This window comes from Artibeus jamaicensis, unplaced genomic scaffold, assembly GCF_021234435.1.
Source record: "Artibeus jamaicensis isolate MK-2021 breed Jamaican fruit bat unplaced genomic scaffold, CSHL_Jam_final scaffold_916, whole genome shotgun sequence".
Classification (NCBI taxonomy): Eukaryota; Metazoa; Chordata; class Mammalia; order Chiroptera; family Phyllostomidae; genus Artibeus; species Artibeus jamaicensis.
The window spans coordinates 38,293,009-38,577,555 of NW_026522059.1; the positions used below are offsets into that span (position 1 = coordinate 38,293,009).

At 36.8% G+C, this 284,547-nt stretch overlaps 6 protein-coding genes, 2 long non-coding RNA genes, 1 other non-coding gene and 1 pseudogene across 11 annotated transcripts; 6 read left to right on the top strand and 4 right to left on the bottom strand.

Annotated features, from left to right (window-relative positions):
- The first annotated feature begins 827 nt into the window (after positions 1–827).
- COPS5 (COP9 signalosome subunit 5) lies at positions 828–16,772 on the top strand. 2 transcript variants are annotated; one of them, XM_037148925.2, is made up of 8 exons: positions 828–1,124; positions 3,298–3,532; positions 4,642–4,770; positions 5,433–5,498; positions 6,039–6,124; positions 10,676–10,787; positions 14,295–14,443; positions 16,531–16,772. In XM_037148925.2, the coding sequence occupies exons 1-8, from the start codon at positions 982–984 to the stop codon at positions 16,613–16,615; spliced, it is 1,005 nt and encodes a 334-aa protein (XP_037004820.1). In that variant the 5' UTR covers positions 828–981; the 3' UTR covers positions 16,616–16,772. The 2 variants fall into 2 exon arrangements, with proteins under 2 accessions (XP_037004820.1, XP_037004821.1); XM_037148926.2 differs by having other exon boundaries at positions 1,042–1,132.
- Positions 6,121–92,522, bottom strand: LOC119051951 (uncharacterized). Of its 2 annotated transcripts, none has more exons than XR_008390782.1 (4): positions 92,403–92,522; positions 53,327–53,432; positions 8,439–8,564; positions 6,121–6,325 (listed from the first exon to the last, which is right to left on the bottom strand). It is a non-coding gene; the product is annotated as an uncharacterized LOC119051951 (long non-coding RNA). The 2 variants fall into 2 exon arrangements; XR_005083036.2 differs by lacking the exon at positions 92,403–92,522 and adding an exon at positions 68,369–68,548.
- LOC119051984 (uncharacterized) lies at positions 12,824–12,958 on the bottom strand (annotated as a pseudogene).
- On the top strand, positions 28,044–67,488 carry PPP1R42 (protein phosphatase 1 regulatory subunit 42). Its single transcript, XM_037148927.2, has 9 exons — positions 28,044–28,205; positions 32,211–32,428; positions 34,403–34,569; positions 35,457–35,595; positions 37,602–37,718; positions 52,919–53,036; positions 56,902–57,033; positions 61,188–61,347; positions 67,254–67,488. The coding sequence occupies exons 2-9, from the start codon at positions 32,300–32,302 to the stop codon at positions 67,285–67,287; spliced, it is 996 nt and encodes a 331-aa protein (XP_037004822.1). The 5' UTR covers positions 28,044–28,205; positions 32,211–32,299; the 3' UTR covers positions 67,288–67,488.
- TCF24 (transcription factor 24) lies at positions 68,907–76,695 on the top strand. Its single transcript, XM_037148928.2, has 3 exons — positions 68,907–68,986; positions 69,529–69,941; positions 73,050–76,695. The coding sequence occupies exons 2-3, from the start codon at positions 69,555–69,557 to the stop codon at positions 73,161–73,163; spliced, it is 501 nt and encodes a 166-aa protein (XP_037004823.2). The 5' UTR covers positions 68,907–68,986; positions 69,529–69,554; the 3' UTR covers positions 73,164–76,695.
- A 559-nt stretch (positions 92,523–93,081) lies between the features above and the next one.
- On the top strand, positions 93,082–99,721 carry LOC119051960 (uncharacterized). Its single transcript, XR_005083037.2, has 4 exons — positions 93,082–93,189; positions 95,044–95,166; positions 95,410–95,482; positions 99,470–99,721. It is a non-coding gene; the product is annotated as an uncharacterized LOC119051960 (long non-coding RNA).
- Positions 95,243–95,332, top strand: LOC119051985 (small nucleolar RNA SNORD87). Its single transcript, XR_005083041.1, has one exon. It is a non-coding gene; the product is annotated as a small nucleolar RNA SNORD87 (small nucleolar RNA).
- On the bottom strand, positions 97,190–130,715 carry MCMDC2 (minichromosome maintenance domain containing 2). The gene is made up of 14 exons (XM_053661181.1): positions 130,535–130,715; positions 130,312–130,442; positions 130,179–130,238; positions 128,211–128,406; positions 126,600–126,722; positions 126,376–126,480; positions 123,283–123,408; positions 121,442–121,679; positions 117,041–117,246; positions 111,803–111,969; positions 111,141–111,320; positions 107,638–107,780; positions 103,229–103,338; positions 97,190–97,670 (listed from the first exon to the last, which is right to left on the bottom strand). The coding sequence occupies exons 1-14, from the start codon at positions 130,626–130,628 to the stop codon at positions 97,504–97,506; spliced, it is 2,046 nt and encodes a 681-aa protein (XP_053517156.1). The 5' UTR covers positions 130,629–130,715; the 3' UTR covers positions 97,190–97,503.
- A 4,235-nt stretch (positions 130,716–134,950) lies between these two features.
- Positions 134,951–180,089, bottom strand: SGK3 (serum/glucocorticoid regulated kinase family member 3). Its single transcript, XM_037148932.2, has 16 exons — positions 180,000–180,089; positions 176,802–176,885; positions 173,230–173,302; positions 170,182–170,257; positions 163,297–163,384; positions 161,073–161,122; positions 158,561–158,618; positions 154,806–154,889; positions 154,568–154,699; positions 149,629–149,741; positions 149,491–149,527; positions 148,824–148,910; positions 145,318–145,413; positions 143,315–143,470; positions 139,807–139,896; positions 134,951–136,779 (listed from the first exon to the last, which is right to left on the bottom strand). Exons 1-16 carry the CDS (start codon positions 180,075–180,077, stop codon positions 136,609–136,611), a joined length of 1,473 nt encoding a protein of 490 aa, XP_037004827.1. The 5' UTR covers positions 180,078–180,089; the 3' UTR covers positions 134,951–136,608.
- Positions 180,090–259,483: 79,394 nt separating this feature from the next.
- LOC128626745 (zinc finger BED domain-containing protein 3-like) lies at positions 259,484–260,122 on the top strand. The gene has a single exon (XM_053661120.1). It carries the CDS (start codon positions 259,484–259,486, stop codon positions 260,120–260,122), a length of 639 nt encoding a protein of 212 aa, XP_053517095.1.
- The last annotated feature ends 24,425 nt before the right edge of the window (positions 260,123–284,547 follow it).

Sequence of the window (284,547 nt, forward strand, 5' to 3'; positions counted from 1 at the left end):
GGGGAATTTTCCTGTGGCTCCTAGCTTCTTGCTGTTTCTTCTGCTAGACTATGATAAAGTCAGCAGTTAAGCCGCAAACTGAAGCTTCGACCACCCTGACCGCCCCACCTCTCCCTCTCGGCCGTTCATTTCCTGATGCCTAACATTTAACTGTTGGAAGAAAACAGGCTGTTGAGATTAATTCGGTCTCGAGGACAGGTGGTTTCCCGAAACAATGCTGAATATTAAACTTTAAAATACCATAGGAACTGGACACTGAACTTTTTCGGAACACTAGTAAGTCATACACATGTTCTCTGGCCTCGCCGAATAGCTGGAGAATGCGTGGTGCCAAACCAGCACAAACCCGTGGGATTCTAAGCATGAGCAGCGGTTCGTCAGTAAGTCAATGAAGATGCCACGTTATCTTTCAACCAGCATCCAGAGCTACTCACATGCCAGCTTTTCCGCATGCATTCCAATTTCTTAATCTTTCAGAAAACTTAATTCCTATAAGGTGCCTAAAAACCTCATGAAAAGAGTTTTTCCCCCTACTCCAGTTTAAGGATCTACCCATTTTAATATGGCGGAGACTGAGCCTGCGCAGTACGAACAAAAGAGGACAATTCCAAATTCTGGCAAAACAGTTAATATTCCCTTCTTCCGGTGCGGAAGGCTATACCATTCTCATATTTAATCATTTTTTGGTCACAATTCACACATGTTATTTTCCAAGCTAATAAGTCCTCCCCTACGCTACAAGAAGACTCCTCTGTCTCTATCTATTGTGTAAGTGCTGCTTATATGGTCGAGCCTCTGAACGGCCCCGCCATCCACGATGGTCTGCACCAACTTCACCTCCGGTTCCAGGTGTCATGGCTGCCTCGAGAGGCTAGTACGAATTTGCACCCGTGGTGCTGGGTCTGAAGCCCACACCCGGAAATTCAGCGAGGTAAAGTTGCATCTTGGTTGTGGAGGCGACAGCTTCTCGGTTTCCTGGAGATGGCGGCGTCCGGGAGTTGTATGGCCCAGAAAACCTGGGAATTGGCCAACAACATGCAGGAAGCCCAGAGCATCGATGAAATCTACAAATACGACAAGAAACAGCAGCAAGAAATCTTGGCGGCGAAGCCCTGGACTAAGGAGTGAGGAGGTCCCTGGCGAGATGCAGGGGAGGGAAGGGGTGGCGGGAGTTTAGGAGACCCAGAGGGAGTGGGAATTGAGTGGGGTGGAGACCTTGATTTTTCATGAACAGGGAGGAGAAAGAATATGCACTTGAAAAATTCTGATCTTTTATTCCCACGAGTAGAGCCTTAGCCCCACCACTGGGGCTTTCTTCGTCTCCCCTTTCTGTTTAACACCTTAGTCTCCGAAGGATGGAAGAGGAAAACGCCAAGCGGTGATTTGGGGTGATTTGTCCCTTCTCAACATCCGTATTTGTAATATATGCGACACACTGCCGTGAACTTTATGTCAATATACACCTTGTTGGGACCTTCACCTCATCCCAGACTGTGGAGACAGCAGCTGTCTTCAGAAATTGAGGCAGCCTAAGGGTCTCTATGAGCCATCTTCTAAAGATCTATAATCTTTTGATTGCTGGTCGTTATTTCAGAATACACGATGGTCTCCCCAGTTTCCCAAAATGTTACTCCACCAGTTCACATAAGCTAAAAGTCGTATCAGTAGAGCTTAATTAAGGCTTTTTGCCCCTTAGCAGAATCCCTGTAGGAGTGATGACAAGTTGAGAGCAGATTTTGTTAGGAAGAGAGTAAAAAGCAGTCTGTCTAATGGAGAGATAGAAAAGAGAACCATGGTCACCATACAAACACCATACTCCATCTGTCTCACAGTTTTTCGCAAGGAAAACTTAACAGTCAGTATTCAGATCCAGTAATGTTTACTGAATACCTAATATGGGCTGAGCACTGAGCTGGAAATTTCGATGTCATTTAATCTTTGTGACAACCCAGTACTGTATTTTCATTCTGTTGCAAATAAGAAAACAAGCAAATACAATAAGGAGCTTATTTCATAATCACAGAGGCAAAAAACTCCCAAGTGACCAATCATCAGGCCTGAGATCAAATCTTACTGTTGTCACTAAGTAGTTGATTGCCCCTATGTAATTTACTTATCCATCTTTATCTTTTTATTTGTGATGTGGAAATAAGACCAATGGGTGATGTCATGAAGATTAGATACAGTAACCTATAAAAAGGATGTACTAGATAAAGTAATATAAAAAAGGATGTCTAGAATGTATGTAATAAGAGCATAATAACTGTTTTTTCCTTTTCCCCAATAAATGGAGTAGCCAAGATTTTAATTTCAAAATTAAATCTTGCATCCCAAAAGCAACTCTCTATGTCTTCAATTTATAATTGAAACCTGTGGACAGACATCTTAAAAAGTCTTCTCAGAGACATTGACTGACCACTCTATACAGACTGGTTAGTTTGGCTGGTTGTCTGCTTTCTTCTACATCAGGCTATGCATTTTAGGTTGAATCAGCCAATTAGATATTTGGAAGCTGTCATCTTGCCTCACTGTGTGATTGTAGCTCTACTTATACTCATCTTAGCTGTCTTAGGCTATATCAGTGAGATGGAAAATGTAATTTTATTCAAGAGTAGTTTACTCACATCCACAGATTACAAACTAAAAGAATGATTATAGTAGAACTAAAGATATTAGGGCTAAATTTTTAATTTTGGCCGATATCACAGAAGTTGAGTATGTGTCAGGCACTAAGCTAAGTACTTTATATATTCATTTAGTTTATTTCCTCCTAACAACTCTGTGAAATATCCTCTTTTCAGACTGGGGCACAGATATTAAGTGGTTATTTCAAGGCCACAGCTAGGACCTGGCAGTACAATGATTCAAACCTTGGCAGATAGGTGTCAGAACACACATTCTTAACCATGAGGCCAGAGGTTAGGACTGAGAATAGTTGGGCACAACCGTACAACCAGAATCACAATCAGAGTTGGCAATTCCAAAATTAAGGAGAAAAAGTCTTTGAACTGGTCATGTACTTACCTCTTTTCTACTTAAGTAATATATTCTAAAAAACTATTTCATACTCTTCTCTTCCCCCAAGGGGAAATATTTGGCAGGACTCTGACATGTTTATCATTTCCATAGCCCTGCAGAAACTCTGTCCTTCTCTACTTCTTTTTTCTTTCCCACATTCTACACTTTTTCTTCCTTCCACCATTATAAATGCCTTCAATATTCAGTATCTTCACACACACTCTTTTGAAATTGTACTTTATATAAGAAAGTTAGTTACATTATGCTTTTGTTTTGTAGTCACCATTACTTTAAGTACTGCAAAATCTCAGCATTGGCTCTGCTGAAAATGGTGATGCACGCCAGATCAGGAGGCAACTTGGAAGTGATGGGCTTGATGCTGGGAAAGGTGGATGGTGAAACCATGATCATTATGGACAGTTTTGCTTTGCCTGTAGAGGGCACTGAAACCCGAGTAAATGCTCAGGCTGCTGCATATGAGTACATGGCTGCATACATAGAAAACGCCAAACAGGTAAAAATGTTGTTTCTTAAAGTTTAGTTACTGCAAGTAAAAGTCTCATGGTGACTTTTGACTTTCTAAACTTAAAGCTATCCTCTTTACATTAAGTTTATGTTTTAAGTTATTTTCAATAATTCTATATAAAATGTATATGATATTAGCGTAAATTTTAAAAAATAAATCCTCACACTTGCCCTACCTGGTATAGCTCAGTGGATTGAGGGTGGGCCTGCGAACCAAACAACCGCAGTTTGATTCCCAGTCAGGGCACATGCCTGGGTTACAGGACAGTTCCCTGCAGGGGGCACACGAGAGGCAACCATACATTGATGTTTCTCTCCCTCTCTCTTTCCCTTCCCCTCTAAAGATAATAAATAAAATCTTAAAAAATAATAATAAAAAAATTAAATCCTCACACTTGAGAGAGTAGATCTTAAAAGTTCTTATCACAAGAAATAAATTATAACTGTGGTGATAGATGTTAATTGACATTTATTGTGATCAATTCCCAATTTATACATATCAAATCATTACATTGTATACCTGAACTAATATAGTGTTATATGTCAATTATATCTCAAAAATTTTTTTAAATTCTCACACTCATTATCAGATGTGTGTTTAAAACCCAAAACTTTAGAAGTAACCTAAAGTTACTGAGTATAAAATTGATTCACTAAATTATGGTATAGCCATATAATCAGCTGCCAACCAGTAGTTATACATAATATGAAACAAACCCCAGAATATTTTCAGTGGAGAAGCAAAGTGTAGAATACTATATGTGGTATGCCATCATGTTTGTTTTTATTAATCTACATATGTGCAAAGAATATCTCGACAATAGCTATATAATAGCTGGGTATAATGGTAACATCTGGGCTGAGAAACTGGATAATTGGGGGGAAGAGGTAGGAAGGAGACTAAATAACCTTTATATCTTATTAATTTTGTGCTTTGGGCATGTGTTACTATTCGAAACATCTTTTTTTACTTGAAAGCACCATGTTCTATGAACTGTTCTCATACTATTATTTTACTATAAAGCTGTATAAACAGATCATAAGTGTTTCTAAGATTAAACAAGAACCTCAAGCTCCCTTGCCCTCTTCATTTGTTAGGTTGGCCGCCTTGAAAATGCAATTGGCTGGTATCATAGCCACCCTGGCTATGGCTGCTGGCTTTCTGGGATTGATGTTAGTACTCAGATGCTCAATCAGCAGTTTCAGGAACCATTTGTAGCAGTGGTGGTAAGTATTTTTACAACCAGTTGTAATTAAATTCTTTATAAAGATTACTAAAACAGGTGTTCATTGAAAAATAAAACAAGTGTGGTAAGAACAAGGCTCTGTTGTCAGTCTGCCTAGATTTGATCTGAATTCCACCTCTTAGAAATTGAGACTTTGGAACAAATTACTGAACCTCTTGGTGTCTCTTCCTCCACCCTGTAAGGTGAAGGTGACCCTGGCACCTGTGTCTCAGTTCCCTGCACACAGTAGGCATTGAGTCACTGTTGAATGGATTGAGTAAATCAGGAATTGCTAGAGCAGCTCTTGCTATGTTCAGTGTTCTAAATGCAATCCAGGCTACTATGAGGAAGGTAGAAAGTGTTCAGCTATTAAAAGAAAAAAAAAATTTGGAAAAGAGGAGTGAATGTTCTAATAGTATTCTAAAATAGTGTAATAACTAGATCTAATCTCTAAAGTAACTGTGAGACATTTCTATACTTAGCACTTCATTGAACTTTTACAGGTTTTTAGTTTGGTTCTTTATTCCTATTTGGTTATTTTAATTATTGTGTGATCTCTATCATCTTATATGTACACATATATTTCTAGATTTATAATGTTCAAACAAATGGAAGTATATAAAGATTTTATCATCAGCAGATACTAAATATATTTTATTGTAGATTGACCCAACAAGAACAATATCTGCAGGGAAAGTGAATCTTGGAGCCTTTAGGACATACCCAAAGGTAATTTTTGAAATTATAAGTCCCTATAACTTTTTAAGTTCCAAATATTTGACTTATTTTTTAAAGATGTGTTATGGTTAGTTCTTGTTTTCTCCTAAAACAATTTAATAATATTTTTAAAATAGCAGGCAGATTGTCTTTAGCACTAGTTGTTCTTAGCAGAAAACAGTACATTTGTGTTTCTATAGTTAATTTTATTGGAAAAGCAGTCTCCATTTGTTAAAAGGATGTGTGTGTCCATGGTATTCTAACAGGTACTAGAGAAACAAGCTACGTATATCTATTTCCTTCCCCACTTAAAGTGGTTATTAGCACAAGTGTGCCTCACCAAAGGACAAGAAAAGTCATTATAGGGCAAATCCAGTTTTCCTTCCCACCTGGAGTTGACAGACGATATAAACAATATACATTGTAGAATGTTTAGGTTCAATATTTGGCTCCCCAAAATTAATGTTTCTATAAATATAAAGCTACGTGTAAAACATTGTTTTTCCTTTGATTTACTTTGCTTAATTTTCTATTTTCTTCATTTTTGTTTAGGGCTACAAACCTCCTGATGAAGGACCTTCTGAGTACCAGACTATCCCACTTAATAAAATAGAAGACTTTGGTGTACACTGCAAACAGTAAGTAATTTAAAAACATATCTGCCCTGGCTGGTGTAGCTCAGTGGATTGAGCATGGGCCTGTGAACCAAGGGGTTGCTGGTTGATTCCCAGTCAGGGCACATGCCTGGGTTGCAGGGCAGGTCGCCAGTGGGGGGCTCTTGAGAAGCAAGCACACATTGATGTTTCTCTCCATCTCTTTCTCCTTTCCTTCCCCTCTCTCTAAAAATAAATAAATAAAATCTTATTGAAAAAATGTATCTGATGCCAGAGTCATAAGAAACCCAAGATATACAGACCAAGCCCCTTACAGATGAGAATAAAAGGTTCGGCCAAATTCCTTTCATAATGCTTTTTGAAATAGTAGTAACAATGTACAAATTTAGAATAATGTTTGTATTTTTATTAATAATTGTTTTAATCTAATGTAATTTTCTTTCCCACAATCATAAATATTTTATCAATATACAAGATATATGGTCCAATATACAAGAAATTAACAGTTGAAAAAAATTGTATTCAGGACCAGCCTAACACTAGTCTATCTGCAACCTAAAAGTACCCAGGTTTCACTAAGCAAAAATTCTTAACATTTTCACTCCAAAAGTTAAAGAAACCATACTGAAAACCTCTGAATTACATACTTCTTTAACATAGTGAATCTTACGAATCTTACAGTATGTGAGTTACATCTCAGTTTTTAAAGTGTTAAAGAAACCAATGAGGACAGTTTTCTCCACCTTCTAAATGTATCTTGCCACCTTTCATTATCGTCTTGTCCCAAGCCATCTGAAGCCTGAACCACAGTGCCGGCCTTCTAACTAGTGTTCCTGCTTCTGCCCTTCATCCCTTTAGGTCTTTTGTCCACCAAGTTGATTCTTTTAAAGCTCACCCTATCTAAAATAGCATCTTCCTGTCATTCTGTGTTCCTTTTCCGTCTTTATTTTTCTTAGCACTTGACACCAACTGATAGGTTTTTTACTTCCTTGTTGTCAACTCCATTAGAAAGTGAACTTCATGAAAGTAGAATTGATTTTCTGCTGTATCCTAACATTTAAAGTAGATCATGGCACATAGAAGGATTAGCACCCCCCAAAAATGTTGCTTGAATGTTTATCTAGTGTCTCCTTTCCTCCATACCTCCTATCCCAACTTCAGGGAATACCTGGACTACTTATGTGCTACTACCACTCTTATTTTTCTGTTTAGAAATTCTTATTCAGGAACTACTGTAAAGGATCATGGACAAAACCAAGGGGGAGGGTGGAAGCAAGGGAGGGAGGTGGGTTTGGCTGGGGTGGGAGGAGTGGTGGGGGAAAATGCAGACAACTGTAATTGAACAATAAAGTAATTCTTTAAAAATCCTTAGAAAATTTCAGAATTTCTAAATTTGAGTTTTTAAATGTATGTGGTTTTCAGTCATCCTTAAGATATGTCTGAAGAAAAAAATCTGTTTTATTTTTCAGTTAAAGATTTAGGATTAAATCACTTAATTTACCCTATTGAGAAGAATTTAAGACATTCCCATGTGAGAGAATGGCTCCTGGGCACCTTTGCTGTGATAATTACATTTTCAGAATAACCAAGTCAGTTTTTTCTTTTATTTATACTGAGTTGCAGTCGTCAAAAGCTTATACTTTTAACACCTACTCTACTTTTCTTGGCACCACCAGCCGCTTTTGAAACAAAAAAGACAGCAGCAGGCTATGCTTTCTGTGTCCAAACAAGACAACAAACATTTCCTGTTTTACTGAAATAGGAGCCGACCAGAGAGGAGTGGCCACTTTCCAGCTACCTACATTGCTAATAGCATAGCAGTTTGAATCCAGAATTGCTTGCATATTCAAAGATGTACTCTTACTTACCCTTTTTCACAAGACAAATAAGTGTCTTAATTTATTTTTATTTCAAATCTGTAATGATTTGAAATACCGCCAAGTTGAAAGAGCAGGGTTCTGTGCAGGTTGAATATAGGGCCATTTCATAAAGTATCTGCTGATGAGCTACTATTTGTATTTATATTGACCATTCTTTTCTCTTTTCAACCTTAAGTGCCAGAACATAATGCACTCAAAGTCTGTTTTAAACATAGAATCTAATATACATATTAATATTTTAACTTTGAAGAATCTTAGTGAAAATAAGAGTTTCTTTTATCTTGCATGTTACCAGTGTTTTACAAGCATATAGTTTAAAAAGTAAAATGGTTCCAGGAAACTTACTATAAAGAACAAGTCTTATACTCTTTCCTTTCCCATCCCCCAGACACAGTCACTTAAACTGTTACAGTTACTGTTACAGTTACTGTTACTACTTCAAGCATTTACTCGAATACCTTCAAACAGCATGCTGATAGTGCTGCTTTTTGATTTTCAGTTCTAGGCAGGATCTGTTACTGACTTATACAGAAGGTGAAGGTTAGCTCCATAAGTTGTTTCGAATGTTCTTGTTTTCAACTCTGCTACTCAAAAAAAAAAAAAATCGTATCAACCTGTGGGATTTAAACAGAAATTACATTAAGGTGATCCACATATTTTAAAACATAAAAGTATATTTAGAGCCTCAAGTTTGAGTGCCCTTATTTCCCACCCTTTATAAATCTAAATATCTGTTGTACTCACCCTCTAATCCAGCAATTTTCAACAGGTGTGCCGCAAGAATTTTTAAAACATGCAGTACCTGCCTATTTTAGTCAAAGGCACTGACCTTTTGTCCCTTAGATTGTCAAGTAAAAAATGACAACAGCCAACACAACAATAGCTATTGAATGAATCAAAATTATATCTATTTTTCTGTCAGATTGGCAAAAAATACATTTTTTGATGTACCGTAGAATTTTAATAACTACTTTATGTGTGCCATGAGATGAAGAGGTTGGGAATTGCTGCTCTGGTCTCTTTTTCATCTGGGATCAGAAGTGCCACTCCCCTTTCCACACCTGACCCTCACTCCTAGGGCCTCGCTGCCTAAATACTCTCATAAATGTCTACACGCTGGATATAAAATTAAAAACCAGGAGGTTTTTAGTAATAAATACAACTTTTCATATCCTTTCTCTGCCACTTACTTGCTATGTAGCTTTAAGCAAGGTCTTTACTCTCAATCTGTTTCCTTGTCTGTAGAATGGGAAAAAACTGATTGGAAGGAAGATAAATGAGAATGCATGGAAAGCACCCAGTACATAGTAGGTGCTGAAGAAAAATGCTGTTCCCCTTCTGCATTTCACTAGCTGTGTCTTTTCCATCTTCAGATATGCACAGGAATCTTAATTGTGAAAATGCCTTCACTTTATTCTGATGTCTTTAAATTCTCAGTCTTTTTTATTCATCCTAAACTTAACCAACAAGCATTTTTGTTCTGTTCGTGTGTTACGGTCTTTTGTACCACTCGCTTGAGCCTGATCCTTTACCCCTTCACTCCTGCCCTACTGCGTGGCATCCTTTGTGGTATCCATGCCCCCAGTTTCTCTCCTCTACACATCCTGCTACAGCCAGCTTTCTAAAGCCCTCTTTGGCCATGTCACTGCTTTGCTCAAACACCTTCCATGAGTCCCAAATACCTAAAAAATAAAGGTTAAACTTCTTAGCCTTTTATGTAATATCCTGTACCAGCTAGACCCCAACAGTTTTCTGGGTTTTCCTCACATAATTCTGCTCTCGCTGAATTGTCCATGGCTATCCTTTTTGTGAGCTGATGTTCTCTGCCTGATCCCCTCCTTGCTCTCAAGATCCCAGCACCATGGACTCTTGTAGGGGTCACTCTAATCCTGCTTTCTCCCTGAGGATTCTCAGGCAGTCTGTCAACTGTAAAAGTACTCATTATCTCTAACAGTTAGTTCGAAGGTGATTGATTTTATATATTCACTGTACTAGCATCATTTACTGTCATTCAGTATATGTTATCTAACTTTTTGTGGATTCATATCACATCTTCTGTATAAGTGGTAAGCTTGTTAAGATAAAGAAGTCCCTTGTGTTTCCATGTATCCATTGATGTACAGAACCTAGACATTTTAAAATATTTATTACTTGAAAAAATTATGTCTTTCAGACATTTAAGCAAAATTTCCTTGCTATAACTGATTATAAGTTAGGTACCTTTGGAAGTAATAATAATTCTTTTAGGTGCTTTAAGGACCTACTTTATACTTTACTTTTCCAAAAAGCAGTAGCTCCTAATTGGGGGATTAGAGTGGGGAGAACAGGACATCCATCCAACATGTCATGTTCAGTATTTTTAAAAGCCTAACAAAAACACTTGACCCTAGGCAGGCAGTTCATGGAGCTTATGTGCTATTGTCTAAAACTAATAAATAATATCATGTGTCATTCAGTGTCATTCAGAAATTCAGATTGTTGTTGATGACTTCTTGGGAATTTCTAGGTGCTACAGAGGGAAAAAATACAACACAAGAAAGTGTAGCAAGCAGAAGATTTTTGAGACCATGACCCTGAAGAGTAAAGAAACAATGGTTACCTGTTGTTTTCTTGGACTAAAAACTTAAATTTGGGTATAACTTTTATATGATGTGGTTGAATATTTTCTATTTACTTAATTTGTGCTTTTTCATAGATACTATGCCTTAGAAGTCTCATATTTCAAATCCTCTTTGGATCGCAAATTGCTTGAGCTTTTATGGAATAAATACTGGGTGAATACGCTGAGCTCCTCTAGCTTGCTTACTGTAAGTATTCTGCTTCCAAGGAATGTGCTACATAAAATGTTATTAACTTAAACTCTTTTTCGTGGAATGACTATACCTGACTTGACCAACACATCAGGGCTGGAGTCGGATTCTGCATGACCAGAGCTTGATTAGGATAACAGTCCAAGCAGAGGTCTGCATCATGTGCTGTTGAGACCAAGTCTAAATGGCAAACAGTGCCCCAATGAGGGTGATATCTGCTCCTGCCTCAGAGAAACAGAGAGAAAATACAAGTACTGTTTTTTGTTGTGCTAGGTATTTCAGGTAGGACTGTAGTTACAAGTAACAGGAGACCCAACCAGACTGACTTAAAGAGAATCATTTAAGCTGCAGAGTTCAGGAGTAAGGCTTATTAGTTTAGCCTCAACTAAGTTTGCATTCAAACAATATTATGAGGTCTTGATCCTTCTCTCACAGCTTAGATTTTATGTCATTTAGCTTTAGTTCCAGGTTTCATGTGAAGGGAAGATGGCAATTAGCTTCAGACCTCATAGCCTCTCAGTGTCACATTCAAAGGGGAAGATCAAGATACAGCCTTCCATTTCTGTCTTTCTGCCTCTGTCCCTCTCTTCCCAAGGTGAAGCCTTATTATGTCTGAGCTTTGCTTAAGTCACATGCCCATGCTTACACCTGAAAGGTAGAAGAAACCGTTTCAGGAGTACATGGACAAGGGATGGGGAATCAGAATAGCATTACCTTAAAGTAGCAGATGCCAGGCCAAAAAGAAAAAAAGTTACTAAAACCTGATATAATGAGAAGGATATTTATGTAACAAACTTCTATGTATTCTGTCTAGAGTTTAGGCAGGAATATAGTATTTATGATGGTTGGTTGGTATTTTGTTTTAACTTTTTTAAAAAGTAGGCCACTTCATAACAGTACAGTGTAGGATAGTGGTTAGAACCACAAAATTTGGAATAAAATTAACTCAGTTCAAACAACTGTGCCACTTTACTGGCTGTGTGTGACCTTCAGAAAATTATTTAATGTGACTGAGCCTTTCTTGGGCTCTATGATAGTACTACCTCCATTATTAAGTACATTGAGAATCAATGAAATACTTTATATAAAGCAGTTAGCAAAGTGCCTGGCATATAATAAAGCCTCAATAAATTTTGTTGTTGTTGTTGTTGTTTGGTTCATTGTATTAAGGGGGAAAGACCTCACTTGGACATATTTACTGTTACTTTAAACACAATTCTGAGAAGTTTTCTGTTCTTATTTTGAATCCTCAACAGTCAGAAGTAGCAAATGAGAAGGAAGGAGAATGATCATAACAGCAAACATTTATTAAGAGTTTCCTATTCTCCAGACACTGCTAAATGCTTTATATGTGTTGTTTCCTTAGAGCAAGTGCACTCATAGCAGCCAGAAGTGACACATGATGGCAAGGGGAGAAAACACTAAGACCAGAGCAGCCTGAACCTTTTTGTAAAGGCAAACCTACCTACTCAGCCTATGGCTGTCCCTGTATTCCAGCACTGCATATATTGAGGACATTAATAACCAAGAAAAGGTTAAATTATATTTCTTCCTTTCTTACAGTTTTATATATAGTTCATTACAGCATTTTAAGTAAAAAATACATAAATATATATTCAACTCATCTCCTTTCCCAGCTAAAGCATTTAACCTAAAAGCTACCAGGGAAAAAAGTAATTTTCTGATTTAAAAAATTAGTTCCCTATATGTATTCTCTGTCTGAAATATAATTGATGTCATTTTATTGCATTTTAACAGTATAACTTTTTCTGCCATCCTACATTTTCATGGCATGAACTAAATCTTCCAAATGTGAAGTGGTCTAGAAACCCTTATAAACCTTAGGGTTTTCTCATAACCATGTGTGTATTGAGGGGGGGAGGCGGAGGGGCAGTTGGTGGTGGTGTTGGTGCCCTAAGCCATTTAGATCCAAAGTGAATATAATTGCATGTTTAAAAAATACAAGTTTGTAAAATCATTGAGGAGCTAGTAGCATTTTCTTTTCTTTCTCTTTTTCTTTTCTTTTTTTTTGCCTTGTTTTGAAACCAGCCCACATGCTATAGAGCAGACTACAAGTACTGTGAGGCCAGCTTCAGTATTACTTTTCCTCCTTTTAAGCAACCAGCAAGCATGGTGTTCAGATCCAATGGGAGAGAGAACCGGAGGTTGAGCTGGTAGTATTTTAAAGGGCTCTCTGTAGTAACTGTGATGACAGCAAATAACTTCTCATGTTTAGTGATTGAACTGTATTTCTTGTACACTGTCCTATACACTGAGCAAATAGAATAACACATTGTTGCCAAGTTGTTTGTTAAATCTTCATGCTTCTCTCTTAAAGATATAGGAAAGAAGTGGAATATATACTTCACAACTGATCTTTATGAAAATTTGCTTTGTATTTCAAACACATTCTCAAAAAGATGTCCCACAGAAATCTTTTTAAAAACATTACAATTACATGTATATTATAAAAGTTTTTATTTTTGAAAAGTAAGAAATGTTGAAGAACAAAATGATATACATAGGGGTAGGCAAAAATAGGTTTACAGTTTTGAGAATACAAAACACAAGGTTTATTTGCTGTTGTAATAATCATAACCTGCTGTCTTCCATACATACAACTGTAAACCTACTTTTGCTCCTGCTTTTCCCTGCTCTGTGTGTATTCCAACTTACCAAATGTAGGTATGCATGTGAGCATATAGTGTTACTCTAAAATAGAACTGGTTTTAGCTAGGTGGAGGGATTGTATGAGTTTCTTTTCTCCTTTATATTACTCTGTTTTTCAGATATTCTGCAGTAGCATTTTATAATCAGAACACCTAAAACAGTTATTTTTTAAATATGTCATAAGTGCTGATTCTGGAAGTTCAACAAGAGCAGATAACAAAATTTCATTTTCCATCTATAGGATATATTGCATAAGAGATATTAAATGAATATTCTTGTTTATATAAATGAGTTATTCCAAATAAAAGTAAAATGTAATTAAATTTTTTAAAAAAGAACAAATAACAAAACTAGCTAATGTTAAGGTTTTGCCAGGTGCCATGAACAGTCCTAAGAGCTTTATATTTGTTACTTAATTTGATCTTCACAATAGCCTTAGGGTAGAAATTATCACCTTTATCCTCCATTTTCAAAAGAGGACTTAAAAAGATACTCTCTCAAGGCCTCCCAACTAATCTGTAGCAGAACCAGAACCTGGGCTCAGATCTGTGAAAGTTTCTCATTATAATAAATATTGGATTCAGCAAAGGAAAAATTTCAAATCTAATCTTAAAATTATAAAAGAATGAAAAACTATTTAGTTACACTGCTTGAACTTTGGAGTCAGTTTTTGCAAATTTCATTTGACTTTTTAATTCACTCACTGTTCACTTAGACTTCATGGTGGAATTCTTTATAAATGACATATTCTATATTGAAGAAAACTAATTTACATTAAAAATGTCTAATGGTAGGCTAGTATTGTATACTGACACAATAACATTTTCTCTACAGAATGCAGACTATACCACTGGCCAGGTCTTTGATTTGTCTGAAAAATTAGAACAGTCAGAAGCCCAGTTGGGACGAGGGAGTTTCATGTTGGGTTTAGAAACACACGACAGAAAGTCAGAAGACAAACTTGCCAAAGCTACGCGAGACAGGTAAGAGCAAATCTATTCCTGCCCCTCTTTTTTGTTTCAATATTTGCAAATAATAGCCCTGACTGATGTGGCAGTGAGTTGGACATCATCCACAAACTGAAAGGTCTCAGATTTGATTCCAGTCAGGGCATATGCCTGGGTTGCAGGACAGGTCCCCAGTTGGGGGGCATGTGGGAGGAAACCAATGGATGTTTTTCTCATTCATCGATGTTTCTCTCCTTCCCTTCCCCTCTCTCTAAAATTAAATAAATAAAATCTTTTTTTTAATTTGCAAATAATAATAGGATTCGAAAGTTTAACTTTCTTATAACTTAGAATGATACCTGAGTATTAACTTCTTGGGACCTTTAAGAGTTGTCAAGGGCTGATTTTACCTTTGACAATTTAGTAGACATTAGATAACTAGGCTTAAAGTCTAGTTAATGTTATGAAAAACTCTCAGTCATCTTTTCTAGGTTCAGCTAGAAAGTGTAACAAATGAAACCAGTCAGTCACTGAATTTTTTTATTTTTTAAAGCTTCTGCAAAGGGATGTCCTAATCCATTCTACTGTAATCATTTTTGGAGGGATTAAAGTGGGATTTCTAAAATTTATAAAATTTTCGATTTTTTTAAAGTTTAAATCCCTAAATAGTACAGGAATGATTGTATCTCCCTTGTTATTCTTCTGATATGACTTTTTATTTATTATCTCAAATTTCACTAACAAGATTTGTTAGGAACAAACTTTGGATATGTTCTCTGATAACTTAGGATATAATTATGTGGCCCTTCAGATACATTCAGGGTTGGGAAGACTAACTAAATAACATTTACTTTCACAAAAATTTGAATTTTAATGTGATAATTAGGGACAGAGAGGAAGGGGAAAGTATGTTATAAACCTGAAACCTTGGTATGTATTTTAAGAAAAACTGAACTGGTGGGTGGGATGGATAAAGGAGAAGGGAAGACAAAGTGTGTTAGAAGCAGAAGCCCTCTTGAGTTAGAATTACCTCATTACTTTGTTCTCCAGGGGTTTTTGGAAAGTATAGATAGAGCTAGAAACCTGGATGCAAATTACATTTTCCTTTGACATTAGGTCTCAATTTTGGTGCTTGCTCTAATGTGTATTTTTCCTCATTCATCTCTATAAGTCTGGGATTTGTAATTTTATCTACATTTATACTTCAATTTCTTTTGAAGCAAAAATTTCACTGTGGGAAAGCCTCCAATTACATAAGTAGAAAAGTAGGAAGAACAAAAGTAGTAGTTTAAAAGTAAAGAATTTTCCTTTTGGGGGTAACTTTATAAGAATCGTATCTTTTTCTGAATATTGGTGGATTCTTAGCATTTTGGGGAGTTGCTTTTTATTTTTTATCAATTCTAAAATGTAAGTCCAGTCCTGGCTGGTGTGGCTTAGTGGATTGAGTGCTGGCCTGCAAACCAAAGGGTTGCTGGTTCAATTCCCAGTCAGGGCACATGCCTGGGTTGCAGGCCAGGTCCCCAGTGGGGGCCACATGAGAGGCAACCACACATTGATGTTTCTCTAACTCTCTTTCTCCTTCCCTTCCCCTCTCTCTAAAAATAAATAAAACCTTCTTTAAAAATAAAATAAAATGTAAGTCCACCCATTAACCTAACTTTGACTTCTAATTATTTGAAGGACGTTTGTGATTATTTTAGGGAAAAAAACAGGATTTTTTTAAATCGTTTTAAAAATTATTCAAAGTAATAAACAATAAAGACAGGAATAACAGATTTTAATGTAATACTGGAATCAATATCATTATGAATTATGTGTAATTTAGTGACCTTGTAGAACAGAACTTTTCCCAAAGCAGCTGATAAGTAACAAAATTAACTTAGGCATTATATCAAATTTTACTTTATTCCTTGTAAAGATGCTCTTAAGTAGTGAAATGGTGAAAAGATATTCAGGAGACTAAAAATAATGAGGGTAAACTGTAAATTGATATGGTTTGGGGAGTATGGATAGAACTGAAAATCATCATTGGGAGTGCAAGAATGGAAATAGAGGAGACTTGTGTATTTGAAATAGTTTTCAGGTCTTATGACATTATGTGATATGTGGTTTTTTTTTTCCAGCTGTAAAACTACCATAGAAGCTATCCATGGATTGATGTCTCAGGTTATTAAGGATAAACTGTTTAATCAAATTAACATCTCTTAAACAATCCCTAAGTAGTACTTTTGCCTGGAAGCCAGTATGAAAGAAATACTCAAGTAACACTTTAAAACCAGTTACCAAAAATCTGATTAGAAGTATAAGGTGCTCTGAAGTGTGCTGAACATATTAACATCCTGTAATAAAAGTCTTTGAAATCAAATTGTTCTTTCTTTTTTTTTGAGGGAGGGGTTACATTATTTTTCCTAATGTCCTTTAGTGTTCTCGAATTAAGGAAAAGAAACTAGAACCTTTTTATTTTTTAAAGAATCCTGCCTTTCTAAATTAGTCAAGGAATTTCAGCATCTCACTTGCCCTACTGATTATCAGAGCCCCTTTTCAATTTGCCTGTACATTAAATCCTCACTGAAGGTCTTTTGGAACTGCAGCAAAACCAGTTTTACCTAGGATAAATGATATAAGCAAGAGTTCAGTTCTTAGGACATCTCAACAACATTAATGAAATGATGTTGAATTAAAGTGTTATTTGAGGACCTCCTTTTGATAGACCGTTAGTAAAAATATGTAATTTAACATGGTATTTTTGTCTTCTTAGGAAACATTAACCAAGTAACACCATAAATTATTTTCCTGAAAATCGAATAACTCATTTCAGACAGAGCCCACCCAGCACAGGATATCTAGTCATTCAAATATATTCACGAAATGCCATTATTGAACTAGGCCCAGTTGTACTTTCTGGAGATGTTTGGAACAAGATAGACAGGACCACTGTACTCACAGAACTAAGTAAACAAAAACAAAAGTGTATTGCTATGAAAGAGAAATAAACTGTGCAGGGGAACTCTTGGGAAAAACAATTACCCAGTTATGTCTCCTGAAGGAAGTGCCAGACATTAGGCTGAACGTTGAAACGTAGGAAGACTAGCTAGAAAAAGCATAATGGGGAGACGATTACTTCTACAGGCCAAGAGTACAGCAATGTGTGGAAGGCCAGAGGTAGAGAACAAGAACTTCAGAACCTTCAGGAGCTAGATTCAGTTAGACTTGAGTGTTGAGTAGAATGTGGAGAATGGCAAGAGGTGACTGATAAGATGAGGGTAGATCCTGCTTGTACTTTTCAGACTATCTTAACAGCAGTGGGGAGTTAACAAGTCTTAAACAGCAGAAATGTGCTAGATTAATGTTTCTAAGTGCACTCTTAAGAGATGTGGGGGTGAGGGCTGGGTGAAAGCAGATGAAAGCTGACTTTGTCAGCCTATGGCAAACAAAGAGTAAGAAGAGGACCCAAGATGAATCAAGAAAACAATAAATTTTAAAATGGCAGAGGAAGAGATCACAGAAGCAGAAGAGTAAAGTTTTCAGAAGTATTTAACCAGTGACTTCAAATGCTGCCAAGAAGTCAAGAAAAGCAAAAAAAAAGCCTAAAAGTTTTCCATTAGATACAGCAATGAGGTGGTCTTTGGCAAGATGAGGAAGTCAATTAATTACCTTTAGTATCCAAAACCTTTCTTGGACAGATGATATAATAGCACCTTAGTCTCATTTTATATCCCTTTAAATAAAAGCAAGCACCCCAGTTTCAAATGGCTCAACCTGGCCTCCATTTCTGTGCCCTGCCCTCGAAAAATGACTCCTCCCAACAAACAACCAAAATGTGTATTTACTGCCATAGCCTTCAGCAACACCAACACCATGCTGAGTCATTGAGTTAGGAACACTCACAGGCTTGTTTAGCTTTCCCTGACACAGACATGATTGAAGGTTTGACATGAAAGAGTAAGGACTAATTAAAGCCACCATGAAAACATATTGGCAGTTTTCATCCCAAGAATACAATTATCCACAATTTAACATAAGTGACCTAATCGATGAAGACATCTTAGTGTGGCCCTGGCCGGGCAGTTCAGTTGATTAGAGCTTCATCCCCATGTGACAAGGTTGTGGGTTCAATCCCTGCTGAGGGCACATACAAGTAAGTGTCAAACAATGAATGCATAAATAAGTGGAACAACAAATCCATGTTTCTCTTCCCCCCACTTCAAATCTCTCTAAAAATCTATTTTTAAAAAAAGACATGTTGGTGTGATGAAAAATGCCCATTATAACAAAAGTAACAACCAGTTGCTTACACAATAAGAATTTGCTGGCTCACCTAACTGGAGTCCAGAATCAAATCTGGCTTAGTCGAAGTTGGGTTAGGCTTGCTAGTATGGTTCCCAGCTTTGCCCTCCACTTGTTGACCTAAACCTAAAGCTGATCCTGCTGAACCAGCTGCATGCCACACCAGGCAGTTAGGGGGAAATAGCAGCTCAAGATTATCAAACTAAGTTTCCCACTTAACTCTGGTCTAACGTGAGTTGAGAGCCCATCCCTAGGGTTATACATATTGATTGCTTTAGACCAATGAAGGGTTATCCCGGAGTTGAGAGTGGGGTCATTAATACCCAAAATGCATAACTACTACACACTGAGAGGTTAAATGGATATTGGAGAAATCAACGTCCCATCTACTCATTGGCCCACCAAGGCAGAAAGGAGCATTTGTATTTTATTGTTAATGTAGATACTTTACTAAAGAGCAAGATCGTTTACAAATATTTTTAAAGCATATCTTTAAATTTTAAGGAACTGTCATGATCACTTCAGGTATAAGTGCTCCAATTTATATTACTGAGCTTTCAGGAAATCGGTCTTCAATTTGCAGCCATCATTCAGAAAGGAATGAATTGGAGTTACCTTTTCCTACAGGTATTATCTTACAGCCTTGAGCTATTCAGGAGCTGAATGGACCATTTTCTCAGTGAAGTCTGTTTTTTGTTCATTTTCAACTTTTTTCGGAGATAATTTCTCAAGTTCTTTGGTGATAACATACAGGAAATGTCAGTGGTTGTCAAAAACTTAATCCCAATGCCCAATCCCAATAAAACTGGGGCAAGAATCGCAGGCTGGGAAAAAGATGGAGTGAAAAGTCAGCTCCAAACAACTGAACAACATTAACGTGGATATTGTTGAGAATGTATGCATTTAGTACCATTTTTAGATTACATTGTCCACTTATATGAGCACTTCATTCTACATGTTGTATTTATTGGTTAACAACAAACCACCACACAAGTTGTTATTTAGAAATCAGTAGCACTGCCAAAAACAAAGAGCCAACGGGAAGAGAAACTGTATGTATGCTCCATTGTTGCTGAATTTGGAACATAAGCTCAAAGACCAAACATCAAGTGCTCCATTTGAAGGATCTAGTCTGAAGATTGTTGTCACAAATTAGTATGACTACCTAGTATTCAGGATTTTGAAAAATCACTGCTTTGCACAATAGAATAATAAACTGCCCAATAGTGCAGCCACTTGAAAATAAACACAGAAGGGCAGAAGCATGGTAACTTTACAATGAATCAGAGAAACTGCTTGGGAGTTGGAGTGCTACATACTGCAGAGGCTCAGAGTTTCCAAAAACTGTTCTGTGAGTGATGAGGTACAGATGCATAAGTCATGCATGCAGAGAAGAGTTCATTTATATTGCTAAGTCTGCACTGTATCCATGTGTAGCTGAATAAACTGAACTGAACACAGACTGCTGAGTTCCAAGGTTTCTTTCTATATTTCTGGATTGTTTTAACTATGAATTCCAAAGACACATGCATTGTTGAGCAATGTGGGGGGCTTTTTTGTTCTGAAGGAGGGTGGTTTTTGAAGGTAGGAAAATATACTACACAAAATGACTATTCTTATTTTTGCTTATCCTTGTAAGTAAAAGATGATGATGTTCAAATTATGGTGAGGTAATTATTTTACTCGCTGTTTAGTAATTGAAATGTCTATGTCATTGTATTTGCAAAATATTAGTTGGAAAATTGAAAATCTAATTGTGTGTTCTCTCATTTTGGCCTATTTTCAACACAACTACCAACAGCAAATTAAATTTACCTTCTTTGGGCCAAAATGCTAATTTAAGGACTTCAAGTAACTTCTCCTGAGGTAATCAGTCTGTAAGTTTCTAAAGGTTACTAGACCTTTTATCCAAATAATAGTGGAAGTAATACCATTCATCTTTGTAAATATCAACTTATGCTCTGCTTATTTTAGAAAACTAATAACACAAAACTTAGGTCAACTGTAACCAGACTGGCATACTTAAACTTTTGATCTCAGGAATAAGAATATTACAAAAATAAAATAAGGAACTCTGTCATTTCAGGTCAGTTTGGGGAGGAAATAGCTAAAATCATAGCTTGATAACTAACACCAATGATTAATTGCTTTTTCAACATGTGGATTATCTTGGTGCCAAAAATTATGGAACAATTGCCTAACAAATTGGAGAGTCCCTGATGTCAGTACTCATATTTTCTTTGGATTATGCTAAGCAATTATGCTAAACTTTCTAATGACTGAGTAAAATGGTGTTGCGCCTTGGGGCACATTTTGATGAACTACAGTTGTACTTTTCATAACCTAAGAGGCATATGCAAAAAGAAGTAAATTGTCTAGAATAAAGCTCTATGACCATTATGTTAGGTTTTAGAGGATTATAAATATCATATAACTGAATATGTTTACTGTTAATAGTCATTATTTTAAACTACTTAACTTCCTGAAAAATTAGTTGGTACAAGCTTATCTTCAAATAAAAGTTTAATTTAAATGATTCATTTTTGTTCCTAGAATTTGCTACTTCATACTCCATTCTCATATTCAACACAATTCATTATTTGTATTATTGATTATATTAAATGAGTCCTTTGAAACATGTATGTGTTTAGCTTTAATCTTTTACTTCAACTTGCATATGTTTCCAGTATACTTGAGGCTATTATCTGAAGATTCTGGGCTTAAATAAAGAACAAAAATTAGACTAAATAAAAAATTAATTTATGTTCTTATATATGAGGACACACCATGTTGAATAATTACAACCATCTGAAATGTTCTATAGCTTCATAAAAGTTAATTTGATATGCCACTGATGTGAAAATTATATATGAACACCACTTTTGGACTTCATGGGCTTGGCACACCTCCCCACAGGCTCTCACAAGCATGGTTCATTCTTCAACTCTCAGCTCCAATTCTGCTCCTCACAGGGGTTTTGCCTGTCTCCCTCATCTCAAGGAAACACCTTTCCCTCCTTCCTCCCCACTTCTATTTCCTTCACAGAATGTACCACAATCAGAAGTTATCTTGGCTATTGATATATTTACTTTTGTACTGTCTCCTCCTACTAGAATGTAAGCTTCACAGGGTGAGGGGTGGGGTGGGGGTTTGGGACTTGATCTAACTAACTTCTGCATCCCCAGCACCTTGGACATGGCACATACTAGACACTTGGTAAATATTTGTTCAATGAAGAGTAAGTGCAATGGACATTCGATTTGTTTTTAAGAAACATTAACAGTATGTGTTTCTAGAATGACTAGATTAAATGTGTTCATGCCTTTTTATGGAAAATTGACTTGTTGCACTGTAAGATCATTATGAAATGAATTTCTTCCCCCAAACTTCTTAATAAATTCAAAAAAGAGTGAAAAAGGCTTTTATAAATTTTTTCAATCACTGTTCACCATTGCACAAATATGCAGTAAAAAAGCACCAGCTATTTTCAAAAACAGCCATACAGGAGTGAAACTCTTTTCAAACAAGCTGACCCAAAAAAGCTGAAAAGAGAAAAAAAAAAGGCAATTAATTACAGGTATACAGATATAAAAGATATTTTCAATGATTTTAACAAGTTATTTTGAAAGACATGAGAATAGAGTATTTTCCATTGCTGAGTTTCACTCTTAGCCTCAATCCATCACCAACTAATTAAACTTTTGCTGAACTTATTATTGGCCTGATCAACTTAAGCAAAGTCTTGGATCTCTTTTGGAAGACGGAGGTTCCCCACCCCTGATTCCTAAGACAATTAAAAAATATCCTAAAATATAAGCAATGAACTGTTCCTGAAACCTAATCTAAACTTGTTCTAAAATTATAAGTTCCATTCTTGCAAATGCTCCATGAAAAACTCAAACTAAAGTGTTAGGCGGTATTCACAATAGGTGTTTCAGAAATAAAGATAACATTATTTAAATTAGAAAATCAGTGATAATGTTTGCAAAAATACTTTTCTGAAAACATTTTTACTCTAAGATATATTAACTGTATGATATAAATGTGACTTTAAGGTAATGTAACTGAATTTTGCCTTAGATACTTTAATTTACAGTCACATCTCATACATATTATATTTATTATGATTTGACTTTAGTGGAGGGTAGAAGCAACTCATTTTAGAAAAAAGTTTTTGTATATTAAACAAAGTAGAATTTTTAAAATAGAACTTGAGAAAGTTTGCATATTAAAGTCAATAGAACATGAAAAAATAGAACTTGACAAAGTCCTTCACATCCATTCTTTGGTAGTGAAGGGGGCTGTGGAGGGACAGCTGGATTTGAAAGTCTCTGAGGTTAAGTGGACTTGATGTGGTGAATGAATGGGGTTACTAGTACCTGAGAGAGTACTGGAGATGGATTTGGGATTGTACTTCGGGTAACGGGGTGGACTGGGAAAGACAGAAACTAGAGGAGGCAGATTAGATTTGTGCAGGATAGAAATGAATTCAGTTTTTGACAGATTCACTTTCCATTGCCTTTAGGAATTCACATCCAGATGGAATGTGTGTCTAGCAGCCAGCTGGATGGACATGTCTGGAACTCAGAAAAAATAATTTGTTTTGTTTTACGTGTAACCTATGTAATAACATTACTGTATTTAATAAATGACATGAACTGCCCTGGTTGTTGTGGTTCAGTGGATTGAGTGCCAGCCTGCAAACTAAAGGGTCACCTGTTTGATTCCCAGTCAGAGCTCAAGCCTGGGTTGCCAGCCAGGTCCCCAGTAAGAGGCACATGAGAGGCACACATTGATGTTTCTCTTTCTCCCTCCCTTCCCCTCTCTCTAAAAATAAATAAATAAAATCTTAAAAAATAAATGACATAAACTAGTTTCTAAGTTAAGTTTTTTTAAATTATTTATTATTGGTGTACACCATGGCATTAGAAGACCATGAAGCTCTCAATTGAATGATCATACCCAGGTTACAGAAATCAAGATTAATACCTTGAATGGAAACTTCCTCCTTCTAAACCAAAGAACTCCCTTTTTATTGATTCTAAAACTTGAGCTTCTACAAATGGATACTTGTTAAGAATCTTTCATTTCAGCTAAACTTCAGCTAGCATTTCAGCTAAGCTACAACTTCCTATAGCTTCTGCTTAGAATGTTGTACAAAAATAAAAATCATATCCCAAATTTCTAAATAAAATTTCCCTCCTTAAAGGCATTTTCATTGCTCCCTGTATTAGTTATTTATTGCTACATAACCAATTAAACCAAAACTTAATGTCTTAAAACAAGACATTTATTATTTCAAAGATTTTGTTGGCCAAGAAATTGGGTCCCACTTCAGGGTCTCTCTCATAAGGCTGCAATCTGTTGGCCAGAGATGAGGTTTCATCTGAAAGTTCAACTGGGGATGGATCAACTCCCAAGCTTAAACAGTAGTTTTGGCCTTTAGTTTCTTGTGGGACTGAGGCTTTCAGTTCCCCAGTACTTGTTGGCTAAAGACCATCCTCATTTCCTTGCCAAGTGAGCCTTTTCTGATTGACAGCTACCAACAGGTGCAAGGTAATGCAATAGAGAGAGTTTGCTAACCAGACAGAACTCACAATCTTTTGACCTAATTGCAGAAATGGTAGCTCATCAACCTTTTCTTATTCTATTGCTTGGGACAAGTCATTAGGTCCAGGCCACCCTTGGGGAGACAATTACAGCAGCGCTTGAATACCAGCAGGTGAGATTATTTAGATCATTTTAGAAGTCTGCCTACCAAACTCACTAATATTTTACCAGTCTGTAAGGTCAACACAAAAGAGGCGTTAACTCCCATAAAAGCTAATTTTTCTATGTACAGTTATGTGATTTTATACAGGCCCATAATATAAATGCTGGTTTCCCAAAGAAAGGAACTAACCATTAAAGTGCTTGTTTAGTCCTCTAGAAGTTCAAAAACTACCAAAAAAAAAGATACATAGAACAATTTTTGTAATAAAAACTGTGTTTCCGTCTAAAGTTACTTAAAATATATAGTGGAGAGTTTTTAAAATGTGCTTTTTAGTGGGATTCTTCCAAGACTGCCTTTAAAAATGATACTCAAGACTCCATTTTTTTTACAAATACAAATTCCCCAACATCTGTCAAAGTGTAACTCTTAGAATACTTTACACTGAACTTACAAATGTGGCACTGAAAACAAGTATTTCTTGTAGTCTGCCAAATTTCTGCCACATTGGAAAATACACAGATGATTGCTTAACACTGTGTGCCACTAGAAAGGAATTATATTTTACATCTTTTAAAATTTTTTATTTATTGATTTTAGAAAGAGGGGGGCAGGGAGAGAGAGAAAGTGACAGAAACATCAATGTATTTTTCCACTTATTCATGAATTCATTGGTGGCTCCTTGTACGTACTCTGACTGGGGATGGAACCCTCGACTTTGGTGTATGGAGATGATGCTCCAACCAACGGAGCAACATAGCCAGGGCTATGTTTCACATCTTAGTGAGAAAATACTTTCTCTTAAACTTAACTTGGTACATTAAAAATATTTAGTAATTCGACCATTTTTAACTATTTTATTTTATTCTCACTCGAGGACATCTATACTGATTTTAGAAAGAGGGGAAGTGAGGGAAAAAGGGAGAGAAACATCAGTGTAAGAGAGAAACATTGATTAGCTGCCTTTTACACATGTCCCAACAAAGGGCCAAACCTACAGCCTAAGCATGTGCCCCGATCAGGAATCACAACCATGACCTTTTGTTTTGTGAGACATTGCCAAACAAGTGAACCATACCAGTCTGGGCCATTTTAAACTATTTTGAATATAGTAGTCCAAAAGAGATTCTCAATTACTCAAAGAGCAGAATCCAAAAATGGAATTTCAGAATATAATTTTATCATTTTTAAAAACTCTGATTACTAAAACAAGAGAAATAATAAGTTATAATCCCACCATCAAGAAAAAAACACTATTAAATATTTGGGTATTGAAATATATAGCTATAGGTATGGGTATAGATCTAAATAGATCTACATCTAAGTCTATACTATTGGACATAGATATGTATTTTAGACATTTAAATGTGTGTATAATTTTACCACAAATGAGATCATACTCCTTTTTATAATGATATACAAAACTGTTATAAAACAAAACTTAACAGAGTAACTGACTTTCAATAAAACATTGTTAAACATGTTTCTCCCGAAGTAATGTAAGAAGCAGGTTCAGTGAGTGCTAAGCACAGCAATGAGACAGTCCTGCGTGCATTGCTGAAGCTGTTGTTCCCAAATGAATGGCCTATAAACCAGGAAAGAAGAGCCTCTGATTTGTGCCATAAGTGTTTTAACCATATTGTTTTGATCTTTCTTTTACTTCTTCATATCTTTCTGTAGCTTTTTATTCTCTTAGGTAACCCTCCTTAAATCTTTTCCCCAGTTTCTGAATCCAAATGATTGGTTTCTGAATCACAGAATCATTATTTATTCTCAGAACCAGTCTCACTTCTGATAAATCTTTGACATCTTAACCAGCTTTGCTTCTCTCTTCCATCCAAACTAGTTGGCACAGTAACTGACTTGCTATATTTTTCTTTTGCCTTTTTTCTCCCTCACTACTATTTATGGCCTATTGGGTTCAATGATTAGCTCCATTCTTGAAACTATCTCACCTCACAATAACATGTGTAAACCAAAGTTGTCGACTTCCCCTCAAGTTATTGATACTTGCCACCTCTCCTCTTTCTCCATTATAGTTTCTTTATCCTAACTAACACCTGGGAATTATCTTTAACCTCTCCCTCCCTTTGTCCTGTGCAAACACTCTCTATCAATCTTGCTTCAAGATGCCTCCTAAAAATGTTCATTCCTTGCCACTTTCTTTGCCTTCACCCTGACCCAGGCCAAAATTGACTACAACTGGACTTCAGCAACAATGTTGTGAATGGGGTTACGGTCCATAGGTTCCCATCCCTCTATCCCTCTTTCCAGGCAAGTCTTACTGTAACAATCAGTGAGATATAAAGAAAAAGGACTGGAGCTTGAAATCAAGAGCCCAAGGATAAATTCCCTCTCTGCCACCTCAAACATGACCTTCAGCATATTTCTTTCCTATCTCTAGGCCTGCAAGTTTCCTTATCTGTAAAATGGCAAGTTGGACTGTCCACATGGGCTCTAAGTAGCTTCGTAACTTTAACAATCTTCTGCCCTCACCCTTCTATTCTCAAGAAACAGCAATGACAACTTTTCCAGAGTGCCTTCACTCCCTAAGATCACCCCACTGTCACCCCGTTTTCCAGCCTTCACTGTCCCTTACATTGAGCTTGTTCAGTTTACCATACTCCTAATGAGTCCCAGTCTTTCCATGGTAAATGGCGGTTCCTTGTTCTATTGCTCTTGTCCTTCTTTTGTAAATTAGTATTTTAACAAACCCTTATGAAGTGACTGCTAATCTACAAAGAGTACTTTTTGGGGTCCTGGGAATATCAACGTAAAAGACATAATTTTTGCCCTTAAAGAATTTACCATTTTATTAAGGATATGGGTAAGTATCAAACACATAATAGTGTGGTTAAGTGTTGAGCTACAAAATTTAATATATCCTATTATTTCAGCGGGGGGGGGGGGGGAGAAAGCAGCACTACTTATCAAGACCCAGTACCTAGAAAGGCTCCAGAAAGGATGTGCTCATTCCAAGCTGAGTCCTTCAATTTTTTTTTAATTTTTTAATTTGAGAGAGAGAGTGGGAAGGAGAGCAAGAGAGACACATCAAGTTGTTGTTCCACTTACTGATGTTTTCATTCCCAGGGCATCTGACTGCAGCCTTAGCATATGGGGACAATGCTCTAACCAACTCAACTACCTGTCCAGGTCCCAGCCCTTTGATCTTAAAGGGTGAAACAAGAATTAAGGAGAAAACAAAGAGTGTCCTACCCCTACCTTGGGGAGTGGAGAGAAGAGGATGAAGATTATTAGGACAGGAGATATTATGCCAAGTGCCAGATTGGAAAACTAAGGTATAGGGGGCAAGAGGCAAGAAATGATGAATGCACTGGAATGTCACCTAAGGAATTTGGACTTTATCTGAGGAAAGGGTAAGGGCTGAATTTGGATTTAGACAGTTGGTTTCCTGGTCTGTTACTGGGAGAAGGTGGTCAGTTTGGGGGCACTGAAACGTTCGAACTGATGGCAAGGAAAATCCAGTAGGGGGTAATGATAGCCTGCCAAAAATTTTCCTGCCACTAAACACACCACCGTGACCGGATGCCTGCCGGTCTCAAGCTAACTGCCTTCACCCAGACAGCCCTAGGGGCCACCCTCCAACCTCCACGTCATAGAGAGCAGGACCCCCTCGAGGCCACAGGGAGGGCGCTTCCAGAGACCTCGCGAGATTTCTCCGTGAGCCGCCGACCATCCTGGAGCGTTTGGTTGCCTGGCAACCACAGGTGGCTGCTGAGAAACTTGAAACTGGCGAAATTTACCAAACCTGAATTACTAACCCGGCTCATTCCGCGACCGGTGAGCTACATTCAGCGAAGAGGCGTGGGGACCAAGGAAACCCTACAGCCACGTTTCTCAAACTTGCGTCCTGCCAGTAAGACTTTCCTGGGGCACTTGTTGAAATGCAGATCCCTGAGCCTTATCTCTAGACATCTAGAATTTCTCGAAAAAGGGAAGGAAATTTCCCTTTTCAGGAAGGGAATTTCTGAAAGGGAATTTCTCGAAAAATACAGTCTAGAAGCCTGTATTTTAAACAAATGGCTATAATCAGGCAAGATTGGGAAACAGCTCTAGAGGCGGGAGACACGAGTGGAGGGGTTGGCCGCGGAGCTGAGGGATCTGTGGGTGCAGGTCTAGTCTGAAAAAGGGGAAGTCTGCCCTGACCCGTATTTCAGTTGGTTAGAGCATTGTCCCCAAACCCCAAGGTCGGACGGCTGGACTGTGGTCAGGGCACATGCGACAAGCAACCAATGGATGCATAAATAAGTAGACTAACAATTCTCTCTCCCCCTCCCCCCAACCCTTCCTCCTGTCTTTCTAAAATCAAGACAGGAAGGGAGGGAGGACGGAAAGGGGAGGGACGGAGGAAGGGAGGGAGGAAGGCAGGAAGGGAGGGGAGAGAAAGAAAAGGGGAAAGCCTGAGAGCATTAGCGATCACAGCATCTGGAGCCACTGAGTATGAGCCTAGTTAAAAGAAATACACAAACTGAATATGAAATGTCCACTGCAGCTAGATAGTCAGAGCCCCAGGATGATGAAAGCCAAGAGTTCCCCCAACATGGATTCCCGAGCTCCTGTAAAGCAGCTCCAAGCTGTCCCCCACTAGTGATCTGGAGAGAGATCCTAGCAATTGGAGCCCAGAGATAACAGATATCTAGTAGGAAAAATATGAAAAAAACAGTTTCTCACACTTCAGAATATAAAACTAGGCACACCCCACAAGTGTTGACATAAGCATTTTTATTATAGTGTTCTGAAATGTATCCAAATCCAAACTAGGTTCAGTTTAAATTCCTGAAGCTTATAATTTCTCTAAAACAAGCTACCATGTCAGTGAACTTTAAAGTATTATATTTACAAGATAAATGATGGTGTTTTTGTGAAACTAAATTCTCTTTTGTGGATCTGACCGCTACAATGTGAGGTTTTTTTATTTAACAGTCTCTATTACTGCATATTACAGGATGATTCAATTCTTTCCCTTTCCACATTTCAGGCCCCTGGAAAGTTTTCTTATAGTTTGCTGAGGAGGTCCATTTCCTTCCCGTGGTATAATAAATAAATAATTTGCCATTTTCCATTTCTAATAATCTGAGAGAATTAAGTTTATTTCTGTACAAACACTAATTAATGCAATGGAACCTACAGACAAAAGCCATTTATAGCATGGTCATTCATGAAGATTCAGATAATCCAAAATGTCTGTTTTATCCTAGGTTAGGAAGCAGAGCCTGAAGCACAGACTCTGAGTAACACCTTTTGGGGGTTATTATCTCAGGGAAGCAGGAGAGAGGAAGAAAAAAGAATGAAGGAGATGGGGAGAGGACAAATATAAGAGAGTACGTAACCCAGAAGACCACAACATGTCTTCTGAGGGACCTTTTGAAATCACTGCATCTCCTAAAAGTCCATGGGGGAAGGAAGGGAGAATAAGTCATTTATGGCTCTGGTCTCATATTTGTCAAAGTCGTCCCCATAGGGCATCACATATTTCATAGTATGGGGTAGATCCTGCATAGCCACTTGTACAGCAGTCTTTTGCCCCAGCTATAAGGGACAAACTGGAGTGCATATCCTCTTGAAGATGTGCATTTCACTACAGTTATCAGTGTAAAAAAGATATTTGAAATTTCCAGGAAAAGTTCTAACATTTTTAGATAGTGGTCAGAGAAACCATATTTTTAATATGTGCAACACTGAAGTGGCCATCACTAGTTCAAAACCCTACAAAAGCTCTTCCCAATGTGCTAAGACAACTATACAAGTGCTAAGATACATATATCAATGTGCTAAGATACATATACAAGAACCATAAGAGCAACACTGTAAAAGCAAAAAAATCAAAATGCCCAAAGATTTATCATCAGAATAAATTTCTTAGAGTAGAATATTATACAGCAGTGCAATTATTCTAGAGCTGCACACATCAACTCTGAGTGTCACAAAAAAATAAGCAAAGAAGAAAACTGGAATCAGAATAGTCATTTATGACGTGAAAAACAATACTATATGTTGTTTAGGTATTCACATATATGTAGTAAAAGTATGAAGACGTGAAGAAGGATATCTAAATTTATGATGAACTCTAAATTAAAAAGCATGGAGAGGGAGAAAGGTATAGATGGGTTCCAAATGTATTTGTAGTATTTTATATTTTAGAGATTTTTTATTTTTATTTTTATTTTTATTTTTTTTAGAGAGAAGAGAAGGGAGAAAGAAAGAGAGGGAGAGAAACACCTATGTGCGAGAGATAATTGGTTAGTTGCATGCTTTACTCCCTCCAGGAACTGAACCAGTGACCTTTTGGCTTGCTCAGTGCTCAGTCTACTGAGCCACACCCACCAGGGCCTAATGTTTTGTATTTTAAACTGACCTGTGGGTCCATGGGTGTGGTATTATTCATTATACTTTTATAATGATATATTTTTAAGCAAAATTAAAAAGAGTTGTCTTAATTAGAAACTCTGTTCAGAATATTATTGTTATATTTGAAATTTAATCTGTAAACAATAATCTTTCATGCCCAGAATACCACACAAATTGAGGTGTTTGGTTGGTGAAATCCTAGACATTGGAATAATAATGTTCAATTTTAAAGTGTATTTTTGCTTACATTTTTGACACTATAAAGCACAATTAGGGAAACTGGGATATGCATCACTTAAATAGCTATACTTCCTAGATGATTGCAAAAAATGGGTTATTTCAAACTATAGACCACATATGCATATCTTATATATAGCAATATTTGATTAATAGCATGTTTCCCTTATTTAACAGCCCTAATATATTCCAGACAAAATGGTGAAGTAAAAAGTGTTTACCTTATCTGTGAAAAAAAACAGCAGAGTAATAATGAAGATAGCACATGTTTATTGATCTATGTACCAGGCACTCGGCAGAACACACTATTCATGATTATCTCATGTAATTGTCACACTATCCCTCAGATATTGTCCTAATTTTATAAGAAATTGAGGTAACGTGCCCAAGATTACCTATCTAGTGAGCAGTGAAGCAAAACTTGAAACTAGGCAGTTTAGTTTCAAGACTAGTTTCCTATTTCTCAATATGAGAAATGCATTATGAGAAGTATTGCTTTATGTTACCTCTTTATGAGTTATGGTTGCAGTAACATACCATAATTGAAGGCCAGCCCAGTTTTCAAGTATATTGTGCCATGAGCCTATGGATATATTTAAGGGCTTCACACCATTTTTCTGAAGTGGGCGGTTAGTGAATATGATCACCATAGATACTATGGAAAAAGGAGCCAGGAGACCTGATCTCATTCTTGCATGCCACTAGATTGGGGCTTAGTTTCTTCACATGAGAACACTAGATAATATTCCTTTTTAATTTTTTTGATTTTAGAGAAACAGAAACATGGTTTTGTTGTCCCACTTACTTATATCTTCATTGGTTGACTCTTGTATGTGCCCTGACCAGGGATCAAACCCACAACCTTGGCATATTATAATGACACTCTAACCAACTGAGCTACCCAGCCTGGGCAAGATGATATTCCTTGAGATCCTTTTCTACTCCAAGGGATGCCTACAATAAAAATTCAATAGAGCAAGGAAAAGATTTAAAAGTAAATATGCCTTGTGTTTTAATTAATTTTGGTATTTTTAATTTTTTAATAAAAAGAATTAGGCCTATAACCTTAGAGAAATACAGAAGTGCCCCTAAAATACCCATGAACTACTTAATCAAATAGTTTTATATAAAAAACCTAAAAAGTCAAAATAATTTATCCTAAATTTCTATGTACATACTATTCTTTTTTTTTCTTTTTAGAAAGTTGGGCATAAAACAATACCTAAACCTGCTTCTCGACATGGCATCAGAACATAGCTATTGCTGAGAGTTTGATTTATAGCTAAATCATGGTTCGACTGACCTTGGATCTAGTTGCCAAAAACAGCAACCTTAAACCCAGAAAAGAAGAAACCACTTTACAGTACCTGAAGAAAATAACACACATAAATTTTTCAGACAGAAATATAGATGGAATTGTAAGAACTCTGAAATTATTTTGTTTTTATATCATTAGCAATGTAAAGTTTAGAAATTGGTGTCAGGGCATACCTTCTTAACTATATTTTGATTATACTTACTATATTTTCATTAGTCAGCTGATGTTGTGTTATCATTTAATTTCCTGCTTGTAATGTTAAACTTATTAAAATTAATTCTATAAGATATACCATTGTGATTGTTAAATATATATATTAAATATATATATTCCCCTAAAATACTCTACAGTATAGCAAACTCTTGGGTTGGTCAAAAAGTCAGTTTAGTTTTTCCATAATATAAAAGATACATTTTTCATTTTCACCAATAACTACCGATTTGGATATTTTGAGTATGTCATCTATCTCCCGCATGGTAGAACATTGATTGTTCTCAATTAATCTCTCAATTTGATCATTATCAACTTCAACTAGTCTACTTGACCATGGAGCACCATAAATGAAAATTTAGTGTTTGTATAAGTATAGGTTATACTCTCTCAGTTATCAGATAAGATTCTTTACTTGGATATATTCTGAAACTACATTTTCTCTATATTAAGCCAATTTTTGGCTTTGATTTGGGAAACTTTAATGGCAGCAATAGCCCATTTTAGGCCACTTGTATTGGTATCCATTGTCTATAATAAAATGCTGAAGACTATAGATGAGAGGGAATTTCTTGGAAATATATAAGCTACATAAGGAAAGGGATTGTGTCTATTTTGTTCACATCTCTCTAAATTCCCCACTCAGTACTGTGCCTGACTCTTATTAAGTGCTTAATAAATATTTATTGAATGAATGAATGAATGAAAAACACCAAAGCCCCAAACAAAACTGTCAATTAAGACAACTGAAGTATTTTTTTCAGAAATCCTACCCAGTTCCCAGTCTACATCCCTTTCCAGTTTCCTGGTGATCCTTCTCCCACGAATCCAGTTTCCCAAACCTCGTGTTTCTCTTTTGTTGCCTGAAGCTCTCTGCCATACCACACAGGCTGCTTTCTCCAGAGCTTCCCTCCCTCTAAATTTCTTTGGCTCCTCACTATCAACACTCCTTCAGTGTGGATGACCTTTGTTAGGAAGAAATCAAACTGGTATAAAGTAATTTACAGGAATAAGTTGGGAACTTAAGTTCCCAAGATGTGGTTGTATTTTAAAAGATCTTACTTAGTGAAAGCTGAGATATTTTTGAGCAAAACTTCACTCTTATCTCTTGCCTAGTTCATTTAGGTGGACTCTACTAACATACAAGAAATGACAGCCTTTTAAAATACCTTTAATTATTTTTCATATCTCAAAAGTAATTGGTGTTCATTTGTATAAAATTCATATAAAAAAGGAACTGACTTGTAATTCTACCATGCAGAGAAAACCACTATCAACATTTAGATAATGTCCTTCCAGTCTTTTTTCTAGGCATATATTCACATAATTTTACCATAGTGGGTCATTGTACTGTTCTAATTTTATTATAAAATCTATAAGATATTACTAAAGAAACTAAAGGATATTTAATGGTTATATGGTATTCTCTTTAATATCGCTATCATAGTTTCTTTATTAATTCATTATTCTTAAATAGCTAGATGACTTACAATTTTCAGTATTATAAATCACAAGAGTTTACTTCCAGTCCTACAGAAAGACTAAGAAGACCTGATTTGTAATGTTGGAGCAATAATTTGTTAAATGTTTCTTCTTCCAAAGAAGCCTAATTGCTTTCAAGAAAAACTGCTTGCATGAGGGGAATCTCTCTTAATGAATACAAATTTATTGATATAGTTACAGAATGCTAAAACCTAGAACTAATTTTGTAATTTTTCTAGTCTTGTTTAGACTGTGTTAAAATAAAGCAATACTGTTCTTTTATATTAATTTTAATGGAAATTACAGAATAAGTGATAAACTTTCTTAAAAGCAGAAGTTCTCAGAAGAAATTAAGTATGACCTGTTTTTGTTTTCCTTTCAGGAAGACCTCTCTCTTTGCAAAAATCTTAGTGTTTTATATTTGTATGATAATCGTATTAGTCAAATAACTAACTTGAATTTTGCCACAAATTTGACTCACCTGTACCTACAAAACAATTGTATTTCATGTATAGAAAACCTCGGGTCATTAAAGAAACTAGAAAAACTGTAAGTGCTTTTTTTAAGTAATGTAATTGTCATCATTACAGTAATATCTTTGCATGCAAGTATTTCCATTATCTGTAGTTTTGTGGAATGGGCCACAATTTTTATTCTATTTTAGTATTATTAGTACAAGATAGGTTGTTTCCTATGTAATACCATATAATTTGTGTTTTGTTAAGCTTGGTATACTTTCCTTTTGCTGGAAGTTGAGTTGCCTTAAGGGCTTATTAGGAATACCCAAAAAACATCGGTATGGAGGCTCAAATGGTGAAAAAAGTTTCCATGGAACTCAGATGAGTTCTGTGCTTTTCAGAATCACATACCTCAAAAGGGCAGGGTTATAGAATTGGTGATGTTCATGTAGATTTTATTATAAAAAGGCATTTACCATGCCTCTAATGATTGTAGTTAAATAATGAAGACTGGTGGATCCAATTTCCCCAGATTGAAAAAACTGTCAGAGCTTCTCAAAATGTGGGCCAGGGGCCTTAAAACGAGGAGATAGGAGCAGAGTGGGAAATGCTGGGTTGCTTAGACAGCCAAATCTGAATTTCTGGGGAATAGGCCCAGAAATCTTCATTTCTGAACCTATAACCTGGGTGAGTCTTCTGCACCCTACCTATGAGAAGCATTGGCAGATAATTTAATAAAAACTATTCCAAGTCTCTCGCTTAAGAAAAAATAAACTTACTTCCTAGACTAAATTGTAAGAATCATATAGATAAATCTTTCATTGATTAGATATACAGAGAACATTATGTATGATTTTCACACAGCTGAGACATCTGTATGTATGATTTTCACACACACATAATGATTATGTTTTATCAGATTTACAGAACATGATGTTTACAGAATGTCTATTTAAAATTATGTCTAATACTTTGCAGGTATCTGGGAGGCAATTCCATTGCTGTCATAGAAGGTTTAGAAGGATTAGAAGGACTAAGAGAGCTTCATGTTGAGAGTCAGAAGCTTCCCCTTGGAGAAAAGCTTCTGTTTGATCCAAGAACACTTCATTCCCTGGCAGTAAGACCATATTTGAGTATTCTAACAAAGCATGTAGAGATTAACAGTTATCATGGAACAGGAAGGTGGTGAAGGGTTACTTGGACATTGTACATAATCTGAATAATTATAGGCCAACTGAGAGTTTATTTGATGGCTAATAACTTTGTTCCCACGTAATTCCTCAGAGACTCAACAGCTATAAAAAGGAGATAACACCTGCTTCTAGGGCTATTGGAAGGATCAAAGGAAAGATGTTAAAAAGGTTATGTAAAGTATGAAACTCTAACATGTTAGTTCACTCATAATTTGGATGTTGGTGATCATCATGACACAACAAGCCTAAGGAAACAGGAGTGCACTTCAGGCAAATTCTGAACAACCTGGGGAATCATTACAATAAGTTGTTTTTTCGCTGAATTCTGATTTGATTGTAGGTTGTGCCACATATGGCTCTTACTCATCAGAAGCAGATAGGTATGGCAGCCCTGGGTTTCATGCTCCAGCTGTCTGTCACCTGACATCACAGAGAGGTGTCACAGCTACTTGAGAAGCCAGAGGGTGCCACAGAGGCCTTTGCAAATCCAGCATAGCAGGATTTGTTAGAGATAAGCTACCTTCATTCTGGGCAAGGGCCACAAATAGAGAGTGGTTGTTGTATTTATAGATTTCATTGGTTTTATATTAGAGGGCCCAGAAATGGAGGACAGAATAAGGTTTCTGAACCAAACATATAACAATTAAGAGATAGTGCTCTCTTTAAATTGGAAAAGAGGGAAGTGACTTACCATATTTTTACACACTACACACCCATGTTTTTGGCACAAACTTTCAGGAAAAAATATTTTGTTTTAATTTTTAATTCAATTTTGTATTGATTTATATTAGATACTTGGTTTTTGTATTATAAAGGAATTTTTAGCATTTATTTTTGAACATATTATGGTACAAGAAATTTTATGTAACAAGTAATTATAAAACACAAGAACAGATACAAGGTGTATCAGGTACTACCCATGTAAAATGCACATCCTTATTTTTCCCTTAAAAATTTGGGCAAAAAAGTATGCATTATGCATGGCAAAATATGGTAGCTTCTTTTGTTTCGTTTATTTTTGTTGTTTCATTAGAGTTGTCCCACCTTTTTGCCCCATTGCTCTCCCCTGCCCCTCTGCCCCACGGTCAATCCCCAATTCATTGTCCATGCTCCTGAGTCCTCTACTCCTGTTCCTTAACTTGCCCCTCCCCCTTCTTCCCCCATTATCCCTCTCTCCCCCTCCTCTGTTCACTGTCAGTTAGTTTTCTATTTCCATGTCTCTGGTTCTATTTTACTCATTCGTTTGTTCTACTGATTAGGTTCCACTTATAGGTGAGATTATATGCTATTTGTCTTTCACGACCTGGTTTATTTCATTTAGCATAATGTTCTCCAGTTTCATCCATGCTGTGGCAAAAAAAGGGTAGTTTCTATCCTACCCCTTATCCTCCCTACAGAATGAATGGTGTTTCAGCTCAGCCTCAACTGATCCTAGTAGACTGACCCCACTGTAGGCATGGCTAGTTTTATCCATAAAACACCACTGGAAATATTTTTTGCTTACTCAAGCTTTGCATACTTTCAAGCAGATTCTGAAATTCTAAATATAAGGCATAATTTTTAAAGCTGTTTTCAAGTCTTAAAAAGTACCAGGAAGTATCATCTCTATGTTGGCTATGTGTGGATGCCTGGGTGGGTAGACTCTTTCTTGGTAGGGATTCCTGGGCCTTAGATTTTAAGATGGCTTTGATCTAGTGCGCTCTATTGTATATTTATGTCCTTCTTAATCGTTGAAATTCTTATTAGCTAATTATTATTCTAAATTCTTCTGAACATATGGAATGTCAAGAGAAAACTATATACAGAGATATAAAGATGAGCAAAATAGCCTGAACTGATAAATGTTAAAATTTTCATGGATTAAGATTTCTAGTTCCTATATATAGTACTTAAATAGGCTATTTACTAATGCTAATTAATTTTCTTACAGAAATCCCTCTCTATATTGAATATCAGCAATAATAATATTGATGACATAAGAGACTTAGAAACACTGGAGAATCTTAATCAGCTCATTGCAGTTGACAACCAGCTTCTGCATGTGAAGGTAGTGTAAAGAAAAATTAATTTAAAAATATTTATGTGAAATTATGATTGAAATAACTATAAAATATATTACCTTAAAAACATCTAGATTTGTTCTAAAACTAGCTTAAGAATCCCTACTTCTTAATGTATGTATTTGCATAATTCTGCCCCCTTACCTAGTTTTACCTCTATATCCAATGCCTGCATCCTTCACCAATAGAAAAAAAAATGTTTCACTGAGAAGGAAATCATGATTTTTATTTTCCATCAAATGTTTTCCTCTAAAAACCAGATTTCTTGCCCCTTACTCTGATCTTCCCATAAATGAGTTTCTGGTAACTGAGACTAGACCTGAACTCTCTCCTGGCTACTTACTCCTTCTTGGGGAGCACCTGGATATTGAACTTATTTTAACTTGCACTAGCTATATTCATGTCATGTTGTATGATGCCATATTCATTCAATTACTCATTCATTCAAATACATGTTGGTCACCTACAGATTTGTTAGACCCTGTACTACTCTGAGTAGAACACAGGAAGGAAGGATACAATCCCAGGGCTCAAAAAACTCATTGGCAACAAGTAATGAGACTATAATGTAATTCTACTTTCATAAGTACTCTGGTAGCACTAACTCAGCCTGGAACTAAGGAAGGCCACCTGGAAACAGTCATCTGTGAACTGAGCCACTGCCATGACTTCACAGCTTCTGGCTTGGTAACGAGGTGGGCTGTGGTATAATTCACATGGAACCATAGGAGAAAGAATGGGCTCATATTCCTTCCATACACAGCACTTTTGTTTTCCAAATTAATTCCAGGCAGTTTTCCACTGACCCTAAAATTCAAATGTATTACCTGGTGCATCCTGTAACTACTGTAAGGAGTAGATAACTATCAGAATAAGCATTGATGCCTTATAGTATAAAGGAATTCCTCAAAATATCCAAAGGCCATTGAACAATCACAGTAGATATTTAAAATAAAAAGGCCAGTAAGAAAGCATGAGTCAATTATTTCAACTTATACTGTGAAGGATTCCAAGAGTTTATGGAATAAATTCTACAATGAAAAATATTTTAAATTTTAGAGAGCTCTTCTAAAATTTTTAAATTGGGCATTTTGTATCCCCCAGAATTATTTAGTTTTCCTATGATTTTACAGTATTTTCCTCAGTAATGTGATTTTGTGATAGATATCTTATACATGTCATCCTACTCAAGGTGCCAGAGCCTAGAGTTTAGGTCATTGATTAAGCAGAGAAGACCTAAGCTGTGCACAGTGTTCCACATCCACCCCATTGGAAATGAGAACAGAATGGCCAAGCACAGAAGCTCATCTTTCCTGGCGAGAGAATGGTGGAGAGTTCCAATATTCCAAATTGTCATCAGTTTTAAGTGTAGGATAAGTATTTTCCCTAAATGTTTTTGTAAGCCCAGGTTCTAAGCACAATGCTTGGCAAGTAAATGTTCAGTAAAAAGTGGTAAATGACTATATCTTGAAAAATCCGGTTAGTTGTTAACTATCATAATTACCAAGATTCATTTCAGTTGTCGTCATTACTTTTAAAGTGTTATTCTATTATGCTTTTAACTCTGAACAGAAAAGGAGAGCCTGATAACAGGATAAAAATACTAGTCTCCAAATAATCCCAAAGGAAGATGTCCTGAGAGGCATTAAAAACCAAGCTATTTTGCCTACAATTATTCTTAGCACGTGTTAATAATGCATAATCAGGATTAATGTATAACCAAAATAAATACCTTCATTATTGCTGATTATTCGGTCTAATGATAGATGTCTAAGTGAGCAAATCTTTATTATTAAAACAACTCTATTTGAGCTCCCTTGTGTACTTTATCCTAAACCTCCCATCAAATTGGTCTATTCAAAAATATTTCTTATATTTTTGTTATAATATAGTATTGTATTATGTGTGCCAGGCACTGTTCTAGACCCTTGGAGAAACATGTCCTAGGCACTGGGGATACAATGACAAATATGACAAATTCTCTATTCTCAAGGAGCTTACATTACAGTGAGACAGGTGAGGGAAAGGTCAGGAAAAAATAAGCTGTGAAGATTGTGAGACTTACTATGAAGGAATTAAGTAGAATGACATATGGAACAATCAGGTTATCAAGAAAGGCCTCTGAGCAAATGATATTTATGCTGAGATCTAAGGGATGAAAAAGAAGAAATCTGTGCAGAAAGCTAGGGAAAGAACATGTCAGGCATAGGGAACAAAAGATGAGTCCAGAGAAAGCTTAAAGTGTCCAAGGAACCAAAAAGAGGCCAGTTTACTGTGATAGCAACCCCAGTGCCTTGCTCAGTTTCTGAAATGTTGTAGGTGCTCAATAAGTAATAGTTGAATAAATAAAGTCAATAGTACAACATGAGATTAGAAAGGAAGGCATAGGAGCCAGATCATAAGGATCATTTTAGGAGCAGTATAAGGAGATGGCTGCTTGGAGATGAAAAGGAGTGAATGGATTGCAGGAAGATTTTTAGGTTAAACCCACAAAACTTGCTTATGAGTAGGATGTGTTGGAATAATGAAAAGAGAAGAATCAAGGATGACTCCTAGTTTTTTGTGTAAGGAACTGGGGATAGGGCAGTAGTAGCCTTTTACAAGTTGGAGAACAGAGGGAAGGAATAAAATAATTCCTTCTGTTGAGATATCTACAGGACATTGACATGGATATGCCAACTAGGCATATGGACTTCAAAGAAGAAGCAGATTGGACACTTTGGGAGTCAACAGCATTTATATGATATTTAGAACCATGCACCTGAGTAAAAGAAAGTAGAGATAATAAATGAGGCCAAGATCAAGCACAGAAATATTCCAGTATTCAGAGACCATTTAGATGAGGAGGCATCAGTAGTCAGTGATGTAAAAGAGAAAAAGGAAGTTCAAGAAAAAGGGAAAGGCCACTTGCACTGAATGCTGTTGAGCGGTAGACATAAGGGCAAATAAGAGGTTAACAAATACATTGGACTTAACAGACTATGTCTGGTCAAGTATCACATACTATGCATGTTTCAGAACAAAGCGTGGCTTGGCAAGGATTTGCATTGTTTTTTTTTCTACCTAAAGCCACATGAACATATGAGAAACTTTCTTGTTATGGTTTGACAAACCATAACAGTATTTCATGGAGTATTTCCCCATACCTGAAATTTCAGTATATAAACTAAAAACAAAGAGAAGGGAAAATTAAAAGACTATGTGGATATAATACCTTAAAAACAAAGTTACAGGGGACAAGTTTAATTTGTGAAGTTGAACCAGGAGCTCAAAAATCACAGCAGAGGGCAATGCTGAAATGGGCATTTAGTGAAAGACAATACTAAAATGTTACAGGGCTTATGTTTTCCTCCTCTTATGCACACAAACCAGACTTTACTCTCAAAACCCTTCCTGTGTGGCTTAAAAACCTTGGGCAAGAGATTAAACAAATCCTCTCTAGGTAAATTGACCAGCTGAACAGAAAACATCTCCCAGTTCAGACACTTAAATATTCCACAAGGAAAATACCAGCAACATACCCATTGCCCTGTACTGAGACGAACCAGTTAGTAAGCCCGTCCTTCACACAGAGGTCTCATTTACTTTCATGAAAGAACAGTTATCTCAGATCACTAAACATCTGAAAGCTTCTAAAATCAAAGAAAGAAACAAACAAAAACAAAGAACTCTGAAGAAACAGATAATATGGAAACAGAGAAAAACAAAAAGTTAAAGTTTAACAAATTTCACTACAATTAATTTATTAAGAGCAATAAAAAAATTCTATAACCTTTAAGTAAAAACAGAATTCTCTTTTTTTAAAAAAAAGCATATTATATGAATGAGAGGACTTAAAAATTTAAAATAGAACAAAGTTAAATATTCAATATAAAGCTTAAATGATAAAATTGGGTAAACATTCCAGAAAGAACAAAAAGAGAAAGAATGCAAAATAAGCAAGTAAAAAAGAAACAGACCATTAATTCAGGATATCCAATATATAAATAATAAGAGTACAAGAATGAGGAACTAGGGAAGCAAAATTATGTTTAAAATAATATAAAGGGCCATGATGTATTAACCAAGACAAGAATCATCATCCCCCTCAAAAAATAGTAAGTTAGACAAAATATGTGAAACAACTTTTTCAGACATTATACAGGACTATGATCCCTAGGAGAAAGAAAACAAACAAGGTGAGCTCTCTAATGATCCCAGCTTCCTGCCTGAAGGCACTTTCCAGACCACAGTCCAGGGAGGGAAATAGCAAACAAGAGCCATGAAAATGTAAATCATAACTGGAGAAAAGTCAGTCAAGAAAAAACATCTAGAAATAACATGACACAGAGGATAGAATTAGAAGACAAGACTTTAAAAAAAACTATTATAAATATGCTCTAGAATTTAAAGAAAGCATGAACATAAACAGAAGAGAAATGGAAGATAGAGAAAAGGTAACTTCTGGAGCTGAAAAGTATATCCAAAATTAAAATTAGTTGGATGGGATTAAAAGATTAGACATTGCAGAAGAAAAGATCAGAGAACTCAAAGACATAGCACTAAATTATCAAAACTGAGGTGCAGAAAGAAAAAAAAACACTAAAAAATGAGCAGAGCCTCAATGGCTTGTGGACTATTACAACCATTAACACATGTATGTAATGAAGCCCTAAGGGTAATAGGGACAAAGCTGGGGACTGAATGTCTGTGTACCTCCAAAATTCATAGGTTGAAGCCTAATCCCCAATATAATGATATTTGGAGGTGGGACATTTGGGAGATAATTACATCATAAGGATCCTTGTAAGAAGAGAAAGAGACGAGAGCTGTCTCTCTCTGTTGGCCATGTGAGGGTACAGTGAGAAGACAAAGTATCTGTAAATCAGGGAGACTGCTCCCACCAGGCCACAATATCTGCCAGCACTTTGATCTTGGACTTCTCAGCCTTCAGAACTGTAAGAAATAAATGTTCCTTTTTAAAGCCACACAGTCTATGGTAATTCTCTTATGGCAGCCCAAACTGACTAAGACAGGGGCAGAAAATATCTTTGAAGGAGTAGTGGCCTAGAGGTACTGCAGTTAGAGCACTCACACTTTCCTATTTCAAAACTTATTACAAATCTATAGTAACCAAGACACTGGCACTATCATAAGTATAGACAAATAGATCAATGGAATGAGACTGGGAATCCAGAAATAAACCTTCACTTTAATCAACTGATTTTTGACAAGAATGCCAAAGACAAGCCAATGAGGAAAAATAATTTTTCCAATAAATGGTGCTGAGATATTTGGACAGCTACATGAAAAAGAATCAAGTTGGATACTTTTTTAATAGCATAAACAAAAATCAACTTATAGTTGTTTTATGGGACATTTACACAACAGAATACTACTCTAACAAGCAAAATAAAGACAGACTCACAGAGAGCAAGACAACAGCTGTGGTGGGGGGTTTGGAGGTAGAGGGATAGAGGAAAAAGGACTCATGGACATGGACAACATGATTGTGGGGTGGGAGGGTATAAGGGGGATAAATGGTAATGAAAAATACAATAAGAAAGTCTTAAAAATAATTAAAATAAAATAAATAGTAAGTTAAAAATATATTTGACATGAAAAATCAATTCAAAATGGATCAGAGACTTAAATGTAAAAAGTCCAAGCTATAAAACTCTTAGGGGAAAACATAGGGATAAATTCTTATGACCTTGAATTAGATAAAGCCTTCTTAGATATAACATCAAAAGCATAAGGGAAAAAAGATGAATTAAATTCCAACAAAATTAAAAACTTTTGTGCTTCAAATACCATTAAGAAAATGAAAATGACAAGCCAGAGACTGGGAAAAGTACAAGGTGAAATTACCGTACGATTCAGCAATCACATATACTGTATGCAAATCTTTATAGTTAACTTTATTTGTAATTTTTGAAACAACCAAATTTCCCTCAAATGGGAAATGGATAAACTGTATTTATACAATGGACTATTGCTCAGCAATAAGAATCAATGAACTACTGATGCACACAGCAGCATAAACAAATTTAACAAATCATTATACTGAGCAAAATAAGCCAGACAAAAAGGAGTATATACTACATGATTCCATTTATATGAAATTCTTGAAAAAGAAACATATAGTAACAGCAGATTGATGATGGCTAGATGGGAGGCTGACTGGAAAGGGCCATGAATGAATCTTTTGGGATGATGAAAACCTTCTGTCTTGGTTATGGTGGCTGTTCTATGGATGTATATGGTTAGGTCATTTAATGCATACATTTTGTTGTATATAAATTATAACTCAATAAAATTAACTTTAAAATGATATTGGAAAAAAATTTCAGAGCCAAAGGAACTGAGTTTTCTGATTCAAACTGTCTCCCAAATGCCAGCACAATGGATAAAAACTGACCTCATGTAGGTCCATCCTTAAAAGTTTTAGGACACTAGGAATAAAGAGCTCCTAAAGGCTTCTACAGAGGAAAAGAGGGTAGAAAGAGTCAGGAATCAAAAATGCAATCAGGATTATCAGGCTTTTCAATCTGGAAGACAGTAGAATAATGCTTTCAAACTTTCAAGGTAAAACTATTCTCGATCTGGAATTATATACTTAGTCAATTTTTAAATTTTTAAACATGCAAGCTCTCAAAAAAATTTACTCCCCGCATGCACTTCCTCAGGCAGCTCTTAGAAAATGTGCTCCTCCTAAACAGGAGAGAAAACTATGACAAGGGAAGGATGGCATCTAGGAAATAGGAAAAAGACTAAGGAAATTCCTGGAATGAATTTGAAGGGAATTTGAAGTGAAGAATTGTCCTGGGACAGCATCTATGAGCCCAGGTTGCAGGAGGCTGAGTTGGTGCTAAATACATAGAAAACTAAGCAAATAAATAACCAATCAATTTTCAACTCCAGAGAAAATAAGAAGCAATCATGATGCATTATGTGGTTTAGTGATGAATATTTAAGTGAGCTTAATAATAGTGAATTTAATCCTACTTGTTAATAATCATTAATATTAACAATTTTAGTAAGACTCTTATTAACAAAATGGGGGAACAGAAGTATAGGGTTTGTAGTAGTACTTATGAGAATTAAATCATCATCAACCTAGTAGGAATTCAGTAGATAAACATTTAAGATTTAAAAATCAATAGATAGTCATTGTTATTTAACATTGTGGGGATGAGCATGTATAGAAATAACTGAAAAGTTGAAAGTTGTTTTGTTATAAGCCTTACTTTTTAAGCTTTATTATAAACTATGTGGTCTTACTAGATTTTTTAACTGTGTTGTTGTTTTGCTTTTTAAAAATCTAATTTAAAAAAGAGTAATTGGTTGGTAGGGAACAACTGGTTAATATAATTCTGTTAACATATATCACTCTATCCCCCATTAGTCTGAGAACCTTTAAGAACAAAGGATTTTGTTCTTAAATCCTTCAATCTTCAGGATTCCCTAGAACTCACCTCTGTGCCTGATACATAGTAGGCACCTACTGCACGTTTATAGAAAGAATGAATGCAGGAAAAATTAAAAGTATTCAACTATGTATATCTGGGGAAGGAATGCAAACCATCAGCAAGTTCCAGAGGTCAGCATATGCCCAAAAGTTGCTTTTCCCTCCCATTGGAGGAGATATCCAGGGAATGAGGATGAAATCTCAAGTTCTTCTACTTCCAGCAAGAAGACACAGCAGTTAAACAGGCCTCAACACAGTTTCTTAGAAGCCTGAATGTAGACCTTCCTGGGGTTCACTTGAAATGTGGTATTGAGATCCATTTTACATTATCCTCTGAAGGCTTAATCAAAGGACATGTTGAAGTTTAGCATCACATTAACTTGTTTCTCTGTATGTATTCCTGGGGTCAGATCTCCATTTTTTGGCTTTAATTTTTCCACTATTTATGCTCATTGATCAAAGTTGCCCAGAAGCTGCTGACATCAAACACCAAGCCATGGAGAGAAAGCTCAGCATGCCATACATAATAAGGTCACTGACATCCATCCTAAGAGACTTCAGCAACAGACAGCTTTGTGCCATTAGGGAAAAAAGTGGATATCATTAGAGAATCCTCAGAAAACCACTATAATTACCCAAGGTTTTAGCATTGGAGCAGCTGCTTTGATATGAACAACCATAGGTTCCTGAAATTCACCTACAGAAATACATGAAATAAGATAATAATGAAACAATAATGGTCCCTCAGATGGCTAAAAAACCTTGAATCTTCCAATCAAAATTCTGGTTTGAGCAGTGAGAAAGATATTTAAGAAAAATTAAAAGGAACACAAATAACAAGGAAAAGTACTGCCATGGCAACTGAAATCCTAGAGCTCTGTGGGAGGAACAAGAAAAGGAAAAGAAAAAAGAGAAAGGGGTCACTGGGAAATATTGACCTTCCCAAACAATACCCATGCCCCAGCCTAGAGCTACAGCACAGTGGCTACATTAGAGGCAGAGGCACAGGATAAGGACCTGCAAAAAGCTGGGTGACCAAGTGGTTTCTGTCTTTCCTGCTGTTTTGGATTACATTCCCTTTCCTCTCACTTCTAGAGACCCACATCTGCCAAGAACAACTGCCCCCACGATCCTCTCTAACCCTACCCTTATTTCTCCTACTCCCTAGTCCAAAACTGGTCCCAGGCAGAGACTTGGGGCAGTGGAGGGAAAAGTGAATAGAAGAGAAAATGAAAGAAAAGAAGAAATCCTGTCTTTTTCTATGTATGCAGTCCCTCTAAACAACTTTTTCAAAAGCAGTTCCATATAATTCTTCCTTTACAATTCCTGTCCTGCTTCTAACCTAAGATCATTCAAGCATTCATTCATTTCTCCTTATCTTTCCACTCATGGAGAGAAATAAACTCTCCTAATCTCTCCATGAGTCCATTTCTCCTTATCTCTCCTTATCTAACCTACCTTGTGGCAACACTTGCTAGACAAGTTGGGAGACAGTAGTGAGCAAAAATAGTCTTTGGCCTTGAAGAGCTCTCAGCATTAAGGGGAAGAAAAACATTAAGCACATAATTAGGCAAAAACAAATGTAAACATGCACCTGTCACATGTAGTACAAAGTTGAAGTATGGGGTTCTGAGAGGTTATAATAGGAGGATTTGCCTTAATTAGGGAGCTCATGACAGCTTCCCTTGGGAAGGGATTGCTGAGCTGCTCTCTAAGAGAGGAGAAGGGCTTACCAGGTAAACAGAATAGCATGTGCTAAGACCCTGAGGCAGGTGAGAGCATAGTGAAACTGAGGAACAGGAAGCAGAGAGAGTAAAGGTGAACAGAGGTAGAAGTTGCATAGGTCATGATAGAGAAGTCTGTCTTTATTCTAAGAACAATGGGGAGCCCCTAAGGATGTTTAAGCCAGGGGTGAAGTAATCATAAATAAGCATTTTGAAAAGATCAGCATGGCTACAGCGTAGAGAATAGATTGGAAGAGGTGAGGCTAGTTAGGAAGTGAGAGATGGTGAAAACTTGAATAGAGTTGGGGTGAAAAAAAGTGAGCGAACAGACTGGAGAGCTGTTCAGGAAGTAAAGTGGACAGGACTTGTTGATGATACCAGGAATATAGAAAAAGGAGAAGTCAAGAGTCAGGTTTTTTCCTTACACAATGGAAAACAGGAAGCTATAGAGTCGGGTTTGGGGAAGAGGGAGAAGATCGTGAGTTTTGGTCCAATTTGAGGTGCCTTTAAAATATTCCATAGCATGTATCAGGTAGACAATTGAATATATAAGGTCAGTGCTCAATGGACAGTAGAATGTCGAATTCTTTGAAAAATTGGTTAAGTGATCACTGAAACTGCCATTATGGATGAGACTGCCTAGAAATAGGAGAAGTTATGATGAAATAAATGCTCGCTGTGGCATTCCACAAAATCTGGTTCTTCTTCTCATGTATAGATGACCCTTCCTTCCTTGGTATAATAGATGTTTTACTGTTGTCATCGATGTGGACATTCTTCTTTGTAAATGTTTGCATATGAATGAAGAATATAGTGGGTTAAAATAGAGCCACATTATTTTGAATTCAAATAAATTCCTACGCTGATAAAAAAAAAGAAAAGAAAAATAGAGTGGGTTATTGGAGAAAAACACTTTTCTAGCTATGATTTTATATACATTCTGCTGTGAAAAATAATGCTGAAAAGAATAAATGTAGATTACATACAAGAAAGAAAGTAAATTGATCCCTGATGTCTGCTGCAAGGACACCTGCTCCTGCTCCTGCTCCTGCTCCCCAGAGGGAGCACTAGTGCTTAGGAAACATGGTGAAGCATTATGGGAGGTTTTATAGCACCACACCACACAGTATTTGGGCATTTTCCTCTATTAAATAGGTTGTTTTACACCCTATTCAGGCAACAGCCCACCAGGTATAACACTGTTTTTTAAGAGATGCATAAAATCTTTAAAAAAGAGAGAGAATACATCTTTTAAAAAATACAACTTTTGGGAAACAGCCTGTTTATATATTAGGAATTCCTATGGTCAGAGATTTGTTACTTGTGGGGTCAGAGATTCATGAAGATCCAAGGAGCCTGCAGAATGTGGAATCACAAAGCCATAAAGGGAGCAAGTCAGTAAGGTAAGTGCTCCAAAGACGTAAGACTGAGAAAGTCTGAGACTGGCGATGTGATAAGGTTAGAAGTGCCTGTTCAGAAGCCCCAGGCTGCAGGAGTACCAAATGACTAAGAAAGCAGAGGCAGTGACCTGGACTGTTATAACTCCAAATGTGCTCCTAGGATCAGAGCATCAGCCTCAGAAATGCAGAATCTCAGCTTCTCCCCCTGACATAAAAAATTAGAAACTGTATTTAAAGAAGATCCCTAGGTGATTTCTTAAGCACATAAAGTTTGAGAAGCACTGATATGGACTACTCTTTCAAGAAGTATAGTGATAGTAGGTAAGAAACCCAGAGGAAAGGGTGAAATTAGAAATGGAAATGCGAGAGAAAGAAGATCCAAGAGCAGGAGGCCTGTGGAAGAGGACAAAGGATGGAGAGAACCAATTACTTTGGGAAAAGAGGTAGGGCTCCTTCTTGATTGAGAAAAATGGGAAAGAGGAAAGAAAGAGAAGTGTGAGATCAAAGGTAGATAAATGAGAAAACTCTGGGTGAATGAACCAGTTCTCCCCAATAAAATTGATGGCAAAGTCAAATTCTGAGGAGAAGGAGAAAGAGAGGTTAGGCCCAACAATACACCATAATTTAGAAACTCCTTTCTTTAACGCACAGTGCTCTCATTTAAATGACATTTAATTTGGTTAAAATGTCTTTGCACTTTCTCTGTAGTTTCTTTTAAAAGATATGCTTCGATGTACTAAAATATTAAATACTTTAATGACCATTTAAAATAAAACTTTGCCTATCTCCAAGTAGTTGGATGAGCCATGAACTTTAATAGGGCCAACATTACATAGCTTGCTGACATTAAGTCAAATAAATATGGGTATAAAAATATGTAAAAACATGAAAGAAAAACTTTAAATTTATACCTATAGTTTTTATGTCTGCAAATTTTGCTAAATATATAAAATGATCTGAGAAAGTTGATCTCACAGTCAGATATATCAGTGATTTACTTCATTGGTTTTCTGATGACCATTTATCATGAGGTAAAGCATCTTCAGAATGAATGGTGGAAATAAAAAACTTGACATGTTTGCCTCTTATATAAACTAAATGTTTGATTTATAAGACACAGATGAACAAACCACTATGGCCTGTCATGTTTTTCCAGTTTCTAATTTATTCAACCTCTGCTCAATATTGATCCTGACAAGCAGAGTAACCCGAAGATAAATTTATTCACTCCACAGTTTAGTCAGAAACAAGCCAAAAATTATAGATTTTCTCAGGCAGATGATGACAGGCAGTCAGAGGGATGACAAATGGCTGTCTTTAGATTTAGTTAGGACAGTTGGACCAGACATTTCCGATAAAGATTGGAGCATACTGGTCAAATACAGGTTCATCAGTGGTCATCATTAATTGTAGAGGGAGCATTTGGCAGTGCTGCAGGCACCCATACAGGAGCGCCGCACCAGCCCTGCATGGGAAACACAATTGGCTCCCCAGGACTTTGCAGCACTCCTCTAAGTGATAGCATGACATGATCATTTATCAAACAGAGACTGTCCAGAAAAGTGTCTGCTCCCTTTAGTAACTTATTGGAGAGCAGGAAAGTGAAAGCATTTTATTAAAGACAGGAAGGCAATGAACAACCAGAGCGTATCCAAAGCGTAATCATATTTCAGCACAGGATTATTTTAGTCTTAAATAAACATGCACTGGAGGGAGTATGTCGAGGGTCATTTATCAAGTGAGGAACAATTAACAAAACTGCACAGGACTCTTATCTATATAAATGTAAAGTTCTCTTATTGTTACTATTACTTAACTTTTGGATGAAGGAACATCGTATTCAACACTAAAAGAAAAATGTAATGCACAATTCCTTCCTTACATTTTTTTTTACAGACTAAGAAAAATACAGATAAAAATCTCACATAAAATAATTAGGGCTGTATCAAACACTGTTAAATAAATGCTGTAGAGAGAGCATTATCCAGGCTTTAGGACTGAAGGATAAAGTTATAACTTTTTTATAAGTCAACTACATGTCAGTGGGTAAGAAGTTTATTCTTTATTAAATAATTTTTGCTCTCTGCTGACCAAAATGAAGAAAAACAAATTAGCTGAGGGGTGGAAGGATAGGCAAAGAGGCAAAGAATTAACACATTTATTATTACCTGTTTCATTCCAGGCATTTATATGCCATGGCAACCAATCTTAATTATCCTGACTTTATAAAGGAGGACCCAGACTTCCTAAGGTCAAACAGTAAGCAGTGGTGCCAGAAGTCTGGGATTGCCTGCTCTTTTTTTTTCTTTAACAATTTCTATTTTTCACATAAATTATTTATTTGGATACCATAGACTAGAGTCTAGCACAGAATTTAGTCCATGATTCAACAAGTTGTTTTTTGTTTTTTGTTTTTTTTGAATAATGAAGTAGGCAGAACTGGAAATACTTTTACCACTTTACGTAGGAAAACATCGGTCTCTGGAAGATTAAGGGATGTACCAGGAATTCTGCAGTGGGTACCAGACATCCAGCTGTCCTCATAATTATTCCCCAAAGATAGCATTTCTTCCTGTAGATGCAGGCATATATCTGCATGTCCCAGATTTGTTACCTTCACAATATGAGAGAGAGTTTTGTGGAGACATTTTTTAAATTCTCACCTGAGGATATACTTACTGATTTTAGAAAGAGGGGAAGGGAGAAAGAGAGAGAGGGAGGAAAACATTGATGTGAGAGAGAAACGTCTATTGGCTGCCTCCGATATGCAACCCTGGGACAAACCCACAACCTAGGCAGGTGCCCTGACTGGGAATCGAACCCATTAGCTTCCTGTTTACAAAATGATGCTTCAACCAATTGAGCCACACCAGCTAGGGCATGGAAATTTTTAATATGTAGAAGGGAACAGATGTCAACTCTTCATAGAACAAAAAAAAAGTTTTCTAAAATCTAAAGAATAAATGAAGTCTTATAAGAAGCTTTTCCAAAAATGAAACAATAAAGTATCTAAGCAACAATAAACATGGTTCAAACAAAAAATAAGATAGAAGGTACAAATAGGTTAAATAGGTCTACTAGGATAAGAGGTATCAAGTTTGGAGGTGAGAAAATAATATAGGGAGTAGAATTATCGGGCAATGTATTCTCAATTACTTTAAGCTTTGCAATTAAAAACATGTTTGAATTAATCTGTAATTTGTGTTTCCTAATTTTCCCTTAACCCCGATGGTAATTTCGGTCTTGGCTTGAAGAAAACAAATAGAAAATTCATAGGTGCTTGAGTGCTGCTACCCTCTTCACTTTTTATTAACTTTGCAATGCTTACCACCACATTCTAAGGAGCAGCCCCCAGATACGTACAAGATCACATATCTGCAGTGCTCTGAAAACCAGAAAGCTCTTCACAGAATTAATCATCAACATTTATTTTTATTAGCAGCAAAATATTTGTTTTAAAGTAATGTTTTTGCCCTAGTGAAGGTAATTTTCCTTTCCTTTATTTTTTGCTTATGGCCATTGAATTTTATAAAATCAATTGAAGGCTACAGAGTAGAAAAACAGTTTTTGCATTGCTTGATTTGAGTAATTCATTACAGATTAAACTTACCTGATTTTAAAAATTAAAAACATAAATTTGGGATACATATGAGAAATATCCTAGTATATTTCATTTCCATTAAATAGCTAAAATAAAACATACATATTTAAAAATGAAGAAGGGGAGAAAGCAAGGAAAGGAATGACAAAAATTAAAAAGCCAAGGCATTGAAGAAAAGAATAGTGACAATGGAAAAAGAAGCCTAAATAGAGAGAAAGAAGAAGTAAGGGGAAACTAAGTGAGCTGGTTCCTAAATGCCATTAATTTGTTTTTCTCACATTCATTTGTATTGTAGACCATGGAATAACATTCCTTGAAATATAAATTAGCTAGTTTTCTTGCAAGCTATAAAAATGCCCAAATGTTTATAATATATGTAAAACAAAATTACAACTTGTCATTTAATTGTCATGTGGGTTTTTAAAACCCACATGACAAGTTTAAAAAGCCCTTATGTTCAAAAAAAGTAGACTAGAAGGATATATGACTACAAATTGAAAGTGACATTTGGGTGATAAGCATGCAAGTGATTTTTTTCCTATTTTCCTTTTAATATTTTTACAGATTTTCAAAATGAATATGCATTCTTTATAAAATAAAACATGTGCATGTGTGTGTATGTGTATTCCTTTGCAACACCAATATACAACTTACCACTCCTTAATTGCCTTAATCTAGAAACTTCCATAAACTCCACTAAGAATAGGGCATCTTCGGTAAGACGAATGGCCAGACGGACAAAAGTATTTTTCAGGTTGGGTCCATTTAAGGGACTGTGACAAAGAACAGTTCCATGGCCCCTGACTCAAGCCCACTTTTTGCCTTCTCTTTAGCCCCCTCTATGATTATATAGATTATTTTATCCAAAAAGGATTTATAACACACCTTCTAAGTATCTGGCGCTGAGCCAGAATGCCACAAAAAGCAGTAATTACCTTCATAAACAGTTAACTGAATGAAAAAAATACTGAAAATCATGATATATTTGTGTCTTTTTCTTCTATAATTATAGGATTTGGAATTTTTACTGACCAAGTTGATGAAGCTGTGGAAAATGGATTTAAATGGAAATCCTGTTTGTCTCCAACCAAAATACAGAGACAGATTGATACTGGTCTCCAAATCACTCGGTACATATTTATATTATATTAATATCATTTTCTTAGAAACAGAGACCTGGTTCACTTTTTAGTTAATTTATCAGCATGCCTTCAGAAATATGACATACAGATCTACAAAATTAGTGAACTTTAAATTTGACATTTTTTAATAACAGCAAAAGTTAAAATTGAGAAATAAAGCACAAAAATATCTGCTGTCCACAAATAATTAATCGAAGCACCAGACATTCTTTCTTTAAAAAAGAAAATGTGGCTGTTAGCAAAAAATGATTAGTCATAAATGTATAGAACTTGCTCACCTTTTGTCAAACTTCCAGGGACACAAATCCTCTACAGATCTTGAGACTCTTTATCTCTTGGTTCTGTAGATAAAGTTGATCAAGGTTTTCACTGCTCACAATTGGCCTAAAAACATACAAGAGTCTCTTTCATTTGAAAGTAGGGCTGGGCAGGCAGTCCCTCATGAGACTCTTACAAATAATAACATTCCTGAATATGCACTATGCGGGGGGAATGGCCCAGTATATGGAGCAAGTCATACAGCATCAGAGAAACAAACACTGCCCTCTCACAAAGGATATTCATGAGCTGGTTTCCTCTATCAGAACTTCTGTGACATGGTTATAAAAACTAATGTATGGCAAAACTATTTCAAAGCTCATAGCTTTGAACAAGTAGAAAACCTTGATTAATCATAATGCTAGTGTGGTGGTTCTCTTGGAGGAGAAAGACATCGACAGAGGGCATGTCAGAAAAATCCATGACGATTTTTCACAATACATATGTAAGGGTCATATCCTGCCCACCCTTCACCCCATCAGCCAAGGGTAGGAAACAGAACAGTCATGCGTGCTTTTTAAAACTCTACAGATTTTTTATTCTGCTATGCACCACCCCCAAACTGTCCATCTCCTCTCCTCTCTGCCCACCACACACAGGTGTATTAGTCAACTTTCCTTATGAAGCAGAGTAAGGTAAATGCAATTAATGTTTGATAATTAAGAATCTTCTGATATTCATGAACTATGCCTGGAACATTTCTCATGACACAGTACCAAAGGTGATGCTGTAAAACACATGGAGATAAGTGTACTGATTTCCAAGTAAAGATGACTTGTTCAAAGTTAAAAAAAATGATTATAAAATTAATATATATTTCTCCTAGAAAATGCAGAAAATATAGAAAAGAAAACAAATGTCATTCCTAGTCCTGCAATAAATCTGCTGTTAACACTTTAGTATATGACCTTACAGTCTTTTTTCTATACATATATACATATTTAACAAATTCTCTTTGACTTTAGCTTGCCTTATTTTAATTTCATTTTTTTCCTTAATGCAAAATCAAAAAACACGCCACACACACACACAATTAATTGAAGGCTTGGTTTGATATGTCCCAGTAAAAAGAACTATAGGGAGCCATTTTCTGTTTTGTAACCCAGTCCTTACCAAATAGAATGACAATCCACACAATTGGTTTACTTAGTGCAAGTGGAAGGAACTTATAAAACAGAGCTCATGGTTCCCTGATCTTGTGTCCATTACCTGGCTTCCATTCCTGAACCACCTCTATACCTAATAACCTCAAATAAGGCCATTTGTTAAAACTGAGATTTACTCAGATTTACTGAGTTTTACTAGGGCACAGTCTCCTAATCATTCCTCAGTTTTGTCTGAAACATTAACATAAAGAAATGGGATTATGTTCGAAGACTTGGATTTTTCATTCCTTATCTTTAAGTATTTTAAAAATTTGTATTGATTTATACATATTACATCCAAAAATATACTACTAAATTATATGATTATTAATTTAAAAACCTGGAAAGACATCAACAAGTGCAAATAGTTGGGGAAACTGAGCAGAAAAGAATGACCTTTAATGTAAAGTTATAAATACTAAGATGTATGATGATAAAACATTTAGCCAATTTCTTACATTATAATTTAGAAAGTACTGTTACTCAGTTCAAATAAACACATGACAGAAGTTATGGAAAAAGTTATGGTTCTAGAGGTTATGGTTCTAGTTTATATTTCCAGTTTCATCACTTGATTTTGGATACAACAATATTATGAATCATATTTAAGTGGCAATGTTAATACTTTTAGTTGTATAATTTATCAGGATATTGTCTTTTTCCCCTGTGAGAATAACCCCCCCAAAATTTTACTACATCCTTTCTATATTCTAAAATATAGGAGAAGACATTATATGAATGATTAGAGAAAATATGTTTAATTTTAAAAACTGCTAGATAAGCACATTTTGCTAGTAAAGATAGTCTTCACACTGATGAAGGCCACCTGTATTCATGTGATTAAAAAAGTCATATAAAATATTCTATAGTTTATAGAATACTATAAACTTTAAAAAGTCATATAAAATATTCTGTAGTTTTATAGTATACCCATATATAATAGAATACTATAAAATTATTAAAATTTGTCTTTAGCCCTGTCTGGTGTGGTTCAGTTGGTTGGGCATCAAAACACAAACCAACAGATTGCCAGTTTGATTCTCGGTCAGGGCACATGCCTGGGTTACAAGTTCAGTCCCTGGTCAGGACCCATGTGAAAGGCAGCCAAGTGATGTTTCTCTCTCATAACAATGTTTCTCTTCCTCTCTTTCTCCATCACTTCCCCTCTCTCTAAAATCATATCAAAACAAAACAAAAAAACATTGTGTTTAAACAAAAACATAGTAAAATGCTCACAATACAATATTAAAATGCAGCCTCTAATGCTATATAGAGAATTAAAATTTTGTATAATATACATACATACATACATAGAAAACAAAAAAATTGCTTAGAAATATACTAAAGTGTTATCAGTGATTTTTTAGCGATTATTTTTGGTTGTGGAATATGGGCAATGTTAATTTTTGTTTTTCCATTTCTTTGTATTCTCCAAGTATCTTACAACATATAAAAGTTATTTGTGTAATTTAAGATGCTCAATTTTCAAAACTTTTTAAAAAGAAACAAAATGTAAAGATAGTTGAAATCTCACTTCATAGAGTCGAGACCAATTATGTAGGTTGTTCCTGTTATAGCCTATGTCCTAGGATATAATAAGTATTATTAGTGTATGTGCTTTTAAAACACTATGTTACATATATAAAACTTCTTATTTACTTTAAGATATATTTTGCTTTTTCCTAAGAATAACCATATTATTTAATGTTATTTAAGTAAATATTAATTATTATTTGAATAAATAACATTAGTTTTTGTTATATATGATATTTTTGTTTTTTAAATAACAATATAATTGGCACATGACTGTGGAAAAGTGACCATACACCAAATTTTGTTTACAATGATTATCTTTGTCAGTGGTGGGAAGGAGAGGGTATGGACAGTAATTACAGTAATGTTTATGTTTTTTCCATCATGTTTCAGTTTATAATAAGCACATATTCTGCCCTGACTGGTGTGGCTCAGTTGTTTGGAGCTTCATGCCATAAACAAAGGTTACAGGTTCAATTCCCCGCCAGGGCACATGCCTATGTTGCAGTTTGGGTCCCCAGTAAGGGCACCAACGAGAGGCAACTGGTTGATTTTCCTTTGACACCAATGTTTCTCTCCATCTCTCCCTCCCAGACTTTTGCTCCCTCTAAAATCAATGAGCATGTTGGTGGGTGAGAATAAAAAAATAATAATAATAATAATAATCGGCACATATTCTTTTTGAACTCAGAAAAAATAATTAAAAATAAAATTTAAACAAAAATACAGAAGTTGTATAAATAAGTATTTTAAAAAGAAATTTATTTCATCATATTTTGTAACAAGTTTGTGTGCCCTAAACCAGAAGTATACATTGACAGTATATATTATATTTTAACACACATATTTTTATCTAGAATTTCTTGATGGAAAAGAAATTAAAAACATGGAAAGACAATTTCTAATAAATTGGAAAGCATCCAGAGATGCCAAGAAAATCAGCAAGAAAAAGAATAATAAAAAAGAGGATGCAAGTAACTCATTCACATGTAAGTAGATTGTTACTCATTAGTTACCACTTCTACTAGCAAAGGGAATATAACACCACCACTAACAAAATGCTAAGAAATAAAAAAGTTTTGTTTAGATTTTCTGTAAAGTTTTTGATTTTTAAACTTATTTACAATGCCTATGAAATTTAACTTATTTATATCTGACAATGGGAGCCTCTACCAGGTAAACCTGTGTTTGCTACTAAATATGACTGTGTAAGCTATGTAAACAGCCATAAGTGTGGGGGAAAATAGAAAATGGTGTATTTTTATATCTGGCAAAAGTACACGATGTTATTATTAAGTGGTGAAATAACAATCAACTGTGTGAAGTAGGAAACCCAAGCCAATAGTGTACTTGTTCAACAACAGTACAAAAATTACATTTTTCATTAGGATAGAAAATTAAAACGTATCATGACCCTATCTGTGGCCTTTACTCTGTGTCCTGTCCCCATTCTTATCTACACACCCAACACTTGCATATTTTAATCTAAGGTTGTTTTACAAAGGACGTGCCAACCTCCCTTGCCTAAGTAATGCAACTAAATGTAATGGGTAACAATTATCTTTATCATATTGGGGAACATCCTAGAATTCACTCTTCACAGATTCTACAGTCCACTCATTGGAACAAGACCCTTCCTCCATTCCATGATAATATTTGAATGCTAATAATAGTCTTCTTGTTCCACAGCTGACAGGGGATGAAAGCATAGAAAGCAGTTAGGCCAGGGGAATAAGGAAAGGAATACCAGAACAATGTAGGCTTTCCGTATAAATAGCATAGCCTAGGAGCATATCCTAGAATAGCATATCGGTCTAGGACAAGGAAGTTGAGGTGAAGAGAAACAGAGGTGGAGAGGCATGGAGCTCTGATGATTTTGCTATATCATGTCCAGTGAATATGAACTATGGGAAATCATTTCAAAAATGGGACTTTCTGGGCTGATGTACTGTGTTGGTTATATGAATTTCTCTAGATCTGAGACCTATAAAATAGACAGGAGTTACTTCTCCTCCTATGTTTATCTCCAGTTCATTGTGAAAGGTAGAACTAGAGGTAAAGAGTCCAGGGTAAAGAGTCCAATATTTTACATAGTTTCAGGATTGCATCCAAGATGCCAAAGTACTTTATTAATATTGAAGTACTCATATAATTCAACACCAGCTCTTACCCCAAGACTGAGCCTATCCTAAAAGTAATGTAATTCCCTTCATCTTAATAGATTTTACAAATTCTTCCTAATTCAGACACAATTAGATTAATTTTTAAGTTCTCCAATGACTTTCAACAAAATAATATAATGTGCTTTAAAGTTTACCATTTTAAAAATTATACTATTTATTTTTTTAATATTTTATTATTTTTAGAGAGAGGGGAAGGAAGAGAGAAAAAGAGAGAGAAAAACATGAATGTGTGGTTGCCTCTCATGTGCCCCCTACTAGGGACCTGCTCCACAACCCAGGCATGTGCCCTGACTGGGAATCCAACCAGCGACCCTTTGGTTCGCAAGTTAGCACTCAATCCACTGAGCCACACCAACCAAAACTAAAAATTATACTGTCGTTTAATTTTCTCAATAAAATCCTATTAATCTCTTCATAATCTCATATGAGCCCCAACTAATTAACAAAAGCAATCCTTAAAGCAATATAGATATATTAACAACTATTTGAAAAGTAAATTAGGAAAACAATTCCACTTACAATAGCACCAAAAAATAAAATACCTAGGAATAAGCTTAACTAAAGAGATGAAAGAATTGTATACTGAAAACTACAAAACACTGATGAAAAACATTAAGATAAAAACTAATGGAAAGATATCCTGTGTTGATGATAGGAAGATTTAATGTTGTTAAAATGTCCATAACACTCAAAGTGGTCTACAGATTCAATGCAATTCCTATCAAAATCCCAATGGTATTTTTTACAGAAACAGAAAAAAAAATTTAAATTCATATGGAATAACAAAACACAACAAAATAGCCAAGCCAACCTTGAAACAGAGGAACAAAGCTGGAGGCATTATGCTTCCTGATTTCAAAATATGTTACGAAGCTACAAAAATCAAAACATATGGGACTGGCATAAGACATACATATAGAGATATGGCACATAATAGCTCAATACACACATATATTGTCAACTGGTCTTCAACAAGGGTGTCAAGAATGTACAATGGGGAAAGGATAGTCTCTTTAACAAATATTGTTGCAAAAACTGGATAATCACATGCAGAAGAATGAAACTGGACTTTATTTTATACCACACAAAAATATTAACTCAAAATAGATTAAAGACTTAAATATAAGACCTGAGACTGCAAAACTCCTACAAGAACACATAGGAGAAAAGTTTCATGACATTAGTCTTGGCAAAAATTTCATTGATATGATACCAAAAGTACAGACGACAAAAACAAAAATAAACAAGTGGGACAAACTAAAAAGCTCTGTACAGCAAAAGAAACAACAGAGTGAAAAGGCAAAGTACAGAATGGGAGAAAAGATTTGCAAACTATTTATCTGATATGGGATTAAATTCCAAAATTAAAAAGAAACTGCTACAATTTAATACCAAAAAGCTAATAACTTGAATGGACATAACTCCTAAGAAGAACTACATATAGCCAATGGGTATATAAAATATGTTCAATGTTAGTAATCAACAAGGAAATGCAAGCTGAAACCACAATGAATATCACCTCACACCTGTTATGATGGCTATTATTAAAAGAAAACAAAAGATAAATGTTGGCAAGGATGTGGATAATTGGAACCCTTGGACATGATTGGTGGGAATGTAAAATGGTGCAGTTACTATGGAAAACAGTATAGTAGTGCCTTAAAATTTAAAAATAGAACTACCATATAATCCAGCAATCCAACTTCTGGATATTTATCCAAAAGAGCTGAATATCTCAAAGAGATCTTAGCACTCCTATGTTCAATGTAGCACTATTCACAGTAACTAAGATGTGGAAACAAACTAAATGTCCATTGAAAGATGAATGGATAAAGAAAATGTGGTACACATACACAACAGAATACTATTCAACCTTAAAAGGAAGAATATGCTATGATCCCTGCTCATTCAGACATCCTCATACAAATGAGAGTCCTGAGCCTGTCTAGCTTGAAAACAGTGGCATCCCTGAATACATGTATATAACACACAGTAACTCTATCCTTAGGTATGTGTCCAATAGCTTACACTATGGTCTTCATGCAAAGTCTCTCTTATTACTGCTTAAGAGAAATGGAAAGCATGAACTCAAGTCTAGAAGATACATGTTTTTAAAATCTACAATATACTTTCAGATCTTTAGATGAACCTTTGAAAGACACCTCAGTATAAACAAATATACTGTAAGTGAACAGAAATTCTTAGGAAGAGTAATTTTTGCACTTCCTGACCTTTTACATATTTTTGATAGTCTTGCAAATTTGGAGCTCTATATTAGGGATATATGCTAAGATTATAAGGACTATGACCTCAAACTTCAAGAACCTTACAATAAAATCTTATTTTAAATATAACCATATAACTATATAACTGAAAATTGAAAAAAAATCACTAACAAAATCCAAAATATATGCATATCTTATAGTATTTACTTTCGTTGTGATTCAATAGAAACATTAATTTTTTCATTTAATAAACATTTATTGAACACCTTGGATATGTCCCAGACTATGCTTACCCCTGGGAATTAAAAGTGATTAAGGCAGACCCTACTAAACGGAGATCTCTGCTAAAAAGGGAGGAGGACCTGTAATGATGTGGAATGTTAAGTGCCAAAATAAAGGCATGAACATATTCCAAAAACTACATGTGACCGATCTACACAAAAACTATATGTGACTAAAGGTTAAACCCTCTGAAGAAATAAACTTAGAACAGCAAAAAGCAAGGACAGTTAATTTTATATTGATGTTGTACCCATTTTACTTTCCTATGTAGGTTTTTATGTATGAAAGTCTATATTTTATCTTGGATATTAATTTTTATTGGTTTCACCGTGAACCTATTTAACTTTATTTAACTCCATTTCAGAAAATACAATTTTAGATAGTCTAATGCTATGTTTACAATTTGATTATCAATTTCAAAGCAGAATGCTCTTAATTCTTTGTGTGCTACAGGTAACTTTGAAACAATGCATCACATAGTTCCTGTTTATTACCCACAGATGGGTAAACCAAAATTAGTCTTTTTCTCCGATGCACAGAGATATCTTTCTAATGAAAATACATCTCCAGAAAGCTCACAAGATGATTACCCTAAAATTATTGAAGAGGCCAGGTAGGTTCTTTCAAGTATTTGTACAGTTTATTTTTGGGGGGAGGATGGGACACCCCGACTGTCAACAATGCAGAGGAAGGAGGGCCATTCCTCTCTCTCTCCTAGTTCTCTGTTCTCAATTCTTCATAGCCAAGCACACTCCACGAAAAAGTTCATTGTTGGTCTGCTCGAACAATCGCTAAGTTGAGGTGGAAGAGTTGCTTCAAAAAGAGCTGGGAGTCTTTAGACTAGACATTGGGACAGGGCAGGTGACTCAAGGAAGCAGCAGGAAAAGATGTGTGAATGAGCAGGGGTCATAGCGAAGGAGCCTGAGGCCCAGCTGATGATGGGTCGTCCACTAGGTGAGGAGAGGACTACGGCAAGGGCTGGTGGCACACAGGAGGGGAAGCCTGGAGCACTACAGAGGCAGGCTACTTTCTCTGCTTCTCCAAACCAAGGGTTTTTACCTGGTGCCCCTGAGGGAGACATTAGAAGTTCATTAGATCCTCAAAGGGGCTTATAATCCAAAAAAATAGTTTAATAATCACTGTTCTAAACCTTGAGTATATACATAATTCAGTTCTGTATGAATCAGCTATAAGTCTCCTGACAAGAAGAAAATGACTTTGATCATTTTAAAAGATGCTATTGTTTTGATATAAAAAGAAACCATAACATAAAATAATTTCATTTATTCATAAAACTAATAAGCACCTGCTATATGTCAGCAATGCTGAATATTAAAACTGAAATGAGGTGTCCTAATCTCAAAGATCTTGCAACAAGCTAATTGGACAGTCATATGTGATATAATTACTGCAGAGTGTGATAAATGCTAAGGGCATTAGAAAATGATCCTAATACATCCTATAAATAATCCATTCAACATTTTTTCATTTATAATAAAAAACGATTGCTCTATTGATCTTTCCAATAGAAGTCATTACGATATAATTAAAGGCAATAGCATATTTCATTGAGAAAGTAATCAGAGGCAGTGGACATACTTTGGAATAGATTTCCTTTTTCAAGAACTGTGTGCTGAAGGTCAGGTGGGTTTGTCATGAGAACCTCTTTGCAGGGTCCATGGGATGGATGACTCAGCATTCCTTAATGGAGCCTCCTGAAGAAGACCCATAAACAAGAGCACTGCACTGTCTGACCTCCATTCTGTAAAGACTGGCTTGAAGTAGCCTAGATGGAAGCTTGAGGGAGAGAGGGTCCTGTGAGTCTAGAAAATGCTTTATTTGGGGAGAGGAGAAAGGAGTCCGAGTTTTTGTCTTGCCTCCTCTCTACCCACACAGACATGCACAAAGGTTGTAAGCTTGTGTAAAATTTTTCTCACTGCTTATGTCCATTGTGATTACCACCAAAACCTTGGCCAGTTTGTCCACAGCACCCCAACAGTTTCTTATTTACACAACTGGTGTCAGTTCCACAACAGTGTTCTATTTCTTGCCAAACATTTTGAAAGGTCTTGCTAATATATCATCAAGACAGAAAAAAAAAGAAACCAACAATACAAGTAGACACAGCCTCAGAAAACAATGTTGGTAAATCCTATACATTATGGCATACACTAAGATCAGTTGTGATCTTAGTAGACCACATATTCTATAGCCCCAGTGCACTAGACTGCACTGATGAAAACAGCAAATAAACCACTCTATCCTCACTTTCCTGACTAGAAACACAATACAGAGCTGAATGCATTTTTAACTACTACGTACTGTTAAGAGAAGCTACCCCAACAGAAGCCAGCAGAATAGAGCGGTTCCTGTGAGAAAAATATAAAGAAATGTCCTTCTGCTACTTTCAGTGAGCTTGATTATGTTCAGTCCTGAGTCTTCCAGTTTATTTCCTCAGGTGATATTTTTACTGAGGACATGCCAAAATATTGTTAGTGCAAAAGATTTGTCTTATTGAGTGGGAATATCAGTTCTACCTCTCTTTAATATAAAAGGTGACCAAATATATGATGGAATTTAATTAAGCTCTTAAGATTAATTAAAGATTAAGATTTTTGGATTAAGTTGAATGGATATAGTTTTTAGGGTGTGCCTATTGCTAACATTTTACTAATTTAGTAAAGCTAAGAGATAATGAGAATAAAGCTAGCATGTCAGCAAAATGTTAAAAACAAAATACCCAGACCAAACACAAACAACAGACTTTCAGTTTCTAAAAAGTTAATTAAAACAACTCCTTCCCTTAATTACCTTATGGGGGAGAATCAGTGGAGGAGTGGCCTAAGGTCTACATTTACCTTAAATGTAGAGCTGGGGGACCAGCTCAGAGGTAGAAAGGAGCTTAGAGGGCTTCCTCCAAAATGCTAAAAGTATGTGCTTCCCACTCCTTCAAGATACACATGGGAAGCTGGGCCTGTATCCTTGTGGAACCCAGTGAAGAAACATCTGTCCAATGACGGGGGAATGTTTTCCACCTCCTTTATAAATGCATGCAGTCTGTGCTCATGTATATTTACACAAGCCTGCTTTCCCTACAGGGAGGAAAAAGTCAGACTCACTGACGTTGTTTTTGACCCTCAAACTGAACTTGATACTATCAATGTACACTTTAATTAAAGATTAGTTCAAAACTATTTTTTATTGAAAGGCTGATTCTGAACAAATGCCTTCACGGTTCAATTAAAACTAATATATGGTACTAAACAAAAAATGTACACATTGCTTCTTTCTGTGTTTGTCACAGATGTTTCCTTTCTTTTCAAACATGTTAGGAGTTGCTAGAAATTTAGTAATTTAAAAATAGACATTAAATGCATTTATACATTGTAAATAAAATCCACTGAGAATGCTGTGGAGCACTGTGCAATGAAAAAAGCAAATTGATACTTCATTATTTAATTATCTTTCAAGCTAATCAGTATCAATAAAGTCAAATCATCTCTTTTGTTAATGCAAAAATAACTTTCCAGCAGGGTTAGAATGCCCTTACTTTCAGAAACCTTTAAGAAATGTGAATCTCTGCGACCCATAATTCACAGGAAATATTCATTGAATGTTGTTCAATCATTTATAAAATACTATCTTTAGTTAGGATATGGAAGCATTAGATTTCTTTGAGTTAAAAAGTGACTTTTTTATGTCTAAGTTTTATTCTGGAATGTGAAACTCTTTTTAATTAAAGTACAATTGACACAATATTATATTACTTTCAGGTGTATAAAAAGTTATCACAAAAAGTCCACTATACATCTGTCACCATCCAAAGTTATTCTAATATTTCTGATATTCCCTGTGGTGTACTTTACATCCTTGTGACTTATAAGTTTGTGCCTCTTAATCCCCATCATCTTTTTGCCCATACCCCCACTGCTCAACCCTGTGGCAACCATCCATTTTTCTGTATGTATGTTTTGTTTATTCATTTTTCTACTTTTAAAAACTGAACTTTAAAAACAGTAAAAATAACTTGCTTTCACCACTATTAAGATTATGTTTGAATAGTTGTAACAACTATTCAAAGGTCTCCTATGTGCTTTAAGAATTTTTAAAACTTAAAAAATATTTTTAGTCACAAAACTCTGGGATGATCTTATGCAAATGATTTTAATTTTGCTGTGTTAAACCCAACCTCAGTCTAATTAATTTTATAGGCAAAATAAATAAATAAATAAATAAATAAAAAAATAAAAAAAAAATATATATATATATATCAGTGATTTAGGTATAATGTTAAGATTTTGATTTGCAGTTCCCAAAGAACCCTTTTGATATTAGGACACAGCACGCTTCATAAAAAGAAAAAGCAATTGTGGTAAGCAACAAAGTTTTTAAAAACAATCTTAGGTAGCTTTTGTGACTTCTAGTCTCAACTCTGTCCATGGCTTACTCTATCAACAAGAGTTATGTTAAGATCTAATTTATGAAAATTATATTTTCCATTCCAAAATGTTTACTTTGAAAGCTGAATCTTCATTACCCAAACAAATTTTAAAAAACAGTAGAACCATTTAAGATGAGAATACTAGCAGCCCATTACATGGAAGGGGAAGTGAATTTGCCATGAAGAGGCCCAGTCAGAAGAGCCCAAAGTGACATTATGGCCGTGAGGCAGAGCTGGGACTTGAATCCAAAAGCCAAGATCTCAACTACTCTACCAGGGGGAGTCTCAAAAACACCCTCAGGTACAGGGAGGTTAAAGTAAGGGAAGGAAGCCAGTGAAGATGAGATTGTTGTGAATTGGAGAGCACATGTGCAACTAAAGGCAGCTGTGAGCACTTGGCTCTAAAACAATGTAGCCAAGCAGATATGCTGAGTTTGAGAAATGAGACCAGCTGGCAAGCAAAATATCTAGGTTGTGAAATCATCTGATTTTAAAATATTGGATCAGTTTTTTTCTTTAAAATTCTATTAAAATAGATACAACATAAAAATCTGGTAATGCTAGTAAGGATATGGAACAACTAGAGGTCTCAGGCACTACTGGTGGGAATACCAAAATAGTACAGCCACTCTGGAAAATAGTTTGATATATTCCTATAAAGTTAAACATATACTTTCCACATCTAGCAGTCCGACTCCTAGGTATTTTCTGAGGTGAAATGGACCTATACTCACACAAGAAGCCAGACCTAAAGGCTACAAACTGTATGACTCTAGAACATTGTGGCAAAGGCAGAAGAGAGTACTTCCCAAGGACTAGGGGTTGACTACAAAGGGTCAGCACAAGGGAATTTAAGGTGTGGGGTGGGGAAGAATATTACAGAACTTTATTGTAGTAGTGGTTACATGACTGTCCGTGTTTATCTAAATTTACTGAACTATATACTCCAAAGGGTGAATTTAACTACTTAAATTATATATTAAATAATGAGGGAAATAATTTATTGTATGAAAAAAGCACTAATTATATAAAACCTTTTGTGTTATAATATGTATACATATATACAACTAAGCAATATATTTTCTTCACTGCTGTTTGATTATTTTACAGTATAAAGACAATGAGTTAAAATGGCAAATGATTTGACATATTTAGAAAAAGAGACAAATATAATTTTAAGACCTATGAAATTTACAGCACGCTAAAGCCATGTACTTTCTGGGAACCTAGACGAGAATTTCAAGGAATGATATACTATGAAAATATCTGGATTGTTAATAAGGAGTCAAGTTAAACGTATGCCCTTTATTGAGATAATAGATTTGAAAAGTGTTTTGCAGATTGCAAAGAACTCTACAAATATTAAATAGAATAGTATGGTAAAAAAAAAACAACAAGCAATAGGATCTGATTGGCTTAAATCTTGTCTCTGCCACTTACTAGCCGCGTGATCTTGGACAAATTACATAGTCAAGCTTTATTTCCTCAAGTGTAAAATGTCAAATCCTCAAAGGCTTTGCACTTAGCACATAAAGAGAGTTAAATACGTTATTTGTTACTAATTAACATAAAATGAAAATGTGAAGATTTTCGCCTATTTTTAATTTAACTGCAAATACTGGTTTCTTGCAGGAGTTAGCACAAATTTAGAATCATCACAGTATTCAGAGAGCCTACGTGAATTGGCAGCAGATAGGACAAGGGGGTGGTGGGCAGTGATTGTACTTGTTCCATCAGTCCTTTCTCTGAAACCTGACTTGGGCAACACAGCTGGCCATGGGCCAGCCACTGTTAGCCTCCCTCTGTTGTGCCCCCCCCCAGCACTCCACCTCATAGAATTGGATCAGGGTGAGGATGTGAGATGCCAAGGGTGCAAAATTGAAGGAGTTCTAAGCACATAGTCGGGCTGAGTGAAAAATCTTTGTTTCTGCTTCCTTTAAATTCTGAAAAGATTTACAGTTTGGTGGCTGATCATTAGCTTTACTACTGCTATTGTGTCCTAGACTCTATGTTTGCTACCTGTTTCAGATACTTGTTTTTGTAATAATTTAACCCTGGTTCCCCCCTTCTATTAACAGGAATCTCTCTTTGAAGGAATCTGAAAGGTTGTGATAAAAAATAATTTACATGAACCTAACAGTCTCCATAATCTAAAAGTAAAAGAAAATTTGTTTGGAACAAATGAGTCAACTCAGCCTTAAGAAGTCTGAAACGTTTGATTTTTTTTCACCCTTATGGAACTAGGCAACATCATCTTTCATGGTCTGTATCTTTATGGTATCTGTCTTCATTATATGAGAAAAACCTTTAAGTTCTTCGCTTCTTCACTGAGTCTGAAACATTGCTTTCCAATTGCTTTATTCATTACATATTACTTACTGGGAAAAATAAAGATGTGCTTTTTTATTCATTAGAAAGTAAATCTTTTTTGAACCAATGGTGGTGTGGTGTGCTTCTAAGTGTAAACCTAATTGCAATTATTGAGTGGGAACTGACCTAAAAGCCTGAGGACTATTTTGATTCTCGAATATACTGAGGTGTGGGGTGAAGATATACTCAAATGCCACCATTACTATGTAGTATTTGGTATTTCCAACTTGAAAATCTGTTGTAAAGTATGAAAGTGTCACATATACAAAAGCAGTTTTATGAATATCATAAATTTGTTATTCCGTCTTGACCCCAAGTAAGATTTTTAAATGTCCTGCCCTTCGTACTGTAGGCACTGTTTCAAGGATATACTAATTAGTTGCTAGAAAATCTTGTACGTCCCCTCAGACTTCGCCTCGGAGGCGAGGGGTCCCAGGCGCGCGGTCCGCGAAGGGCTAGGGCGCTGCGGGCCTGGGGCGCCTGGAGGGATTGGGCCCTGGGCCCAGCCACGCTTCCCGTGGGCCCCCCACTGGAAGACGCCTCAGCTAGTTCCCCGCAGGGGGACGCGGCCAGGACGAATCTTCCGGCCGAATAACGACACAAACGGAGCCGGGCAGGGTCAAGGGTCCGCACGCACACCGGGAAGAAGCCACCGCAGACCCGGGGCCGCTTACTCAGGTTTGGGGAATTTCCTCGTTTCACTGACAGCCGGAGTGTTCGAGGGGAGAGCGTTTCATTTCTGCGCGGTTCACACATCGCCACGGAGTACCGAGGTCGACGGACTGACTAGTGCTTTAAGTATAGGACAACGTGAAACATTTACCTCAGGCAGAAATAAAAGCCTAACGCAGCGCAGCGGCAAACTCCACACTGCCGCACGGAAAATTGAAGGTCACGCTCCACAAAACGGCAGTTCCCGCCTCAGTCGGTGCTCGTCTTACAGGCGCCGGGGCTCACCACCCTGGTGACTCTCAAGCCGCACAGAAGTCCGGCAGCTCAGACTCCCGCCCTGTCCCCCTCCGACCACCCACCCCGCAGGCGGAGCTCCGGAGAGTCCAGCCTAAGGAGGATCTAATCGCGCGGGGGTGGGGCCAGCAGGACTCCCCGCCCCCTCTGGCCCCGCCCCGCCCCGCTGGACGGTTTGCTTAATGCTTTTCGGCGGCTGAGGAGGTTGCTTTGCCTGAGCAAGGGCCCCGGGACAGCACCCCAGGTGGGCGCAGACCTCTACCGGGCTTGGCCGAAAACCAGTTCGGCCCGCACGCACGTCTGGCCTTGGGGACGCCCGCAAAAAAGGTGCGCCCACGTGGGGCTGGAAGCAGCCGTCGACTTCGGTTGGACGAGAATGGAGTGACCGGCGCGGCCCTGGCCAAGCACACCCTGCTCGACGCTCCTTGCCTGCTTGCGCAACGGAGCAAAGCCCCACACGGTCACCCGGGGAAAGGTGAGGGCCCGGGTCCGACCCCTGCCGCGTGGCGCAGTCCGGGACCTGGAGGGTAGCGGGTTCCTTAGTCCGAGGTGAGGCCAGGGGTTCTCTACTCCTGCCGCAGAAATTACCGTGGGCTCCCGCCGTTGTCCCCCGTGTTACGTGCCTCGGTAGCAAGTGGTACAAGGGGCCACGGGCGTGGGTACCAAGCTCCGCAAAAATGGTTAGCATCATCTTTACTGCGGGGCTGGCAGGAAACGCGAACAAATTCTGAAACGGAGATTCCTTTCCCGGCAGGGAAGCACTTTCAAAACTTAATTTGTCGGTGAAACGTAAAGCCAGCACGGCCCCTTCCTCGGCTTTCTAAAGAGCCCAGGAACTCTCAGTCCCCAAAGTCTCCCTAGACGCGGGGAGGCAAACGCGTTCCAATCAAAGCAGATTCTCAGAACTTGCGGAGCACTTCGGGCGGCCGAGCGGGCGAGCTGGAGTGGCGAGGGGGCGGCGCCTCCTCGAGTCGAGCTCTACCCGGCCCCCTGCCTCACTGCACCTTCGGTCCTTAGCAGGGCGCACGGCGCGAGACGTCGCCATGGACCACTGCGGTCCCGCAGGCAGCCCCCTGATCGCCAGCACCGAGCCCACCACCACTGCCGCCACTCGAGAATCGAGCCCCGGGCGGACAGGGTCAGGGCCGACGGGCACGGGAGGCGGTGGGCGCTCGGGGGGCGGCCGGCCCGCGGCAGCAAACGCAGCGCGGGAGCGCAGCCGGGTTCAGACTCTGCGGCAAGCCTTCCTGGAGCTGCAGCGCACGCTGCCGTCCGTTCCTCCAGACACCAAGCTGTCCAAGCTGGACGTGCTGCTGCTGGCTACCACCTACATCGCGCACCTTACCCGCAGCCTGCAGGACGACGCCGAGGCGCCGGCAGACCCTGGGCTGGGCGCCCTACGCGGCGACGGCTACCTGCACCCAGTCAAGGTAGGCCGGCAGGGCGCACTGCGGGATTGAGGCAGTGAACAGGGCACCTTGAATTGCCCTGTCTGCCAGCACCTGAGCAGATGCCACCGAGCTTTCACTCCTCCCTCTGGGTGAGGTGGGAAACAGATCAGTAGAGGGAACTTGGCCCGCGAGATCCCCACTGTAAAAGGGCTCTCCTTAACCGTTCGCAGCTAGTAGTGGGTTTCAGCCCACTACTGAAAAGCCTGGGGTGGCTGGGTAGGGGTGTCTCATGCTCCTTAGAGGATGCAACCTACAAGAGGCGCCTGCCAGATAAGAGGTATCTCGGGGGTGCCTGGTAAGAAGGTGCTTGGTTTCACATCCTGGTAATTTTTAGTATCAGAGGGTTTTTTTCTTTCTTTTTTCTTACTGATTTTAGAGAGAGGGGAAGGAAGGGAAAGAGGGAGGTAGGAAAAACGTTGATGTGAGAAAGAAACATGGATTGGGTGCTTTTTGTGTGGCCTCCAAACAGGGATGAAACGTAGGTGCGTGCCCTGACCGGGAACTGAACCCTCACCCTTCCAATTTCCAGCTGTCTGGAGGACTCTCCAACCAATTTAGCCACACCTGCTATGGCAAGCCTTTGGGTTTTTAAGTGTTTTTAATTTACACAATTACATTTCCATTGTCGTTTTTACCAGCTGTTTGAAAAGTTTCACAAATTAAATATTCATGAAATATGGAGCAATGGAACTATCTGACTTTAAGTAGTCCTAGGCAACCAATGTTGAATTTTTTTTTTGTAAAACTGGTAAGAACAAAATGAGATCATTTTGCATTCCCATGGAGTACATTTCAGTGCGTTTTAATAAAGTTTAATTATCATGGACTAGACAGCCACCAAGAGTGGTAGAAAAACTATAATGTGTTTATGTAATTTTTACAATAAATTGGTATATATGTTGAGGGAGCTGATTAAATACTATATTCAAATTTTGTAATGTACGGAGTTAGCCAAGAGAATCCGTTTTTGTATAATTTTTTTTACATTACATACAGATAGATTGGTTAGTATTTAGACTCTGCATTGTCCTTTTCTCCTAGACTTGTTTTGAAATTCTACATTGACCTGGTTTTCTGTTCAGGAATATGCTATCTTCCCTATATTTCCTAAACCTAAATTTTCAAGTTTTTGGTTCCACCATTCTGAAGCATTTGGCCACACACACACACAATTGTGAGTTAGCCTTAAGTATATCAGTATTCAATAAATTATTGAATAATCATTATTGAAATGTGGTAAAAAGTACACTGTCCAATATTAACTAAACTTAAAATTCTGTGGTGAAGTTTAACAAAATTTATTTCGCAAATATAATCGACATTATAGTCTTACCCTATTTTAAAGATTAAGGCTAAAATATGATTTATGTATAATTAGTAAAGTTCCCATTCCATTCATGTGTTATATACAGGTCAGAGCAAATGAGGGTTAAAGTTGTTCTTATGGAAAATAGTACAATAATTAATAAATAATACAAGAATAAATTGTGTTTTGCAAATTCACAACTGTCAACTGACTTTTTCTCCCTCTGTTTAACAATCTCAGCTGAAAAGTCATTCATTATTAAATAAGGGGTTTGTATTACAGTGTGCATTAGTTTGATATTCAAATATAATTAATATTAGATTTCTTTAACTTGACATTTTTAACAATAAGTAGACTTTACTACAAAAAGCATCTGTTAAATGCCTCTTTGTGAGAGATATAATTCAGATGAGAAATCAAATTGTTTTTCACCTTAGCTTCTCACACTGCTTTTTGAATAATCACAGAACTGTAATTTTCAGGTAACAATAAATTTAACAAGGTTTTTTTTTTTTGCCCTTGATTCAAGTACCAAGTACTTTTGTAGTCCTATAACTTTTGAAGAAAAACTAAATCTCATTTGTCCTCTGGATTGATTATTTTGATTTTAAAAGGCAACCCCAGGGATAATGAAACAAAATCAAGGATTACCTCTTAATGAAATAGATGATGGTTGAATAAGTGACTAGTCTGTTTTAAAATCATTTACTGAGCAACTATTATGTGCAAAGCACCGTGTTAGCAGAGTAAATACAGTTAAGGGTAAGGCTCAATCCCTGCCCTAAATGAACACAGGATGGAGACAAAAATAAAAATATGCAAGGAAGAATGTTGTGTGTGCCATAAGGGAGCTATAACCATGTGCTGTGCGGTTTTACAGGAAAAAGATTTTATATATAAATTGAAACCATCTATAACATTATTTTATAGTCGCTACCAAAAATGCTTAAATATTAATCTCTTTGATTAATGGAATACAAATAAAAATACTCTGATAATTTGTACTTTTTGATTAACTAAAGGTATTGTAACCCTTAATATTCCAAGGACCTTAGAACTAAACTGTTTACATGGCACCCAAAAAGGAAAGGTCTATTCTGAAAAACCTATTTTTCAGAATAGAAATGGAAATATGCTTTTCTATTACCATGCCTATTTGACAATAAATTTTATTTGAGAGGTTGTTCATTTTAAAGTGAATTTAAAAAGGTCACAATTAGAATACAAATATTGTAATACTGAAAGATTAGAACTGTGTCATGGCAATATATATAGACATTTAACCTGGATGTTCTAATATTTGTAACTTCCCAGATGTTACTTTTAGCTAGATAAAATGTTTAAATAGTTGAATTAACCACTTTGCACTGTAGTTCTTTGAGAAGTATAGACACAACACTTACCATGTATAACTTTAGAAGAATCTTTAAAGCCAAAGATCTTGTTTTAGGCTTTTGTTTTAAGTTTAGTTTAAAATTAAAACATTGTAGGTAGATATATTTTACTCCACTTAACTACATTCATTCTCTATGCTTTCTTGCTCACATGCACACATATTGTTTTACACAGTTATAATCAAAGTCAAGTTATATTTTTATTTTTATAGTTATCATTAATAAGTATTTTTTCATATTGTTCCTTAGACTTCAAAATTATAATCGTTACTAGCTACATAAGATTGCATTTGCATTGAGGTTATTTGGAATTATTATTATTACAGATTATCTTATATCTGTCATAGATACTAACTTTTATATTCTTATTTAAATATTCTTTTTCAGAAATGGCCCATGCGATCAAGATTATACATTGGTGCTACTGGTCAGTTTCTGAAACATTCTGTCTCTGGAGATAAAGCAAATCCTGGCAATATTCCAGCAGACTCACAACCTTAGGCTGTCCCCTGATGGGTGCTGAAAGAAAGTGGTGTCTATTGTTTTTAAATAGTATGAAATAAGTCTGTATTTATTACATCAGACATAACAAACATCATTTCTGAAAGTTTACATATGAATCCATAGTTAGGTTTTCAGATTTATCTGTCCAATCTACATAAATGTGGAATGAAATAATCTTGTATAGAACACACAACTTATCTGTACAGTGTGAGAGATAGTCTCTACTATATATAGCAGGAGAAACTATTGGAACAAAGAAAAGACACACAAAAGCAAAAAACTATATCCACATACTTTCTGGTTCTTTGGTTTGCAGGTCAGTGCTCAATCCACTGAGCCACAGCAGCCAGAGCAGAAACCTCACAGTATGCACACACTTTCTATAGTGTGTTTATTACAAACCAGTCTATGCTTATAGTTGGTGTAAGGAGCCATTTCAGTTGGAAGGTATGAGATAATTTATTCAGTTTCAGCCGAATATATGTGAAAAGACTGCTCTGGGCCTCTCCCTCCACGCTGTATGTCAGGTGCCCAAGGATTGTACTAACAGCTTCAGTTTTCAACAGGCTCTTGGGGCTCAGAGCTGTGAACCAGAGATGTTCGAGGAACATACTGAATCTCAAAACAGGGTACAATAGAAATACCTAAAAAAACAACAAAACTCATTCTCTTTTGTCATATCTTTGTTGACTTACATTTCTTTTTATTTCCCTTGTTTTTTCCCTCCGTCTCTTATTGTTTCACTTACCAACTGTAAAGTTCATTTATTTGTCAGCAATCCTGTTTTAAAGTTGCTGAATTTGATTAAAGATTTGCAAATAGAAAGGCATATTAATGGGCTTGGTTGAATTAATACTGTAGTGGAACCACCACTTTATTTTCTTCTCACCTCAGTTTTCCAGCTTTTGGCAGTGAAATGAAATAAAAGACCACCTGAAGGCAAAAACTATCATTCAGTTGATTCAGCTGAACATGGGCATGTTTTGGTTCATATCTGATAGTTTGGTATTTTTATTGTTTTAATGTGAATATCTGCTTGTAATGTGATGGAAGCATGTTTTTAAAAGAAAATATATGTAATGAAAGCTTTGTACATACTAATATGTAGCAAAAATATTTGTATATTTAAACATTTGTGAATATATTTACTCATATAACATTGAAAGGGATAAAAAATGAGAAATAGATTGAGCCACTTACTATTGTAAATTACTGGCATAAGAAGTGCTAAGAATAATCTTCAATTGTAAGGAGTAAAGTCACAACTTCTTTAAAGTTACCTGAAAATGAACTGTAAACACTAAATTTGATAGCAGGAATTTCAGAAAAATGGCCTTCTTGCTGATGATCTCTTTGACTGCAGTTTTTAAAGCACTTCATTGGGAAAAAACTGACTTTCATTCAATTGTAAGACTTTCCTAAGTCATCCTGTGAAATAGTTACTTTGTCTTTACTTCTTATTTCTTCTTGTCCAGTTATATATGTTTTAATGCCAAAGAAGTATATTTCTGTCATAGGTTTTCATAACTTTTTAGTGAATTGCTAAATAAATATGTTAACAGATTTTGGTAGGATAGAAAATCTCAGAGGAGAAATTGCATGTTTTCACCCAAAAGTTCAAGAGGGCATGCTGTTTTAATTAATGGTGCATGGTCAGGATAAGGAATATTACTAAAATAAAATACAGTGCTAATCTGAAAATTAATTTAGCATGTTTAATTTGCATCTGTCTCTGTAGCTATTTAACAAATACCTAAGGTACATTTAAAAATCTTTCTAGTAAATACCTACTTAGCATGAGCTTCTTCACTATGCTGTCCTTAATGGAGTATATATTCAGACTGGGAAGGGGGTATATTTGGATCAAAATATTATTCCATAATCTGCAAGGGAAACTCTCTTGACCCTCTGACAGTTAAATTTCTGTCAGTTCACTCAGCTCTTTCAGTGATAAGACATACACTTAAATCCCTCTATAGTGATAATTTGGGGAGAGAAGGAAATGACTTTTTAGAGACATAAGGTCCAACAGACTTTTAAAATATTGTTTCTTTTTCTGATTACAAAAATACAGTGAAGTTTATTGTATGGCAATTATACATCAGTAAGTTATCTTAAAAGTATACACATACCTCCTTCTCCTTTTTAAAAAGTCCTCACCTGAGGGGCCCTGGCTGGTGTAGCTCAGCGGATTGAGCACAGGCCTGCGAACCAGACAATCGTGGTTCAATTCCCAGTCAGGGCACATGCCTGGGTTGCAGACCAGTTCCCTGCAGGCCAGTTCCCAGCAGGGGACGCACGAAAGGCAACCATACATTGATGCTTCTCTCCCTCTCTCCTTCCCCTCCCCTCTAAAGATAAATAAATAAAATATTTTAAAAAATCCTCACCTGAGGAAATGTTCACTGATTTTTAGAGAGGAAGGGAAAAGAGAAACATCAGTGTGAGAAAGAAACATCAATTGGTTGCCTCCCATACGTGCCAGATTGAACCCACAACCTAGGTATGTGCTCTGACCAGGGATGGAACCTGCAACCTTTTGGTGCATGGGATAATGCTCTTACCAACTGGCAGCCCAGCCCGGGTATATACATGCCCCATTTAAAAAATAAAATTAGTAAAAGGAATGAAGTGGAAAATAAAAATCCTACAGTAGAGGTGGGTATCTGGAATCAAGTTGGGGATATCTGTTCACACACTACTTGGTAATAAAAAGAGTGGTTCTGCATTTTTATAAGGCTTTTTGGACCCCAAAACTTCAATCTGTATACAGATAGCACATATCCTTAACATTGATCTTATCTATTCATGGAGACTGTTTAAACTTAAGAGAAACTGGAAATAAAAATGCTGATTGACCTTACTGAAATGCACAGTAATTAGTTGAAATTGCTTTTTAGGTTAAATTACTCGATAATTTCTCTTTCTCTCAGAAGGTCTCATTTTATATTCACAAAATCAACTGACCAGTTATTGTCAATTAAAAAGAAAGTGCTCAGGCTCCAGTAAGGTTGGTAGTGTTCTCTCTCTCTCTAGAATAGGCAAAGGTAATTCTATATTTTCCAGCACCTTATTTAATCTTTTCTTTCATCCTCAGTGTATCATAATGTTATTCTGAGGAAATAAGCCAATAAAAACATCTCCATAGTGGCCAACATAATGCCCTTAGAAAGCAACACGTGAATTGTATTTAGCATTATTACAAGGCAAGTTGCTTGTTGGCATTATATAAACTCATATTCTTATCTGACAGAAGAAATTATATTGGGTTGGCCAAAAAGTCTATTTAGTTTTTTCCATAAAATAAAAGACACACTTCATTTTCACCAATAACTTTATTGATTTCAGTATTTTGAGTATGTCATCTATCTCCTGCATGGTATAACACTGCTTGTTCTCATTTAATGTCTCCATTTGATCCCTATCAACTTCAACAGGTCCACAAGACCATGGAGCAACTGCCCAGCGAGAAATTTCCAGCACAAAACTTTGCAAACCATGTTTGACCATTCCATCAGTCACAGTACCTTCTCCATACACTGCAAATTTTTGTGTGTGTTTTAGTTGTGTTTTTATGTTTCTTGAAATAATAAAGCATAATGTGTTAAAAATGTTGCTTATTTTCTTCCATCTTCAATATTAAAATGGCTACACAAAATTTCACCAATTTTGATGTTTTTAAATGAATGCTAATATGATAGCCATCACAATACAGTCTAACAAAATTGTTTCAAATTAAGTTAAAGACAATTAAGTGCTACTACAGCCATCTTACGGGGAAAAAACCCACAAACTTTTTGGCTGACCCAATAAATCAGATTGCTTTGATCCAAATTTACATATTAGATATCTTATTTTGAGAGGATGGCTTAATCTAAATATTTTTCCTGATACATATAAATTACTTGCAGATGATATCAATCATGTATTTTATTTGAAAATCTATGAACTTGGACTCTTCCAGAACTGACAGATTCTGTCTTAATTTGGTAACAAATTCTTTTTTTTCTTAATAATTACTAAGATATATTTACAGTTTCCCAGCCTCAAAGTTTCAAATGACTTAAAATTAGTAGTATACTACAGCCGTCTTTCTTCATGGTATACACTCTTTAGTTTTTGTTATAACTATAACTTAAAAAATATCCTAAAGCTAAGATTCCAAATTTTTTAAAGAAGCACTGGGGAAATATAAAATTGAATATCTCAAAGAAATTAATGTATACTTTTATTACATACTGGTAGATGGTGGTCTTATATGTAACTGTTTTACTGAAAAAAAAAATTAATGCCCCTTAAATCCCATAGATTTGTTTCCTGTAAACTTTGAGTGTGGCCTGGATGGTAACTGCACCACAATTGGGAATGAGGGACATGAAGTATTCATGCCTAACTGCAAAAACCTGGGGAAAGCTTCCCTTCCCGTGTTTACACAAGTCTTCATTTCAACTCATGAGAGGCCAGCTCAGTGAAATATACCTCAATCACTCAAATTCTTTCATTATAAATTATACTATAGCATTTAGCTGTCAGAAACTTTTAAACTATAAACTGAAGAGTAATCTTAACTATTAGGCTTATAGATTATGTCAATAGTTATTTCCTGTGCATATGAGTGTTACTGAAGAAACTCATGTATTCCTGTCCTCTCAGGACCAAGAAGTAAGTCCATGGGGCCCTCTGGGGCCAAACTTAAATCACTCGAGTCCATTGTTATGGCCATTGGAAAGCGGGGGCCATTTAAAACAGTGTGAGTCTAAATAAGAGTTGATTTTAAACATTCTTAGATAAGTTCTGAAATCACTCAATTTAAAGTTTTAAATGTGTGATTATAAGACATGTTAATACTTTACATAGATGGCTATATCTCGTGGGTCAAGTTTTTTAAAAAATCAAGTTGTATATAAAGAAAAAGGCCTGTGGAAGATTGTTTTTACTCTGTGTGCAGCCTGTCTGTGCCTTTTGCTGTTGTCTCTTTTGCCACTTAGAGTAAATTTATAGCGGTGACCGTATCTATATCAGAGTCCTTCCGAAAGGTAGGGTATAGCCAAGTGAAAAAGTGCTGTGCAATGTCAGAAACAGATCAGTCAAGAGAAGGAAGAAGATGGGAAGTGGAAAGCTATTCCCAGAGAGATCTGCCTTTCAGAAAGAGGAGGCCAGTTCCACCAGTGTCCAGTCAGGCTAGAAGTGTAAGGTGCTGGGACAGAGAGAAGAGGCCGCCTTGAAAAGGGGACCTGACTTCAGGACAAGAGCAGAATAAGAGAAAATGGTGTTCATTCTGGGCCACACCTGGCCAGAGAGGTCCAGAGAGCAGCCACAATGGGCCTCAGGAAGGACTAGGCCCAGGTGGTTCTGATTCCTCTAGGGATACACTCATTTCATTAGTGCCCTCCCTTCCCTTGTTGAAAGAAAGCAGAACTTCCTGTGAAAATGAATGGGAGGTGATAGCTGTTACTCAAGATCCACCTTTAGTCAAACTGAGGATACAAGGAATAAAGGGGGTAGGAAAAAAGGAATAGATTCTAGAGAGACTTAAATCCCACTTCCTTATAGGGGATTAGTTTGAGAACACCCACGTTAGTAAATTTCCTTAGGGCACCTAGTTATTCACTAAGGAGAGAAAGGGATCCTATCTTCTTAATTATTAAACTGATATGGTAGACTGCAGCCCTCCCTACTCACTGAATTTAGGGCCTCTGGTTAAGGGCAGATTCCTTCTAGAATGAAGGCATTATACACCTTTGAGGTTATAAAACTGACTCAGAATCTCTAGCAAGATAATGGACCTAAAGTTCAAACTTTATTAAGAGAGAAAATGGAATTCAAAATTCCAACAGTTTCTGTCTGTAAGAGCCTACATTGGAAGACTATAAACCAAGGTTTACTCTAAGCGATAAAAGAGAAGGGTTGGGCCAAGGTGCAGGCTGAGAGAAGGGCCACAGTGCAGACTTCATTGTCATCTGCCTTGAATAAGGTGGGGAAGCATAGACAGGAAATGGAGACAAGGGCTGGCCTTGCCACAGTCCTCTAGGCAAAGCCTGTGAGAATACAGGCCCTTGGAGAAGCCCTGGATTCCCCCCAGAGCCATGCCCATGTAGGGGACAGGGATGGTGGGACAAAGGGGCAAGGGGTGAGAGGTGATGGCTTAGGGAAGAGCTTGAGAGCAGCTGGCATGGGCTGCCAGGGGAAGAAGCTGCTAACAGTACCCAGGCCAGGAAACCAGGAATTGGGAGATGGCAGAATAGGGGGCCCCTCCAAAACAGGAGGTTAGAAACAAGACGCAGGGCCACAGCAGTGACACCCACACCACCTGGAAGTAACAGTCAGGTCTACAGCCAGAGGAAAGGAGGCAATCCCACCTCCCACCTCTTCAGACACATCACTTCTCCCTAAAACTAACCAGGGATGGAAGGGGAAAGGCAGATAAGAAGCCCACTGAGGGGAAAAACAGCCCTGATAGAGTTTCAGCTTCAACTAGACTGTATATTTAATAGTCTGCCTGTTTGACAGATGTTTTTCTCTTTAAGGGTATGGATTCTAGAACAAGAAAATATAAGAGATTGGATACAGGACATGAAGGAAGCTACTTTATTTTCCTCACATTCAACTCATGGTACAGACATTTCAACCCACTTCTACATATCTTATATATCTTACGACTATCTGCATTGACAATTTACAACTTAATTGTTCAGTATTCCATTTGTTTGACCTTACAATTTCCAACACACCTAAATGAGTGATTGTAATGATATTAAGGATATGCATGGACCTTGCAAATGGATTAGGAAGACTCAGAGAGCACGAGAAACTTGCCCAGGGTTGCTCACCTAGCCATGGCAGAGCCAGGCTTCAGACTCAAGCAGCCTGGCTCTAAAGCTCTGGCTCTTAATGGCTCTGCAAGGCAGCCTGCCCTGCTAGCTGCCTGGGAGCTTCAGGCACAGCGGTTTGCTACCCCTCAGTCTGGTTGGAAAACATCCTTCTTTGCTGTGGGTCTCTCATGGTAGTAAGGGTTTGGCCTCAACAAATTTCCCTTGCATTTTTGCCCTCCCATCCTTGGCTCACAAAGTTAATATAAAGTTATAGCTGAGACAATGCATGTAGGCAGCTCAGTGCAAGTCAGGCATGTTTGTCTTCTCTGGCTGGTTAGTGCTATTAGATGAAGGGTTAAAGATGAAAAAGTGAAGCCAGAAGAAAAATCTGAGAAGCTATAAAGGAAAAGATGGGTAATTCTGAATGCATAAAAATAGGTTCCTAAAACAAAAGGAAGCCCTGGCCAGTGTGGCACAGTTGGTAGGAGCGTCCTCCCATAACCAAAGGGTTACAGGTCTGATCCCTGCTGTCCTGGATGGGAGGCAGCCGACCTATGTTCTTCTCTCACTGTCTCCCTTCCTCCCTCTCTCTAATAAAAAAAACCCTCAGGTGAGGATTAAGAAAAAGAAAAGAAAAAACCATAAACTAACTGAAAACAAAACAGAGAAAAAGGTGGCAGCATATAGGATAGTCACATAGTAATTTCCTTTATACGAAATCAGCATTTACAATTTAAAAAGAAAAAGAAAAGCAACTCAGTAGAAAATTCTACAGATGGTATAAACAATTTATAGAAAGAAATCAAACAACCAATATCATAAGGGGACTAAATGGTGATGGGGAAGAAAAAGACAAAAGAAGAAATATAATAAAGATGAAAAATAGCCAATATCTTTATTAAAAGATACCCAAACTCATTCATTGTGAAGAAATATAAATTTAAACAGCACAAAGTAAGATATTTCACCCATCAGAATGATATAAACTAGTTATAATATAAATATGTTTAAGGATATAATATACAACATGGCGACTATACATAATAATACTGAAAGTTGGTATGATGGTAGATCTTAAAAGTTCTCATCACAAGAAAAAAAATATGTGAGATGATGTATGTTAACTGAACTTATTGTGGGGACCATTTCCCACCACATAGATATATCAAAATCATTATGTTGTAGTCCTTAAACAATGTAATATGTCAATTATATCTCAGTACAGTAGGGGTAGGATGGTTAACTGGATTCAGACAGTAAGTGATAATGGCTGATTTTCTAGCATACTGGAGTTAATTTGTTTCAACTAGTCTCATAATGTTTGAGTATGTATGTTTTTGATGAAAATAAATATCTGTTTTTTATCCTTGTACCCTCCCCCCTCACATAATATTAAACAGGAATGTGGGGGGAAATAATACAAATTAAAAATACCCAGTATTGGTGAGGATGGGGAAATGAGGACCATTGCACTTTGCAGTAGAAGCTCTTTTAAATGCAATTTGACAGTATCTCTCAATATTTTCAGTGTATACAGTGACTTAGCAATTCCACATTTAAAAATTTCCCTAAAGATATATTTACATTCACAAATGTGTATCTGAATAATTATTACAGGTATTCATCACTTCGTTTACCTCACAATTTGTAGATTTAACCATTTTCCCTGCCTTCGGTATTGGCTGTACCCAAGTAACCTCTCCAAAATGCAAATCTGAAGGTGTAACACACCTTCTCAAATTCCTTCAAGGGTTCACTAGCATCTAATGGTGATGCCTAACCTCTTAACTTGGCCTACCTATATCACTGCCTTTACTCTCTTCCACTTCCTACTTTATACTTTAAGTTGTAGCACACACACACATACACACTCCTTTTTTCATGCTTCAGTGTCTTTGATCATGAACCACCAGTTGGTCGACAAATTTTTTTTTATTCTACAGCACACACTGTTCACTGCTTATTGTATCAGTTAGGAATGCATTTGGCTGCAAATAAAATAGACCCAACCACAGTGGCTTAAATAAATTAGGAATTTATTTTCTCATGTAAAAGAAATCCACAAATGGCAAGATAGCTTCATAAAATTATGAGCCAAGGCATCTATTTTTTTCTCATTGGTCAGAACAAGGTCACAGGGTCACTCCCTGGGTGTAAGGAAGGTATATCAGTCTGGGTTTAGCTAAGGTAGCTGTTAGTTTAAAAAGAAAGAGGCTTGTTATAGGTTATTAATAACTTACAGAATCATTGGGATGAAACAAACTGGGGCTGAATTTATGGAGGGGGGAAAATCCAAAGTCATTCCAGAGAACTGGGCTGCCAAGGCAGCTGATACTTCTTCCCTGGTCTGGTTTTGCCTGCCAAATGGGAAGCTCCCTAGACAGTGGCTGACTCCAGAAGCACACTGTCTTTGCTATATATGTGTCAATGAAATGTATGCCTCCTTGCTTGATTTTCTCCTGACATAACTCAATTTAGAATTCAGAATTTTGTACCAATGTATTTGATTGGCAGGACCCAATTCCAGAATCCTATCTGTAAGAGAGTCCTGAAATATGTAAAACTTAGCTCTTCCACTTTTGAAGTATAGAATACAGACTGGAATAGCTACTGAGCAAGCCACTCCCAGCATCTACCACAGGAGGGAGGGGAAGCAAGCATACATATTAGCTCAGCACTAAGACTAGGCCCATAACACAAACAAATGCGGGGCTTCATTCAGGGAAAGGGGATGGGGATGGTTATGGGGACAGCAACAAGAGTATCTGCCACAATTTTAAAAAATCAAGAAAGACTTTCCCTGAGAAGGCAAAGAGGGACAAGAAGAACATTCTAGGCACAGGGAAAAGCAAGTGAGAAAAATACAGGGCTTTGAAAGAAAGTTCACGGGAACAGGGGTTAGATACTTCACAAAAATTATTTCATTTAATCCTCACAAAAATCCTAGGAATAAATACTATATCATTTCCAATTTTTTAAGTCAAGGATGGCCTTTAAAATCATGTTAAAGGATTTGGTTTTAGCCAGAAATCTTCCACAAAAATGCAGAAGTGTTGGGTATTGGGAAGCTATTGGGAAGCAAAGAGTACAGAATTCCAAACAACATAAAACACCATAAATATAATGAAAAATAAAACAGACTGGGGAAAGTTAAGTGCAATGCATGTAAGTAAAGATTAGCATCCAGAATATGTAAAGAAGTCCCATAAACCTGACATGGGTATTTCAGTAGGGACTGTGTGTTGAATCTATAGATTGCTTTGGGTACTATGGACATTTTAATGATGTTAATTCTTACAATCCATGAACACAGTATATGCTTCCATTTATTTGTATCTTCCTCAATTTATTTCTTCAGTGGTCTATAGTTTTCTGAATATTTATTCCTAGGTACTTTATTTTTCTTGTTGCTATGGTAAATAGGATTTTTTTCCTAGTTCCTCTTTCTGATAGTTCATTGTTGGTGTACAAAAATGACATCGATTTCTGAATACTGACTTGGTATCCCACTACTTTGCCAAATTCACTTGGAAAAAGCTTAAATGCCGATGAGCAGATGAGTGGATTAAAAAACTGTGGTACATTTACCCAATGGAATACCACACAGCAGAAAGAAAGAAGGAGTTCCTACATTTTGTGACAACATGGATGGAACTGGAGAGAATGATGCTAAGTGAAATAAGCCAGTCAAGTACCATATAATCTTACCTATAAGAACAAAATAAACCAATGACCAAAATAGAACCAGAGACACAGAAACATGGAACAGACTGACACTGATCAGAGGGGAGGGGCAGGAGGATAATGGTGGAAAGAAGGGGAAGGGACTAGTCAAAGAACATGGGGATTGACTGTGGGAGCAGTGGGTGGGCTGGGTGGAGGAGGTTTAATGGGGGGAAAATTGTAACAACTATCATAAAATAAAAATAAAAAAGAAGTCCCATAAATCAATTTTTAAAATGACAAATACTCCAACAAAAAATTGTAAAACATGCAAAAATTATTTTAAAGATTTTATTTATTTATTTCTAGAGAGAGGGGAACGAAGGGAGAAAGAGAGAGAGGGAAACATCAACGTGTGGTTGCTTCCTGTGCACTCCCAACTGGGTACCAGACCCACAACCCAGGCATATGCCCTGACTGGGAATCGAACCAGTGACCCTTTACTTCACAGGCTGGCACTCGATCCACTGAGCAACACCAGCTGGGGCAAAAATTTTTAAGAGAAAAAGAAAACATGTAAAGTTACATTTTCAACCTCATGGCAAATGCAGATTAAATTAGCAGTAAATATTATTTCATATTTATCAAACAGGGAAAATGTTTAAATTCTGAAAAGAGCAAGTTTTGACAAGAATATGCTACCATCACTTGGAAAGTAGTTTGACTATATTAAGTATGACAATGTATTTATCTTTCAGTCCTTCAACCCAGCAATTCAGCTTCTAGGGACAATGGTGTGTTATGAAAGCTAATCATTAATTATTCAAATATTCAGGTATTTTGTGAGCTAGTTGTAAAATAGTAGCTTTAAATCAGCCCATATAATAGAGTACTTACTGCATGGAAATCTGCAAATGCCACAGATCAGGGTTTAGGTTTTGTTTTTTCTTTAGATACTGTTTACTAAAATGCTACTGGAACATAGAGAAACTCACGCATATATATGAGAAGACACTGTAGAATAAACACTGAGAATCTACATTGTGTTGAAGTTTAACAGGGTGTTAAGTTCAGGCTATGATTTTTATTAAATCATCACTAAGGTATGAATAATATCATAATTCAACCTTAGTTTGAATTATTCAATTACTTCCACATTCTTAACTCTCTATGTAATCATTCTTAAATATTTTTTTTAAACAGTAAGAAAGTGTATTATTTCACATAACAAGAAGCCTAGGCTGGAGTGGTTCCCTGGCTGGTTGGTTTGTTGACCATTCAGTCTCTTTAAGTTGCTTGGTTTATTCTCCCTTCTACTTTGTCATCTCTGGCAAGCTCCCCTCATTTAACAAGATGACTTCAGCGATGCCAAAAGTTCTTTCACAGATGGTAATATCCAGGAAAAGAAGAGCTGTTTCTTCCCGTATGTGTATTTTCATCAAAGAAGAAAACTACCCCTAAAGTCCCCTCATAGACTTCCCCTCCGGTCCCATTGGTCAGCTTGAATAATTTTAATAACATTCCATTACAGATTTTGTTCATAGGATTTAAGTTTTGGTTTTTTTTTTTGTTTTGCAAGCCTTACTCTTAACACAGAAGTTAAAGTTTTAAACAGAAAAAGAAAAAAAACCCTAGTGTCTCACATTGACAATTAAAGCCACTCATTATTTTAGATCCGGGCAGAAATCATAAGTAATTTAGGTAATTTTCACCAAAATTATCTCAGTAAAGTTCATGTACTTCAAGTGTTTAAGAATCAACTTTCATTCAGATCAATGCCCTATTTTCTGACAATTTAATGTATTTTTCACAGATTTGGCACTCTAACCTTGACGAGAGCTATAAATGCTATGATTATCTTAATGTCAATATTATGTTTAAAAATAACCTTGCCTGAGGTAAAAGGATCTTACACATAAAAGTCATGCATTTATGCCTAGGGTCATTTACATTTCTCTTGCATTGACTCTATTTTGACATGCTTCCTCTTGAGCACGGGAAAGCACAAGCATATGGTTATTATAGCCCACTTCCTTCCAGTTCCAACCTCATTTTCTGCTGCAAACATCTAGAGGAAATAGGAGGTTCCCCAAGTCATTCACTAAGTATGTAAAAGGACTGAGGGCCAAATGTATTAATTTACTAATGAGATTTACATGTGTAAGTACGGAGTATAGATCCTGACAGCTTATAAGAAAAAATGTCCCCTATACTCTGACTCCAGATGTATTTCTACCTACAAAAAATAAATTTGCTAAGGTAATCCTGGTTATACTATCCAAGAATGGCTATTTTTTAATGTTATTTTTGATAAACTGCTATACAAGATTTAAACCATGAAACTTCCCTTGACGTGGTTTCGGTTGTGTTTGCGACTGGCAGCATTAACCCAGTCCAGCAACCCCCCAGACCGGCAACCCCGAGGGACATGCTCATTGCTGGAGCACACCAAAGACCTTTCATCCTGCCAGTCAGAGCTGAAGGGGCAAATCTTAGAATGGTTTATTCTTTGCAGTTGTAAGAGCAAATGTACTACTTTAATCATTCTTTTTAAAAATTTAACTTAATCATAAAACTCTATATATACAGTAGAATTCCAAACAGTGGAGAATGGTATACAATCAAAAATAAAAATTTCACATTTCCCAGTGGAGGGGAAATGGGAGTCAGGCTCCCTCACCGGCGGATAAGGAGCATTCCCATAGCCTTGAGCATGGGCCCACACGCGCAGAATCACACTTGATTATGTAATATCTTGGCACCCTGCTGGCTTTGTGTGTGTTTATTGTATAAGGGAGTGGGGACGCCCCACCGGTGTGACGCATGGTACCAACATGCGGCTTGCTGGGAGCATGGTTCAACCCACTCTTGAATAAAGGCATGTCAGGCATCCCCATGGCTCCGTCAATTTTCTTCCATCTGCCCAAATCCCAAGTGAACCTGCCCAGCCTTGAAAGGCTTCAAGACACCCAGAAACCCTAAGTTTCACTCCCTAGAGGCATGCATTATAAACAGTTTTTTTTGTAACCTCTCAAAAATATTGTATGCATAAATAATCACATGGATAAATGTTTTTTTCTTTTACTGAAAATTAGACTTAACTAAATACCTTCTGTACCTAGTGTTTAAATTTCAACAGATCTTGAAAAATATTCCAAATCAGTACATACAGATCTACGATTCATTTATTCACTCATTCAACAGATACTTATTAAGTCCTAGGGAGTGTATTAAGTACTAGGAATAAAAAGGTAAACCAAACAGACCAGGTCTTTCCTCTCACAAAATGTGTAGTGCAGTGATGGCTGCAAAAGTACACATGGTGAAAAACAAACAAGATAACTACAGATCATGAAGGAAACAAAAAGGGATGTGATTTGCGGCGGGCCCACATTAGACAGGTGGGGCAAACGTGGCCTCACTGAAAAACTGGCATAAAAGCTGAGATCAAAACCGGCAAGAAGTCAGCCACTGGAAAATCTGGGATAAGAGTATTCCAGGCAGGAACAAAGGTCTTGTAATGTGAAATTTATTTGGCATGTTCTAAAAACTCAGAGTAGGTCAACATGGCTGCTGTGTAGTAAGAGAGAGGAAGCAAGAGATGAGATAAGCCACGTACAGGTATGGATCTTTTTTCTTTTTAAAATATCTTTTTTTAAAAAAGATTTCATTTGCCTTGGCTGGTGTAGCTCAATGGATTGAGCATGGGCCTGCAGACCAAAGGGTTGCTGGTTCAATTCCTGGTCAGGGCACATGCCTGGGTTGCAGGCCGGGTCCCCTCCACCCCCAGCAGGGGGCACGCAAGAGGCAGCCACACATTGATGTTTCTCTTCCTCTCTTTCTCATTCCCTTCCCCTCTGTCTAAAAATAAGTAAATAAAATCTTTTAAAAAAATAAAAAAATTCATTTATTTACTTTTACAGAGAGGGGAAGGGAGGGCAAGAGTAAGGGAGAGAAACATTGATGTGAAAAAAAAAACAAACATTGACTGGTTGCCTCTCACACACAGGAAAAGGGATCAAACCTTCAACCCAGGCATGTGCCCTGACGGGGAAATCAAACCAGCAACCTTGCTTTGCAGGACACTGTCTAACCAACTAAGGCACACTGGTAAAGGCAAAATTATCTTTTATTTTATTTTTATTGTGGTAAAGTGTGCATAACAAAATTCTTAAGAATACACTTCAGTGGCATTAAGTACATTCACAATACATTCACAAACTATCACCACTACCCATTTCCAGAACTTTTCATCATCCCAGAGACTCTGTACCCATTAAATAATAACTCTGCATCCACTGTTCACCCCAGCCCCTGGTAACCACTCTCCTACTTTCTACCTCTGTGAATTTGTCTCCTTTATGTGGAATTATATAACACTGTCTGTTTCCATCTGGCTTATTTCACTTATCATAATGTCTTCGAGGTTCATCTGTAACATAGCATATATCAAACTTTCCTTCCATTTTAAGGTTGGGTATCAGTCCATCATATGGATGTACTGCATTTTGTTTATCCATTCATCCATCCATAGACATTTGACTTATCTCTACATTTTTGCTATAGTGAATAATGCTGTTATGAACACTCACGCACAAGTGTTTGTTTGAGTCTCTGCTTTCAGTTCTCTGGGGTACATGCCCTGAAATAGAATCACTAGATCATAGGGTAATTCTGTGTTTAACGTTTTGAGGAACCACCATTCTGTTTCCTACAGTGGTAGTACCATTTTACATTCTTACCAGCAATAAGTACAGTGTTCCACTTCTCCATATCCTTGCCAACACCTCTTATTTTGTTGTTGATTCTTTATCATAGTTATTGTAATGGGTGTAAAGTGACATCTGATTGTAGTTTTGATTTACATTTCCTTAATAGCTAGTTATATCGAACACTTTTTCGTGTGCTTTTCAGCCATTTGTAGATCTTCTTTGGAGAAATGTCTATTATGTCCTTTGTCCAGTTTTGAACTATTCTGTTGGGTTGTAGGAGTTCTTCATCTATTCTGGATATTAATCCTTTATTGTATATATACTTTTCAAATATTTTCTCCCATTCCATTGATAGTCTATTCATTCTCTTGACAGTGTCTTGATATTCAAAAGTTTTTAACTTTGGTGAAGCCCAATTTATTTATTTTTTTTTCTTGGGTGCCTGTGCTCTGAGTGCCATTGCCAGTAAATCTTTGCCAGATCCAATGTGATGAAGATATTCCCCTATGTTTTCTTCTAAGAGTTTTATAGTTTTAGGTCTTTGATCTATTCTTAGTTGATTTTTGTATATAATATACAGTAAGAGACCTACTTTATTCTTTTTTTAAAATATTTTATTTATTTATTTTCAGAGAGAGGGGAAGGAAAGGAGAGAGGGAGAGAAATATCGATGTGTGGTTGCCTCTCATGTGTCCCCCACTGGGAACTGGCCTGCAACCCAGGTATGTGCCCTGACTGGGAATCGAACTGCAAATCTTTGCTTCACAGGCCCGCACTCAATCCACTGAGCTACACCAGCCGGGGCCCAACTTTATTTTTTTGCATGTGGATATCCAGTATTCCCAACACTATTTGTTGAAAACATTGTCCTTTCCCCATTGAATGGTCTTGGCTCCCTTGTCAAAAGTCAACTATATATTAAAATGAATATATTTTAAGTATAATGGGAAGTTACTGACATTTTTAATAAAGGTTATCAGGTGACACTGATTTTCTACATTGACTTTCTTAAGTCCCTTTAAAGGTGATAAACTTGAAGGGAAAGGGAATTCTAAATTCCAAAAATCCCTTTACTAATAAGAGCAAAGCCTAAAGGAGTAAACATTAAATTTTGTATAGAAAAAGCAATCTCTAGAAATGGTCTAAAGTGAGTTCCCATTAGACAGGAAAAAGAAATACAGAGTCTTCAACAGAAAAGACAAACAAAAAAAAGAAGAAAATGAAAAGTCAAAAATCAGGTCTATGGTTATTACCTGGGGCTACCTTCAGCACTGAAGATGGTGAACTAGGAAAACTATGAGTGTGGAGTTTGGAAGTAAGTTGTAAATTTGAGTAACATCAATGTATATTTTCATCAAAAGAAGTAGGAATGGATACTAGACAGCCAAAACTTAATAAACAAACAGTACAAAGAAACTGGAACCTGTTTGTGTGCTGCTGAAATTGCTAAAAGTGATGAGCCAAAAAAGAGAAGATACCTGAAGGAACCACTCTTGGAGCAGGAGATAAGGTCAGCACCAAGAGTCTTTGACAAGAGAGATACTCTGGCCAGCAACAGGAGGACAGAAGGAGAAAGTGTGTGCCAACGCCCAGAGGGGTGCTGGTTTGATGGTGAGTTCCCATCTGGTAGCTGCCATTTTCTCACTCGAGAGACAGAATGTGCCAGTTACCAGTTCACTCTTTCCTCTCCAGATCTACTCCTCATTACCTGCTCTGTGATGAGGGAGCTAAACAGTATAAACATCTCCTTTGCCAAGGGCACAGTGTTAAGGTTTGTCAGTAGAAGGTGCTGAAGGGAATGGGCAGGAGGAAGGAGCTTCTCTTTCTGCTTGGGGTTTTCTCCTCTCAACAGGCTCCAGCAGTTCACTGTGCTCCGCCTCACATAGCAACCCAGGGGGCAGCTTACTTTATCATTTAGTGAGTCACCACGTCTAGAGGGGCCACCACCAAATCTGTTCCTTGATAGCTCTACCTCAGCCTGGAGGGAGTGGTGGCTCCCTATATCTGCTACTTCAGTATGACATTCTTTATAATTTTATTTCTCTTAATAGATGACCCCTTGTTATAATGAATAATTATTGATATTAAAGTTTTCCTGTTTACATTACCATGAGGTTTCTGTCACTTAAGGAATCTCGACTGATACAGTGAGTTATCAACTAAGAATGAGGGGAAAGGGAAGGAGGAGGTTTGAGGAGAGCGAGATGGGCTGAAACAGTCTGGAAGAGGGGGGAACATATATTTACCAGGCAGGAGTAGGATTTCCATCCCATTGTATAGAGGTATTATAATTAATTTTACCAGTTTCTGGACATTTATGTTGTTTAAAACACATACACACACAGTGGATATACACTCTTCAAAAACGTCTACCTATTTCCTATGCTTCTGAAGACATTTTTCCTTCCTTCCTTCCTTCCTTCCTTCCTTCCTTCCTTCCTTCCTCTCCCCCTCCCTCTTTTTCTTTAATTGTTGTGGCTGCTGACTGAAAAGACCAACAAAATAATATGTTGATAAAGCAAAGCCAAGTTTAGTGCTTATCAGAAATACTTGTAATGAAAGGAAGGACAGCGGAAGTAAGGGATACCACTGCCTTGACAGTTTTAGTATCAACTCGGAATGGAGAGGGCAAAGGAAGAATATTTATGAGGTTTTTAGGGGCCTGATTTAGGATGAGTCTTTTGATGTTGAGAGGACTTACTCGATTTGGGCAAAATTCATGTCATGGTCCACCAAGACATAGCTAGTGAGGAATTCAAAGTGAAACTTGGATAGAAATGACCATTTGAATTGATAAAATGAATTTCATCAAAATGCAGAACCCATCTCTTTGAATGCCACTGTTAAAAGAATGAAGGCAAGATACAGTCCGGGAGAAAATATTTGCAAATGCTATCTGATAAAGGACTTGTATCCTACATATGTAAAGAACCTTCAAAACTCAATGAGAAGAAAACAAACAACTCAATTTTTAAGTGGGCAAAACAGTTAAATAAACATTTCCTAAAGAAAATGTACAGATAACAAATAAGCATGCAAAAGGATGATGCTCTTTATTCTTTAGAGAACGGCAAGTTAAAAGCACAGTGAAATACCACCACGTACCTATTTGGATTTCTAAAATAAAAAGACTGACCATACCAAATGTTGGCAAGAGTGTGAAACAACTGGAATACTCAATAACTGCTGATGGGAATGTAAAATGGAATAACCACATTGGAAAACAGTTTGCAGTTTCTTACAAAGTTCAACATACACACCTCCCATGCCATTCCATTTCTGGATGTTTACCAAGAGAATTAAAAGCACATGTTCATACACAGACTTTATGTATGAATATTTATAGACCTTTATTTGTAGTAGCCAAACACTGGAAACAATCTAAATGTCCCTCAATGGAGATACAAATTGTGGAATCTCCATATACAGAAATGTACTACTCAGCAGTAAAAAGGAATTAACTATTGTTAGAACAGCATGAATGAATCTCAAAATAATTATGAGTCAAAGAAGCCAAAAAATTAGAATTATCTTTCACACCCTCCTTTACACCTTTAGGTAATGATGGCTCCCACAGCTGCCCACCCAGTTGTAGGCAAAGGCCTGGTAGAGGTAGGTAGCTGCCCATGTTGCAAAATTAGGTTATAGAAGTAATATTCACCCAGGAGTCTGTGATGGCAGGCTGACACCCAAGACACTCAATGACAGAAGAAACAGTGTCCACTTGGGCCCCAATTTCAATCCCCTGTAGTGTTCAGCAAAAACTTACATGGAGGGGAATACTTTGGTAAAGTGAGTATAATCACAATTTGTATTGCTAGGTTTAATTTTTCAACCCATGTTTCTTTAAGGCAAATTTATTTTGTAATGGTTTTTTAAAAATGATTGACTTTTACTCATGCAATGGTTTAATTATATGCTTGTATGTGTATTCTTTCTGGCAACAAGATCATCATCAGTCTGTCTTCTCCAGTACTAAAGCCCATTGTTTTGCAGTCAGTGCTCAATATACACAATAAGTAAGAGAAACAAGGGTAATACAGGCATACCTCAGAGATATTGCAGATTGGGTTCCAGACTACCGGCAATAAAGCAAGCTGCAATCTTTTTGCTGGTGGAGAATCTTGCTTTCAATTTGTAAAAAGTGCAACATCTGTGGCCTGCAATAAAGCTAGTACACCTCTGAAACACAAAGCAAGAAAATCAATAGCAAATCACATGTTCATAAACAAAGGAGTTGACTGCTTTATGAATGTTTTTAAACCTATTTTTATTATAAATAAAAATAGAGTAGCTATTGCTGTAATACAGGGAAAATACAAAAGCTTCCTTTTTTCTGGTAACGGGTGTGTGTGTGTGTGTGTGTGTGTGTGTGTGAAGGGGTGGATACACATACTCTAAATTGGGATGCCCCAAACCACCAGTTCCAAGCAAACATAAAGTACTGGGAAACGGGAACCCCGTTTTAGGGCACTGTCTGTTCGCTCGGATACAAAACTATATGTAATTATTTACATACTCAGCGAACAAGCTCGAGGTGAGGTCCTCATGAGCCTCGAAAGCTTCTACGGTAGTTCCCAAAACCCTCTCAACATGACTTGAGATGTGTGCGTACGCCACCTAAAGCCAAAAAGCAGCGGACTGTCGCCCCAGCCACTCCTCTCGCTCAGCCGGGGCGGGGCCAATCCCGGAAAGGGCGGGGCTACCCCAGTGCCTTAGAGGCTGCGCCCGCTGCAAACTTTCTTTTCCGCCTGGCGGTGGACGGAGAGGTATCGGTAATGGGGTTCTTCTGGGATCCGCGGCAACGCCCGCGGGCCGGTCGCCACACTTTTTCAGGTAGTAGTCTCCGCGAACTCAGTTCCTCATCTCTTTTTGCCGGGAACAAGAGTCTACACGGAAGCCTGTGTGCGCCTCGGCGCCCTCCACCGTTTAGGTCCCGCGCCTGGGGTGTCTGTCCCTTGCCCTTGTTCCTCCGCTGCTGTCACGCCCAGTTGACGCGGCCACGAGCTTTCCTGCTCGCCATCTGTTCAGTCGCATTTTGTGAGTAACCACCTGCAAGTCTTAACTGACCCTTTTCTTAGTCAACGTTGGCTTCTACTGATCTCAGCTGAGCGATTTAAGGACCAGCCTTTGCGATCCAGTTGGATCCGAAGCGGCGGGAATGTGAGATTCGGGTCTTTATGTTCCACCCGGCCTTCTCCGGAGTCTTTTTGTTGGTATCCTTGGTAAAGCTTTGTGGGCGGCCTAGACAATGTCAAGTCCCTTATGGTCTCTTGACAGCGGAACTGCTTGTCGGGGTTTGTTCTGGGTCTTTTGTTTTTAAGGAAGAGAGGGAGACACGGAGAGAAACGTTTAGAGGATGGGTTGCCTCTCACGCGTCCCCAGCTGGGGCCCTGATCCCCCCCCCCAACCCAGACACGAGCCTTGACTGAGATTCGAGGCAGTGACTTTTCGGTTTATAGGCCGGCTCTCAGTCCACTGAGCCACACCAGCCACGGCTGGATTGAAGAAACTGGGCAACAGCTGGGAGATCGGAAGATTACGTTGCCTATTCAAAAACAAGTTGTGAATATTTCATGTGGTTCATTTTTTTTCCTCCCTGGGTTGCATTATCCTGAGCACTCTTAACAGGGCAAATGAAATGGCTTAAAGTAGTTTATAATATTAGTGTTACAGTCATCCTTATTGAGACAGTGGCTTGAACCCTATTTTCATGGCTAAGCATTGGAATCAAAAAAAAAGTTTACGAGCTAAATGTTTGACGAAAATACTGAGAATGCGCTTAAATTCTGCAGCATAGTAAATAGACGACAGACAGCCCACCGGGCCATTTAAGAACTGGAATTTGACGAATAGTAATCTATTTGCTTTCTTTCCCATTCCCCTTGCCTTCAGTCCTCTGTATTTTGTGTCCAATTTCTTGGTGTTTTGAGGGGGGTTGGATGGGTAGTACTTTTTAAATAGATCTGTAACTCTAAACATTTTTTCGTTTTAGACTTTATGCAAATGGAACTGCATGCAGTTGTCAGTTCCCATGAAATCGTATTGAACTGAAAATTTCCAAGTTTTAATTTTTCATAACTGATATGTGTTCCTAATACTGATTAAGTGAAATATTTAGATTTGCCATTGTAAACTTTCAGTTGGAGGTTTGTACACCTGATTTTATATATCTAACCTTTAACCTGGCTTATGTCTCATCCTTGTCAAGCTCTGAGACAGAAAGCAATGGTTGGATACTCATTAGGACCATCCTATCTTAAAATCGACATTGCCACAATAAAGCACATAAATATATCCACCATTTTTTTTCTACCCATGCTAATTAACCCACTTCAGCATGGAAAGATCATGTATGGAATTATTAGGGCCCAATTAGTCAAAAGGACTAACAGTCTCAAAATCATTGTACAATAGAAATTAAATTTTAGATTTATCAGTTTGGGCTACCAAAAAGATAGAATTAAGCAAGTATGTTCTTGTGTTCCTAAAGATATATTAAACATCAAATAGAGAATTAATCTACTACATGGTCTCAATGTTGGTTTTTAAAAATTGGTCAGCCAGGAAGATCACAAGTATGGTTTATATTTATGGTTTCTGATAAGGAAAAAACTCAACCATTCTTGCATTAAAGATTGCAAACATGCAAATACAAATAAATATTTACGATGAAATATTAATTTCCAGATGCAACAGAGCCTATGGGCTGAAGATGAGTGGTGGTTGTCATAATGAATGTTTTCCAAAAACTTACCACAGAGGATGACTAAACCCACAGGATATACAGCTGCATGTAACAAGGTACCAAAGGTTAGTGTTAAGTTGTTTTCATAAATATATTTATGGTGTTGTTCCTGAAGAATACATTTTTGACATAGGTTTAATAACTGGCACAATGATGACTTAAAATTACTTTTTGCCGTTTACCCGGCTGAGAGTTTCTTTGAAGAAATAATTTTAAGACTGAGGTGCCAGTAATCTATATTGAAATCATGTGAATTCAACTATAATACAATTTTTTTCCTTACTAAAATCAGTGAAATGTTCTTTCAGCATATAGGTAGCCACAGACGAATGAATGTTCAAGTTCTTAGCTCTGGTATATAAGAATTCTTCATTGCCTCAGGTAAGTAATTATGATTTATCAAGCATCTGTTGATAATTCAAAAGGGCTGGGGCCACTTCCTGTTAGTTGCCTTTGTGTTTGAGTACAGAATGATTTTCACTGTTAGTTTCTGGTTTCCCCCAAGGTGTAGCATGCAACATTTTGGAGGGAAATACAAAGCATTGGCCAAAAAGACATTAATTGAAGCAAATGATGAGAATAAATATTTTATTTACCATTGGTCACCTTATAATAAATTATATAGAAAATACATGTTTGAATACTTCTAATTGCTGGGTAATAAAATCTGTTTTCTTTAAAACAGTAAGTCTTTAAACAAACTCCATTATCACATTCACTAGTCAGACTCATTTTTAAATTTAGGGATAGTATGTTGTGGATAGTGATTTTCCTTGAGGTGTTTGGCAGCTGGGGAGGTATTTCTGGGACTTCCATCTAGTTCCTATACCCTTTCTTGCCTTAGGGCATTTCTGGATAGGCCCTAATTACTGCATACTAGATAACTATTCGGGCCTCCCTTCAGAACCTGCTATACCTGAAATGCAGAACAGTAGTCCTCACTTATCCATCGTTTCAGTTACCCACAGTCCAAAAATAAATGGAAAAAATCCAGAAATAATTCCTAAGTTTTAAATTGCACATGGTTCACAGTTACGTGAATCATTCATTTATCCATTATATCCACATTGTACATTGCCTGCCTGTTACTTAGTAGCTGGCTTTATGGCATGAGTACTTGTTCAGAAACCCTTATAACTTATTACATTATAACTTTATTAAATGTCTTAATGTGCCTAATTTATAAATGAAGCTTTATCAAAGGTATATATGTATAGGAAAAAAGTACGCTACTACTATTCATGCTTTCAGGTATCCACTTGGGAGTCTTGGAATATGACCCATGGGGAAGGAGGGACAACTGCAGGTTTCATCTGTGACCTACAAATTTTGTTAATTTGCTCTTGCCTTTGAGAACAAAAAATAACCCAGTCCTAGTACAAGTAATTACTATAGTAAGTAAAATAATGACTGGATAGTCCAGCCTGTCCAGGACTTGAAAATTTACAAAAGTTCTAAAACTGAACTGAATTCTACCTGGATAAAGATTTAACTAAATCTCGTTTTTCCCCTGCTGAGCCCCATAATAATTTGTTTTTAATTGGGGATATAACTTCAATATAGAAAGGCAAAAAATGTGTTCTGCAACATCTTAATCACTGCATCAGAGGTAACATTTGAAAACCATTTTCCCACCAGTGTTACTGCCACAAAATAAGGTCTTAAATATAGAGTTTGTGTACTTTTTAAAACAACTACTTTCTGAAAACTGGCACCTGTGGATATTGAATATTGTCAAATGACTAGGAAATAGTGAATGATTTTTCAAAGTCCTCTTGAGTGAAAACTGTCCATCTTACGGTTAAGTTCCTAAAGAATTAATGTATGGTAGTTTCTTGGTTAATAAGATGGCAAATTTGTGATGACTTTTTCATTTAGTGAGTAAAATTAAAGTTGAAAAATGAAAGGATATGGGGATTTTACAAGTAGATTTTCTAACCGTGTCCCTACCTTTTCAGAGCACGTATCCTCCCTCCAGTGAGATTAAAAGAGCCAATTTAAAAAATTTGTATGACTCTCATTTAAAGTTATTGCCATCTTGTGACAAATGGAGAGAACTACATAAAAGTTACTTTTTTTTTTTTTTTTACATTGCTTAACTTGCAATGTTAAAATAGTGATAAAGTGAATGACTTTCTTTTCAATCTGTCACCCACTGGTATACTGGATTAGCCATGGTTTTTTGTTTGTTTGTTTTTTGTTTTTCATAGAATTCTCCTAAGTTTTAAATTTGCTATTAGCTTTGAGATTTGAATTAGTGTTTATTAGCAATTAATTTAAAGAAACTATATTTTTAAGGAGGCCTTCTAATGTACTTCTATACACAGCATTAGCTGAAGCATTACTTCAAAATCATACTTTTTCCATGGCTGAAGTAGAAATGAAATTTTTTCTCAGATTGTCTATTCATCACTAGAGAAAAAAGCCGTCCCAGGTCCATATGTAGCAATAAACTGTAGGAGCTGTTCTTGGCACTGAGCCAGATAGATGTCCCTTTGTTCTAAATATTCTTCATTATATAGTTCAAATGGAAATACTGCATTTGGAGCAACACAAAATACAGTGGCCCCTAAGTGAAGAAGGAAAAAAAATGTAAAAAATACTTATAATGCTAAATAAGAAATTAGACCTACTTAATAGTTTCAATAATCATGATTTAAATCTGACCTCTTATATTCGAGACACAATAAACAGTTTCAGTAAATACATACACTGGTACCAGGGCCAGTAAAAGACAAGTTGACATTTTACAGTTTGGAAACTAGAAATCTGCTTTATACTGAAATAGTCATTACAGTTTTGAAGCTGACTAGTGATGTAAGGAGATGGAAAGAGTAGATGGGTGTTGGAAGGTAGGGGAACACTAATATTTATTTAATGGAGGTTAAGTTGATTGGGGATAAAGACATTGTACATTTCACAATTAAAAACCATTGACATAAAGACAGACATACAAACCTATGCAATAGAATAAGCCTGGAAGCAACTTCAAATACATAGTTAAATGATTTTTAGCAAGGGTTCCAAGACCATTAGGGAAAAGACAGGCATTCCAACATGTGATGCAGGGAAAATGATACCCACATGCAAAAGAATGAAGTTGGTCCCCCTTCCCTTACATTGTATACAAAAATTAACTCAATAGATCCAAGATCTAAATGTAAGAACTAGAATTAAAACCCTTAGGAAAAAAACATTGGGGAAATGCTTCATGACATTTGACTCAACAGTAATTTCTGGGGCATAACACCAAAAGCACAGGCAACAAAAGAAAAGCAAGAAAGTAGATGACATCAAAAGAAAAAATTTGTGTGCATCAAAAGGTATAATCAGTAGTAAAAAAGCAACACTTTTCACTTGACATTTTTCCCAAGAAAATACACAAATGGCCAACAAAGACACCAAAAGATGCTTGACATCACTAAGAAAAATGTAAAGCCACAATGATAAAACTGCCTCACCCATAAGAATGACTGTCAAAAACTAAAGAAATTAGAACCCTTGTTCACCGTTGGGAATATAAAATGGTACAACCCTTATGAAAAACAGTATGGTGGTTTATCAAAAAAAATTAAACACAATTGCCATATGATAACAGCAATTTCCTTCTGGGTATACACGCAAAAGAATTGAAAGCACAGTCTGAAAAAGATATACTTCAGTTTGCAGTAGCCAAAAGTGGAAAACAACTGTAGCGTTCATTGGTAGATAAACAAAATGTCACATATATACATATATATGGATACTAGAGTCAAGCAGGAAGGAAATTCTAATGCATGCTATAACATGGATGAATCTTGAAGACATAGTAAGTGAAATAAGCCAAGCAAAATAGGCAAATATGTAATTCCATTTATAGTAGGTACCTAGAGAAGCCAAATTCATAGAGATACGGGCTGGAAGAAGGGGAGAATGGGGAGTTACTGTTTAACAGGTATGAGATTTCAGTTTGGGAAACTGAAAAGGTTGTGGAAATGGTCGGTGGCAACAATGTGAGTATAGTTAACATCACTGAACTGTACATTTAAAAATGGTTAAGATGGTAAATTTTGTATATAAGGGGGGACTCCCCCCAAAAAAAACAATTCTCTTCTAGAGGGCAGGCTTCCTCCACTAGGAAAGTGTTCCAGGAGCCCATCTCTGTATCATTGTACCAGCTGGTGTTGCAAGAAGCTGCGCTGGTCTTCAGTTAATGTTTTTTTGAAGACTCAGTGCATTTGCCCCATGTCGTGATAGGTGATTTATGAGTACATCTGCCCACACTGCACAGGAGTGTTCAGTTTTTGACCAGAAATGGCATGATTCTTGTATTCTACCTTCCCTAAATTAACCCCTTCTCACCCGAAGTGACTTTTTTTGTTTCCCCAGATGAAAAAAGTCCTCAAAGGGAAACATTTTGGTGATGTGGAAGAGATGAAACAAAAAACAGCAGAAGCACTAACAGGCACCAAAATCAATGAGTTTAAAAACCATTTTGAGCAGTGGAAAAAATGTCAGTAGGTGTATTGCATCAAACAAAGTACTTTGCAGGTGACTGAAGTTTAAACATGTAAAAATGCACAATTGTTTATAAATTCTGTTTTTTGAGGGTAACCCTTTGTAATATATATTTTATCACAATTAAAAGGAGTTAAGCTCTTAAAATCTGTTTCATTGACTGATTCATTGAATGAGTAAGTGTGCCTGGCCAGGGGTACACTGTTAGCCAAGCCAACAGTGCCTGCCTTCCTGGAGCTGTCTGTCACCAGCAAATACAGCCTCAGGCTTTAGAGACTGCTCCCTTCACTGCTTTACCTTACCTGAAACCTGCTGTCTCAGAGAACACTCTTTCCTTGGTGGCTCTCTAACAGTGAAGCTGCTTATTCCCAAACATCCTGCATATCTTAGTATCATAAGACAGAGGTATTGCCTAACTTGCTACCCCTTTGCCACCTCAAGACCTTTCTTGCCCCTGGTTTCCTCTTGATAAAAATCTTTCTTTAATGTCCAGTGCCACCTGGGCTTTATCAACCCTTCATCTTCCACACTCAAGTCAATAGCCCTTAGCTCACAATTTTCCTCTTTCCCAATTCTTGCCATTCTGTGATTTCCATGTGAATGACCCATTTAACTTATAAACTCCCTATGTTCTAACCATTTTTCCTCTATCTCCACATTCTTAGGGTCACAGGAAACTGATATGACCAGATACTTTAAAGTCATGAGTTCAAATGTCCTGCTCCCCTACACTACCTCCTAAGCTTCTATCTCAGAAGCTTGTATACACCTTAATCTGCTTCCTTCAAGTCACTTCACTCTTAACCAATTTTGAGTCCCTCCCTTGCCATTATCCCTATTCCCTTACCCCTCTGCAATACTCTGCCGCACTGACCTATAAAAACCTCAACTCTGCATGACCAAACCATTTTTTGCCTGCACTTACGCTGCTAGATAGAAAATCATGTAATCAGCATTTCTGGGTTCAATTTAAATGAATCACAGACACATCAAATGTACTGCCTGACAACCCTGCTGAGTTTCTCAAGCACACCTGCTCTTCTGTCTCCCACAATGACTATTCTAGTTCATTCTTCTCTTAGCTTTTGTTTATAGCTCTTGAACTTGTATAGAGTATATCACAGAATCTACAGACATACCTGATTCTGTACCCATGTCTTCCCTATAAAATTAAACAACTCTTCTATCACAGGCCAATACTTCATGTGTGCTTTGGATCCCAGCCCCTCTTACCTTTTTAAGGACACCACTCCTCTGATCTTCCCCTCTTTCATTAGTATCAATAGTAGTATTAGTTTATTCTCTACTGGACATCATAATGTCTATCATCTTAAAAAAAACCCATCCTGGACCACACATCCTTCTCCAAAAAATACCATTTCTTTCCTCATCTTCATAGTCAAACGTCAAAGTTGTCTATGTGTGCTGTCTTCATATCTTCACTTCCCCACTCATATCCCCACGCCATTGAATTAGCTCTCAATCATGGTCACCTAAGACCTCCAGACTGTCAAATCTAATCATACTTAATCTCTTAGCACATGATACAGTTGACCACCCTGCTTCCTTCTTGAAACACTTTTTTTCTTGGTTTCTATAATACCACACTTGATTTTCTTTCTACATATACCTGCTGTTTCTCAGTCTCTTTTGTTTGTTCCATCTTCTCAAGCCCATAGCTAAATATTGGGATCTTCAAGGCTAGTCAAGGAATTCTCTGGTTTCTCTGGGTAGTTCCACAGCTTTGACTACCATCTCTGCTGATGATTTCTAAATTATATTTCTAGGTTAGAACTCTCTTCTAAACTCTATATTCTTGTATCTAGTAATACTTTTGTACAGTGTCTTAAACATAATTTGTTTTTTTTCCCCAATCTTGTTCAATTTCTTCTCAGTCTTGGTAAATGACTACATGATCCACTTAGTTTCTCAAAGTAGAAACCTGATGGTTTTCCTAACTCCTACATCGCCCTGCTGCCCCAACTCCTAAGTCTGGTTCTTGAGCACAATCTATTGATTTTTGCATCCAAGAAAATAAAAATATCTTAACATGGATGATTTTCCTGCTATGTTTAAAGTAACATTTAAGGAGCTCTTAATATTGTTTTGTTTAAGATTTAAAAGTCAATATACCTAACTCATTTATTATAAAAACAAAAAGTAATTAAAGGGGAAAAAAATCTTTACCTAGTTTTATTTCTCTCAACAAAGGTTTTCTTAGATGCTTTTAAAAAGTCTTGACAAGGTAGTTTCCAAGTGAAAATAACCATATACTACTATAGGATTACTTATAACACTATAGACTTTAAATTCAGAGACACATTTTTGTCTTCTTACTGAAATCTAGTTGTGTATTAGATATCTTTGATGGCATGTCTTAGTAAAATTGACAGCATTTTTTCTTTATGGCATATAAAATAATGGCTTAGATTTTAAATTATGTTTTACATGTATATTAAGAGAAGAATGAAAAAAAGAAGCAAATTAAAAATAAAAATATAGCCCTGGCTGGTGTGGCACAGTGAATTGAGCACAGGCCTGCAAACCAGAGGGTCACAGGTTCCATTCCCAGCCAGGGTACATGCCTAAGATGCAGGCCAGGTCCCTGGTAGGGGGTGCTCAAGAGGCAACTACACATTGATGTTTCCTTCTCTCCCTTCCCCTTGCTCTAAAAATAAATAAATAAAATATTTAAAAAATAAAAATACATATTCTTCCTCTTGTTTAATATGGCTGAGAACCAGGTTTTTCTCTTTTGGTAAATAAAATTAATTCAGTATGATAATTTACCTTTTTTAGGGGTCATGATTTACCTCCCTAAGAAAAAAGGAATAAAGCAAATGCATATACAAATTTACATATAATTTAGAGAGTCACAAACCCCTAGGACTCTCTATCCATTGATCCTAGGTTAGGAATACTTGATTTAGATAATTATAGAACAAAGTTCTAATGTTCTAAAGGATATTTGCAAAAAGTTATTATAAATTCAATGTAAAGCAAATTTAAACACTAAACACACAAAAGTCAGTGTTAAAACATCCCTTTAAATCCCAGGATTGGGATTAAAATTTGGTTTCAAGCAAGGTTTATCTCATCAAAATTAATGTCTCATCTAATCAAAAAAATGAATTTTCTTTACTCTTACAGTCCTTTTAGGTTTTTTTAAGCAAAACCATAATAAGCTCCATCCATTTAAAATAATTAAACGCTGTAGTTAATATTATAACTAGCCATTCAGAGAAGGTTGGTGGTACAAGATGATCACATTTTCTTTGGCTGTGTGCCTAATTCCACTGTTGGGGACTGACTGCATGACTATTAGAGGTTACACGTTATTTTAAAAGGAAGATAAATTTAAAATCACTTGATGTGTAGTACATTTTTCCTAGAGTTATTTAAACAATGCAATGTTCAAGTATAGAAACAATCATGCACAATATGGTACTTAATATCAGAAAGTGATACTGCCTATAAGCAATCAATAAATGTTTAAATTAAACAGGCCTTACCTGATAGGAATTTATTATTCCTTAAAATAATATTTAAAATATACTATATATATATAACAGTTTAACAGTAAAAATGTTTAAGTGACAATTATTTGTGTTCCTTAATTTTAAATATTACCATATTTCAATGTGAGAGATGTTTCAAACAATAAGGCTGCAATTAGTACATCTTCTTTAAGCACTTTATTTCTTAAGTTTAGTCGAGCATGGGCTTCAGATAGGGAAACTCTAAAAAAGAAAATTGATATCAATCAAAATATGTTGACAATATAAAAATTATATATTTTGGCAGGAACAAACCAAGACATATGTGACCATAAGCAACACCCTAAGGATCAACATATTCTTTCTTTTGAAAAAATATTTAGTTTATTTTCAAAGCATTTTTCTTACCAAGTTGAACAGACTCTTCCCGAATAAGCAAGTATTTTGACTTATCAAAGAGTTGGTTTCCACCCTTGATTATCTTTATTATTTTATATACCATCTCTCCAAATTCTGTTCAGATAAATACAGAGTTGGAAAATTAAGCTAACTAAATATCTCTTATAGACACATCATTGGTATTTACTTCCAGTTCTTCGTCTATTTGAAGTCCACATAGACTCTTGAAATTTCAGTGTTGGAAGACATCTTTGAGGTTAAAGTTCAAACTCCCATCAGATAATTGAATTGCTTCTATAACACTTAATGTCTAGTCTCTTGAACTTCTCCTAGGATTCACTAGGAATCATGAAGCAATACATGCCTTTATTTTCAAAATATATTTTATTGATTATGCTATTACTTTCCTTTATTTATAAACTATATATGATTACTTGAAGAAACCTCCCTTAATCTCTCATTAGGCATTTGTAATGTACTTGAATGATTGCTGGACTTAGGAATCAGAAAAACTGGGCTAAGTCTCCAGAATTCACTGTGACATTGTATAAATTAATTTCTGACATTATTTTGAAATTCAGCTATAAAATCATTCATAGTGATTTTGTGATTTCAAATAAGGCCATCTTGGGACTCACCTACAAAGATTATATAAATGTAAGCTGAAATTGGTTTCACGGCAATTTCCACCTAGTGGTGGCTGGTTTTGTCTTCTGGGATTACAGAACAAGCGTTAATACTTACATGTGACAGCTCTTCAAATACACAACTTTTCTAGTTGCCCCATGTTTTCTTTTCTCAAGATAAATATTCTAGTCCTTTTAAGATGTCATAAGACATCATGTTCAGGCCCCTCACCATTCTGGCTAGTGGGCAGATGTTAATATTCCTTTTCAGTATAAGTATTATTACAGTTGTGATTCAGTGTTAATATTTCTTTTCAGTATAGTATTATTACAGTTGTGACCAGCAGAATAGAATAGAAATAACATTTTCTTACTCATGATACTATATTCTATTAATGCAACCCCAAATCACAGTGTTGTTACCAGCCATGTATATTGTTGACTCATATTGACCATCAAAAGAATGAAATCTCATCTTTTTCATATTAAGCCGTATCACCCTTTCCCATCCATTTATACTTGTACTAGGAGGTTGAGATCTAATTGAGGATATTACATTTATCCTATTAATTTTCCTGTTAGACTAAGATCATCATTCAAACTTGTGAAGATCTCTCCAGAGTTGCTTATTTACAGATTTACAGATTATCATGTTTCTGATGTTTTACTCAAGTTCCTTGTAGTAGAGGGGGGAGGTTAGAGGGTGGAGGAATGGAACAAAAAGGAAAAAGGACTCATGGATATGGACCACAGTGTGATGATTGCTGAGGGAGGGAGTATAAGGGGGGCTAAATGATAATGGGAAAAAAATGCAATAAAGACTAAGACACAAACACTAAAAAAAATTTTTAAATGGCCAGGACAGAATAGGTATACAGCCTTTCAGGAAAAAAAGAAGACAGTAGTATTGTTCAGCTCTATTTTGGAAAAGCAAGCATGATGTATTAGGTACCTGTCTATCTAAGTAGGAGAAAAATTCAAGATTTATGATTCCTTTGACTAGTGGTTCATTGACTTTGCTATTTCATAATCCCCATCTCCTCTTCTAGGGTTTATTTCTACAATGGGAAAAAGGTACAATTATATTAAAATTGACTGCTTTATTTTTGGATCAATATAATCAAATGCAAACAGATTACTTAAAAAATTATTTTTTACAACAGAGAAAAAATATGAAAAATAGGATTTTTAAAGCTTTAAAGCTTTGAAGCTTTGAGTATTGAGTATTGATTTGAGTATTTTAAATTACTTCAGAAAATGAAAAGTATTGTATAATTTTGTTTACCATTTTAAAGCATCACCATTGATTTCTACCTTGTCTTATCTTCAGTATTTTTTTCATCTCTATAAAGATAAATACACCATTGGGAAAAATTAGCTAAAACATATTTATCTCATATAGGCCCACAGTTGATATTTCCAGCTGGTCCCTCATTTGTCTTATTTTCTATTTCAGTTATAACAAGGTATTTATATATTTAATGGATTGCTTTACTCATAGTCCTACTTTACAATTTTTTTAGATTATATATTAATGTATATCAAATGAAGTAATGGTCTATCAATAGGGGATTATTTAAATCATGGTACAGCCACATCACAACACAGTACAACTAATACAGCTATTAAAACAGAATGAGGTAATTCTTGTTGTGCTGATAGTGTGAGAGTATAATATATATGTGGTCTGTCTGAAAAAAGTCCAGCTGTTGTCAATATAATGAGAATAGTTTGTGCGACATCGGTGTAACCTGGCAGCCAAGGAGAGTGGACTGGAATGTTCATGCATGAACAATGACTTCACTGCACTAGTCAGTGGGGGAACACCATTGAGTGACCATGTGTACTGTGTGGCTGTCATATTCAAAATGACTGAGTAGTAGAGCAACAAATCTGTATCAAATTTCATGTTAAGTTTGAACATTCCTCTGTGGAAACTATTTAGATGATTCAGAAGGCCACAGCTACAGGCAACTGGTGACTGGCAACTTCATCACAACAACATGCCTGCTCATGCATCACTTCCCACGCAGTTTTTTTGGCAAAACATCAAATCAAATCACCCAGGTAACTTAGTCCTGCTACAGCCCAGATTTGGCACCCTGTGACTTCTGCCTTTTCCCAAAACTAAAATCACCTTTGAAAGGGAAGCAATTTCAGAATGTTTATAAGGTTTAAGAAAATACTTCAGGGCAACTGATGGTGATTAGGAGAATTGTGTGAGGTCCCAGAATGCCTACTTTGAAGGGGACCAAGATATCATTGTCCTATATACAATATTTTTTGTATCTTGTATCTCCTTTGATAAATGTCTCTATTTTTCATATTACATGGCTGGATACCTTCTGAACAAGCCTCCCATATACCATGCAAGATTCCACTTGGGCAAAAACAGAATATCCATATTTATATATTTATATATAATATATAGGAATATATATTTCTATATTGTAGTAGATATGTATATATAATGTTTAAATAACATTTCATCTAAAATACATAACATTAAGGTATGTGATATATAACAATACATCATATATTTGATGTATATATGATATATAATATATTTAAACTACATATTTGTACATGCTAGAATTTAAATGGATAATTTCTGGAAGGATACACAAAAACTTTTTTTTAAGATTTTACTTATTTATTTTTAGGCAGAGGGGAAGGGAGGGAGAAAAATAGGGCAAGGAACAATGTGTGGTTGCTACTCATGTACCCACAACTGGGGACCTGGCCTGCAACCCAGGCATGTGCCTTGACTGGGAATTGAACTGGCAACCCTTTGATTCACAGGCTGGGGCTCAGCCCACTGAGCCACACCAGCCAGGGCCACAAAAATTCTTAATAGTGACTAAAGAATTCAAATTTGGGGCCTCGCCCAAAATGAGTTAGTACCAGAGATAACTTTTACAACCTGTCTATAGGACAGGGAAAATATCTAATTACTGCTCATCTGATCTTATTGTCCTGTGAATGACCTTCTTCCCCTCTGAAGCCCAAGGAACCTTATCTCATCCTTAGCTCAGAATGTCACATATACTCATTTAACTTTCCATCCCTGAATATCTCATGTGTGTTGGGTTCCCATATATACTATGTAATTAAACTTGGTTGATTTTCTCTTGTTAATCTGTTTTATGTTGATTTAATTATTAGACCAGCCTGAAAAACCAAGAAAGGTGAAGGAAAATTTCTACCTCCCTACAAATGTGAACGGCCACATTAAAAAAAAAACATTTTCATTTGAAATCAGTATACTTCTCCCAGACACATCTTATACAGAGGGTCCAATAAAGATTAATTTAGTCAAAACAAATCATTGGAGGTTCAAATGATATAATATTGTATATAACAAAAGGAATTGGGTCACTTTAAATTCTTTTGGAACAAAGTAAATTATAAATTGACCAACCAGCAATCAAAGAAAACAAGTAAAACATAAATAAGTTAATTAAACACAGCATTTAAAAGTCAATACGGGCTTTAAAATTTTATATTGAATACCTACAAATATTTTAATGCAGATGCTGACAGTTTTGATCCACATATAGAATCAGTTCTGATTCTACGACTTGCTAGATAATAGCCATGAATCATTCTTTCTGCCTCCAAGCTGAATTCTACATTCAAATTCTTTGCAAAAGCCAGCAGCTAAATTAAAAATGTGAAAAATTTAAGAAACTCAGACTTTATTGTAAAATCTATATTGCAAAAATGCAAAATATATTGTCAGTTTATTTTTAAGCATTTACATATTTTATTTACATTGAAACTGATTAAATAGAGCCATCTCAAAATAATTGAACATTTTATTCATAGTCTTATACTTGTAAGAATATTTAAGTTTACCCCAGATAACCTCTTATTCCCACTTAGTGCAGGAATATTCTGTGCAATGTATTGGAATGACTTTCAAGTCTTTGCTTCAAGTGGAATAAAGGCTCTCTCAGATTCTTTCATTGGGAAAGAAACTTCCACCAGAAGCTCATTTCCCTTTGAATAGCTTTAATTCTTTGACAGTTTATTTCCTTGTAACTTTCCCTCATTGGCCCTAGATGCCCTTCTTCCCTTTAAAGAACACAACTGAATATTAGCAGTGTGGGAGAAATTGTGTTAAATACTATGAATGTGGGTCTTGAATATTCAGTAAGATTTTGGGTAGAGAATACATTTTCAAACTAATGATTATCAATTTTTTTCCCTGAGTTTGTGCTTTTCTTTCTTTCTGATTGCTTTCCAGTTTCTTAAGTCCTCATTCAATGACATTATTTCCATGATCTTCAACTATTCTACTTGTTTTCTGCTTTTAAAAATTGTAGAAAAAATTAACCATAAAATCTTGCTGTTAACTATAATATTTATATTTTCAAAATAACTTTTCTGAAGGATCTGGATGTGTCCTGGGTTGGATATAGCCCGTCTTCTTTATTCTTCTTATACTCTACAGTTCCCTTCAGGCCTTCAGAGCTAGATAATATTGATAACATCAGTAGCCCTCACTGGTTTTTCCCTATGGAGGCCCAGTGATGTTCCACCTATATCCCTACTTCAAAGAAGGACTGTGGCCCAAAGTTCTGGGAGTCCTCTCAGTATTTGACCTCCAGATGTCAGCTTTTTCAGGGATTGCCTCAGGACAGCCCATAACAAATGAATGATTGAGGTGGAAATGGGGAAGGTATTATAAAGCCCCTCTATTTCTATGAAGCAGGACCTCTCTGATAAGTCTCTAGCTCCAGAGCTCATTATGGGGCCAACAAAGGCTATCTTTGGGCCTATAACACAGCTTGACTCCTTCCTCTGTCCAATCCTGCTTTCTTCTCCCTTCTGATGGGGGAACTCAAAAGTTAAACATTTTTAGCTTTAGTTATATAGTGAATAGGCTTGGTGATTAATGCATGTACAAAGCTAATGTTCCAGGAACTGGAATGTGTATGACCAGACCTACTCTGACTCCAGGGGACCCACAAGCAATTCTACCTTTGTGACACAGCAGGACTGTAAGAGAACAAGATGGTATCTGAGCCATTGTGCTCCAGTGAGGAAATGTCTGCCAACAAGGACACAGATAAAGAATCACCATGGGTCAGCAGATGAAAGGATACTAGGAAAATTGCTGTACTGCAGCTTTTATCTGATTAACATTTTTCCTTGAATTCCAAACCCCTTATCTACGTTTTTCCTGAGTTCCAAACTCCTTACCTACCTGCTTCTCCTTATGAAAAAGGTCAGTTTGAGATGGAGATGTAAGACAGACTTTTAGGGTATATAACCTGCCATCTTCTCAGATTGCTGGCCATCTGCATAAAGCACCCATAAAGAGCCAGTCTTTGTCTCTACTTAGTTCTGGTAGTGACAGGCAGCAGGAATGCCGACTTTTCCAATTTCACTTCTACAGATGTTGCCAAGAGGGCACTCCCTAATAATCAATGGCACACTAAGCTCCATCTCAGTTCTCCTCCTGGAGAACCCAGGCTGCAACATATTTCATTCAGTGTTTTTTGTGATACACATATTTATCTTTTGGGGAAATCATTCTCACTATGTCACTAGCCTAGTAAAGTCTATGTCTGTAATTGTTCTCTCCAGTCTGACAAATCAACTATAAACTGCCTGAGCTTTTCAAGACTTACTGCAAATTTGCTGAATCCCAAACTCAATAACTCCAGTCAGGCAAGTCTTTTCATAGTTTCCCGTGTATACTCTTTGCTACTTTTATGTCTCTGCTCCTATTCTTGTTTCTTTTTAGCATTCCAATTCTTCCTATCATCTAAATCTTACCTTTCCTTAAGGCCCAACTAAAGTCTCACCTCTTCTATGAAATATTCCCAACTCTTCTATTGTACTTAATATCCTCCTTGCTAATATCTTAAAATACTTTTTGTCATTGCCACCCTACTTAGCACTTAATTGTCCTTCAATTGTTTTGGGTATCATATTTTTATCTCAACTAAATGATTAACTATTTAAAGAGAATTTATATTTCCATGAGAATTTGAAAAAACATAAATAAGCTCATACATATATTCAGTGAGCACCTAATTAACAAATCCATGCATTTTTTGTTTGTTTCTCAGAGAAAAACTGGGTGAAAATTTCTCCAGATCTTTAGTGTGTCTACATATTCAGTATATTAATTCCTAGAGACAAACTACTTTTTTCTTATATGATAAAAGTAAACAAAAAGACCTTTTCTGTATTATCAATATTGTTATTTTTCTGTGAATAAACAATACTCAGAATTTATTTTTAAGTCTACTTCACCTTTCAACCTTTTACCCATGCAATATGTGTACAAGGAGGACAGGTGTGAAAACAAATTTTAATGACCCATGGATTTCTACTTGCCAATATTCCTTGTCTTTTATACTCAGATACTTTAACTCTACTGTGGACAGATTTCTAAAAGAGTTTCACTTGTAGATACTCGAGTACCTTTAGTAATTATGAAAATCATTACTAAATTTTAATCGCCTATTTTCAGGTTCTCTGAATATGCCACACATATTTTCATGTCAGGACATTAAATGACTTAGTGAGTCATGATAGGTATTCCCTAAAGTGAGAATGCTGAAGGCATTCATATAAACAAAATTCCTTTGAATAGCCTGTAAAATATAAATAACTGTATATCTATCTATACAGCCTCTCATCATATTTTTCATAAAAATAATCTATTTTTATTTCTTTTATTAAGATTCTTTATGCTAAGGTGATTTGGACAGTGATACAAAGAATAACCTCAGCATTTTAATATCTATGTCCTTATATATTTATTTATTTATTTTTAATCCTAAATATTTTCCATACGATGTCTTCAAAATGTTTAAAAGCTAGAAGCAATCTGGAATAAAATAGTCCTAAATGCAGAAAACTGAATGCTCAGAGAAAGTTGTATTTAATTTGTATTTAAATTGAGAAACATTACCACAAGAATTCTTGGCAGTCATTTTTTTTGTATGTGACACATTATCACAAGTATTCTTGGCAGTCATTTTTTCATTCATTCTTTACCTTTTCAAAATCTTCTGTTGTGAACTGTTTAGAAGCTAAATAAAGCAGCCCTTCAGGATCAATGGCTTTCTTTAAAGTATGTTGCACAATAGGAAGAAATGGGTGGCAAGGAGATGATTCATTACAGTTAATCAATAATCCAAATGCCTCTACAAGATTAGCTGGAATTAAACTGCAATCCTACATCAACCAAAAATGTAAAAGGCAAACATTAAGTTCAGGCATTTTCACAAAAACTTTGGAAATAATTATAAATTATTGAAACAGTCATATATTTATAATATTTGATTATATTAAATTATGTATTCATAACTAGTAATTATGATTTATTACTACTAATTATTATTTAGTGATTTCTAAATATTATGAGAACTTTGTGGTGACTACTTTTTTAAAATGCTCTTTATTAAGTATTTTCTTATATATTCTCCTTCAAAGCCTTTACCAAATTCAAATAACAATTTCTAGTAAGCAGATACCTGCTTGAAATTATTTTAAAAACATTAAAAATTTTAAACTGTGTCATTATTTAGTTCTAGTGCCCAATTAAATATAGAAATGGGTAATAACAAAACACTAAAAACAACAAAAGCACTAAGATTAAAATCTGTTGCTAAATGCCCTGAATAACATTCTAACAATAAAATATACAAATACTTTACCATCTGACCAATTAGAGTGTTGGTTTTCTGCATACTTTTCCTTGATGATGAATCCATATCAACGAAAGACCAGAAACTGCACTGAATTGGAAAAGTCATTTGTTGATCGATATCATCCCCAGACTTCTTTCCAGGAATATATACAGTAATGCTTCTGCTTTCCATAACTAAATCAAAGACATTACCCATTTGTTATTTAAGTTCATTTCAGTCTATGTATCTATAAGTCAATAATAAATATTGTGTAGAATCTCACTGTCTAAATTTTAGATAATATAGACACGAGTAAATTTGTTCTGCAAGATATAAATGTCTGAATTAGAAGATATGCCATAAAAGTAACAAGGCAAGAAAATATTTTAATGTTTTTATGTCCTATGACTTGATGAGAGCCAGCCATCCAAAGCTTGTAGCTAGTACTGTGGTCAGTGTCTGGGTGGAATACACAGAAGGTTAGGACTAAGATTGGTCATTCAGTGCAAGCTTACGAGGGAGGCTGAAATAAAGCCATATTCTTTTATGTGAAAAAATAATGATGGAAAGTGGGCTATTTATGTGTGAGTGAAAAAGAAAAAGGCTGAGAGAGAATATGAACTACAATGACAAGGGGGAATAAATCTCAAATTTAATATGTTCAAAACCAAATCACTTCTCCTTAAATGGCTCTGTGTGAATTATTCATGATTGGGATATCACCATCCAAGCACTTAAAACCCAAACAAAAAGGTGTAGAAACATTCTATTCTTTTTTCTATCTGTCCCTCAACCCACTCAATCTATGAATTCAATACTATTTCTAGGATTCTATCTCCCAACCATTTCTCAAATTAGTCTTCTCTCCACTCATGATAATAGTCTTTTTTATGAATGTTTTTCTTTGCCTTGGGTCATAAGGTAAATATATACATTTAACTCTATAGAAACTGCCAGACCAATTTGTAAGATGGTGTACTATTTTACATTCTCATCAATAAAATAAGAGAATTTCTGTTTCTCCATATCCTTAGCAATTTTGGTTGTTGTCAACCTTTTAAAATTTTTGTCATTCTAGTAACCAGCACCCAGCTACATAATTTGTGGGGCTTAGTGTAAAATGAAAGTCTGGGCCTCTTACTCAAAAAGATCAGGGAAAATCTGCTAAAATACTAATATCCAATATATAAAGCTTTTTCCTTAAAAAATGTTATTACTTATAAAATGTAATGGGGTGATATGGAGAAATTAGAACACTCATACATTATTGTTGGGACTGTAAGAGGGTATGACTACTGTAGAAAAGTTTGGTGGTTCCTCATAAAGTTAAACATAGAATTACCCTATGATCCAGCAATTCCACTTCCAGGTATAATACCCAAAAGAGTTAAGGGCAAAAAAATAAATAAATTTTAAGAAATTGGCATGTATGTAGTTAAATAAATATTATCCAGCCATAAAAGGGAATCAGATTCTATGAACAGGCAAATTCATAGAGAAAGAAAGTAGAATAGAGATTACCAAGGACTGGAGGGAACAGGGAACAGGGATTTACTATTTAATTGGTACAGACTTCTGTTTGGGGTAATTAAAAAGTTCCTGGAAATAGACAATGGCGATGTTTGCACATTATAAATGTACTTAATGCTAGTGAATTATACACTTAAAAGTGGTTAAAATGCTAAATCTTATCCTGTATGTATTTTACCAGAATTTTTAATAAAAGGAATATAGTAATGACACATGCTACAACATGGCTGAATCTCAAAAACACTATGGTGAGTAAAAGAAACCAGTCACAAAAGACCACATTATCATAGAATTCCATGTACAAGAAATGTCCAGAACAGGCTAATCTATAGAGACAGAAAGCAAATTAGGTTGCCAGGGACTGTGAGAAGAAGGAGTTTGAAGAGATGACTGCTAATGAGTATGGGGTTTCCTTTTGGGGTGTTGAAAATGTTCTGAAAGACAGTGATGATGGCTTTATAACTCTGTAAGTATTCTAAAAACCAGTAAACTGTACACTTTAAGTGGTAAATTATATGGTATGCAAATTATATCTCAATAAAGCGGTTACCAAAAAAATGTATAGATGTAATTGCCATTCTAAAACTAATTTTTTTTAAAAATATTGATTTTTAGAGAGAAAGAAAGGAAGGCGGTAGAGAGAGATATCAAATTGTATGTTCAACTTGAATAAGAATCAACTTATTCATTCTTACATGTGCCCTGACCCAGTATCAAACCTGCAGTCTTGGCAAATCAGGACGATGCTCTAGCCAACTGAGCTACCTGGCCAGGGCCTAAAACTAAAATTTTTAATTATTGGCAGGAATATTGCCATTTATCTTTATATGGTGCAATACCAATTTTAAATACAAATAAATGATCTTTTAACTCATATGTGAAATCACTAATATATATAGCTTATATTGTATCTAGTATATATGTAATATAGGTGATACATACAATATATATTGTATAGCATATAACATATACACTCCATGTAATATATAATATATAATATATAATATATAGATAGTTACTTAGAACATATATTCCATGTATGCTATATTCTATACAATATACTGCACATTATGTTATATTATATACTATATACAATCTATTGTATAATATATATTATATGTCATATAATGTTATGGTATAATATGTAATATAATGTATTGGATATGATTATATGTGATATATAATAACAGTATAATATAAATTGTATATAATATATTTTATAATATATAAAATATTAGTGTAATGCACTAATACCAAAATTGGACAATTATAATATATTATACTATGTTATATAATATAGTCTAGCTAAAATATTCTCTCTATATATATTTCTTTCAGAACAGTGGAAATGCTGCACAAACCTGTATTTTATTTTGCTTATTGATATGCATCAGTAATGCATGATGAATTAGCTTATTGATGAATAAGGAAGGACTAAAAGGAAAAGAAACTAAGCATTGCCCTATCTTTCCCTTTCCTCCTATATCATCAATTTCAGTGTAAGTAGTTGGCAAATACAGGAAAGTAACCAAGTAAGAAAAGATATGATGGTGTTCCTTGGTCATTTGTGTTTCTTAGATTACCACTACTTGCCTTCTATATAAAAAGCAAGTCTGGTTTGAAGGGAAAGTGTGACCTCTTGGGAGCTATTGACTCCCTTACCTAGTTGAAAATGTCTTGATATGGAACATTAGCACAGTGTTGTAGTGTACTTGCAATACATGGGAGTCCAGAGAGAACAAAACTGATTACAAATTGTGCAGCTGCATAGTGATTGCAAATGCTATGTGAAATAAGGGCAACAAGGCATGGTAAACACATGCATCCATGTATCTCCACTGCTTACATACATGCTCATCTGTCTGGACTTCCTTAAAACACAAGTTTGAAGATAAAAATCATTAAAAATTTGAAGATGGTGACAGTAGAGTTTGAACCAAGTCCCAGCCTGTTCTAGGAAGAGGAGGGCCTTTGTGAAACTATACTTGTTCCATGTCCATGAAGCAGGCCCTCCTAGTATGTGAATGTAGGTATCTCATGGCAGTTTTATTTTCATTTCCCTGGTATGATAATGATAATGATATCATATGCATATCATAATGGTATGAAAGTGGATGATAATGAGCACTCTTTCATATGCTTATTAGTCATTTTGTATATATTTGTGAAGTCACTATTCAAGTCTTTTGACCATTTTAGACTGGGTTCTTTGTTTTTTAAATTATTGACTTACAGGGAGTGTTTCTATGTTCTATGTGTATGTCTGATGTCAGATATATGTATTGCAATTATTTTCTTTTTATTCACTTATCTACTCACTCTTTAAATGGGGCCTTTTCACGTGTATAACTTTTGAGTTCCGATGAAGTCCACTTTATCAATTATCTTCTGTTTATGGCTTTCTAAGTCCTAAGAAATATTTGCTTACCTTAAAATCATGAAGATATTCTATGTTTTCTTTCTTCTAGGGCCTTATAATATTAGTTTTGACACTTAAGTATATGATCCATCTTTACTTAATTAGTTTATAGTTGAGGTGAGCTAATGCTAATTTGGTTACATATATATATAACCAAATTGTCCACCATCATTTGCTGAAAAACATTTTCTTTCTCCATTTACTTGCTTTGGTGCCATAGTCAAAAATAAATTCACCATATTAGTGTGGGTCTCTTTCTGCATTCTCTTCTAGGGAGAGGGAATATACTATGTGCCCTGAGCATTGCTGCACATTCTTGTTGCTATTCCAAGAATACAAGGCCCTGACTGCTTTTTGCCCAGTCCATACCTGTCCATATCCTTGTTAATTACAAATCTACCCCAAACTGTGTAATCTACTAATACCAAAACTGGACAAAAACATGGTAAGAAAAATGCAGATCAATATTTCTTGTGAATAAGGATTTAAAAATCCTCGACAAAATATAAGCACATTGAATCCAACAATGTATAAAAAGAATTACATACTACAGCCAGGTGGGCTTTATTCTAAGTAAGTGAAAATGGCTCAACATTTGAAAGTCAATTAATGTAATCCATAATATCAACAGGCTATAGAAGAAAAATTACATTATTACATCAATATATGCATAAAAAGCATTTGATAAAATCCAACACCCATTTATTTTTTTAAAAAATCTCAGTAGATTAGGAATAGAGGACTATGCCTTCAACTTGAAAGAGAGAACTCAAAGCTTTCCTGCTAAGATTAGGAACAAGTCAAGGATGTCCCTTCTTACTACTGCTTTTCAATATCATATTGGAAGTTCTACTTAATGCAATAAGACAAGAAAGGAAATAAATCTATTTCAACAAAAACTCATGTGTTAGCACAACTGAGAGCAAAGGCTAAAACAGTACATTTGCACATTAAAGTCCTCTGTTTTTATTTATAAAGATAAAATGAGACATTTTATCTTTACATTTAGTATAATTTCTCAATTTCTAAAATAAGTATAATACAATCTTAACTGTTAAATAATGCTTTGTCACTGGTGAAACTATAAATTAAACAGGTGAAAATTAATTTGTTACCCCAGTCAGGTAGCTCAGTTGGTTAGAGCATCATCCAGATATGCCAAGGCTGTGGCTTTGATTTCTGGTCAGGGCACATACAAGAAGAAACCAATGAATGCATCAATAAGTGGAACGACAAATCCATGTTTCTCTCTCTCTAAAAATCAATCAATAAAAATATTTTAAAAATAAAATTCATTTGAAAAATATATTGTTTACCTGATTGAAGTTGTTCGAGTTTATCTTTTTTATGTGAAGCCAAGTCTCCTATAAAGCAGATACCACCTTTAGCCAGCAAAGCACTGCCAGCTTGAATGCTAACCGCTCCAGTTCCATAGTTATTCCTGGACAGAGTAGGAAAAATTTCAGTAGAGACTGGATGACGTACACCACGGGGCACAAGGTTTATACTAAAATTCAAAAGCCTAGGGAAAAATAAATTATTCATTACTATTATTTAATATTTGTTTTTCAGAAATCATAATGTGTAACGGCTACACAATCAAATTTAATTTGACTCAATTTTTACTGAGCTAGGGATAAAAACATATATAAAACTTACTCCTTTACTTGCAAAACTCACAGCCAAGAAAGAGACATAAACAAGAAACTAAGATACAATGTGAAAAATACTGAAATAATGTTTTGAGAACATCCATAAGAGAGTATTATTTCTTCCTGGAAGTAAGTCAGAGAAAAGTACAGAGAGATGACATTTGAACTGGGTCTTCCTCATTTTATGGATTGTTTTCTTTTGTTTACTTGGAATTTTTGCATTTAGGCTTGCCAATAGCCCATCATGACTATTCCTGCTGCCCGTGCTCTGTATCATGGTAACTTCAGGGAGGTTTTGCTTTCTAATCTCTTTGCCAACTGCCTCAGCCTCGTTATTTCTCAAATTTAAATTCTAAGAAAAGAATATGATTATCTTAGCTTAGCTTTCAAATCCTTGCCACAGAGATCATAGCTTGTGGGTGCAATCAACTATGAGCACTAAACATAGACACACAGAGCAAATATAGAAGAAGCAGCATCCCCTAAGTGTGGATAAGTAGATGTTATAAAATGTCTACTGTATGTGCCATTCCAAGGAATTTGGATGTTAGTTTGAAGATTATAAAAATGGGGCAGTGAAATTTAGAAAGAAACTTGCAAACTTTTAGAGCAGTGGTTCTCAAACCTAACTCACATTAAAATTACCTGTGAAGTTTTAAAAAATTCCAGTGTCAAGCTCCACCCCAAAGCAGGGAAATTAGAACTGTGGGCATGGCCCATACGCATATATCTTCTCCCAGGTGATTCTAGTGTGCAGTCAGGGTTAGAGCCTAGTTACATAGAACAATGGGCCTCAAACTTGGCTACACATTGAAATCAGCTGAGGAATTAAAAAAAACACTGATACAAGGTCACAGAATACAAGATCAAAGTAAAAAACAATTGTATTTCTATATATTCACAGAAACTATTTGAAAAATGAAAATAAAAAAACAGTGGCCTTTTTAAAAAAATCCTCACTCAAGAATATGTTTACTGATGAGAGAGAGAGGAAAGTAGGGGACAGAAACATCAATCTGAGAGAGAAGCATCCATCCACTCATCGGCCACCTCCCGAATGCACCCCTGCCGAGGTTCAAACCTGAAACCTTTTCAGTATATGAGACAATGCTCCAAACAACTAAGCCACCCATCCACTACAAACACCACCATTTTTAATAGCGTCAAAAATCTCGAACACTTAGAAGTCAACTTAAAATATGTTCATGACCTTTACAAAACATTGCTGAGTGAAATTATGAAAGATTTAAATAAATGAACATGTACACCATATACATAGGTTGAAAGACCCAGCATTGTTAAAAGATAAATTCTCCCCCAAATTGATTTATAAGTTAAATGCAGTTCCAATGAAAAATTTTAAAAGCTTATTTGAGAGGGAGTAGTGGATGAGGTTAGAATTAACATATGAATTCCAAACTTTATAAGAAAATGCAAAGGACCTAAAACAGTGGGAAAAAAACAAAAATGAGGAATAAAGTCACACCACCTGATTCAAAACTTAACAGAGCTACAATAATGAAGAATGTGCAGCATTGGCATAATTATAGACAAATGGGTCAAAATAACAGAAAAGAGAGTTCAGATGATTTATACCCAGTTCAATTTTATAACTAGTTTACATCCAGTTCAATTGCTTTTCAGTGATGGCACCAAAACAATTCAATGGGGGGAAGGAAAGTCTCTCCAACAAATGATATACAAAAATTAAATAAGTGCATAGCAAAAACATTAATCTTGACTTCTACCTCAAACCACATACAAAAATTAGCTTGTGATAGATAAGAGACCTAATATTAAAGTAAAAGCTATAATGCTTCTAGAAGGAAACACAAAATAATATATTTATGACCTTGGGGTTGACAAAGATTTCTTAAGCAGAATCCATAAAACACTAAACATATAAGAAAATAATAAATTGGGGTTCATCAAAACTAAGAAGTCTGCTCATCAAATATACCTCAGTTTTAGATTGGTAGAAAAATTTCATGATATACATACATGACAAAGGGTGCATATCCAGAGCAACCCCATTTAAAAGTGAGCAAAGGACTTGAACAGAAGCTTCGTAAAAGATATATGATAGCAAATAAGCACATGAAAAAGGGCTCAAATCACAAGTCACCAGGGAAATGCAAGTTAAGAATCACAGTGAGCTACCATTTCATATATACTAGAATAGCTAAATTGAGAAAGACTGACAACATCAAATGTTGGTGAGAATAGAAACAACTGGAACCTTACATCATTAGTAGGGATGTAAAATGGTATAACCACTTTAGAAAAATGGCAGTTCCTTATGAAGTGAAATACACACCTACATTATGTCACAGCATTTCTACTCTTTAGTATTTATCCAAGGTAATGAAAATGCATGTCCACAGAAAGACTAGTGCAATAATGTTTACAGTAGCTTTATTTATAATAGTCAAAACATGCAAAACCTGAATCTTCATCACCAGAAGAATCTATAAACAAATTCTGCTATATTCATATAATGGAATTCTACTAATAAATAATAACAATAAAATACTGATATGCACAACTGGGTCAATCTCAAAAACATTTTAAGTGAAAGAGACTAGACCCAAGAGTATGCACTGTATTCCCTTGCTGGGTAGCTAAGTTAGTTAGAGTGTCATCCTGATATGTGGGGAGGTGTGGGTTCCATCCCTGGTCAGTGCACATACAAGAAGGAACCAACGGATGCACAAATAAGAGGAATAACAAATATCTCTCTGTCCTTCCCCCCTCTCTAAAATCAATTTTTAAAAAAGATTATGCACTGTATGATTCTACTTATATAAAGTTTTAGAAAATGGAAATTAATCTATGGTGACAGAAATCACCTGTGGAGATAGGCACTGTTTGGAAGAGGGAATGGAAGAACTTTCTGCGGTGGTGGAAATGTTCTATATTGTTGTGATGGCTACAGGAGTATATGCACTTATTAATCATCAAATTGTATACTTAAGATCTGATTATTTCACTATATATAAACTTTACCTAAAGACAAAACACCACACAGCCTCAAATACCATAGGAAAAGTAAAAGGAATGACAAACAGGAAAAGAGACAATGGTCTTAATTTATAACAGGTATCATAAATCAATAAGAAATAAACAACTAAATAGAAAAGTGAGAAATGATCAAAAAGTTTCATAGGAAGATAACAGAAGTGTTTACCAAACTATAAATGGTGCCAAAATTTATTCCCAGTTAAAGAAATGTAAATCGAATAAATATAATTTTCCGTCCTTCAGATGGAAAAATTTTAAAGTTTGATACTATCCAGCACTGGTGAGGTGGTAAGGAAACAAATACTTTTATGCTCATATAGGAAAATTCAATTGGTATAATCTGTAGGAGTTAGCACCATACTTACATTGCAATTTAATTTTAGCAAAAACATTTGAATTTTTGTTTTATTCTGGTAATTTTAAATTCACTCTATATATTTGTTTTTCTTTATAATTGCATATAAAATTTTATTATAAAAAGCACATTCTTAGCTTTTTGAATATTTATGTAACTTTTTAAAATGGGTACTTGCTAGCAAGGAGCCCCAAAAGCTGAGTTAAGGCTTATTCTAATGTTGGGGTGATGCTCCCCAAACAGTGATTTGGGCACTTTTGACAGCATTATTTGGGTACAGTGAGTCAGTACTACTGAATAGAATGTTAAAGAAAAGTAAGGAAATGGCTTGTTGGCTCTTAGAGGGGGAGATTATTTAAAAATGAAAATAAAGTACAAAAGCAAAATGCTAAGATAAGGGATGGGGGAAAAGGAAGCCTGTATGATGCATTTATTTGTAAAGGTCAGAGTGCGAAATAGGTTGAAACTTTAAATGGTTAAAATAGATTCTCAAAATATTAAAAGCAAACATCCCATTTCTCAATCCATGTTTTAAAACTTTTAAACTTTATTGATAAAAGTTCATTTAAATAATTTTTTGCCCAGATAAATCCTAAATATTTGTCTTGTAATAATGTTCATGGAAAGCATTAAATAATTAAATCTGTGACCAATTTATAATTTGAAAAATTTCATGTCACATATTTTACCTGTCTACAAGTAGAGAGTCACTTGTTACAATTAAAATGTCCAGGCAATCTTCCACTTCCTTGTTAAAGTCCCTTGTCTGTACTAGACTCATCAGCAAACACAGCTTGAGCAAATTGTAAGTCCCAGGAGGAACAATGTGTGATGCAAAGGTACTGGTAAGTATTGCTGTAAACTTCCAGCATGAGCTGGCAGTCAAAGAGAGGAGACACCTGAAATTGTCACTAATTCCTGAAGGAACTGTAAGTAAATAATAACACATACATTAAAAGGGGTTTGAAAAAAACAAAAAAGACATTATAGATACATAATTCATCTAAAATATTACAAAAATATAATTCTTCAATGATACCATATTCAAATTATAATAATGATACTAAATTATGATGATTTGAGGTCACTCAGGTCTGTCATTTGTATCCCAGGAAACATGATAAAAGGAAGCAGTCACCCCAAGTGTCCATGTAGACTGACTGTGGGTTGCAAACAAATCCCTCTTTTAAGACCTATGTGAGCAAAGCCACATCATAGAGCTCCTGTACTGTAGTGTTTGCTTTTTTATTTCCATGTTTGAAATAATATTACCTGGAGGGCTAAAAAGCAGAATGGGAAATATTTGACTGTTGCTGTTAAAGGGAAAGACTAGTTTACTAATTTGAAAGCATTGTACTGTACTCTACAGTAACAGTCTAGAACTCCATTCCCTCTGTCCAACTCCTGAAAGGAATGAGTGATTTAATCAAATTGGTCAGTTTGGGAGGAACAGCTATGCATATATAACCCAGTCCCTTTCTCCTTCTTCTTGGGCTCCCATCATAGAGCATTGGTTTCTTCTACTCACGCATGCCCATGGACCAAGGAAGGCCCACCTTAGTGTAGCTCTTGCCACATCTGTGTGGTTAAATCTGCCTAATTCTGGAGTTCAGCACGAGAAAGCAGTTTTTCACCTACACATAAGCCAGGTTCTGCTACCAAACTAATACATCTCGAAATACCTCACAGCAGAAAATATTTAAAAGATCACTAAAATGTGTATTGTTCATTAGTGCCTTCCTTTCTTCAACATTTTTATTGTTAAGAAGCAGTCTCTTCAAGATAAGCAGAGGTATCTAGAATCTAAAGTCAATTTAAATGCATTTAAATTCAACTTGGACCTCTATTATTGCAAATGGTTATGTAAAAATTCTTTAAAAAATCTAACTCTATCAAGATTTAACTAGCTTTCCTTACATTTAGATATTTGTGTGCCAAGTTAAAAGAGTAGGTCTGCTCTCCATTTTTGTTTACCTAATGCTTAATTTTGTTTGAGTTGTTAAAGAAATAATAAGTTGTCAGTAATAAAGGTGATATTTTGCCTTTCTATTTTGTCTTATGACTCAATTGGTCCAGAACTCAGATGAGAAGGATGCTATTTTATTGGGCTCTCTTTCTCAGTTCACAAGCTAAGATCCAGCTAAGCCTAGAAAATAAAGGTTAGGGTAGTAAGACCTTTTAACTAGTCTTTAACTCTTGGTACCCTGAAACATTTTTCTCATTGCTAATTATTAAAATAATAATAATAATAATAATAATATTTAGCCAAAAAAAAGAAAGAAAAAGATTTCCTGTGGACAAGGTTCTACATTGTCCCATTTTTTCCTTCATAGAATTTATTATCTGAAATTGTCTTACTGATTAGTTTACTATCACCTGATTTCAGAGTAGGAACCTTAACTGTCCTGAGCACTGTATCCTTAGTGCTCAGAAGAATGCCCAGCACATAGGCAGCCAATACTTATTTCCTAAGCAAATGGATTTAAATTTAAATATTTGTTAATATATATATACTATATATTTTCCTTACCTTTTGGATTGCAAAAAGTGATGCTATTTGCCTCTATACAGACAGAAGTTTGTAAAGTTTTTACACAGGTTGGAATTCCAATAATTTTATACTCATTTCCTATATTCATTTTATTCACTGATTCGTCTAAAATTATTAAACACAAAAGAAAATGTGTTCACTAAATGAAACTTATACATGATCATATGGTTCAAAGATCTCAAATAGTAACAATTTGGTAATTACATTAGTTGTAAAGTATTTACTTGTATTTAGTGTAATATCCATACAGAATGGCAGTAATGTAAATTGAGGCAATTTTATTGCTGATAAATTTTGACACTTATGGGCAATGATGAATTAACTTCAAGGAACATGTGACATAACAATTAGGTAGTCTCCTATATAGTCAAAACAAAAAAACAAGCTCATTCTATTTAAGATGAAATATTTTTGCATTAAATGATAGGAAATGTTAATAAACATGATCTTATAAATAATATTTTATTTGGGAATAAAATAATTTTAAAAGGTCTACAATATAGGCAAGGTACTTTGATATACAATACCCAATTGTAAACTAAAAAATAGATATTGTCATATCCATTTTATATATGAAGAAACTGAGAGGGTAAGTGACTTGCACAAGGCTAAATAATTAAGTACCGAAACTGAGATTCACATGTAGGTCTACTCTCTTGCACTATCCTAGGTTCCTCTCTCATACCTACATATTGGGCAAAGTTTTTGTACAAGTTCAAATCTCATTTTAAAAGACCATACACCAAAAGTCTCGATCCTCCATTACACAGTTAGAAGTTGGGTAGTTGTAAAGCTATACGAAAAAGGTTTATAAAGAGATTAACTTCTCTCTGAGAAGAAAATTAAACAGTGATCTCCATTTTTAATTCTTTTAAAAAATATATTTATTTATTATTTTTAGGCAGAGGGGAAGGGAGAGGAAGAGGGAGAGAAACATCAATGTGTGGTTGTCTCTCACATGCCCCCCACCAGGGACCTGACCTGCAAACCCAGGGGCATGCCCTGACTGGGAATTGAACCAGCGACCCTCGAATTCACAGGCTCGTGCTCAATCCACTGAGCCATATCAGCCAGGGCTCCATTTTTAATTCTTTTCTCTGTTGCACTATTTTTTTAAGCTTCAGAGAGCATACTGAAACAACTAAATTATACAAGGGGAATTAATTACAAGGGGAAAATAAAAATAATAGTTTTTCAACTGTGCCATGGAATCTTAGAGTTTGATGGATATGTTCTGAAAAGGTCAAGAGGAAGACAAGTCTGGGAAGTCTGATCTGAACCCCAAAGCGCATGCTCTTATTCATTTAATTTTTAAAAATGTATTTGGGTTCTACATAAGGGTTTATATGAAGAAAGGGTTTTCTACTAAATATAAACTGGATAGCCACTTATATTCATACATTGTAATGTATGGTTTACATACAATATATAATGGAATCAAGTAGTTAAAAGCATGTATTTTGAAACTGGAATGCCTGAGTGTGAACCATGACTGTGCCATGTACCAGTCGTATGACCTTTGACAAGTTACTTAACTTCTCTGTGTCTGTTTCCACATTGTAAAATGAAAATAACAATAGAACCTGTTGCTAAGATTGCTGTGACTAAATGAGTTAATATCTGTACAAGTGCTAGGCACACAGTAACTGCTATATAAAAATTGTATATTATTATCTAGGCTTACTTACATACCTGCCTCATCCTTGACAGGTCATGGTGAAGAGTTCTTATTTGAGTCTCTACTTTCCTAACTCTTACATTTCCTATAGATAGTTGGCATCCAAGATCCCTTTTTCTGAACAGTTTAATTCCTCCACCCAAGAAAAGAGGCTGATCCATCTCCTCATTTTCACAATTCTGGCTTCTCACCACTTCCCTGGGTTATTGATACTGATAATTTCCTCCTTCATGGCAGATGCTGCTGTGTAGTTCTTTACCCATGCAGTTCTCAACAGTTAATCATATGTCAATGCGCATTCATTTATATAACATTTATTGAGTTTTTACCATGTGTAGTAAAAAATCTAAGTCCCTACCCTCATGAAGTCTATATTCTAAAACAATAAGTACAATACTTTCATAGCACACATGCAAAGGATGGGAGATTATTACCATAAATAATCATGACTTTGAGACTTAACACAGTGCTTGGAACATAGCAGGTCCTAACATCTTTTTAAATACATGTTTATGACTAAATGAGTAATTGCCACATAGCTAAATATGACTCTCTAAAATGCTCAAGTAAGATGACCTATCATTCTTAAGCAGTTCCCCTTATCTGTGGGAGAAATGTTGTAGTGGATGCCTGAAAGTGCAGATAGTACCAAACTCTATACAGTCTGGCACAAAATAACACCCATTTTTTATTATAAAATCTTTTACTGCAAAATCATAAGCCTGTAATTCTGTAACATAGCAATATCACACTCAAGCACACCATACAACATTTTAGGTGAAACGTTCGAATTAAAATTATAAATCACTACAACCATATATATTATTACCCTACCAACCACACTCAAGCAGGACTTACTTCTGCCAGAACCCATATATACTGTTTTTTCTACACATACAAACATTTGATAAAATTTAATTTATAAGTTATTCACAATAAGAGATGAACACCAATAACTAATAATAAACTAGAACAATTATAACGATATATATAAAAGAAGTGAACGTGGCATTATTATGTAAAAAAATTACTTAAACACAAGCACTGTCAATCCTTGACAGTTGATATGATAATCTAGATGGCTAGTAAGTAACAAATAACAAACAGGCAGGGAGTGTGTACAACATGGAGATGCTAGACAAAAGGATGATTCGCTTCCCAGGATATTTCATCACACTACTCAGAATGGTATATAATTTAAAACTTATAAATTGTTTACTTCTGGAATTTTCCATTTAATGTTTTCAGACCATGGTGGACCATGGGTAACTGAAACCATGGAAAGTGAAACTATAGATACAGGGGAACTACTGTGTAATATAAAAGCATAAGTAAGTCAATTACATATTTTATATATTTCATAGCAATTTGCTTTTAGTTCAAACAAAACTTACCTCTTAGGAAAATTGTAAGAGATTGAAACCTAAATGGCTGGTTGTTAGAATATCCTTGAAAAGCATGAAGTGCCTTTGTAGTAATTATTTCAACTATCTGTTTATCTTAAGGCAAAGAGCAAAAAAGAATGTTATCAGAATACATATTCAATTTAATTTCCACATTAAAATATCAATTTTAAAATACTTTAAAAATTGAAATGAAAATGTAAATGCATTTTTACCACCAAGTACTCTAAATTTTCTGTCTTCTTGAAGTGGAGAGGAACACAGATTACACAAAAAGTCATTTCTTACTGTTGCAGATTCTGTAGCGCCAGGCACGTGCACTCTTATATACTGAAATCCTGAGGAAAAAAAAAAATTGCTGGGAATCACCCTTCCTGGTTTCAGAAGCTGTAAACCCCCCCCCCCCCCATGGCTAAAGGTGAGTGAGAATGAGCTAAGATGTCCAAGCTTTCTTGCCTGCTTCTAACTGGAACCCTAAACCACTAAAGAGACAAAGCTTATCTCCCTGGGAGGGACACCACCTCTACCCTCTTTACTTCACCCTGACTGGCCTCCAGTGGATGACTGGTTACCTAATGACAAGTAAGATTCTTCAAGGGAGGGACAACCTAAGACAGGCATGGTCACAAGGAGCCCTCAGGGAAGGGCTTGGGGGCTATAGAAAAAGGGGTGATGGACCCTCACCCCTTAGTTTTGACATAGCCTGAGTCCTCATTCTGTCTGCAAGAAGTCTCCTAATCTCTTGGCTACTTTACTTCCCCTGCCCAATTTAAGCCTGAAACAATGCAGGGAGGTGGGTGTGGCCCTGTGCTGGAAAGGGCAGGTTCCCTGGAGCAATCAGGCCTAAGAAAGAATACATAAAATCATGTGAAACCTACTTTGCTAATACTCTCAATTTAAATGATAAAGGTCCAAGCATGAAATGAATTTGTTTCCCCAAAGTTTTACGACCCTTTAGTTAACTGACCCTGACTCAAAATAAGGCCTCATAATTCTTTGAATGTTATTTGTTGTTTGACCATTACTGCCTGACAATGATTGATGAGCTTTACTTATACACCCCAAATTCCTATGCAAATGAACCCAATAAAAGCCCATTGAGGAAAAGGCTCCTGGCCCTTCTCCTTTGAGAGTTCAGCCACATTTCCTTTCCAAGTAGATCATATCTTGGTAGATTTGGGAACTCTGTGGGCAAAGATACTCCACACAAAACAAAACAGATATAAGCTAAATTTGCTTTTGATTTAGCTATTTTTAGTCCTTTAAAATTAATCTAATTCAAAGTATAATTAATTAAATTTTGTGTGTGGTTCAGAGCAGTTCAATTAACATTTATTGCATGGCTATTTCTTGCCAAACACTGTGCTAATGCACTGGTAATATGGATACTTAAAAACACAATTTCGATGGGTAGCAGTAAGGAAACAGATAATTTCGGTATGCAGTATTTATTTACAGAGTTTTCAGAGAGAAGAGAAGAGAAGCATTCTAACCAATGAGAGGTGGAGATGAATGGACATGTCCTGGAGAAAAACCAAACTGAAGTTAAGCCAAACAGCTGAGAGAGGATATTACAAGGAGTGGGAACAGCATGAACAAACTTTCATGAAACAATCTGAGAAAAACAAGTACATCTGTGATACAAGAGTATCTGTCATATTGGTGGGAGAAGAGAGGAAAAAACGTATTTAACTTGTAAACATTAGAAGACATCAAATTTTCTAACATTCTTTTTACTCTGTGAATATTTTATAACTAATTGTAAACATGATTTACAATTAAATAATACATTGCTTAATGTTCTGATTTTACATTTCAACATTTACCTTTTGAAAGAAGGCATGCTTCATCTGAACAAAGAAATCTTGCACCTTGTGTATACTTGGTTACAGTTGTCATTGCGATCACAATTCCTTGCATCATATAAAATCTTTGAGATGTATAATCAAATGGAAACTCACAAAAATTAAGACTATAACTTGGCAGAGGAGGTAAATGTGTTAACTTCAGCACTATATTAATCTAACAAGAACATAAATGTGATGTTAATAAAAACTGCAGATCCAACTGGACTTGCATTACAATATATATTTGTAGGATAAAGCAAGTAAATGATTTGTTAATGTTATTAGAAAACAAAATTTTAAGCAAAAAAGAGATACAAATGTACAATTAAAGGTTCAAAACCCTTATAATCTTACATTTTAATTGAAAATATCATTATTTTTCTTAAAAATACACATTTCCTGAAAAGATATAAAACAATAACAACCCAATAGCAGGGAACACTTCTACTGCTCAGATTGTGATTGATAACTATAATTTTCCAAGAAAAGAAAACAAGGCTCCTTAAGGGAAGTGGCTCATTCCAGGTCTGGGGCAGAAAATATACCAGATGGACCTGGTACATCTCCTTGTGCCAGAAACCAAAGGAGCTATAGAAAACCAGTGGGATGGGTCCAAATGAGACAGGAGCAAACTTTAAAGGAACTCCCAATGACCAAAGGTAGAATAGTAAAAACAATTCATTAAAATGCATCAGATATATTTAAAAATTCATGAGTTCCTCATAGTTTTTTTAAAGAAAACACAAAACATTAATTGGTTATCATTAGAAGCTAGATTTCAACTCATTACTCTTTGAAAGTTTATAAATGGAAATAATCAAACATTTGTTCTGCCTTTCTTACAAAAATTCTATTTCAGAGTAATCAAATAGTTGATAAAGGAAACTTCTCTTATAGAATAATTTCAGCTAGTAAATTCTGAAAGGATGCCAAAGTTTTTTTAAAAGTCACAATTTTGCAACTCCTAATGAAATAATAAAGTATAGGCAATGATCATCAATGGCTGCAAAAACCATTAGGTGAAAGTTAATAGGAGACTGTATAATGGAGGGATTCGGATACATCACCTGAACCCACTAATCCATTGTAGCATTGCTACAATGGGGACAACAGATAGTATAGTTCTCATACTGTAGTGCAATATGAAATACATGAAACTTTCAGGCATTGTTGTCAAAATGAGTTGAATCTGAATCTAAGCAAGTTTTTAGAGCCAATTTCTATTTTATAGAAATATTGGGTATAGAGGAATAAATTAAATACCACAAGAACATAATCAGAAAAATCCAGATTGAGGCATTTTACAGAACAATTAACCAGTTTCTTAAAAAAAATCAGTGGTATAAAAAGGGACAGGAGGAAAATGGCTCTATATTAAAAGAGCCTTAGTGAGTGAGATATAAGAACCAATTATAATGTATAAACCTTGTTTTGATCCTGATTTGAACAAATTCAACCACGAAACATTCTTGAGGCCCCAACTAGTTAAATTTAAATATGGACTGGATATTACAATAATACCAAAGAATTACTATTATTGCAGGGGTGATAATGGCATTGTGATTATAAGAAAAATGTCCACAATTTTTAGAGTTGACACTGAAGTATGTAGGGGTGAAATAACAGAATATCTAGGTTTGTTTTAAAATATTTCAGAAAAATATTGATAATGCAGGCATGGCAAAATATTGTAAACTATTAACTCAGTGATAGATATATGGAGGTTTGTTGTAATAGTCTCTTTATTTTGTCATATGTTTGAAATAATTTATTTTCAAAATGTTTAATGTTATAAGTGATAATACAGCAAGCAAAGAAGCATATGTAAGATAATCCATTGAACTTTGAAAAATGTACTTTTTAATTAAAAAATAATATAAAAATATTTATTTATGAGTTATCTTAAAGGTATTATACATTAGTTTTCTTTGTTAAACTATAACTTACTTGAGTTTCAGTCTGTAATTGTCCAATTAATGAGAGAGTCTGAACAGCAGTAAAACAGACCTATGATTTCAAATAAACACAAAAGTTACCAAAAATGTCATGGGGCATAAACTTATTTCTTTCTTTAACTTACTGATTGAAAAACTTGAGCAGCTTTTAAAGGCTGATGTAAAATGTGATTTCCAAGTTCAGCATCTAATTCAACAACATCAGAGGGATTTACTAAAATATTGAATCGATAGACAGCATAACTTTGTTTGGAATCTGTAAAAATACACAAACATACAATTGAGGATAGTTATATGTGGGTATTTATTTTACAGTTTCTAAAATAAAGTCACTTTTGCTGAGCATACCATTGTAGTACTTGCAATCATCTATAAACTTTTGGAGCCCTCCACTTCTGTCTAGATAGATAAGTGCTGCCTCTTTCATTTTTAGACTTGACATTTTCTTCTAGTTAATGATTCTTCTTTGTTATTAATTAAACCACAGTAGCTGGTAAAGACTACAGATGATGAAACTCACAGAAAAGATGAGAACACCTGCAAATAAAATAAATTAAACTGTATGTTTGAAGATCTCTAGTAAAACTTTACACCCTAGGAGTAAAATGTTTAAGATCGGATCCTGTTTTCAAGGAGTTGTCAATTTATTGGGCATTTACCACTATTGAACACTTGGCACTCAGGATACAGATGAGTAATATATAGTCCCTATTGTTCAGAAGAAGTACAGTGAGAGAAGACAGTTGTAAAAATATATAATATTAGGGAACACAAAAAGAACAACATATTTTAAACAGTTCACAAAATTTGGAGTGATCCTTGGGTAGGGGGTCATAATATTTTCTACTTTTAGAACATATTCAACATGGTGGGTTTATAGAGAAACAGCAATGAATTCCACTTTTAAATGTGACATTTGGTAGATGAATAAGATTTTACTGGAGTACAGGTGAAGAAGAGAGGAGAAAGTTTTCCAAAAATAGGGGTAACCTGCCCATTCCCGTTTTCGGATCTATTGAATCCACACCCCTACTACTTGGAGTTCCGGCCACTAATTGAGACTGCCTTTTTTGCTATTATATAGGGGGAGACTTCAGAGTTCATTTCTCTGTGGCCATAAGTTCGTACACTGTGTTCAGGACATTACATCTGTGCTTCATTAGGACATTTCCGGGGCTGAATGAAGGGAGGCTGTTGATAATGAAATGAGTGGGCGAGGCAAAGACAAAGAGAGTCTTTAACAGGGGAGTAAGGTAATACGGTCAGATTTCTATTTTGGAAACCAGTGCCTAAGGTCAGTGTGCAAAACGGGTTGCAGTAGAGGAAGAGCAGACAATCAGTTTCTAGCTATTGAAACAGTCCCGAGATGGGCGGTCTAATCTAGGGCACTAGGAATGGAATGGAACGGGGCAGATGGATTCCAGACTTTTTAAAGAGTTCGTTCACACTGAGCCTGGTGCCCAGCCCAAAAGTGAATTTTCACCTCGGGTGTGGGTGGATGCTGCTGCTGTCATGGAAATCCTGAAGCTCGGGAAGAGTAGGAAAACGCAAAGGGAAAGTTCATTTGAGACAGTCTGACTTTGTCGGGCCCTTGGGACACCCAGATAAGCACGAATCAGGGCCCGATGCACTAGTTTAAGAAAAGGCTAGAGACAGCCTTTTCCCAATCCGAGGACCCTGGGCATGGATGGGGAAGCGGGAGGAAGCCTGCGGAAGGGAATAAATAAGCGAACGTGGTTAAAATTCTATCCGTCTCCTCACAGTCTAAGGAATTCAAATGCTTGTTCACTTGGAACGGGAGCGAGTCGTGTCTTCACTCCTTGCGCCGTCAACAGGAAAACACCTCACAACCAAAGTGGCGCAAAGCAAGTCCAGCCTTGCACCCTGGGGCCCGGGACCTCTCCCACCCGCAGCGCCAACCTCCGGGACTGCGCGCCCTGGACCACCTGCGCTCTAACCCGCTCTTGGACCCAAGGAGCCACGCCACAGTCGCGCCGCCTCGAGCCTGCGACCCAGGAAACCCCTAGAGCGCATGCGCGCGCCGGCCGACCGTTACGGGCGCCGCGGGGACTGCCGGGCGGTGCCTGCCAGTCAGCGGGGCAGCGACGCCCAGCGGCGCTCCACCCGCTGGGCTCTCTCCCGCTCCCTCCCTGCGAAGCGAAGCAGAGATTTGAAAAAAGAAAGAAAGAAGCCATCCATAGTCGTGGTTGTTGGTTGTCACAGGCCAATCGTGCCCAAGTTTGTTCAAAAACTTAAGGTCCTGGCCGGGTCGTCCAGTTGGTTGGAGCGTCCCTGAGACACCAAAAGGTTGCGGTTCAAGCCTCTGTCCGGCTGTATAGGGGGAGCAACGGCTCCCTGTTTCTCTGTCACCCCATGTCATCTGTCTCTCTCTCCAATCAGTAAACGTACTCAGATGACTAAAAACTTTTCGGGTGGGAATGCAAATGCCGCAGTTAATTCGGAAACCCGTCTGGGACCACCTTAGATGACTGAACAGTTACTGTGTGACCCAACAAATCCAAGCCACATATTACGCATTATATATAGAATTTGAAACACATGTTCACATAAAAATTGATACATGAATGTTCAAATGGATAAGATGTGGTATACCCGTACACTGGAGTTGGCCATAGAAAGGGCTGAGGCACGAATACACGCTACGAAACAGATGAGCCTTGAAAACACCATGCGAAGCAAAAGAAGCCAGACGCAAAAGGCCAAATATTGTATGATGCTGTTTGTATAAAGTGTCGAGAATAGGCGAATCTCTACAGGGAGAAGGTAGTTTTCCTCGTATAGATCTTGCACATTTTGTTAGGACTTCTACCTATTTATTTGGGGGCAGGGGTGGCTAATGTTAATGGTGTTTTTAATTTCAAATTTCATTTTATTGCCGGTATATAAGAAAGTTATTTTTGTGCATTAACTTTGTATCATGTAATCTCTCTCTAATCACTTATTAGTTCTAGAAATTTTTAAAGTTCTAGTGGATTTTCTACAAAGATATTCATGTCATCTGTAAACAAGAGCAGTTTATTGCCATTTGGTATCTAACTGAAGCATGTGCTACGGGCTTTCTAAAGTAAATTTAGTGTTAGAATTTAACATGAATGTATCATAACAAAGTAAATTGTTACTGTTGCATTATTACTATCATTGAGACATAAGAAAAAAAATTCAACACAGCAAGGCTATATTAACTACTGTCTGGGAAGACCTGAAAAAAATCCAACACGTGATCAAATTTGACCATTTGAGTAGGTGTTTCCCTGTGTATAAGCCTCTGGATTCCATGAGTTAATAAAACATAAAAACAAATACTGACAACACATTATAGACTTTCTCACAGAGACTGAACTAATATTGGAGAAATGTGTTCCCTACTAAAGTGAAAATGATGAAACTGTATTAGAAAAATGATGAATATATGACATATTTTCCTGCAAAATAGAATTTACAACAAAATCTCCCAAATCATGTTTGCATGCAAGGTTTCTAAAATCACTGTATCTGGTTCTTCCAGTAAATGGGGTTATGTAGTGATGTTATTCTTTGTTTTACATTATTCCCTCAATATTCATGTAATCTATCATTTTCAGGTCACTATCTAAAAATAATTTTTTAGTACAGGACCCTTTGATTGACTACTTATTGCTCTAAATATAATGCTGAACTTATACTTCTCTATTGGCTTTTTTTCTTTGTGTAACATTGCTTTAAATTATTCTTCACTATCTTGACTTTGAATAACTAAAAAGTTACATTTTGAGACACCTATATTTCTTTCTGACTTAATTATGTCTGTAAAAATGGGTATAATGTTAAGAAATAGTAAAATGAGAAATACTTTTTATGTAGGAAATCTTTTACTTACTAAGGAACATGTTTAAAGGATTACAAATGGGTGATTATACAATACTGGTAAAACACCAAAAGTGCTTAGTAAATTATATAAATCTGCAATGGCCCTAGCTTGGTGGCTCAATTGGTTAGAGAGTTGCCCTGAATACCAAAAAGTTACAGTTCGATCTCCAGCTGTGACTAGAACTGGAGGCAACCAATTGAGGTTTCTCTCTCACATTGATGTTACTCTCTCCTTTTCTCTCCTTCTACAAATGATACGACATATCTTCGAGTGGGGATTAAAAAAACCTTCAGTTGAAATGGTCTCAGGGATGTAACAACAATTTCTCTTAGTATTAGGTGAGTAAAGGAGAACAAAGTGGAAGTGAAGAAAGCCATTCTTTTTATAGCAGTGAATTCTTTGGAGCATCTGAACAAAGCCATGGAGCACACCCTGCCCTGAGTCGATTTCATTTACACAGAAAACTGGGCATATCATGTCAAGGTACTCAAGCCACCTGAAACTCACCTATGTACACTTTAGGGTTTCATATAAATGAACAGTAACCTTGGGATATGGAATAATCTAGTAATTTTTACATGTGTTCAAATATTTAATTAAAATTGACTTGTCTTAGTCTAAATAAAGAAAGACACAGGGATGAGGACTGGGGGGGAAATGGGAGGGAGGTGGGGAGATGGGGCGGGGCAGGGGGCCTGGGATGGGAGAAATAGACAAAAAAATGTACTTGAAAAATAATTAAATAAAAATTAAAAACTAAAAAAAAATTGACTTGTCTTCACATACACACATATATACATATAAAATTCATTTTGTAATGACTGCTGTAACCATCACCAATTTTAATTTAAAATAATGACAGGCATTAGAAGATAATTAATCTTTTTGCTACTTTTATTATACTACATAAGATTTGTATTTTCTGAGATAAAAACAACATTCTATTTTAAATTTGTTCTTAAAAATATACAATATTGCACTTTAATTTCTGGCAGTTTAAGGAGTGGCTGAGTAAAAAAAATCATACAAGAGACTAGTTTTTATTTGCTTTATATTAAGCAAAGAGCTTTTTGTAAAAGCAGAACTTACAGTAGTGCCAAATAAACTAAATATTTATAGTGTTGCTATTCAAGTCTCGCCTCTACAGGAAGATTCAGTTTATTGAATGCAAATATTATAAATCAAAGAAAAGTACACCTCTTGCTCCATTCTGCTGGACATTTTTAAGCCAAAGGATATTGGTATGAAATCTTTTTAATTTCTTTCTGAAGAGAAAATACAAAGAAAGAATGCTTGTTTCTGAAGCATCTAAACTGGGTCACAAAACTCTTTTACAGTGTTTCCCTACATAACCTGAAAAATCTCTGAACTAAAAATCAGAATTCCAAAATAAGCATTTTTTTTCTTTTTTTTTAGTTTTTCTGTATGTATTTTCTTTTATAAGTACACAAGTTAGTTGGTTTTCAGTATGATTTCATGGTCAATATTAGAATATTTTCTAATATACACAGGACTGGCTAGGCATCTGTCTGAATTATTTTTAACTTCTGTTACACTGTAGTGAAACTATACATTTATATTGATCTAGCATTTGCTATTCTACCTTTTAATTCCCAATTAGGTGAATACTCTAGGAAGCTCGCTATTTTTCACTTATCAAGCAATTAGGGAGACAGTTTTGAAAAGCTACCTGAAAAACTAAATACCAAGATTTAGACCTGCTTAACAGTATGTTAAGCATTCAAAAGATAAAAAAAAGAACATAATAGAATGTGGTATAAATACATGACACAGAGATATTCATTTTTGGCACCACCTTACAAAAAGCCCCAGCAGTACTTTATTACCAATCAGATCTTTGGGAATAGTTAAAATGTCAACTATTAAATGTTTACTTTTACTCCAGAGGAAAAAGAATTCACAAATTTAAATTGGTATTTCAAAAGCAAAGGATTTCCTTTTGTTACTTTGTAATGTGATCTGCAGAATGAAGAGATATTCAAAATGGTAAGTAGCAGCCAGTGTGTTAACTTTGCTCTTACATTTTAATCCCACCAAGAACTGATTATGGCAAGCAGTGATTTATTAGAGACAGATATGGTTTCTTCTTAAGCAACCATGACCAATTGCATAGTTCTGTTCAGAGGACAAAGGTCAAAGTAGAGTTACAAAGGCATTAAAATATGTTAACTGAACTGAAATAGATTTAAAAATCTATCTTGGGTAGATGTTAGTGTAAACTTAGAGGGAAAAACAGTCATTAGCGAAAAGGTTTTCTTTAAAAATAGGTTAATGCTAAGAAGAACAGCTTTTAAAATTTCTGTTTAAAAATAAGCTTAATAAACAAGAATACAAATTTTAATTCAAAACTTAGCTCTTTGAAATGCCCTATTCTCTTGCATACAGCAGAAAATACATTTTCATAGTTGTTAATATTACATGTAAAAATGAGGCACTAGTTATACATATCTGAAGATATTCACACAAACGGGAGTTTCAGTCCCATCTGTATGTAGGCTGAAATTTGCTCAATGGGTTTTCGGAGGCAAAATATTCATGAAAATAAATCTTCTGAAGGAGGTGCGTAAGAGAAACCAACAAATGCATCATCGGCCTCCAGTACGCTGGCATTTACTATAGAATAGTCAGAAGACACACACACAGAATATGGAACCGTTTCTTCTGTAAATGCAGCATCAAAGTTCCGAATGTCATCTGGTCCTGCCTAAAACATCAAAGAAATACTATTATTCATCTTTGCTTTTATCATTAATTTAGCTCTTCATTAGAAACCCTTTATGAGTTTGTATATTTATTCCTGGCAAGTTCAGATGTATTGTCACTTCATCATGCTTTGAAACATTTTCTGGTTTTATTAGGTGAGGTCTTTCTCACAGGTAAGGTTCTTGTTGGCTGAGGGGAGGAGAGAGAATGGTGAGGAAGGCTGGCATAATAGAGTCCTCACTCATGTTAATTTGCATCTCAGTCCCTGCAACTACCTCCTTTCTCTCTACCTATCACCTCTAAGTTTAGAAAAGGGGTTAAGGTAAATTTTCAGGGTAGTATTTTGCATTTGAACTTCCATTAAATGCCTTCTCAATTCTGGGTAGATGAAGCCTTTTAATGAAGGAATGAAGGGATTGTAAGTAAAACTGTGAAAGGTAACTCTTGTGCCACAGAGGTCATCAAACATTCAGCAATGACACCACTGTTATGTAGCTCTAAAAGCCTAAGGGGACCAGGAAACTGGGGAATGGAGCATGGTCTTCTTAGGTTCAAAGCTTGTGGTTCTCAATCTTTTACAAATTTGATACAAGCAAATGGCCTATGCCTTTCCAAAGTATTTACAGGTAAAAATTGTTTTACGAATTCAGGCAACTCGTAGTTAAAGCCCATCCCTGAAGCTCTAGTTCGTTCTACTCTAAGAGAAAGGGAAGCTTTAAAATGTTCATGTCACCGAGCCCAACCAAGGTGAATGGAGAGGGATTCGGAGGAGATAGTATAAGCTAAGCATATAGTTAGCTGGGCAATCTACGAACAGCAGAGCAGAGACCAGGGAAACCCAGAATGGCTCTATCCTTCTCTATGGATACCATTCCCCCAGAGAGGAAAATGAATGCTAGAAATTATATATTAATTCTTACATACAACCCTAGAAAGCATGGGCTACGGAATAAGACTAAGGTTTGAATTCTGGCTGTTAAATTTGCTAGCTATAATTCTCTATACAAACTACCCTATCTCTGTGAGCCTATCTCCTCTTCTGTAAAGTAAGAATACTGACACCTACCTGTTAAAGTTGTGAGGATTTGGTGCATTAACACATAAAATTCCCAGAACCTGACATGTAGAAGGTACTCAAAATAAAAATGACAAATGTTTTTTTACCTGACTTTATAAATATTTTAAGAATGCCCTTATGGCTTATGGCTGGTACCGATAGGGATACTACTATAATTCTTATGTTAAGAGTGAGTGAAGGCTGTCTTCCAAGTGGTCGAACTCTAGTTCTGCAACTTTAACTAAACTGTGGGCAAGTTGCTTAATCTTTTCTGTGCCTGAGTCACTCATCAGTATTATGTGTAAAATTACAGTCCTATTTCACAGGGTTAAGTAAAAGGATGTAAATATTGAGAACAGTGAGTGAGAATATCTACTTCATCTTACTATAGCTAACCTTTTGATCTTTGTTAGTTTCTTAGGTAAAAATACTAACCTGTTAGGGTAGTTTGCATTTCTTCAATTGTCAGTCAGTTTCAACATATTTTCATATATTCAAAAGACACCTGTATTTATTTTACTGTAATTTTGTGTCCATGTTTCTACTGTTTGTTGGTCCTTTTTTCTCACTGACTTATAAAAATGCTTTATGTACTAAGGGAATTTTCCTCAATTTGTTCTTTGTAGTCTTTTTTTTTCATGCAGATGTTTCTAACTTGTCTATGGTCAAATTTACTAATTTTTTTCTCTTATAGTTTCTCAGTGGTGGGTCTTGCTTTAAAAAGCTTAATTAATTAGTCATAGAAGGTCAGGGATCCAAAGCTGGAGTTGTCTAACTCTGAAGTCAATACTATTTCCATTTCCAGTGTTGCTCAGGAGGAGTCCCTAACTCTTTAATGTGCCCAATGATACACCTATTAGAGAATAGCTAAACTCAGTAGGACTCTCCATATAAAGAGAAAAAGACTGATACTGTACCTAATGGAGTCACTCCCGGATGAGTTACATGAAATCAGTCAATCTACAAGTACCTTTACGTTTATAAGTGTACAATATCACACCTATTAATACTAGAGATGAACTATGTCCTGAAGCTGACTTTTAACAAAATATGCCAAAACAGAAAAATTAGTAGATTAAATAATACTTTCCTGCTCTAATTTACTAAAAAAAGTATTTCAAGAGTTTCATAGCAACACCTAAAAACTTTAAATAAAAGTAAAGCAAATTCACCTATGATCCTACAATCCCAAATTGATCTTGGTTTATATTCTTTTCCAGTCCTTATATGTTATTGTTACTGCTGTAATCATAAGTTTCAAAAATGATCACTGTCATTTAACACTATAAGGATTTTCCAAGTGTCTACTTATTTTTATACTTATTATCATTAGTGTCATTTACTTAAAATGAAATGGCAATAGACCATACAAAAGCATGGGAAGAAGAATAACTTTAGAATCAGGCACAAATTTGAGTCCTTGCTCTGCTACTTTTTACTCCAGCTATGTGACATTTTTGAATTTCCAATGATAAAACAAGTATGTATAATAAAAATAGTAATAATAGTAACTTGGTAGTTTTTTAAGGAATAAGCTATATATTATAATACATAATAAGTATATATGCTTATATACATGAAGCTATCAATAGTAACATCATTATTGATCTAATGATTAATAAAAATGTCCCTATTGTTATATATTTATTTCACAAAATTTTCCATATTGTTAATATTGTAAAAAGGTCTTTGATACAGCTTTTCAGCTTTACGATAAAAATTATTTTTAGGAATGATGTTTCTATCAGTAGATTTAACAAGTCAAGCTAACACAGACATTTTTACAACACTGTCTTACTGTTTTCCAAAAGCAATGTAACAATTTACATTACCATTAATAATGTTTGCCTGTACCTGGTTTTATATCTAGAAAGAGCTGTATTGGTGTTATTTAGATCTTTGCTACAATTATGATGAACTACAGTTCTACATTTCACTGTTTTAGAAGGAAGGATTTGGACATATACTTACCACATTAGGATTAAAGGGTGGTGGAATCTTCTTTTGTACAAGGTCAGTCCAACTGAGTGATTCAAAAAAGGGATGATTCTGAATTTCAAGCTAGATTAAAGAAATATATGTTTTTTTAAACTAAGGCTTAAGAATATATATTAAGTACTCACTGACGTATCTTATGACTCCAAACCATTAACTCTTGGTCCCTCAATAATTCTCTTCAGATACATGTTTATGTTATTCATGTGGTAAAATGGTAGAGCAGAAGGACTACCTGAGCAGACAAGAAAGAATTATATCCTCTTCACTACCATAGTTTCTTCATAAGTAGAATGGACTTAATATTTCTTCCTTTGATACTTAATGAGTTGTTTTAAGGATAAATGAAGAATATAAAAATAAGAGTGGTATAAAAAGATGAAAGTACTACATAAATACAAAGAATTATTATTATCTGAATGGGGGAGGCAAGGAAGAAGTTAGGCGGGAGAGGTTTACACTGTGAGGCAGAGATGTACAATATCAAAGACGATGAGCCCTACCCAAAGACGAGAATATTGCACTCTGGGTTGCTACTATCAAAGTTGGCACAGAACTGATTCCAGCTTTTTTCCCCCTAAAAGATGCTATGAAAGTATATAAGTAGGAACCATCTAGTTTGGTGGCTTTAAAAAGCTGCCTTAGAGAAAGTGATGTCTGACCAGAACTCTGAAACATGAGTAAGAATCAGCTATGGGGGTATATGCGGTATATACAAAACAAAAAGCAGCAAACAAAACAAACTCACGAACACACAAAACAGAAGAGTGGTAACCAGAGGGGAAGGGAGTGGGGGAGAATGAAGAGGATAAAGGGAGACTAGACTTTGGGTAGTGAGCACACAATGTAATATACAAATGATGCATTATAGAACTGTACAATATTTAAATTTATATAATCTTACTAACCAATATCACCCAATAAATTTAATAAGAATATTTTACCAGAGACCAGAGGGGAGAAGGAAGAGAAGTTAAGGGGAAAAAGTGGGACGGATTTGGAGGAACAAATAGGAAGGACTCAGGGACGAGAACTAAGGGGGGTGGAAATGGGAGGGAGGTGGGGAGCAAGGGGCGGGGGAGACTGGGATGGGAGAAATAGACAAAAAACTGTACTTGAAAAAGAACTAAATAAAACTAATTAATAAAAAAAAGAAGCTTAAAAATAAAAAATAAAAAAAGAGTATTTTAAAGCAGTGTAAGCAATAATTATCTAATATATTAAATTTATAGTCATATAAGAGAATATTGATATAGAAAGAAGATCTCCAGGAAAAAATGATAAAAACAGGCATAGAACAGAGTATACTGTACTCTCATTTGTGTAAAAAAAAAAAAACTGGCCAGGAGGGGATGGGAATTTGCTGAGAGGATAAAAAATAGAAAAAAATATCAATAGTGATGACTTCCAGAGAATGAGCTAGGGATCTGGGATAGGAGGTTACATTTTTCATGTGCATTCTAAAAAATTACTTGAATTGTTACATGTATCTTCTTTAAAAAATGCCAATAAATACATAAATGTAAAAAACAAACAAACAATCAAAACACCCACACAAAGATAGGGGTTGCCAGGAAAACCGATCGAGTGCTTAGAGAGTTAATTCTTGAAGTTCCAACCCTCCCCTTCAAACCTTTGCGGAGGGGAAAGAGGCTTAAAGTTGAATCAATAGCCAAAGGCCAATAACTTATTCACTTATGACTATGTAATGAAGCTTCCATAAGAAGCCAAAAGGACATTTCATTTGTCTTTTATCAGAGAGCTTTCACCTTGGTGCACAAGAATGCTTCACACTGGAGCACAAGAATGCTTCAATGTGACACCTCACCAGGCCCTAAGCTCCATGAGGACAGAAGCTCCTTTGTTTGGGACCTTGCCTTATGCATCTCTTTACCTGGCTGTTGATTTATGTCACTTGTAATAAATTGGTAATCTAGTAAGTAAATGGGTTTTCTTGAATTCTGTGAGCTGTTCTAGCACATTAATTAAACCCAAATAGGGGGTCATGGGAACTGCTGGTTTACAGCCAGTCTGTCAGAAGCACAGGTAGCAGCCTGGGCTTGTAACTGGTATGTGAAATGGAGGGCAGTCTTGTGGGGCTGAGCCATTTACTTGTGGAATCTGCTTCTATCTCCGAGTAGTGTCCGAGTTAACACTATCAACTCTGGTGTCTGAGAACTGCTTGTTGGTGTGCAGAAATCTCTACATATACATAGATTGAAACTGGTACCAGAATCTCTTTAGTGTTAATAATGCTGGTTTCCAGTGGCAAATGCTTTGGAGTAAAAAAACTTAACTAAGGTATAGTTACCAATTTTTCCACCATTGTATTTAGTTTTAATTTGTGTGACAAGTTTCACCTCATAAAGTGTTTCTTCCTATTTGATTCTTTTTAAACACTGCAATCTGTTTATGTATTAATTCCTGCTAGAATCATAGACATCTCCTCCTCCATGTCTCCTCCTCAAAGGATCAAAAAGGCCTCTTGAGTGGCTATAAGCATCTCCCTATAAACACTTAATTAAAAACTATTATCCTACTGGTGTGTCCGAAGACTGCTTGTTAGTGTAGACACACAAACACACTGGAAGGGTTCCTGGACCCTTTTTGGTCCAGCTGTGGAACTTCTTCAGCAATGTACAGCAGCCCAGAGATGACAGTTCAATTCATCCATGATTGTGATTTCTGAAGTCAATAAAAGGATGGGGGCAAGGAGGTATGAAGTATTAGCAAGACTGACTGAAACAAAAGACTGTGGAATCCAAGCTGAATAGAGAACTGTTGGCAGAGCCACCTGCTAAATGGGGAGTGTGGGAGGGGAAAATCAGTAGCAGACAAGTTTTTTATTCACAGCCCAAGTTCAAGATTGATAAACAGCTCCCAGGAATTTTTGAGAAATTTAAATGAACTTAAATGTTCCTCAACAATTTATTAATACTGACACACTAACAGCGCTGGTAACTATGCTAGCAATTTAATTACCCTGCTGCTTCAAAGAAAACCTGCAGATTCCACAATTATCTCAAGAAAGCATCACCAAATTCTTAGAAATAAGTGATTTAATGTTCAAGAAAAAATGCACTGCCTCATGCACTCATGTAGCAATTTAAATCGCTAAATTCTTGTTAAACCACATGATGTAGAAGTTCAGGTAATCAAAAAATGTATGCCATAATTGTTTTTTTTAAAAGGAAAGAAAATGCTAATAAAAATCAAAGAAATAATAAAGTGTGAAAGTTGGATGGAAAGGTGGAGAGGAGAGGATCAAATTGTTGCAGAGATCAAATAAAAGGATGTATGTGCAACTGCTTAAATTCTGTACAGTTCTACCTATATAAACACTGGGGAAAACTGTTGCAACAACTTATGTGTTTTCTTGGTGCTCTTCCCTAAGAACTGTATTCACTCCACTACATAACACATAAAACAAGGCTTTATCTTCAAATTATAAATAAGCTAAATAAAGTGGGAGAGATATACATACAAAGTCTTCTTTGGCACCAAGCCGATTTTGCCTGTCTTTTTCTAGGAGTTCTTCCAGAATGGACCAAGCTGTGAGGCTCACTCCTGGCCTTAGATTTAGGGGCTTGTGAAGAATGTTGTCATACATTTCAGCAACATCTCGGCAATAAAAAGGAGGCTGAAAAATAAAAAGCAAAATAAAGTTGGTGTTAACCAAACTATGCTGAAATGTCTGGGTTAAAACAGTTGTATTTGGCTTTGACCTACAGGGAGCAAACTGGGTCTGGACAACTGCAAAAATCCACAGCCCTGTCTGGGCATGTGCACCTGCAGGGCAGCCTCCTGATGTAAAGGGATTCTAAAGCCCAGCCGACTAGAGAGCCTATGCATGTTCACAGAGTGGTTTAGGGCCAGTCTGTTCAATAACACCTTATGGATAGGTGTCAATGTTATAAAACTTGCAGCAGTATATGTTTTAAAGAAAACAACCATAAGCCTCATCATAGGCTTATGACAGAATTCTTGGAAATAGAGTGCCAACATGAAATAATTTCTTGAGCCTTGGGAATACACTAATTAAAACAGAGATTTCCAGGTAAGATGGAGACCTGAAGTTCATGCTCCTTCCTCAGTACTGTGCCAGGGATAGCATTCTAGGCATACTTTGTGGGAAGAAAAACTTTAATTTTTACTTTTTAGAATCTAGCTTGATTTTAATATAGTGAATTTAAGTCTCATTTATGAAGTATATTTTTCAAATGTTCCCTTTTGAATCAACTGCTTTTTATACACAATGATAACATTTTATACTTTCAAAGTTGTCAAAAGAAATTTAAAGGATTCAGAAATATCAGGATGGCAAATACCCAGCACTTAAACAAAAATAAGGTATAAAGTGGTTATACCTTAGGTGTCCTAAGTCACTGGCATAACCAGGAAGCTAGGTCTATCAACAAGAGGATCTTGGTCAAGGGCAAAGAAAGTGCTGGAGGTCAGGAGAATCTGTCATTCAAAGTTAGCAACATGAGACAAATGCTCCTAAATGTACCTACTGTGTTGAATTTCACAAAGAGCTCGCTAGTTTCCAGGGAGGGGTAAAAAAAAAACCCCAAAAAGCAAAACAAAATAACAAGCCCTGGCTCAGGTCTCAGTTGATGGTGATATTTAGTTTAGTAGGGGCAGCACCGCGGGGTTGGTGGGGAGAGGGAGTGATGGTTGGGGATGCATGGATGGTCCCAGCCTGAGCCTGCTGGGCACTCACGGGACCACAAAGCGAGCCTAGACAAGATTCCAAATATTTCAGACAGTCTAAATAAAAGCATATATTATTCCTATAAGGATATGTAAGCTAATTCTAAATGCCTAAACTGTTGGCTTTTGGTTGGAATATTAACTCAATGCTCAATGTAGTAAGACAAATGTACTCATATTAATCAGAAGCTCTGGCTGGTCTTATGTGTCTTTAATTAATAAAAACTGGGGAAACATTACACAGTAAACATTACTTTTTTCAATAAAATTTTAAGACATGGTATATATGATGAATAGAAGACAGGGTTGGTTCCCAGTGATGGGAAAATGGAGCACCGGTGTATTAATTAAATCCTATAAAAAGAAAATACCAGGCAAAACTCAAAAGGCATTATCTTCTAGTAAACACAAAAATATTTTTTCTTTCCATCCTTTTGAAATTGGGCAGAATGATGATTGGGATAAACTGAATTAAAAGTGGATAGTTTTAATGTTACAACTATGTACCTATTTCTGAAGGAAATGCAAGAGGGATGAGAATACCTGCAGTAGTAATTAGTATGACAGAGAAAAATTATATTTAAAATTGGAGCAAAATGAAAAGTTTTTCTTTTTATGCATACATGGCTTTGGGTTTATTTTTTCACCAGGTTACTACTGCTCTGTTAGTGTTATCTAAATGTCCATAAGACTATTAAAAGAGAAAGAGAAAAGAGAAAATGCAAGTCTATTACAAATATATTGGAAAAATAATGAAAGAGTAGAAATACATACCAATCCATACAGCATTTCATACAGAACAGCACCAAGGCACCACCAATCTACCGTATTGTCATAGGGCTGTTTTCTGATTACTTCAGGTGCTAGATACTATAGAAAAGATTAAATATTGGAACAACTCAATAAACAAACCAAAATGTAAAAATAATTGAGAAACTTAACACATTTTAGGTGTTACTATCACACTAAAAACATATCTAGATTGTCAACTGATTGGTTATTTTCATTTTATATTAGTGGTTATTCAAAATCCTTTGGGATATTCTTCAAAATACACCTATTCAAACACTTCCCCCAGAAACTGAGATGCAGTTAGGACAAACAGAAGAGGGCAGCAGATGTAGAATCTGTAATATGAAGTCATAAAGTAGGTATTATATTATGTGGGGAAAAAGTCTTTTAGAAGATTAATTTATCTTAAAAATTACTCTGGAAATTACTATAACTGTTTCTTCTGAAGAAAGAATTCCTAATGTGGCAATTATAATTCATTTTTTCTTTTCAATGAAAGGAAAAAATGAACTGCATTATTCTTAGGAAATTACAATTGTCATTCTCTGACATATTATTTAGAAATGTGGCCCTGGCTGGTATAGCTCAGTGGATTGAGCATGGGCCTGAGAACCAGAGGATCGTGGTTTGATTCCCAGTCAGGGCACATTCCTGGGTTGCAGGCCAGTTCCCAGAAGGGAACCCACGAGAGGCAACCATACATTGATGTTTCTCTCCTTCCCTTCCCCTCTAAAGATAAATAAAATCTTAAAAAAAAGAAATGTGAAGTTATAGATAGCTATTTACATTTTAACTTGTAAAATACTTAAACTAATTACCATTTCAAACATTAAGATGGTAAATTTGAATTATAGATTTCAAAAATATTTATCTCTTTCCATATGAAGTAAATAATTCCTTCATAAGCCTTGTTATGTGCTCCAAAAAATGGCAAAATAAATTAAAAGGGTTTAATAATTTCTGATCATGTTTAGATTTACATGACAAAAAACTCAATTTGTGTTTCCTTTCTAAAAACTATAGGACTTAAGGATTTTGTTAACTATGAAATGAATACAGTCACAAAAATGTTTCTTCAGACATAAACCAAAGCAGAATGGTTACAAATATACACAAGAACTGAGGTTAGTGGGAAAAGGACTTGAACAGATACTTCTCCAAGGAGGACAAACAGAAGATCCAGAGACACATGAAAAGATGCTCAATAAAAGTCTGATTCTCTACCGACTGAGCTAGACAAAAAACTGTACCTGAAAAATAACTAAATAAAATTTAAAAAGAAATTGAAAGAAAAAAAAAGATGCTCAATATCGATAGCTATCAGAGAGATGCAAATTAAAACCACAATGAGATACCACTTTACACCAGTCAGAATGGCTATCATAAACAAAGCAACAAACAACAAATGTTGGAGAGGTTGTGGGGAAAAGGGGTCCCTAGTTCACTGTTGGTGGGATTGCAGACTGGTACAACCATTATGGAAAACAGTATGGAATTTTCTCAGAAAACTAAAAATCGACCTGCCTTTTGACCCAGCAATTCCACTGCTGGGATTATATCCTAAGAACCCTAAAACACCAATCCAAAAGAACATATGCACTCCAATGTTCATAGCAGCACAATTTACAATAGCCAAGAGCTGGAAGCAACCTAGGTGCCCATCAGTAAATGAATGGATCAAAAAATTATGGTACACATACACAATGGAATTCTATGCAGCAGAAAGAAAGAAGGAGCTCCTACCCTTTGCAACAGCATGGATGGAACTGGAAAGCATCATGCTGAGTGAAATAAGCCAGGCAGTAAAAGACAAATACCATATGATCTCACCTTTAAAAACAGGAAGTTAAACAACAAAACAAACAAGCAAGCAAAATAAAAACAATTACACTAAAATAGAGAACAGGGGGACAGCGACCAGAGGGGAGAGGGGAGGGAATTTCAGGAGAAAAAGGGGAAGGATTTACAGGAAATAGTATAAAGGACACATGGACAACAACTAAGGGGGGCAGAAATGGGAGGGAGGTGGGGAGCATGGGGGGGCTGAGATGGGAGTAAAAGACAGAATACTGTACTTGAAAAATAATTAAATTTAAAAAAAGAACTGAGGTTAGAAATTAAAAAATACATTTTAAGGTACTTTTTTAAAAAAGGATTTTATTTATTTATTTTTAGATAGAGGGGAAGGGAGGGAGAAAGAAAGGCAGAGAAACCTCAGTGTGTGGTTGCCTCTTGCACCCCCCCACCTGGGGACCTGGCCTGCAACCCAGGCTTGTGCCCCGAATGGGAGTCAAACTGGTGATTTGGTTCACAGGCTGGCGCTCAATCCACTGAGCCACACCAGCCAGGGCTTAAGGTACTTTTAATTAGGTTTATGATCTTCATTACAAGTCTTATGTGAGCCATTTTATCACATATTTTCAACAATATTTCCATTGCTCTACAATAATGAACTACTACCTGGTACCTAAGATTACTATAACTACATTAAAATTAGGACAATTTAAAATAAACTAAATGTGTGTGCATGTATATGACAGACAGAATAAAAAGTTTTTCAAATAAATTGTAAGAATTATTATTATTGTCTCCAGTAGAAAGGTGATACATTTCTGTTAGCTAATATGATCTGAAAATGGGATGTTTGGGTTAATAGATTCTGATTTCTCTCCATCTCCACTGTCATACTTTCCTCTGCTAAATAAACACTTAATTTTATTATGAAATATTTAACCATACAGAAAAATAGTAAAATATAACAGAAACCAGTAAGGCTGCCACCTAAATACAGTCAATGTCAATCTTCTGCCATATTTGCTTCAACTTATTTTTTTAAAGAACTTTGTTAAGATAGTCACAAACCATGTAATTCATCCATTTAAAGTATACAACTCAATGTCTTTTAATATACTCAGAGTTTTGCAAATATTACTACAATTTTATCACTGATTTGTGATTTTATTTTTAAGCATTAGAAATATAATCAAATGCTTAAAGAAATCTAAGGTAAACATTTGACATTAAAGATAAAGTATAATTTATACCTTTGTTGGGTTATCTGGTGGTATTTCACAATTACAGTTAAAAATACCAACTATAAATAAACTTGAAATGTTCAAAGGGATGATTATCAGATATTTCCAATTGGTGGAAGCTGAAATAATTATTTTTTTAAAGATTTAATTTATTTTTTTATAGAGGGGAAGGGAAGGAGAAAGAGAGAGAGAGAAATATCAATGTGTGGTTGCCTCTAGCACACCCCATACTGAGGATATGGCCTGCAACCCAGGCATGTGCCCGGACTGGGAATCAAACCGGCATCCCTTTGGTTTGCAGACCAAGCTCAATCCACTGAGCTAAGCCACCCAGGGCTGAAATGATCATTTTTATTCTACTTTTCTGATTCTAAATTTTGCATAAGCAATTTATGATTCATTTCTTCATTTTATTCATGATTATGTGAATGACAAATGAGACATACTTCTTACCTCTGGTGTCCCACAAAATGTTGTCGTGGTGTCAGAAATAGCAATTCCTTCTTTACAAAGCCCAAAATCTGTTAAGACCACGTGTCCCTGAGAAATACAGGAGCAGTAAGACAAAGCAATGTACGAACACAAACTGACAATTTAAAAAAATGCTTTATTTAGAAATAATTATAGAACCAAAGGCAAACTGCAAAAATAGTAAATCGAATTCCATGTATCGCTCACCCAGTTTCCCCCAATGCTGACATCTTATACAACTGTAGTATGTTATCAAAATTGGGAAACTGACATCGGTACACATTGTTACCCAGACTGCCAACCTTATTAAGTTCTTAGGCCTGCATTTGTACAGGTCTGCATTTGTACGTGGAAATAAGTGTAGTTCTATGCAATAGAAATGTGCAGATTCATGAACCTACTACCACAGTCAAGACAGAACTGTCCATCAGCCCAAAGGAGCAAACCGTGGTGGTACCCCTTTATCTTTATACTCCCCTATTCCCTGTGCCCTTATGACCACTAATCCAATCTCCATCTCTATGGTTTTGTCATTTCAAGAATGTTACATAAAATGGAATCACATGCTGTAGAACCTTTGAGGCTGACTTTTTCCCACTAAGCATAACAACAAAAATTGACAACTAGATTTTTAAAAGACAATACTTACTATTGAATCCAAAAGAATATTTTCTGGTTTCAAGTCTCTATCAAATTTTAAAAAAGAAAGAAAGAAAAGCAAACCTGAGTATTAGCCAAAATAAAATAATAAAAAGACATTTTTACAAATAATATTTTTAAAACTTACCTATACACTATTTTGATGGAGTGCAAGTAACCCAATGCACTGGCAATTTCAGCAGCATAAAACCTTGCTCTGTGTTCAGGAAAGGACCGTTCTCTTTGTAAGTGAAAAAACAGCTATAAAATGAAAAAAAAAAAGGAATATTAAGATAATTCACACATAGAGTGATACAAATAGATTCTATAAATACAAAACAGGATTTGTTTTTGTCACTTTGAACGTGAGATAAAAAAGCACCAAAGCACAGAACTGTGACTCTCCCTTGCCTGTGTCCCCAACCTAGCAATCACTGTCTTGTCAACCACACGTCTTTCTAACTCTGGCTAACTTACTCATCTCCCATCCACCCCCTTGGTCTCAGTGTGTCTGTGTCCTCACCACGCCAGGCAACCTCTCTGGAAAAGATCATCAATACCAATGATCTTGACATTGCTATGTAGTTACAATATCTTATTGGACCTATTTTGACTGTTCTTTCCTTTGGAAAAACATCACATGCCATTAGTGGCTAGCCAACCAAATATAACCCACAGATACAATTTGTTTGAGTTAAGTACCATTTTTAGAAATATTTAAATTAATTGGTAACATATTAAAACTAGAAAAAGTTTTTAGTAAAAATTCATAGTTTGTATTCATCTGGGGAAAAAAGGTGGAGGGTGGTGGCGAGCTCTGTACCATGGAGTATAAATTCCAACATGGTACCAAATGGCTAGAGTTATGTGGCAGCTGGACTCTCCAGTTCATTTCTTCTACTTTCTAATTCTGAATTTATTTCTTATAACCTGTCCATCCTTTATTCATTGGGTTACTTGCCTGGGCAAAGTTTGCTCGACCTACTTAAGTTTCTTGGCATCAAAGACAATGATCTATCTCTCCCTAGACCTCCTTCTACCATTGGAATTCCATTTCCTCTCCTTTCTAGCTCCTTACACTGCAGGGATTAACAAGGCTTCTACACTGGATTTCTCTACAGTTACTCTTTCTATGCATACCCTGTCCAGAAAACCTAATCCATTCCAAAGACTTTAATCACCACCTCTACATGATGTCTTTCACATGGACATCTCCTTCACAGACCTCAGCTCATTGCAAAGACCTGATACATTTTGTGGACTATTTCATAAGCCAATAAATTCAACTTTTCTTCAACCACTGCTGCTGCTGTGTCTCCCCTTTAATGATAGCACTTTCTGTTCAGCCCTTTAAGTCCTGGGAGGCAACAAGATACAGGGGAACAAGTCAGATTTTACAGCAGATCAAATTTGGGCTCTTCCCTTTGTATATGCAATTTATTTAGCTTCTCTGATTTTCAGATTGTTCAAAACTTGAAACTGATTGGTCAGGGACTTCTGCCATGATGGAGGCGCAGGTGGAAGCACTGCACCTTCTCACACAACCAAGTTTAAAAACAACAAAGTTTGAGCAACAAAAACGCAGCCAAACCACAGAAAATTGAACTACACGGAAGTCTGACAACAACGAACCCTTCAGCCAAACTGGTAAGAGGGGCAGCACCAGCAGCAGAGCAGGGTCGGGCAGGAAAGATCCACCAGACTGACCTGGGCATGCAACCCAGGTGCCCCAGCAGCCGTGGGTGGATCCCAGGTGTGGAAAAGCGGGCGGACCCACTGAGGGCTGATTTCAGTCACACATTTGCATGCAGACGTGCAGGCCCCAGTGGCAGGAAGTGGCAGAGGGAACCACCATTGTCCCTCTCTGACCCCGCCCCCACATACAGCATCACAAACCAGCAGCCTGGGCGGCACCACCCTGGTGAACACCGAAGGTGCCTCTCCTCATATGTAACAGGCACAAACAGATCAAAACATGGCTCAAGAACAACTCAGAACCCCAGAGCCGATAAATCTCAGCAATGAAGAAATAGCCAAACTTTCAGATGCACAGTTCAAAACACTGGTGATCAGGATGCTCACAGAACTGGTTGATTTTAGTCACAAATTAGAGAAACATATGAAGGCTAAACTAATTGAAATGAATGGTAGTGCACAGGAAACCAATAGTAATGGAAAGGAAGCTGGGACTCAAATCAAAGGATTGGACTAGAAGGAGAAAAAAAATGACCAAACAGAAAAGGATGAAGAAACAAGAATTCAAAAAAATGAGGAGAGGCTTAGGAACCTTCAGGACATCTTTAAACATTCCAACATCCGAATTATAGGGGTACCAGAAGGGGAAGAGGAACAGCTACAAGTGGAAAACTTACTTGAACAAATAATAAAGGAGAATTTCCCCAATCTGGCAAAGGAAATAGACTTCCAGGAAATCCAGGAAGCTCAGACAGTCCCAAAGAACTTGGACCCAAGAAGGAACACACCAAGGCACAGCATCATTACATTAGCCAAGATTAAAATGAAGGAGAGAATCCTAGAAGCAGCAAGAGATAAGGGGACAGTCACCTACAAAGGAGTTCCCATCAGACTGTCAGCAGATTTCTTAAAAGAGACCTTACAGGCAAGAAGGGGCTGGAAAGAAGTATTCCAAGTCATGAAATCCAAAGACCTACATCCAAGATTGCTCTATCCTTTCATTTAGAATGGAAGGGCAGATAAAGTGCTTCTCAGATAAGTTCAAATTCAAGGAATTCATTATCACTAAGCCCTTATTATATGAAATGTTAAAGGGACTTAACTAAGAAAAAGAAGATAAAAAAGATGAACAGTGAAAGGACAGCAAACTCACAGTTATTAAGAACCACACCTAAAACAAAAGCAAACTAAGAGGACAGCTAGATCAGGAGCAGAACCACAGAAATGAAGATCACATGGAGGGTTAGCAACAGGGGAGTGGGAGAAGGAGAAGGGGGGAGAAGGTACAGAAAATAAGTAGCATAGACTGTAGGTAGAAAAAAGATAGGGGGGAGGGCAAGAATAGTATGGGAAATATAGAATCTAAAGAACTTGAGACACGTGGTCATAAACTAAAGGGGGGAATGGTGGGGGAGGGGGTATGCAGGGGGGTGTGCAGGGAATGAAGGGGGGAAATAGAACTGTAATGGCATAATTAATAAAATGTATTAAAAAAAGAAAAAAGAAACTGGTCAGTATGAATACTGGGAGGAAATAATAGTAATAATAATAGGAAACACATAATGAAATTACATTCCTTTCACCTTTATCTTTTCTCCTTTTCTTTATTCCTCTACTGCTTATTGCCCCATCAACTGCTCCTCCATCCACCCAAACATTGTTTCATTCCCTCCCCTTATCTTAGCCAAGTGTATCTTTTAGAAAACAAGCCCACCTCTTCCTCCTTTGCTACTCAGCTAACCAGCAGGTCACTGTGTAAAAAGAACTCAGAAGCAAAGTCTTAAAGCTGCACTGACAAAGAAACCACTGACAAAGCAGGAAACCTGAGATGCCTTGCATGATATCTGAAAGACACAGAGTGGTACTTACATCTTGGTTAACCCAAGGCCTACACTGTGACATTGAGAAAGTTACTTAGCCTTTCTGAGCCTTATTTTGCTTATCTATAATATGGGTATAAGAGTGTTTATCTCAAAGAATTGTGATGATGAATTAAAACAATGCATGTGAAATAATTACAAAGTACTGGGCCCTCAATAAATTCTCATATGTCAGCACTCACACACACACAAAATACAATGACAATTTTCTAGGTGGGAATAATGTGCGATCATTTCTCTCTCTGAACCAGGGTGCCTGGGGGATTGCTTCTACACTGAGTAGTTACAAGGCATTTTTGTTATATATGCAGGGGGTTGAATAATAATTCTTTTTATGATCTTTCCCCCAAATGATCTAGTTGTGTCTGATCAACCTTTCATGCTTGCAGAATAGAAATTGGTCTTCCTTCTAGTTCCTTTATTCTACAGTTAAGTATACTATAGTAAGGTTGAAAATGCTTTTCTTCTTTCTCTGCTTTGGGACAAGGGGATGGAAGATCCCTTTGTAAAGATATGAAAATACCTGTCAGTTAAAATATTTTTAGAGACACTCACAGGTCAGAGGTCAAACAATCAGAATGTGAGAATTGAGAAGTAGAGGAAGGAATAGGGGATGTTCAGCTGTCTAGGTCCCGGAATCAGATTGTGTGAGTTCAATTCCCGGCTCCAGTACTTACTAACCATATGACTTGAGCAAGTTACCTAACTTCTCTGGGCTCAGTTTGTTTTATATAATAAAACTGTTGTGAAGATAGAATGATACACACAAACAGCTAGAGTGCTGGGCCTGTAAATATATTCAATACATGTTAACTGCAATAACTACAACTGTAATTATTATCACAATAGCATTTCCCAAAATGTATTTCAAGATCATTTGGATTCAGAGTTTTGGATAATATTATTAACAGATTTGGTTCAAACAAGGAAAGAGGACTATGTAGACCTCTCTTTAAAATTATTTTAAAGAAATCCTGGCATTCTTTAAGTTCAAACTGCTCAAAGTCTTTCACATGCTGAAACATATTGTGAATCACCAAGAAACACATCATTAATCACCAATAGGATATAACATGAAACATTTTCCAAACTGACTTCACCACGGAACGCTCTATTAGAAAATCATCTCATCTGACTAATAGTTTGTGCATTTTAGAAAATCATGAAACCATAATAATATAAATTACAAATCATGTTTTAGTAAATTATTCTCACTATATAGCAAAGTGACGAAACTACCCATGAAGTCTGTGGCTTCATACAAAGGTTCTTTATAAACCTTCCCACCAACAACCTAACTGATTTAAGACGAGCTTTGTGTTACACTTTTCACATCTTGCATTGTGTTTATTATTAGCAAGCACCTTAAATATTTTATTGCTACTCAACAAACAGCTGTTGATGCTGAACCTGGACTGCCCTTCCAAAAATGTATAAGAAAAGAAAAACTCTGACTTTATTCTATTTTTTTCTAAATAGTATCAGTATTATAAAATTAATTATAAAACTCACCTCCCCTCCATTAACAAAATCCAGAACAAAATAAAGCTTTTCAGTTGTTTGGAAAGAATAATGTAATCCAACCAAAAATGGATGTTTCACATTTTTCAAGAGCACATTACGTTCAGCCATAATATGTTTTTGCTGTAAAAAAAAAAAAGGGTAAAGGATCAGCTTGTATTATACACCACAAAACAATTCTGTTAATTGAGAAAAGGAGCTTAGGAGAAACAAAGCGCTTTTATTTCACCTCTCTTCTGTTGAGAACTATTTTTTTCTGTAACACTTTGACAGCATAAAATTTTCCATCCAGTTTCCGTTTTGCAAGAAGAACCTGTTGTAATTAAAGATTGTGCATAGTATTAGAAATTTCAATATTTTAGTAGGAATAGTTCACTTGTCAATAAATTTTATAAAAACAAACTCTCCAAGAGATCTAGATAATACAATGTGTTTTTTGTTTAAAGAATTGAAAACCACTAAATTTATTCCTATAAATCCATTTTTCCTTAAGTATTTTAATAAAACAAAAAAAGGATGCTGATCATTTGAATCGCCAGACGCCATTACTTTGTGTGTTGATGTTTGAGATTTTTGTGTAATTTAAGTACCAAAATCTACACTGCTTGAGATCTTTGTGCCTGTGTGTGTGTGTGTGTGTGTGTGCGTGCCAGCCAGGAGCCCTGAAGATTGTCCTTAGGAATCATTGAGCCTATACTTCATGGCTATATAAAAAAGGAGAAGAAACTAGTTTCGAGGTAATCAAAATGAGTTTCTGCTTTAACTAACTTATAGGTTTCTCTTACAGGTTTCAAATTCAGAAGAGTTTAGAGGAAAATGTTTTACAGATAGCTGACTTTTTAAAATGGGCTCATTTGCATGCACTTTCAAGGATCTGAAGATAGTTACAAGGATTTTGCCTCAATAAAAAGGTAGACATATACTCAAGCTTTCACATTTTTTCCCATGAAATTTGGGGAACAGATATGCAAATAGAAAGTAAAACCAAGACCACTCACTGGAGACAAGTTTAGAATAAATGTTAGATTGCTATTACTTATTTTAGTTTTTTATATATATTTTTTATTCTTCGAACACATTGTAAATTAGCATTTGTCTGCTTTTCCTTTGTTTTTGTGTATTCTGCTTTTCTTTTTTGCTGCAGTTTGTTGGTTTCTAATCATTTTGCAAGATTTTAAATTTTTATTAAACATAACATATAAATAAAATAACTCACAAATCACTACAGTTCAGTCAATTATTACAAAACAAACACATGATGTACCTGCTATCCAGGTCAAAAGATAAAAACATTTTGGGGAGCCTGAAGCTTGTCTTTGGCCCCATTCCAGAAACTACTCCTCCCTGTCTTCCTCAAAAGTAACCACCATCTTAACTTGCAATAACACAAAAAACTTTTATCATTTTTTGAAATTTATCTAATTAGAATCACATAGATGAAGCTGTCTCTGCTTGACTTCTTTTACTCTAAATTATATAATAGGCATCCAAGCTGAGGCATGTTGTATAGTTTTAGTATTTTTACTGCTGTGGAGACTACTGCATTACACAACTTAATCCACTCTTTTGTTGACAGACACTTAGACTGTTTATGAATAACAGTGCCGTGAATACTCCAGCATATGTCTTTCCTGGTGCACATGTGCACGTACTTCTGTTGGATATACAGCTAGGAGTAGAACCAATGTGTCATAGGTAATGAATATAGACATTCGGCTTCAATAAATAACAACTGTTTCCAACAGCATAAAAAAATGAAACATATAGGAATAAATCTAATTAAAGATGTGTAAAAATTCTATACAGAACACTACAGCCCTGCCTGGTGTGGCTCAGTGGATTGAGTGCCAGCCTGTGAACCAAAAGGTAGCTGGTTTGAGGTCCCCAATAGGAGGCACGTGCCTGGGTTGTGAGCCAGGTCCTTAGTAGGAGGCAACCACACATTGATGTTTCTCTCCCTCTTTCTCCCTCCCTTCCCTTCTCTAGAAAATACATAAAATCTTTTTTTTTAAAAGAACAGTACAAAACAGTACTGAGATAATTAAAGGTGAACTAAATCAACAAAGGGATATACCATGGTCATGGATTGGAAGACTCAATAATGTAAAGATGACAATTCCCCCCATACTGACCTACAGATTCAGTGCAATCCCAATCAAAATCCAACAGTTGTGGAAATTGGCATGCTAATTCTAAATTTATGTAGCTATGCAAAGGGCTAAGAATAGCCTCATGAAGAAAAACAAGAAAGGAAGACTTGTCCTGCTAGATATCAAGCTACATTTATCAAGGCAATGTGCTATTGGTGCAAAGACAGACACACAGACTACTGGAACACAATATAAAATCTACAAACGAATGTAAAACACAAAACTAGAAGCAGATCCATGCAATATGGATATTGGATATATAATAAAGGTTACCCTGCATTCAGTGGGGAAAGAATAGTCTTTGCAATAAATTATGTGAGATCAGTTGGATATCCACAGGGAAGAAAATGAACTGTGACCCTACACCTCATATTATATGTAAGAACCAAATCCTAATATATAGATCTAAACATGAAGTTTCCGAAAGATAACACTTTTTGTTATTAATGACAGATTACCTCTAACATCTTGAGCATTTTGAGAACAGATCTATGTCTATATTTCTATTGCCTAGAATGTAGCATGGTATACGGAAAGCTCAGAAAACAAGCCAGAGATGCAGGAAGCTAAGAATACAGCAAGCTATAATTAAATGCATACATATTTATTTTTACTACAGATTGAAGTATAATGCAAAAAAGCACTTAAATAGAACCACAGGCATGGAAACATGGACCAGACTGAAAGTGACCAGAGGGGAGCAGGAAGGGGGATAATGCTGAAAAGAAAGGGAAGGGACTGGACAAAGAAGATGTATGAGTGATACATGGACAATAGTGTGGGTGGGAATTAACTGTGGGAGCCGGAAGGGGGGGTGGGAGAGTGGAGGAGGGCAAAGGGGAAAAAATTGGGAGAACTGTAATAGAATAACAAAAAAAAATGATTTAATGACAAAGAAATACCATATTTCACCATTTATAATGTGCACTTTTTTGCCCAAATTTTTGAGGGAAAAATAAGGATGCACTTTATACATGGGTATGATGATTACATACCATGGGTATAATAACAGGCATAATAACTCATGTGTAATGTGCACAAAAGTGTGGTATGAATTATACATGGCAAAATGTGGTATATTTGATGATTCTGATAATACCATCTATGACACTTGTGGCCTTAAGTGATTCTCCTTCCCTGGTATGGCCACACTGTCAAGTTAAGTAATTCAGTTAACACTAACTTTTAAGCAGAAGCAGGATCTTCACAGAACCCTTTCTTCCCCCATCTACTACTTACGCAGCTGCTCACTTTCGTCTTTAGGCCTCAGTTTAAATAGCCTGTCTTCAAAGTAGTGATCACTCAATGGTCACCCATCTAAGCAGGGATTCCACACTCCTCCCACTGCCTACAGTTTTCTGTCACTTTACCCTATTCTTCAATTCCTTCACATATCCATTACTATTTATAATTATTTATTGGGCTGCATATTTTAACTGACTGTTTCCATTAGTTTGTAAGCATCACAAAGGCAGTAGCCGTGTCAGTTTTGTTCAGTGTTATCTAAATAGGGTCCAGAACATGCCTGGCACATAGCAGGTGCTCAACAAATACTTTTTGAACAAATTAATTTTATGTTAAAATTTAATTAGGAAGAATTAAATTATTTCACTAATTACTCTGTCAGTACTTTAAAGTAGAGAAAGGATCTTAACTCCACATACTGTACCCCAACAAGTTTTGTGCCCTGGCATAAATAAAGCATGCATTCTGTAAATACTGTTTTACTGGGTGAGAAAATAAAAATAGTCTTACCTTGCCAAAGCTGCCTTTTCCAATAACTTTCAAGAAATCAAAGTCTGTTGGTTTAGCACTGAAAGAAATGAAGTCTTACCTTGCCAAAGCTGCCTTTTCCAATAACTTTCAAGAAATCAAAGTCTGTTGGTTTAGCACTGAAAGAAATGAGTGACAAGAATTAGCCTCCTAGAAATTGGACACATGTTCACTTTTAAACATTTCTCAGTTCATTCTGATAAGTGAATGTCAGGTACAAAACACTTCAGCATGATGACTCCAGCTTTCACACTGGTAGTAATTCACTTCTAATATAAAGTAGGTAATGAAAAATAGTAACAATATCTACTTTCTGAGTAGATATTTTATAACTTTAAGTCTTGTTTAGTCCTGCTTAAAAGAAAATTAAATAATAGTCTTGTTAAGAGAAAACTATATATATAGTATATGTATAATTATATATTATACTATAATGTATAATATAATTATATATTATAGTATATATATATATGTTTGAACTCAATATAGCTTCTATCTAAACCAATTTTACTACTATAAACCTTACCAATGTTGTTAATGAAGAAACTGAATAACTATATAAATATGTAATACATTCCAAGGACTTGCTAGTCTGGTAATTTTTCTGGAAAGTTAGTTATTCCCTCCTCGTGAAACTTTCTTCACCTGATAGTGTGACACTACAATCCTGTTAACAGCTGAAACACCTAGTAAAGTCACTAAGAAAAATTTCTGATGGAGTAAAAAGTCATCACAGTGTTTTGCACACATATCATTTATTATACATTACAGATAAGGACCTCTCTGCTTATTCTCACAGATGGTAATGTAGGAAAGCCAAGCATAGAGAAGCCAGAGGGAACACTAAGATTGTCCTTTTATTACTAGTCTCTTGTCAGGTAAAATCAGCATTGGCTGCATGCAGGCAGAAGTACTGGGTAGCAGAAAGTTTAGCATAAGCGGCCAGAAGAGCTATTTCCTTAACCATTCTGAATACCCAAGTTGTACTAAGGAGTGGGAAGGGAATGACTCCATTTAGATTCTAAATTTCCTTCAATTCATTATAGAAAGAAACAGTCCATTCAAACAGGAGAGTAATGTCGAGTCTAGGTTAAATACTAACAGGTGAAGGTTAGGGAGATAAATACTTAACTAAGCTTAGATGTTTTTCTTCTTCAACAACGTGCTCTTTGGACTAGTTATTTTATTCTTTAATGATGTGTAATTTTTTAAACAAATATAATAGTGAAAAACACACAAACCCCTCACAGTAAACACACTAACTGAGGCTGGAACTGAGGCTCCACTGTTAACTGCAGGCGACAGACCCTAACTGAAAGCCAATTTCTGCTTTCGTGCTGCCTGACCACCACGCTGCTATGATGACAAAAAATGCTCAAAACCAAACTTCCTCTTCCTGTTACCATCACACTTCTTTGCTTTCCTCTGCTGCAGAACTCCTCAAGTAAGTGCTCTAAAGTCTTTGTCTACACCTGCTGTACTCTCCTCCAGTTCTTTTTGACCCATTCCTGTCAGGGGAACTGGTAAAGGTTGCCAGTCACTTATCAGAGCCAGTGGTCAGTTCTCAAACTTCATCTTACGTGCCTACTGGCAATGTGAATATACAGTTAATTACTCCCTCCTCAAGAAACTTTCTTCGCCTGATTGTGTGACACTACATTCCTTGTTTTCCTCCTATCTTACCATCTACTCTTTTTTAGTCTCCTTTACTGGTGCCTCCCTGACCTCATTAGAATGCTGAAGTGTCCCACGACCCATTCCTTGGACCATGCCTCTTATCTGTCTATACTCACTGTTTAAGTGGACCAAAAGGGTGAGGGAAGCGTAGTATCCTGGGATAAAAGACAGAATACTTTAGAATTAGTCCAAAAAGGCTGTAAAAATAATTATAAGTAAGAATAGCAACACTCCTTCTCTAACCCAGGCAGACATCACCACTCTGTCAGGGCACTCCTCACTCTAAGCCAAAAAGTAGCCTTGGAATCCCTTATACTCAGTGATCTAGGCATTCACTCCCAGTATTTACAGTTGACATTCAAGATAAAGCCTATATTTGCCACTCCTGGTATTTCTCAACATATTTCCCCTGGGGTCAGTTAAACACAGGACAAGGGGAGAGACTGTATGAAACCATTTAGACTCCTTTGGAACAAGCTGGCTAATGACTAGGGTTGCACCACTGATGCTAAGCACCAGGAGAATGCCAATGAAGCCTGCAGGGATGCTTTGGCCAGACCACCTCCCCAAGCCCTCCCAGGACCTACAGTCCCTAGGAAATACAGGCTACTTAGTTTATATTCACACCCACAGACAGAGAGAGACAGAGAGAAAAGTGACAAAGGCCAAACAGCAGTACCTGATCAATAATTTGTGGATTAAAAATGTCTCAGAGCTCTATTAAAGCAATGCAAAGCTAGAGCAGTAAATTCGGCAAGCATAGGACAGTATTATAGTCAGTGTAAGTATGGTTATATTTCATAGGCTTCCACTTAAACTGGTAAAATTTTATCTGTACATTCACGCAAAAAATCCTCCTAAAATTGAAAAGATTATTTGAAACAAACCAAACCTACTGAGGATTTGCAGATGGTCCCAGGTTGATATTCTGTGAGGTAGAGTGTAGCTGTGGAAGTGGGGAAAAAAATAAACGTTTATATTGGAGCTTCAATGGTCAGTGATGTTTTTCAAATAAATATACATAACTGTAGCAGATATTTGATGTAGTGCCATGATAAAGAAGTAAAAAGTGCTCATTCTTAATAAAAACATATAGATGTATTTAGAAATATCCATAATAATTTTTATAATAAATTTCAAGAGCAGATATAAGGAAAAGAAATTTGACTCAAAGTGGCAAGTCAATGAAGTAAACTGGGGAAAGCTCCTTGGAAGAGGTGAGTGAGCACTGAAACCACAGTTTAAGGGATTATTTTTACATTAAAAAACCTGGTTAAAAACAGCTTCTTCTGTTCACATTTTCCAATAAAGATGGGTACTTTTAGCAGAGGCTTATGCAGTTGTAGACATGATAAGCTGTAGACACAAAATAACCTTTTAAAGTTGTAGACATGAAATAAGGTATTAAAAACTTGTATTTAAGTTCATTGGAGCAAGTTTATCTAAGTGACTTCTTATTAGAAACAAATATCTTTTATATTTCCACTTAAACTCTGAAACTTGTAGACAATCTCCAGAATACAAGCTACTTTTAAAAATAAAGGATAAAGGATAAAAGTTTTGATGTATAATAATATATTTCTTATGAAACAACAAAACTTACTGATTTGTAACTAAAAACTGGCACCAGTGAACACTAATCAAGAACGTAAGTTTCTTGACTTCTCTTGACCTCTATCTTTCTCTCTACAAATAAGGGGTAACTCCATACGCCTTCTAAGATATTTTCTGGCTGTTAACTTCATTTTGTTATCCACTTAAAAGTCTTTAATAAATAGTTACAAGTATAAGAAGTATAGCTCTTTCCCTTTTTTGAAGAGATTCTTTTTATCTATATTTTAAAACTGCAAGAGATGCTAGTCTAAGTTTCAGATTTTGCAGTGAGGGGTATAAATGGTAATATAAAAAATAATAAAATCAATAAAAACAAAAAGTTTTAGATTTTATGGATATAAAAATAAAAAAGAAAAAATACAAATCTGAAGCCAGTAGTGACAGAACAGGAGCCAGGAATCTCAGTTTGGTTCTTTCAAAATCAGCTGTCTCCTACAGCAAGTCAAGACATTCTTTAAATGACTTATACCCACATACTCTCAACATGATTAGCAAGCACAACATGGAAAATCAGGGTTACGTGAATTTTGTCCTCTAAAATATTTTTGAATAGTTTCATTTTTTTCAATTAAAAATATATACTGATGGAAAACAGGAAAAGTACTAGGACCACTATTTTTTAAAAAACCCATAACTTTATTGAAAGATAATTTTCTAAATACTTAACAGTAATTTCATAGTTTTTGCATAACTTTTAAAAACTGTAATCACACTGCGAATACGTATATAAAATGTTATACCCGATATCGTTGAGTACTATGTCAAAACTTAAAATATATCATCTTCAAAAATATTTTTAAATGTCCCTGGCTGGTGTGGCTCAGTGGATTGAGCACCTCCCTGTGAACCAAACAGTTACCAGTTTGATTCCCAGTCAGAGCACCTGGGTTGCAGGCCAGGTCCCCAGTAGCGGGTGCTTGAGACAACCACACATTGATGTTTCTCTCCCACTCTTTCTCCCTCCTTTCCCCTTTCTAAAAATAAATAAATAAAATTTGAAAAGTGAAGATAGCAGAATACAAAACTGTATACACTATATAATTATAACTAGATAATTTTTAAAAATCCCTGTGTGTTAAGAGAAGATTAGAAAGAAAATTGCTAACATGTTAAAAATAACTAGGTATGGTTAGTGATTATAGGGGTAATACTTCCCTTCTTACTATTTTCAAAACTTTCTTTAATTAACAGGTATTAATTTTTACTGTAAAAAGTACTAATGTGTAGATTTTATAAGAGTGATCAGTAAGAGGTATACACATTTTATAAAGTATTCTCCAGAAAAGAAAATTTACAATGGATAAAGTGACTTCATTTTAACTAAATGTCCTAAAGTTGCCAATAATTTTGTCTGTTAAATATATAATCCCTCTTGAGCAAAAAGGAAAAAGAACTTGTGGACATAGATAATAGTGTAGTGATTGCTGGGAGGAGATAGATATAAAATATTAAATAATAAATAAATAAATAAAATTAATTAGAAAAAAATACGATCCCTCTTACTACCTTCTGAGTACTTCTTTCATCTTCATCTTCAGATGGATCTGACTGATGTTTTGGACTGTCCATTTGAAGGAATGCTCTGACATCTGGACTAAAAATAAAAATTAACTTTATTATGATGTCGAAAGTATTTCTACAGCCTTTCTCCCTTTAAAAATTGAAAATAAAAATAATTATAATAGCATTTACAGTAAGAAAGCCAAATAAAATCCATTAATATTCTGTATTATAAAAGAAATAAGCAAATTAATTTTAAAAACATAGAGAGTCCAACATGGGCAAAGGGAGAACCAGTTGAGAAAATTTATCAAGATGCTTAACATCATTAATAATCCAAGAAATACTAATGAAAATAATAACGAGATACCATTTTATGTCCATTAAATTGCAAAAATTGGAAAGATAGATAAGTTGGCAGGAATACAGGGAAAGGTAGACAACATCAAAAAGTTGGTAGGAATTCTCATGTATTACTGGTGAGAATGTACAATGAGGAAAATTTTCTAAAAAGCAATCTGGCAATATTTGGTGAAACTGGGTATGTGTTTTGCCTGGACACAGATATTCCAGTTCTAGGAATAAACCACACAAAAATGTAAATCCAGGTTCAGTGAAAGATGTAACTAGGATACTCATGGCAACATTCCTTAGAGTAGTGAATCAGAAGCCAACAGCCATCTGCCACTAGAGAAATGAGTAACCGCCTATGGCAGGCAAAAGCAAAGAACTAGAGCACCATACCACATATGTGCATATATTAAATACTCATGGACACAAAGCAAGAGTCAATAAATGGATATCCAAAGACACATATTGAAGTGGGTTTCAATAGTGGGAATGAAGAATTGGGAGTGAAGATCAAAGATGAAGAGAAAAAATGAACTAAAATTAAAGAGGGACCTTGTGTGGACTAATGACAATTCCAAGAAATGACTGAATCTCTATAACAGAGGTACTTCCTACCAAATTGTTCTTTTTTTCTTTGTAAGACATAATTGACATTTGTACGTATTATGAAATGATCACAATAAGTCTAGTTAACACCCATCACCACACAGAGTTACATTTTTTTTCTTGTGATGAAAACCTTTAAGATCTACTCTCTTAGCAAATTTAAAAAACAAGGTAGGACAAAATTAGGTTTACAATTTTGAGTATGCAAAACACAGTTTATTCTCATGTTATTATTTATTAATTATATTATTTTCCATACTAACTGTAAACCTACTTTTGCTCTACCCTGTACACAATACAGTATTGTTAACTACAGGCACCATGCTGTACATATCTTCATAACTTATTTATTTTATAACTGGAAGTTTGTAGTTTTTGACACTTTCACCCTTTGCCCAACCCCCCAACACCTGCCTCTGGCAGCCACCAGTTTGTTCTCTATATCTACGAGTTTGGTTTTTTTTTAATTAAAAAAAATTTTTACTTATATTTTACAAAAAAATAGTATTTGTCTTTCCCTGTTTGACTTACTTCACTTAGCATAATGCCCTCAGGGTCTATCCATGTCATCACGAAAGGCAAGATTTCCTGCCCTGGCTGGTGTAGCTCAGTGGATTGAGAGTGGGCTTGGAACCAAAGAGTCACCAGTTCAATTCCCAGTCAGGGCACATGCCTGGGTTGTGGGCCAGGTCCCCAGTTGGAGACTCATGAAAGCAACCACACATTGATGTTTCTCTCCCTCTCTTTCTCTCTCCCTTCCCCTCTCTCTAAATCTAAATAAATAAAATCTTTTTAAAAAGGCAAGATTTCCCAAACTGCTTATAATAATTAAATATAAATAACATACATTCATTGTAAGAAATTCAGAAAGATGAAAAATAATTTTTTAAAAGTGGAAGGGCTCATGGGAATGTAAAATGGTGCAGCCACTGTGGAAAACAGTTTGATGGTTCCCGAAAGTTAAACATAGAGTTACCATATGATGTAACAACTCACCCTAGAAATAAGAACATATGCCCACACAAAATATTCATACACAAATGCTCACAGCAGCATTATTCATAATAGCCCAAAAGTGGAAACAACCTAAATGTCCATCAAATAGTGGATAAGCGAACAAATTGTGGCATGCAAGGGAATATTCTTCACCCATGAAAAGGAGTAAAATACTGACACTTGTTATAATAACATAGATGAAACTCAACATTATGCTAAATGAACAAAGAAAGATAAAAAGGTCACATATTGTGTGATTCCATTTATATAAAATGTCCAGAACAGGTAAATACATAGAGGTAAAAAGCAGATTAGTAGTTGCCAAAGGTTGGAGAAAAGGGGAAATTTGAAGAGTGCAGCTCCTGTTGGGGTGATAGTAATGTTAGATTAGACTTGGGGTGACAGATAGTGATGATGGCTGTACAGCATTAGAACTATGCTAAAAACACTGAATTGTACATGCTAAAAATTGTTAACATAAACTGAATTTTATCTCAAAGAATTTTTTAAAGGTGGAGATCTTTATTTTTACCACTGACAGGCAAGTACTATTACCATTTTAGCACATTTTATCCCAGTCTTTCTTTCTATAGTTAAGATCCTATTTCATTAAAATAGTTTATTTTACTGTTTTTCACCTACAAATTACATAAGCATTTTGCCATGTTGTTTAAAAGCTCTATAAGCAATCACTTTGACAGACATATGATGTTGCATAATATGAGTACACTAAGTTATTCAATGATTTGCTCACCCTAGAATATATAGATAGCTTCCAATATTTTACCACCCAACATCACTACTATAACTACTGTTCCAATTGACCATCTCTGAACATAACGGCAGAACTGCATATACGATTTTTCACAATAAAATTATTTGGTCTGAATTATAAACCATTTCAGACTTGACATAGTTTGTTATCTAATTTCCAGAGAGGCTGTACCAATTTATTATACGCTCCTAGCAGTATATGAATATCCAAAAGACTCTCTCTAGTCTTTGTTAGCTGTAAATGTTACAGTTTATATTACCATCTCCAACAGTTTGATAAGCAAAAAATAATATTTAAAAAAATATTTGATTTCATTAGTAATTAGTGATATGCAAACTAAAGCAACAATAAAACCACTACCCACTCACCAGAATCGCTAAAATTGAAAAGACTAACAATACTAAGTGTTGATAAGTAAGCAATGTGATCTCAGACATTGATGGTGGAAGTATAAATTGATACAATCTCTTTGGAAAATTACTCTGCATTATCTACTTAGGTTAAATGACTATAGGGTGGGACAAAAGAAGGTTTATAGTTGTATGTGGAACACAGTTTATTCTTGTATATTATTTATTAATTATTGTATTATTTTCCATATGAACAACTGTAAACCTACATTTGCCCCACCCTGTATATTCCCCTTACAATGCAGAATTTCTACGCCAAGATGTATCAAGAAAGCTTGCACATGTACACCAAAAGATGTGTTAATGGCAATATTATTCATTATAGCCAGAAAATGGAAACAATGCAAATGTCCATCAGCAGTGGAATGAATAAACTGGTCTTTCACACAATGAGCTATGGAAATGGAACAAACATAGTGACTCTCACACTGTTGAAAATAAGCCAGACAGAAAATATATATTATATGCTTCCAACTGTATTAAGTTAAAAAAAAAACAGGGCATGTTAATCTGTGCTGCTAAAAAATCAGAAGAATAACTACCTTTGGGAAGGAAGGAAAGAATAGAGGTGGGGAAGAGGTCCTGTATACAAGGGACTTCAAGGATGCCGGTAATGTGCTATCGCTTGGCCTGCAGGTGGCAACTTAGATGCGTCCACCTGCACATAACTTATTAGGCTGAGTGGTCATGATCTGAGCTCTCTTCTGTGTATGCCACAACCACAAGAAAGCTAAAGTAAGGTATCTTTGCTTCCATCTGTATTTCTTAATAGGGAAGAAAATACTCAGTTATTTGGGGTAATTAATCATTCATTTTGTAGTTCCTCTTTTGTAAATCACTGTGTTTTGTCCACTTTTCTTTTGGTGTCTTAAGCATGTATTACCTGCACGAGCCCTTTCCATATTAACTATATTGATCTATTGTCCTTTATCAAGGGAAACTTTTTCTATATTTTTGGTTTTTAATTTCTCTTGTGATTTTGAGGGTTCAAACATTTTTCTTGGTCAAACTTGTCAGCTTTACTCTGTGACACCTCACATACTGCCAATGTGCTCAAAACCCCCTTCTGCCCAGACATCAGAGAAACACAACACATCTTAATACAGTTTTGTAGGAATTTTAATAAATCAATTTTAATAAAAAATTTTTTAAAAAGAAGCTTTTATCTATTAAAGTAAAGCAATTTTTAAAGTTCACTTTCCTAACAGTAATGACAGTCGCACAGTAGGCGTACAAGATGCACTTGCTGACTGGTTTCTCTTCTTGCTTCCACAAATCTGTACTATTTTATAAATAGTTTGATGTTCAAATGAAGAGTATGAAAATTAACAAAGTTCCATTAAGAACAGATAAGATCCAGAAAATATGAAATGTCATTTCTTATTAAAAAGAAAAGGTCAGATAAAATTAAGTTTAAAAAACCTTTTGGGGTGCTGGATAGGTCTTATACCCTAAATGGAATGATGCTAGTTACAGGGTGCATATATCTGTAAAAATCCATTGGGTTGTATACTTAAGCATTGTGGCCCTGGCTGGTGTGGCTCAGTGGACGAAGTGCTGGCCTGTGAACCAAAAGGTTCCTGTTTCAATCCCCAGCCAGGGCACATGCCTGGGTTGCGGGCCAGGTCCCCAGGTGAGGTCATTCGAGAGGCAATTAATCAATGTATCTCTAGCATGTTGATGCTTCTCTACCTCCCTCCCTCTCTCCTTCTCCTTCTCCCTAAAAAAAATAAATAAAGTCTTGAAAAGAAAAAGAAAATGAAAGAATTGTATATCATTTAAGATAATCTTAAAATTAAAACAATCAAATTGCTTTCAGTTTACTTTTAATACCAAATACATCTTATACTACTACTCTTTCAGATCTAGTGTTAGAAGTTCTGAGTAACTCTTCAAAATGCCAGGAGAATAATCACTACCACCACCATTTCCCCCCATACTTATTCCATGTGAGGCTCTCTGTCAAAGGAAAAAACAAATTCAAGACCTCGGCATATGAACTGTATATCAAACAAACCAGCAATATGCCGATTCAAAGTAATCTCAAGTTCATACAGCCAAAATTAGTTAGAAGGACATATAGAAGCTGAAGATAACACAGAATTTGTCCTAGGGAAAAGGCATAATGTTTAAAAAGTAATTATAGGAAAAGCCAAGTAGTAAAAGGCCCTTTGCTGAGGAATATACCAGATGTAGGAACCCTGAGTTCAAGGTTCCTCCCCAACTTTGTGCCCCTCTGTCACCTGTTGGAGGCCCTGAATGAAAAGGCAGCTAGCTGGTCTTTAGGGTACTGGCTAATCCCAGGGCTACTGCAGCTGCTGGACCTCTCCTGACATGTCCCTTGTATCAGGGGAAATCCAGAGCACTGGGCAGAAGACTGTGGTTGAAGAAAGTTCTGTTCTATTATTTTTCTAATTTAGTAAATGACATTAAGTGAGTCGAAAAAGGAGGTCAGAGGATGTGCCCTTAGAATGGTAGAAGCCTACTGTAAACTATAAAGAATTATATAAATGGTAATGTAAAGACCTATATAAAAATAATTGTTTTTATAACAATTGCTAAAAATATAGTCCTTCAGTGCTGTGATTCTGAAGAGACTGTAAAAGTGTATCGTGTTTGCATCACTGCCCGTAACACAAACCCTTACTTACATCTACATAGATAGCTGGGCTGTGCAAAAGCTCCCCAGGTATTTTACTTTATCCTCTTTATTTTTAGAATGCTTTATACATACAAAACAATATAAGTAACATATAAGTAAATTACAAATCACAATAAATATAAAGAATACTCATGAACCAATTACCAGACTCAAAAATTAAAACATATCTCAAATCACGTTCCTAGGTATTTCTGATAAGACACACCCTCTCTACCTTCATTGGCAGCATCTGATCTACAGAAGGAGTTTAAACTCATGAGCATGAGACACACACAGGGCTGGGAAAGCGCCTTCATGGTCAGTGGCTACCTAGAATGCTGTGTTGAGAAGAACAGGAGGCCTTCTTGGTAGAAGAGAACAAGAATGGTAGCACATGTGCCTGACCCTTGCCAATTCCGTCAAAGGCTGTACTTATCTTCTTCCTGAAAATCTACTCTGTGTTCCAGCCGTACGTGAGTGTCTTGCATGCATCAGGCTTTTTGTAGATTCTTACATAAACTTTTCCTGGAATGCTCCCCCTGCTTTTTTTTCTTGAATGACTGCCCTTCCTTTAAGTCCCAGGAAGCCTTCTTTGACCTCTCCAGTAAGAGCTGGTCATATTTTTCCGTTGTCTTCTAGCACTTCTGCCATAAAGCTTTCCTGGCTTTAACTGCTTGTTCCTGTATCTGTCTCTCCCACTGGATTGGAAGCCTATGCCTCTGAAATGTAGTAATGACACTCATTCCTCTTTATGTCCCCAACATACACAGCAAGTACTTAATAAATGCTGTTTGAATGCATGAGTAAGTATAACAATGAAAAATCAGCGAAATGCATTAACTATATACTATACACATTCCTGCCAAGTTTAATCTACGAAACCAATACAGGTAGAAAAGGAAGAAAGAAAATAACTAAGACCTTGAGCTGATGATCAGAAAAGGAGTTAAGAATACCAGGGGAAAATTCTTGAGGAAGATTTTATATATACACACACATTATCTATAGCACAGTGACATTCTACAGAACATATAAAATCTGTATCAGTAACTTATTCAATATTGTTAGGTTTGGTTTCAGTGCCTCTTCCAAATACAATGAAAATTACTTACTGGTTGTATAGCTCTGGGTGCCTAACTAAGTTCTGAATGAATTCATTCAGTCCTGCTCTTCTTTGTTTGATAAAATCTGTGAAGAGAGACATATGCCATTAGGATTATTTATGTCAGACTAGGTAATTATCAATATAGTTTTATAAGAATAGATCAAAGTAAATTCTGATTAGGAGCTATTTCTTAATCCATGTTTCTTTACATACAATAAAATACTTAGAAATATTTATTTTAAAATCCATAAATACAATGATTATAAAACTAAAATAAAGCAGATAACATATCTTCCAAAAGAAAATTCTCAAAAAAAATGCCCACTTTAGGTTTTAAATAGACTCACTACAAAACTGGTTGGCCTTCCGTACTTGCCCTGACTGCACTGAACCCACAACCTAGGCAAGTGCCTTGAAGGGGAATTGAACTGGCAAACTTCCACTTTGTGAGACAATACCCAAGCAGCTGAGTCAAACCAGCCAGAGCTCAAGTATGAATTTTTAAAAAAAAATTAGGAAGGTATCTTGTAACCCTTCCAAGGGCATTCTTTATGTCACTGGACAATAGAGAGTATGTGAGGTTCATGTTAAAAACTATGCTTAAAAGACAGCCAGTTTTTAGAAACTGGACTTAGTATCATAGAAGAAGAACTAAAATTAATGACTACATTTGAGATATTTAAAGAAAATCTAACAATTATATGAAAGCAGATTTAAATTGTTCTGTGGATATGTACTGATGGTACCTTTGACACCAGGAAATGGGTTGTGAAAAAAGAGTGTGTTTGCTTTCTTCTGTGAGCTACAGTCATACTGCACTAAGTGCTACTAGACTCTCCACTTCCTTACTGACTTGAAACAGTTTTGAAAGCCCTCTAACAGAAAGAAGATAAATAAAAGAAGTCAGTCGTGAAAAAAGAAAACCAGCAGTAGTCAGAATTTAGGGCAATTCCAAGTTTAATTTTTAGACCAACATTAAGCATACGAATATCTAAAACATTCCGGATTAGACTGAAATGCATACCAGCCCCCTTACAGAATAAGTTCCCAGAACATATAAGGCTGACATAATATCTTTAAGAATTATAGTTGGAAAGATATATTTTTAAAAATCTCTCCAATTAAGAATTTATGTGAATGTATCTATTGTTATCCAAAGGGATTTCCATTAGAGATTCAAAAGAACTTAATGCTTAGATAATAAAATGAAACCTTTAGTCTCCAAAATATGTGTTAAACTGACCTATAAAGATTTCTTTGTTATTTCAGTGCCTTTAGAAAAATCATCAAAGATGAGACAATCTCCATCATTGTGGGGCAGGGGGAAAAATCAAATTTGAATGAAGGAGGCCTTGGGTTTTTGTTGTAGTATTACTACTGGTAGCCAGAGCAACCTGCTCGTATTCAAAAGCAAAGGATATTTAGAGCCTGCAGGGATCACAGAGGTCCTTTATCCTTAACCCACACCTTTCAGATCAGGAAATGGTAAGAGCTTTGTAATGTTCCAAACAAATAATTTTAAAATAAAATGCACGCAAAAGCCTGTGGCCCTGGGTGGTGTGGCTCAGCGGACTGAGCACAGGCCTGAAAGCCAAAGGGTGGAGAGTTGGATTCCCTGTCAGGGCACATGCCTGGGTTGCAGGCCAGATCCCCAGTGTGGGGTGCATGAGAGGCACCCACACATTAATGTTTCTCTCCCTCTCTCTCCTTTCTCCTTTCCTTTCCCTCTGTCTAAAAATAAATGAATGAATAAATGCATAAATAAATAAAATCTTTTTTAAAAGTTTGTGAATTTTCTTTTTAAAGGTGCCATGTACAGTAAGGGAATAATAGAAATAAATAAACCTGGATGAGTTCAATTTTCCATATACTAGCTGTGTGGCTTAGGAGAGAGGCTTAGTTTTACTATCATTCTAGTTCTCTGCAAATGACAGTTACAAATGCAAGTAAAAATTCTACATATAATAGAAGTGAGAATCCTCACCAATCATGAGGTTCATAAAGTATTAAAGTATAAAGAACCTCCAGTTGAGAGAGTTACAGGGGTTTATCTTGCAGCCTCAGGGTCAAAACTAAGTGTTTTTTTTTTTCAAAACTAAGTTTTAACTAAAGCAAGAATGTGAAAGAAATATGAAAATGAAGAAGGATAAAAGAGATGGTTGTTCATTGTGGACAGAATTCCACAGAGCACAGTAAAACAGTTTGAGAAGGAAATAGAGGGGGGCAAAGCAGTCAAAATAAGTGACTTAAGAGCTCTTTGGTAAAGAGAGATTTGACCAAGAAAGCAGACACGTTAGGAGTCATAGGTTTAATGGGTTATAGGGTTACAAGCAAACTGATTGAGGAAGTAAGGTGGTGTGGAGGGAGGGCACTCTGCCTTGTCAGGATTCACCAGCTGCATAGATAGATGACTTTTCTAATAGGATTTTTGGTAGCTAAGGAGGCTTCTGTCTCCCTGTAAGTAGCTATTTGTGACCTTGAATCTGTTTCCTCAGATTGAAGTGGAATGTTCCAGGCTTGAGTCTTCAGACAAATAGGCTCCAGATTCCTAAGATCTTCTGTGGCATTATGCTCCCCAAGGGTGACCAATAGAACATTTTCTTAGTACGCCATTCAGAGGCCCGCAGGCTGCTATGCATGGACCTTACTTTTAATAAATGTTTCTTGGTATAACAAAGAATATCCTCCATAGTTACAAAAGTACCCCTAAATAATCTTTAATGATCAGTAAGTTTATCTGAAGCCAGGCTGCTTAAATTTAACTTCCAACTTTGACCCTGTATGTGACCCTGTGTCTCAGTTTCCTTATCTATAAAATAGTGGTGATAATAATAATACCCAACTCAAAGGGTTGTTGTGAGTACTAAATGAATTACAACATGTAATGTGTTTAAAACAATGCCTGGTACACAGTAAGCATTTTCCTGAGGAATTATTTTCATAGAGCATGAGATCCATTAGCTTTATAAATTCTTATATTACTGTACAATAAATGTTTACTATGTTTTCAAACTTCAACCACCACTTATGGCTGGCCTATGAAGTTACTGCTTACCAGGATCAAAATTGTCACCAAATATTCGCTTGGCAGGAATCTTCAGGGCCATAGCAGGAAATTGTTTTCTTAACTAGAATTAAAAAAAATAACATTATATGAACTTAATTTTATAAGTCTTCTAGTTATACATGCACCAAAATAAAGTGCAATCTGATTTGCAAGAAAATCCATTGTAAGACATACTTTTAAATATATAATAATCAAGTATATAATATTAAATTACAGCAATAAAATACCACAGACTGTCTAATCATCCTATTTTATGCCAATAAAATACTTAGTGGCTTTGTGACCTTGAATAAGTTACTTAACATCTCTGGGCCTTAATCTTCTTGCCTGTAAACTAGGGATAATTTTAGTACTTACCTTACAGATTTGTTATGAGGCTTAAAGGAAATCATTTATGTTAAGTGCTTAGACTAAAATCTGGTGTATAAGTTTGAATACATTACTCACCATTTATTATGTCAGGGAAAGATGTGATCTTTGTGTTTTCTCTGTATGAATAGGTTGACAATTATTTTCTAAGAAAGGTGATGAATTTTGCTTTCAACATCCTCTACTTCAGCCTTCCCCCTATAACTATTCTAATACATTTATCAGATTTGCTTATCCCCGGAGAAAAAACAACTTGGCCCAAAAGAACTTAAATTTGGGGCAGTAGGATCATAAATATGGGTTAATGCTTATTTTTATTAGAGGCTTCAGGTAAGACCCCTCCCCCTCCCCCCCACAGAAACTATATATCTAACTCCCAGCTGACCGGAAATAGAAAGAACAGAAGAATGTATAAATCACTCTACACCACAGGCATGCTATCAGCACAATCCAGTCTGTAGACAAATGACACTGCTTTTTCAACAAAAAGCTGTAAAGGAAAGATAAGAGAAGTGGAGGGGAAATTTTAGCAATTAAAAGACACTTAATAGAATTATCAGTCAGTCACATAAATACTGACTGATTATTTGATATTAAGATATTATCATTAATGCAGTTTTATATATGATAATCATTATCATGTGTGTGTATTTTAAGGACCTTTATCTTTTTTAGAGATGATACTAAAATATTTATAGATGAAATGATACGATACATGAAATTTGCTTCAAAATACAGCAGGCTGCCTAGGTCCAGAGATGCAACAAGAATGGCTATATGGTTGTTGCAGCTGGATGATACCTTACATTATTTTCTGCATTTGTTCTTGTCTATCTACCTCTGAATAATTCTACAGTGAAAAATTAAAAAAATGTAAATGACATCCATAAAAACACATTTAAACTGATAATTAAAATGCTTACAGATTGGAAATTACACTTTTTGTCTTTTATTCTAAAAGAAGCATAAGAATTTGTATTTCTATACTTAGGGAAATCCAAGCCAGGTTTAACCTCATTCCTGTACTTTGAAAGAACACAACTAATACCATTTCCCTGTTTTGTTTTCTTTGCCCCTTGTCACAAGAGGCAGAATTTGTAGGGCTTATGTAAACAGAGAGGCAGACACAGAAAATGAGAAAACGAGAAAAAAAACTGAGAGAAATATAAGAAAAAGAAAAATGGATAATAAAAACTCATTTACACGTGAAGAAAAATTGTCTGCAAAAAAGCTTCAGACAGCATGTTTGATGGAAAGAGAGAATGAAAGTGGTCACGGCAGGGGAAGTGCCCAAACATTCCTACTTCATCTTTGTGCTTAGAGACACTCGTGCTAACACTCCGCCTTTATAATCACCCCCTATTTAAACTGAAACCATCATAAGGATGAAAAGCTTTTCACTCATGCAGACCTCCACACTGCTCAGTTTTTAGATGACATCCCTACACTCCTCCCTCTCATAAACAATTCTACAAAAGAAAACACGTTTAGAAGGTGAATCTAGCCTTTATAATCTTTTTAGCAAAATAAATAAAGAAATCTCAAATTTTTAGTTACCAGTAGTTCACTGAACAAAACCTGATCTCATCTCTCTAAGAAGTTCATGTAAACCCTCTGTGTGAGTACCTATGTGTGTTACGTTACTATCATGTTATTCTTACCTGATTATAAGCCAGGTATCATGATAGGTACTGTCCAATTTGTACAATTATCATAAAATGCTAATCACATACACAGTGGTATCTAAGAATTTCAATTCAGGCTAGCAATTCAACCCTCCCCCAGCATCCAATAGAAACCTTTAAAAAATTAATGAAAAATTGCGAAAGATATTTCCATGTGCAAACTCCTACTGGCTATTATTTTGTTTCAAAAGTGTGACTTCCTTTACAGTCAAAAAAATGATCTCAATCAATATCTTAAATATTGGTTAAACAATATTTAAAACTGTGTACAATAAGTTTCAATTGCATAAGCATTAAAGAAAAACTAAATAACACAAGAAAACACAACAGAACTAAGAGCTGGGCAGTTTAACCAGAAGTAATATGATGATGAACCATTATTAGAGCAGTAAATATAAAGGAGTTATGTCTAATATTCTATAATATTAAGATATGCTTTAAGCAGTACATCTAATTTTCACACCTTCAATACTTTATTTGGAACTTCTCAATGGTCCCCTCTCCACCCTTTTTTGTAAGAATTCCAAAGTTAGAATACGTTAGAAGAATCTATGACCTTTTTCTACTAGTCTGATATACGAGGTCTGTCCAGATGGCATCCAGCCATGTAATATGAAAAATAGAAATGTTTATTGAAGAAGATACAAGATACATTGTACAGAGGACAATGATACCTCAGTCCCCTTCAAAGTTGGCATCTTGGGATCTCATGGTTTTCCCAATTGCCATCAGCTGCACCATCGTGTTTTCCTGAATCTCATCTATGGTCTGAAATCTCTTCCCTTTCAAAGGTGATTTCAGTTTTGGGAAAAGCCAGAAGTTTCAGGGTGCCAAATCTGGACTGTAGGGGGCATGAGTCACCTGGGTGATTTGATGTTCTGTCAAAAAACTTTGCACAAGATATGATGCCTGAGTGGGCATGTTGTTGTGATAAAGCTGCCAATCATGAGTTGCCTATAGTTGTGGCCTTCTGAATTATCTGAATAGTTTCCACTGAGGAATGTTCCAGCTTAACACAAAATCTGACGCAGATTTGTTGCTCTACATGCTCAGTCATTTTAAATGTGACGTCCACAAAGTACACATGCTCACTCAATGGCATCTACTGCCCCTGTTGACGCAGAAAGTCGTCATTGTTCACACATGCACATTCCAGTCCACTCTCCTTGGCTACCAGGTTATACTGCTGTCATGCAAACTGTTCTCATTACGTTAACAATGACTGGACTTCTTCTGGAAAGACCTCATATTATAGCAGATTTATTTCAGAAAATGACCAATGCTATGGCAAAAATAAATTAAATCAATTATCATCAATAGTTACTGGAAGAAAAAAAATAAAGCTGTATTAGCTTGCTTTAAATTAAATGTTTGAGATTTTATCTGCATAAAGAAACAATGCACAATGTTAATGTGAGTATTATTTAATCATTCAAATAAAATCTCTCCTTTTTGAGCTTTCTCAGGTGTTTGTTTTAAATAGCAATCTTGCAAACTATTACTTACAGTATTGTAAAGCTTATCAAATTCTGCATATCTCCTGAAGACAAACCACTCACTTGTGCCCACTGAGACCAGAACTTTATAAACCTGTGAAAACAAAAATAATAAAAACAGCAAAATAAAATTTGATTACATAAAGTCATTAGCTGTTTCAATATGTGAATAATCTTGCTTTCATAACTAGATGTTAATGTTTATTTATGTTTCACCAAGATACACAGTATACCAACTAAAATACTTTATCTTGTTGAGAGGTGGTATTTTATTTTTAAAATGTTATAAAATATTTCTGTAATTTTTAGAGAATAATATAGTGAATACCTGTGTAGTCATTATTTAGATAATTCTAACATTTTGCCATTCTTGTTTCAGATTTTTTTCCCCCAAGAATAAAACATTATAGAGTCGATTGATGATATTCTCTTTTATTCTTTCCCCATAATAATACCATTAGCTAGAAATTATAAAGAATTTTCAGAAGTGATGTCTGGCACATAGTAAACACTCAATTTTTATTTTTTCCAGGTCATCTTTTACAGAGTATATCTCAAACTAAGAATTTATCCTCAGATTTCCCACTACTACCTAGCATGTGTTTAATATTTTCATATACATATAATTGCATATAACTGTAGTCAAAAACCCTATGAAGTAAGCACAACAAACATTACACCCCCTACACTACACGTGTGAGGAAATGGTGGCCTAAAAAAGTTAGGTAGCTTGCTCAACTACACAGACTTGTGAGAATAAGATCTAAATCTTCTAACCCTCCATGGACCAGAACCAGTATCGTTGGTTATAATATAGAAGCGACTCTCACAGCTGATTCCACAGATACTCTCAGATCACAATTTGACATACCAATGTAGATAAAACTGTTTCAGACCCCAAAAATGTTGTATCGTTTTTAAAGAAAAAAAATAACAAGAGTCCAGATTTACAAGAAAGGGCTCACTGATGTATGGTTTGGGTTATCGATCTCATATTATAGTATAAAACTAGGGGAAAGAGATAGGAGTCATTTTGGGGTTTTCTTTAAATTAAAAAAAAACTTTTATTTGCAGAAATAATCACAAGATTTCACAGAAAGCAGTATAATATTTATTACAATATGAAATCATCTTACTGAGTTTTTAAAATACTTCCTTATTGCCTGCATTGCCCAGCAGAATATAAGTTTCTTGGGAGGAAGGGCAGTGTCATTCTTACTACCCACCGTATCCCCATGGCCCAGAACAGTGTCCAGCATAACAAAGAAACTCAGTGACAATCTGTTGAGCAGATACGTGAAAGTACAATTTAGACTTGGTTTAAGTCAAGATGTCCTAGGACACAAAGAAATTCTGTTAGAAGCTTCACAGTATAGAGCTATACATAAAACATATGAGAACTACCTTTGCCATGGAAAACAGAGGATACCTGAGATGACTCACTGCCAATATTTGTTACGTATGAACTTCAAACATGGCAGGACGTTATGCCCTTGAAGGAGAGAATGCCCCAAAGGTAAAAATAAGAACAGAGAAGGAAGGAAAACTTTCACACACTCCACTGTTTTATCCAAGGTACACACACCTTCTGTTTACCATAAAAGTGATGTTTCTAAAATTTGCTTACATGAATTTGGAATAAATGCACAGTGCTTGTACAGATATTACTACAACACAAAGACGAAGGGGAAGCAAATCGCTAGACATTACAATGGCTCTGCTCTGGGTTCGGTGCAGGGTGTGGAGGTATTAAGGAAGGGAGAACAGAGGAACAGAGGATAGAAGGGCTATTTCCAGGCCCTTGCCTGGGACTTTAGGGGAAAACCACTATAACCCCAGTTACGAAGGCAGGGTGGAGTGGTCAGACAAAGAGTTTAACTCCTCAGCTTTCTTCAACTTCCATGTGAAATTGACTCTGAGTTGAAAGTCACTTGTCATGGGGCTCCACTGGCCAGGTAACCCCCTGATCTGAGGCTGTGGTAGATCACTTGACTCAGGAACAGGCAAAGGGTGGTTTCTACAGCCTTGGAGAGCCAAGGGGAAGCAGTGAGTCATCATCACCCTGGCCAACGCAACCAAAGAACAGATAACAAGACAGTTCGTCAGCTGAAGGCACCAGCAATGCATGCCAGTAAAATGCCCAGGGTTGGGTCAGGTCAGGCATAGCCGGGTGTTTACCAAACGAGTCACTCCATACCTGGAATGGCAAAGACAGATGTACAGGGATGACAAAAATGCAAGGGCCTTCACCGGGCTGCTGGTACAGTGAGGTCAGTCAAACACAATGAAAGGGTACCGTGCTCCTCCCATAAACGATGATGCCAAGTGGGAGTGTATGTTCATTAAGAAAAAGAGCAGAATGGAGACAGCCTGGGCATTTTTACTTTAAAAAAGTACTCAAATTTTAGCTCAAACTGATCATGTTTAGCTTAAACGGCACTGGATTAAATGGATTCCTTCATATCATTCAGTGGGTGGAGGTTTATAAGGAAGCCCAGCTCAGTTACAGATCAAATAAATGACATTTTTTCAGCTGGAGGAGGGCAGTAGACCTCTGTGTATACTAACAGAACTAATGAAACTAAATACAGTATTATATATTTCATTACACTAACTAGAAAAGTAACTCTTCTCCAATAATAGTCACTGATACACTGATTCAGCAAATATTCTTTGGGTTTAATCTTTATAAAGCCCTACAGTAGATCCTCTGGTGATAAAAAGTAAAATTAGAAATGGGCTTTGCCTTTAAGGTGAAGAAAGATATAAAAGACTGGATTACATATTTTTAAATTGAAGAAGAAAATTAATAAACACCATAAGAAAGACACTACATAGATTTCAAGAAAGACACTATGGAGATTTCAAGATACTGGTTCTTAACATGTGATCAGTGACTTCGGGACCATTAACCCCCTGGCAGTGCACATGAAATTACGGGCATGTGTCACAGATCCATGTTCCTGAACATTTTCTGGTGAGAAAGTACCAGACTCTTCTCCAAGTGCAAAACTCTGCTCTGAAAAAGAAATTGGCTTCCATTATAGTACACAGGGAAGAGGGTGGAGGAGATAGCATTTGAAAGATACCTAAAATCTGGATATGTGAAGATAGGGAGAGGACACTCTAGGTTAAGGAAGAACAAAAGCAGAGTTGGAAATATCCTCTATTTCCATTTTTCCCCATGTGCTTTACGCTGCGTACTTACAGTAAACCTCTTCTTTTTCTCTCTGTGTTCATCGGAGCTGGGAATGCTTACACTTGGGCAGCTTTCCTTGTGGTCCATGGTATAACCCTTTCAGATGTATGGCCTCAAAAGGACACCAAAAAAAAATGAGTCTGAAGAAACAGTCAGCAGCGGACAAACCCAATCAGCTAATCCGAAACGTAAAACTTCTCGAGGTAATGTTCAGATTCCATCATGCAACCTTAACCAACAGAAAAGAAAAATGATTAGCAAAGCAATTTTAAAATACCACAATCCGTGATTCCTTGTTCACAGGACTGATTTCATGCTTATTCTGACACGAATTTACTTTTGATCATTAATCTCAGGGGGTGGTAGGTCCTGCTGGTACTGAATTATGTGCGAGTTTGAATGTCTGTTTGTGCCTTACTGTGCAGAGCCCACAGGAACACAACTACAGGAGAATATCATGTCTCAGGGCTCCCCTTTGGAAGGGACAAGAAGATTACATTACATGGCATCAGAAATACAGAAGGACCTGGCTGGTGTAGCTCAGTGGATTGAGCTTGGGCTGTGAATCAAAGGGTTGCCAGTTCGATTTCCAGTCAGGGCACATGCCCAGGTTGCAGGCCAGGTCCCCAGTGAGGGCCACGTGAGACGCAACCACACACTGATGTTTCTCTCCCACTTTTTCTCCCTCCCTTCCTCTCTCTCTAAAAATAAATAAATATTTCTAAATAAATAAATAAATAAATAAATAAAAATATTTAAAAAATAGAGAAGGGAAAAGCTGCGGGGCAGGAGAAGGTGCTTCATACAAGGTGCCTAGGGGACATCTAAGCATGATGTACAACAGCAGGCAGTTAGGTATAGAAATCTAGCCCGCAAATCCACGCCAGAGATCTGTTTGCAAACCGCGCTAGACATCCTCTTTTGCCCTCTGTATCTAGTACCACCCTTTCTCCACACCCTGCCACATGCCAGAAGGCTGACCCCGGTGGACCTCAACCAGAGGCAGTCTACCTACCACCCTGCCCTGGTTTGATGCACTGAATGCAAGACACTAGTGGGAGACGGAAGGGCAGGGAGAACGAGATGCTAAGGTATTTATTCCCCCTCCTCCCTTCCTAACAGGCAGTGGTTTCTCTATCTAAGGCCATAGTTTCTACCAAATGGCCCCTCTTTCACAGCTACAGTGGAAGGCCTGGAGGCAGTGACAGCTTCCAAACGCTGTTAGTACAAGGGGTGCTTCCCCATGCCCTGCTGGTTCCTACCCCTGCCCAGGATGGATCAGTAAATAGTCCTTTAGTTAAATTCCCTTCCATTACTTTTGAGTATCATGTGACTGACTCAGTAATTACAACCAGGAATGACCCCAGGAAACAGACCCTCAAAAATAGGATGTGCATTTGATGAATGTCGTGATTGCCTTCCTGTGAAGGGAGGGGATAAGGAAGTGATCACCTGGTATACAGCGATATCACAATCACTCAAATTCCCTCCCAGAGTGTCACAGGACAGAGTACAGGTGGTAGGCAAGATGCTAGAAGGCCAAGAGGGTAATAAAAGTGTTGATTTCAAAGACTGAGACCTGGGCTGGGGCTGCTTCTGGTTGTCTCTGAGAATGTGCACACAGAAGAAAAATGGAAAGTAATGAATTCCTAAGTAGATGGATAAAAACTCTATGGCTGATAGATTGTTTTTCTCGTATGGCTGCTAAGCTGATAGGACTAAGGATCAAGTCCAGAGTTTGATGGTAAGGTTTGCAGAGCCAATTAAACATGCAATCCTGAAAAGTCTCTTATGCTAACACTAGGGTATTGGCTGCAAAGGAGAATGATCTTGAATTGTAGATGCAGGCACTTGGACACGCACAATGAGGCTAAGAATGCTGAACTCCATATTTAGCTGAACATCCCTGCTGACACAACTTACATCCCTGAGTAATCACCATCAGTCTCCCAAATCCTGCCCCCCTTAAAGCCTTTCAAGTTGTTTCACAAGGGGATGCCTTGCTCACAAGGGGAATTCTGCTCACTACCTACTCCCACCACCCCTCATTGCCCCACAACAGTAGTTAGATCCCAAAAGAACTCAGAAGGAAGTTCTATTCTGGAAGCCTATTCTGGAAGGAGAATGCCTTTATACTAAAACATTTGCATAATCTCAACAATTTTTACCAGCAAGAGTCTGTGAAGCACATATGGGAGTACATTCAAAGAATGTTAGACTAAATATAAGACTGCTGTGACCCTATACACGACCACAATGTATCCCGTCGGTCTTTCTCCAGGCCTCCCCCAAGAGGGACTTGCAGCCATTCTCAAGGGTGACCATCCACTGGGGAATGGGAAATATGTATCCTCCCAAGGGTTACTAGGCACTAGCTCTGAACGGATGCTAATCCCTGGAGACCCAAGACATGGTCCACCAGTCAGTAAAATACAGAGATATAAAATCACTTGTCTAAGCCAGGATCCAGGTAACAGGCGACAGAGCTAGGATTCAAATTCAAATCTGTCTGACTCGAAAACCAATATGGACTTGTTTGCTATACTGCAGTTTTCAAGTAAGGTTTCTCTTTCCTTCAAGCTAAATCAAACTGGTAACCTAATAATACTGAATACTTAGTGGCTAAGCTTATTACAAGCCAGACTGTGTTCTGTGTGCATTAGTCTGGTTGCTGCTCACAATAGCCCCTTCCACGAAGAGGAAATGGAGGAGAAACTGAAGCATAAAAAGGTGGAGGCGGAGTCAGGATTTGAACCCCAGGGGGCTGGCTGCCCTCGGACCTTTACCCACTGTGCCACAGCGCCTCTGCAACATACATGTACTCAAAAGAGTCCTCTTGGGAGCAATGAAGAAGGTTCATAAACTTATTTTTAAGTAATTACAAATGAAATTAGGAAAAAACAACTCTGCTATTACTGTAAATTTAATGTATGGTTACTCTATAAAACTGAAGCATTTTAAATTCTGCAAAATCATCTTAGGGCCAGGCAGCCAAATAAAACAGCATAAAAGAGGGCTGATATATGAACCCCCACAACTACGAGAAAAACAGAATGCTACGCCATTCACATGGAAATAAACGTTGGTGCTTTTGCAGGGGTGGCTCATAAGCAGATTAGGCTTTTTGAAGGAGAATCACAGAAAGAATCTGTATTCATGCTGCAGAGGAATCACAAGATAATCTTGCAGGTTGGCTCCCAGGGCAGCTGGCTTGCCTAAGAGGAGGTCCCTAGGAGACTAAGTTCAGCTACTAACCCAGAATGGAAGAACTAACTAACATCCAGCTAGTGAATCAGCTCAGACAAGCCCAAGAAGACAAAAAGAGCCCTGGCCAGGTTGGTTTGATCATTGTCCCAATAAGCCCAGGTTGTGGGTTCAATCTCTGGTCAGGGCACATACAAAAGTCAATCAGTGAATATACAAATAAGTGGTACAACAAATCTATGTCTCTCTTTCTGTTCCTCCCTCTCTCTAAAAATCAATAAAAATTTTTTCAATAAGAAGAAAAAGAAGGTCAGATGGGAAGAAAACTTTCAGAGGTCAGCCAGATCTTAGGAGGGGCAGTGATTTGCAAGGGCAGTATAATAGCTGGGAAATATAGCCGTTCCAATCAGGGGTTGAGACATTTTTGGCTGTCATAACTTGGAGGACTACTATTAGCTACATACCAGAGAGGATGCTAAATATCCTACAGTACACAGGACAGCCCCTACAACAGAAAATGATCTGGCCCAAAATGTCAATAGTGTTGCAGCTGAGAAGCTAGCATTTACTGAGGGCTAATGACTGGCATTGTTCTAAGAGCTTATATCTAACTCATCAGTTAATCTTCACAGGAACTCGTGAAGTATCGTTATCCTGGTTTTACAGATGAAGAACCTAGGCTATGAGGAGTACTTTCACATGGTCACATAGCTTTGGTGGCAGCACTGTGACGTGAGCAGAGCTCTGACCTGAGAGCCTGGCTTGCACACACTGTCCCTCAATTTCTTATGGTGCTGCTGCATGCACCCTGTCTTCTAAATCGACTGTGGAGATACAGAGTTGAAGAAAAGGGAGCACCAAGCGTCTATTAGCAATTGGGTGACAGAAAGACAGCCATGCACAAGAAAAACAGTGTTCCAATTCTGCCACTAAGGGTTGGGACAGATTTGTGCAGCACTATGTCAGAAATGGCCCACCTTCCTCTAGTAAAACATCACAAGTCAACACCTAACCAAGCACTTGGCACAGAGTGGTGTCTGAGTTGTCAGTCCCACAACAAGGACAACCAAGGGCTACATCATGAAATAAAAAGGACACAAGAAAGGACGCTATCTCAGAATATGGTCTTTTAAAAAGGAGGAGATATTAGTCTTTTTTAAAAAGACTAATTCATAGATCTAAAATCTTTCACTTGGGGGGAGGGGGCTATAAAAAGTAGAAATATCGGTGAAGCTCCATGATAGAAAATGTTCCAAATTTATGTTAGGTTAAACTTTTATTGAAAAATAATGTTTAAAATAGATGGACGTTAAGGCTTTTTTCAAAAAGCACTTTTTTCTTCATCTTGTGCCCATCTTTTTGTCCATTGTACGCAGTTATGGTCCTGAATCTCATCCACCTTTCTTTCAGAAAGCAATCAATCAATCAATCAACCAATCAATCAAAAGATTCTTCTGCTTTTACTTCTAAAATATAAGCAGAGAGGTTCTGAATTCCATTTCCTTCCCCCATCATAAAGACTGCTTGGTACTGATTCGTGGACCCTACCCAAATTACAAAGCAGATAAATTCCTAAGTATCAGTATGTACTCTGATCTCACATGGCAGAGCAACAGGTATTCAGTGACTCACACTAATCCATAAGGGAAAATTAAAAACAAGCCTGCTCCAAAAGGAAGGAGACAGGCTCAGAAGAGCTATGAGTTTTCTTCAGCAGGGGCACAGGACTGGGTGCTGGGTGTTTAGGAGCAAGGGTCCCAAAGGAGAGAGGTGACAGGGCCAGTCGAGGAAGAGACCAAAGAAAAGCCATGGAGACCCTGGGCATGTCTAGAGGACTGCTATGAGACCAGGTTTGGGAACTGGGAACTCACCCAGAGAATAATAAAAGAACTGGGGACATGGATGGGGCAAGAATGATTCCTGAGGAGAAAACAGGCCAAGTGGGTAAGTTTCTTTTTAAATTACATAAAAAGTACCTTCTCAGGAAATTCTGACCGCAAACAAACTGGTTATTTTTATTAAAAGGCTACTGTTATAGTAAATAATCTGTATCTGTTTATTCCTGACTCTTAGAATACTAGCTCCAAACACATCCAAAATGTTTCAGTGGAAACAAAGCACATCTTTGTTGTATCTGTAAATTAAGTCCATTGCAGAAGAGATTAAAAATCTAACAGGATCTGCCAATGGAAGATACATAGTAACCTTCTCCCCCCACATACATCACATGATGAACCAGTTATATCTTTTCCTGTTTTCCTTTCTTACTAATATATCCTTCCTCTAATTCTCACCCCACCCACCCCCGTTTGCTTTTTCCCCCATTCTGTCATCACAAAACAGTCCCAGTTTTCCTTAGATTTATCCCTTACTTGAGATACCTTTTATGTACCCTGATTCTTGATAAAGTGATATAAAAATTAAAAATGAAATATGTGCAAAATATACAATTTTGGAATATAGATGAATAGACGGCACCCAACAATTCCACGGGAGTGTCCAAGAACCCCAACAAAGGTCTGTTGTTTCCCTGAAACTGGCTCCACTTTCTTACATACATCTAAGGAAGGGACCGAGCAAGGAGGCAGAAGTAAATGCAGACAGTCCTTTGTTTTCCAATACTAGAATCAAAACTGCCAGGATAAGAAGGAATGGCTTGATTTTACTCCAGCTGATAACATGCCCCCCTGCTGGCTGCAGAACTGGCAGGGTAGAGATGGCAGAGCAGGGCAGTGATGCTCTGCTCTTTTCTCGACCTCTCAAGGTCACCACCCTGGATTCCTGATCACCACAATGCCTGCCCTCTTCCTGGCTTCCTGAGCTTTTCCACTGGTAGTCGCACTCCCAGCATAGTTTCCAGGCAGATGTGAACACAGAATACTCTCAAAGATGATTCCTGGAGGGCTGTGACCACTGGCAGAATGATGGGGGATGGGTGATTACATGAGGCAAGAGGAAAATTGAAGGGGGATTCACAGAGAAGTAGTAGTGCTAAAATCCTACAAGCCCCAGGAAGCCTGGGGGAAAGCTGGTTCTGACTGAGAAGGTTGGGAGAATTCAGATTAAGGAGGCACCAAAAAGAAAAACAAACCACAGAGGACAAGCACCATCACCTTACGGAGTCTCTTGGGAGAATCTCCAACCTGACATCTCTTCTTCCATTCTAACCCTCTTCCAATCCATTCTTCTCACAGTACAGAGTGGTTTTATTAAATCACTGTAAATCTGATCATTTCATTCCTTTGCCTAGATTCCTTCCATGGCTTCCCACTGTTCTTAGAATAAAATCCAAACTCTGAGTTGCTGCTAACAGACAAGCACCCACAGGGCCTAACCCTCCCCCTCCCTCTCCAGCCGCGTCCCATCAGAGCCTCCTGCCCCTCTAGGCACTCACTGCTGTCAGGGCGGCCCCTGCCCTGTCCTCTCACACACTGGGCCCTGTCCCATCTCCACTCTTTTGCACCTGTGTTCCCTCTGTGTCAAATGCTTTTTCTTCAGCTCTTCACATTGAGGCTTTTGTTCAAACGTCACTTCCTCTAACAAGGCTTCAACATGACTGCCCTAACTAAAGTGCTCCTTCTCCAAATTAATCTTCTGTCATCATCCTGTGTGTTTCCATTTCAGCATTATTACCATCTGGGATTGCGTATTGCTTATTTATTGAGGATCTCCTTGACTAGAGTGTAGAAGCTGACTTATTCATTGTCATGTACTTAGTAGGCCCCAATACACGTTTGTTCAACTTATTCATTCAACAGGTGGAGAGAGACACTTGGCAATTCCAATTTGCCCAAGTATGTAACTGAGATCTTCAAAGTCACCTCTTGTCCATCATTCCTTTATCAATTTCCTGAATCATCAATTTTCCCTGTTTACTAGGTCAATTTCATTATTACACATATGATTATGCTACAGTATCTTAGTGAAATTATCCTTAAAAATATATATATATATTTAACAGATACTTAAACCATGCTTACCATGTGCTAGGGATCCGTAACTAGTTTATGTTCCAACATTTGCTATTTGTGTGAATAATCCTATCTGATAACACCCTTCCCCAAAGGCTTTTTCAAAACAAAGAGAACTCAAGGTAAACACAGATGCTTATACAGGGTGATAAAGAAAACTTTACTTCAAAGCAAATATTTGCTTTCAAAATTCTTCTTCTGATAGTGAAATTTTACTGGGTAGCAAAATAGAAGAATTTCCCAAAGGGGAAAAATTATAACCAATTATATATTTAAACTATAGTAGAATTTTACCTTAAAGTTCTAACATTCTGAAAATCACAATCTTTATATATATTTTTCCTGCCAACTCTTTCCTATCAATAGAAACAGTAGCTTCATCCCAGGAATGGTAAAATACATTTAGACAATACCTGTAAGTACTCAAAATTAAGTACAAAAAAAGTAAGGTAAGCTAATATGGGCCCTCAATTGGGAAAACCCCAGCTGAGGTTTGGGAAACAACAGGAAAAAAGAAACAATAAAATTAAATTACAGATGTATCTACATAAATTTTAAAAACAAGTTTTAATCTATCAGGGGAAGTAAAATAAAAATACTCACTCAATTGGAATATGTACAAGGATATGTTTGTAATAAAAAATGAAACAAAGTATACTAAACCAAATGCTGGTAACAAACTTAATGAAACAGGAAGTTTCAACAGTAGCCCAATTTAAGTATTTTATATCTATCACCTTCTGGCATATATCCTCTCCATAGGAAAATAAATGAAGAAAGAAGTATGAACATTTTGTTATTTTAAACGATGAAGGGAAAGAAGGTAAACTACTTCCGCCTCCCAGAAACAGAACATTCAGTCCTATCCAGCTCAGAAAACAAAGTAAGGAGACAGGATTATTTGTGCCAAGGGATGCAAAAACGAAATAAACCTTCGGAATGATACCCCACAGGAAAATCCAAACCTGCATGCTGGAAGTCTGTCTTGCCCTAATGGTTTCCTGAGTTAGTTTATTGTGTGTATTTTTAAACTTCCACCTGCCCACCTTTATGGATGTTGGGTATATTGCTTTCCCTACACCTACTGCCTTCTGTAAATCCAGTCTCAATACCTTTATTTATATATTTTTAAATTAATTAATTTATTTTTAGAGAGAGGGAAAGGGAAGGAGAAAGAGTGGGAGAGAAACATCAGCGTATGGTTGCCTCTCATGTGTCCCCTACTGAGGACCCGGCCTGCAACCCAGGTATGTGCCCTGACTGGAAATCAAACTGGAGACCCTCTGCTTCACAGGTCCGTGCTCAATCCACTGAGCTACACCAGCCAGGGCCGTATCTTTTTATTCAGTACTGAATTTCCCTGCCTTCTTAATTGTCCGTGTTCTAGAAATGATTGTAGAAGCTCAATATTGTATGTTAAAGGCCTATCAAATAGAACTTTAAATTCATTCGTATTTAAGAAATCAGTCAAGTGGGGTAGGGCGATGTGTCTTATATTTCTTTAGAAAATAACTGGAATTTGTGCACACATGCTTTTTGTCCTCCAGGAGCTTATGTGCAGCAAAAATGGAAGACAAAGGCCCAAAGGATTACAATTCAAAATAGACTGTGACAAATTCTCTAAGAAAGCTATGAAAAACCAGGAAAACCACTTCCAGCTGAACTTATCTAGATATTTGAAATGGTGGAGACCTGAGGAAGGTTTTGAAGGCTGGGCACACAAAACAGAAAAGGACAGCGTAGTTCTTCATACAAACAGGGAAGAGCCATTTGTCCAGTTTGTCTGAATTCTGGCCCACTTAGGGGAAAAGACAGACTCACTAATAAAAACAGAAAGAGAAAAGTGGATTTGAGATCATGTAGAGAACTCTGAATGCAACTGGATTTCATTCTGCAGGTGAAGATGTAAAAAACCTTTGAAAAGAGAACTCAGGGTAAGGGCTGTAGGTGTACAAAGTATACAGAATCGGAGAAATGGTAGAGGGATTGAAGAAATACAGGCTTGGCCTCAATAGGAATGATAGGTTTGGGGGAAAAAAAACCTGAAAGGAGAAATAAGTCAACAGCTATTTCACGTGGTGGTCAAGATAGAAGGAGGGATTAACACTGCCTCCAGGTTTTATTACTGGGTAACCAGGAGAAATAGAAATAAGGGAAGGAGAAAACAGACCAAAATGAGAGCAAATTGGCTAAGTACCATATTTTACCATGTATAATGCACATCCATGTTTTTGGCCCAAACTTTCAGGAAAATTTTTTCATTTTAATTTTTTCCACTTAATTTTTTATTTATTTATATTTATAAACAAAACTGATTATCATAGTCCAGGGTATTATTTTGCATATGGATATTGTTATTGCTTTCTAGAGTTATACTTTTAACACATAAGCATAAGTAAAAAATTAAAAACATTTATATACATACAGAATTGGTACTACCCATGTATAATGCACATCCTTATTTTTCCCCAAAAAAATTGGGCAAAAGAAAGTGCCCTATACACAGCAAAATATGGTAATTACTAGCCCTAGCCTGAAATGTCTCCATCAGATCCAGGCATTTAACACCTTCTGCTGGAGGGCATTAATTCCTAGGCACTTAGGATACAGTGGAGAAAACAACTGGCAAGCACCTCTGCCCTCATGGAACTTACCTTCTACTGGCAGACAATGGATAATAAACAAGTAAATTGGCAGATAAATATATATTATAAGAAAAGTGGGGTTGCATAGGATTTTAAATAGGAGGGTCTGAGATAATAACCTCTGAACAAACACCTAGAGGCGAGGGAGTGAACTATGCAAGGAAAGAGGGAAGTGTCAGCAACTAACACACCAGTATCTCCATGTAATTTCATTCCATGATGCTGTTGAAGTTGACAGTGACTACAATACATCTCTTCTGTGACCCAGTCCTATTTCCCTGGGCTAGTATTCAGTGTCCCGCTCCTGACTTTTTCCTACCCAATCAAGAAAACTTCATCAATAACACAGTGATAACAAACTGCCTACTAGGTCAATTTGTTTATACTGGCTGTTTACATTCCCTACATAAGAGAAAGGGATGCATTTTAAAACAACAAAACTAAAGCACTATTAGAACATGTTTGTACAAAGCTTAAGGAGACAATCATTTTGTTCTCAAAGCAATAATTGATGTAGTAACTTTGAGACTTGTGATTTAAATCAAAGATGTTGAAAAATGATTATGAATCATGCAATTAAGCTACCAAGCAGGATGTTGCTGAGAGAAAAAAAAAAAAACATTCACAGCACCATCAAACTGTCAGAAATAAAAATAGTACTATCACCAAAACCAGAATATCATCATTTGATTTTACTATTTGTTGCTCAGCAGAGGTGAATTCTAGTCTATCTGCCATTTATTGGTTCTGGGTCTTTGTGCCTCACCCTTATCTGTAATGGGAGGCTGGTCTGATTTTTCAGATTCCCTTCAATTCTGAGATTCTATGTGGGAAGTTATGGTTTCTACGAGGTTAGGCTTATGTATGTATTTGGCTACTCTTAATTACCTCATTTTGCAGTAATAGTACAAATAAGTGCCCATCCAAAATGGCACAGCTTACAAGTTCTGTATAAAGCAATATGAACTTCTTTTAAACAAACCTACCAGAGTTTGTGCTTAAAATGAGGCTCCACTCTAAAAGTCCTGCCTTTTTTCACCCCCCTTTGAGAACAACCTGCAAGGCTCAGACTTCTGTATGACTGGATTTGATTTGGAACAAGGTGGATGAGAACATCTTTAGTATGAGACAAAAGTCATGAGACTTTCTTCTGGTGAGACTCAATATTTGAAACTGTTCCAAACGAATCCCGCCCCCCCCCAGCATTCATAGCAGTATTTTTACGGAAAAAGGTGACAACTTTGAAGATTAATGCCCATGTGACTACATAATAAATAGCCAACGTTACAGTGGGCTGACCCTAAGTATTCTTCCTTTAATCTTCATAATAATCCCATAAGAGTGGAACTATTATTACCCGCCTTTCACATAAGCAGAAAGGAATAGTGGAGTTAAGCAAATTGCCCGAGTTTTCATAAGTGATAAGTAGATTCAAACCCTGGAACTCTAGCTTCAAAGACTGCGCGCTTAATATCTGCAATACACTGCCTGTGTACACGCTGGTGCCTTATTTCACTAACAGTCCCATCACTAGCCTCACTCTTCCGGCAAACTGAATAACAGTGAGTCAAACAAAGCCGTACCGCAAGTTCCCTATCAAGTATCTCCTACAATCCTGAACCACGAACTAGAAATATAAAGAATACAAAATCTGTGCAGTTCCTGAGGTCTCTCCACATTTGGGAAGAGGTGTGTGGTGCAACGCAAATGTCTTCCATCCCGGAGCGAACGCAGTGAACAAATGCTGCAAAGGTACTGCCCTACCCGGTGTACCCCTCCCATGGGGGATTCACACCAAGGGTAGCCCACCTGCGCCTGGTTCTCCTAACTCCGCACTGAAGTGGCACCTGGGCGGTCCAGCCAAACCACACCTGCTTGTGCGTGCCCGCGGAGTCCCTCCAACTATCCTGCGAGCCACCGGGACCTCTCCCCACACTTACCTTTGGGACCTGCACGCTGCTCGCGGCCAGCGGGAAGCGCTGCCACAGCTGCGCCACACAGCACTGAGCGCTGCCTCTGCTCCCCAGCAGCACTCGCTACAGCTCCCCACTCCAAGCCCCGCCCCCGATGCCGGCCCCGCCCCACCAATCAATGGCGCCTTCTCAGCGTCTGCCCCGCCCAAAGATCGGGGAGGAGCTTTTGCTCACCAAGCTTCGCCCCCTGAGCAGGTGGGCCATGAACCCTAAAGGAGCTGTGGGCAAGGTACGCAAGGAAGGCCCCGAATAGTGTGGGAAGGACCTGTGGGATCCTGAACCCTAGAGGGAGAAGGGCAGGGCACAAGCCAAGGAAACCGGGGAAAGGAGAGAAACAGCCATAGGGATAAGATGAGGAAAGAGGCTTGGGAAGGAAAAAAGAAGGCACCTCCCAGGTTTCAGGTAAGGTGTAGGACTGGGTGCAACACCTTACACAGCTCACTTTTTCAAGACACTAACTAGGCTCATTCTTCTGCAGCAGGGTAAGAGCCACGCTCGAATTCAGGAGACCCAGTCTGCCTGGGTAGAGATGGGCATTAATGCCCGCGTGCACTAAAAGGCTTTGTGACTACATGCATGTATGGGGTAAAGGGGAAAAAGTCCGACCACTCATTAGGAATTATTTTAACCATTAATATATTTGATTTTGGAAAGTAAAAAGCTATCCGAGTAATCAAGTCAATAACTAATTTAATTATGGAGGGGAAACACAAAGGTCACTTTGCTAACAAGCAGGATTACTACATAATAACTTTTGCTACAAGAACGTCAGAAAACAGTACTAAGAGGCAAGTCTAGATGTGTGACCTTAAGAGAAGTCACAAAATCTGAAGCCCTCAATTTCCTTATCTGTAGAATAAAGAGATTACGCCAGATGACTTCATGACGGCTAAATGTCCTTCCACACTACATTTCATCCTGCCAGACCCCACAGGACTATAGGGAAAGCACTGTCCATACAGAGATCCATACAGAGAAATTGGGGATTTTTAGAAAAAGCATCGGAGATTTCTGGCATCACTTCATTCTGGCAGCTCTCCTTTCTGGTTTTTCTATTTTTAATAACAACAACACTCTTATCCTAGCTCAACACTCTTGTCCTTGGCTCTTCTTCTCCCTCAATCCTTACATTTAGTCACCAGGACCTTGGATTTCTGTATTACAGACTCTTCAATGACCCTTCCCATTTTCATTGCCATCTCTGTATAAAGTACAAATTTAAAAAACTCAGGATCTTGGGTCTTACCCTGACCTACTTTCTCCACCTAATCTCCAACTATTTTCTATGTACGTATCTGTGGGACAGACTGTCTTCTCACTGTTCAGTATCCACAACAGACAGCCAACATTCCCACTACTGAACATTTACACCCAATTGCTACCCAGCTCAGAATACCTCTCCTCAGTCCTAGCTACCTGTCCAGATTACAGTAGCTCACCTCAGGGGCCTCACTATGCAATATAATGCTATACTTAGGATCTGTACCACTCAATGGGCACTTAACAGGATGACCTTGTTCTGTATTCTCTGTTATTTATAATATTTATTTCCAAACTAAAGTGTTGAGCCAGGGTGGACATTTCTTACATTGACATTTACTTGCAATAGGGTGGCAGGGTTCCATGGAAGTCACCCAGGACCATCTTGCAGAACTGGACCTGGACCTGTGCTTGGTAACAGCAGCAGCCCATTGTGCCCAACTGGCTTCTCGTTTTGCATCAGGTGGACTTAGGAGAATTTCCCTTGGAATTCTGGACCTCTCTGTTTTAAAGTATTTTTTTTAATATTTTATTTTTGAGCCACACCAGCCAGGGTGATTTTGAGCTGTTTTTTAGAGTCCTTGGGGTGGAACCAAAGGTTACAATTTGAGAGAACCCAGGCTAAAGAAGGACAGAAGGAAAAAAATGGGTGGCTGGTTTCTAACTTTGGCTTTTAAATTGGGATTGCTTTCTGAGAGTCTGAACATAAACCTTTTGCTGGATAAATGGGGGCTGGAACTAGTTCAGCTATAAAGATAAGGAGCATTTTCTCCCACTAGCCCAAATCTCCGGTATTCTTATATGACTAAGAATCTTTGTAGAGGTGTCAGGGGGCATCCCCCACAACATGCAGGATGCCCATAGGGAATTACAACTGTAATTCATCAGCTGACTTGTCCAGGACACGCACATAATGGTTGGTTACTTAGCACTCCAGCCTCATGGCTGTATTAAGACAGCTAGGGAGAGAAAGTGAGACATGTAAGAAGGTTGAATGTGACTCAGGAGGTGACAGACCCTTGGAGCTCAACCCATAAGTAGCACACCTCAACCCACTACATAATATCCCTAGAAATATTTTCAGACTCCACAGATCTCACTAAAATTAACATAAGAAGTCATGTCTCCAAGGTCCAAAACTCCCATCCCCAGCCCCCATTACTACTCCTGCAGATATACAATAAATAGAAAGCCTTTATTTGTAAGTACTTACAGAAACAGGAAAATTTAACTAGAAATATAAACTTAAGATGGCTAAAATGAAAGAAGGTTTTGGCACCTAAATTAATTTTTGCATGGAAAATTAGAAAATCCCAACTCTAAAATAAGCTGAATGAATAGCAAGTATGTCTTGATTGGAAATTAGAAGCTTTTAGAAGGAGAATAGATTAACTTCTCTTTTCTAAAATAAGTTAATAAGAACTTTTAGAGCCTGTCTCTGAACTAAGGAAGACTTCTGAGGCTGTTCAATGCTGACACCCCACTTTTCCCTCGCTTCTAACTACCCTGCTGTACTGCTTACTTTGTTGTCTGTACTTACGCTCCTTTCCTCCTCCCTCTTTCTTTTCTCACCTCCTCCACCACAGCTCCCTACCCACATAGGGGACACTGTGAATGGAACACCAGACCAGGATAAACTAGGGGGAAAAACAAACAGAAATTCTGGCAGCTTCCTCTGGAGAAAAGCCAGCTCAGACAGAGGGGGACAAACAATGACATACATTCCTCAGACTAGAACAGAATTAGAGAATCTACCTAAAAAAGTTTTTCCCTACTTTCTCCAGGACCCTGATGGATTCACAAAGAAATTTAGTTTAACTGTTAGAACATGTGACCCTGGATATTCTGAGCAATTCCAAGTAATATACCTACTGGTTTCTGGGAGCAAAAGTAAAAGAATTACCAAATGGGGTTTGCTGGGAACTTTTGTAGAGGAGTCTTTTTTATTGTAGAAAGCTGGGTCACCTTAATAAGGATTATAGGAAACTGAAATGGGACTTAGAAAGAGAAAAGAAACAGAAATATGTATAGGGCTGCTCTGAAAACTATGAGAGGGTGTTTCCCCTTCTCCTTACTAATAGTTTAGGAGAAATTTAAATGACCATAAAAAGGGGAAATTATTAAGGTCCTTGTATATACTGGGGCTACTTTATGGACATGTATAAGCAAATAGAAAAGACAGTTATGGACTCTTCTTTATTTATGTTCCTCATTCTGTTGAGTCTCCACTGAATTCTCATCACACTCAACTAGGTAAATTTTCAGAAGCGTTTAGTCACCTTTGGCCAAAAGCTCTCCCTACTGCTCCTCAGCCTAAAATCTACTTATTTCGGTAAACATGGCCTTTCTTCTTATGAAATAGTCACCAGCCACCCTACGAGTCTGGACTAAAGGACATATGAATCAATTTTACTAAAAGGAGGCATTTTGCATTATTATCAAGGACTCATTAACCAGCCTATAGGGAGTGATAAATTAGTAACATTCATTTCACAATGCACTCCCAGGAGACAAAGATTTCAAAGACCCTGACTTACGACCAGGAAATTTTTGTCCATTGGAAAAGACATTAATTAAAGACTCTCTCCCACGTCATTGGAAATGAGCTTATCGGGTGCCTAACTGTGAATAGACATCTGCCCGTCTCTGACAATTGCCTCCACCTACAGCAGAGATCAAAGGCTTGTCGAGGATGAGAAGCCTTTGATATCAGAGACAGAAGGCCCTCCTAAGATATCGACAAGGTCTATATACCCGCAAATTGGTACTGAACTTCATTAGTTGGATTGTCTTTACCTGTCTGCTAATATTAATAATAATAATAATACTATTTCTTTGGGATTTTCTCAAACTTTGTGTATATGACCAACTGTTAACAATCACTGAAAGTATATTGTAATTCCCTTTTTTATGGTTTCTCTTTTGAAATTTAGAAGAAATGCAATTGCAAAAGTTAGGAAAGACGTGTACACTTTTAAGAGAAGTTCAAAGGAAATAGTGTGTCTTATAAGTTGATAATTTCTGAATGAGTAAAAGGAGACAAACTAAGAACAAGGGAAATTGTAGAAAGTTAGTGAAAAAAGAATATTGAGAAAAAACTTATGTATGAACACTAGAACCTAATTATGGGAATGTGCTCAACCCCTAACCCAACAAGGACTACTAACTACACAAATTCATATAGAAGCTGAAATAGCTATAAAAACATGGCCCTCTATAACTGCTGCTGAGGCACAAAAAATTTACTTATGAAACTCATACTGTCCTACTAGAATTATAGATGATAGCTGTAATTTATAATATTGCATTCTTATAGCCTTGGCTCCAAATAAATCTTAAAGTTACAGCTTCCCATTGTACAGTTAGTGGGAATCAGATTAATAATGAAAGGTACTTGAGTGTTTCCAATGGGAAGTAGATGAGCCACAATAAATGGCAACATATCTCATGGTCAGATTATAAAGACTGGAAAGGTGTATGGTGTGCCCTCCAACTACAAGTATGATGCAAAATACAGAGAAGTGAGACAAACAGCAAACCCAAGATCATGACAGCTCATAGGTGAGAAATAATCAAGTGTTTTTCTTAATAAAGGCCCATAGTACCTGACTGCCTCCCATTTGCCTGCTTTTCCCTTTTGAGAAAAATTCAAGCGTGACTTCCATCCAAGGTTATGGTCTTGCCCCATCCTCAACGGTCCGTTCTTCCGCAAGACAAGTGCTGACATTATGACTTCCTAGAAATGAACATTCCTAGCACCAGGAGACCACATTATCCAGCCAAAAGGTTGGTTGTCATTGCATCCTTTGGACTGATTTATGAGCAAAAGTGGAAGGTGTGGATAAAAAAGAGGCCACATACTAAACCTGCCAGAGAAGGGCTACATATGGCCTTACAATCTCAGAGACCTAAAGCAGCCACATAGGATGATCTGAAATTAATACTTTCCAAGTAAAAGCAGTACATGGCAGGCAGTCATGTTCCAGGCTGGTATTTTCCTCTAACAAAGGTCAATGTTTACCTAAACTGAGACTGTCTGTTGTCTCTTTTTGTGTCTATGATAACATACCTGATAACATACCTTTGGAATATCAAAGTAATTTTCTTTTTTCCAGATACCTCAAGGCATATCCATGACAACCAGTGAACCAGAGCAGAGACCACAGATCCCCTCATCCTCATGCTCATCATGTGAATTGTTAGCTATCCTACCTCCATCTTTGTAAAAGAAGCATGAGTATTTGTTTTACTTTTTAACCAATCTCAGAGTTTCTTCACTTTGCTTTTCATATAACCCCCTTACACTTCCTCCTTTGATTGTAATGTATAGAATAAGGCAAAAAACTGCTATTCTCTTAAGCATTTTCTCAATCTGCTGAGACTTTGCTTCCTAGCAATTGTTGTCAGTGTGGCTCAAATAAACTCATAAAACAATTTTTTTAAAAAAAAGGTTTTTAGTATTCCAGAAATAAACCCTCAAACTATAGTAAACTGCCTACGTTAGGGCATCCTACATATTATTAAAATCTTTAAACAGTAAATTTTCCTTCACTGCAACTTTATCCAGATGAACAGAAGTACAAGCAGAACCAAGTTTACAGAATGACTACCAAGTAAGAGTGAAAACTGATTTGCAATCTATCAACGGCCCCTTGTGCTTTGAAAATATCACTGACATGTTTAAAGGAGGCCCAGAGCTCTGAAGTCTGGCCCAAACAATCCATAAATCACTACTTAAAGCAAACCTTTAAATTATTCTGGAGACTTAAGAAGTATTAAATAGGCAGACTAAACAAGTTACACTTCATTTTACAGAGTGGTTGTACCAGAAGCACTTGGTTATACACTCTTAGAACTTTCCTCTTCCTCTCCTCAAAATGTGAGGAGACTGTTAAGAATAGAGCTTTGGGAAGACTTCTGAATCCACTCAAGATGGAGTAACAAGGACCCTATGTACCTTCACACCTAAACCAATGACAACAACAAAAAGAAGCCAAACTAAATATATAAAACAACAGTTTTCAAGACACTGGATATTAGTGAAAAAAAGTGATCCCTCAGATATGGGAAATGAACAGCTTATTACCTTCAGAGAACTTATAGGCCATGGCACAGGACAGCCTGCAAGAGAACCCATAGGGGAGCCCAGCAGATTCCCTGAACTGAGGGGATAAAGCTGTGAGTCCAGGAGAATAAGATGGCTAGAGTTAACAAGAGATACAGGAGACAAGATAACAGCAGAGAAAATCCTGGAGATCTTCAGGGGGCTTTCTTTAAGATTCAACAGTACTGATCAATGCATGCATGTAAGGAAGTTACCCAAGGTCAGGGAAAGAACAAACTTCTGAATGCATTTAGACAGTGGGGTTCGGGGAAAAGATCAGAAAAGACACTTGAAGAAATATGACTGGTCTTTTTCAAAAGTTGATGAATACTATAAACCTACAAGAAGAAAACTCTACCAAGACATTTCATAATGAAATTACTAGGAAACCGTCATAAAGCAAAAAGCTTAATAGCAGCCAGAGGAAAAAAGACATGCTATGTATAGAGAAATGAAAATACAGATGACAGCAGATTTCTTGTCAGAAATAGTGCAAGAAAAATACAGGGGAGCAACACCTTTAAAGTACAGAAGAAATAATATTTAAAGTGAAATTCTATATCCAGCAAAAATATCTTTCAAAACTGAAGGCAACAAAAAATTCTTTTTTCCAATGTACCAAAGCTGAAAGAATTCACAACCAGCAGGTTCACACTACAAGATATACTAAAAGAAGTCCACCAGACTGAAGGAAAACACTTCCAGATACCTAGAAATATAGATGTACACTGGGAATGAAGAACACTGGAAATAGTAACAACAGAGGAAAATATATGTTGTTGATTTAAAAGATAAATTTAAACATAATTTATTGTGGGTTTTATGTATAAGTAAAATGAATTACAACAATAACATAAAAGCTTGGAGGAGAAAAACATTTTATTGTAAAGCATATTCTCGAATTAAGTGTAATCATCCTGTAAGTGATGTGGTATAATTCAATTAAAGAAAGATAATTTTAGGTAGAAAATAGACTAAATTAAAAATGTATACTTAAACCCTAAAACAACCATCATCATAAGTGGGGGAAAGGAGTTGTAACTAATAAACCAACAAAGGAAAATGAAATCATAATGCTCAATCCAAAATAAGGCAGAAAAAGAGGGAAAATGACACAAAGAATAGATAAAACAAGTTGAAAACAAACAGCAAGATGACAGACATAAACTTAACTAATAATAATATTAAACGGCAACACATCCCAATTAAAACTTTTCACAATGTACAAATAAAACACCCGACTATATGTTGACTATAAAAAACTATACTTCAAATTGAAGATACAAATAGATTTAAAAAAATGAGTCTGGCCAGTGTGGCTCAGTTGATTGGAGCATTGTCCCATAGCTGAAAAGTTACAGGTTTGATTCCCAGTCAGTGTACATGATTGGGTTGCAGGTTTAGTCCCTGGTCTGGGTGTGAATGGAAGGCAACCAATCACTGCTTCCTTTTCACATCAGTATTTCTCTCTCCCCCCTCCTTTGCTCACTAAATGCAATGAAAAAATTCCTCGAGTGAGGATAAAAAAAGTTAAAGGATGAAAAAAGAGATATTCTTTTTGATATTGTACCATGATAACACTAGTCAAAAGAAAGCTACAATAGTTATATTAATATCATACAAAGTAGATTTCAGAGAAAATACTTTTACCAGGAAAAGAAAGTCATTTCATAATTATGAACACAACAATTCACCTTAAAGGTGTAAAAAACATTTGTGCAGCTTATAAAGAGCTTCAAAATACATGAATAAAAACTGAAACAACTTGAAGGGAAAATAGGCACATTCACAGTTATAGGCAGACGTTTCAAAAACCCTCTCATAATATAGAACAAGTAAAGAGAAAACCAGCAAGGATATTGTCTTAGTTGATTCTGACTGCTATAAGAAAAAACAGACTTGGGTAGCTTATAAGCGACAGGAATTTAATTCTCACAAGTTCTGGAGACTGTAAGTCTGAGATCAGGGTACCAGCATGGTTGAGTGAGGACACTCCCTGGCTCATACCCAGCATCTGGGTCCTTACGTGGTAGAAGGGATAGGGAGTTCTGTGGGATTTCTTCTATAAGAATACTAATCCCATTCATAAGGGTTCCACCTTCATGACCTAATCATTTCCCAAAGGCCCTACCTACTAATATCATCATCACCTTTGGAGGTTAGGATTCCAACACATAAATTTGAGGGTGAGTGTGGGTACACAGGCATTCAGAAAATAGCAGATAAAGAAGACCTAAACAACACTGTTAACCATCTTAACCTAACTGACATTTACAGATCACTCCAAGACAGAAGAATATACACTTTTTTTGGAAGTGCACACCAGACATTTACCAAGACAGACCACACACTAAGCCATGAAATGAGTTTCAATAAAATTATAAGGATTCAAGTTGTAGAAAGTCAAACTGTATGTCCCCCAACTACAGTAGAATTAGAAAACAATAACAAAAAGACATCTGGAAAAATTCCAAATATTTGGAATCAATATATACAATTTCAAATAATCCATGGGTCCAAGGAGAAATAAAAAGTCAAAAAATATCTTGTAATGAATGAAAATGAAAACACAATATATTAAAATTCTGAAGGGCACTAAAGCACTTAGGAGGTAATACCCAAGGGTCTCAAATCAATGACCCCAGTTTCCACCTTATAAAACATGAAAAAGAAAAGAAAACTGGACTAAAATAATCCTAAGAAAGGCAGTCATAAAGATCAGAGTACACACCCTGGGGAACACCTAGGGCTCTGCCCCTCATACATAACAGGAGCAAACAGACTAAAACATTATGGCTCAAGAAGAACTCAAAGCCCCAGAGCCCATAACTCTAAGCAATCAAGAGATAGCCAGCCTATCAGATGCATAGATCAAAACACTGATGATCAGGATGTTCACAGAACTGGTTGATTTTAGTCACAAATTAGAGGAACAAATGAAGGCTAAACTAATTGAAATGAAGGGAAATGCACAAGAAACCAATAGTGATGGAAAGGAAACTGGGACTCAAATCAAGGGAGTGGACCAGCAGAAAGCAAATAATGGACAAACAGAAAAGAGTGAAGAAGCAAGAATTCAAAAAAATGAGGAGAGTCTTAGGAACCTCCAGGACATCTTTAAACGCTCCAACATCCGAATTATAGGGGTACCAGAAGGGGGAAAGGAGCAGCCACCAGTGGAAAACTTATTTGAACAAATAATAAAGGAGAATTTCCCCAATCTGGCAAAGGAAATACACTTCCAGGACATCCAGGAAGCTCAGAGAGTACCAAAGAAGTTGGACCCAAGAAGGAACACACCAAGGCGCATCATAATTATATTAGCCAAGATTAAAATGAAGGAGAGAATTCTAGAAGCAACAAGAGATAAGGGGACAGTCACTTACAAAGGAGCTCCCATCAGACTGCCAGCTGATTTCTCAAAAGAGACCTTACAGGCAAGAAGGGGCTGGAAAGAAGTATTCCAAGTCATGAAATCCAAAGACCTACATCCAAGATTGCTCTATCCAGCAAAACTTTCATTTAGAATGGGAGGACAAATAAAGTGCTTCTCAGATAAGTTCAAATTCAGGAAGTTCATCATCACCAAGCCCTTATTATATGAAATGTTAAAGGGACTTATCTAAGAAGAAGAAGATAAAAAAGATGAACAGTGAAAGGACAGCAAACTCAGTTATTAACAACCACACCTAAAACAAAAGCAAACTAAGAGGACAGCTAGATCAGGAACAGAACCATAGAAATGAAGATCACATGGAGGGTCAGCAACAGGGAGTGGGAGGAGGAGGAGAAGGGGGGAGAAGGTACAGAGAATAAGTAGCATAGACGGTAGGTAGAAAACAGATAGGGGGAGGGCAAGAATAGTATGGGAAATATAGAATCTAAAGAACTTGAGACATGTGGACATAAACTAAAGGGGGGGAATGGTGGGGGAGGGGGTGTGCAGGGTGGAGGGGAATGAAGGGGGAAATAGGACAACTGTAATGGCATAATCAATATAATATATTTTTTAAAAAAGATCAGAGTACAAATCAATGAAAGAGAAAACATAAAAATCAATGAAACCAAAGGTTGATTTTTTAAAAAATCAATGAAATTAATAAACCAGACTGAGTAGCACAAAAAGAAAGGACACAGTACCAATTCAGGGATGAGAGATGTGATATTACTTCAGATCCTACAGACATTAAAAATAATAAGGAAACATTATGATCAATTACATGCCAATAAATCCAACAACTCAGATAAAATGTACAAATTCCTTGAAAGACAGAAACTACCAAAGCTCGCTCAAAAAAAATTAAACAAATAGATAAATCTAATATCATGATATTTATTAAAGAAATTGTCTTTGTACTTAAAAATCTTCTCTCAGGGAAAATTTTAGTACCACAGGGGCGTCACTGGTAAATTCTACCAAACATTTAAGGAAAAAATGATATCAAATATATAGAAATTTTCCTGAAAATTGGAGGAGAAAATACTGCCCAATTCACTCCATGAAGCCAGCATTATCTTAATAACAAAAACAAAGATATTACAAGAAAATAAATCCAAACCAATATACCTCATGAACATAGATGGCAAAAATTCTAAACAAAATCTGAGAAAGTTGAAACCAAAAATACATAAAAACAATACTACATCATGACCAAGTGTGGTTTACCCAAATGCAAGTTTGGTTGGACATTAAAAATTGTTCAATAGAATTCATCTGTAAACAAACTAAAACAGAAAAACTATGCAATTATCTCAATAGACACATGAATAGTACTTGATGAAATCCAACTTCCATTCCTGATATAAAAAAATTCTCAGCAAATTGGTAATAGAAAGGAAGCCCCTCAACCTGATAAAGGGCATCTACAAAAATCATACAGCTAATATCATACTTCACAATGAAAGACTGAAAGTTTTCACTTAAGGTTAGAACAAGAAAAGGATATCTCATTATTCCTAGTCAACATTTTCCAAGGGTTTCTAGTCAGGGAAATTAGATAAGAAAAAGAACTAAAAGAATCAGAGTAGAAAGGAAGAAGAAAAACTGTCTTTATTCAAAGTTTACATGACTGCATTAAGATGGCAATAATCCAAAAAGAAGAAATAAAGTATTGGTGAGGATGTGGAGAAATTGGAGCCCTCATACATTGTTGATAGGAATGTAAAATGGTGAAGCTACTGTGGAAAAGTTTGACAGTTCCTTCAAAAGCTAAACATAGTATTACCATATGATCCAGCAATTTTACATCTAGACCTATACCCAAAAGAACTAAAAACAGGTACCCAAATAAGTACTTACATATACATGTTAATAGCAGCACTATTCATAATAGCCCAAAAGATGGAAACAACCAAATGTCTATCAATGGATGAATAGATAAACAAATTGTGGTATACATATTTGAAGGAATATTACTCATTCATAAAAAGGAAAGAAATACTAATTCATGATACAATGTGGATCAACCTCGAAAACATGCCAAGTAAAGAAAGTGAACATGAGAGGTCACATCCTGAATAAATTCACTTATATGAAATATTTAAAATAGGTAGATCTATAAAAACAGAAAGCAGATTGGTAGTTGCTAGAGAGATGAGGGAATGGGGATTAACTTTTTAATGGACAAAGGGTTTAATTTGGGAGTGATGAAAATTTTTGAAACTAGATAGTAGTGGTGGCACAACATTGTAAATGTACTAAATGCCGCCGAATTATTCACTTTAAAATGGTTAATTTTATGTTCTGTGAATTTCACCTTTATTTAAAAAACAAACAAACAACTTAATACCCTGCTGACTGATAAGATCTAATCAGCCCAGCCTCCTAGATCCTCCTGTCCAGACCATCACAAACCTGACTTCCCCGGCATGCAACTCAGCCTCCTTCCTCTACAAACCTAAGTCCTGCTGGTCTTTCAGGGCATTCTTCTAATACAAGCTCCTCCAAGAATTTTTTTTCTCATTGTTTTTGTGGGAAATACTCTCTTCCCTGTATGCTCCTCTGAACACTTTATCTGCACCTCAGAGCTACTTATTTATGTGTCCTATATTAGCCAATAATCGTCACCAAGATCCACATGTGATTCATCTTACTATTTCCAGGATCCTTAGAAAACGCTTTCACAGATCAGACACCTAAATATTTGTTGAAGGAAAAAGGTTAAGATAAAATAGATTTCTGCGAACATGAAGGTGCTGCTATAGTTTCCAGTGCATGGCTTGCCAAATGCAGCTCCTGAAATCCCAGAAAACACGAGAGATCATTGGTTTAGGGGCACTGATGTGATTACTGTTTTGATGGCACTACCCCTTTGCCACGGATTTCCAGAGGATCTTCAGTTTGAGACTTTTCTCTGTGGGATTTTGCAGTCAGGAATTTGAGTGGCACTGACCTAATGGTACTTCAGACAGGGATATAGCCAAATAGATACATGGGACCCATGCTGTACTTGAACCTTGCAAAAACAGAGCCTCAGTCTGTGACCATCACAAGACTTGCCCTGATGACAGCTGAAGTTTGAGTCAGATGGGCACCTTCGTTTTCCTGACTGATTTTCCTTTGTTGGCTGAGCCCACTCAGGACTCCATTCTCTGGTCAGCAGTCAGGCTCCAGCTAAAGTGCTGTCCTGTGTTCTGGAAAGTTCTGCACATAGTTCCTAAGTTTCTGTGGGGGGTGATCTTTGCTCTTGTCTTAAGGAATAACCCAATGGCATTTTAAGAATGATTTGAAATGAAGACTGCACACACACACACACACACACACACACACACACACAACTGGAAATGTGTTTTTCTGGAAATATATTCGACACTAACATATCTAAAACCCTTTGAAAATCACTTATCATTTCCTGATGAAATTGTTATAAAATACTCTGAACACTAATATAAAATGACTAGAACTATTTATATCCTTCATACTAATTGCTAATATTCCTAACAGTATGAATAATAATAATAATAATAGCTAACAGTTATATAACAGCTATGTGCCACACTCTCCCAGAACTTTATATATGTATATTGATCCTCACAATAAGTCCATGAATATGTACAGTTATCATCTATTTTACAGAGGAAGAAAATTGCTCAGTGTCACCTGGTTAGCTTGAGATTAGAACCCAGTTACTTGGGGGTTCCAGAGTCCATCGTCTTAACTACTATACTGTGTCACTTGTCTGTAAACAGTTTAATTCTGCATAATAAAATGGCTTTGAAAGGTCAATGAGTTTCCAAGAAAAAGATTTTCTAATATTCTTGAGCAGGTTAATGTAAAACTTGCACTGTTTTTTCAGACTTTGTGCCTGGAATTTTAAGATGGCTGGCAACTTTTACAAATAAATGTGATTTCACTGTGCTGAAGAGGTGATATTAAGAAATGAACACATGGTTATAAACTAAAGGGGGGAATGGTAAGGGTGGAGGGGAATGAAGGGGGAATAGAACAACTGTAATGGCATAATCAATAAAAATAAATAAAAAAAAGAAATGAACTTGAAGTATGAACACAACACACAATTAAAGAAATAGTAACAAGGGGACTTGGAAGAAGACTTGACTTTGGGTGCTGAACACAAGACGATATACAGATGGTGTATTGACTTTGGGTGCTGAACACAAGACGATATACAGATGGTGTATTATGGAGTTGCACATCTGAGATCTATACAATTGTATTAACCAATGTCACCCCAATAAATTCAATAAAAACTTTAAAAAATTTATATAGCATGTAATAGGCATTCAATGAATGTAAATGATAGAATTAGGTTTGAAAGCAAGATGGCTTCAAGTGGTTGGGATTAAATCAAAGTTTTAAAATAAATTAATAAACTGTCAGATAAAAAAACAAGCAAACAAGGGAACTATAATAAAGAAACACAACAGCCCTGGACAGTATGGCTCAGTTAGTTGGAGTGCCACCCCATAAACAAAAGGTAGCAGATTTGATTCCTGGTCCAGACACATCCTTAGGTTGTGGGTTTAGTCCCTGGTCTTAAGTTGGGGCCATGCAAGAGGCAACCAATAGATGTTTCTCTCTCACATCAATGTTTCTTTCCCTCTCTCTCTCTTCTTCCCCTCTCTCTAAAATCAATAAGCAAGTCCTCAAGTGAGGATAAAAAAAAAGAAACACAATAAAAGTTTGAATACAGCAATAGGACTATACATTTGCTGAAATATAAAGGAGCCTAAAAATTTCAAAAAGATAATTCTAATGTGATTTTCTGTACTTCAAACTCCAATATGGTTCTTGTATATCTTATTTAATTCTTATATATATTTTGCTTCGGTGCATGTTGGTTTACATAAATATTAATGTGACGTGAAGGGACCCAACTCTATAACAATTAGTAACCTCTATGACATAGTTATACTCAAGCCTTACATAGCAGTGGGCCAGAGAAAATAAAATTTGATAAACAACAATTAGAGGTTGTTCATCTTAGACAGGAGATAAAATTGTTGATGTTGACATCCAATTGAATTTTCTCAACTCTCAAAAGTCAGTTCTTTCATATTAATCTTATATGCAGAAAAATCATCTTATTAATGATGTACTGAGTACTTTTATTTTACACTGGAATTTAGAATAGGCCTTTGGGTTTATATTTGTTTAAAATGATTTATATGATATGGCCAGTAACCTTTAATCCATGATTAATTACCCATATTTCTTTCAAAATGCTGTTTAAATCTAATTCCATTAGTAGAGGCAGATTACAAGAACGTTTTTTATGCATTCTTTTGTATGCTAAGGAGGGAAATTATTTTCTACCATATTTTCATGATTCAATAGACTATGTCATAAATAGGTAAAGGTTTTTTTTGGCTTTTTTCCAGTTTGGGTCCCAGAGCTCAGCACTACAAGTTACATTCATATAAATTTATTTTCTAAGATTTTACTGTAGGTTCACCTTTCACCTAATTAAAACATTCTCAAGCTCTGTTTATAATTTTGTAATTTTTCTCCATTCATACCAAATTTGCATCACAATAACTTCCTTCTTTTAATAACAAAATAATAGACACACAGAGATGATGAAACATCCAAAGTCATTTACAGAGAATATCAGTTGGAAGAAACATTATGAATATATATTTTTATTTTACCTTTCAAGAATACATGTATGTGTATTAGCTAGTTCTGGCACAGAAAAGACGTGAAACCAATGACTATCCCAGGGAATATGAGCACCACCAGCACCTAGATAGTGGTCTCTAAATATGTCCCACTAAAATGAACCAGGATCCTTGTAAAATTGGCTGATTGTGGATCTGGGGCAGGAAATGCATAAAATCAGTCTGTAATGTCTTGATTTCCTCACTTTCTGGTATAATACCAAGGACTAGCAGAGTCATGTCAAAAGCTTCAGAGGCCATCTCAAAGAGTCAAGCTAAGATGGGAAAATTGAGCATGAAAAATAAGGACGATGGTGAACTGAAACACACTGAATGTTAAACCCAGCAATTTACAAAGTACTAAAAAAAGTGTAAAGCAAACCTTATGGGTTTCTGAAAACTAATAAATAAAGAGTAAGAATCAAGCCTTCATTTCCAATAAAAACTGTACCCCAAGGTAACCAAAGAGTCACAGAGGGGAAGTTTCTCTTTACAGAAGAATTCCAGCTAAAAAATAAAGACGAGAATTAGAATACCACTGTTTTACAACCCCTAATAAATTAATACATCTAGGCAATGATCATCAATGGCTACTCACCTCATAAAAGGAGAGCCAGCCAAATATTTTATGCCTCCTAGTAGAAAACACCATCACTTATGAATTACTCCTGCCAAAAAAAGCTGAACCCAAATCTCATCAAGTTTCTAGCTCTAACTTCCAATTGATAAGAAATACAGCAGCCAGATGTACATGATAAATAATATTTCAGGGATGCAATCAACAAAATTCAGTGGGAAATTCTATAGAACAAATGACCTTGTTTCTTCATTATGGAAATTATTACTGAAAAGAGGCAGGAAACATAAATTAAAAGACTTAAAAAGATATATTAACTACCCATCGTAATATATGGATATTATTTGGATCTTAATTAAATTAAACTGAAAAAATTATGAGTCACTTGGGGAAATATAAACTTGACTGGGTATATAATGATCTTAAGGAACCATTGTGGGGTTTGTTTTTTGGTATGATGTTATTTAATTGTTTTTTAAAGTCTATATTTTAAAGATAATACTAAAATATTTATGAATGAAATGACCTGATGTCCCAGATTTGCTTCCTAATTGGTGGTGGGGAAGGAGGTGAATAGCTGAATAAGATTTAGCAATAGGTAGATAACTGCTGAAACCATCACCCTGAAACTGGGCTATGTGTTATGGAGACTAGTTTTACTATTAAGACTATATATTGTATGTTTAAAATTTTCTAAGAGTAAATACCTTTTTCCCTTAAGATAGTAGTTGGAGGACTTCCGCCAAGATGGAGAAGTAGGTGGAGGTTCCACCTCACCTCTGTGCACAACCAAATCTAAGAACAACTATTTTTAACAGCAGTCACAACCAAGCCACACGGAAAATCAACAATACGGAGTCCAAAGGACAACTAGATACTCGGCTGGACCGGTACGAGGAGCGAGGCCAGCAGCAGAGCAGGTTAGCAAGAAAAAATTCCCGGGGCGGTGCACGGCAACTGAGGGCGCTGATCGCCAGCGAGCTGGCTGCCGGAGCGCACAGGGAAGAGGCGCGGTGGCTCGGTCGGTCGCGCGCATTTACGTGCGGAGAAACCAGTGAGAAGGGAAACCCGCGTGGTGCAGCAGGCTCGCAAAATTAGGATCGGATAAGCAAGCCCGAGGCGTTTGAGTGACTGGATGCGCTGGGCTAGCGGAGAGGAACGCCATTGCTCCCTCTCTGACCCCGCCCCCACACACAGCGTCACAAACCAGCGACCTGGGTCGCCCCCTCCTGGTAAACAATTAAGGCTTCGCTCCGCTCACTTAACAGCACGAATAGACCAAAAATGGCTCTAGGACAACTCAGAGCCCCAGAACCGATAGACCTAAGTGATGAAGAAATAGCCAGTCTTTCAGATGCACAGTTCAAAACACTGGTTATAAAGATCCTTACAGAACTGGTGGATTTTAGTCACAAATTAGAGAAACATATGGAAGCTAAATTAATTGAAATGAATGGGGATACAAAAGATACCAATAGTAATGGAAAGAAAATTGGGACTCAAATCAAGGGAGAGAACCAGAAGGAAGAAAAAAATGATCAAACAGAAAGGAATGAAGAAATAAGAATTCAGAAAAATGAGGAGAAGCTTAGGAACCTCCAGGACATCTTTAAACGTTCCAACATCCGAATTATAGGAGTACCAGAAGGGGGAAAGGCAGGGGGAAAGTTGAAAAATTATTTGAACAAATAATAAAGGAGAATTTCCCCAAGATGGCAAAGGAAATAGACTTCCGAGAAATCCAGGAAGCTCAGAGAGTCCCAAAGAAGTTGGACCCAAGAAGGAACACACCAAGGCACATCATAATTACATTAGCCAAGATTAAAATGAAGGAGAGAATCCTAGAAGCAGCAAGAGCTAAGGGGACAGTCACCTACAAAGGAGTTCCCATCAGACTGTCAGCTGATTTCTCAAAAGAGACCTTACAGGCAAGAAGGGGCTGGGCAGAGGTATTCCAAGTCATGAAATCCAAAGATCTACAACCAAGATTGCTCTACCCAGCAAAACTTTCATTTAGAATGGAAGGACAGATAAAGTGCTTCTCAGATAAGACCAAATTCAAGGAGTTCATCATCACCAAGCCCTTACTATATGAAATGTTAAAGGGACTTACCTAAGAAAAAGAAGATAAAAAAGATGAACAGTGAAAGGACAGCAAACTCACAGTTATTAAGAACCACACCTAAAACAAAAGCAAACTAAGAGGATAGCTAGATCAGGAGCAGAACCATAGAAATGAAGATCTCATGGAGGGTTAGCAACAGGGGGGAGTGGGAGGAGGGGAAGGGGGGAGAAGGTACAGAAAATAAGTAGTATAGACAGTAGATAGAAAATAGATAGGGGGGAGGGTAAGAATAGTAGGGGAAATATAGAATCTAAAGAATTTGAGACACATGTTCATGAACTAAAGGGGGAAATGGTGGGGGAGGGGTATGCAGGGTGGAGGGGAAAGGAGGGGGGAATAGAGCAAATGTAATGGCATAATCAATAAAAAAAAACAAGCAAAAAAAAAAAGAAAAAGTCAGTTATGGGATAGGATGCTATGTCACGTGTAGCCCATTTTTTGATAATTTCTCCATCTGTTTATACTCAGAATTTAGGTGGTATAAACAGAGGCCAAATACTATAATTATATTAAAAACAATTAAAAAAATTTATTAGTACATAATAAAAGATAAGTGGGCAAAAAAACTGTGGTACATTTACACAATGGAATACTAAGCAGTCATAGAAAAGAAGGAAATCTCACCCTTTGCTATAGCATGGATGGACATGGAGAGTATTATGCTTAGTGAAATAGGTCAGTAAGAGAAAGACAAGTACCATATGATCAGAAGATGTGGAATCTTATGAACAAAAAAAACCAAAATAGGAACAGACTCACAGAGAGAGAAAACAGAGTGATAGCTATCACAAGGAAGGGGCTAGGGAGCTGGATGAAAAAGGTGAAGGGATTAAGCAAACAACAACAAAACAGTATAATGATTATAAGAGAGAAAGGGAAGTTTGGGAAAGTAGAAAAGGGTAAAGAGGGGATGGTGATGGAAAGAGACTTGATTTTCATGAACACACAATACAATATACAGATGGTGTATTGCAGAATTGTATTCCTGAAACCTGTATTTAAAAAAAAAGAGTAGAAGAAAACTATGTAAAACTACAAAGTATGACTTTCAAAAGTATTTTCTGTCTAGAAATGTTTGAAATATAAACTTTTTTCCAAAAAAAAAAAAAAAGATAGTAGTTGATTCAGAGGAATGGTGAGGTAGGAGATTGTTGCTTTTCATTTTAACCTCTCCTGTACTATTTGTTTTATTTTACAATAAAATAAGTAGGAAACACTCCTATTAATGAGAGTAAAAATATATCTCATAGACACTGAGAACAAACTGATGGTTGCCAAAAGGGAGGTGGAGGGGTGGGGATGGGTGCAAAAGGTGAAGGGGATTAAGAGGTGACTAAAATAAGTCATGGGGATGTAATATAAAGCATAGAGAATATAGTCGATAATATGATAACTTTATATGGTGACAGATGGTTATTAGACTTCCCATGGTGACTTTATAAGGTATATAAATGTTGAATTACTATGCTGTAGACCTGAAACTAATATAATATTGTATGTCAACTATATGTTAATTTTAAAAAACTATACATATATTAAAAACTTAGTCTATAATGGTTTAGTTCTAAACCAGCAGTTTTGAACATATATTCCATAGACCTCTGGAAGTCCCTAAGACCCTTTCAGAGGGTCTGTGGGTCAAACTGTGTCCATAATAACATGAAGATGTTGTTTGCCCTATTTCCTGTGTTCACATTAGCACCAGCACTAGTAGCTAGAACACTGGTGCCTGACATGAGTCAAGGCAGGGCCACTGATATACTGGTAGGCATTGTATTCTCCACCATCACTTACTTGCTGTTTAGAAAGAGAAAAAAGTCAAGTTCACCTAAGGATGTCCTTGATAAAGCAACAAAAATTATTATTTTTAAAAAATCTTGACCCTTGAATGCATTTCTTTCTAATATTCTGGGTCGCAAAGTCAGAGTGTACAAAAAGCACTTCTGCTGTTATACCAGTCTCATGACTGCTCACAGTTAAAAGCTATGTGACTGGTCCAGTTAAAAGCTGAACTTGCAGCTGTTACGTAAAATGCTGTTTTTACTCAAAAGGATGACTGACGAATGATGACACTTGCCAGACTTGGGCATTTGGCAGACATTTTCTTGAAAATGAACAAAGTAAGCCTGTCACATCAAGGAAAACAACTCAATGTATTAGTTGGCCAATAGAAGCTCACAAGTGAAATACAGAGTTTTGGAAAATTTACTTCTGTTTGTTTGCTTCACTCCACTGATTTTTCTGATGTACTCAGTTGGTGATATTGGCAAATGTGATTTTTAAAAAATGTTATTAAATAAATGTGTCAACATTTGGAAGATCTTCATAAATCAGTGAATGAATATTTTCCAAATGACTAATGCTTGAAGTTACAAAATCATACATGCATCAATAATCCATTCAAAATGTAAGATGAACTTCTGGCCAAGATGGAGGCATAGGTAGATACACTTTGCCTCCTTGCACAACCAAAAGAAGGACAATAACAAATTAAAAACAAAAAACAACCAGAACTGCCAGAAAATCAAACTGTACGAAAGTCCAACCACCAAGGAGTTAAAGAAGAAATGTTCGTCCGGACTGGTATGAGGGGCAGACAGGCAGCTGAGGTGGAGAGGACACGTGGCAAGGTGGTGGCTGGCAGTCCCAGATTTGCATGGATAAACTGGCAGGAACAACTGTGGAGTGAGACAGACTGCACAACCCAGGGTTCCAGTGCAGGGAAATAAAGCTTCAAAACCTCTAGATGCAAAAACCTGTGGGGATTATGGTGGCGGGAGAAACTCCCAGCCTCACAGGAGAGTTTGTTGGAGAGACTCACAGGGTCCTAGAATGTACACAAATCCACTGATCTGGGAATCAGCACGAGAAGGGTTCGCTTTGCTACTGGGTAGTGGGAGAAGTGACTGAAAGCCTCGGGAGAGCTGAGCAAGTGGCACTGTTCCTTTATGACCCTTCCCCCACATGCAGCACCACAATGGAGCCACTTGGGTTGCCCTGCCCTAGCAAATACCTAAGGCTTCACCCCTTACAACATAACAGGTGCATTGAGACAAAGAAATATGGCCCAAATGAAAGAACAGATCAAAATTGCAGAAGAACAACTAAGTGATGAAGAGATGGCCAACCTATCAGATGCAGAGTTCAAAACACTTGTAGTCAGGATGCTCACACAAATGGTTGGGTATGGTCATAAAATAGAGGGAAAAAGTTAAGGCTATGAAAAGTGAAATAAAGAAAAATATACAGGGAACCAATGGTGAAGGGAAGGAAACTAGGACTCAAATCAATTATTTGAAGCAGAAGTAAACATTCAACCAGAACAGAATGAAGAAACGAGAATTCAAAAAAAAATGAGGAGAGGTTTAGGAACCTCCAGGACAGCTTTAAATATTGCAACATCTGAATCATAGGGGGCCCAGAAGAAGAACAAGAGGGAGAAATTGAAAACGTATGTGGAAAAAAGAATGAAGGAGAACTTCCTCAATCTGGGAAAGGACATAGACTTCCAGGAAGTCCAAGAAGCCCAGAGAGTCCAAAGAAGTTGGGTCCAAGGAAGCACACACAAAGGCACATCATAATTACATTACCCAAGGTTAAAGATAAAAAGAGAATCTTAAAAGGAGCAAGAGAAAAGGAGACAGTTACCTACAAAGGAGTTCCCATAAGACTATCAGCTGATTTCTCAAAAGAAAACTTTTAGGCAACAAGGACCTTGTAAGAAGTACTAATACTCGCTTAACTCCTACTCATCCTTTGGGAATCAGCCTGAATTGCACTTCCTCAGGGAAGTTCTCCTTGACCCTGGACTTAGATTAGGGCCCTTTTTATGCTCACATAGTATCTGATTGTTATCCTAACAGTGCATTTGTCACACAAATGTAATTAAACACTCAATGTAATTGTTTTATGACTGTCTGTTCTATCACGAGGGCAGACTGTGCATGTCACGCTCCTCACTGGGTCCAAATGATTTAGTGTGGTTTAGAGCCTCACATACTAGGCTCACTCAGTGAGTGAGTTGGGGGATGCTGTGTGGCATCACATTGCAGAGTTTCACTGAAGAAAGAAAGCTCCAGGTCTGCGAGCCTGTCCTAGAAGCATTCTGAATACTGAGGCAGCCACCATCCTCCAGACAGGTCCCAGCAAATCAGTAATCTTGGTGGTAAAGTCCCACTGCCTCTTAATCCCACTGGAGCACTAGGTTTAGGAGGTAGGGATTTAACCCTAGTCCTGGCTCAATCATTAACTAGGAGTATAAAAATGAAGCAGTGTTCCTTAACTTTGCATCATCTCTAATTCTTCATCAGTAAATGCAGAAATTATCTTCTAGAGTCAAAACTGGTTACAATTTAAACAGAAAGCCCCTTATCTGTAAATATCCCAGATACATAAATCAATGCTACCCCATGCTACTGGGGGCCTTCCTTGTCTGCCTTTGAAGGTCTACTCCAGCCTCTAACAGCCAGTTCTGCTAAACCTCAGCCAGGCTTCTGCAGTTTTTTTCCAGACAGTAATAGGAAATTGCTAACCAAAGATTCACAGAGTCACTATCACTTCCTAAAGACTCAGGGCTCAGAGGGCAATGGGAGTTCAGTGAGTTGTAAGGGAATTTGAAGTCTAGGGCCACTAACAATAAATAATCTTGTACTTGGTTAGGAGTTAAGAAGTAATATCCATGACTTCTAGGGGAATTTGAATGAAAAGAACCAAACTACAAATGAATGGCTAGACTACTGTTGGGGTATGGAGAGGGTGAGATCCTGTTCTTTGCTTTTGAACTTGAGAAAGTATGCAATGTGGGGAAAAGTCTCAGCAATTTACAGTGTCTTTAGTTTGTCCTCTCCTACATATTGCCTAATCACATATCTTGACTACCCATGTGACTTTGGACAAGATTCTACCTTGGTTCCTGTCACCTCACCTGGGGATAATAACACCATCATAGGTGGTTGTGAGTGTCAAGGGCAGTCACATGTGGATATCTATTAACTGCAGAGGTAAAGAGTGAAGGACTCCATAGAACCTACAGAATTCTGACTTCTGCCTCTTAGAAACTGTGTAACCTTGGGTGAGCATTAACATCTTTCTGCCTCAGTTTCCTCATTCATAAAAGGGAGATAATAATAGTATCTATCTCTTCTAGTTGTTGTGATAATTAAATGTGATAATGTTTATAACATACCTACTGCCAGAAACAAAGAAGTATTTAGTGTTAGCTATCTCTTTTAATGCTATGTAATTCTCAGAGCTTTTGCAGCTAAATGATGACATTTGACCATTCTCAGAAATCTGTGATTTCCTCATTCTCCTCAAACTCCCATCCCCCTTTCTTCTCTCTCTCCCTCAGGAATGCCCAAGTCGCACTAAAAACATAGAGCCCAGGGGATTTTATCTCCCTCCACATCCCCACATCCTCTAACCACTGTAGTGTAAGCAGCTGGGCTCCCTTCCCCAGGCCCTTCAGCAATTCCCCCTTCTCTTTCTGGAAAAAAAAAAAACTACTTGTAGTTTTCAAAAAGAACCACTCCAAAGCCAAATGCTGCACACTTTTTCTGCCTAAAGTATTGTGTCCCCCCAAATTTTGTTGGGGTAACCCCTACTCTTTCTCTGGATTAATTTCACCTTCTTCACAACTTCATTCTGATCATTTTCTGCAAACTAGGGACTATCCATTTTTGTGTTCCCATAGCACCTTAAATTTATACCCTAAATTATCATATTACATAATAATTCTCTCTCTGCATGTCTATTTTTTACAACCTCAGAATCTAGCATAGAATCTAGCTTGTAAATTCACGGATTGCTCCTGTTTGCCTGGGACTGCTTTGGTTTTAACAATGAACATTGTGCATTCCAGAAAACCCTGCAGCCCTGGGTGGTTGATCACCCTAATAGACACTCACCAGGTTTTATTGAATGAATAGAGTCCATACTTGCTATCTTCTCTTCTTCCTCTAGGTTACTCTTCAACACAATGTCATCAGCTTCCAGGCCTCATCTCTGAACTGGTTGTGTACATAGCAAAATGCCCTACTCATGGCCAAATCTACTGGACACTTTTTAGTCCCTTTTAAATTGACCTCTCAATAAATGATATTTAATAGCTGGATATTATTCAAGTGGTACACCTGCTTTTTCTTCTGGCAAATCAAGCAACTGTTTTTTTTTTAATATTAAATTTTATTTAGTTACTTTTCAAGTACATTTTTTTTTATCTATTTCTCCCATCCCACCCCCCCCCACCCGGTCTCCCCCTCCCTCCCATTCCCCCCCCCCCCCCCCGCCAGTCCTCATCTCTGTGTCTTTCATACTTGTTCCTCAAAATCCCTCCCCCTTTTTCCCCTTAAGTTCCCTTCCCTCTCCCTCTCTGGTCGCTGCCCACTTGTTCTCTATTTCAGTGTCTTTGTTTTTATTCTGTTTGCTTGTTTGTTTTCAAGCAACTGTTAAAACACCCATGTTTATTACATTTGAATATACATGGATTTGAGAAATCAACCTATGTATTGTGGACATAGTTCCAGATATCATGCTATACTTATGATTTCATTAAATAATCACGAAATGTGATCAATAACTACTGAATGTTTTCTAAATAAGAAGTTTCCAGAAGTCATGACTTGTGAAATAAAAAAAAATATTTGAAGCAATAAGAAATGCAGTTCTCCTTTTTCATGAAATTCAAAGAAAACAAAGTGGTATTTTGGGAAGCTCACAACAAATGACGTTTTCTTTTCAGTTCTGAAAATAGATGTATAAAAATGACCTATAAAATAATTAACAAGAATTTAAATTTATTATTTCCTTTTAACCAAAAAAGAGTTTTACTTTTAATTATCTTAATAGTGGAGGCCTTCCCTTATTTAGATTGTATATGAACCAAACCTCATCAAAGGTTTCTTTTCTCATCAAAGAAAAATGCCTGGGAATTGCCTGTTTATACATCCCTCTCTACCACTATATTCTAAGTTCTCTCAGGGTAGAATTGCACCTTGTTTCCTACCTGCCTCAGGGCAAAAATCAATGTCTTAAGTAGGGAGGTTGGGAGGAAAGGAGAAAGTAAATAGTGAGAGAATTTGAGATCTTTGTAAAACAAAGATTTTTCAGAAAAGAGGGCTTTATATCAGAAATGCACATAAATTTCATATGTAAAACATTTCCAGAGATCTACAAGGGAAAGCATTGGCAAGAAACACTAATTGTGAAGTTGACAATGATGATATCCATGTTGACTCATCTTTTCATGAATTTGTAGAATTTCCAATATCAAAGTGAAAAGTTAATCCAGCATGTTACAACCTATCTTACTTCCAGACAATACAAGGTGCACTGGGAAATCAAAGAAGGCTGAATGAATAGAAAATTACTTTTTTTTTTTTTGGTCTCAAAATCAAGAAATCTGAAGGCAATTATTTCACTTCCCATATTCAGAAATTTACACACACACACACACACACCCCCCAAAAACTACCTCCAGGCAGTGGCTGATATTCAATTACTCAACTGGCATGAACCAGGATAGCCATTTTGTATATATTCTATAAAAGTTATCCATTCTTATTAATATTATATTCTGGTTCTTGAAACTATCATATCTTTACCTCATATCTGTATCTCTACATAAACATATCTAAATGATCTGGAATTCCTCACTGCCTGACCTTTCTGAATAAATCAATTATTTCTAAGTAATTTCAAAAGCAAACTATTTTTTTCTAGAAAAATTGCTAAAATTGATACAAAATTATCAAACTAGTTATTTCAAATAAATTATCTCAATATCAAATCCACCTTAAATTCAAAGAAAAGCAAACTGCCTTTTTCATAAAATTCAGAAATTATGCAACTGATCTAGCAATTCCACTTTTGTTCATGTGCAACAAGGAACATATATAAAAAGTCAATGTTTGCACTTGCCAAAAAACTAGCAAAGATGCAAATGTCCATCAAGAGAATAGAGAACTACATGGTGAAACAGTGGACATTATACGGAAGTAAAATGAATGAAACACATCTGTATATATCAACCTGGACAAATGTCAGCAACACCATGTTAAAAGTTAAGTATCAGGAGAAATTATTCCATTTATATAAATTGCAAAAAAGTCAACAATTCATTGTTTAGGAATAAATATAAATGCTGTAAGAACTAGTTTTACAAAAAGTCAAGGGAATAATAAATATAAAATTTTGTCATGGTTACTTGGGGGATGGAGGGGTGAGCTGCACTGGGGAAAGGCACACGGGGAATCCAGTGTATTGCTAATATTCTATTTCTTAAACTGGGTGGTAGATCATGTGTATTTAATTTTTTGTTATTCTTTATACTATGTAATATATACTATTAATATTATCTTACATGTGTTTAATAATGTTTTAAAAAGTGAATAATTTACAAAAGTTATTTAAACAATTCAAATCCAAGTCAACTATATCCCTAGAATGTTAAACCTTTTAATTTTAAATAGAAAAGTTTTAATAGATAGTATGAGTTTAATTTTTTAAAAGGTATCCATAAAGCTACATAACATTTACCTTCAAATTTAGAATGTTTCCCAAATGCAAAAAGAAAGCCCAGTAATAAAATAAAAATTTTTCTGTAAGATAAAACAAATCATTTTATTATATGTTAACCAATGGTAATTAAGTTTGGAAAGTGTATTAAAGATAATTTTCTGAATAATAAAAAATAGATCCATCCCTTACTCTATATATTCTTCACCATTCTCTCATATGAGCAGTCATACATCTAGAATATCTAGTGAAATTTCACTGGAAATAATTTAATAGCAAAGTCAGAAGTCCCTAATGACCAACTCTGACATGACGGGTTTCAAATTGATGAGTCTACCATCTTCCTTAAAGTAACCCAGACAAATTGATGACAAGTATGCAGGCAGTTTTCAAAATTAAAATTGATGAGGCTGCTCCTTCTACTTGTCAGAGTAGAGAGTTTATTGATCTCAAAATCAGTGATATTAGAGGGAAATACAAATCAGGTGGGTCTAGACTAGTCCTGTGGGTCCAGGCATGTAGCCCAGGAATGAGGGGGCATTAAGTCAGGTCCTGGAGGACCCCAATGCTGGTGATGCCAGGAACAGCTGGACAAAACATATCCCACAGGCAGGATGAACCCAGCATATTTACATACAGCACATTAACATAAAAAGGAAGAATCTATCAAGGCTTGACATATCTATTAATTCCCTTTGGTAATACCCAAAGCCTGAGTAGCTTTGTGAGTACATTTATTTCAAAAATTTGGAATTCCCTCCAGCAACTCATGGTTGTTTTTGTAGGTTGTTAATTCAGCACAGACAGGATCAACTCTTTAGGAAGCTCTGGGCATAAATGTTACTTTAACAGTATTTTTGTTGAATTTACCAAAACCATCTCCAAATTAAATCTTCTAATAATTAGAAAAAAGATCAGTATTATATAAATTCCTACTAGTAGTTTTGGCTCAGCAGAACATCCTAGGTATGTAGGAGTAAAGTAGGAGGAAAAGGCATTGTGCTAGATGCTTTACATACCTCAACAGAACCAGCTAACATTTATGGAACAAGGCCCTTTGCTAAGGACTTCACATGCATTCTCTCATGTTATCCCTATAGGAAACCTTATTAACTCCATTTTACAGGTGTGGAAAACAGAGAATCAAGTACCTTGTTCAAATTCACATAGCAATCTGCAGTACTGATATTCAAGCCTCGACCTGTCCAACAACAATGTTTATAAACCATGCTATGCTGTAAATACATTGCACTGATTTTTATAAAGATTTAGCAAGTTAAATAGGTTTCTTTTAAATTAAATTGCTTAGTAGCTAAAAGTTTAAAAGATAAGAGGCCTTTTAGCTTTATTACTAAAATGGCACATATGTCAGAGAATTTTAAAATAACACATAATCCACAATGTGGCACCATACCAGATGTCAGTTTTCTCCAGTTCTCTTACTAGTTTACACCTGGCCTTTCTAAAACAGGCGTTCTGTACTATTTACTGAAAAACAAGAAATGGCATGGCTGTTTAAACTAGTTGAAGATAGTCTTTTATCTGCAAGCAATTACTATGTAAGAAATTTTACTGAAGTTACTGAGATAGGAAAACCATGGTCATATGCTCAAAAAAAAAAAGACATTCAAATGAGGTTACGGAATAAAATGGTCTATTTTAAAAGTAAACTTCACACTTTAGTATCATGAGCACTAACAACTTTGATAGAGTCACATTCAGCATGCTTCACATTAGTGGTCTCCTGACACCACACTCTGGATATTTGAACTGGCTGTGAGAGACCAACAAACATAGGCCCGTCAAAATCTAAAGTTACAAGAGAAAAAAATGTGTTTTTGAAATGGTAAACTAAATTAAAATCTATATAGCATTCCTTCTATGCTCTCTGAAAAACAGCATGCAATTAACACTTACACAAGAATTTTATCTTCATAAATGCATTAACATCAATTAATTAGGCCTCAACAGCCCTGTGTAGGAGAAATATTTGCCTATTTCCTCCACTTTAAATTTTATTTATGGAGAAACTTATGAATTGAAAAATTCAGGGAAGGATTTTTAAGTGTTGGCATAGATATTTCACTCCTTTCTCTCAGAAGTGACCTTAAAACAATCAGAAAAAACAAAACCACAAGATGAATTCCCTACCAGCTGAAGACAGAAAGCCTGTGGAGGAGCAGGAGGCTGGCAGAGTGGAAGAAGGTGAAATCCGAGGGCCTGCAGAAGGCACACCAGGCAGGAGCGAGCTGACCTAACTTGCAGATTTGGCAAAACGGCTCAGGGTTCAGTACAATTGGCAAGAGATGAAAGACTTGTTCTCTGGGAAAACTGAATGGTCCTAGAGAAAATGGCTGATGATGAAATCTGTGGTGATCCCCAACAAAAAAGCTAGCTCACCTTCAACAAGTGTTACCCAGATACACAGAACTTTCGTTCAGCTTGTACCGTATTGTTTTAGTGTCTCGCTCTTAAATAATCATCGAACACTTAAGAAAAACCTCTACCTAAAGGAGCAAAGTTTAAAAAATAAAACAAACTCAAATGCATAAAAACAGGAAACAGAGTACCAGGAATACAGAAAAGGTTTTTAATCTACCAGAAAAAAAAAAAAATGCCTTCATAGGGACAGAAGTCCTGAAATGCATAAAACAAGAACAAAATATTTTAACAAATTAAAAAATAAAAAAAGCATGATCAGAGAATTATGCTTTTGAAAGGGAGAGCTCTTGAAAAGTAATAATAACAGCTAAAACAAAAAATTCAATAGAAAGGTTAGAAGATAAAGTTGAGAGATTCTTGTAGAAAGTAAAACAAAATTAGGAAAAGATGGACAACAGGAAAAACCAGTAAGAAAGTAAGAGGCCTGAATCAAAAAGTTCAAACACACAATCTAACAAAGATCTAGAAAGAGGAAATAGTGAGGATGAAATTACTGGAGAATTTTTCTGAGACACGAACAACATAACTTTGGGGTTGAAAATGCGCATTGAGTATTGTCAACCAATGATCACTGACACCAATTCAATGCCAGCAGGAATCCCAATGTGGGGTGCAGTGAAGAAGGAAACTTTACCAGGATGCCCAACCCGCAGCCCAGGATGGCTATGAATGTGGCCCAACACAAAGCTGTAATTTACTTAATACCTTTTTTTTTTTTTTTGCTCATAAGTTTTCATTAGTGTTTGTGTATTTAATGTGTGACCCAAGCCAACTAACTCCTCTTCTTCCAGTGATGCCCAGAGACACCAAAGGTTTGGACACTCCTACCAGTGCAAAAGAGCTCAATTTTGACATAGCATGGCTGTGAAAACAGCACATGTGAAGTAGCTCTGTGGCCAGGCACCTCTCCATCTGGACAGCTCTACTCTGCTCCACACAGGTTTGCTTTACCCTGCACTGGTCTGTTCCACTCTACTCTGCTCCAGCAAACCATCTTCAGTGTTTCAGCTCAGCCAGGGAAACAGTCAGTCTTCAGTGGAAAGTAAGAATGGTCTCTCAGAGATAGAGGGGAACTGACTTAAATATATAAAAAGTCCCTGCCTCTGGACCCTGACTATCTTCTCCTCATGCAAATGAGGATTCCAAATCCTTGCAGTTTGATTGGTCCAAAAGGCATTGTCCTGATTGGCTAGAATGAAGCTGCTCTGACTTGTTGGTGAAGAAACTGATGGAGAAATATAGCTGCACAGTTCTGATTGGATGGGAAAGGCCTCAGTCCTACTGGCTGAAATAGAATTTCAGGTAACCCTTTATAAGGGCTGGCTCAGATGGCAGAAACACAGTGCATACTCATGGTTAGGTGCAGAGGCAGGTAAAGTTCAGCGCAGGCTTCTTCCTGAAGTGCAGTTTGCATGAAAGCCCCCTTTCTGGAAATGGCTGCTAGGCCGTTTTCTTTTTTAAAAATTTGAGCCCAGTTAGCCACTTGGAGCCTTCTTTTTCTTTTTTCCCCACCTAGGTATCTTCTTTCTCAGGGTCCACAGTATAGCACAATGGCAAGAGGGAACCTCACAAGGCAGATCATTGTAATAATTCAGAATAGGAGGTATCAAAAAATATCTTAGGAGCTTACAGAGAGGAAGAAAGAGGCACATACAAAAGTTCAGAAATAAGAATGGCATTGCTTCCTAACTGCAACAGTGGAAACTAGAAGACAATAGAGCAATGCCTTTAAAATTCCAAAAAACAACAATTTTCAATTGAGATTTCTATAGCTTGCCAAACTATCACTCAAGTATGAAGGTAGAGTACAGACATTTTCAGACAATATAATGTTAAATATTGCCTTTCATGTACTCAGGAAGCTATCAGACTATATGTTCTACCAAAATAACAGAATCCAAAAGAGAGCAGCAGTGAGGGATCTAATGCACGTTAAAGAGGCACAAAAAAATTCCCAGAATGACAATTGTGTAGCAGCAGTCCAGATTGGAACTGGAGAACAGAGGACTCCTAAAGGAAGTTTCCCAGAGAAGGAACTGAACTGCATATTCCAGTCCTCTAGACAAACAGTTTTCAACTAGTATGCCACAAGAATTTTTAAATCATACAATACCTGACTATTTAGTCAGGGGCACTGACTTCTTTTCCTTTACACTGTCAAATAAAAAAATGACAACATCCAACGCAAAAATGGCCATCTGATGTGAATGAATCAAAATTATACCTATTTTGTCAGATTGGCAAAAAATATACATTTTTAGTATGCTGAAGAATTTTAGTATTTAGTTTATGTGTGCCCTGAGATAAAGGTCAAAAATTGCAGTTCTAGATGGAACTGTATGACAAATTTATGGCAAGGCTGTCACAGGTTTTAGAAAATTAGAGAAAAGTTCAAAGAAAATCAACACTTCTGATGAACAAAACACCCTAGATACTATATTAAGTTGAAACGGTAGAATATTTGGAGCCTGAATGAGAAGTCTCTGTCCTAAAGTCACATATACTATAATTGGGGAGCTACTCCACAGATATGATATGAACCAGTGCTTTTCAAACTTTTTTGAATACCTACAGTAAGAAATATTTCTTACATGATGAGTCAGTACACTCATATCAAAAGTACATGAAGCAAATGTTACCTCTTATGTAGAACACATTTTAACATTTTCTATTCTGGCCTATATTATTCCAAGTTTTTAAATGCTGATCACAACCCACTAAACTGACTTCACAAGTCACTAATGGGTTGCAACACACACTTTAAAAAACACTACAAAAGACTGTGGCATGTTTTCTTAAAAGGAAAAACCACACCTGGAGCAGAGAACTGAAGGAGGCAGGAAGGACGGCAAGAAAATCAGAGACTTAATAGAAGTATTTGAACTGAGCTTTTAAGAAAGGATCACAGTGTGACTGGCAGTGAAAGGAAAGAAGGCTATTCTAGGTAAAGGGAAGGTAAGTAAAGATTCAAAAGCAGTGAAACAGAGGGTATGCTAAAGGTATGGCAGAACATAGGGTTAAGTCCAGATGAAAGAGAACAATAGAAAATAAAAAGGGAGGTTGGAGAGACTAAACACAAGACCATGTAAGGAGTCTGGTGTTAGTACAATGGCAATGGTGATCCAAGGAAATATGTTCTAAGAAGTGAGGGGTTGATGGGGGTGGGGAGGCTGCTATCAAACCACAGTGATCTCTGTACCACCTCAATATGATTTATTAATTTTACATGTACAAAATTACATAAATTAAAAACGCGACATTTGACTAAATTCTGTTGTCAGTGAAACAACAGAAGATTCTTTTTGATCATTCTAATTTTTTTCCTCCTAAAACTTCCAAGAAAACAAGGAATATGTTGATTTGAACAATTTAGATCCTGAGGGAAAGAGCAAGCATGCCCCTGGCAGGACAAAGAGATATCCTTTCTTTTCTTTTATGATCTACTATGGTGATACAGATACCTCCTCATACCTGAGATCCAACCTTAAGTAACTTCTCTCACTTTCTTGAGCATACCAGGCTCCTTCCCAAAGGGATTTTTCACTTGATGTTCCTGTAAAGCACAGCCCATCACTGCCATCCAGCTAGATGTCATGAGGCTAAAAAGCCTTCCCTGATACCACAGCTGGATTAGATACCCTTGCTGTGGGTTCCTGGGGCACTTGCCCTGTGCCAACAGTTTTTACCCTGGGTTGTAATTGTTTGTCTTCACAATTAGGCCAGGATCTCCATGAAGGCAGAGGTTATGCTGATTTTGATTATCACCTGGTTAAGCCTCCCCCTATCAGCTGGTACAGTGCCTAAACTGTGGTGGGTACTTAATAAATATTTGATGAATACAAAGTTTTTGTTTGGTATACCCACATACAAAAGTCAATATTCTCATGCTAATACCTAGATTTGAAAATCCAATAGCTGCCCCAAGTAAAAACAACCAATCCATACTTCCTGCCTATACTGCCTATTAACCAAACTGATCTAACTGTGCACTGATTTTGTAGAACTGATACCCTAAATTAGTTTGAATATGTAAGATGGTATAAGGAGTTTGGACTTGAACTAATAGAGAGCTATTCTTTGTTAAGAAAGGTAGGCATTAAATTAAAATAAAATTTTGAGATTAGTCTCTTCTGGTATGCAGGATAGAATGAGGGAATTTTTCCTCTATTTTCTCCTTTTCCTTCGAGATGGATCTGCTCACATCTTTCCTTGAAGATATGAGCAGATGAGTACACCAACATGAGCAATCACCACAAATGCTCAGTTTGCAGAGATGGAGTTTAGTATTCATTAACTCAACATTTTACGGGGGGTACGTTCTATGGCCAGAAATGGCAGTAGATAAGAAGAGTCCATGATAATAATGACAAGCCATGCTAAGGATTTGGGCTTGATATTATAAGAATGAAGAATGTACTTATATGCAGCAATGATAATGGTCAGGTCTTTGCTTTAGGTCACTTTGAAAGCAATGTGTAGAGCTAATGGAGAGAGAGAGAGAGATCAAGAATAGGACAGAAAATTCTCTTAAGAGGGGTCATTGAAAAAGATCAAAGATGATGAGAGCCTCAAGAGGCTATAGTAACATAGAAGAGATGGGACATAGTTGAGAAATACTTAGGAGGTAAAATCCAGACTACTTTGTAAATGGTAGGAGACAAAGTTTAGATGCCTCTCCAGCTCCTGGAATGGACTGTGATAACCAGGTTGCCCAGGCCCACTCACAGGCAGCGTTTGACACAGATGCACTACAGTCTATATATCTACCCAATACAGAAAAACAAACACAGAGAGGAAGCCAATGGAAAGACTAACAAACAGGCCCAAAATAAAAGAACAAGAGAATTCTCCAGAAGAAGAGCTAAATGAAATGAAGGCAAGCAATTTATTAGATAGAGTTGAAAGTAATGATTTTAAGGGTGTTCAACAGCATGAAAAGGGGCATAGAAACCGTAAACAAGGACCAGTAAGAAATACAGAACGCGATATCTGAAATAAATAATACAGTGGAAGTAATAAAAAATAGAAGAGATGAAGCAAAGGATAAAATCAGTAATTTGGAAGATAAGGTAGAAAACACACACAATCAGAACAGCAAAAATAAAAAAGTAATTTTAAAAAATTATGATATTTTAAGATACCTTTGGGACAACATGAAGTGTAAAAATATTCACATCATAGGGATATCAAAAGAAAAGAGAAAGCAAGGCACAGAGAACATATTTGTAGAAATAGTGACCAAAAATTTCCCTAATATGGTGAAGGAAAAAGACACACAGTTCAGGAAGCAAGAGAGTCTCAAACAAGATGGACCCAATCAGGCCCACACCAAGATACATCATAATTAAAATAACAAAGTTAAAGACAAGGAGAGAGCCTTAAGCCATAAGAGAAAAGCAGGTAGGTACCTACAAGGGAGCTCCCATGAGACTCATCTAATTTCTCAACCAACATTTCAGGCCAGAAGGTAATAGTGTGAAATAGTCAAGGTGATGAAAAGCAAGGGCCTCCATCCAAGGCTATATTACCCAGCAAAGCTATCATTTAAAATTGAAGGAGAAATGAAGAGCTTCCCAGACAAGAAAAAGCTAAAGGAGTTTGTTACCACCAAATCAATATTGCAACAAATATTAAAGGGCTAGCTTTAAGAAGAAGAAAATAAAACAGAAGAAAGTTTTAAAAAAATGGTAATAAATACATATCTTGCAGTAATCCCTTTAAATGTAAATGGCTTAAATGCTCCGATAAAAAGACATGGGGATACGGGATAAGAAAACAAGACCCATATATATATGCTGTCTTTAGAGACCCACCTTAGAATGAAAGATACACTCAAACTAAAGGGACAGAAAAAGACATTTCATGCAAATGGAAAGGAAAAAAAGCTGGGGTAGCAATACTTATATACAATGAAATAGGCTTTAAAATCAAGGCTATTATGAGACACAGAATGACACTGCATAATGATTAAGGGAACTACACAACCAGAGGATATAAGCCTAATAAATGTTTATGCACCCAACATAAGAGGATCTAAGCGCGTAAAACAAATCTTGATGGACATAAAGAGAGAGATAACAGAAACACAAAAACAAAACAAGACAAAAAAGGCAACCAAATTGGAAAGGAAGAAATAAAACCATTATCATTTGCAGATTACATGATACTGCACATAGAGAACCCTAAAGATTCCACCAAGCAACTACTAGAAGTGATAAATAAATTCAGCAAAATAGCAGGTTGCAAAATCAATATCCAGAAATCAGCTGCATCTTTACACATCAATAATGAACTATCAGAAAGGGAAGTTAAGAAAACAATACCAATAAGTGCTTCAAAAAGAACAAAATACCTAGGAATAAATTTAACCAGGAATGTTTAGACCTGTACTCAGAAATTGTAAGACACTGAGAGAAGAAACTGAAGATATAAATAAGTGGAAGCATATACCATGTTCATGAATAGGAGGAATTAACATCATTAAAATGCCCAAACTACCAAAGCAAACCATAGATTCAGTGTAATTCCTACAGAACTAGACAAATATTCCAAAAATTTATATGGAACCACAAAAGACCCCAAATACCAACAGCAACCTGGAGAAAGAAGAACAAAGTTGAGAAATCATGTTGCTATTATCAAACTATACTATGAGGTCATAGTAATTTAAACAGCATGGTCCGGGCATAAAAAACAGACATACAACTCAATGGAACGAAGACAGAGCCCAGAAATAAACCCCCGCCTTTATAGTCAATTAATATTTCACAAAGAAGGCAATGCATACAATGGGGTAAAAACAGTCTATTCAATACATGGTGTTGGAAAATTGGACAGATAAGTACCAAAAAATAAAAGTAGACCACCTTTTATGCCACACACAAGAATAAATTCATAATAGTTCAAGACTTAAATTTTACACTTAAAACCATAAAAATCCTAGAAGAAAACACAGGCATCAAAATCTCAGACATTTTTTTCTTACATATCTCCTCAGGCAAGGAAAACAAAAGAAAAACTAAACAAATGGGACTGTATCAAACCAAAAACTTTTGCACAGCAAAGGAAAATGAAAGGACATCTTACTAAATGTGAGAACATTTTCACCAATGATACATCTGATAAGGAGTTAATATCTAAAATGTATAAAGAACTTATAAAACTCAACAGCAAAAATAACAAACAACCCGATTAAAAAAATGGGCAAAGGACCTGAATAGACACTTCTCCAAAGAGGACATACAGATGGCCAACAGACATACAAAACAAATGCTCAATGCCACTAATCATCAGATAAATGCAAATTAAAACTACAATGAGAAATCACGTCACACCTGTAAGAATAGCTATCATCAATAGATCAACAAACAACAAGTGCTGACAATGATGTAGAGAAAGGGGTATCCTTCTGCATTGTTGGTAGGAATGCAGATTGGTGCAGCCACTGTGGAGTTACCTCAAAAAATTAAAAACGGGCCCTGGCTGGTGTGGCTTAGTGGGTTGAGTACCCACCTGCGAACCCAAAGGTCACAGATTCAATTCCCAGTCAGGGCACATGCCTGGGTTGCAGGAAAAGTCCCTGGTTGGGGGCATGTGAGAGGCAACCAATCAATGTTTCTCTTACACGTTGGTGTTTCTCTCCCTCTCTTTCTTCCTTTCACTCTAAAAAATAATAATAAAATAAAATCTTAAAACAAAATTTAAAAACTTTAAAAATGGAACTACCTTATGACCCTACAATTCCATTTCTGGGAATTTATCCAAAGAAACCTGAAATAGTAATTCGAAAGAATATTTGCAAGCATATATTCATTGCAGTGTTATTTACAATAGCCAACATTTAGAACCAGCCCAGTGTCCACCAGTAGATGAGTGGATAAAACAGCTATGGTACATTTACACAATAGAATATTACTCAGCCATAGAAAAGAAGAAAATTTTTGCCTTTGTGACAGAATGGATGGATCTGGAGAAGATTACACTAAGTTAAATAAGCCAGTCAGAGAAAAGCAAATGCCATACGAATTGACTCATATGTGGAATCTAATGAACAAACTGAACCAATAAGCAAAATAGAGACAGACTCAAAGATAGAGAACAGGCTGATAGCTTGGGGGTGGGGATATGGGGATTAAGGAAAATAGAAAAAGGACTCATGGACAACAGTGTGGTGATTGTGGGGGGTAGGTGGTAGGTGGAGATGGAAGAGGGTATAAGGGAGATAAATGGTAATGAAAACAAAAAATAAAAAAGAATACTATTAATTACATTTATTCAGTACCTACTATACTCTAAGCATTATGTTATGTGATGTACAAGCATTATTTATTTTATGAGACCGACAAGTATTATTTAGTTTAAACTTAATAACAACCCTATGAGTTATGTCTTATTACTATGCCTATTCTACAGGTGAAAAAGAATCTTCTTTGAACCTCTATTTGAACTATGGTCTGGTGGGAGGTACAGACCCCCAGTCTTAACCACTGTTAAGTACAGTCTCTCATAGGAGCTAAACACAGATAATGAGCCACAGAGGAAACCTGTTCTTTCTATAAGTAACAATGCCTATCAATGACATTTATTCCACTTTGATCATTTTATAGCATTTACATTTGAAAAAAAGTATTCTATTTTTACATTTGATTACAATAAAGTATGAATAAAGGTTCTATTAAATGCCATAGTCCAAAGACTCGTTTTTAAAAACGTATTAAGAGAGGACTTCCGCCAAGATGGAGGCATAGGTGGATGTGCCGTGCCTTCTCACACAACCAAGATTAGAGAAAAATAAATATTAGCAACAGAAAACACAGCCAGAACACGGAAAATTGAACTTTTCGGAAGTCCGTTAACAACAAATTCTTCAGCCTGACCGGTAAGGGGCGAAACCAGCGGCTGACGGAGCAGGGTTGCACAGGAGGTCTCGGTCAGACGGACTAAGGCCTGCGGAATCCAGGCCCAGGGTCGGACCTAGTGAGCGACCGAGCGAGCGACCAGGCAAGCAACCGCGGGGGAGACAGCGGGGCAGCGGGGCTGCGTGTTGACTGAGGTCACGCATTTGTGCGCGGGTGGACAGGCGAGGGAGTGGGCGGTTGGACCGAGCCGGCAGGTCCCCACGGCAAGTGGCAGTGGAGGGCGCCGCCATTTCCCTGCTCTGACCCCACCTCCACATACAGCGTCATAACCCAGAGACTCTGAGTGGCCCGACCCAGGTGAACCACCTAAGGCGCTGCTCCTCCGCACCCAGCTGTGAGAAACGGCAGAGGGGGTCGCCATTTCCCCGCTCTGGCCATGCCCCCACATACAGCGTCACAACCCAGCGACCTGGGAGTCCAAGGCACCGCTTCTCGCACTTAAAGGGCCAGAATAGACCAAGAATGGCACAGGAGGTTCTCAGAGCCCCAGAGCCAATAGATCTAAGCGATGAAGAAATAGCAAAACTCACAGACGCACAGTTTAAAACATTGGTGATCAGGATCCTCACAGAACTGGTTGATTATACCGACAAATTAGACAAATATATGAAGGCGAAACTAATTGAAATGAATGGAATTGCACAGGAAACCAATAGCTATGAAAAGGAAACTGGGACTCAAATCAATGGAGTGGCCCAGAAGAAAGCAAATAATGGCCAAACAGAAAAGAGTCAAGAAGCAAGAATGCAAAGAAATGAGGAGAGTCTTAGGAACGTCCAGGACATCTTTAAACGTTCCAACATCCGAATTATAGGGGTACCAGAAGGGGGAAAGGAGCAGCCGCCAGTGGAAAACTTATTTGAACAAATAATAAAGGAGAACTTCCCCAATCTGGCAAAGGAAATAGACTTCCAGGAAATCCAGGAAGCTCAGAGAGTCCCAAAGAAGTTGGACCCAAGAAGGAACACACCAAGGCACATCATAATTACATTAGCCAAAATTAAAATGAAGGAGAGAATCCTAGAAGCAGCAAGAGCTAAGGGGACAATCACCTATAAAGGAGTCCCTATCAGACTGTCAGCAGATTTCTCAAAAGAGACCTTACAGGCAAGAAGGGGCTGGAAAGAGGTATTCCAAGTCATGAAATCTAAAGACCTACATCCAAGATTGCTCTATCCAGCAAAACTTTCATTTAAAATGGAAGGACAGATAAAGTGCTTCTCAGATAAGATCAAATTCAAGGAGTTCATCATCACCAAGCCCTTATTATATGAAATGTTAAAGGGACTTATCTAAGAAAAAGAAGTTAAAGGAACATGAACAGTGAAAGGACAACAAACTCACAGTTATTAACAACCACACCTAAAACAAAAGCAAACTAAAAGGACAGCTAGATCAGGAGTGGAAACATAGAAATGAAGATCTCAAGGAGGGTTAGCAACAGGGGAGTGGGAGGAGGAGAAGGGGGGAGAAGGTACAGAGAATAAGTAGCATAGACAGTAGATAGAAAATAGATGGGGGGGGGCAAGAATAGCATGGGAAATATAGAATCTAAAGGACTTGAGACACATGGTCATAAACTAAAGGTGGGGTAATGGTGGGGATGAGGGGTAGGGTGGAGGGGAATAAAGGGGGAATAGAACAACTGTAACAGCATAATCAATAAAAAAATTTAAAAAGGAAAAAAAAACGTATTAAGAACTTGTAGTTTTGCTGCTATTTATTTATTTTTTCATTATTGATTCCAGAGAGAGGGGAAGAGAGGAAAAGAGAGAGAGAGAAACATTGATGCAAGAGAGAAACATCTTTTAGTTGCCTCCTACATGTGCCAGACTGGGTTTTGGGGACCCAATCCCCAACCCAGACTTGTGCCCTGACCAGTAAGTAATCAAATCAGTGAACTTTGGTTTGCAGGATAACACCCAACCGACTGAGCCACAACAGCCAGGGCTCATTTTATTTTAATTATAAGAAATATACATTAAAAGTAAAACCTGAATGGTAAACATTAATGACCTTAAAGTAAAAGAAAATTGCTTTTTAAGCTCAAAATGTTAAGTCTCTAGCTAAATACTTCAGATGACGTGAGAAAATGCTCCCTGCTTTTTCACCTATAAATAGAAGTCCATAAGTCAATAGGACAAGGCTAGATCTGGTGGGTCCATAAATGCTTATGAGCAAATGCTGATCAGAATAGTATATGACTACCCAACAAACATATAGTCTCCAACTCAACCATTTACCCAGAAAATTCCACATAACCCAAGTTATGTGTTTTAATGATTAGAAAGTACATGAGAAGAGATTTCATTAAACATACACACCACCCTTTTCATTAAAGATTTGGGGAAATCTGTCATTTTAAAAGGGATCCTCCTACTTCTGTACATGCTTACATAATCAACCATAATGACTCATAACAACCATCCATTACCTAAGTCAGTATTTTGCAACTTGTTTTCCACTTTTTCCTCCTTTTGAAACTGAACTTAAGGAAATGTACACAGAATTATAATAAGTAAACTTTAATAATAGGAGTGTAAGATTTAAAAAAAGAAAAACTTGCAACATATTTGGATGGCGTGCCTCCTGGTTTTTCCATGAAACCTCAAACAGACATTTAAACGTATTCTTTTAATGGAGGAAGAAAAATAATTTTAGTTCTCATAATTTTAGCAACTTTTACTTAAACAAGGCATACTACAGTAATACTTTGATTTATATTAAGCAATATATATATTTAGTCTTTGATTATTTATGGCACAGAACTCAAAACTCTTGGAATTTCCTAAGTGATAAAGTCGATAAAGTGAAATATATGTCTTTTATTATTCATATAACAAGCCTCTTTCAATCACACCTGAGTTTATATTAATGAGTTTTTGGAAAGCCCCTAAGTAATTTAAGGATAGTGCTAGCTGCCAGGGAAACTGATCTGATTAGATTAGAGGGTTGGAATTTTTTCTCCTCTACAGAGAGAGGAGGGGCTAAAGGTTGAAGCAGTCACCAATGGTCAATGCTTTAATCAGCCATCCCTACATAACAAAGCCTCCATAAATCCCCCCAAAGATGGGGTTCAGTGAGCTTCTGTGTCAGTGCACTTGCAGGTGTGGGGGGAGTGGTGCTCCATGGTAGAGCACATGAAAAGTCCCTTGTCCTTTCCCACATAGTTTGCCCTACACATCTTCCATCTGGCTGTTCCTGAGTTATATCCTTTTCTAATAAACTAGTTATCTAGTAAGCAGACTATTTTCTGAAGTTCAGTGAGCTGCTATAGCAAATTAATTGGACTAGAAGAGAGTGGTAGGAAACTAATTTATAGCCTGTTGGTCAGAACAGGTAACAACCTGAACTTTTGATTGTTGGCCAAAGGTGAGGAGAGGGGTAGTTATATATAACTGAGCCTTTACCTGTGGAGTTTCCAAGTAGACAGCATCAGAATGGAGTTACATGGCAGAACACTCAGCGGGTGTCTCAGAATACGCTGGTGTGCACAACACTACCACGCATTTGGTGACAAGAGCACAGAAAACCATTCAGTGTTGCATGTAGTGTAAAATAAAAAAAAAAAGAGAATTTTCCCCCTTTATAACTACATGAATGTGATTCCATGTAGCATTATTTGAAGTCAGGCATTGGATTCCTTTTTAAACTAAGATGAGCAAAGATACTGACTCATTCTCTAACAGTCATACCATAATATATCAACATTTCAAAATGGTAGCAATGCTCTTGAAATTTACATTATCATTGAATTCTACCAGAAATCCACAAATACAAAAGAAACAAATATAACAGAGAGCAGCAATAGTTTCTCTGACAACTTTGTATGATCTGGGCCATACTTCCAACCTGCTTTTTACTATGATTCCTGCAGTGAATTCCACCAGTATGTCTTAGAAATTTTGCAAATTAAGTTAGAAGTACTTGTTCACCTCAATTCATTTCTGGTAAATGGTTGTGTGGAACTCTAAATTTAAGTACAAGTACATTACTGTTCTCTAATTAGTGTAGAATAATTCTTGGATTCATGATAATGCCAGGCTAAATGACACTGCAAAGAAACTCTTTGTTTTCAAATAAATCAGTGGTTGGCTTTAGATAATGCAATAAAGAATCTTATTCATGTAGTGTACCCTAGTTAAAACTGTAAAAGTTGAGAACAAAAACAGAAACTTCCACCTCTTTATTTAAAGCTTTGTTTTTTCCGTATGAACTTAATACAAACATTGCATCTTAGAGGTAGTAGAAACTTTAAGTAATTTACTAAAAAAATCAAGTCATTTGCTAAGGATCACTTAACAAGTTAGTGACACACACAGCACTCTAATCTAGGCCTTCTAAATTCCCTAAGACTATTAAATATAATAGAATATTATGGACAGGTTAATATCAGCCAATTTTTAAGCAGGTAATTTATCAAGTGCCTACATTGTGCCTTTCACTATGCCAAGCATTTTCTCATCTATCATCTTTTCCCTAAGTCAGCTTATAAGACTTGAAAACCCTTAATAAAACAATCACATTGACTCCTTTGGATGTCCAGTGTTGCCAACAGAGAATATTGCCACATGATCCAAATGGAAAGCGGTAATTCAATTATTTTACTAAGTACGCTACTGAAGAGGACATGTTCCAACAACACACTCACTCTCAGAAATTTCCTTCCCAGAGGTAGACAGGAACTTAGAAATCCTAGGAATGCATGCCTGGGTATTGGCTTCCATGCCAAGACCTAAAAGATTTCTGCAACTACCTCCTCCCACTTCATCTACTTCTATACTTTTTGACAAGGACACCAAGATAATTCAATGGGCAAAGATCAGCTTTATCAGCAAATGGTACTGCAACATCTGGATAGCCACAAGCAAAAGGATGAAGTTGGATTCCTACCTCATTCTATAAATAAAAGTTAACTCAAAATAGATCACAGATCTTAAAATAAGAGTTAAAAGTATAAAGTGCTTAGATAAAAACAAAGTGGTAAATTCCTGTGACCTTGAGTTGGGCAGTAATTTCTTAGATGGTATGACACCAAAAGCACAAATGACAAAAGAAAAAAGAGATAAACTGGATTTCATAAAAATGAAAACCTATTGTGCCTCAAGAGAAACTATAAAAAAGTGAAAAAAGAAATACAAGAATTTTCATTCTCTCATAGAATGGAAGAAATATTTGTAAATCATTTATCTGAGAAGTAATGTGTACCCAGAATATACAAACAACTTTTACAGTTCAACAAAAAAAAGGCAAATAACCCACTTTGAAAATTGGCAAAGGACCTGAATAGATATTTCTCCAAAGAACACACACAAATGTCAATAAGCACATAAAAAATACTCAATATCATTATTCACTGGGGAAATGCAAATAAAAACCTCAGAGATATACCACTTCATGCCCACTAAAATGACTAAAGTCAAAAAGACAGACAAGCGTTGGAGAAATTTGAATCCTCACACATACTGGTGGGATTATAAAATGGTACAGATACTGAAAACTGTTTGGCAGTTCCTCAAAAATGTGAACAGTTACCAAAGGACCCAGCAGTTTTGCTCCTAGGTATCACCCAAGAGAAATGAAAACATATGTCCACACAAAACTTGCAGATGAGTATTCATAGCAGTATTCTTACTTGCCAAAAAGTGGAAACAACCTCAATGTCCATTAACACATGAGCAAATAAGCAAAACATGGTACACTGACAATCAAATATTTTTCAGTGATAAAAAGAAATGAAATACTACATGCTACAACATGGATAAACCTTAAAAAACATTATGCTAAGTGAAATAAACCAGAAACAAAAAACCACATACTGCATGATTCCACTTTTTTATGAAATGTCTAGAATATGGAAATCTACATATGGAGAAACCAGATTCCTAATTGCCAGGGCCTGGGGGAAGAAAGAGTTGGAGGGTGGAAGTTACTGCTAATGGATCTGGGGTTTCTTTTGGGAATGGAGAGCTTAAGAAACATTTGGACAACATGAAGCATAACATTACATCATGGTAATACCAGAAGGAGAAGAGAGTGAGTAAGAGACTGAACCTATTTGAAGAAATAATGACTAAAAATTTCCCTAAGCTGGTGAAGAAAAAAGACACAAAGTCCAGGAAACTCAGAGAATCCCAAACAAGATATACCCAAAGAGACCTATACTGAGACACATCATAATTAAAATGGCAAAGCTTAAAGACAAAAAGAGAATCCTAAAAGCTGCAAGAGAAATTGCAGGTAGTTACATACAAGGCAGCACCAATTAGACTGTCATCAGATTTCTTGACAGAAACATTTCAGGCCAGAAGGAAATGGTGTGAAATAGTCAAGGTGATGAAAAGCAAGGAACTACAACCAAGGCTACTTTACCCAGCAAAGCTATCATTTAATTTTGAAGGAGAAATGAAGAGCTTCCCAGACAAGAAAAAGCTAAAAGTCTGTGAACACCAAACCAGAACTTTAAAAAATGTTAAAGGGCTTGCTAGAACAAGTAGAAGTAGGAGGAGGAAAAGAAAAAAAAAAAAACAACAGAGGAAAATAATCTAGCAATAACATGGCTCCAAATACGTATCTATCAATAATCACCTTAAATGTAAATGGCTTACATGTTCCAACCAGAAGTCATAGGGTACCTGAATGGATAAGAAAACAAGACCCATATATATGCTACCTCTAAGAGACGCACCTCAGATCAAAAGATACACACAGACTAAAGTAAAGTGATGAAAAACAGGTATTTCATGCAAATGGAAAGGGAAAAAGAGCTGGGGTAGCAATATTTATATCCAACAAAATAGAAAACAAGCAAGCATATATAACTAGAAACACTGAAATTAGGAACAAACTGACAGTAACCAGAAGGAAGGTAGGAGAGGATAATGGAGGAGAAAGAGAGAAGGGTTGTCAAGGAACATGTATAAAGGACACATGGACAAAGCCAAAGGGGGGTAGGATTGAGGGTGAGAGGTGGGGAGGGCTGAGGTGAGGATGGCTGAGGTGAGGGGAATGGTGGGGGTAGGGGGGAAATAGAGACAACTGTACTTGAACAACAATAACAAAAGACTAAAAAAAAATAGCCTATAGTAAGAGACAAAGAAGGACACTATATAATGATAAAAGGAACAACCCAAAAAGAGGGTATCAGCCTAGTAAACATTTATGCACCCAACACAGGAGCACCTAAATATGTAAAGCTAATCTAGATGGACATAAGGGGACAGATGGACAGAAACACATAGTCGGGGATTGTAATACCCCATTGACTTCAATGGATAGGTCTTCCAGACAGAAAATCAACAAGGAGACAGAGGCATTAAACAACACACTCAAGCAAATGGATTTAATTGAACATGTCAGGACACAAAACAAGTCTCAATAAATTACGAAGATTGAAATCATATCAAGCATCTTCTCTGACCACAATGCTATGAAACTAGAAATCAATCACAAGAAGAATCACAGGAAGAACACTGAAAGACATGCAAAGACATGGAAGCTATATAACGTGGTATTAAAAAATAAATGGGTCAACAGTGGTATCAAGGATGAAATCAAAAGATACCTTGAAACAAATGAAAATGAGGACACAACAATCCAAAATCTGTGGGACACAAGGAAAGCAATCCTAAGAGGGAAATTTATAGAATAGGCCTATCTCAAAAAACAAGAAAAAAAAATCAAATAAATGATCTATCTTTATACTTAAAGGAACTTGGAAAAGAACAACCAATAAAGCCCAAAATGAATAAAAGGAAGGAAATAATAAAGATCAGAACATAAATAAATGAAATAGAGTCTAAAAAAAATAATACAAAATATCAATGAATCCAAAGGACGGTTCTTTGGAAAGGTAAACAAGACTGGCCAACCTTTAACCATACTGGACAAGAAAAAAGAGAAATAAAAATAAAAACCAGAAATTAAAGAGGAGAAATAACAACTGACACCAAAGAAAAACAAAAGATTGTAAGAAAAATACTATGAATATGCCAACAAACTGGACAACCTGGGCAAAATGGATAAATTCTTAGAAACATACAATTTTCCAAAACTAAATCAGGAAGAAGTAGAGAATCTGAATATACAGATCACACTTAGTAAAACTGAAGCAGTAATAAAAAAAAAAATCCTAGCAAATGAGAGCCCTGGACTGGATGGCTTCACAGCTGAATTTTAACAAACATTCTAAGAAGAACTAACATCTCTCCTTCTCAAACTATTTCAAAAAATTCAAGAGGAGGGAAGGCTCTCAAACTCATTTTACAAGGCCTGTATTATCCTAATTTCAAAACCAATAAAGACACTACAAAAAATAAAATTATGGGCCAATATCCCTGATGAACACAAACACTAAAACCCTCAACAACTTATTAGCAAACTGAATACAGCAATGCATCAAAAAGATCATACACCATGATCAAATAGGATTTATTCTGGCAATGCAAGTTTGGTACAATACTTGCAAATCTATAAATATGATTCACCACATAAACAAAATGAAGAATAAAAACCACACGATCATATCAATAAGTAGAGGAAAAGTATTTGATAAAATCCAGCACCCATTTATAATGAAAACTCTCAGCAAAGTGGGATTAGAGAGAACATACCTAAGCATAATGAAGGCCATATATGACAAACCCACTGTCAGCATCATATTCAATGAGCAAAAACAACAAGCATTCCCCTTAAGATCAGGAACAAGAGAGAGATGTCTGCTTTCACCTCTCCTACTCAACATAGTAATGGAAGTCCTAGCCACAGCAATCAGACAAGAATAAGAAACAAGAGGCATCCAAATTGTAAAGGAAGAAGTAAAACTTCTTGCACAGGTACATGGAGAACCCCCAAAATTCCACCAATAAACTACTAGAACTGATAAAAGAATTCAGCAAAGTACCAGGATACAAAATTAATATCCAATAATCAGTTGCATTTTTATATGCCAATAATGAACTAACAAAAAGGGAAATCAAGATAACAATCTCATTCACAATTGCTTCAAAAATAATAAAATAACTAGGAATAAACCTAATGAAGATGTAAAAGACCTATACTCAGAATATTATAGACACTGAAGAAAGAAATTGAAGAAGACACAAGTATATGGGAATACATACCATGTTCATGGACAGGAGGAATTAACATCTTAAAATGTCCATACTCCCCAGGGCAATTACAGATTCAACATAATTCCTATCAAGATTCCAATGATGTATTTCACAGAACTAGAACAAATATTTTTTTTTTAATTTAAGGAACCAGAAAAGATCCTGCAGAGAAACAGCAATCCTGAGAAAGAAGAACAAAGTTGGAGGATTACCTAATATCAAACCATACTGTAAGGGCACAGTAATCAAAACAGAATGGTACTGGCATAAAAACTGACATACAGATCAACAAAATAAAATAGAGAGCCCAGAAATAAACCCACACCTTTACAGTCCAAGAGAGGAAGCAAGCACATATAATGGGCTAAAGACACTTTATTCAATAAATGGTGTAGGAAAAACTGAGCAGATATGTGCAGAGAAATGAAACTAGACCACCTTCTTATACCACACACTAGAATAAAGTCAAAATGAATCAAAGACTGAAATGTTAGACCTGAAACCATAAAAGTCCTAGAAGATAACATGGGCAGCAAAATCTCAGGCATTGTTCTTAGCAATATTTTATCAGATATATCTCCCCAGGCAAGGGAAACAAAAGAAAAAATAAACAAATGGGACTACATCAAACTAAAAACTTCTTGCATAGCAAAGGAAAACATCGACAAAATAAAAAGATAACCCATGGAATGGAAGAACATATTCACTGATATATCTAATAAGGGGATAATATCCAAAACTGGTAGAGAACTTATGAAACTCAACACCAAAACAACAAACAACCCAATTAAAAAATGGGCAGAGGACCTGAATAGACACTTCTCTAAAGAGGACACACAGAAGGCATTAGACATATGGAAAGATCCTCAATGACACTAATCCTCAGAGGAATGCAAACTAAAACCACAATGAGATATCATCTCACACCTGTCAGAATGGGTATCATCAATCAAAACACCAACAAACAACAAGTGCTGGTAAGGATGTAGAGAAAAGGCAACCTTTTGCACTGTTGGTAGGATTGCATACTGGTACAGCCACTGTAGAAAGCAGTATGCAGATATGCAAAAAATTAAAAATGAATAATGCCTTTTGACCAGTAATTCTACCTCTGGGAATATAGCTGAAGGAACCCAAAACACTAATTGGAAAGAACATAAGCACCTATATGTTCATTGCAGCATTATTTACAATTGTCAAGACATGGAAGCAGCCCAAGAGTCCATCAGTAGATGGGTGGATAAAACAACTATGGGATATTTACACAATGGAATATTACTCAGCTATAAAAAAGAAGAAAATTTAACCTTTTCAACAGTATGGATGGACCTGGAGAATGTTATGCTAAGGGAAATAAACCAATCAAAGACAAATACCATATGATTTCACTCATATGTGGAATCTAATAAACAAATCTAACAAGGAAAACAGACAGATTTATAGATAGAGAGCAGGATGACAGCTAGTGAGGGGGCAGTGGAGGGGGTTGAGGGAATAAGCAAATAGGAAAAAGGACCATGGACATGGACAACAGGGTGGTGATGGCAGTGAGGAGGGAAGTATAAGGGGACTATATGATTTGAGAAAAAAATACAATAAAAAGTTAAAAATATAAAGGCATGCTTCAGAAAAAAATGAACACACTTAGCAATTAAATTTAGAATTCTAAGCCCTTTTCTATTAGGCAGGCATATAGAATATTTAAAACATTTTCAGGGATCTTTCTTCTTGAAGTCTGGCAACAGTTTCTAGGTTACAACATTAATATAATTTCAGAATAATAAAGTAAAAATGAAAAGCCAGTTTTCAAACTCATTTAACCACTACCTCATCAGCAGATAGTAATGAGTAATCTGTAAATCAAGTCCACCTGTTCTTCTGATCAGGGGCTTAGAGAGGAGTCAGCCTTTACCTCCTTCTCAAAGTCTCAGGGCCTCCAGTAAATCAGCTCTTTCCTGTATTGACCACACATGGCTACCTTCAACACCTCACTAACCCCCACATTTACCCCACAGAGTTATTATGAGTGTTTAATAAAATAATGTCTCTAAAACATCCAGCACAGGGCAGGTACTCAATATTAGCTTCCTTTTGCTCTCCTCAGGGTAAAATACAGGTCAAAAATGACAAAAAAAAAAATTTCTCATGAAAGAGACTATTTGGTTTAGTCTGTACCAAAAGGAATAGAATCATCTAACTAATAAAAGTAAACCAACCTTTATTTTCTAAAAGCACTAAACTAATACAATTTCAAGTAGGTCAATTATAACCATGGTAATAAGATACAAGATAACATGGGGAAAAATCAACTAACTTTGCAATGATTATGTTGCTATTATCTCACAGTTTTATTAGGAAACTATTCAGTATGCAGTTGGCAGACTACTGAAGATAATTTCAATTAAATGGTTCTTCGAATAAGCCAACAATAACTTAAGGCTTGGCCCCATCTGCAGTATCAAAATTTCCTAAGGGAAGGATTCCTAATGAATCTTAGTCACAGCACTTGCGGTGCCAGGTCAGGTCAAGATGCCTGCAAAATGCTACTCATCCTCTGAGGCAAGACTACACATGCATTCTTTTTATTTTTAAGACACTTCTTTAAATTTTGTTTTTCAATTACAGTTCATGTTCAATATTATTTTGCATTAGTTTTGGGTATACAAGCACAGTGGTTAGACAACCATCTACATTACAAAGTGTTCCCTCAATATTTTCAGCACCCACCTGGCACCACACACAGTTATTACAATATTATTGAATATATTTCCTGTGCTGTACTATACATCCTGTGACTATTTTGTAACTACCAATCTGTACTTCTTAATTCCTTTACCTTTACCACCCAGTTACCCAAGCCCCCCCACACACAGGGATTCTTTTAAAAAGAGTTGAAACCACAAGTTTAGTAAAAACAGGAGGAAAGGGGACAACAGAAATAGACCTATTTGTTTAAAGTCAAGGAACCCACAGACATGATTTTTTAAAACTACTTTTTCAATGGCTTACATATTCACCTGGTTCAAAAACCAAGAAAATATGAGACAGAGTGAAAAGCCTGCTTTCCACTTTTGTCCCTAACCACCCAGTAATCACCACCCAATCCCAAAGAGATAAGTTAATTTTTTAATATGAAAAACAGGGACTTCCGCCAAGATGGAGGCATAGGTGGATATGCCGTGCCTTCTCACACAACCAAGTTTAGAGACAACTGAATATTAGCAACAGAAAACATAGCCAGAACACAGAAAATTGAACTTTTCTGAAGTCTGTTAACAACAAATTCTTCAGCCTGACCAGTAAGAGGGGTGAAACCAGCAGCTGGTGGAGCGGGGTTGCACAGGAAAACTCGTTCAGATGGACTCAGGCGCGCGGAATCTAGGCGCAGGGTTGGACCTAGTGAGCGACCAAGCGAGCGACCAGGCGAGGGAGTGGGCGATTGGACCAGAACCCAACGGGTCACGGCAAGCGGCAGGGAGGGCGCCGCCATTTCCCTGCTCTGACCCCACCTCCACATACAGCGTCATAACCCAGCGACTCTGAGTGGCCCGGCCCAGGTGAACCACCTATGGCGCTGCTCCACACCCAGCAGCGAGAAACAGCAGAGGGTGTCGCCATTTCCCCACTCTGACCACGCCCCCACATAGAGTTGCAACCCAGCGACCTGGGAGTCCAAGGCTCCACTCCTCACACTTAAAGGGCACGAACAGACCAAAAATGGCTCAAGATCTCAAAGCCCCAGAGCCTATAAATCTAAGCAATGAAGAAATAGAAAAACTCTCAGATGCACAGTTTAAAACACTGGTGATCAGGATCCTCACAGAACTGGTTGATTATAGCCACAAATTAGACAAATATATGAAGGTGAAACTAATTGAAATGAATGGAATTGCACAGGACACCAATAGTGATGAAAAGAAAACTGGGACTCAAATCAAGGGAGTGGACCAGAAGAAAGCAAATAATGGCCAAACAGAAAAGAGTCAAGAAGCAAGAATTCAAAGAAATGAGGAGAGTCTTAGGAACCTCCAGGACATCTTTAAACGCTCCAACATCCGAATTATAGGGGTACCAGAAGGGGGAAAGGCACAGCCACCAGTGGAAAACTTATTTGAACAAATAATAAAGGAGAATTTCCCCAATCAGGCAAAGGAAATAGACTTCCAGGAAATCCAGGAAGCTCAGAGAGTCCCAAAGAAGTTGGACCCAAGAAGGAACACACCAAGGCACATCATCATTACATTAGCCAAGATTAAAATGAAGGAGAGAATCCTAGAAGCAGCAAGAGCTAAGGGGACAGTCACCTACAAAGGATTCCCCATAAGGCTGTCAGCTGATTTCTCAAAAGAGACCTTCCAGGCAAGAAGGGGCTGGAAAAAGGTATTCCAAGTCAAAAATCCGAAGACCTACAACCAAGATTGCTCTATCCAGCAAAACTTTCATTTAGAATGGAAGGACAGATAAAGTGCTTCTCAGATAAGATCAAATTCAAGGAGTTCATCATCACCAAGCCCTTATTATATGAAATGTTAAAGGGACTTATCGAAGAAAAAGAAGTTAAAGAAATATGAACAGTGAAAGGACAACGAACTCACAGTTATTAACAACCACACCTAAAACAAAAGCAAACTAAAAGGACAGCTAGATCAGGAGTGGAAACATAGAAATGAAGATCTCAAGGAGGGTTAGCAACAGGGGAGTGGGAGGAGAAGAAGGGGGGAGAAGGTACAGAGAATAAGTAGCATAGACAGTAGATAGAAAATAGATGGGGGGGGCAAGAATAGCATGGGAAATATAGAATTTAAAGGACTTGAGACACATGGTCATAAACTAAAAGGGGGGTAATGGTGGAGATGGGGGGGTAGGGTGGAGGGGAATGAAGGGGGGAATAGAACAACTGTAACAGCATAATCAATAAAAAATTTTTAAAAAATAAAAAAACATGAAAAACAGATATTTATTGAACAAGATACAAGAAACATTGTACATAGGACAATGACACCTCAGTCCCCTTCAAAATAGGCACCTTGGGACCTCACACAGTTCTCCTAGTCGCCATCAGCTGCCCCATTGTATTTTCCTGAATCTCAGTGAAGGTCTGAAAACTTTTCCCTTTCAAAGGTGATTTTAGTTTGGGGAAACACCAGAAGTCACAGGGCACCAAATCTGGGCTGTAGTGGGGCTGAGTCACCTGGATGATTTGATGTTTTGCCAAAAAAACTCTGTATGATACATAATGCATGAGCAGGCATGTTGTTGTGATGAAGCTGCCAATCATGAGTTGCCCGTAGCTATGGCCTTCTGAATGATCAAAATAATTTCTGTAGAGGAATGTTCAAGCTTAATGCAAAATCTCATGCAGATTCATTTCTCTAGTCACTCAGTCATTTTGAATGCAAAGGCCACACGGTAAACTCACTTGGTATTACTGCCCCCACTGACTAGTACAGTGAAGTCATCATTATTCACACATGCGCATACCACTCCACTCTCATTGGCTGCCAGGTTACATCAATATTGTGCAAACCATTCTCATTATATTAACAATAACCGAATTTTTTCCAGGCAGACATTTTATATATATATCTTCCAACAGTATGTTGCATACAAGACCTCTGCTACCCCAAGACTTAAAAAGCAGCTTGTTGCCTCTGTGTAAAAGTAATTATAGTTGGGTTTGTTTACAAGAAGCAAATTTTAGGTGTGGACTTGGAGTTAGAAACCTGTTTTTGTTGTATTGTTTGCTTGTTTTACTTTGCTTTGTTTTTTTCCTGAGTCTCGGCTCTACTACTAACTAGCTATATGACTTTGGTTAAATCGCTTGAAATCCATGGGCCACAATATGATGACACAGATGAATTTCTGTCTTTCTTAGAGCCTGACAATCTGATTAATAGTTGCAATCTCCTTTTGCTTCAATGACAAACTGGTGGTAACATTATGATCTATGTGCAAAAGGTGTTATTTTTAGTTCTAAATTAGTGTCCTCTTGTATAATCCTGCATTGCCCATATGTTGTATTTAAAATATCAGAGTCAAAAAAATTTTAAGTGTGTTGTTAGTGTAATGAAAGAGTACTGAGGCAGTCAGACATTCATTCGTAAGGTCAAGTTTCCAGGTATGAGAAGTGGTTGAAAAGATTTTTAGGTGGTAAATTGCATATAAAATAGGGAAAGGAGAGGCAGAAGTAAGGCTATGGATGAAACGTAAGTCCAGGAGCCTGACCTACTTTTAAACCTGTTCTCAAAGTGTGATGTATTTCTAGGCACGGTGCAAAAAAACCCCTAAAATCCCCAAACCCCAGAAATATAGGGACTCAAGATAGGGGAAAAGGAAGGACCAATGGCCAACTAGCTCAGCGTAACCTGATCGCAATTCCAACCATTTCATAAAATTGTATGTCTATGGCTGATACTATCCACCATTCCTAAAAGTCCCTTGTACCTGCTGAAATCACTTTTCTGAATGCCTTATACCTAGGAATCTGACCTACAGAGCTTGCCTTTTATCAAACTAATAGTGGCTCAATCTAGCTGACCTAGTTAGTACAAAGGTACTAACTCTGAAGCTCAAACCCAAAAAATATTCTTTACTGATTCAAGCCAAAAACTCAGCAATTTACCAAAAAGTGGGAGAGGCAGCAAAAAGCATTTGGAAAATGTTAAATTTTATTAACTAACATTGTTTCATCATTATAGTTATTGTATTGTACATAAGACTTTTACTAAAGGTCACTTCAGAGAGGCTGCAAAATGCCCTAACATTTTAGCAGCACCCGTTTTACAAAAGATTTTTTTCCACAAAATTAATCACAGACACATCAGAAAAATCATTTCATCTAAAAATGTTGGTGAGGTGGAAGAGATATCCTTTTATAAAGTATAATGTTTCGCTTTACTTTCACTCATGTAGGATCTCAGCATTTGTACAAAACAAACAAACAAAAACTCTTATTTCACCTATTTGTCCTCTATACCCTCCACCCCCCAAATCCCCGTCCAAGATATACAACATAGCTCAGTGTGCTGTAGGATCTTAGTTTGTAGTGCATAAGATTTGGAATCAGAGAATCTGGTTCTGTTATTCAAATAGTGGCTGCATGGACTTGGATAAATTGTTTAATCTCTCTAGACTTCATATGTTTAATTCATTCCTCTAACAAGTATTTATTGATCACCACATGCAGTGATGAATAGACAGATACTCAATCCCTATCTTCACTGAGTTCAAAGTACTTTACAGACCATGTGTGAGGATTAATAGTGAAATAAAGCAGGATAGTACAATAGAGAGTTGGCTTTGGAGGTAAACCTTGGTTCTAAATCTTGGTTCAACCACCGTGACCAAATTTTAGCTTGTTCACTTTCTGTAGAGTGCAATGTTTAGAAGAGTACTTGAAAAGGTAGAATTGTTTAAGTCCCACGATTTAACAAACTTAACGATTATCTCCACAGCCTAAAGGGAATATAGGGATTTTCAAGATACATTTCTAACTTTTTTAATATCAGCACCATGGGAGAATCATAACTCAGCACTGCATTGTTTTTCACAGACTCGAGGGTGAATTGGGAAGAGAGAGTGTGACATAATTGGCTTAGTTGGGGGAGGTGGAAAAGGACCAGTTTTAATGGTCCTCAACCCCACGCCAGCAGCTCTTATTCCATACCACCCGACCCCTTCCCTCAGTGTGTCACCAAAGGCTCAATAGCAAGAGAACACCTATAACCTCTTCACCTTCTGTGGCCCATTCTGCTAATTCTGATTGCCATGACCATCTGCTATAGCCACATTCTCTTCATTGTGTCTTGTCCCCTGACAAGGAGGGTGAGTCTTCAATCCCCAGGCCCTAATCCATATTGTAAAACTATTGCCTCTCCCCTGATTTATTTATCTGATAGCTAACTATCAGATAAACCAAAAGTGAGATCCTAACTGTATTTCTAGTACCTGATGCCGCACAGTTTTCTTGAATGCCTTCAATTCCAAACAACCTCTAGCCATTGTCTGAATCTGGGTTAGCTGGGCAAGGATTCAGTTGAAAGGTGATCAGTCTTCTCTTTTATTCTTGGGACACCATGAAGTCTTAAAGTAGACAGCAGCTTCATATAACACAGCACCTCAATCAAACCTCTTCTCCAGCTTGTTTGTCATAATCCCCGGGGGGGGAAGGGAACCTACAGTCCTAAACTGGGAAGGCATTCTCAGAAGTAGTTCTGCGGCATTCTCTTCCTTGTAGGAGGAGAGCTCCAACTCGCTGCCCACCTATCAGTTTACCCTATACTCATGTCAGGAGCTAAATGATTCTGAATTTTAGTGTATTTTTTAAATTCGCAGCTCCTGCTGGTGGATTTGTCCTCTGCCACTTCTTAGACAATCACCCTCCCCCCCCCCCCCCATGTATGTCTGCTGACCTTCATCCTCTGCTAGACACCTTACTACCTGATTGGTCTCTGGTACTGGTCCCCTCCCACCATGCTAACTAAAGTCCCTCTCAGCCTCGGCCACATCCTTTACCTCTTTGGCCTCATTAATGTTCCTCTAGATCATCTCCAAGGTACCTTCCTCCTTGGCTACTGAAGTGGGCACCAAGAACTTTGTATAGATTCCCTCAGAAAAGGAGGATCTGGGAGAATGCCTCAATAGGAGAGTTAAGACCTTAGACAGCTGGAGGTAAAATCATGGCAGCGAGGGCAGGAGAAACAAACAAAAAAACCCACAACATTCCTATAACAGCAATTTTCTCAGGATGGAGTATATATAGGAACAGAATAATTATTCTTTAATATCCTGAAAACATCCCACTTCTCTCTTAGCTCCCAAGAAAAAGAAGTACCATGCAGCATTTCTACTTTAATCCTTTGAGACTTAAGATTATGTGTAATGTAGAAACTCACACAGAATTCAGTCACTGGGAGAAGTATCTTCACAGTGACACATACTGCCTTACTGTAAATAGCATTTCAGAGCTTGCGATGTTAGAGCAGAAAAGGATTTTAAATGTAGAAAACAACAGGACATTTATTCATAACTCAAAAAAAAAACCCACTAAGCAATTGGGTAAGAGATTAACTGTAAACAGTGAGTTCCACCCAGCTCTATTTCTCCAAAATGGAATCTCTGGAGAGAACACCTGGACAACAGAGGACCTGTCAGCAGTGCCTGTGGTCTGGACTCCTGCTGTGTCTTCAGCCACCTCTCCTCTGGCCCTTGGATGGACCCCAAACAAAGCACCAGTCCATGCTGATCATCTGTCCTATTAAATCCTGGCCATTGAGTCATGACATAGTAGCCTGGGCCTCTTTGTATGTTTCATACTCAACTAGTGTATACCCCTTCAGGTACCCTGTATGCCTGCTCAGGTTGAAGGGTATATTTTTTTATTTCCACATACTCTGCAAATTTGTCATGGATGTCTTCTTCCATGGCTTCCTCATGGACTACAGTGACAAAGAGAATCCAGCCTGCAACAGAGTGTTGTGGTCTGGATTCATCTCCAACCTGCTCCACGCTGTCATAATCCTCATGTATCAGTGCTCGAGACCCCTTGGGGCCAAAGCCACAGCTCTTCTATTTCTTTGCTTTTTCTTTCAATTTGTGGGTGCTCTCTGACGGCAGACACCACCACCTCTAGTCCAAGTCCCTTCCTGGTCCTGCCCATTAGATAAACTTAATTTCTTATGTGACCTTCCTGAGTCTCTCTATGCTTAGACAAAGCAAAAATATATTCTTATTTTCCCTTGATTTTCTATACAGAGGCAACAATTTATACATATTCTGCATCTCCAAAGCAAATTCCTAATTTTAAAATATCCAGTGAAAGCATCAAAAAATTTAGTGGGGTGGGGATTTTATTCATACCTGAGTGGGTTTTTAAAAGGAGAAACAGAAATAAATTATGTTAATGAAAATCAGGAATAAAGGAAATCTAAAGGGGACATAAAATTCAAGGGGAAAGGGGGACAGAATCTTATAAATCTCTTAAAAATTCTTGCCTGCTAAAACATTGGTATGTCTTATCTTTCATTAATTTAAAAAAACATCATTCCCTTACAGACAAAAACAATTAAACAAAATATTTACAAGAAAAAGTGAGGGTAAAAGGAGAACAATTAGAGAAAAGAGATACTTGGATTAGAATGGACTAAAAAAATGTCAACAATGCACAACAATGTGCACTTAGAACTACAAAACTAAGAATTGTTTTTTTTTATTATAACAAGGTCTTAACTTCTAAATATTTATTCACAATGATCACAGTTCAAATAAGCAAATAATACAGAACTTTCATGTTTAAGCCATCATGAATTTTAACACCATGTTGTTAGGAGGCTAAATAAAAATGTCTTTTCAAAAACTTTTTCATTAATGTTTATTAAAAAATAGGCCTTTGGTGTCAGTGCAGTTTAAGTAGCTATTGTCTTGGTGTGGAGCTCATGTCTGGCCAAAGCACCTTTCCAGGTGAGCTAAAGTTGGTATGAAGTCAGCTTCCTGGGATTCATTCCCCACCTTTACTTCTTGTGAAACTGTTTTGCTTCTTCTCTGACTTCCAAGAATGGATGCCTAATCTATGCTTCTCATCAGTGAGATATAGCTTATCATTGCTGATGGAAATCTGGGAAGAAAAGGTTTGGAATCTTGACACATGACTTCTCAGAGATTGCTAATCTTTGGTTTAAGGTTGCCTTCTTCGAATTCTTCAACTTCATAACAAAGATGTTGTTTTCAAACCAGATATCTAGAACTTTGGATGTCCACTCTGAAGGAAATAGTGGGTGTTAACTAGGAGTTAGCTTTAAGACCAAAATACTCTCTAGTCAATCTATAATATGGCTAACACCTTCAATGGGAAAAAAAACAATGCTGCTGCAATGACATGAACAAAAAATTATAGTTTTAAATTGTGTTGTACATGCCAGTGCTTTAAAAAAATACAGCTTATTTTAGAGAAGAGGAGGTGGGTGGAAAGTTCTGTGGAAATTTTGAAATGAATTACTGGGTATTCTCAAGGGCTCTGAAGGTTGAAACCACTAGTTCTTTATAATGTCTACCTTTCCTCTCAAACTGAAAGCTTTCCTTTTCCTTATTAAAGGTTTACTCTTAACTGTACCACCATGATTATTATCTTTTTTGCTTAAGATCAAAATGAAGGAGTTGGATAGAAGAAGGACAGATAAATTTTCTTAAAGCAAAAACTGGAAGAAGAAGAAGGGAAAAAAAACAAGGTTAAAAGGGGGACTGAACTCTTGGAAAAGGAGGGAAGGCCACAAAAGGATATCGGAGGAAAGCGTGGAAAGGCAACAGCTCATGCATATGCACAGTGGGAGAAGAAAAAGGGGGTGGGGAGATGTTAGCCCAGGCATATGCCGTCTGGAAAAATTGGTGGCATTGTAACTAGGGAGTTCTATACATGAAATTATACGAAGCCAACTGTTACTAACTCTGAGACAGCCTACAATATAGGAGGATCACAAGAAATGTCAAAATCATCTATTTCTACCATTGTTAACCAATTATTTCAAAAAATGTGCTTATTAGGAGACTATTTCAAAATATGTCAAGGTCAACTGTTCTGATTTTAATTAAATCCAACACTTTTTCCTTTTTAAAGTCTATTACTGATTTTCTGCTCCTTCTTTAGTGATCACAATCAATTATGTATCAATATTGTTACTTCTTTTCTTAAATATCTTATTATATATTTTAGATGTACTTAACATACAAATATTGATGGCTTACATTAGGAGATATGCTTTATGCTGATTTGAATGGGTCCATCCATCCACTGACACACCCTCAACTCATCCCCTTTATGAGCAGTAGTATGAACATCCAAGTGTTATCCAGGCTTGGGGTAAGGCAGATAGCCAGCAAACACAGCAAAATACCTGGTTTAAAAGTTCATGGAATCAATGACACTTGTTGGCTACATAAACATGATTCTCCAACAAACAAAGCAAGCCTTCATAAGAAATTATTTTAAATGCCACTGAAGGTTTTTCAGGAACTACTATAAAGGGCACGTGGACAAAACCAAGGCAGAGAATGGAAGTAAGGGAGGGAGGTGGGTTTGGAGCGGGTGGTGGGGAGTGGTGAGAGGAAAATGCAGACAACTGTAACTGAATAATAATAAAATAATTTTTTAAAAAAGAAAAAATTTAAATATAAAACTTTATTATTAATAAATGTATCTCATTTATAAATAAAGCTATCAGTAAGAGTGCAAAAAAAATTAAAATGGCATTGAAAAAATGAATATGGACACACAAATGAAAATTTTGAAAGAGATACTCAAAAATGCTAATAATGATTATTAATGACTGGTAGGTTTACCGATGATTCTTATTCCCTCCTTTTCTTTAAAACGGTGTTACTGTGGTGTTTTAAACATATTTTAAAAGATACAAAAGAGTGAACATAATAATAATAGAAACAGAAAATGGGTAACTTACTATGAACAACTATACGCCAAAAAATTGAACAACCTGAGAAACTGATAAATTTCTGGAATCATATAATATCCCAAAACTTAAGAAGAAACAGAACACCTGAGTAGACTGATAACAACTAACGAAATTGAAGCAATAACCCAAAAAATCCCAGCAAACAAAAGTCCTGGACCAGATGGCTTCACAAGCAAATTTTACCAATCATTTAAAGAGGAACTACCACCTATCCTTCTCAAACTGTTGCAAAAACTCAAGAAGAGGGAAGATGCCCAGGCTAATGTGGCTCAGTGGATTGAGCGCTGGCCTGTGAACCAAAGGATTGTGGTTTGATTTCCAGTCAGGGCCCATCCCTGGGTTGCGGGCCAGGTCTCCAGTTGGCTGCATGTGAGAGACAACCAATTGATATATCTCATACAGACTGCTGTTTCTTTCCCTCTCTTTCTCTCCCCCTTCTCCTCTCTCTAAGTATATATAAAATCTTTTTAAAAAAGAAAAAGAAGAGGGAAGGCTTCCAAGCTCTTTTTATGAAGCCGTATTATCCTAATTCCAAAACCAGGTAAAGACAACAAAGGAAGAAAACTATAGGCCAATATCCCAGATGAACATTGATGCTAAAATCCTCAACAAAATATTAGCAAACTGCATCCAGCAATACATTAAAAAGATCACACACCGTGATCAAGTGGGATTTATCCCAGGGATGCAAGGTTGGTACCACATTCTCAAATCAATAAATGTGATACATCACATAAACAAAATGAAAGACAAAAATCATATGATCATATCAATAGATGCATAAAAAGCATTTGGTAAAATCCAGCACCCATTTATGATAAAAACTCTCAGCAAAGGAGGAATAGAGGGATCATACCTCAACATAATAAAGGTCACACATGAAAAACCTACAGCCAACATCATATCAATGGGCAAAAACTAAAAGTGTTTCCTCAAAGATCAGGAACAAGACAGGGATATCCTCTTTTACCTCTCCCACTCAACATAATACTGGAAGTCCTAGCCACTGCAATCAGAATAGGAGAATAAATAGAAGGCATCCAAACTAAAAAGGAGGAAGTAAAACTCATTGTTCTCAGATGACTTGATATTATACATAGAAAACCCTACTGGCTCCACCAAGACACTACTAGACCTGATAAACGAATTCAGCAAAGTAGTAGGATACAAAATCAATACTCAGAAATTGATGGCCTTTCTATACACCAATAATGAACTATCAAAAAGAGAAAGTAAAAAAAAAAATCCCATTTACTACTGTAACGACAACAAAAAAAATGAAGTACTTAGGAATAAATTTAACCAAGGAAGTAAAAGACCTGCATTCAGAAAACTATAGGACACTGAAGAAAGAAACTGAGGAAGATACAAATAAGTGGAAGCATATACTATGTTCATGGATTAGAAGAAATTAACAAATGTTAATTCTTCAAATTATCCATAAAAATATCATCAAAATATCCATAGTACCCAAAGCAATCTATAGATTCAACACAATTCCTATTAAAATACCAATGGCATATTTCACAGATCTAGAACAAATATTCCAAAAATGTATAGGGAACCAAAAAAGACTCCAGGTAGCCTCAGCAATCTCGAGAAAGAAAAAAAATCTAGAGAGATCACAATACCAGATATCAAACTATACTATAAGGCCACTGCAACCAAATAGTCTGGTACTGACATAAGAATAGACACACGCATCAGTGGAACATAATAGAAAGCCCAGATATAAACCGATGCTTTTATGGTCAATTAATATGTGACAAAGAAGGCAAGAGTATGGAATGGAGTAAAGACAGCCTCTACAATAAATGGTATTGAGAGAACTCTACTAGTACTTGCAAAAAAAAATGAAACCAGACCACCAACTTACAACCATACACTAGAATAAACTCAAAATGGATAAAAGACTTAAATATAAGTCATGATATCATAAAAATTCTAGAGAAAAACATAGGTAGTAAAATATCAGCTATCTCACATAGCAACATTTTTGCCATTTTATCTCCTAGGACAGGATGACAAAGAAAAAAAATAAACAAATGGGATGACATTTTAAAAAAAAGCTTCTGCACAGCTAAAGAAACCATCAGCAAAATGAAAAAAAGAGCCCACTGTATGGGAGGATATATTTGTCAATGATACATCAGACAAGGGTTTAATCTCCAAAATATATAAAGAACTCATATGAGTCAACACCAGGAAGACACACAACCCAATTAAAACATGGGCAAAGGACCTGCACTGACACTTCTCCAAAGAGGACAAAGCCCATAGACATATGAAAAAATGCTCAATATCACTAGCCATCAGAGAAATGCAAATTAAAACCATAATGAGATATTACCCTATACCTGCCAAAGAGGCTATCATTAATAAATCAACAAACACGTGCTGGTGAGGATATGGAGAAAATGGTACCCTATTGCACTGTTGGTGGGAACACAGACTGGTGCAACCACTATGGAAAACAGTATGGAGTTTCCTCAAAAGATTAAAAATGGAACTGCATTTAACCCAGAAACTCCACTTCTGGGAATATATCCAAAGAATCCTGAAATACTAATCCAAAAGAATATATGCACCCCTATGTTCATTGCAGCATTATTTACCATACACTAGATTTGGAAGCAGCCTAAGTGCACATCAGTAGATGAGCAGATAAAAAAAGCTGTGGTTCATATACAGAATGGAATGCAGAAGTAAAAAAAGGATTTACTTTTTGGGACAGCATGCATGTAACTGGAGACTATCATGTTAAGTGAAATAAGCCAGTCAATGAAAGACAAATATCATAAATTCTCACTTATAACTGAAATCTAATGAACAAAATAAACTAATGAGTAAAATAGAATCAGAGTAACAGAAACACAGAACAGATTGACATCTGTAGGAAGGGAAAGGAGAGGAGAAGAGGAGTCTAGAATAAAGAAGGTGTAGGGATTAGACGAAGAACATATATACATGATCCATGGACATGAACAACAGTGTGGGGACCGGCTATGGGAATGAGGGGCAGACTAGGGAGAGAGGGGCAAAGGGAGAAAAACTGGGACAACTGTAATAGCATAAAAATACAAAACGAAAAAAAGAAAATGGATAATTTATTAAGTGGACTACTATGCAGCTGTCAAAATTAATGGTGATTTATAGATGTCCATGATAAAGTGTTAAAATAAGAAACAAAAGGAAAAATTGTGTACAGTGATTCCCATTTTCAAAAAAAAGAAAAAAGAAAGCAAACTCTGTGGCCCTGGCTTGATAGCTCAGTAGGTTCCAGCATCATCTCCATATGCCAAGGTTGTATGTTTGATTCCCAGCCAGAACACATAACAATAATCAACCAATGAATGCATGAATAAGTGGAACAACAAATCGATGATTCTCTCTCCCTCTCCTTCTTTTTGCTCCCTCTTCCTCCCCTCCAGTCTCAAAAAAGAAAAAAGAAAAAAACCATATATTTATAGATATATAGGTTTAGATCAGCATGGGGAGAAGTCTAAAAGGACATAAAAACTTAGCAGTGGTTATCTTCATGGGTGAGATTAGAATGGAGAGGACTTTTCACTTTATGTGCTTCTCAATTGCTTGAATTTAAGAGCATGCATACCTTTGTAATTTAAAAAAATGTTTAGAAAACATAATAAACAAAACTAAAATAAAAATGGGAATAAAAGGTGCATATATATATAGTATTTTCTCAGGAAAATGAGGATATGGTTCCTATAGTCCCTTTTAGCTGGTCATACATATAACATACATATGAATTAGATTACATAGTCTATCTAGAGATTCTATCTATATACATATTATGTTTGTCTACATGTGTGGATGCTGAGTTGGGAATCAAATCATTTTAAGTTAAGTTTCATTTATATTTGTTTTAAAAACAGGAAGGTAAATAACTAAAGTTTCTTCTCATTTTTGAACTCAAGCAAGCAATTAGTCAAGTTCTGGTGAAGCTCCACTGTACTTGACATTTCATCCGGCAGCCTGTAGTCTAGTCTATTACCTAGTCAGATTTTATATGTGAATATATATGAAGTCCATTTTACCTATAGAAAAAAAATGTTTTGTACTGACTGGCATAGCAAATATATCAGGAACCTGAATGGCAGCAATTAACCTGAGTCATTTTTACTATATATCATGTAAATACAATGTTGGATGTTTAAAATCACAAAACAGTGAAAAGAATGACATTATCTCAACATCACAGGCAGACTCAAAAAGAGTAAGGCTTTAATTTTAAAAAAAGGTACAAAATGCAAGACTTTACCCAACTGAAAGCCTGTTAAATTTCCTTACTCTCAGTTTAAAGCTAGGAAACCAGCTCTCTACATTTTAATTATCTGCAAACAAACACATTTTGTGGGCTGAAGAAACAGATACCTATAAAGACACTTCTGCCCTTGGTTGTACAAAGGAACTCTGCCTGCCAATATCATATGCCAACAGATATTTCTAATCCTTCCCAGACTTGCTTTGATCCCTCTATTTCCGGTCCCCTTGGGAGAGGCAAAGCAGCAATCTGCATGAATCCTCCATGGTGAGCTCTCACTAATAACTATTATTTCACTTTCTATCTTACATATTATCAATTCTCACCTTACAACAATCCCCCTAATATAATCACCCTTCTTTCATCCATCCGCCAACCCCACCCAAGCCAAACAGATCTGAGTTTTTAATAATGGAAGAAATAGTGGCTACAAGAAGGTAAACTAAGGTACATTTCGGGACATGTGGAAAATAGGAAAGGCCCTGAGAAGTGGGACAGGGGCAAGGAGATGGGCACACTGTTCCATTTGAAAACTCCCTGGCTCAGCTTCAGACAGGCAATACAATTTCACTGGTTGATCTTCTGAATCAGCCTTTGGCATCTGATTTCTATGTTGTCTTCCTCCGCAATGACAACTCAAAGTTAGTACTGAATTAAAATGACTTTGCCATAAACCACAAGATGTGAAATCAGCATCTCTTAGAATTACCACTTTTCTCCATGAAACAGAAAAGGTGAAATGAGAACAAAGATGCCATGGTACAGAATGGAATAGGTAAAGGAAAACAGACATTTAGTCCCTTAAAATAATGCATGAGTAGTTTCTGTCAGGAATTTTTTTTTAAAAAGGAATAACATGTTACATAATTTGAGTTTCATGAATCAGCAGTTTAGTCAGTAATTTACATGAATTTAAAAAAAGAGAGACAGAGAAAACATGAGGATTGGAAAAGGTAAAGTGGTTTCTGAAACAAGGCAGGTTTCAAAAGTATTTTATTCCACCCCCGTACAGAAGAACGTTGACAGGCAGATGACTCAGTGTGACTTTGAGTTCCTTACCACCTAATATCCCTCATGGCCAAGGCCATCCCATCTCCCTTTTTTCCCTTCTCAATTTCTCCCACCAGGTAATGGGCATATTTTCCTCTCTAATTGAAGCTTTTCCATCTGGAGGTCACATATTTTAGGACACAGAGAGTTATACTTAAAGGATATAAATAGTTGAAGTCTCTCTGGATTTTTTTAAAAGATGATTTACACTAAAGTAATTGCAACATTTTGAAAAACAGTAGTAACATCAGATGCTTCAAAAAATTACAATACATAGGATCATTGTGTTTGAACTTGACTGCATTCTAAGTAGTTTAATTGAGTTCATGGAAAACCTATAGTGATTTGTAGTCCTTAAAAATGACCTTAACTGAGCAGGGTAGGTAAGAAAGTTGTCAACATAAACCCTAAAACTATGTGTCCAATCTAAACTCCAGATCAGAGGGGAAAAGCAGAATATTTGAGAGAAATAATAATCAATCTATTCTCTTTTTCAAAAACCAGAGATGACAGGCCCTGGCTGGTGTAGCTCAGTGGATTGAGCGCGGGCCTGCGAACCAGACAATTGTGGTTCGAATCCCAGTCAGGGCACAGACCGGGGTTGCAGGCTGGTTCCCTGCAGGCCAGTTCCCAGCAGGGGACGCACAAAAGGCAACCATACATTGATGTTTCTCTCCCTCTCTCCTTCCCTTCCCCTCTAAAGATAAATAAATAAAATTTAAAAAAAAACAAAACCAGAGATGACAAATCCTAAGAAATGAATCCAAAGGGCAATCTCATCCCTTTTACAGAAAAATATGTGTATCAGATAGGTATTGTTTGAAATAACAGAAGGACATTGGATTAGGCCTGGATTTCTTTCAGGCACAAATTAATTAGGGTATTTAAGAGGCATATGTTTTGAAAGAGAGAGAAATATGAAGTCATTTGGAGTCATTCATTCCACAAATGTTTATTACAGGCTGGCATGTGCCAGGCATTGTCCACGTACCTGCTCTCTACTCAAGCACTGCCTCTTACTAGCTACGCAGTCCTAGCTGAAGATTTTTAACACTTCTATGCCTCAGTTTCCTCACTGTGGCTACCAACCAACCTTAAAGGTCTCTCTGAAGAGCAAATAAATATGTCTGGAAGCACTTTGTAAGCCATGAAAGTGTTGTCATTTGGCTGAATTGAATTCATGAAATCCAGTAACATCTGTTGTGCCATGAATTGTATCAGAGGAAAGTGAGCCTTTCTGCTTCCATGAGACACTTCATAATCCCATTAAATAAGGTTTAGAGTCTCATTTAATCATCTCCCTGGAAATGTAAATATATGAAAGAGAGACAGAAAGCTAGTATGATGTGCGTATCTTAACATTAAACTCATAATCAGCATAATAAAAAGAACCATGTCTATTTTTTTCTCGAATCTGACCATCAGGCCAAGGCACTCCTTTAAAGAGGGCACTTTATTCTGGAAAAATATTTTCTCTATATATCTGCAAATCACAAAATAGACACCTACAAAGTTATAAAGTTTCTATTTTATTGCGCATTTCACTTTCAACCTGACCTGTCATATCAACTGTCAAACAGATTAGGAGCAAAGCTCCTTTTAAAACCCAAATTGGGCTCCATGTAGTGGCAGTTGAAGAGGAAGTTCTGGTCTCTCCAGAGTTAGCTAACAGGGCAGTTAGCTAAGTGCAGTTAGCACGATGGAAGTTAAGAAAGCTCATCTTGAAGAAGACACTAGGGATCTGGCTGGCTGAGATTTTCAAGGAAGAGTTCAAAAAAGGGGGTAGCTCCACACTATCTTCCCCAGGGAGCGAAGAGGTGGTGGCTTGTCTTAAGGGAGTGGTAGCCAAGGGCCCAGAAGGCATCAGCAATATAAAAAAAAAAGTCTGAAACTTCCTCTCTTGTTTCTAGCTTTTACAGTGACATTGAGGAACTGAAGCACGCACAGTAGTGCTTGCTTCATTGCTAGAACCGCTATAATTTAGTATCCAAGTTAACAATTTGAGTTAATATTTATAAAACACTTAGAATGAGTTCAGCATATAGTAAGAGCTATCAAAGTGTTTGTTAAATAAATAAGGCACTTTCAGATTGGTTGGGTGACTACTCAACCTAATGGCAAAAGTAGAGAATGAAAATACACAACAGCCTAATATTTTTTTTACCTTGATAAATATTCAGAAAGTTCTCTGCATTTATTTCTGCATTGCAATGGACCCTATACCGTCTCTTGGGCAGGACAGAAATTCTATTCTTGGTTCAGAAATCACTGTGCAAAATTCAATAATAAAGAGTTTAACTCTCAAAAGACAAATTCTTTTTTCTCTTGCCAAGTAACCACCACAAAAAATGACGAAATTTAAAAAATCTCAAAGCACTTCTAGATAGTACATACCATGAGAAAACTGTGGGAATCAATAGTCAAATTCACTTGATGAATTTGACTTGATTCAATAGTTCAAATCACAGAGAACTTGACGGGTAGCAATGCACTCAAGAGTGAGACTACAGGCCAGGGGACCACAGGTTAGGGATTCCCGCTCTCTCCACTCCCGAGGCCTCCGTCCTCGCAGGTGACCCGCATCCACTTCCCACTTCAGGTGGGGTCTCCCCACTCTCCGGGTCCCCTGCCCCTCCGCTCTCTGAAGCTGTGCACGGGTTAATTAGCGATGTCCCTCCACTGACACCACTCGGGGGTGCAGGAATCAAAAAACAGGATCGGAATTCACCTCATGGAAACAAAGCGCACGAACTGTCGGAGTCGGGGCAAGGCGGGAGTACTTTTTCCTCCTGATCAACTCGGGGGTTTCTGGGCTCAGGGTTGGGGTTGGGGGGAGCCCCCAGGGCACCCGGGAAAGGCACGACTGCTCCGCGGGCAGGCTGCAGTCGAGGCCCGGGAACTGCTCGCCCCGCCCCGTCTCTCCCGCCCGGGAGCCTCCGCCGGCCGCGGGACGCGCGCGGCCCCTGCGGTCGGCTCACCAGCCCGGAGTCCCGCCTGCCCCGCACCTACCGGGCTCCGCGGTGCTGCCTCCCCACGCGGCGGGCGCCGGGCGCGGGGCGCACTCGCGCTTCCTCCTTCCCGGCAGGGCCGCCGGGCGCCGGCGTTTCCTCCCTGCCGCGTCACGGCTGCCTGCAGCTCCTTCCGCAGGGTACTCGGGCAGCCGGGCAGAGCCGAGTGGGCGGCCGACGGCGCGCTGGGAAGGCGCCGGCTCCGAGCCGAGTGTGCGGTCCGGAGTGCAGGGCGGGTGGCCGGTGCCGCGCCCCCTCTGCGGCTTCCAGCTCTGCTCCTCTTCCCCGAGGACACCCGCGAAAGGCGGGGTCCCCGCCCCGCGGTGCACCAAGTTCAGGGGACACCGGTGGATCCCGCCTAGAGGCGCAGACTCTTAGGGGTTTCCCACCGCTCAGCTTATCGTGACCGGGGTCGTGGGGCCCAAGAAGAGCGTGAGGGGGCCCGTTAAACGACCCTGGTGCGTGTGGGGAGCACGACCGCTGGACCCCCAGGAATGGCCTGGTGGGCCTGTGGCTTGGTGTGCACTCGGAACTCAGAATTCAAATAATTATCATAAGTATCGCAAAATTTAGCAAGGACTATGCTTCACTTAGCATCATTTGAAGTTTGCTACTTCATCAACAGAGTTTTTGCCCTTTGTGTTTATACAGAGTTATCACAAATTGGCCGATCCCGTGCACAGAAAAATTTTCTTTTTCTAACTCTACTTCTTTTCCCCCTCATACCTATTAATCTCCAAGTCAGATGAGAGCACATATTACAACTCCTCCTTCAACGGTTATTCTTTAAATATAGAAGTTGCATTTTAGACCCACTTATTTGTCTTTTTTAAAAATTTTATGTATGTATCTTTAGAGAAGAAAGGAAGGAGAGAGGGGGAGAAATATCAGTGTAGGGTTGCCTCTTGTGCATCCCCTGCTGGGAACTGGCCTGCAACCCAGGCATGTGCCCTGACTGGGAATTGAACAGGGGTTGGTTGTTTGTTTCCCAGACCCACAGGCAATCCACTGAGCTACACTAGCCAGGACAATTTTTTTTTTCAATCCAGGTAAGATGAAGAGAGGTACAGAAGGTGACTAGAGAACTAAGAATTACATAGGATTTTGAATTAGAGTGGGGTTGGGGGGGGTGCATTTTGCCTCACAACACTACTGCAATTCAAGTTTTATCAGATATGACTTGAAGACAGACTTAACTATTTAAAGATTTCTAAGTACATATCATGCTTCAGATTCTGAAGCCATGATCTATACTTCAGATTCTATAATTCTAGAGAATTTGCCCCATAACTGAACAAACTTCCAATGGTAATTAAAGGAACTGCAATTTATGTGTGGCTTCCTTAAATTCAGGGGGCATTTCCTTATATTTCATTTTTTAATTTTAATTATATGTTATTGATCATGCTATTACAGTTGTCCTGATTTTCCCCTTTAGCACCTCCCCTCCACCTGGGACCCTCCACTCCTTCAGGCAATCCTCACACCATTATTCATGTACACAGGACATAAGCCTTAAGTTCTTTGGCTACTCCACTTTCCATACTGTACCTTACAGCCCCATGGCTAATCTGTAACTACCTATTTGTACTTCTTAATCCCCTCCCTTCTTCACCCATTCTCACCCACCCCACTCTTATTGGCAGCCATCAAATGTTTCCCTATCCATAATTCTGTCTCTGTTCTTGTTTGCTTAGTTTGCTTTTTAGATTCAATTTTCATATATATATATATAAAACCATTTTATTGTTTATAGTTTTGGTTTTCTTCTTTTTCTTTAATAAGTTCCTTTAATATTTCATATAATAGTGGTTTGGTGACTATGAACTCCTTTAGTTTTTTCTTGTCTGGGAAGCTCTTTATTTGCCCTTTGATACTAAATGTTAGCTTTGCTGAATAAAGCAATCTTTGCTATAGTTTCCTGTTTTTCATGACTTTGAATATTTCTTGCCAATCCATTTTATCCTGCAAAGTTTCTTTTGAGAAATCAGCTGACAGTCATAGGAACTCCCCTGCAGGTAACTAACTTCTTGTCTCTTGCTGCTTTTAAGACTCTCCCTTTATCTCTAACCTTTGGCATTTTAATTATGATGTGACTTGGAGTGGGCCTCTTTGCATCTATCTTGCTTGGGACTCTCTGTGCTTCCTGGACTTGCATGTCTATTTCCTTCACCAAATTAGAGAAGTTTTCTTTCATTATTTTTTCAAATAGAGTTCCAATTTTTTTATCTTTCTCTTCTCCTTCTGGCACCCCTGTGATAAGAATGTTTGACCTCTTGAAGTTGTCCTAGAGGCTGCTTGTACTATCCTCATTTTTTTGGATTCTTTTTCCTTCTTGTTGTTTTGATTGATTGTTTTTTCATTCCTTATGTTCCAAATCTTTGATTTGATTCTCAGTTTCACCTACTCTATTGTGGTTTCCCTGTAGATTGTTCTTTATTTCAGTTAGTGTATCCTTAGTTTCTGACTGGATATTTTTTATGCTGTTGAGGTCCTCACTAAGTTCCTTGAGCATCCTTAAAACCAGTGTTTTGAACTCTGCATCTGATAGATTGCTTATGTCCATTTCATTTATTTAACTTTCAGGAGTTTTGATCTGTTCATTTGGGCCATGTTTCTTTGTCTGCTCATTTTGGCAGCCTTCCTGTGTTTGTATTAGACTTCATATCTTGGTAGTGTGGCCTAATGTATACAGTAGGTGTCCTGTAGGGTCCTGTGGCACAGCCTCCCTATCCCCCAAGCCGGGTACTAGAGGTGCACCCTTCCTGTGGGCTAACTATACTCTCTTCTTGTAGTTGAGCCTTGGAAGATCAATGGTAGGGATTTACCCAGGCCACTCAGCTACAAAGATTGACTGTGACCACTGACCACCAAACTCCACCCTCTGTGGAGGATCAGCTGTACAGGGTTAGGGTGGCGGTGCTCTGATGTGGTCTGTAGCTGTCCACTGGGTGGACTGGCTCTAAGGTTTCCTTGGTAGTGCAGGCCAAAGTCAGCCCCAACCTGTGTTTTGCCTGGGGCCACCCTGCCTGAGCTATAAACCAATTTGAGATGGCTGCTACTTGTGGTGGGCTTGAAATTCCCAGGCAAAGCCAAGCTGTGGATTTAGGCTGGCTGCCACTACTGGCAGGCCTAGGGCTCACTGAAGCTAGGTGTTTCTTGTTTGAGAGGATTTAGGAAGTCGTAAAGCATGAACCAAGATCAGCCACTGATATCACCCAAGCAGTTTGGGTGGGCCCATAAGTTGGGTGGGGCAGAGTCTCTGGGGATCTCCAAAACAGGTCAGTGTTAGCCGGGTTGTTTAGCCAGTGTTAGTCTCAGATATGGCACCAGCTTGCTCCGCCTGTTTGGGGGAAGGTTTAGAAAAGGGACAATGACCTCTGTTCACCTTGATTCCAGACACTTCAGTTCCTCCCTGTATGCCACTGGTGCCTTTCTGTGCCTTTCAGGGTGCCCTGCTACCCTGGTGCTGGAGCTCAGAGGGCATGAGTATGAGTAGGTGAATCTATGTCTGGGTTCTTTAAAAGGAACTGCTTACAGCTTCAGCAGTTTATTACACCTACTCAATCCCTGCTGGTTTTTGTAGCCAGATGTTGTGGGGAATTGTCTTCCTGGCACTGGAATCCTGGGTTGATGAATGTGTTGTAGGTCTGGGACTCCTTGCTCTTGAGATATCCCTCCCAAATTTTTATCCACCACACCTGGGTGAGGCACCAGCCTATTCTGCATCTGTACCCCTCTTACCAGTCTGGATGGATGTGGTTTCTTTAATTCTATAGTTGTCAGACTTCCATTTTACTCCATTTCTGATGGTTCGAGTGATGGTGGTTCTATATTTTAGTTGTAATTTTGATGTGGTTGTGCAAAGAGGTGATACCACATCAAAATACCACCATCTTGACTGGGAGTCCTTCCCTATATTTTAAAATGACATTTAAAAGCTTTGCCTCACAGGTAAAGGTTAGAATATTCATTTTTCAGGTCAGTTACCATTGCATGGTTTTCTTTTTAAAAAAAGAATATGAATCTAATACTTTATACTTCAAAGTGTCATAATTCTACAGTACTTTATAAACAATGCTATTCAATGGCATATGGATATAGATATAAATATAAAGTACAGCAGATACAAATCAGCACATTGCCAGTGGTCCTTTTTATATTTTCATTGTAATGTGAATACAAAGCAATCCACACAGTAAGGCACAGAGAAGCTAGAGAAGTTCCTCCCTTGTAACAAAATCAACAAGTGATCAGTGTATCTCTTAATTAAAGCCATTCACAGTGCTGAAAAATTTCTCAGCCAAAAGGAAGTTTTGTGTCAATAAACTCCCAAAAGAAATGACATCATTCTGGCTTTACAGACAAATACCTGGTTATCACCACATTTAAACTTCCTTTTCTTTTCTTTTTATTTCTTTTTGAAAAACAGACATCTGGGAACCATTACATTTCCAGAATAAATTTGTCCTCCAGCTGTGATGAACACACACACACACACACCACTGCCACTAGCACCTCTCACAACTATTTTAAGAAAAGAAGGTAGATGAGCCACATCTAAGTGATATGAGTTTTGATTCTTTACCTTTATAATCTGAGAGCTGCAAGTCAATAGCTTGACTTCTTAGGATACTAGAGGATATAAATGTATTCACAAACTATTGAAGGACTTTAAAGACATCACTTAAAATTCATTTTAAGGGCACACTGTAAGGCTGTTCACTTTGATTAATCATACCTATTGATATAGTTCATATCTCTATTTTCCATTAGTTTCCAATTTCAGGCTTATAGTCTAAAAGTTGTTGAATGTTCAGCTAAATGTCTAGTTGACGTTTATAGCTTCCTAAGGTTTTGTATAAACGAAATTTTAAAATAAAGTTTTTTGTTAGACAATGAGATCCAATATTTTGTTTGGAAATATGATTCCATTCATGCAGAAAGGGCACACATTTTGTTCATCTGTTTTATCTATAACAAAGATTATGAGTACAAGTTTTGGAATTGGACAGACACAGTTTTGAGTCATGGCTCTACTTCTTTCTAGTATGGGAAAATCATTTTACCTTTCTGAGCCTTGACTTTATCAGTATTATGAGGATGATAAGAGTAATTTTACCTCCTCAGTAAAACAGAGGTAATATTAGTGCTTATCTCATGAAATTGCTATGATGATCAAATGAACTTAGTAGACTACAGGGAACATGACATCAGTTGACCGCTATTGTCATCATTATTATCTCTAACACAGATATACAAATGCCAATGTTTTATATTTCATTTGTACTCACATAAAGAATGGTCAGATTTTAGAGTTTGGGGTTTTTTTGGTAGAAGTCCTAAAAGTAACAGAAAAAATCATTTAAAAATAGTAAAATATAGTTGTGTTCAGAATTTTAAAAAATTGGTCTGACAATACTGTAAATTGTTGACCCAAACATTAAAAAAAGAAAACACCTACCTAAACAGGTAATACAGTGTTTTTTCCAAAGATAATATATTATAATGAGATGAGTATTTGTTTTTTTTTATCCTCTTTTCAAAATGAAAATCTTTTCTCTTAAATGGTGCCCAATATGAAACCATCAAGACTTTTTATACCATAATAAAGTCCTCTGTTATTTGCAGTTCCTTTATTATACCTTTGGAAGAGTTGAAGGGCATTACAATACAAGAAATATCACTTCCTTAAGGGAGTAAAACGGATAAAATGGCAGTCATAGGACTTGCATGATCTACTCATAAGTCAGCTGGCAGTGAAAGTGAGGGCCAATGTTCATTAGAATATTTATTTTATAGCAGATGAATCTCCAAGACTAGAGAGTTGAGAGTAGTGCTACCAACTACTTGATTATAAAAGTAAAGAAATTTTTGATTCACATTATTGCACTGCTTTTACAGCACCTTTTCCTTCATTCTACTACAGACTCATCTACTCAAGTGGGTCAAACATGAAAAGTTGTTGCTATAGTTCCCAGCTATGTTTATCCATTGATATAACAATTGCAGCATCCCACAACTTCAAAAATAAGAAAACCATTTTTACTTGGGAGATACTTTAAAATATAGTCCTCGCCATGAATTGGCTCAGAAAAATAATTGCCGAGAAAAGCCTGCTATAAAAGTAGGTAAGAATAGGAGAATTAAAGTGACCAATTTATTGAATTTCGTGAACAAGAGCGATTTCATAAAACACAAAGCAACCCAAGGTTAGTTAGAAAAACTCAGATACTCACAGGAACTGAAATTGAGATCAGTTCATACCACCTCAGCACAGAGCAGAGTCGACTTGTTTCCTTGATCTAGTAAATGGTTCAGACAGTGCTCATTTTGTGTGCTTGGTGTGGGAGAGGCCCAGAGTTCAACATCTTTCTTGGGCCAAATTAGCCATATTCAAAATCAAAACTGAAATGCCTGAAGTTCAAGTGTGTTTTGTAATAAAGGTAGAACACTATTTTAAAGCAAAACTACACTAGGGGCAAATATAAGGCTTTCATATCACAGACTTTTCTCACTTTCTATATTAGACTCATGAGAAAAACCAAGAGGAAGTGTTAGGAAATCAGAACCCTTACACTGTTAGCATCAGCTTTTTGATTTAAAAAATTGCTAGAAATGTAGTTTTGTTAAGACCATTAATTAACCAAAGTAAAACTATTATCATGAGTATCAAGAACAAAATAAAAATCCCCCATCTTTTATTATTTTCTCTTTTTTTTTCTGCCTCTTGTTTAGATGGCCTATTACATATATAAGCTTTGCCTGTTAATAGGCGACAATAACATAAGTTGCGTCAGCAGTTACTATATTCCTCAGAGAATCATATTACACCTCTGAGCTCAAATTTACAAGGTGGACTTTGAAGATAATAATTATTTTTGTAGTTTATCAGTAGGAAATAATAGCTTATCTTAAACACTAGTCATTTGGTGACTCAGTTATTTATGGTCAATTATGTGCAATTAATGATTAAACCATTTCAAATGCAAAGACTCTGGCTTAAAGAGGTTTGTTGCTGTTATTTCCTCAACTGAACCTCTAAGGAATCTGTGTCTGGCTCAACCAGATGTGTCAAAGACTTAAACAGACTTTAAGGGATTATAACTCTTTACATACCGGAAGACCCTTACATTCCCTAGGTTTTCCAGAATAAACAACCTCAGTTCTTTAAATTTTTCTCACACGTCTTTTTTAAAAATGTTTTATGACTTTCATACAGTTCTTTCTAAATCCTCCACATTTTTCTTTAGATGAGCTGGTCACAGTGGGACGTGGAACTCTATGAAGGATCAGATTAGTATAGCGAGAGCATTCTCCTACAGCTCTTTTATTCAAACTCCTATATTGCAATTTAGAATTATTCTTACATTTAAAGTTGTATTTTTATCATTGTTTAATTTTAAAATCTAAATGCTTGTTTAGCCTACTTACGTTTCTGGAAATATATGTAAGAGGTTGCTTTGATTACCCTATTGCCTCTGTGCCTATTTTATAGAAACTATGTTTTTCCTGGGTGACTCTGAATTTCATCACATTTGTTAAGACAAATGACATCCAAAGTGGAGGTGTGTACATCCTCGAAGAGCTCAAGACAATCTACTACTCTTCAGAAAGGAAAGATCTCAATATCTATTTGTTTTATCTAAAAAGAAATGAAGCTTTATTATTTAACATGCATATTCACACTGGCACCTTCCTACAGTTCTCTGTCACCTGCTCTGTGAGTTATCCTGAGAAGGTTGGGCTTGCCCCTTGCTCTCCTTCATCCAACATCAGTGTATTGCAGTTTTTTATACTATAGAGGGTCATATATGTGGTTAATTTTGTAAAAACAAATACTTTCAATAGAATCTATATAATACTTTGTACTGAGATGGGGAGTAAATCGTGGAAAGTCTTTGCCCTCTATCAAACTATTCGAGATATTTAGGGTTAAAAGCATTGCTCCTGGATACACACTGCCTGGTTCTGCCATCATCAGCCATGTAAGTTATTTATCACCCCTATGATAAATAACTATTTATCATCAGCCATCCCTATTTATCATCAGCCATGGCAAGTTATTTATCATCCCTATGGTTCAGTTTTCTCATCTGTAAAATGGGAGCACACCTGTATCTACTGCACTGGATTCTGAGGGTGAAGTGAATTAATATATATGTAAATTACTATCAAAATAAGCACTACATAAACCCTAGTTGTGAATACTTAGAAGAATACTTAAATATCAAGATAAATGATACATTTTCCTCTATCAAAAATACAAGGGATCCAAATTTTTCTATATTTTCTGTGAGTAGAACTTTCCTTTTAAGGTAAAGCTTGAGCAATTATAAGTGAGAGTAATTCCATTCACCTTCCGCTTTAAGTGTACATGTGTTTTGAAAGAAATGCTTTGAAGAGAATGTTTTGAAAAGGATGTTTGAAAATATTCCCATCAGTATGTAATGTTGTTCCAAAAAAAACTGCGTGCATGTGTATTATTAAAATTCTAGAGTATACACACTTAAAAATTTGGGAAACACAATTTTTTATTTGTTTAAATATTCTCCAAGTAGTGAATCTCAATGTGTATTGAACTAAGCTGTTGAAAAAGTTAAAAATGCAATGCCTTTAAATTAGTTTGCAAGAATTTTTGATAGCACAGAAAATGGAAATTTGCTAGTCAAATTTCTACAAAAACCTTTGTAGAACTCGTTGATGGGATTAAAAAAGAAAATGAGTACCTCAATAGCTATAGCGAACAATTCATTTCTTCAATTTAAATGTAAATATCTTTTTAAAATATCTGTTCTAGCTATGACAGCTATTTAAATGTAGTTTAAAAATAAACTAAACTTAGAATGAGATCTTTGAATCACTATGTCACAATGCTAAACCAGAATTTTAAAAATGTATCCCTGGCTGGTGTAGTTCAGTGGATTGAGCACCTACCTGTGAACCCAAAGGTTTGATTCCAGGTCAGGGTACCTGCCTGGTTGCAGGCCAGGTCCCCTGCTGGGGGCTTGTGATAGACAACCATTGATGTTCCTCTCTCTCTTTCTCCCTCCTTCACTCTCTCAAATATAAACAAAGTCTTTTAAAAAACAAAATAATAAAGTACCAAGTAATAAAGCATTGAGTGAGAGGAAAAGGCTCTTATACTATTAATAAAACACCATTAAATTGGCTATTTCATATTTTCAACTAGGGATTTCTATTTTACAATGCATACAATATTTAGCATAGGCAGTCACAAATACGTAATTTATACATGGGTGTGCATGCTAAACATTTTCAAGGATGGGGTGCATATTCAAAAGCAAGATGTTAGTAAAGTTTTACCATCTCCATTCCTTGGTTTGTTATCATCTAAGAATTTAATTCCTTTTGTTCTCTTCCTTTTTCATTCAATAAATACTTGTTGAGCACCCAGCATGTCCTGGGTATTAGGCTCAGAGAGATAGAAATTAAAGATATACTCTCCACCCGAAAACAGTAGTTTACATCACTTATGAAACATATGATAAGGAACTATTCCCACAACTGGAGTCCCCAGAATCACCTGCTTCTCAGTTCCTGCCCCTACCTCCACTCCCAGGCCTTTACACAGATAATGATCTGCTGTGGATTGGGATTTGAATTTAAAACTGGTCATTTGAACACCCACTTAGTTTACACATAGTTTGAATAAACCATTTATTACTTGTTTTCTAGATATCTGCAAGGCGCCTTTAATGCAATCATTCGGACATAAATATTTCTGATTCAAGAGGCATTTCCCCTGCAAAGCACTGAGTTTTGGGGGGAAAGAGGGAGGAAAGATTCAGGGTACAAAGATACACTGTATTTTTGAGCTTTTATATCCATGCTAAAACATGAGAAAATGAGAAATGAAAAAAACACTTTAATTTTGTCCTTATGCTATGTGAATTGCCTTCACTATTGAATGTATTCCTCAGCACATTGCCTTTTTAACTATCTTACCCTTGTACTGTGTTCCTTCAAACTTCTTACTGTACTATTTGAAAGTTTTACAGGCATATTATTTCGCTTCAACCACCTCTTTCAGATTTCATCTTCTTACTTGTAATTTCAACCCATGACTGGGATAAATTATTTTTAATTGCTACTTATTTGAAGTGGAGGACAATCACATGTAAAACAGGTAGAGGAAAGTACTGCTGGAAACTAAGATCATAGAAATTAAAATTCCCTGCATGCCTAAAATAGAATCTCATACCATTTCCCTAAATAGCAAGAAAACGTGGTGATTTGAGGTATTCAAGGAAAGAAGCAGGTTCACATGACTTCCTGGGGTCTCATTTACTTTTAAACTCCGAAAATAAGCAAAGTTAAAGCTCTCAGTATTTGGAGGAATCTATAACTGACTTTTTAAAAGTGGTTCTAATAGTTCAGAAATTTGGGGCATGGCATGAAAAGTCAAAATTAGTTACAAAAGTCTGTGATAATATAAAATTCAATTTAGAAAAACATAAGCAGCACATTAAGACAATAAAAATATCTTCTTTTGAATTTTAACTAATGGATACTTCTTGGGCTATCCCTCCCACAGAGAAATGCAATTTTACTATAGTAATTACTTCCTTGGAAAATCAAAAGGAAAATACAATTTGACAAATTTCAGTATAGTGTAGTGATTAAGAGAGCATGGCTTTAGAGGAAAACAGCCCAGGATTTGAATCTTACTCTGCTGCTGACAAGCCCCGGACCCAGGCACACTTCCTAGCTCCCCAGCCTGTTTTCTCATTTATAAAAGCAGTTCCTACATCATAGGACTCTTGTCCATATTAAGTGAGATACTCATGATGGAAGAACACAATACATGGTCAAATTTAAATTATATATACATAATATCTGTGTTATATATATATAAGGTACATACCCATCAAAATAGGCAGAATGATGGTCCCCCAAAGAAGTCCACATCGTAGTCCTCAGAACCTGTGAATATGTTACAGTGTATGGCAAAGAATTAAGGTTGTATGGACAACACAGGTGAACCCTGAGGGCATTATGATAAGTCGAATGCTAAGACAAAGACAAATACCATATGTGGAACCTAAAAAAAAAATCAGAACAAAAATGATCTCATAGATACAAAGAACAGATTACAGATTGTTATGGGGAAGGAGGCTTGAAATGGGTGGAAGGGGTCAAAAGGTACAAATTTCCAGTTATAAAATAAATGTCATGGGATGTAAAGTTCAGTGTGGTGACTGTAGTTAATAATGCTGTAGTAGATATCTAAAACTTGCTAAGAGGGTAGATCTAAAAGTTTCTCACCACAAGAAAAATATAATTATGCGTGGTGAGGGATGTTAAATACACTTATTATGGTGATCATGTCACATGTGCCAATTTTGAATCATTATATTGTACAGCAGAAAAGAATATATTATGGCAACTATACCTCAATTTTTAAAATTATTTTTTAAAAAGAAGTAATGTTGCAGATGGAATTGAGATTGCTAGTCAGCAGATTTTAAGATAGGAAATATATCCTGGATTTTCCAGGTGGGACCAAGGTATTCTTAAAAGGGTTCTTAAAAGTGAAGGAGGCCCTGGCTGGTGTAGCTCAGTGGATTGAGTATGGGCTTGGAACCAAAGGGTCACTAGTTTCATATTCCCAACGAGGGTACATGCTCAGATTTTGGGCCAGGTCCCCAGCAGAGGGTGTACAAGAGGCAACCATACATTGATGTTTCTCTCCCTCTCTTTCTCTTTCCCTTCCCCTCTCTTCTAAAAGTAAACAAAATCTTTATTTAAAAAAAGTGAAAGAGGGAGGCAACGGAACAGAGAAAGGTGGAATTATGGAAGAATGGTCAGGGAGATGCAATATTGCTGGCTCTGAAGGTGGAGAAAGAGACCATGAGCCAAGGAATGTGGGTAGCCTTTAGACACTGGAAAAGTCAGGGAACGAATTTGCTCTAGAGCCTCCAAAAGCTGACACATTGAGTGTAGCTCGGGGATGCCTTGTCACACTTCTAACTTAATGAAGCTGTAAGATAGTCCATATGTGTTGTGTTAAATCTCTAAGTTTGTGGTAATTTTTAGAGCAACAGATAGAAAACAAATTAGGTATATGGATATATCAGGAGCCGTACAAAAGTTGCAGTGTATGAGCAAAGGTGGGCATGTGGCGAATTTTTTACCAGTGCCCCTAGTTTTGGAAACCATGCTAACTCACAAACTTTTAAATTTTTGTTTTTTTACATAACTAGTTGCAAGAACTTGACTTACCACACCATAAGAGTATCCTCCAAGCAATAAGAGTACTACTGGCTAACAGCTTATCCCCTAATGGTTCCTTGGTGGCAGCAGGTGACAATTACAGGAAATATATTTTACTTAAGTACTGTTTAGTTTCTTATGATTTCTTATTTGCATCTAGACACCTGAGAGTATCATACAAATTAGTTATGAGTTGACAACACCTGAGTCTAACCAGAGTGGCCCTGTCATCTCCCTGAGAGGTGAGGACAGAGGTTGTCAGTGGAGGCAAGTCACACTTGCTGAGTGATTCCTGCCTCTTCTCGGCTCTATCAGAAGCACATCATTCACACTATTGCCTTTAATTTTCAAAACCATACCACCATTATTTCTATTTTACAGACAAAGAAATAGAAGTTCAAAGAGACAAAATAACCCTACCCAGGTCACACAGCAGGAAAGTGGCAAGAGAAGCCAATTGGATTTGAAGCCTATGATCTTTCTAGAGCCTGGCAGAGCATCCAATGTCAATGGTAGTGCTGGAGGAAAGACATCAAAGATCAGGAGTAATAAAAGAGTTTACAAAGGCAAATAAAGTACTTGGTAAGCAGCGCAGCTCCTGAGTGTCAGAAGAGGTGAAAGTGAGGCGGTAAATGGCAACTGACCATCGGTCTTCAGGAGTGGTAAGAGGTGCGTGCCCTCTCTAAGGGGAATGGCTGACAACTATGTAAGATTGTTGCTATGTAAGATCACAGGCCTGGTATTGCCAGATCTATCAATTTTTCGATAAAAGCTAGCAGTATGCATTTTAATGTGAAATGCCATAATTTCAAAATGCCGAGAACAGATTCAGATTTTCTTAAAACACTGTGCTGGCCAAATAAGCCACATCTATCAGGTAAATCTGCCCTATGGGCTGCCAGTTTGAGACCCTAGGCATCAATACTGACCAGGGAGAGGTCACAGTCATGTTAAAAGGGAAGTTGTGGATGGATTGGACTGGATCTTGATTAAGCTCCTCAAATGAAGGGGTGCCCTAACTTTGAACAAGAGATGCTTATTCTAGGGCATTGAAGCACATCAGAGAAGGAAATATGACTCAACTTTTTCAGAGTCTTCTTAAAGAGAACGGTCTAACTAATAATTAAAGCAGTTCTAAACATATTAACCCGCCCCTCCTCAATCCTTAACACAGCGTGATACAGTGACTCAATGGATGCCATAGCCATGTTGTTTATGTTTGTTTCGGTTTGAACATGGGGTTTGGACCCTTAGGAGTTGAACAACTTAAGTTACTTAATATCTTTATGTCTATCTTACCCTTCTGTAAAGTAGGTGTTTTAAAAAAATAGTGCTTATCTCATGTATTAAGTGAGTTTATAACCATGAACTCTTAGAATAATACCTGGCATATAAGTGTTTGTCAAATAAAATGAATAATGTGTACATGGATCTCTTATTCTCTGTGAGAAGGCTGGTCTCACAGGCTTGTACACAATTCTGATTAGGTCTCTCCGTTGAGTCAAATGTTCAGGTCTACTATTTGATTTTTTTTCCTCACAAGCTAACAAGTCAGCCTGTTCCTTTTTCACAGATGCTGGAAGAAGACAAGAGACATCTGAGTCAGAGAACAAAGAACTTTTTTACACAACATAAAAAGCATATGCATTAGAATGTTTGCATCAGTCCCTCTTGCCCCCAGGTTCCACAGGGGTGCTGTGAAGGGGCCCAAACAGATGTCACACATGCAGTGGGAAAATAACGAGCGTAGGGGAACCCGCTGCTTTTCTAGCAGGCTGCAAGCTAAGCCTTCTCTGTCCCAGAGGGAGATGTTACTTCATCCCTCAAGATTACTTGCTGCAAACACAACCATGAAGAATAGCTTAGGTAGAATGGTGTGGTACTAATGTGGCCCATAATGGTTCTTGTTTTCTGGTATTCTCTCCCTTGTGTAACTGCCTCCAGTTGACTGTGGGCTGGACTCAATGACTCACTTCTAATTGAATAAAGTACAGTGATGAGATTTTTGCTTCCAGGATGAGGTTATATAGAGATGGTGGCTTCTGTCTTGGGCACCCTCTCTCTGACTCACTCTGAGGGAAGATAGCTGTCATGTTGTGAGCTGTCTTATGAGAGACCTGCTTGACAAGGAAAGGAAGTCTTTGGCCAACAGTCACCAGGGACCTGAGGTCTGCCCACAGCCATGTGAGTGAGCTCAGAAGCAGAATCTCCCCCATTTAAGCTTGAAGATGACTGCAGCCCTGGCCAACACCTTGACTGTAGCCTTGTCACAGACCCTGAGCCAGGGGCACCCCAGCTAAGCTGTTCCTAGATTCCTAATCCACAGAAACTATCAGAAAATAAATGTTTGTTGTTTTAAGCCTCTGTTTTGGAGTAATCTGTTATGCAATAATAGATGACACAAGTGGTCAGGGCCTTGCATTCTTGGCATACTGAGCATAACATGCAGGGTCATGAAAGACTCACAGATAAGTATCTCCCAACAACGAGGTAAAGCTGCAACCTCTGTAGGGAGGCGATGCCGTTTTCCTAGAAGGCCGACATATTTAAGTGTCCAGTATCTAGAAAAGAGGCAGGCAATGAGATTGGAAACCAGAATTTGGAAGGAAGTCCTTAGCTGGAACTAGTCTTAGTAATCTCAGGGCTAGTTTCTGAAGAATTTTGATTGCTTGAGGACTTAGTGCAGGTAGAGAAAAAAGTGGCTTGTGCTTCCTGTTAGCAGTGGGAAGCCAGGTAGGGAGGAATCCTTTTATGGAGTCAAATGCTGAAATGTCTATACTGCATTTAGTGAACCAAATTATATATTTGTATATTACATTTTGTACTTATTTGCCTCCTGTTCATCTGGAGCCCTTTGTAAACTTTTGTTTAAATATTTCCCTTAGTCTCATCATACTCCAAGGAATTATGAGTCAAAGGCTTGTCACACAACATTAAAAGGGAAGGAATATTAAGACCATACTTTGGGGATCATTTCTATAGTTTGTTACTAAAAGGGAAGCAATGCCCCCTTGAGGCCAGAGTGGCAACACTGAGAGACACCTCCAAAGGTAGAGAAGCTGGAGTAGATAAGGGCGATGCCAAAGTTGTTTATAAATGCTAAAAGTTAAATTAAATAAAAAATCTCTTTGACTTAAAGCCTTTAAGAAATTGGCATGAAAAATTTGAAACTATGTGTGTTAATGGATGTTAAGCAGATATCATGGTGATGTCACAATATATAAAATATTGGGTCACATGTTGTATATCTGAGATTTAATGTTATATTTCAATTTTTAAAAAGCTATTCATTCTAATAACTAAAAAATAAATAGGGAATAAAGAAATTGGTATGGAAGGGTTTTTTTCCTTAATGCAATAAGGAGCTTTTTTCTTTTCTTTTTTTTCCCAGAGAAAATCAACTTTATACATAATGAAAGGCAGGACAGACAGTACTGTTGTTCAGAACATGGACTCTAACAGGGTTTCCTTTTGTTAATTGTGTGTCCTTGGGCAAGCTGATAAATCTGCCTGAGCCTATTTCTACAATCTGTAAAACAAGGATAATGTCTTACTGGATTATAGTAAGGATTAAATGAGATTATGTATGTAATGTCCTTAGCACTTGGTAAGCACTAGGTATTTGAAAGCTGCTGCTATTATTATTAACTATTAATACTTCTACTACTATGTTAATGAATGTGTGTTCCTGGTAACCACAACTACTTACTATGATATTCTACATGCTGGTATCAGAATTTTCAGATAAGAAGAATTTAAAGAAGACATAAATTAGAATAAATACAGGAAAGTAAGATTATATGGGCAAGGAAACCCATGAATATTTGTATAGGTATGTGCAAAACATGATTTTTGAAAACTTTAATACAATATATAGAGAGTTGTCACAAAAATATAATTAACATCACCAGTCTAAGTAGCAAAAGGAGATGAAAAAGCAGTAAAAGTGTTATCAAATGGCCTACTTATCAAGAAATACAAAATAAAATAAATTTCTGATTTTATATACTTTTAAAAATTTCAATTGAAAATGAAAAATGAAAGGTATTGAGGAAGACACAGGAAGAAGGCATTGACCCTAGAACACAACACACCTGACTCCGCCTCTTACCAGCCGTGAGCACAGACAGGCTACCTTCCATGTCCCTCAACTTCCTGTCTGTACATACAAAGACAGTAACAGCATTCTAGATTCATTGTGAAGATTAAATGAGAAAAGAGGTTTTCTCAGAGCACAACACTCATCTCTTAACAAAGTTCTCTTCATCCTTTCATCATTATCTTCCTCATTGTTGCTGATGTACTGATGCTGTTACAGGAAGAATTGGAAAGGGGGCTAGTACTTCAGGAGACTCCTTAGAACAATTATAAACTTTATCTGTTTTTTCCATTTGTGGGAGGAAATTTAAAGGGAAAAATATTACCTGATTTAAAAAGTTATAGCAGGACTTCCGCCAAGATGGAGGCATAGGTGGATGTGCCGTGCCTTCTCACACAACCAAGTTTAGAGACAACTAAATATTAGCAACAGAAAACACAGCCAGAACACGGAAAATTGAACTTTTCGGAAGTCTGTTAACAACAAATTCTTCAGCCTGACCGGTAAGGGGCGAAACCAGCAGCTGGTGAAGCGGGATTGCACAGGTCTCGGTCAGCCAGACTCAGGCGCGGAATCCAGATGCGCAGAATCCAGGCGTAGGGTTGGACCTAGTGAGTGACCGAGCGAGCCACCAGGCGAGCGACCTCGGGGGAGACAGCGGGGGAGCGGTGCTGCATGTTGACTGTGATCGCGCATTTGTGCGCGGGCGGACAGGCGAGGGAGTGAGCGGTTGGACCGGGGCCCTGCGGGTCCCGGCGGCAAGTGGCAGTGGAGGGCGCCGCCATTTCCCTGCTCTGACCCCACCTCCACATACAGCGTCATAACCCAGAGACTCTGAGTGGCCCGGCCCAAGTGAACCACCTAAGACGCTAATCCTCACCCAGCTGTGAGAAACAGCAGAGGGGGTCGCCATTTCCCTACTCTGACCACGCCCCCACATACAGCGTCACAACCCAGCGACCTGGGAGTCCAAGGCACCGCTTCTCACACTTAAAGGGCCAGAACAGACCAAAAATGTTGCAAGAATATCTCAAAGCCCCAGAGCCCATAGATCTAAGCGATGAAGAAATAGCAAAACTCTCAGACGCACAGTTTAAAACACTGGTGATCAGGATCCTCACAGAACTGGTTGATTATACCGACAAATTAGACAAATATATGAAGGCGAAACTAATTGAAATGAATGGAATTGCACAGGACACCAATAGCAATGAAAAGGAAACTGGGACTGAAATCAATGGAGTGGACCAGAAGAAAGCAAATAATGGCCAAACAGAAAAGAGTCAAGAAGCAAGAATTCAAAGAAGTGAGGAGAGTCTTAGGAACCTCCAGGACATCTTTAAACGTTCCAACATCCAAATTATAGGGGTACCAGAAGGGGGAAGGGCACAGCCACCAGTGGAAAACTTATTTGAACAAATAATAAAGGAAAATTTCCCCAATATGGCAAAGGAAATAGACTTCCAGGAAATCCAGGAAGCTCAGAGAGTCCCAAAGAAGTTGGACCCAAGAAGGAACACACCAAGGCACATCATAATTACATTAGCCAAAATTAAAATGAAGGAGAGAATCCTAGAAGCAGCAAGAGCTAAGGGGACAGTCACCTACAAAGGAGTCCCCATCAGACTGTCAGCGGATTTCTCAAAAGAGACCTTACAGGCAAGAAGGGGCTGGAAAGAGGTATTCCAAGTCATGAAATCCAAAAACCTACAACCAAGATTGCTCTATCCAGCAAAACTTTCATTTAGAATGGAAGGACAGATAAGGTGCTTCTCAGATAAGGTCAAGTTCAAGGAGTTCATCATCACCAAGCCCTTATTATATGAAATGTTAAAGGGACTTATCTAAGAAAAAGAAGTTAAAGAAACATGAACAGTGAAAGGACAACAAACTCACAGTTATTAACAACCACACCTAAAACAAAAGCAAACTAAAAGGACAGCTAGATCAGGAGTGGAAACATAGAAATGAAGACCTCAAGGAGGGTTAGCAACAGGGGAGTGGGAGGAGGAGAAGGGGGGAGAAGGTACAGAAAATAAGTAGCATAGACAGTAGATAGAAAATAGAAGGGGGGGCAAGAATAGCATGGGAAATATAGAATCTAAAGGAATTGAGACACATGATCATAAACTAAAGGGGGGATAACGGTGGGGATGGGGGGTAGGGTAGAAGGGAATGAAGGGGGGAATAGAACAACTGTAACAGCATAATCAATAAAAAAATTTAAAATAAAAAAAAAAGTTATAGCAATGCTAATTATGACCTTCCAAATTAGGGAACAACCTAATACACAGAAATGAAGGACAGATTAAGTAAACAAAGCATAGAAATACAAGATATTATATACAAAAGGAATATACAAAAAAATCACAGTTTTACTATGTATGTATCAGCAAAAATCAGATCAAGTATATAATGGAAAAAATCTCATGTATCATACCACAACTATAAAATACCTAGAAATAAAGTCAACTTAAGAAATCTTTGGGAAAGGGAAAAGGGGAGGGAATTTCAAGGAAAAGGGGGAAGGGTTTACAGGAACAAAGGAGAAGTATAAAGGACACGTGGACAAAAACAAGGTGGGGGGTGGAAATGGGAAGGAGAGGGGGAGGACTGTGGGGGTGGGCTGGAATGGAAGTAAAAGACAGAAAACTATACTTGAACAACTAAAATTAAAAAAAGAAATGTTCAAAATCTGTTTAAACAAATTATAATGTTTTACTGACATACGAAAATCTTTGTAAATGAAGAGATATGGATAAGAAGCCTCAATATTATTTATTATTATTATTTTTTAATCCCCACCCAAGGGCATTTTTTTCAATGCTTTTAGAGAGAAGGAAAAAAGGAAGAGGAAGATCAAGGTGAAACAGATATATATATATTGGTTGTCTCACACATCTCACTTACCCTGGTCGGAAAGTAAACCTGCAACCCTTCAGTTACCGGACAAGGCTCCAACCAACTGAGCTACACCAGCCAGGAAAAAGAAGCCTCAAACCTCAATATTTTTTTAAAAGCCAATTCTCCCCCATACTGATCTGTAAATTAAATGCAATTTTATAAAAATTCCAATGGAATTTTTTAGAGTTAAAAGTTAATTCTCTAGTTTATCTGGAAGAGTAAATGTTTGAAAATAGCCAAGAAAGAAAAAAAAAATTGTAATAAAATAAGACTTAGCCTAAGAGACACTAAAAATAACTATAAAGTTATGCAGTAAACAGAGTAGTGTGATAGTGATCAGGAAAAGACAAATAGATAAGGAGTTAAACAGAATCCAGAAAATAACCCAGGTTCATACTTATAGGATTTCCATACATGTTCAAGGTGGCATTTCAAATCAGTGGGGGAAGACTGGATCATTTAATATAAACAGCACAATGATAATTGGCTTAATTACCCATAAATTATGAGTACTTTAAAGACCTCAATGTAAAAAAAAACAAACAATAAAACTATTAGCAAAACAATGTCAAAAATTATCTTTATATACTGAGTAGGAAAGAAACTCCTTAGCCTGGCACAAAAACCTAGAAATGGTGATGGATTGATTATATTACATAAAGATTAAACACTTTTGTACAGAGCCCTGCCTTCCTTTTGTTCATCCTTCTCCCCTAGGAATCAAGGGAGCATAGGGTGGGAGATAGGAATTGGGAGACAAGCAGAGGGAGTCAAGGATGGGCACCCCGAATCTTTTGCCACACTTCGCTTTGATCCTGAGCATTGATCCTGTGCCCAATCCTCAGGTGGGCACAGTGGATTTCCCTCTTGGCCTTTTAATGGGTTTTTAAAATGTATTCCCAGTTCCTAGTATTTCTATTTTTAAATAATTTAAATGAAATGGAAACTCATTTTTACTCTGCACCAAACATCAACATAACTTCCAAATAGCAAAACAGACTATAGAATTAAAAGGTAAGTAATACACAGAGAAACACACAGAGAAAATATCTGCTACACAGGTAACAAAGAGTTATAGTCCTAAAATATTAAGAGTTCTTTTAAAACAATAAGAAAAAGAAAATACCCCCCCAAAAAAGGCCAAGGATATGACTAGACAATCCAGTGATAAACATACAAAATGCCAGTAAAAAAATAAGTATATGTTCTACTTCACTACTGAATAGAGAAATACAAATTAAAGCCAATGGTTTCTTTTACCTATCACCAGTGATATACCCAAGGGGGTATGGGTGATGTGAGTAGTCAGTAGGAAGGAGAGCAGGTAATAAGGGGGTTTATTGTCTTTAGAGAATTTTTAAAAAATAAAATAAAATAAAATTTATCATCATGCTTCAGTGATTCCAAACTATATTACTGGTAAAATATTCTTCCCAGGGGCAGCTGCCCCCACTGCCCTCACCTCCGCTGGCCCCTGCCTATCGGAATAGCAAGAATGTAAAGGACCGATAGCATCCCATGTTAGTGAAATATGAGGTCCACCCACACATACTATTGGTGGAAGCATACAGGTTTAGGGGATGGCAAATTGGAAGAACTTAACATTTTAAATGTGTTTCCTTTGACTAAGTAATTCTACTCATTGTAATCTAGAGTACTGAAATATGAGGTCTGTCCAGAAGGTATCCAGCCATGTAATATGAAAAATAGAGACATTCATTGAAGACACAAGATATAAGAAACACTGTATATAGAAAAATAATGCCTTAGTCCCCTTCAGAGTAGGCACCTTGGGACTTCACACAGTTTTCCTAATCACCATCAGCTGCCCCGTCATATTTTCCTGAATCTCATTGAAAAAAATCTCTTCCCTTTCAAAGGTAATTTTAGTTTTGGGGAAAGCAAGAAGTCACAGCTCGCCAAATCTGGTCTGTCGGGTGGGGCATGGGGCTGAATCATCTCGTGATTTGATGTTTTGCCAAAAAAACTTCATGAGATGTGATGCATGAACTGGTGCATTGTGATGATGAAGCTGCTAACCACCAGTTGCCCATAGCTGCAGTCTTCTGAATTGTCTGAATAATTTCTACCAAGGAATGTTCAAGCTTAATGCCAAATTTGATGCAGATTCATTGCTCTACTCACACAGTCATTTTGAATGTGATGGCCACACAGCACACATACTCACTCAGTGGTGTCTACCGCCCCCATCGACTAGTGCAGTGAAGTTGTCACTGTTCTTGCATATGAATTCTAGACCACTCTCCTTGGCTGCCTGATTATATCAATGTCTCACACACCATTCTCATTATATTAACAAGAGTTGGACTTTTTCTGGACAGAACTCATATTCCTAAATGAGCCAAAAGATATATGTACAAAAAAAGTCACATAAAATTTGTAAGGGGGACAATTGGGGCACAACCTAAATGTCAACCACCAGGGGAGTGGGTAAATAAATCATGGTACTTGGCAGGAGGTCAAACTGGGAGGTCAAACCAGATAATTCCTCAAAATCTCTTATGAATTTTGCAATTTTAGGCCAGTTCATCCCAGACATTGCCCCTATCTATAGTCAGTGTCTTTCTGGTCTGGTCTGTTGCACTTATGTGTTATAGGGACTAAAAAAGGGCAGCTGAAGCCACAGTAGTTTGTGGATTCAAGAATCCTGGCTCCCAACCCTCCATCATTTTCATCTCAAAATAATATGTATCTGTCAAGTGCCTCCTACTTTAGGGCCTTATCTAATAGAGAAACCTAGAAATCCCTGAATCCCTATAAATTAAGTATGGTATATTCATTTTACATGAGAAAAGTATGGCTTAGAAAAGTTAAATGGCTTCTCTAACTTGTAAATGGTAGAGCCAGGATTCTAAGTCCAGAATGTGCGAGCACATGTTTGATAAAGATACTGCTTCTTTTTAAAATTTATTTGTAAATGTGAAATAATATTAAATATCCAGGTTTTTTGTAAAAATGGTTTATGCTTGATTTGGAATTATACCTGGCATTTGAGTCATCAAACTAATGATTGAAAGTTATTATTAGATTTTAAAGTTATTAAAAATCTTTTAAATTGTCAATATCATGCACTATCCCCTGCTGAAATAACAAAGCAAAAAGAACTAGTGATCTATTTCTAGTTACTGCAGGTGGCTAGACTCTCTGCTCCACTGGCAAGAGGCTAATGATAGCAAAGAAAGCAAAGTTCCTCCTTCTCAGAGATAAACAGTGAGGTGAAGAAAATATGCATTGTTTGGTCACTGCTTCTTCTGCACATCCTTAAAGGAGAACCAAATTTGGCTTTTACTGATGCTACCTCTAGTTCAACTATTTTTAATTTTCTAATTTCTGAGGTGAAGAAGGATGAGGTTAGCAAACTGAAGCATTACCTTAATTGTTTTTAAAAATATTTTAGAAACTGTGCTATTTTCAGACTCTGTTAATTTAATAATAGTAGAAAATTCACAGTGAGTAAGCAGGGCAAGAACCTGAGAAGACTGATGATTAAATTAAAACATTAAGCACAAGCACTCTTATTTAACAGAGTGCACATACGCGCCAAGTGTGGTGAATGTTCATGGTTCACTGGACTGGACTGTATGCTGGACACTTCAAAGAACATTCCAGAGAGATGATCTGACTTACTGGAAGTTTAAAGGCTCAAACCCCTTATTTTATCCTTTTTTTTTTTTTTTTTTTTGAAGAGTTTTACCCTGACCATCGTGGCTCAGTTGGTTGGGCAAGATTCTGCAAGGAGCAAGGTTGCTGGTGCATAGTTCAATTTCCAATCAGGGCACACACCTGGGTTGCAGCAGGTTTGGCCCCTACTTGGGGCATGTGTAACAGGCAGCCGTTTAATGTTTCTCTTTCATATTGATGTTTCTCTCCCTTATCCTCTAAAATAAGTAAAATCTTTAAAAAAGTAAATTTTAAAAGTTTTATTATGACATATTTAAACACTTTTCAGGAAGAGGAATCTACAACAGATCAGACAAATTTTTTTAAAAAGGAGAAGAAAAATGGGAGAAAAAAAAGAAATGAGCAGTTCCCTGAGATCTAAAAGATCTAATAACCAAAAGCATTGTGTGGACCAAAACCAAGTATAAAAAGATATTTTTGATATCAAGGAAATTTGTTTATAGAATTGGCATTAGATGTTAGCAATAAATCATCGCTTTTTGAATATGATTTTGTGGTAAGAAAATGATCATATTTTAGAAATAGATCCTTACTATATGGAGGAACAAAATTACATATTTGTAATTTGCTTTTTTTAGTATTTCAGCAAAGGAAGAAAAAAGTGGCAGATAAAATAAATGTCAGCAAACTTAACAATCATAATTAATTGCCAAAGTAATGGGAATTTATTATAATCTTTTTACAGAACTTAAAATTTTAAACAACTTCTAGAAAATACCCACACATTTAAACTGGGAGTGGGTTATGGTTATAACTCCAGACCTTCTGGAGCTATGAAGTGCTTGTTATGGGTGATCATGAACTGTGCAATTCTTACAGATGGTTAGTCTCTTTTATTTGCATCGTGGTTTTAGTAAATAAACTCTTTGCCAAGAGGGAAATGTACCCTGAAGTCACCACAAACCTCCATTTGCCAAAATTCCTCTGAATGGCATCCATGCTTCCACTCTCAATCTTCTCTAGTAACTCTCCAACTGCTAGCTGGAGTTATATTTAAAACCTAATTCTGGTCATCTCATTTTCTGCTTAAAATGCTTCAGTGGATTCCAATTTCTAACATAAAATTAAAAGCTTCTACAGCCCTATGTGAGGTAGCCCGTGACTTTTCCGCCTCCTCTGGGCCACTTGCCGCTCCCACCTTGCTGGCTTCTTTCAGCTCTTTGGTTGCCAAGGTCTGTCCTAGCCTTCCCTGAGCTGGTCACTCCTCTTCATAGTACACCGCCCCCCACCCATTGTTTTCTCTCTTATGGAAACAGTTCTGTTTTATTTTAGCAATTTCCACAATTTATTTTGAGTTTGTTTTGTGCCTATTTTCTTCACTCTTCTCTAGGTGTATTCTGTTTACCACTATCCAGCCAACAATATTCAATTTTTATTGAATAGGTTAAGAAGTATTTCTTCCCAACCTTCCAGTCCCACAGATATCATATGCATATTAGGATTTAGTTTTAAAATACTGGAAAGAAGGAATTTGGTGAATATTATCCAAAAAGTTGGCTTATACTTCAGAGGAATTAGGGTTGAGGGAGCAGAGGGCATTTGAGAGGAAAAAATATCAGAGTGTAGTGATGATTAGGTTGCAGAGCAAAACTTTACAAAAAGATGTCAACCCACTGTGATTCTTGGTATGTTCGAATTCATGAACTTACCATTCTCTCTGATGCTTTCTCCGCTCAGTCAGTGCCCTGACTTCCATCTCAGCTCTCTGCTGTGCAATGAAGCACAGCCCTCACCAATGCGAAGGATTAGGGAAGGGGATCTGGACAACTGACCGGGATCTCTCACACCCATGCCAGGGAGCAAATATTGGCAGAGTACATGCAAATATGTATACATCCACAATTA

Excerpts from the sequence above, each read along its gene's own strand:
- COPS5 (XM_037148925.2), top strand. The coding sequence starts at position 982 with ATGGCGGCGTCCGGGAGTTGTATGGCCCAGAAAACCTGGGAATTGGCC. Across the intron at positions 3,533-4,641 it reads ACATAGAAAACGCCAAACAG|GTTGGCCGCCTTGAAAATGC; the intron begins GTAAAAATGTTG and ends TTCATTTGTTAG. Across the intron at positions 14,444-16,530 it reads GCCAAAGCTACGCGAGACAG|CTGTAAAACTACCATAGAAG; the intron begins GTAAGAGCAAAT and ends TTTTTTTTCCAG.
- PPP1R42 (XM_037148927.2), top strand. The coding sequence starts at position 32,300 with ATGGTTCGACTGACCTTGGATCTAGTTGCCAAAAACAGCAACCTTAAA. Across the intron at positions 57,034-61,187 it reads TGCAAGTAACTCATTCACAT|GTAACTTTGAAACAATGCAT; the intron begins GTAAGTAGATTG and ends TGTGTGCTACAG. Across the intron at positions 61,348-67,253 it reads AAAATTATTGAAGAGGCCAG|GAATCTCTCTTTGAAGGAAT; the intron begins GTAGGTTCTTTC and ends TTCTATTAACAG.
- TCF24 (XM_037148928.2), top strand. The coding sequence starts at position 69,555 with ATGGACCACTGCGGTCCCGCAGGCAGCCCCCTGATCGCCAGCACCGAG. Across the intron at positions 69,942-73,049 it reads GCTACCTGCACCCAGTCAAG|AAATGGCCCATGCGATCAAG; the intron begins GTAGGCCGGCAG and ends ATTCTTTTTCAG.
- MCMDC2 (XM_053661181.1), bottom strand. The coding sequence starts at position 130,628 with ATGTCAAGTCTAAAAATGAAAGAGGCAGCACTTATCTATCTAGACAGA. Across the intron at positions 130,239-130,311 it reads CTGCTCAAGTTTTTCAATCA|GTCTGTTTTACTGCTGTTCA; the intron begins GTAAGTTAAAGA and ends TTGAAATCATAG. Across the intron at positions 128,407-130,178 it reads AATTACAGACTGAAACTCAA|ATTAATATAGTGCTGAAGTT; the intron begins GTAAGTTATAGT and ends TGTTCTTGTTAG.
- SGK3 (XM_037148932.2), bottom strand. The coding sequence starts at position 180,077 with ATGGACCACAAGGAAAGCTGCCCAAGTGTAAGCATTCCCAGCTCCGAT. Across the intron at positions 158,619-161,072 it reads GGACCATCTGCAAATCCTCA|TGCTAAACCAACAGACTTTG; the intron begins GTAGGTTTGGTT and ends CATTTCTTTCAG. Across the intron at positions 145,414-148,823 it reads CATTTTGTGGGACACCAGAG|TATCTAGCACCTGAAGTAAT; the intron begins GTAAGAAGTATG and ends TCTTTTCTATAG.
- LOC128626745 (XM_053661120.1), top strand. The coding sequence starts at position 259,484 with ATGGAAACAAAGCGCACGAACTGTCGGAGTCGGGGCAAGGCGGGAGTA.